Source organism: Ochotona curzoniae, unplaced genomic scaffold (genome assembly GCF_017591425.1).
Source record: "Ochotona curzoniae isolate NIBS_2020 unplaced genomic scaffold, NIBS_Ocur_1.0 contig_2404, whole genome shotgun sequence".
Classification (NCBI taxonomy): Eukaryota; Metazoa; Chordata; class Mammalia; order Lagomorpha; family Ochotonidae; genus Ochotona; species Ochotona curzoniae.
Window position 1 is genome coordinate 2,614,149 of NW_024465451.1, and position 275,659 is coordinate 2,889,807.

The following is a 275,659-nucleotide window of genomic DNA, read 5'->3' on the forward strand; positions in this document are numbered from 1 at the left end:
GCTGAAGCCAAGCAGATCTTACTCGAATCCCAACTCGCTACTTGTGTGTTAGCAGGGCCTGTGTACCCCCACTAACTGATCCGAGGGGCCACTGGTACTGGTTCAGGGCCTGGACAGAGACCCTAACCCCATGCTGCGTGGCTCCTTTCTTCCCAGGCCCCTGGGCTTCCCCGGAGCTCTCACGTGTCCTGTGGGATGCACTGACCTCGTGGACTTGGCCAGCCCACTCAGCTGCCCTGCTTGTCATTCACCTCCCCTGCAAGCTGAGAAGGAATGAGGCCTTGGGACTCCTGTGAGCCATAAATATTGCAGCTGGGCCTTTCTGTGGCTGTTGCCAGGGAGATGGGTTCTCCAGGGACTGAGGTGGGAGTGTGGAGGAGGGGCCGGCAAGCCAGGGCCCGGCCGCAGGTCAGCCCCAGGAGTGGCTTAAGGCCTGGCTGAGTGCGTGCTCTGCCTGCCCGCCTGCCCTCTTCACAGACCTCCGAGCTGCCCCCTAGGCTGCCAGGCTCAGCTGTGCCCAGGAGTGCTGTGTAATCTAAGGTCCATTGTCAGGGTCTCTGAGCGTTGGCTTTACCGAGATCTCTGCTACACACTTAGTCCTGCAGGTAAGTGGAGAAGACAAAGGACGTTTGGTGAAAATGCTGTGACAACAGCTGCTGAGTCGGGATTGGAGAAGCTAGGTCATTGTGCACATTCTGATAAACCTAAAGGCAGTGGGTGCCACGGTAAGGCCTTGCCTGCATGTGGGCCCTCCACACCCCTCCCCTGCTCACTGCAGCCCCACCACCCTTTCCACGTTGAGCTAGGGTGCCCAGAGAATTGGACATGGCACTTACAAGTAGAGTTGGTGGCCACTTTTTGAAATATAGAACCCAGGCTTGCAGACCAGCTCTGGCCCTCATCTCAAACCCCTCACCTCCCATGTTCTTTCCTCAAGACCTTCCTCAGGATAGGGACTGAGTTGTGAGTTGTGGTAGCACGCCTCACTCCACAACCTCAGGATGAGAGGGGAAAGGGCTGGGCTCCAGCAATGGCTCCTGAGTCCCCACCTTACCACTGAGGAGCCTTGTCCCATGCTGTGCCCAGCTTTTGTTTCTCTTTGCGCTAGGTACTCTGATTCCTTTGTCAGGGGCGCCCTCTGCTGGTTGAGAGGTGCATTGCAGGAGCACAACATGAAATGTGAAGGCTCTCCAGGCCGGGCCATTCGCCCCCCTATAAGGTTCTGGCTTTGTTTCCAGCTCACATAGAAAGTTGCTCTTTTTGGGTCCAGCGTGGTAGCCTAGCGACTACAGTCCTCGCCTTGAATGCGCCAAAATCCCATGTGGGCGCTGTTCATGTCCCGGTAGCTCCACTTCCCATCCAGCTCCCTGCTGGTGGCCTGGGAAAGCAGTCAAGCACGGCCCAAATGCTTGGAATTCTGCACCCACATGGAGACCCAGAAGAAGCTCCTGGCTCCTGGATTCGGATAGGTGCAGCACCGGCCGTTGCAGCCGCTTGGGAAGTGAGTCAATGGAGGGAAGATCTTCCTCTATGTCTCCTCCTCCTCCTCTGTATATCAGACTTTCCAATAAAAAGAAAAAAGAAAAAGCTGCTCTTTTTCATGCAGCTCTCCCCATCTGTGTGCTTCAGCATCAGTCCTCACTCAGTGACAGGCTTGCGGATTTACAGGTGTATCTAACCGGTAAGTCTGAATTCCTTTCTGTATGTGAAATGTTCCGGATTTGTCAGTGATCGGAAGTGAACTTGGCTTCTCCAACCTCTAAATCCTTTTGCGAGCAGAACGGACAAGTTCTGTGGAACAATCTGTCTCAGGTCTTTGCACATTCAGTTTGTTCTACTTATAAGTACGTGACCAACCAAAACTAAGATTTATTTTTATTTTTATTGGGAAGTCAGGAAGAATTTCTGTCTGTGGATTCACCCCCCAAGCTGAGCTGATCCGAAGCCAGAAGCCTCTTCCGGGTCTCCCCCATGGGTGCAGAGTCCCAAGGCTTCGGGCCGTCCTCCACTGCTTTCCCAGGCCACAAGCAGGGAGCTGGATGGGAAGCAGGGCTACCGGGACATGAACAGCGCCCATATGGGACTCTGGCACTTGCAAAGCTAGGACTTTAGCTGCTGGGCTACCACACCGGACCCTGCCCATACATAAGACATGTAAGACACGGGAAGACGTGTCTGACTGCCAACAGGTGATTGGATGAGAGAGAAGGCTGCGTGGGGAGGCAAAGTGGCCCAGAAGCCAGCAAAGGAAGGCTTCTCTTGTAGACTGTTGTGAAAATCACCATTGTTCTGGGTCTGAGAAGCAGCAAGTCCCCGGGAACCAGGGCAAAGGCAGCTGCTGCTTCTAAGTGGTCAGTTTGTTTTTGTTTTTGTTTTTTTAAGGTTTATTTCTTGGAGAGCCGCAGTTACAGTGAGAGCTTCCGTCTGCTGAGTCACTCTCCAGACGGTCGCACTGGCCAGCATTGAGTCAGACCGGAGCCAAGTGCTGCTTCCAGGTCTCCCACGCGGGTACAGGGACCAGAGCATTGAGGCCACCCACTGCTGCTTTCCCAGGCACAGCAGCAGGAAGCTGGACCAGAAAAAGAGCAGCCATGACTCAAACTGGCACCTGTGTGAGCCGGAATCACACAGTGGATTAACTCCCTGTGCCACAATGCTGGTGTCTAGCCCTGTTTATTGTTGTTTTTAATTTTAAGATTTTATTGGAAAGGCAAATTTACAAGGATACGGGATTTAGCCAATTGAGCCATTGTGCTGGGTCCTAGATCTGTTTCCTATTTTTTCCCCCTTTTTTAAAGATTTATTTTTATTGCAAAGTCAGATACGCAGAGAGGAGAGAGACAGAGAGGAATATTTTCCGTCCTATGATTCACTCCCCAAGTGACCACAACAGCTGGTGCTGCATCAGTCTGAAGCCAGGAGCCACTGTCACTCCCGGTCTCCCATGTGGGTGCAGGGTCCCAAGGCTTTGGGCTGTCCTCCACTGCTTTCCCAGACCGTAAGCAGGGAGCTGGATGGGAAGTGGAGCTGCCGGGATTAGAACCGGTGTCCATATGATCCCAGCACATTCAAGGCAAGGACTTTAGCCGCTAGGCCACCGTGCTGGACCCTTTTTTTTTTCATTTTTTTAGAATTTTTTTAAGATTTATTTTTTATTGGAAAGGCAGATAGAAAGATCTTCATCTGCTGGTTCACTCCCCAAGTGTCCTCAACAGCTGGAACTGAACCCACCCAAAGCCAAGAGCCCAAAGCCTCTTCAGGGTCTCCCATGCGGGGTACAGGGTCCCAAGGCTTTGCGTCACCCTCAGCTGCTTTTCCAGGCTACAAGCAGGGAGCTGGATGGGAAGTGGAACAACCGGGATATGATCCGGCACTCATATGTGATCCCAACACATGTAAGGCAAGGACTTTAACCACTAAGCTACTGCGTCGGGTCCTAGATGTGTTTTCTCAATAGCCGATATGAAAGCACGCGCCATGCGCCAGACACTAGTGTGTACTTGACCCTGGTCTGAACATTAGTTCAAAGTTTGGATAGGAGAATCACAGGTGTTGATATTGTTACACTGAAGGAGCTGAGGCAAGTGGAAGGAATTTCACCACATTTAAAAAAAAAAAAGTCTTTGAAGGACAGATGCCGGAGTCCAGCTCCAGTCGAGAACGGAGCTCGGGAAGGGTGCGTGGGGTCGGCGACGAAGAAAGACACAGACACTTGGTGCGTTCTCACTGCAGCGCAAGAAGCTGTCCTTTTTATTTACTCAGACACATCACAAGCCTCTACACAACCAACCAATTGTTTTATTTTTACTTCAAGACTAAGGGGGCATGCACAGACTGCACTTCAGGGCTAAGCAGGTGCCCCTAAAGATAATTCTGCAAAATTCTGTATTCATATTCTTCAAAGCAAGCCATTATTCATTCTTCAACAGCAGCCATGGAGCGACAGCCAAGGCACATGCGATTACCTGCTAATCAGTAGTACATTCCTACCACATTTCTATTTCTACAATTTACCCACTATTTAATGGGAAAATAGGTTACAAGGGAAAAACGTAAAATCCAAGACAGAAACTTCAAATGTTAATTCCCTCTACAACTATAGGCTCTACAACCCCATAAGCAGTAAAATAATTAAAAGCATATTTCCTTAATAAGAGCATCCTTAATTCCTCTAGCTAAAAATTATAAAAGCAGCTAAAACAATTACATTTTCTATGTTCCAAAAAAATTGCAAAGACAAGCTAGCCTTTGAGATAACAATAACTATTTATGGCCATAGCAGTTTCAGCTCTCACTCCCATCACTTGCCTTAAAATTTAGGATGTTTATCAAGCCTCCTTCCCAGAAGGTGTGCTGCATGTCTGGGCCAGATTCTGAGGCAATGGTTAGCACACAATAAGGTGTCCAAAAACGGCATGGGCTTAATTGTGCTCCTGTGTGTAAATTGTCAAAGGCCCACCCACCAAGACATAATCAGTGACATTAACTCTCAATCTCACATCGGTTGCAAAAGCCATCCCACAGGGGCAAACAATGCCTCAATAGATTACAGAATTCTTAGTGGGGTGTTTGAGTGTCCACGCAAACGGGGTGAAAGAGCATCTAGGTGCTCAGAGAGAAATCCGCTGTCCTGCCAAACAGGGGAGCTGTTCTCTTCACACCTCCATGTCATCCACACCTGCTGCACGAACCCCAGCAGAGAGGCCTCTCCAGCAGGCCAGTTTCTTTCTCAGATGGCCATGCCTACAGCAGCCACTGCTGGCCCGGCCAGCCTAAGGCAGCCTAAGAAATGGTAGGACTTGCTGGGGCCATCCTCTACAGCTTTCCCTGGCACATTAGTAGGGAGCTGGGTCAGAAGCAGAACAACTGGGACTCAAACCAGCACCCATATGAGTGCTTGAATAAAACTGCAGAAAGCTCCCGTGTATCTTCCCATTGTCTCCGACAAAAGCCAGCCTGGGGAGGCGTTGAGAGCCATTGGTTTGAGGCCTGGTGTGATGATGGCTCAATGGCTAAAGCCTCACCTTGCAAGCACGAGCATACCATGTAGCTTCAGAGCAGCTCAGCTCCAGCCATTGCAGGCATTTGGGAAGTTAAACATCGGAGAGAAGATCTTTCTGCTTCTTTGGTAAATCTTATCTGCCTTTCCAAGGAAAGTAAATGTTGAAAAAAAGAAAGTGATGAGGGCCCAGTGCGGTGACCTAGCGGCTAAGTCCTCTTGAACATGTTGGGATCCCATATAAACACCGATTCTGATCCTGGCAGCTCTGCTTCCCATCCAGCTCCCTGCTCGTAGCCTGGGAAAGCAGTGGAGGACGGCCCAAAGCCTTGAGACCCTGCACTTGTGTGGGAGACCTGGAGGAAGTTCCTGGCTCCTGGCTTCGGATTGCAGCAGCACCAGCCATTGTGGTCACTTGGGGAGTGAATCATCGGGTGGAAGCTATTACTCTCTGTCTCTCATCCTCTCTGTATCTGACTTTGCAATAAAAATAAATAAATCTTAAAAAAAAGAAGAAGAAGAAAGAGGGTGGCCTAGTGGCTAAATCCACCTTGCAACCAGGATCCCATATGAGCACCAGTTCATGACCCACTGCTCTACTTCCCCTTCCCTGCTTGTACTCTGGGAAAGCAGTAAACGATGGCCCAAAGCCTTGGGACCCTAAACCTGCATGGGAGACACAGAAGAGGCTCCTGGCTTTGGGTTGGCTCAGCTCTGGCCATTGCAGCCACTTCGGGTGTTAACCAGCAGATGGAAGATCTTTCTGTCTTTCTCTCTGTATATCTGAATTTCCAATAAAAATAAATTTAAAAAAATAAGTAAATAGGGCCCGGCGCTGTGGCCTAGCGGCTAAAGTCCTCACCTTGAACACGCCCGGGATCTCATATGGGTGCCATTTCTAATCGCGGCAGCTCCACTTCCCATCCAGCTCCCTGCTTGTGGCCTGGGAAAGCAGTTGAGGATGGCCCAAAGCTTTGGGACCCTGCACCTGTGTGAGAGACCCAGAAGAAGTTCCTGGATCCTGGCTTCGGATTGGCATAGCATTGGCCGTTGAGGTCACTTGGGGAGTGAATCATCGGATAGAAGATCTTCCTCTCTGTCTCTCCTCCTCTCTGCATATCTGACTTTCCAATAAATAAATTAAAAAAAAAAAGAAAATGATGCTACTGTATGATCTATGAGTCATTGAATGATTTAATCAGAAAAAAAGTGTTTTAAAATAAATAAATAACTAAATAATCTTTAAAAAAAGAGACAGAGGGCCCGGCCCGGCTCAGCAGCCTGGCAGCTAAGGTCCTATCCTTGCATGCACCAGCATCCCATATGGGCACCAATTTGTGTCCCAGCAACTCCACTTCCCTTCCAGCTTCCTGCTTGTAGCCTGAGAGGGCAGTCTAGGGCAGCCCAGAGACTTGGGACCCTGCACCTGCATGGGAGACCTGGAGGAAGCTCCTGGTTCCCGGCTTCGGATCAGCTTAGCTCCGGCCGTGGTAGCCACCTGGGGAGTGAATCAGCCTACAGAGGATCTTCCTTTTTGTCTCTTTTCTGTATATCTGATTTTCCAATGAAAAAAAATAATAAAATCTTTTTTTAAAAAGTGGGAGAACCATTAGTTTACATGACAGACTTACCAGGGTTGGGCCTTTGACCCCGAATAACATAGTGATGCCAACTCTTCCTGGTGCCCAGTGATGCAGACTTGACCTCAAGCCAGGGGCACATCCTCAGAAACCCAAGAACTCCCAGAAGAGCCCGTGGAGGGGAATGGAGGCAGGAAGTGGGGGCTTCCGGGGCACAAGACAGCGGGGTGTGGACGGTGCACCAGGAGGAGACTGGCTCCTGATATTGCCTGGGTTCGTGGTCAGACACATCTGGGACCGGGGTGGGTGGGAAACTGGATGGGGCTTCTCCCTCAATATCCCCCTTTACCCCAGATACGTGAAGGAAACAATATGGAAATAATAGTCTTACCCACTTTCCTATAGCCCTCGAACCTTTTTACCCTAATTAACTATGTAAAGATTGTCAAAAAATGTAATAAAAAATGAAAAAAAAAAGACAAGTTGGGGACCAGGCATGGTAGCCTAGTGACTAAAGTCCTGGGAAAGCAGTTGAGGATGGCCCAAAGCCTTGGGACCCTGCACCTGTGTGGGAGACCTAGAAGAAGCTCCTGGCTCCTTGCTTCAGATTGGCTCAGTTCCTGCCATTGCGGCCACTTAGGGAGTGGACCAGTAGATAGAAGATATTTCTGTCTCTCCTTTTCTCTGTAAATCTGCCTTTCCAATACAAATAAATAAAGTAAAAAAAAAAAAATTACTCAGCCTAGCAGCCTAATAGCTTAAATCCTCACTATGCATGCACCAGGATCCCTTACGGGCACTGATTCTCGTCCTGGCTGCTCCACTCCCATTCGGCTCCTTGATTGTGGCCTGGGAAGGCAGTGGAGGGTGGCCCAAAGCCTTGGGTCTCTGCCCCCTTGTGGGAAACCTGGAGAAGGCTCTTGGCTTCAGATTTGCTTGGCTTTGCTCATTATGGGCATTTACAGAGTGAGCCAACAGACAGAAGATCTTTCTCTGTCTCTTCCGTTTGTAAATCTGACTTTTCAGTAAATAAATATATCTTTAAAAAAAAAAAAAAGATAAGTGGGAAATACCAGGCCTGGATATGCCACCCTGGTTCCCAGGCAAGGGGGCTACAAATTGTCCAGGAAGCAGGTCTATGGGGATACTGGACTGAGGGCATGTTTGACAGGGGAGGAATGGCGTCTGGTGTTCCCCATGAACCAGGTTACTGCACTCGCAGGCAGTCAAGGGAGCTGACACAGAGTGGTTTAGAGGGGGAAGCTGAAGGGCATGTCTGGGTCAGGCTAAGGCACCTGCCCATGGGGGAGATCTCGACTGGGATATATGTCATTGCTTGGTGCATGCAAAAGCTGGGGCTGGGCAGCAGGGGTGGGGGTCTGCCTGGTTGGACTAGGACATAGTAATAAACTGTGAGTGTCAGATGGTGGGTGGGCCGTGTAAGGCTAGGCTGAAGCACTCCTCCGCATTTCTGTGGGCCAGGTCTGGGGGCAGGCCAGTCTGGGCCAGACTGCACTATCTGCCGGTACCCACGAGAGCCAGGACAGGATATGGACAATGCCTGACCCGGTTAAGCTGTAACACCTGCCAGTGAGAGCTGAGACTGCAGGTGGGTTAGGCTGTTGCACCCACAGATGAGAGCCGCAAGGAGTGTGAGCCAGTTGAGCTAGGTCTCAGCACCTGCCAGAGAGTGCCAGAACTGGGAACAGGCCATGTCTGCTGCCACACACAAGATCCAGACCTGGGAGTGGGGGGGACTTGGGAGACTCCCCTGCTAGGCTGCAGCTCCTGCTGGTGAGTATGATAGCTGAGGCTTAGGGGAAGGCCAAGCTAGGCTGGGCTGCAGCACCCATCACCATAGTGTGAGCCAGGTCTAGGGGACAGGCTCGGCTGCTCAAGTCCACAGCACACACTGGCATGAATGAGAGCCAGGATGGGGTACAAGCCAGGCCAGATAGGACTGCAACACCTGCTGGTTCACATGAGAGCTAGGTATGAGTCAGGCTGGGCTAGGCTGATGCACTGACTGACAAGAATTGGGCCTTGGGGCAGGCTGGGATGAGCCAGGCCATAGCACCTGCTAGTGAATGCCAAGACTATGGGCAGACTATCTCAGACTGAGCTGTAGCACCCATTGTCACGCCCAAGACCTCTGGCTGGAAGCAGGCCTGATAGGAAATTCTGGGGGCTCTCTTGTGCTACTGCTCCCACTGGGGAGTGTGTGAACTGTGACTAGGGGCGAGCCAGATTGGGCTAGGCTGCCACACCCACTGTATGGGCAAGAGCTAGGATGGGTGCAAGGTAGCTGGGCTAGGCCACAATACCCACTGGCAAGTGCTAGAACTGGGTATCAGTTATGTCAGACTGGACCATAGCATCCCCATGGCAGGTGCAAAACGAGTTCCCACTGGTGAGCATGAGAGCCAGGCTGGGGGTGGACCAGGCTGGTCAAGGCAGCAGCACCCTTTGGACCTAACATGTGGGCCAGGTCTGGGGGTGGGTTGGCCTGAGCTAAGCTGTAACACCTGTAGATGTACACAAGAGCCAGATAGGATGTGGGACAGATTAAGCTAGGTCACAGCACATGTTGACATAACACAAAACCCAGGACTGGGGCAGGCCTGGTGGGGGTCATTGAGGTTGCTCTGGTTAGACTGCAGCACACACTGGTGTGTGTGGAGACCAGGTTTGTGGTGGGCTGGGCTGGGCTAAGCTGTAGCACCCTCCAGTTCATGTGAGAGATGGGGCTTGGAGCAGAACTGACCAGGCAGGTTGCATCCACTGGTATGTACGTTGGCTGGTGGAGGTGATAAACTGGACCTCATACTAGCTGGCTCACACAAGAGTAAGATCAGGAGTAACACAAGAGGTTTCGTGGTGGACTACCCAACTCGGTCACTGGACTCAAACCCTGGCCACAAAGAAAATCACAAGGTATGTGGTCCGACCTTGGGATACATATATCAGGACTGGGCTTCCTCAGTTGTTGTTGCATATGCAGTGGTGACCATGTCCAGTTGCACACAGAGGACATCACAGCCAGCTCAGCTAGGCCAGCAGAGGATGGAAAGCAGAACAGGCTGGACCACTCTCTTGGCTGAGCCTTACAGCAAGTGTCTGGGTCTGTGGGTACACTAAGGTGGACTTGATCGGCCTTAGAAAGATTTTCTCAACCCTGGTGCAATGAAGCTGGCAACCACTCAAGGGCCCAGCGCTGTGGCCTAGCAGCTAAAGTCCTCGCCTTGAATGTGCCAAAATCCCATATGAGCACCAGTTCTAATCCTGGTAGCTCCACTTCCCATCCAGCTCCCTGCCTGTGGCCTGGGAAAGCAGTGGAGGATGGCCCAAAGCTTTGGGACCCTGCACCTGCATGGGAGACCTAAAAGGAAGTTCCTGGCTCCTAGCTTCGGATCGGTGCAATACCAGCTGTTGAGGTCACTTGGGGAGTCAATCATCGGACAGAAGATCTTCCTCTCTGTCTCTCCTCCTCTCTGTATATCTGACTTTGCAGTAAAATAAATAAATCAATAAATAAATCTTTAAAAAAACCAAACCAACCACTCCAGTAAAACCCTCAGAACTCTTCCCCACATTAGTGTCTCTAATGTTTCATCCAAAGATTGTCTCCCATCTCTAAGTTATGACGTAGTCCTGGCAGCAGGGAGTGCCCCCAACACACACAGATACAGGAGAAAAATTTAAAAGTTGGGGGCCCAGCGCTGTGGCCTAGCGGCTAAAGTCCTCACCTTGAATGCGCCAAAATCCCATATAGGCGCTAGCTCTAATCCCAGCAGTCCCACTTCCCACCCAGCTCCCTGCCTGTGGCCTGGGAAAGCAGTCGAGGACGGCCCAAAGCTTTAGGACCCTGTACCCGTGTGGGAGACCCAGAAGAAGCTCCTGGCTCCTGGCTTTTGATCAGCACAGCACCGGCTGTTGTGGTCACTTGGGGAGTGAATCATCAGACGGAAGCTCTTCCTCTCTGTCTCTCCTCCTCTCTGTATATCTGACTTTGTAATAAAAATAAATAATTTTTTTTAAAATTTAAATATTGGAAACAGTTGTCCTACCCTCCTTCTTTCATACGTCAACCCTCCCCACCCTAATCGGAGACATCCATGCACATGCATCCCTCTCAACTATGTAAACAATATTAAAAATTAATTCAAATTTTGAAAATGACTTATTTATTTATAAGTCAGAATTACAGGGAGAAGAACAAAGATAGACCTTCCATCGGCTGGGTCTCTCTCCAGATGGCTGCAGCAGTGACCACGAGCTTCACCTAGGTACGTCCTCTCCTCCTTCCCAGACCGTTAGCAAGGAGGTGAATCAGAAGGCGGGACCGGAACCTGCACCCATACGGGAGACTGGTGGCACATTGGCCACTTGACCACTAGCCGCAGTGCCAGCCTCCTGGCCTGAGCTAAGGGCCTTGCTCTACTTTTCCTTGGGCTATTCCGGAAACCGTTTCCCGTTTTTTCCCAATCAGCCTTCCTTTCAAGAGGTGGTTTGTCATGACTCTTAATTCCACTAGATCAACATACACTGCATACCAACACATGCCAAGAAGAGTTGAGATTGGGGGCTCCTAATTTAGATACATTTCAAATTCAGCACCCTCTAAACAAGACAGAACCAGCTCCCCAATTAGAATTTCTTGGACTGAGGGTCAGAGTTGTGGCACAGTGGGTCAAGACATGATCTGTGCTGGGCCCGGCGCGGTGGCGCAAGTGGTTAAAGGTCCTCGCCTTGCACGCCCGGGATCCCATATGGGCGCCGGTTCTAATCCCGGCAGCCCCGCTTCCCTTCCAGCTCCCTGCCTGTGGCCTGGGAAAGCAGTCGAGGACAGCCCAAAGCTTTGGGACCCTGGACCCGCGTGGGAGACCCGGAAGAGGCTCCTGGCTTCAGATCGGCATAGTAACGGCCCGTTGCGCTCACTTGGGGAGTGAATCATCCGACGAAGACCTTCCTCTCTGTCTCTCCTCTCTGTATATCCGCCTTTCCAATGAAAAAATAATAAAAATAAATCTTTAAAATAAAAAAAAAAAGACATGATCTGTGCTGTGGTACCACATGAGGGCATCAGTTCAAGTCCCAGCTGCTCCAGTGCCAATCCAGCTCCCTGCCAGTAGCCTGGGAAAGCAGTTGAGGACACCTCCAGTGCCTGGGATCCTGCCACTTGAGGGGGAGAACCGGAAGAAAGTTCTGGCTTCAAACAAGTCCAATTTTGGTCATTGTGGCCATTTGGGGAGTGAACCGGTAGAAGGAAGCTCTCTCTCAATCTCTTTGTCTCTTTGTAACTCTGCTTTTCAAATAAAAATAAATAAATATTTTTAAAGATAAAATAATTTCTTTGGCTGGAAAGAGACATCTAAATGCTACATTTCACTTTGTATAGTGACCTGGGAGGTAATATTTTTCTATCCACAAGGGAAACCCTGATTTGGCATAAGAACCATAACAATAAACATGTGCAATTGGATATATATTTGTATTTGTCCAGCCTGAGAACAGTGAAGCATTCCCTTTTGTGGTATGTGTGTGTGCTTATATGTTTCTTTTTTTAAAAAAAAATCTGTTTATTTAAATGGTTGAAAGACAGTTACAGAAAGAGAGAGAAAAATATATTTCATCTGCTGATTCATTCCCCTAATGACTGCGAATGCCAGACTGGGACAGGCCAAAATCAGGAGTCTACAGCTCAAACCAGATGAGTGTGGGGGCCCCAGCAATCGGGCCACCCTCTGCTGCTTTCCCAGGAGTGTTAGCAAGGAGCTGGCTTGGAAGTGGCGCAACCGGGACTTGAACTGGCACTCATGACAGACGGTAGTTTCACCCATGGTGTCACAGCACCAGTCCCCTTTGCTCATCTCTCTCACACGCATGTCAGCAACGGCTCTCACCTCCAGAATCCAGCCATTTCTCACCAGCTAAGCCCACCTGCTGCAGAACATCAGCTTCACTGGCCGAGGTCATTGCTGTGGCCTCCAGTCTGATCTTCCCTGCTTCCCTGCTGCACCCCTGCTGCCTCACAGAGCAGCCAGAAATGGACGTTCAAGGGTGGGCACTGGACACAGTGGTTCCAAGGCTGTCTGCCTGGAACATCCTGTCCTTCGTCAGAGTGACTAGGTTGAAGTCCTGTCTCCACTTCCAAATCAGCTTCCTGCCAGTCTTACCCCAGGGGGCAGTGGGTGATGTCCCAAGAATGCGTCCTTTCACCCATGAGCGAGACCGGGATGGAGTTCTGGCTTCAGCCAGATCCTGCCCTGACTGATGTGAACATTTGGCCAATAAAGCAGCAGATGGAAGAACTCTGTGTGTGTGTGTGTGTGTGTGTGTGTGTGTGTGTGTGTGTGTCTCTCAAATAAGTGAGTAAGCAAATAAAAGCAAAGCAGGGACTGAGCCTGTGACAAAGTGAGTTACGTCAGCCTGCAGAGCAGGCATCCCATAGAGGAGCACCTGTTCCAGTTCTGGCTGTTCCGTTTCTGCCCCAGCTTACGGCAGAAGACAGCCCAAGTGTCTGGGCTCCTGTCACCCACACGGGTGACCTGGAAGGAGCTCCAGGCTCATGGCTCTGGCCTGGCCAAGCCCTGGCCATTACGGTCATTTGTAGTCTGAATCATAGGAAGGCAACTCTCTCTCCCCCACTTCTCTCTCCCTCCCTCTCCTCTGTCATTCTGCCTTTCAAATAAAAAAAATTTTTAGGGGTCAGTGCTGTGGCTTAGCACATAAAACCACTGCCTGTAGCTCTAGCATCCCAAATGTGGCTGGTTTGAGTCTTAGCTGTTCCACTTCCTATCCAGCTCTCTGCTACTGCACCTGGAAAAGCAAAAATAAAGTCCATAAGCCCCTGGAAGAAGCTCTTGGCTCCTGGCTTTGGATCAGCTCAACTCTGGTCGTTGGGGCCATTTGGAGCGTGAACCAGCAGATGGGGACTTCTCTCTTTCTTGTTTTCTCTGGAACTGCCTTCCAGGTAAATAAATCTTTTTTTTTTTTTCCCAATAACTCTTAAGCATCTATTAGAATAAAAACAGACATTCAAAGCCTCCATTAGCTTGCCGTCTCACTCCGAGTAAAAGCGTCGAAACCGTCTCTTCTCACCTCCTACCCCAGGTCTGCTAAGCCAGCCTGTTCTGGTGCTTGGGCCGATGCCCACAATTCCCTCTGTCCGCCTCCGATGTCCAGCCGACTGACCCAGCTGTCTCCTCCACGTGTCTCCTGCACTTTGCTCTGTGAAGGCCCCTGCACCTGCCCTCCTCCCTGGGGTGACCGGCAGCCAGGCTGACCTCGGGCTTTCTGGGTTCCCGGCTCCAGCTCCTGACTTCCAGGTTCCCGCGAACGCAAGCCCTGGAGAAGCAAGGGGTCCGTCCAGCTGGGGTCCGTCCATCCACACACGAGGCATGCCTAGTTCATGGTTTAGAGCCCTCGCCGGCTCCTGGACAGCGAACCAGCAGATGGAGTTGTCGGTCGACCAGTCTTCCTCTCTCTGCCTCTCAAACAAAAACAAAAACAAAAACAAAGCCTGCAACCCGCCCACCCCACTTTGCATATTTTCCTCCTTGTCGATCCTTCCCTTTCATGTAATTTACAGGCTTGATGTCTACCTCCTCCCATTTAACAGGCTCTGTGAATATCTATTAATTAAATGCTAATTCCTTCAATTCACTGCACATGTGCCACGCACCGTGGTGTTCCGCGATGGAGCTGGGAGGTAATTAAAACTGCCTCGAAATCTTGGGAGGAAAATGAAAAGCAGGTCGCGCATCTAATGCTTCCTCGGTGTCAGCTGCTTGCCAAAGCACCATCGTGACAATGATGGGCAGCAGCGAATAGAACAGACCATTCTTTGCTCCTCGTGACGCCTAATCCTCACCAAGATCTATAAAATGACCATTAAGAGCTGCAAGGATGTGGCAGCGTGGGCAGCAGTCAGACCTGCTCCCGGGTTCGATGCAGGCGAGGGGCGAGGCGGGCCAGGACAAGGGTTAAGGGTTTCCCAGGTTCTGAACGGGGTGCACGGGAGAAAAAGCCCGGCGTGGGGCGCGCTGAGTTTGAGCTGAACTGTGGGCCACTCGTGGACAGGCCCGAGGAAGGACTGGGGGCAGGCACCCGGGGAGAAAACGGGAGGTGTGTGGGTGCCCCTGTTCTCCTCAACAGCAGCTGCAGGAAGGGCGTCGGGGACTGGCAGACAAAGAGCGCGCAGGCACCGACTCGGTCTTCCCGGCGGCCCCTTTAAGAGGCGCGCTCCCGGCTCCCAGCCCGCCTTGTATGTAAATGCGGCGGCCCGGCGGGAGCGCGCGGTGGATATCCGGGGATTGGGCTCGGGCGGTTAGTCCTCTCCCGGCCGCCGTCGCCTCCGACATATTGCCCGCAGGAGCTGCGGCGGCGAAGCGGAGAGCGCCGGGGGGAGGAGATGGGTGAGCAGAGCCGGCCCGGCCCGGCTGCGAGCGGGCGCGAGAGACCGGACGGCCCAGCCGCTCCCCGCTGACCCACGCGGACAGCCCTGCGGGGGGAGGGGATGCGGGCGCAGGCGGGACCCCGCCCCTCCCGGGGGCTCGCGGGGCGGGGCCGCGGCGGCGGGGCGGGGCCGCGGCGGCGGGGGCGGGGCTCGGTGAGGGTAGGGGGATTGGGTGAGGGGCCGTAGATCTGCGCTGGAAATGGGGCTGAGGTGGGGGACCCGGCGGGGGCGTGGTCGCCGCTCTCGGGGGCGGAGCTTCTGCACGGCAGGCACCTGTGCCGGTCCGGGTGGCGGGGGGCGAGTTTTGCCGGCTCCGGGAACTGAGGCTGGGGGCGTGGGGCGGGAGAGTGTTCAGGCTCTGGGAACCCCGCTGGCTCTGGGCGGTTGAGGGCTCGGACTGGCCCGTGGGCGGGGTTTCTGGGCTGACAGTTGTGCGGGGGTGGGGCTCCTGAGCTGAGGGTCTTCTGTGGGTGCAGAGCTGGGAGAGTGGGTAGAAGGGGAGTTTCTGGGATGATGATGATGATGTGTGGGTGTTGGGGATGGTGCAGGGGCTTTGTGGACACGGAGCGTTTTTAGACACATGGGAAAAGTTTGCAGCCCAGGAGTTAGGACCTGTGTAGCTGGAACCTGCCGGGTTGCTGGGACGGCAGCTGGGTGCATGAGCTGGGTGCTCAGCCTGAACAGACAGGTTGTGGCTCTAGAAACACAACATTGTCTCAGAGCCCACCTTCTTGACCCTGTGTTTGGACCGTGAGTCCAGCCGGTGAGATTCCAGGAGGCCCCCAAAGCTGGATGTCAGGGCATGCGGAGCTGTGCAAAGGCGCCTGGATCTGTCTGCCTCCAGAAGCTTGTGTATGGATGGGGCTTGGTGCATGTCAAAGCTGGGAGCGTGGGACTCACATCTTCATCCTGTCTGTGACACAGACTCGCACACGTGGTTTCCTAACCTTGCTGGGACTCCCTCACTCACGTACCTGTACTTGCTGGGTGCTGTGGGAAGGATTAGCACGCGTGGGGTGTGACCTCACTGACCACAGCCAGCGGGTTCAGGTTCATAACATCAGTAAGACAATTGTAGAGGAAATTGTTGGGGGAGGGGGTGGAAAGCAAATAGAGCATGATGGGTAGCTACTTCCCAAATGGTTCTGGGGGGAAAAACTGTCCTGACAGCAAGTCTGGCAGGTGCAAGCCGTGGCAAGAAGCGTGGCTCACCAGAGAAAGGAAGGCCGAGATCACCAGAGCCTGAGGCGGGGCTGAAGTGATGAGGTTGACGGGACGAGGCAGGGGACAGATACAGAGAGAGCTTGGTGAAAGTCAAGTGGTACAGTGCTCCCCCCCACCCGGGGAAGGGGTGGCCAGCGTGGTTGCAGTTCCACTTGACCGGTGCCACCTGCCTAGAGGGTCTCCTGTCTGTTGAACCCCGCAGGAGGACGAAGAGGTCCTAATAGGACATCGTACTGTCGGAATCCACTCTGTGAGCCGGGATCCTCGGGGGGCTCTGGCGGGGGCCACGCGTCCAGCACATCGGTGACCAGCGTCCGTTCCCGAACCAGGTCAAGCACCTCTTTCCTTTCTCATGCTGCTCCAGGCTCTTAGGAGCACCGCGCTGCCTGAACAGGTTCTAGATGGCAGGTGGGGACTGATGGGGTGTGTCACGTCAGAAGAGACCTGCAGGATATGTGCAGTACTGTACTTCGTCGCTAGTGGCCTCAGCGAGTTCCCTGCTCCGTGGGCCTCTCTCTTCCTCTGTAAAATGGGCTGATAATTCTCTCGTCCCTGGCAGTGTTGGAAGACCTGAATAAGGTTAAGAATAGGAAGGGGCTTTGTCAGACAGAATCACAAGGATCCCCCCCTCACCGTGAACTGCTTTTCTAGCCTCACCCCACCATCCTGGGCCCCAGAAGAGTTATTTCAAGTAGGGATCTCAAGTTAGCTTGCTTCTCTCTCTCTGTCTCTCTCCTTCCCTGTCTCCCTCCCTCCCTCCTTTCCTTTCAGATTAATTTAAAAGAGTGACAGAAGAGGGTTTGGGGGTGGGTGCGAAGATCTTCTAGCCACTGGCCACAGATGGCTACAACAGCTAAGGGCTGGGTCAGGCTGAAACAGGGAACCAGGAACTCCATTTGGGTCTCCACTGCCTTCCCAGGAGCACTGGCAGGAAGCTGGGACTGTGACCAGTACTCCGCTATGGACTGACTGCATCACAGGCAGCAGCTTAACCCACAGCACAACGCCAGCCCCTCTGTCAACTTGTGACGTTCCCTCCCTCCTGCAGGAGCAGTTCCGGGACGGGCCTCTCCAGCCCTCCGCTGGCCACCCAGGCGGTCGTACCCCTGCAGCACTGTAAGATCCCCGAGCTGCCAGTCCAGGCCAGCATCCTGTTTGAGTTGCAGCTCTTCTTCTGCCAGCTCATAGCCCTCTTCGTCCACTACATCAACATCTACAAGACAGTGTGGTGGTACCCACCCTCCCACCCGCCGTCTCACACCTCCCTGGTAAGGTGGTGCCCTGCCAGGGCCAGCTACATGTGTCTGTGCATGTCTGTGTGGGTGTAAGACATGTTTAGATTCAGCTTAATGTAGGCTACAAGGCACTCCCGTCATGCTTTTGGTCCTGTGCTGGGCTTGGCATGGGGCGTGTAGATGGAGCAAAAGCTGATGGTTCTTGAATGCTCCTAGTTGCCTAAGAGTCACACTGAGCTTTTGAAGGGTAGAAGAGGTGATTTTGGTGCAGGTTTTGGCTATAAAGGAGCTCCAGGTCTTAAGGCCTGTGGGGGTAGCAAGTGTTTCTAGGGGTGCCGAGAGCACTGTGAGGAAGAAGGGGTACAGGGGCAGGGGCCTGGGTGTTACAAGCAGGAGGGTTCGCACACCACCCTCTCATCCCGAGTCTGTCCTCCTTCCCTTCCCCGGGTCCTCTTCTGCTCTTTAGCTTCCTGGCCTGACTCCACTGGAGGCCTGCAGAGAATGGGGACAGTTTTTGGGGCATTGACCAGGCGGGCAGGGAAGGGGAGATGGTGGGGAGGGGGGAGAGGGTCCGCAGAAATCCCGTGTGTGAGTGCCGGGCCCACATGACCCCCAGGCCTCTGCCCCTTGACAGAACTTCCACCTGATCGACTTCAACTTGCTCATGGTGACCACCATCGTTCTGGGCCGCCGCTTCATTGGGTCCATCGTGAAGGAGGTGACCAGATCCTCGAGGCTGGCCGGGGTCTTTGGGACTCCCCTTTCCCCTTGGGGGTACCCCAGTTAGCACGTCCTGCCTTTCCACCCTGCACCTTCCTTGGGACTCCCCTTGGTCTTGTGTAAAGAACATTAGTCGTATCCCAGGGGCTTTGGGCATTTCCGGAGGCATTGCAGAGAAGGGTTCCCTGGCCAAGTTTTTGCCTAGCCTGCTGTGCCACCTGTCCCTGGGGGGATCCCAGGCCGCACTGCGGGGGGATTGGGGTATAGTCCCTGTGGCCCCACGCAAGGCTCCATCCTGCCCTATCTCGTCCTGACCCAGGCTTCTCAGCGGGGGAAGGTCTCCCTCTTTCGCTCCATCTTGCTGTTCCTCACCCGCTTCACCGTTCTCACGGCAACAGGCTGGAGCCTGTGCCGGTCCCTCATCCACCTCTTCAGGACCTACTCCTTCCTGAACCTCCTGTTCCTCTGCTATCCGTGAGTACCCTGCCCTGCCTGCTGGCTGCCCGGCCCCGGCCCCACCCTCAGTGTCCGTGTGGTTGTGACCCGAGGCCTCCGGCACTCAGCACAATGTCCCCACACGTTATCTGATGACAGCCCCCGAGATCAACACCCTAAGCCTTCTTTTGTGGGAGAAACTGAGGTGGCCTGATTTTCCCAGGTTCCCACCCACCACTGCGTCCTCAGACTCCCCAGGGGACTTAGCAGGCTTTCGTCTCCCCCAGCCCTTCCCTGCTCTCCCCTCCTTTTCCCTCCCCTCCCCTCTCCTGTGCTCCCTGGTCCCTACCCCCCATCCCACCCCACTTCCTCTGTGTCTCTGTATGTCTCAGTTTTGGGTAATGGCTTGATGCTTCCCTGGGTCTGGATCTTGGCGTGTGTGTGTGTGTGTGTGTGTGTGTGTGTGTGTGTGTGTGCCTCTGCATGCATGTGTCTCTCTTGCACTCCCTCCTCCTGCTCGCCCCAGGTTATTGAGGGTGGAGAGTGTCTGGGAGGAGATTGGGACTGCCCCCTTCCTGGCCTAGCCTGGGGGAGGATGCCACCAAGGGTCCATTTTGGCTACTGCGGGGCTTCTGGTGCCTGGGCACTGACAGCCATCTCTCCACCCTGGGCTTTCTGCTCATGAACTTCCTCCATCTGGTCAACCCTAGTCCCTGGGAGGCTTCAAACCTGGACCACTCCTTCTTCTGCATGACCAAAGCACCGACATGGGTGCCCCATTGTCCTTGCTTCATTTATTTGTAACTTTAAGCATGACACGTGTGTCTTATGTAAAAACATTGGACTAATGGAGGTTTTTAACAGAAAATGAAAGTCCCATCTAATCTCATTCCTCCAGAAATCTATTGTTTGCAGTAAATTCTTCCAAACATTTTTTTTTCAGTACTAGAACATGCATATACATAATTTAAAAATAGATGGGATTGTATTATGCATATTATATAATTTGCTGCAGTGTTCACATAATCATGTGGCTTGAATATTTTTCCATGGTAATACATATGAATCTGTCTCATTTCTTTAATGACCTCGTGGCATTTTATTTTATTTTATTTCATTTCATTTCATTTTTGATGATGTTTACATAGCTGATTAGGGTGGGAAGGATCTAGGGTTAGGGGAAAGTGGCTGAGAGCATTGTTTCCAAATTTTCTTTTTCTTGTTCCTGTATCTGCAGTAAAAGGGGAGACGGAAGAAGTCACACCCAGCCTCCCAACCACATCAGGACCCAGGGATGGGGGACGGCTCCCCAATATGGAGAATGTTCTGAGGGTTCTGACATGCTATTGATCTTGTCAATCCAAGGATGGGCCTCATCATATTTATTGTGTAAATTTTTTTTTAAGATTTATTTATTTTTATTGGAAAGTCAAATATACAGAGAGGAGGAGAGACAGAGAGGAAGATCTTCTGTCTGATGATTCACTCCCCAAGTGAGCACAATGGCTGGTGCTGTGCCGATCCGAAGCTGGGAACCAGGAATCTCTTGTGGCTCTCCCACGCGGGTCCAGGGTCCCAAGGCTTTGGGCCATCCTCGACTGCTTTCCCAGGCCACAAGCAGGGAGCTGGATGGGAAGTGGAGCTGCCAGGATTAGAACCAGCACCCATATGGGATCCCAGCGCGTTCAAGGCGAGGGCTTTAGTCACTAGGCCACGTTGCCGGGCCCTTATTGTGTAGAATTTTAACAATTTGTGTCATCTGTCTTCTGTTGGTAGACTTTTGAGTTATCCATATATATGTGTACATTATTTATAACAGAGTCAGGGAACATTCTTTTCTGTACACTTGTCTAATTATGTCCATATAGCAGATTCCCAGAGATTGTCTATCAAATGATGTGTTCATTTACCTTTTTTTATAGCTATTAGCAAATTCGCCTTCCAAAGGATTGTACTGGTTGAAACTGTTATTGATTGCCTTGCCTTAACTTGACCCTTTGTGGTTACTGCCTTGTGAGCCCATGCTTTGTAGGCACAGACATCCTCCAAGTCCATATGTTGGTTTCTTTTTTTATTGCATAATTTTAGGTTATTGCTGTGGGATAGGTATGTTGTAAAAAGTGAAAACCAGAGTATCAGAAAGGCCAGTCAGGCACAGCTGCTCTTCAAAGAGGTCTCTCTTAGACTCTGATTTTAAGTGTTTTTCTAAGTTCCTGCTCTAATTCTAGTGTCCGTTTACCTTTGTTTATTTCTCTTAAGCATGTATCAGTTGAGTTTGTAATTGGATTACAGGCTCATGTTAACAAGTGAAATGGTTGAGCGTGCAGATGAGGAAGGCTCCGCTGCATGCTGCCTCCTGGCCGCCAGGTTGCCCATGGCAGAGGTCACGCCAAGCCCCCAGCACCTGCGGTTTCTTGGATATCCTAGAGCCAGGTGTTTGCCCGTGTGCGGGCACACCACACAGCTCTATCCCTGCTGTTCCCAGGGTTTGAGAACTTAAAATTTTTCTTTTCTTTCTCTTTCTCTCCTTTTTTTTTTTTTTTTTTTTTTTGTCAAAGTTACACAGAGAGGCACAAAGATGAGAAAGATCTTCCATCCAATGGTTCATTGTCTAAATGGCAACGACAGCAAGGGCTGAGCCAGGCTGAAGCTAGGAGCTAAGAGCTAGGAGCTTTCTAGCTAGCTAGCTAGCTATTTATTTATAATGATTACATGGTTGATCAGAGTGAGAAGGATCGAGGTTTAAGAAAAATTGGTTGAACTCATTGTCTCCAATTTTGCTATTTCTTCTTGTTTCTTCTTGGAAAAAAAGAGAGACAAAGAGGGAAGCCACACACAACTTTCCAAACGTCCCAGTACCCAGGGATGAGGAACCGCCGCTTCGTACCAACCCAGAGTCTCAATGCATACATATTCTGAGGGTTCTACCCAAGTGATTTGGGTAGTTCTGAAATACTGTCGATTCCACTGATCTGAGGATGTCACCCTCCCAATGACCATTGGCTGACATAGTAAGCCTCAAGTCTCCATTCACTGAGATTTTTTGCTGTTATTGTTTGTTTGGGGTAGTTGTCCAGTTTTTTCTTCTCTCCTCTTTCTGCTACGGCACCAAATGTGCTGCCGTATTCTCCTTTTACAACAGCGCCTGTGTCCACTGCTCCGCCTTTTTCACCAAGTAGGACATGTCCTTGCAGGTGAACTCAAGGACCTGGGCCAGGCATCCCAAACCTTTCCAGATCCCTCACCCCTGGAGATCATACACCCAGCACCCACCTAGTAGGCGGACCCCAGAACCCGGGCCAGGCGACCCAAGCCACACCAGACTCCTTCCCCAATCCCTGGGGGCAGCTAGAAACTTTATCTGGATCTTCTACCAGGGTTCAGGGGCCTGGGTACTTAGACTGTGTTCTGCTGCTTTCCCACATGTGTGGAACAGTCAGGACTCAGACAAGTGCCCATAGAGGTGCCAGCATCACAGACAGCAGCTTCACCCACTCTGCCACAGTGTTGGTCCCCTTATTTTTAATCTTGTGTTGATTATCTTGAATCCCTTTCATGTAAGGCAAGAACATCAGGAACTCTACCCATGCATCTTTTTTTTTTTAAAGATTTATTTATTTTTATTGGAAAGGCAGATACACAGAGAGGAGGAGAGACAGAGAAAGATTTTCCATCCAATGATTTACTCCCCAAATGGCCTCAATGGCTGGAACTGAACCAGTCCGAAGCCAGGAGCCTCTTCGAGGTCTCCCATGCCGGTGCAGGGTCCCAAAGCTTTGGGCCATCCTCCACTGCTTTCCCAGGCCACAGGTAGGGAGCTGTATAGGAAGCGGGGCTGCAGGGATTAGAACCGGAGCCCCTATGGGATCCCGGCTCATTCAAGGTGAGGACTTTAATCACTATGCTATCGTGCTAGGCCCTACCCACCTATTTTTTTTAAAGATTTATTTTTATTATTTTTTTATTGGAAAGGCGGATATACAGAGAGGAGAGACAGAGAGGAAGATCTTCCGTCCAATGATTCACTCCCCAAGTGAGCCGCAAGGTCGATGCTATGCCGATCCGAAGCCAGGAGCCTCTTCCGGGTCTCCCACGTGGGTGCAGGGTGCCAAAGCTTTGGGCCGTCCTCAACTGCTTTCCCGGGCCACAGGCAGGGAGCTGGAAGGGAAGCAGGGCTGCCGGGATTAGAACCGGCACCCATATGGGATCCCGGGCATGCAAGGCGAGGACCTTAACCACTTGGCGCCACCGCGCCGGGCCCCTACCCATCTATTTTTATACCCCTCTCACTTCCTAACAGAACAGCTATCATTTTCCTTTTTTTTTTTTTTCCTTCTTTAAAAGTTTATTTAGTTGAAAGGTAGTGAGAGAGAGATTCTTGCATTCATCCACTTGTTCACCTCTACCCCGACCCCCCGCCCATCCACCCGAATGTCTGTAACAGCCAGGTCTAAGCTAGGCAGAAGCGAAGGGACTTCAACTGATATGCGCATGTGGGTAGCAGAGGGCCCAAGGACTCGGTCCTTCTGCTGCTGCTTTACCAGGTACATTGACAGGAAGCTGCATCAGAGAAGCAGCAGCCAGGAGTCAAACCGGGCTCTAGTACGGGATGCTGCCACCATAAGCAATGCTTTAATCCACTTACCTGGAACGCCACCCTTGTACTCCTATCTTTATGTTGTCAAACTGAAAACTCAGTCTCCTCCATACCCACATTTAAGTCTTGTCTAAAGCTAATTCTAAATGTCATTGATACAACTGTGTATATGTAAAAACATCATTCACTGGCCCAGAGCAATAGCCTAATGGCTGAATCCTTGCCTTGCATAGCCAGGATCCCATATGAGCACTGGTTCGTGTCCCAGCTGTTCCATTTCCCATCCAGCTCCCTGCTTGTGTCCTGGGAAAGCAGTAGAGGATGGCCCAAAGCCTTGGGACCCTGCATCTGTGTGGGAACTCCTGGCTCCTGACTTCAGATTGGTTCAGCACCAGCTGTTGCAGCCACTTGGGAAATGAACAAGCAGATGGAAAATCTCCTTCTCTGTAAATTTGCCTTTCCAATTAAATGTATGTCATTCATCACGGGGCCCAGTTATGTGCCCGGATGGCATTTCCTCTCTAGTTAACAGAAGTACAATCTTGGGCTTCTTTTAAAAAAAAAAAAAGAATGTTCCTAGTGTCAAGGTCAAATTGTTTCTTTTACATTCCACCAATTGCTTTTTAGTTTGCTTCGTATTTAAATTGTAACTTTCTTATACAGCATTTTTCTTTTTCTTGGAGTTCTAACTGCCTTTTTTTTTTCTTGTTGACAAAAGAACAATGGGCCTTGACCTAGCCTCACGTTTACCCAGCCCTCAGTCATGCCACCTTTTGCCTCAAGCACGTTGTACCCCCACAGATATCCCTCCTGGAGCCCCCATCCTCCCGCTGCAGTCTGGAGCCGCTGCCCTTTGGGCTTGCTCTGCGGCCCTCAGCCTGGGACTTCCCTTCGCTGCCCTCCTGGGTTGAATCTCCTGTCTGCCTCTTTCTTAATTTTCTCTCTTATTTTGCTGGACTATATTATCAGGTGATTTTCCTAATAATGAGTGAATGGGAACTATACATTCTGAATCTTTGCATGTCTAAAACATGTTTTTATTTTGCCCTCATGTTTGATGGATAGTTCAGCTGAATGTAGATTTGTAAGTTCAACTTCATGTTCTCTCTGGATTTTGAAGATACTATCTGTGACCATCAGTGTTGCTAGCGAGAAGTCTAATGCCAGATTGATCCCAATTTAGTAGATGACCTGTTGCCCCCTCCCCCCGCTTCCTGAAAGCTCTTAGGAATATTCTATTTGTCTTCTGATTATTTGAAATTACTCAGTGATGCTGCCGGTGAGGAACTTCTGGGATCCATTCTGTCAGTAAGCTAAAAGTTTCTAAACACGGACACTTGGGTACTTCTTCAGCTCGGAGAATTTTCTTTTGTTTTTTTTTTTAAGATTTATTTATTTATTTTTTTTTTTTGTATTGGAAAGGCAGATATACAGAGAAGAGGAGAGACAGAGAGAAATAGCTTCCATCCGATGGTTCACTCCCCAAGTGGCCACAATGGCTGGAGCTGAGCCAATCTGAAGCCAGGAGCCAGGAGCCTCTTCCGGGTCTCCCATGCGGGTGCAGGATCCCAAGGCTTTGTTCTGTCCTCAACTGCTTTCCCAGGTCACAGGCAGGGAGCTGGATGGGAAGTGGGGCTGCTGGGATGCGGGGCTGCAGGGATTATTACTGGTGCCCATATGGGATCTCGGTGCATGCAAGGCGAGGACTTTAACCGCTAAGCTATCGCACTGGGCCCTCTTCTGTTAGTTCTTTAATAGTATCTTCCTCTTTTTTTTTCTGTTCTCTGGGACTTCTGCTCATCAGATGGCAGACCTCATAGATGGGCCGTCTTTCTCTCACGTGTTGCCTGTTTTCCGGATCTCTCCCCCTCCGCATTTTCCCCTCCCCGTCTTGCTTTCCTTCTTTCTCTGTCGATTTGCTTTGTTTTCAGAGAGATTTCCTTAATTTTACCTTCCAGCTTTTTATTGAGAATTTTTGCCAGCATTTTTTTTTTTTGAGATTTATTTTTATTGGAAAGTCAGATATACAGAGAGGAGAAGAGACAGAGAGGAAGATCTTCCGTCCAATGATTCACTCCCCAAGTGACCGCAACGGCTGGTGCTGTGCCAATCCGAAGCCAGGAGCCAGGAACTTTCTTCCAGGTCTCCCACGCAGGTGCAGGGTCCCAAGGCTGTGGACCATCCTTGACTGTTCTCCCAGGCCACAAGCAGGGAGCTGGATGGGAAGCAGGGCCGCTGCGATTAGAACCGGTGCCCATTAGGGATCCCAGTTTGCTAAAGGTGAGGACTTTAAGCACTACGCTACTGCGCTGGGTCCCATTTTTTGGTTTCTTAGACCTCTTTCTTACTTTTTGATTTTTCTTTTCTCAGAGCATCCTGTTCTCTTTTTAAAAATCTTATGTTCCTTCAATTTTGTCTTTCCGCCACAGTTTTTCTGTTTCATGCTCATTTTCAGAGCATAGTTGATTTCTGGTAAGAATGACAGGCTAAGTAGAAAGAGTATATATTTTTCCTCCCTCTGCCCTTGTCTAGGTGCGGGGAGGTTTGTCAGGGAGTTCCAGGTACATAGGTAGGGCGCACTTGTCGACAGCCTTTGCCTCAGGATGGGTGAGTGAGGTGCTGCCCATCAGGCTGTGGCACAGGAAGGAAACAGGGCATTCTAAGACAGCCCCACTAGAAGGGCAGGCATTGTGGTGCAGAACGTTAAGCTGTGCCTTGGGATGGTGCCTGCATCTCGTATTAGAATCCCTGGGATCGAATCTCACCTCTGCTTCCCGTCTAGTTGCCTGTTAAATGCACACCCTGAGACAACAGGCAATATGTCAGATGCTTTTTACTTTTGTTTCGTGTTTATTTTTGTTTTCAGTTACTTGAAAGGCAGAGCTGCAGAGAAAGCACGTGCACACCCGTGTGCTGGGTCACCCCCAAAAACCCACGACAAGCATGGCGGGGCCACGTAGAAGCCAGGAGCCCCGAACTCCGTCTGGATCTCCCACACGGTGGTGGAATCCCGAGTGCTTGGGCCCCTGCCTTTCAGGGTGTATTAATAAGAAGCTGAATCAGAAGTGGAGCGGTCGGGTCTTGAACTGGCACTCCAGTGGGACATGTTGTGTTGTAAGGGGCAGCTTGACTTCTGTGCCACAATGCCCTTAGGGTCTGACTCTGAAATTGCAGGCCTTTGTTAAATCTCATTTATTCAGCCTTGCTGCTGACTTGTCCCCTCTGTCACATGTGCCCATTTCAAGCCAGGGTCCCTCTCGGATCACTCCCACACTCCATGCAGTCCTCTCTTGGTGTAGTCTAGACTTAGGCCACCCAGGCTAATAACTGCCAGCTGCTGGTGGTTACTTGGCATTGGCAATGGGATACTGTGGTTGAGTTATACTTTAAGTATGAAATATTCACTAAAGACTTGGCACATGCGTGCCTGCACACACACACATAAAATGTCTCACCAACAAATATTCAGTAGGTGTTGAAATGATGACATTTTGCCTATTGTGTAAAAGTAAAGTAAAATAAGGAAATCAATTCATCTTTCCTTATCTCTTAGTGGGGCTACTGGAAATTTTATTTTATTTTTTTAAGAATTTTTTTTTTAATATTTTCATCAGAAAGTCAGATATACAGAGAGGAGGAGAGACAGAGAGGAAGATCTTCCATCCATTGATTTACTCCCCAAGCGGTCGCAAAGGCCGGAGCTGCACCGATCTGAAGCCAGGAGCCTCTTCCTTCAGGTCTCCCACATGAGTGCAGGATCCCAAGGCTTTGGGCCGTCCTCAACAGCCTTCCCAGCTCACAAGATGGGAAGCGGGGCCAGCGGGACACAAACCAGGACATGAACCAGTGCCCATACAGGATCCTGGTGTGTGCAAGGCGAGGACTTTAGCCACTAGGCTACTGTTCCAGGCCCTACTAGAAATTTTATTTTACTAGTGACTTGCTATATTTCTACTGCAAAGCATTACTGCAGAGCAGAGGTGGGGAACATCTGGCCCCTGGCCGGATAAGGCCCGCAGAGTCTTTCAGTCTGTTCTTGCCAAAGCAACCTTGGGCAGGCTCACTTTAAAGCTGATAATTTTGTATGGCTCTTGAATGATACTATAAATATCCATTCGGCCCTTGGCAGTATAAGATTCCCCAGCCCTGCTCCAGGTGATGGGTTCCTATCTGTCAGCACGCTTCCTTCCAGCTGCTTCCTAAATTTGTCAGAATCATTTGTGTATGTTGACCCCGGCTCCTGTTGTTTTTTTTTTTTTTTCAGTATAGATTCATTTCCCTTGTTTATCCTGTTACGTATTGGCTGGAGGAAATGGGAGGAAATTTGCCCTCTTGCATATGAAGGTGCTTCTAACTCGCACAGAGCAGCAGCCATTTACTGCTACCTAGTAATTTAACTGATCATAGCAGCTAGAGACCTGTAGGTCTGGAGACCTTCCTATGTACTTGCCTTTAAGAGTCCCAGTCCCGGGTCCTGGTGCAGTAGTATAGTGGTTAAAGTCCTCGCCTTGAATGCACCGGGATCCCTTATGGGCACCGGTGCCGCTTCTAATCCCAGCAGCCCCACTTCCCATGCAGCTCCCTGCCTGTGACCTGGGAAAGCAATGGAGGATGGCCCAAGGCTTTGGAACCCTGTACCCGCATGGGATACCCAGAAGAGCTCCTGGCTCCTGGCTTCACATTGGCTCAGCTCCAGCCATTGTGGCCGCTTGGGGAGATAACCATCGGATGGAAGACCTTCCTCTCTATATATCTGCCTTTCCAATAAAATAAATAAATAAATAAGTCTTTAAAAAAAAAAAAAGAGTCCTAGTTCGTTGCATGCTCAGCTAGAGGTCCCCGGCCAGGCTTTCCCACCAGGTGTTCTGAAGCGAGCCAGCACCATCCTGCAGTGCTCTTTGATTCCTGCAGAGTTGCTGCCTCCTTTCTGAGCAGATCCAGATTGGTCTTCTTGCAGCCAGTTGCTGTGCTAGGGCTTGGTTATGAGGACTGACAGAGTACAGCGTGAACACCCCTAATCCCCAAATCCAAAATCAGAAATGCCACAAATGGAAAATTCCACATTTATAGAATTTTGTTTTATGCACAGACTTATTCAGAATATTATATAAAATTACCTTCAGGCTGTGGGTATAAGGTATATATGAAAAATGAATTCATTTTCTATTTAGACTTGGTTCATATCCTTAGTCAAGCTCACTCATTATATATACTGCAGTATTCCCAAATGCAAACTCTGAAATTCCTCTGGTCCCAGGCAGTTGGGATCAGGCTTACTCAGCCTGTATTTCTGAAAACACAGGGTGGAGGAACAGCACAGACTGTAGCTTGGGGCACATCAGGGAAACTGAGGCTTTAGAGTAATGTGCCTTCAGTCACAGCTAGTAAGTGGCAGAGCTAGCATTCATCCAGGCTAGCTTGACCGTAAAGCTTATGCTCTTGACTGTACCTTAACCTCGGAAGGATCAGCCCATGTTATAGACCCGAAAACAAGGAAGTTATTTCTTCAAGGACATTTGAAAATCCATCTTGGAACTCAAAAAAGAAAAAAAAAAAGGAAAAGAATACTTAAATGCAGCATTCAATATTAAAGATGAAATTTTAAGATCCCTTTCAGCTATGTAAGCAGTATTTTTTAAAAGAAATGCAGCATTGTCATGTGCCCCAAATCCATGGAAGCCCAGGGACCTTTTTCAGATTATGTGATTCTGGGCACCTGAGGAATTTGAAAGGCCCTGAAATGAAGGAAATGCTTATAAAGAGGATTTGCCAAAGTGAAGTAAAAAGAACATAATAAATAAACAGGGGGGAGGGGGGGAAAAGAAAAAAAAATACAAAAAACAGCAACAACAAAAAGCACCTGCTGGGCCCAATACGATAGCCTAGTAGCTAAAGTCCTTGCCTTGCATTCACTGGGATCCTATATGGGTACCACTTTGTATCCTGGCTGCTCCACTTCCCTTGCAGCTCCTTGGCTGTGGCTTGGGAAAGGAGTGGAGGACGGCCCAAAGCCTTGGGACCCTGCACTCTGTGGGAGACCCAGAAGAAGCTCTTGGCACCTGGCTTTAGCTCTGGCCGTTGCAACCACTTGAGGAGTGAACCAGCAGATGGAAGATATTTGTCTCTCCTCTCTGTAAACATGACTTTCCAATCAAAATAAATAAATCTTTTTTTTTTTTTTAATAAAAGCTCCTATTGTGGCATCAGCATCTAGCATCGTAGATTAAACTTCACCCTGCAGTGTCATCCCATATGGATGCTGGTTCAAGTATTGCCTGATCCACTTTTGATTCAACTCCTTGTTATAGCCTGGGAAAGCAGCAGAGGATGGTCCCAATTCTTGGGACCCTGCAACCATGTGGGAGACTGGGAGAAGCTCCTGGCTCCCAGCTTTAGATCAGCTCAGCTCTGGTAGCCATTTGGGGCGTGACCTAGTGGATGAAAGACTTCTTTCTCCTCTCTGTAAAGCTGCCTTTCCAATAAAAACAAATTGTATATATGTATATACGTGTGTGTTTTAAAGCACCTGCCATGACAGATTGTGCACTCTGCCTGGTACTCATTCACCCACTGCATATCATAACTCTTGGAGGGTCTCTTTTTTTTTTTTAAGATTTTTATTTTATGTTCCTTTGAAAGAATAAGAGAGAAAGCAAGATCTATCCACTGGTTCACTCCCCAAATGATTGTGGTGGCCAGACTTTGGCCAGTCTGAAGCTGGGGACCAGGAGCTTCTTCTGAGTCTCCCATGGATCCAAGCACTTGGGGCATCCTGCACTGCTTTCCTGGACACATTAGAAAAAAGCTTGATCAGGCCTGGCATGATAGCATGGCAGTTAAAGTCCTCGCCTTGAACACACTGGGATCCCTTATGGGTGCCGGCTCTAATCCTGGCAGCCCTGCCTCCCATCCAGCTCCCTGCTTGTGGCCTGGGAAAGCAGTCGAGGACGGCCCAAAGCCTTGGGACCATACACACCCCCGTGGGAGATCCAGAGGAAGCTCCTGGCTTCAGATGGATTCAGCTCCAGCCATTGCGGCTGCTTGGGGAGTGAACCATCAGATGGAAGATCTTCCTCTCTGTCTCTCCTCCTCTCTGTATATCTGCCTTTCCAATAAAAATAATAAATCAATCTTAGAAAAAGAAAAGCGCTGGATCAAAAGTGGCTCGCCCAGGACTTGAATCAGTGCCCATATGGGTGATGGGTGCTGTAGGTGACAGTTTAACGTGCTGTGCCACAGCACCAGGTCCATGTTCAGAAAAAAAATGCAACCGTGCTGTAGGGTGCTGCTCAGAGAAAGGTGGCGTGCAGGTTGCAGGGCCAGTTTTGGTGTCTGGCACATGACAGACCGGTGGTAGATGCCTGCTCTTCTCTGCCAGCCTCAGAGCCGCCTCTCTCCTCCATAACTGCCATGCCTCTCTTGTGGCACTGTTCACATTTGAACTTCATTCATGACTCGTGGTGATTTGTCGCATTTCTGTCTCCATCTGTGACCAGTCGGTTCAGCTTTGAGCCATGCTGTTTCTCCCTTTGCCGATTGTGCGCGGCCTCTGGGACGTGACATCACTTCTGAGACACGACTTCCTCAGCTGCGAAGGGGACAGAGTGACGGGGGCCTGAGGCTTAGTGTTCTGACAGGGAGGGAGTGTGCGAGGCATCGCGGCACAGTGGGTGGGCAGGGACTGTGTCTTGTAGGTGTCCACCTTTCTGCTTCTTGTCAGGTGTCACTGGGCTTGTCCATGGCTTTCTACTGCCCCCCAGTGTTTGGCATGCACTCATTACTGATGCACGTGTTGGATGGCTGACGGCGGGGTGGGAGGGTCAAGAGGGCTCCAAGCTGCCCCCTGGGCAGGCCTGCCCTGACCACCGTCTTCCCCAGCAGGTTTGGGATGTACATTCCATTCCTGCAGCTCAACTGTGATCTCCGCAAGACAAACCTCTTCAGCCATGTGACCTCCATGGGGCCCCGGGAGGCGGTCAGCGGCCTGGCAAGGAGCCGGGATTACCTGTTGACACTGCGGGAAACCTGGAAGCAGCATACGCGACAGCTGTATGGCCCAGATGCCATGCCCACCCACGCCTGCTGCCTGTCGCCCAGCCTCATCCGCAGCGAGGTGGAGTTCCTCAAGATGGACTTCAACTGGCGCATGAAGGAGGTGCTCGTCAGCTCCATGCTGAGCGCCTATTACGTGGCCTTTGTGCCTGTCTGGTTTGTGAAGGTGCGTAGCTCAGCCCAGGGAGCTCAAAGGCTGCGGCTTCACCTCCCTGCCCGCCCCACGGGAGGCCTCCTGGTTGGATAAATCACTACTGCGTTTTGAAGGGATTCCCCATCTGTTCTCCCCTGGCGGACTAAGCCAGGTCACCCAGGCCACCAGGGAGACCTGCCGATGTTAGTTAGTTACCAAGGGCAGTGGCTGTATCCCAGTGGCTCTTTTGACATGGGCACACAGCCCTTCTTCGCATTGTCATGAAGTAGGGGAGCCAAGATCGAGCTAGATCTGAGTAACGCCAAGACCTGTGCTCATCCTCGCTCCTCTGACCTGGGAAGAAGCCGCCTCGACCACATTAGCTTTGAACTTGATGTGCTCTGCTGAATGGCCTGATGTGGATGGGACTTCAGGTCCCTTGGTCAACCCCAAGTGCCAGGAGCTTTCACACGTAGTAGACTTCTCTGTGCTCACGCAAAAGATGCAGAAACTAATTCACAAAGAAAGTAAATGACCTGTCCACAGTCACAGTTATCAAGCAGCAGTGCCAGGATGTGAATCCAGGTCCATAGGAACCCAGAGCCTTGGGGTGGGAGGCCACGGAAGCAGAGAACTGACTAGTGCAGTGGGCCCAGGGCCGAAGCCTTCCTTGGGAGGTCTTTGATTTTTTATTTCGGGAGGTGTCCTCAGGCATGTCCTAACCTCTTAGGCAAACAGAATGAGGGGATGGAAGGAGTGGAGGTGGTTATGGGCATCCCAGCCTCACTCCGCTCTTGCCGCCCCCCACCCTCCCAGAACACACATTACTACGACAAGCGCTGGTCCTGTGAGCTCTTCCTGCTGGTGTCCATCAGCACATCTGTGATCCTCATGCAGCACCTGCTGCCTGCCAGCTACTGCGACCTGCTGCACAAGGCCGCTGCCCACCTGGGCTGCTGGCAGAAGGTGGACCCGGCACTGTGCTCCAACGTGCTGCAGCATCCGTGAGTTGCCTTACTCTGCTCTGCCCCGCCCTTGGTCTTTCCAAGCCAGCATCTGGAGCCCCTGGCCCACTTGTTCATTGATTCACTCAGTCAGTCAGTCTGAGTAATTGTTGAGCTTGTCTTGTATGTTAGGCCTGTGTCTGGGGTGGGGGAAGATGGGACCCAAGATAGCCATGTTCTGTGTTCTTGAGCACCTTGCACTGTACTGAACATAAAATGGGGACAGGTGGTAATTGAGACTTACGGACCTTGTCATTCACTGTTGATCCACTCGTTGATGTATTGGTGGATTGGATCTGCATTCAGTCATCCGTTGCTTCCCTCCTTTTTCACCTGCTCATCCACTTACTAATTAGGTCACCTGCCCTTGGAGCAGATTTGACTTCCGCATTTCCATTAGAAAATCCAGACCATTTGCAATACTTGTGTTAGGTCAAGGAGAGCCATAGAGGATTTTGAACAGGGAGGAGACCTATTCACAGATATGCTTTGCAAACCTCAGTGTGGTACCAGGGTGTGGTGTGGCGTTAGCCGATGGTGAATCCTGGCCAGGGAGGGGGAGCCATGGGGTGGGCGTGGCAGACAGGAGCCGTATGAGTTCACAGTCTGGTCAGGGAGATAGGTGTGCACACAAATGTTTGGATACGTGGGGTGAAAAGGCCAAGCTGCAGGTGGCACCACACCCAGACATCACCTGCTCAGGAGCCCTGAGGTGCTCGGCTGCTTGCTCTCAGCCTGGCTCATCTTCCTTGGGGATCTCTCAGTATTCCTGTCGCCCTTGATCAAAGCATTTGTCACTCCTGGTAATACTAACCTTCCTGCCTGTATTCCCTCACTAGACTGGAAGCTCCTCCAGGCCAGGACCACCTCTGAATCACCTCTGAGTCATGGGCCAAGGACAAGGCCAGGCAGAGAGAAGGCCCCTAGGACAGGTTTGTAGAGGGCAGCCCCTCGAGGAACAGAGAAGCCAAGCGAGGCCACACAGCCAGGCCTGCTGGTGTTGGCCCTCCATGCCACTCAGGCCCAGTGGCTCAGGAGAGCAGCTGACTATTGCCGAGTGGGCCCGAAGAGGGGCTGGCGTAGCCTCAGACTCTGAGGGATGGGGGAATAGAACGGTACAACTGGAGGGGGTATTTGGCCTAGAGGTTAAGCTACCACTTGAACACCTGCATCCCGTTTTGGAGTGTCTGAGTCCAAGTCCCCTCCCCTCTTCTAATTACAGCTTCACGGCTGGTACACACCCTGGGAGACAGTGGGTGATGACTCAGGCAGTTGGGTCCCTGCCTCCATACGGGAGACCAGTTGGATTGCTTGGCCTGGACCAGCCCTGGCTATTCTTTCCCCCTCTTTCTCTCTCTGCCTTTCAAATAAGTAAAAATAAATTTTTAAAAAGAAGAACGTAGACCTTAGCTGAACATCTGGATAAACTAGCCCATGGCTGCTTTAGTCATCAGATAAGATTCAAGTTTATCTGCGTGGCTTCTGGGCTTTTCTGCCTCATCTCGCTCCATACCCCAGCTCCCACGTCACACCAGCTAGATATACGTGGAGTTCCTCATGCCGCTTCCCCATTTCCATAGCCAGGCTTCTGCGTGTGCCGCTGCTGGGAATGCATCCCAGCGTCCTCTCCCTCTTCATCCTCCAGCACTTTGAATCCTTAAGGAACACCTCCCTGCCCAGCTGGAGTGTGCCTGGGCCCCTCCCTTCAGTGCCCCTGATAACCATGAGCACTGCACTTGACTTTGTTCTGATGCTGCTCTGTCTCCTGTCTGGCGTTCCTAGAAGCCAGGGCCCTTGCTGTCAAGCCCCAGACTGAGGGCCTGATTGACAGTGGATATGCTGTGAGCTTTTTGCGATTTTTTTGGTATATAGTCTTTAAAAAAAAGTATGTGGATTTTACATACAATGAAATATACAAATCTTAAAGTACACAACTTTTTTCTTTTTTGTTATATTTTTGACAATCTTTACATAGTTTATTAGGGTAAAAAGGCTCAAAGGCTATAGGAAAGTGGGTAAAACTATTATTTCCATATTGTTTCTAAACTTTTTAAGCTTTAATGAAGGCATGCATTCCCATATAACCTGCCACCCCCTGCATTAAGAAGTAAAGCATTTTTGGCCCCTCAGAAATTTTTCCAGTGACCCCCTCCTCTTTTTTCTGTGATCATATAGATTAATTTTGCCTATTCTAGAACTTGGTAGAAATGAAATTAATACAGCTTTTCCACTCCTCATAGCATCTGCAAGGTTCATCTTTGTGGTTGTATGTAATATTATGACTACATTTTCTTTTTTAGATGTCTTTAATCTGTTTTATTATTTATTTGGAAGGCAGAGTATGAGACAGAGAGGTTTTACATCTGCTGGTTCACTGTGGAAATGGCCACTATAGTCATGGTGGTGTCAGATCAAAGCCAGGAGCCAGAAGGTCCATCTGGGTCTTGCACATGGATAGAAGGGACCTAAGTACTTGCACCATCTTCAGGTACTTTCCCAGGCGCGTTTGCAGAAAGATGGATCAGAAGCAGAGCAGCTGACTGCTAAGCAGCACTCTGACGTGGGCTGCCCGTGTTGCAAGCTATAGCCTAACCCGCTGAGCCACATCTCTGTCCCCAATAGCTAATTTTTAATTGGATGAGTAGGACAAGGGAGTGGGATTAAGGAAGGTACTACTTGTGTCCTATGGCCCAGGACCCTGGGGTTTCTGGGAGATCTCTCACGGAACATAGGAAGCAAGCACTGTGGCCCTGCCGCTCATTCCCACCCTCCCTGGGGCCTCTCTGTGCCAGGCTTTGTGCTGTGCTCTGAGGACATGGGGGTGAATCGGATACCACCCCTCCCTGAAGAGCTGCCGGCCTAGCGAAGCATACAGGAAGAAAGTCAGAAAAAGAGAACCACTGGGGAATGCGGACCAGTAGCGGGCGATACAGGGAACAGTTCAAGGGCATTGAACTCCAGGAGGTTTGAGAATGGTGTTTGGGAGGAACTTGAGTATGGAAAGAGGATGAGGAGCTTATCAGGAGGTTCAGGTCCCAGGAAGCACAGCCTGGTCGTAGGCACTGGCTCAAGCAGAGATGTGAAGCGGTGCTGTGGCCTGGAGGAACCGGGGTTGGCTCAGAGCAGCCTGAGCCGGAGCCTGAGCCACGTGGTAGGAGCTGTGCGGAGCCACGAGGATGCAGCAGGATCTCACCATGTCAGGTCTTGGGGCCTTGACCCCAACGTCACCAGGAAACCCTCAGAGCATTTGTAAGCAAAGGTTGATCAGGCTCGAGGTGGCATTTTACAGAGACCCTTCAGGTGGCTGTGTGGTGGACTGAGTAGAGACCAGTGAAGAGACTGATGAAGCAGATATACCCAGAGAGGAAGAAGCTTTCTTAATAACCTTTAGTCATTAGTGTCAGTTCTAGACTTTTTGTCACCCAACAAAATGGATTTCTTGTGCTTCTTACCCATTTTATAGAAGAAGCAGCTGAGGCCCAGAAAGGGAAAGTCATTGTCTCTAAGTGATAGAAAAGAGGGTAAAGCCCTGGTGGTCACCTTGTGCCCCATCTTCTGTTGCACCTGAGCATGGACGACCTGGGAGTAAGGGGCGCTGTTGGCTGTGCCTCCAGGTGGACTGAAGAATGCATGTGGCCGCAGGGGGTGCTGGTGAAACACAGCAAGAATGTCTACAAAGCAGTAGGCCACTACAACGTGGCCATCCCCTCCGATGTCTCCCACTTCCGGTTCCACGTGAGTCTCTTCCCTTGGGAAGGAGGGTTGGAGCCCATTCCAGAGGGCTGGAGGATGGGCACAGCAGGAAGGTGATATCGCAGCAAGAGAAAGCCCTTTTGAGGATTTCCCGAGTCTAAAGGAAGGCATACCCACACGCAACACAGCATGCAGTCATACAAATCACTGCTTAGTCATGACAGCTCCCTTTGTGACAAATCTTTAAAATACTGGTTCTGGGTGGGGATAAGATGCACATATCTCAAATCAGAGTGCCTGGATTTGATATCCAGCACTGGCTCCTGACTCCAGCTTCTGGCTGAGATAGATCCTGGAAGCCAACAGTGATAGGCTCCAGCAGTTGTGTTCCTTGCAACCATGTGAGAGGTCTAGATTGATTTCCTGGCTCCTGGCTCCTGGCTTCAGCCTTGGCCCAGCCATGCCTTCACAGACATATGGGGAGTGAATGTAGAGCTCTCTCCCTTTGTCTTTTACTCTTTGTTTCTGTACCTCTCAAATGAACATGCAAACAAGGATTTAAAAAGGTAAACATTGAGGCCCAACATGGTAGTCTAGCGGCTAAAGTCATCACCTTTCATGTATTAGGATCCCATATGGGCGCCGATTCTAATCCTGCCGGCCCTGCTTCCTATCCAGCTCCCCTGCTTGTAGCCTGGAAGAGCAGTCCAGGATGGCCAAGCCTTGGGATGCTGTACCCACATGGGAGACATGGAAGAAGCTTCTGGCCTCAGATCGGCTCAGCTCAGCAGATGGAAGATCTTCCTCTCTGTCTCTCCCTCTCTATATCTGACTTTCTTAAAAAAAAAAAATGGTAAACATTGGATAGAGGGACAGAATTGCCGGGCACCCTCCCATTTCGATGTCCTCAGAAATTGAGAGAAGTGCCATGGCTGTCCCTGTTTTCAGACAGCTGACATTGGCTGAGAGTTAAACCCAGCCAAGGGTGCCTTACTGGGAAATACTTGAAGTTGATGCTAATGGTACAGGCACTGTGGCTCACAATGGTGGTGATTCAGCACTATGGACAGGGCTGAGCAGAATCATCTGGCTATCCCTCTCCATCTTATTTATTTATTGTAGTCCAAATTATTTCCTTTCTTAAAGATTTTTAAATTTTTATTGGAAATGCAGATATACAGAGAAAAAGATCTTCCATCCACTGGTCCACTCCCCCAGTGCCACAATGGATCTGAAGTCAGCAGCCAGGAGCTTCTTCCAGGTCTCCCACGTAGGTGCAGGGTCCCAAGGCTTTGGGTCATCCTCTACTGCTTTCCCAGGCCACAAACAGGGAGCTGAAAGGGAAGTGGAACAGCCAGGACACAAACTGGTGCCCATATGGAATCCCAGTGCATGCAAGCCACTAGGCCATTGCCCCAGGCCGCCAAATTCTTATTTTTAACACAAAGGACTCTTAGGACTCTTCTGGCACAGCTGTATTTGAAGAGGTGGGACCCACTTTTGCCTCCTGCCTGTCCCTACTGTAGCTCCTGAGGAACCTGCTTGGACCCTGCGGGAAAGATAGTTTGTTGCATCACTGATCTGCACCAGTAGCTTCATCTCACAGTTAAGAAACCTGAGGCCTGGAAGTGGAAGGGACTTGCACACAGACTGGCAGCCTGTCAAAAGCCAAGGCATCCTGGCCTTTGAGCTGCAGCTTCCTACTTCTCCCCCCAGCCTGTAAGCAGCTCTTACAAAATGGGGACACCCCGGACACCCTGTACAACTGAACAGTTTCCTCTTTACTTGCTCTGAAATTCCAGGTAGGAATGAGATAATACCATGTTCCCTAGGAGAGTCCAGCCTAGCTAGGGATGCTACACATGAAGCAGCAACGCAAACTAGAGTCTACAATAGCTTTCCATACTTGGGTGATAAGATTTGAATCTCTCCTGGTCTGACAATATCCAGAAAGATGACACATAAGCATGTGTTGGTTTTAGACCATACGGAGATTAAGACAAGACCTTCCCAGGAAGACATCTTGGAGGAGGTATAGTTAAATAGGATCGTAACCAACTTAATGTGGGAAGCAGCAGTTCTGTCAAGGTGAACAACAGTAGATGAGGTGGCCAGGTCCTTACCCAGCCCTGCAAAGGTTGCATAGGGCACAGGAATTTGTCCCTTTCACTGGCCCAAGTGGCCAGAACCCTCCACCCAGGAGTAGAGTTTCTGGGGCATACTGTCTATCTGTACCTGCGCCTACCCTTTCCTGACAGTTCTTTTTCAGCAAACCCCTGCGGATCCTTAACATCCTGCTGCTGCTGGAAGGCGCTGTCATCGTCTACCAGCTGTACTCCTTGATGTCCTCTGAGAAGTGGCACCAGACCATCTCCCTGGCCCTCATCCTCTTCAGCAACTACTACGCCTTCTTCAAGCTGCTACGGGACCGCCTGGTGTTGGGCAAGGCCTACTCGTACTCGGCCAGCCCCCAAAGAGACCTAGACCACCGATTCTCCTGAGCCCCCCTAGGGAGGGGGGTCCCTGGGGAAGGACATGGAGGAAGGGGAAAAAAACAAAAAGACAAAAAAATCCACCAGAGCTTTGTATTTTTGTTACGTACTGTTTCTTTCTTTGATAATTGATGTGCTAACAAGGGGGAAAGAAGTCCTATTTTTATACAACCAACAAGCCTGTGTCCTGTGGTTCTTTGTCTCCTTCTTGCCTGGCTGGAAGAGTGCAGGACAGTGTGGGAATCCAGGGCTTCTGCCTATCCTGCTTGCTCCAGTGGATAGCCAGCCGATGAGGAGGCACCAGAGGCCATGGTGCAGTGATAACTGTTGTCAACTGAACGCCAGCCACACACTGCCACACGCCACATGCTGCCCTGTGTGTGTCTCTTGCCTCCTCAGTCTAACTATGACAGCTGCAGGAGGGAGGTGCTGCCACTCCTGTAGATGAAGAAACTCGGCTCATCTCTAGTGACCTGTCCGAGCTAACAGCTGAAAGGGGCCACCACTGTCCAGCAGCGTATGATGTGTGATTTAGCATGCAGTGCTGGGACTGGCGGGGCAGGTGCTGTGGGAGCTGGTGAAGATGCCACAGTACAGAAATAAGACTACCCTGGGGTGAGTAGAGCAGTAACAAGGTACGGAGGGGTGCCAGGGTAGGTTTGGGGTGTGGGTGGCGGGAAGCAGGGTGTATACTGCTCTCTGGGCTTCTGGAGGAGCAGGGCCTGAGCTGTGTTAGCTACAGGAAGAAAGGGATTTATTTCAGCGAGAAAAGGGGAGCAGTATGTGATAGCACATGGATTTTGGAACATCTTGGTGTGTTGGAGGGCATGAGTGGGAAGACTAAGGAGAATGGAACTAGGCAGGGCGCAGGGTGGGTGGGTAGGTCAGCAGAGGCTGAATGGGGGAAGACCAGTGACCCCAAGCTAGTGAGGATGTGTGCACACACGATCATGCACTAGAATGGAAACAAGGTGGTTGGGTCACCTGGATGGGAGGGTTGGGGACCAGAAGAGAACATCCACAGCCCTTCTCATGCAGCCAGCCTGTGTTCCCTGAGAGCTTTATGGCCACAGAGTATTCAGAGACACACCCTGGGAATGGTTCTGGTTCACATGTTGAATCAGACATACTGCTAGACACTGAGTTACACACGCAACAGGGAGGGCTGAGCACAACTTATGAGCACCTCAGGATGTGAGGTACCAAGTAAAACAAGTGTTCAGGGAGCTGGCAACAGGGAGTACAGATAACCCTGTCTGGAAAGACAGACTCCTCCGCAGTAATGCTGGAATGGAATCCTGAGAGTGTTACCCCAGTGGTCAGGGCAGGAGGGGTGGGAATGCCTTCCAAGGAGAACAGCACACACAAAGGCACCAAAAAACATGCAAGCCTCTTGGAGGAAAAGTGTTTCCCTAATTGTTGGATGTGTCGTGCGTTATGTACTAGAGTGACCCAAGAAGCTGGTCAGAAGCAGCTGGGTGCCGCAGTGAGATGCCGGGGCATTGCCTAAGGGTGGAAGTTACCTAAGCAGAGGAGTGACACTGCAAGGTCTGCTTAGAAGAGTCTGGAGGCAGGCAGAAAGGGTGAGGTCTGACCTGGAGCAGTGGTTATGGAACAAGAGGACTCCCCTTCCTAACCTCGAGTCACAAGGTCCACCTGGAGTTGGTTCCCTTAATGAGGAAGGCATACAGCTAGAACTGGTCATTAGTTGGGACAGATCCTGGGGACCAGGTCCCTCATGGTGTTTGCAGAAGACAGATTCCCCTTGTGACCAGCGACTTGGAGACATTGCCTGGCTACATGGGACAGAAGGACTGGCATGTTACTGCACTAAGAGAGACACCGAATCAAAGGGATTTCAAGAAGTTCCTGGAGAGGGACTGAGGCTGGTGGCACTATGGATTAAGGCTCTGTGTGGGATACTGGCATCACATCTTGGAGTAACAGTTGGAGTTGTGGCTCCTCCACTTCCGATCCACTTCCTGCTGACATACGCCCAGCAGGCAGTACATGATGACCCAAGTCTTTGAGCTCTCACCACCAAAGCAGGAAACCTAGGGGAGTTCCAGGTCCCTGGCTTCAGCCTGGCCCAGCCCTGGCCATTATGGCCATTTGAGGGGTGAATTAGTGGATGGAAGATCTCTCTCTCTCCCTTTCTGTCAATCTGCCTTTTAAGAACATCTTTAAAAATAGTAATAGGGACTGGCGCAATAGCCTAGTGGCTAAGGTCCACTCCTTGCATGTGCCGGGATCACATGTAGGCACCAGTTCGTGTCCCCGCAGCCCCACCTCCTGTCCAGCTCCCTGCTTCTAACTGAGAAAGCAGTCGAGGATGGCCCAAAGCCTTGAGATCCTATAGTCACATGGGGTACCCAGAAGAGACTGCTGGCTTCTGGCTTCGGTTCAGTTCGGCTCCAGCCATTGTGGCCACTTGGGGAGTGAATCAACGGACAAAGGATCTTTCTCTCTGTCTTTCCTCCACTCTGTGTATCTTACTTTCCAATAATTAAATAAATCTTTAAAAAAATAGTAATAATAAATACTAGTCGCATGATTGAGCTCTGCCCTAAATTTTTAAAAATTATCTTTTTAGGGGTACAACACAATGGCTCAGTTTTCTAATCCTCCCACTTCAAATGCTGGCATCCCATACAGGTGCCAGTCCATACCAGTGCCAGCTGCTTCCTGTTTATGGCCCGGGAAAGCAGTGGAGGACGGCCCAAAGCTTTGGAACCCTCACCCACATGGGAGACCAGAAGAGGCTCCTGGCTTTGGATCAGCTTAGCTCTAGCTGTTGCGGCTACTTGAGGGAGTGAATCAGTAGATTGAAGAACTTTCTGTCACTCTTTCTGTAGATCTGTCTTTCCAATAAAAAGAAATAAATCTTAAAAAAGAAAAGAGGGCTCGGCACGATGGCTTAACAGCTAAGGTCCTTGCCTTGGGCTTGCCAAAATCCCATATGGGCGCTAGTTCTAATCCCGCAGCTCCGCTTCCCATCCAGTTCCCTACCTGTGTCCTGGGGAAGCAGTCCAGGACAGCCCAAGCCCTTGGACCCTGCACCTGTGTAGGAGACCTGGAAGAAGTTCCTGGCTCCAGATTGGCACAGCACCAGCCCTTGTGCTCACTTGGGGAGTGAATCATTGGACGGAAGATCTTCCTTTCTGTTTCTCCTCCTCTCTGTATATCTTTGTAATAAAAAAAAAAAAGAAGAAGAAGAAGAAGGAAAAAGAAAGAACTCAGACACTGATATGGGCTGTGAATCCCTCAAACAGGGACTTTATGTCTGTGCCAAATGCCTAAATGCTTACCCTCCTTTTAAAAAGTTTAAAATTTTTATTGGTAAGGCAGATAGATATACAGAAAGATCTTCCATCCACTGATTCACTTCCCAAGCAGCCACAACTGCCAGAGTTGAGCCAATCCAAAGTCAGGAGCCAAGAGCTTCTTTCAGGTCTCCCATGTGGGTGCAGGGTCCTAAGGCTTTGGGCCATTCTCCACTGCCTTCCCAGGCCACAGGCAGGAAGCTGGATGGGAAGCAGGGCTACAGGGACACATACTGACACCCATTTGGGCTCCAGGTACATGCAACGCAAGGACTTTAGCTACTAGGCTACTGCTCCAGGAATATATATCCCAACCCCACCTTTCTAAAAAAAAAAATTCTATTTTCCATACACATTTTGAGGTACCTGCCTTTGAAACTGATGCAAATTCCACAATATAAAATGCACGAGAGAATGGACACTTGGCCTGTCAAGATGTTGGTTAGGACAGCTGCCCACACCCCACTCGTTTTCCAATCCTGCTCCAGTTTCTAGTTCTGGCATCCTGTGAATATGAACTCTGAGAGGCAACAGTGGTAACTCGTGAAGTTAGGTGCCTGCTTACCCACCTGGGAGACTCAAACTGTATTTCAGACTCTCAGGTTTATGTGGATACTTGGGGGAGAATCAGCAGTGACCTCTTTCTGTTCCCCTATTTCTCAGAAAGATATGTTTTGTCACACAAAAAAGGTACAGGACCATTCAGAGCCTCAATTTTCTTAAAAAAAAAAAGGGGGGGAGTGGGGGTGTGAGTTAAGGGTGGGTCTGGTGGTGCTGGTTCAAATCCCCACATCCCTGTCACATAGGTGACAGTGCCAGGTTGCAGTTTCTGGCTCTTAGCTTGGACCAGCCCAACCCTAGCTGTAGCACGCATTTGAGGAGTGAAGCAGCAGAATAAAGACACCTCTCTGTGTCTCTCCTTCTCTGTAACTGGGCCTTTCAAAAGAGGAGTTTATTCCTTGCACTGTGTACCCAACTGTCCTGTTTCTTCATTCAACAAACACGTGCCAGATACTGCGCTAGATGCTGGATAGCCATCTACAACCCATCCCTGCCCTCAAGGAGTTTGCTGGGAGGATACGTTCACAATAATGATTGTGAAATCGCTCTGTTAACTACACTGCACACATAGGTTTATTTATTTATTTTTTAAATTTCCACATCTCCAAGATCGCAGTCTCAACTAGGGCTATGGGCAGGTGGCCCAGTGAAAAAGTCCGGGTTTAGTCTTCCTTTCCTAATTTCTAATCTTGAGCCAGTCACTTCTCTCCACCTGACTCCTTATTATTCACCTCAGAATGTATTATGGGCTTTAATTATGAAGGGAAGCCTGAGTTTCTGGCAAAAGTTTCTCTGGGAGGAGATCAGAAACAGTTGCGAACTGCTAAAGCACGTTCAACTGCTTAGTGCCTGTCCCTCCCAGTCTCCGTCCAGCCACACTTTTTCGGAATCCAAGTCTCATCCCCCACCTTTGAAAGCTGCGGGCTCTTTAAGCAAGCGCGTTTGGCAAGATCTAGGCAGCTGAGCCGAGAAGGCGTTCCGTTCCGGAGCTGAATGTCTGTCCCTTTCGGGCTGCCGTCCTGCGGGTCCGCCATATTGTCTGCTGGAGCTACCGCTGAGGCTGCCGCCGCCAAGTCCGAGCGAGCGGAGCCGCGATGGGTGAGTCAGGCTGCCAGGCACCGGGGTGCCCTGGCTGAGGCGGTCTTGGGGCTGTGGGGTCTGGCGAGGGCCCGTGTCCCTGTCTGCGTAAGGCGTCCGGAGTCCCTCTAGAGAAGGTCCGAGGGGGAAGCCAGGCCGGAGGTGCCCCCGAAGCCAGTTTGGAGCCGGGCTCGGGCCCGCGCGGGGAGCAGCTCCGGAGCTGGCCCCGGGGCTCCGTGGACGTGCCCGGGGTCCCCACGTGGTGGCTTCGGGCCGGAGCCCACTCCAGGGGCCTGCGGTGCGCCCCGCGCCGAGGCTGCGGGCGGCTGGCCGGAGGGGGCGCGGAAGGCACCCTCTTTTCGGGGTGTGTGTGTGTGTGTGTGTGTGACGGGGACGTGCATCTGGACCGGAATGAGGGAAGGAAGGGGGCGTTGGGTGACCTAGCCTCGGGCCGGTGAGCAGAGACCGCCGGGGCGAGGACAGCTCGCGCCCCCCGAGGCCGAGAGGGAGGCGGAAATGGGGTGGTGCGGCGGGGCTCCGTGACGGCCCTGCTAGCCGGAGGACACCGAGGGTCGAGCCCTGGTGGATATCGCTGGGTCCGGGGACTGAGGGCTTCAGGGCCAGTCCTGGCTGGCGGACAGGGAGTGACCTGTTGAGCTCTGGAAGAGGATCCGAGCCTTTGGACGTGGAGTCGGTGGTGTGAGCGTGGATGGGCTGGGCTGTTGTGTGTGCAAGCATGTTGCTCACCGCTTGACATGCCTCGGCGTCCATTGTACAAGCGGTGTTCCTATTTCACAGACGAGGAAACTGAGGCATAGGGAGGGAAAGTAACTCACCCAGGGTAGTGGCTAAGGCAGGGTGATTCTTCAGATTCCCAGTTAAGTAACCGCTGCCTCCTCCCCCCCCCCCCGGCCTTTTAATTGCTTGGCCCTCTAGTGGTTGGGCTGGACAGAGGGTAAAGAAATGCTTTTTTAAGCCTAAGCGAAGTTGTGCTTTTGCTTGTGGGCTCGCTTGGAAACCTTTGGTCCGAACAAAACCGAGAGAAAAAAATTCAGAGTGAATTGCTGCTCCGAAATAGGGTGTGTGTGTATGTGTGTGTGTTGGGGGAGGGGAAGACACCCTGAAATTGAGTTTCTGCAATGTTGCTTGGTCTAGGATCAGTGATCCTAATGAAGAAAAAAAATTATTTTCTGAACTGTAAGGCAGTAACTTTAGAATAAGTTCTGGTACTGTTGGCAGGCCTGTCACCCAGACAAATCACATACTTGCACAATGCAACCGTCCGTGTGGAAACCATCCAGCAAAATCTGCAGTGTTCTTTTCCTAGCTCTCAGAGCCATCCTTTTCTTATTCAGAGTGACAAGATAACTCGGTATTTGGAGTTCAGCAAAGGCTTTGTAAATATCAGAACAGATTCTTTTAGTTCCTTTCCCTTAAGCACTTTGTTTTCCGAGTCCTCCACGGCATGGTAAGACTGACAGGCTTTTGTTCCTAGTGGCAACTTTATGTATCAATGAAAAGATTTGAGAGACTTACCTATTCCAGACTTTGTGGTGGTCTTTGGTTTCAGGAACACTGGTGCTGTCCAAGGAAGCAATTAACATTTGACTTCTTAAACTCTGACAAATAGATATGTTTTTCAGGTTTTAAAGATTGACAGACTAGGACCTTGCATGTTGGCTCAACTGACTAATCTACCTCTAAGTGCCAGGATTCCAAGTAGGCACTGCTTCATATCCCAGCTGCTGCACTTCCCATCCAGCTCCCTGCTTGTGGCCTGGGAAGGCGGTCAAGGACAGCCCGAAGCCTTGGAACCCTGCGTCCGCGTGGGAGCTTGGAAGAAGCTCCTGGCTTCAGATCTGCTCAGCTCCGGCTGTTGTAGCCATTTGGGGAGTGGGCCAAAGGATGGAGGATTTTTCTCTTTCCTCCTCTCTGTAAATATTTCTTTCCAGTGAAAATACATTTTAAGAAAAGAAGAAAAAATTTCAATTTTTTTCTTTGAAGTTTTGTATATTTTTATTGGAAAGTCAGATTTTACAGAGAGGAGGAGAAACAAGATCTTCCATCCTTTGCTTTACTCCCCAAAGTGGCCCCAACAGGTGGAGCTGAGCCAATCAGGAGTTAGTAGCTTTTCTGCGTCTCCCACCAAGGTGCAGGGTCCCAAGACTGGGCCATCCTCTACCGCTTTCCCAAATCACAAGCAGGGAGCTGGATGGGAAGTGGAACTGCCAAGACACTAACCAGTGCCCTTATGGGATCCTGGCACATGTAAGGCGACGATTTAACTACTAGACTATTGCACCAGGCCCAGAATTTATATTCTTAAAAAAACAAAAAAAAAGATTGACAGACAACCTTACAGAGTGTAACAGCTGACTGCAAAACCAGAAGTTACATTCTTAGTCATTTTATTGTACAGGAACCTCTAAAAATACTTACAATGTTAAGACTTCACTGGTGGGGTTCAGGATGAAAGTTACTCAGTGAAGTAAAAGCTTACCAAGTTCCCAAGGGAATTTTTAGTTCAGAGTCAGGAACTTCTCCCTTTCTAGATCCATCTGTCTTTCTCTTTTTTTTTTTTTTCCTGAAAATTTATTTATTTTTGTTGGAAAGGCAGTGAGAGAAAAAACGGAGATCTTCCATCCTCAGATTCACTCTCCAGATGACCACAACAGCCAAATTAGACCAATCCAAAGCCGGGAGCTTCTTCCTGTTTCCTCGTGTGGATACGGGGGCCCAGGAACCTGAGCCATCCTCCACTGCTTTCCCAGGCTGTAAACAGGGAGCAGCTGGGACTCGAACTGGTGCCCACAGGGGATCCCTGCGCTGCACAGCATCAGCCCAGAGATCCACCTCTCCCCCTGATCCGCCTTGTGTTTCAGAAAGTCCTTTTTTGGAGGAACTGGAAAGTGGGACAGGATCATCTGTATACATGGGGAATAACAACTAATGCAATGATACATTTAATTCTGACATCTGATTGGAGATAGGTGGGCTGTTCCCATTTCTGGTGATTAACTGAGGCTTTGAGAACATTGGGTAATTAGTGCAGGTGTGGTAATGTAGACTTCGGGTGTCAGCACCCCAACATGGCTGCCTTCACTCCCCATGAGAACAGAGACTGCTGCCTTTCACTGCCACCCAGGGGTGTTCTGTTTCCTGTGCTGTTGCTGTTGGGGCCGCCTTCATGACTGACACAAGTTTGTAGTGATTTCACTGCCTTTGGGAGCACCTTCTGAGTGATGCTTGCAGTTCAGTTCTGATCCTGATAACGGGGACTCCAGCCCTTCCTGTTGGGAATCTGGTTGCTCTGCCCTGCCGCAAGGGAGAAGGTCTTCATTATCATAATTGTTGCTGTAATTCTATCTTCTACACAGAGATTGACTTAGGGATGGCATGTGATGATCTGATCAGATCTGAAGGGAGTTGAGGGGGAACTCTGGAGAACCCTTCCTCATTCTAGAGGTTTGTGTTGGGAGCTGGCATTGTGCCTGCAGCATCACTAGTCTTGGATGCTCTGCTGCTTTCCAGTTTCCTGATAATGTGGCTGGGCAAACAGTGGAGGAAAGCGGTGGAGCCCTTGCACCCACATGGGAGACTAGACGAAGCTCCTGTCTTGGCTCTGTAGTCATTTAGGGAGTGAACCAAGATACGGAGAGTGAAGCCCAGAGCGGTTTAGTAACTTGGACAGTTATTCAGAAGTCCTCTCATGCACCGCATAGCCATGGAGCTGTCAACAGGGAACTGCACACACAGTGGTGGGCGCAGGAGGGGATGGCTTTGGTACAGTGGTTCAGATGCCACTGGGAGGCGAACCTCCTTTGTTGTAGTGCCTTGGTGCACGTCTTGGTTCTGCTGCTATTGCAGCTTCCTAATAATGCAAACACACAGGGGGAAAAAAAGAAAAGATAATTTAAAAAAAGGTAAAAACACACATAATAATGAATACCCAGAAAGGCAGTGAGTGAAGTTCCTGTCTTCCATGTGGACCAGCTGGATTGAGTTTTGGGCCCCTGGCTTCATCTCTGCTCAGCCCAGAATACTGTAGGCATTTGGGGAGTGAACCAGCAGATTAAATATCTTCATGTCTGTCTATGTTACTTGGCCTTTTGAAAGGAAAGCGAGGACTTGTTGGGTAATGAATGCATAGCTTACCAGGAGGCTAGGTGGAGCAGGTGCTGTGGCACAGTGAATTAAAGCCACTGCTGGGGACTCCCCACTCTATATCTGGGTGCCTAGTTCAGTTCCAGCTGCTCTGCTTTCCTTACAGCGTCTTTGTGATATACCAGTGGGGAAGCTCAGGCCGGCTCAAGTGCTTTAATTGCTGAATGCAGGTTGTCTGCTGCAATTGACCCAGGCAGATGGCGAACATTTGAGAAGTGGAGCAGTGGATGGGAGATATCTATTGTTTCTCCCTCTTTTTCAGTTTGCTTTTCAAATCTAAACACACACACACGTTTTTCTTTCCTCCTTAAGAAGCAAGGAGGAGGTGCAGCATGGTGGCCTAGAGGCTGAAGTCATCACCTTACATGCACCAGGATTCCATATGGGCGCTAGTTCTAATCCTGGCAGCTCCACTTCCCATCCAGCACCCTGCTTGTAGCGTGGGAAAGCAGTCAAGGATGGCCCAAAGCCTTGGGACCCTGCACCTATGTGGGAGACCTGGAGGAGGTTCCTGGCTCCTGGCTTCAGATTGGCTCAGCTTGGCCCTTGTGGTCACTTGGGGAATGAATCAACGGATGGAAGATCTTCCTCTGTGTTTCTCCTTTCTGCACATCTGCCTTTGCAACAAAAATAAAATAAATCTTATAAAAAGAAGCAAGAGGGAGAATCAAGATGGCGGAATAGGGTAAGGACACATTTAAACGGACGGAGAAACATTTAATCAGGATGAAGCAGAGAGGACATATTTCAGGAAATAGGAAAGGACAGAACAACAGCAGAGGGGTACCTGGAGACTGACAGACACAGGAAAGCAGTGGGCACAGCAGTGTGGTGTTGCAGTGACTGATACTCCAGCATGGCAATCTGAACTCCACCAGCAGCTGGAACTCCACCAGCAACCAGGTGGGAAAGGACTTTCACTGGGAGCTTGGGAGGTGAACCCAGACAAAGTACTGTCTGTACTGCTGGTCCGTTTGATTTGACCAGGAGCAGAGACAGAGCAGCAAATCTCAGGCAGTGCGAGAACAGAGTGAATTTCATAGCCCAGTCAGCCCCCTAGAGCTGAATTGTTCGCCATTTTGCGTAAGGAGGAAAGATCAAGGGAAAGTATCATAGGAGCATACTCTGAGCGGGGAGTGAGCTCATTTCTGACTTGGTGAACTGCAACGACGTGGCATTCTACAGGTTCCATCTGGGGCAGGTTTGGGTAGCCCTCGGATCTGACAGCCAGCAGATCAAGAACTGTAGTGGTAGCACGTTGGGCGCCATTTTGCACACTGTGGCAATAGCTTTGGGACCGCAGGGGGCAACAGTGAACTGCGCATGTGCTGAGCTTGCGAGAACTCGCTGAGGTCCCGCAGGAAAATAATACCGACTGCGGCATTGTACGGGTCAAAATAGGTCTGTGTGGCACCCAGACCTAATGTCCAACAGGTTTTGACAAGATCAGCGCCACCAACAACCTAATTATATAGGACAACTGGTGTCTCTCTAATCCTGGATCTGACATAAGAATCCAGGCCTGGAACTAGCTGGAGGTTGTGACACAAGTGGCTACAAGCAAAAAAAATCATGTACCAACTGCAATAAGTAAAATCGCATTGTAGACCTGTGGGTGACACAGCCTAGAAACCTGCCCCAAGAAGACTCTGCTAACCAGAAGTACAATGATCAAGAGCAAAAGAAGAGACAAAGGCACAATGAATATTACTGAGCACTCCCCTGCAAAGGAGCAAAACCCTATGCCAACCTCAGAGTTAACTGAGGAAGACATTGAGAAAATGGGGGACACAGAATCCATAAGACTCATTTTAAATATTCTGGTCAAAAATGAGAAGCTCATGCAAGAGTTCAAAGAATTTAAGGAAGCAGTAAAGCAAATCAAGGGTGGAATATCAGAAATTAAGAACACAGTAGAGCAAATTACAAGTAGAGTGGAGAGTCTCCAAAATAGAATGAAGCAAGCAGAAGAAAAAATCTCAGAATTGGCAGATATTTCCTGTCACCAGGGGGAAACAAACAAAAACCTGGAAGCAGAGCTGGATCAGGCCAAAAAAAGTATTCAAGAATTGAAAGACACTATTAAGAGGCCAAATATAAGAGTTATGGGAGTTCCAGAAGGTGCAGAAAGAGAAGCTGAGTTTGCAAATGTATTTAATGAAATAATCAAGGAAAATTTCCCTAATCTGGAGAAAGAATTGGGAAACAAGATCCAGAAGGGGCACAGAACTCCCAACAGGCTTTATTAAAAGCGATCTTCACCAAGACATATGATTATCAAACTCTCTTCAATTGAACATAAGGAAAAGATCCTTAAATGTGCATGTGAAAAAAATCAATTGACATATAAAGGAATGCCAATTAAGCTCACAGGAGACCTCTCACAGGAAACTCTACAGGCAAGAAGAGAATGGAGTGACATATTTCAGATTCTAAAAGAAAAAAATTGTCGGCCTAGGACAACATATCCAGCAAAGCTTTCTTTCGTCTTTGAAAATGAAATAAAATTCTTCCAGAGTAAAGAAAAACTAAAAGAATTTGCCTCTTCTAAACCTGCCCTACAAATGATACTTCAAGATGTTCTCTTGACAGAGAAGAGGAATAACACCCACCAAAACCAAAGGCAAACGGGAAGAACATCCCAGTAAAATGACAACAGAAGAGTAAACCAATGAACAACACATTCCTAAAATGATTCTGAATGTAAATGGCTTAAGCTTAATCAAACATCATAGATTAGTAGACTGGATTAAAAAACAAAACCCATCTGTTTATTCTTTGGAGGAGACACACTGCAACAAAGATCAGCGGAAACTATATCACATGGGATTTGTTGTTTTCTGTTGGTTTCATCTCTTCAAAACACTTTGTTCTGATTAAGTCATTCAATGACTCGTAGATCATGCAGTGGCATCATTTTCTTCAAGAAGGTTCTTGATTTTCACTTCTTCATCTACACGTTAGTCATTTAATAGCATGTTGTTTAACTTCTTGGTGTTGTTAATTTCTTTTTTTCTCCCGGATGTTGAGTTTGTTTTGTGGCTCTTCATTTGAGGGAATGTATAGTAGTTGTGTAATGGAGACTGTCATATCTAGTAACATGTCATTTAACTTCATGGCATTGTAAATTTCTATTTTTCTTTCTATTGTTGATTTTGTATCATGACTTTTCATTTAAGGGAATGTACAGTAGTTATGTAATGGAGACTAACATATCTAGATGTGAGGATGCAGTGTGGTATGCATTTCTGTTTCCAGACAAAGATGGACTTACAATGAAACAGTTTACTATATCTTGACAATAGGATTCTGGACTCTCTGCCGTTGTCCATGCCCACAATGATGGACATATAACTGAGTATGAATAACTATATGTTAGTAATGATATAAAGGAACTAGGTGGGGGGGGAGGGAATTGGGGAGGGAATAAGGGAATATGGAACTGTATCATAAAATGATAGCATTAGTAATAAAATGTGGGAAAATAAATAAATAAATAAATAAAAAGAAGCAAGAGAGGAGGAAACTGAAACATCCAAGTAAATTCACAATGAAGGATTCAACAGAAGTTCTCGCAGACCTTAGCCAATTATTTATTATTATTATCTAAGATTTATTTATTTATTTATTTAATCTTCATTTTGTTTTCATTGGAAAGTCACACATAGAGAGAGGAGAGACAGAGAGGAGGATCCTCCTCCTGCTGATTCACTCCCCAAGTGGCTGCCACAGCTGGAGCTGGCCATTCCAAAGCCAGGAGCCAGGAGCCTCCTCTGAGTCTCCCACATGGGTGCAGGGTCCCAAGGCCTTGGGCAGTCCTAGACTGCTTTCTGAGGCCACAAGCTGGGAGCTGGATGGGAAGCAGGGCTGCCTGGATCAGAACCACCTCTCATAACAGGATTCCAATGGGTGCAAGGCGAGGACTTTAGCCACTAAGCTACTGCGCCAGGCCCCAAGTTTATTTTTATTGGAAGACATACTTACAGAGAGAAGGAGAGGCAGAAAGATCTTCTATCCTCTGGGTCACAGCAGCCAGAGACTAGCTGATCTGAAGCCAGGAGCTTTTTCTGGGACTCCCATAAGGGTGCAGGATCCCGAGGCATTTGAGCCATCCTCTGCTGCTTTCTCAGGCCCATTGTAAGTGGGAAGCTAGAAGGGATGAAACAGCTCAGACACAAACTGATGCTGACACTTGTAGGCGGAGGGTTAGCCAGTTAAGCCATTGTGCTGGCTCTGTCCCTGTGTATCTTAATCTTTATTCCTGGTTCTTGACCCGCAGAGGTGAGAATTGAAGACAGAAGCATACATCGCAAAAACAAGACGGGATTATCTATCTGTCTGTCTGTGTCTGTCTGAAAGGCAGGTTATAGAGAGGATGAGATCTTCGATTTACCAGTAGCCTGGAACTCCATCCCAGTATCCAATATGACAGCAAGGCACCAAGGATATGGACCATCTTCCACTGCTTTCCCAGGCAAATTAGCAGGACCTGGATTGGAAGTGAAATAGCCGGGACTTGTACTGTTATTCATGGGATGCTAATGTCAAGTAGCATGTAACCCATTATGCCACAATGCCAGTCTTAGCAAAACTTACTGTGATTTTGTAAAATTTATGTGGATTTATTATTTTTAAAAAACATTTTTATTGGAAAGGTAGATTTATTAAATTGTCAGGTAAGGGGACAGAGATACAATGCATGCCTAGTAGAAATTGCAACTCATCTATTTGTTTTGTTTTTTAAAGATTTTTTTTTTTTTTATTGGGATGGCAGGTTCGCAGAGAGAAATGTTTTTGTCCGCTGGTTCACTTCCCAAGTGTCCCCATAAGCCAGAGCTGAGCCGATCCAAAGCCAAGAGCTTCTTCCAGATCTCCCACACAGGTGCAGGGTCCAAAGGCTTTGAACCATTCTCTACTGCTTTTCCAGGCCACAAGCAGGGAGCTGGATGAGAATTGCAGCAACCGGGACATGAACCAGCACTCATGTGGAATCCTGGTTTCATGCAAGGCAAGGACTTTAGTCCCTAGGCTACTGCGCCAGCCCCCACCTATTTTTGTTTGTTTGTTTCAAGATTTATTTATCTGTTGGAAAGGCAGACACACACAGAGGAGAGACAGAGAGGAAGATCTTCCGTCCGTTGATTCACTCCCCAGATGGCCACAATGGCCAGAGCTGAACCAATCTGAAGCTAGGAACCAGGAGCCTCCTCCAGGTCTCCCACATAGGTGCAGGGTCCCAAAGCTTTGGGCTGTCCTTGACTGCCTTTCCAGGCCACAAGCAGGGACTGGATGGGAAAGCGGGGCCGCCAGGACGTGGACTGGCTCCTCTATGAGATCCTGGTGCGTATAAGATGAGGACTTCAGCTGCCTGGCTACAGTGCTGGGCCCCACTATTTGTTCTTTTTGTTTTGTTAATAACATTGTATTATGTGATACAGTTTTATAGGTACTGGGATTCCCCCCACCCCTCCCATAACCCTCTTGCCGTGGTGGATTTTTTCACCTTGTTGCGTAACCACAGTTCAAGTTCAGCTGAGATTCGTTCATTGCAAGCTTATACCCAGCATAGAGTCCAGCGTTTTATTGTCCAGATAAGTTCAACGGCTTCTTGGGGAGACCTTCTCTGGTCTGAAGGTAGCCCACTGTTTGTTCTTAATCTTCCTATCTGGTTCTTTCCAGCCATGATACTCCCAAAGTCATAACGTACAGATAGCAACATTGGAGAACTTCTGCTAAGTTTGCTAGTTTGATTCCATTTGTACTACCTCAGTTGTCTTTTAAGCATTCTTCATGGAAAAAGTGATAAGCAGTCCCAATTTTCATGTAGAAACTCACTTGTTTTTTAAAATCTTATTTATTGAACTTATTGTTTATTTGTAAGGTCAAGAGACATACAAATATAGAGCAATCTTTAATCCTTGTTTCCTCAGCTCTGCGCACCACTCTGGTCTGGGTTAGGCTGGAGTCGGGAGGCAGTGCTCCAACTAAGAAGTTTCTAACAGAGCTACTGTCCCAGGCACATCACAGGGAGGGAGGAGGGGCTGGCTGGATGAGAAGTGAGCGGTCAGGACTGTTAGAACCAACACTCTGATGTGGGATGCCAGCAGAGGCTGAACCTGTTGCCTCACAATGCCAAAGTTCCACAGTCTTATTTATTTATTTTAAGATTTATTTATTTTTATTGGAAAGGCACATTTATAGAGAGAAGAAGAGGCAGAAACATCTTTCGTGTTTCATCTGCTGGTCCACTCCCCAAATGGCCGGAGCTGTGCTGATTAGCTGAGCTGAGCCAGGAGCTTCTTCCTAGTCTCCCATGCAGGTGCAGTATCCCAAGCGTTTGGGCTATAGATCATTGCTTTCTCAGGTCATAAGCAGGGAGCTGGATGCAAAGCGGAGCGTCGGGACATGAACCAGCAACCGTATAGGATCCTGGTGCATACAAGGTGGGAATTTAGGCACTGAGCCATCACACCGGGCCCCCACAGTCAAATTCAAATCCTACCATTTCATCAGGCTTTTCCAAATACTTTGAAACTTCTATGTTGTACGTGAACCCTACTTCTGAATTCTGTAATACTGTGCTCTTACTTTTCGTATAGAGTTTTTCATATCTTCTATTGCAGCTGTTTTATTTTTATAGTTAATTCTTTGATGAGTTAATCTCCAGAGCCTCATTTTCCTCATCTCTGAAATAGGGTTGTTGTGGAAATTCTGTGAGGTGATGATGCCAGTGACGCGCTTCAGCATGGAGCTTAGCGCGTCAGAAATACCCAGTGATAACAAGGAATTGCTGCTTGTGACTGAGTAAACAAAGTGATTACTGTCAAAGGCTCCATACTAAGTATAAAGATAAATCAGTTGGCCTTTGTCCTTGAGGAAAAGATAGAAACCTTATGAATATCTGTCATGAACTCATGTTTTCTGGGTCAGTTTTGTAGCAACTCTTAAGTCTGTATTTTCCTGATATTAACTGCTTTTTTAAATATCACAACTTCTAAAATCTGGAAACATTAACTCAACTAAAGGTGGAATATTTTAGGTCGTATGTAGCTCAAAAATTGGCTGTTTTATTTATAAATTCTGCATAAATACCCTGTGTGTTTTATTTATTTGTTTATCTTTATTGGAAAGGCAGACTGGGTTTACACAGAGAAGAGTGAGAAAGATCTGTCATTTGCTGGGTCACTCCCCAAATGGCTGTAACATCCAGAGCTGAGCTGATCTGAAGCCAGGAGCCAGGAACTTCTCTGGGTCTCCCATGCAGGTGAAGGATCCCAAGACTCTGGGCCATCCTTGACAGGCTACAGCAAGGAGCTGAATGGGAAGCGGGGCTGCTAGAATTAGAAGTGGCGCCTATATGGGATCCCAGGCATTCGAGGTGAGGACTTTAGCTGCTAGGCCACCAAGCCAGGTCCTTTAGTTTTATTTTTGATGATGTTTACATAGTTGAGAAACATGCATGCCCATGTATACCACTGATTAGTGTGGGAAGGGTTGAGGAATACGGAAAAGTGGATGAGATCATTTCGAATTTTCTTTTTCTTCTTTCTGTATCTGGGAGAAGGAGAGAAGCTGCTCTCAGCATCCCAACCGTATCAGTACCCAGGGATGGTGAATAGCCATCCGATGTCTTCCAAGGTCTCTTGGTTGGCATAGTCCACCCTAGAGTCTTCATTCACAGATATTTGCTGTCAATGCTTGACTGGGAGAGTTTTCTAATTTCTTCTGTCTGTCATCATCTGCTATGGTACTAGATCTGCTCTGCAAATCTCAATGATCTGTCATATCCCCTATGTGCATCTGAGCATGCTGTCCATTGCAGCATCTTCAGCAACTGAGGAGACCCAATTTTGACACATGTACTTCACGGTCAGACCATAGATCCTGTGATTCTCCCTGTGGTTGGAGTTATGAGTCTAATAGTTTAATTGAGGGGATTCGCCAAAGAAACTATATCTGAGGTGACCCCAAACCTGACTCCTGTGTGTCCTAGGCATTACTGGGTCCATCTCAGTCCGTCACCCCTGTCAGCCTACACACACTAGTGTTTGCAATTGCTAGTCAGTTCTGTCTCCAGCCCCACCTCTTATGCATGCCAATGGGTGCTATGGCCCAGCCCTACCCTGCTGGCTACACACTCAGCCATCATGTATACCAGCAGGAACTGCAGCCCATTAGGAACAACCCACAGTAACCCTTACCGGGCCAGCTCCCAGCTCTGATTACCGCACGTGCTGGTATGTGCAGCAGACTGGCCCCGTCTGTCCCACATCCTATTCAGCTTTTGCATACCCCAATGAGTGCTGGAGCCTAGTGCAGCCCAACCAGCCTGACTATCCAGCCCACACTAAAGCTGGTGGGAGCTAGTGCCTATCCAGCAAGGTCTGCCCCCAGCCCTCATTCTCATGCTCCCCAGTGGGAGCTATAGCCTGGTATGTGCTATACCAGAGAGGTGCCCACCGTTTCCCTATCGGGCCCATTTCTAGTCCTAGATCTTGCACTTTCCAGATACTTTTGTGGTCTAGCTTGACAGACTTAACCCCAGTCCCAGCACTTGCACAAAGCCTGACCAGCCTGCACTTACCCTGGCTCTTGCATGTACCAGTGGATATGATAGCTTAACTCAGCCTGGTTCTCCCACTAACCCAGCTAACATGCAGGCCAATGGGTATTGTTACCCTGCCTAACCTAGTCTGCCCCAGTCCCAGTTCTCATGCTCACCAGCAGTAGTGGCCTAGCAGGGGAGTCCTCACTGCCTCCCACCTGGCTTACTCCCTACCCCCTCAGTCTTATGAGTACTGGTGGGTGCTGTGGCCCAGTCTGGCATGGCTTGCCTTACCTTGGCCTGGCCTGCCTCCAGCTCCAGTTCATGCTGACAAGTCGTGCAGCCTAGACCAGCCTGGACTGTTCCCAGTCCCAACCCTAATACGAACTGGCTGGTGTTGTGGCCCTACCTGGCCTGTCTTGCACCCTGTCCTGATTCTCAGATCTGCCAGGGGGTGTTATGAACTGGCTCAGCTTGGCCCAACCTTAGACCTGATCCACATGTATGCTGGTGTGTACTATAATCTGGCCTGGTCTGGGCTGCTCCCAGTCTTGATTCTTGTGCTAACCTGCAGGGTCTGTGTCCTGATAGAGGTGTTTCCCAAGCTTTTCTATCAGGTCACCTTCCAGTGGCGGATCTCTCACACACTCGTGGGTTCTTGGCCCAGCCTGACTTGGCTTACATCCTATCCTGGTAGGAACAGTGGCCTTACCCAGCTGGCTCACTCCCATTCCAGTTCTTAACCATTGGGTGCTATAGCCCAGCCATGTCTGGTCCACCCTCAGACCAAGCTCTCATGTGGTTCAATAGATGCCGACACCTATCCTAGCCTACATCCACCCTAGCTCTCATGAGCACCAGTGGGTGCTGGAGCCTATCCCAGTCTGGCACACCCCAGACCCAGTCCACACCCATGCTGAGGTATACTGCAGCCATGTCCAGCCCAGTTTTCCACCCCTGTTGTGGGTCTCCAGCTCACCAATAAGAGCTACAATCCAGCTGAGGCGTCCTCTTAGCTTCCCAGCCTGTTACAGATCTTGCATGTGCCAGCAGTTACTCTGACCCAACCTAGCATTGCCCGTCCCCCTGTCTTGGCCTTTGCTGTTGAATGCAATCTGGCCTGGCCTGACCTGACCTGACCTGCCTGCCCCCAGTCTCAACTCTTGCTGATGGGTGCTGCAGCCTAGCCCTACCCAGTCTGCCCCATCCCTGGCTTTCATGCTGACTGATAGGTGTGATGGTCTAGCCCTGCATGGCCTGCACTCCATCCTGGCTCTTGTACATGCTGGGGTGCTAAAGTTTGGCCCCAGCCCTACCTGATCCTTCTCCCCCAAATCAGTCAACACACTTGCTGGCAAGTGGAGCAGCTTTGCCCAGCAGGAGCTACAGCCCACTAGGAGAGTTCCCCCAGTTTTCCCACCAGGCCCACTCCCAGATCAAGATCTCACGTGTACTAGAGGGTGCTAGGTCCTTCCTAAAAACAGCCTGCCCCCGTCTATCTCGCCTCTGTGTATTGTAGTGGATTTTGTGGCGTAGCCTGCACCACAGCCTATAATCATGGTTGTGCAGTCTGAACCATTCGGCTTGTTCCCAACCCCAGTATCTATAAGTGTCTTGGGGTTCCATGGTTTATGCCTAGCTCAGCCTGTCACCCACTCCAGCTCTTGTGCAAATATTGCAGTTCCACAGGGTGAATCCGCATATCCCCCCACAGAATCTGCCCCAGACCTGATTCCCTCATGCGCCGGTTGGAGTCATGGTCCAGCCCAAGGTTACCTGTCTCCTGTTCCAACACTCACTGGTGGGTTCTGTGATTTAGCCCTGCCAGGTAGACCCTCAGCTCTAACTAGTGTGCATCAGTGGGTAAGTGGGCATAGGTTGTCTGTGCAAAGTAGCCCAGCTCATGTCTCCCACATGGATGAGTGCATTGGTCTGACCTGAAAAGGTCCTCAAAGCTTCCCTCCTACAAATTGCTCAACCTTGGTCCCCTTGCTTACCTTACAAGTACAATGACCTTATCAGCAGAAGTCCCCCAAAAGTAATTTCTCACCTGTCATGTTCTCCCTCAGTGGTCCTCCTTCCCGTACATCCTGTACTCCTTTCACTGATTAATCCATAGTCCCCACCCCCATGAGCACATGGATTCCCCAGCCTGGGCTTCTGGTGGGGTAGTGTGCTGACCTGGAACATTGATCCAGCCCTTTAGCACACGTGCTTGCCAGGGGTACTACCCCTGTGCCCAGCCAGGATTCATGCATGTTAATGAGTCCACAAGGCCAGCCCACAAGCTCACCATGCCAGCCTGCCAGCTAGGGCCCTGTCCCTCAACCCCATCCACCCGTCTGGGACCCAAGCATGTGACAAGTAGAGGCCTTCTCTGCTCTGCTGTCTTCTAACCCAAGTTCCCAGGCCCCCAGAGGCTGCTTAGGTCCTGCCACGGAAGAATGAAGGTGCCTAGGCCTCTTTTTCTTTTTCTTTTTTGCTTTTTTAAAAAATTTTTTTAAATTCTTTTTTTAATATTTTGACAATCTTTACATAGCTAACCTCTTTTTCTTTTTAAGGCTTAATTATTTTAAAGGCAGAGTAACACGTACATACAAACACATATACCCTACCTGTCGCATACACACACCCTACCTATTCAGCTACCTACCTCCCCTTTGCATCTGCTGATTCACTCCCCAAATGGCTGCAGCGGCTGGTGCTGGGCCTGTCTGGAGTCAGGAGCTTCTTGATCTCCTGTGTGGGTGCAGGGGCACAAGCACTTGGGCCAGCTTTCATTGTTTTCTCAGGTACATTAGTGGAGAACTGGATAGGAAATACAGCAGCTGGAACTTAAACCAGCAGCCATATGGGATGCCAGCATTGCAGACAATGGCTTTATCTACTTTGTCACAGCACCGGCCCTAACTCTACATTGTAAATAAAATATAAATCTTAAAAAGATTTTAGGGCCCGGCGCGGTGGCGCAAGTGGTTAAGGTCCTTGCCTTGCACGCCCAGGATCCCATATGGGTGCCAGTTCTAATCCCGGCAGTTCCACTTCCCATCCAGCTCCCTGCCTGTGGCCCGGGAAAGCAGCAGAGGACGGCCCAAAGCTTTGGGACCCTGCACCTGCGTGGGAGACCCAGAAGAGGCTTCTGGCTTCGGATCGGCATAGCACCGGCCGTTGCACTCACTTGGGGAGTGAATCATCGGACGGAAGATCTTCCTCTTTGTCTCTCCTCTCTGTATATCCGCCTTACCAATAAATAAATAATAAAAATAAATCTTAAAAAAAAATAAAGATTTTAACAAAAATGTTTCTTAGCCTATATTTTGCAAAATTATAATTCCTTTTTTAAAAAGACTTATTTTATTTGTTATTGGAAAGTTAGATGTACAGTAAAGAGAAGACACAGAGAAGATCTTTTGTCCTTTGATTCGCTCCCCAAGTAGCTGCAACATTCAGTGCTGAGCCAATCAGAAGCCAGGAGCCTGGAGCCAGGGTCCCAAGGCTTTGGGCCATCCTCAACTGCTTTCCCAGGCCACAAGCAGGGAGCTGGATGGGAAGCAGGGCTGCTGGGATTAGAACTAGTGCCCATTTGGGATCCTGACACGAGCAAGGTGAGGACTTCAGCTAATAGGCTATGGTGCTTGGCTGCAAAACTATAATTCTGTATAATTTTTTAGATGTTTAAAACAAATGAAGACATTTTAAAATGTCTTACAGTTATTACTTTAGGAGTAATATGAATTTGGCATAAAAAGATTCACAGAGATTATAAATGTATTTTATTTCAGATAGTCTGTTGATTTAAAAAATTGCTTATTTAGTCCTCATCATCTAGTCATTACATTTTTTTTTTTTTTGTATTGTAATGTGGCAGATAAAATTCTGGCATATAAAAACTCAAACCACCAGAGGCATCACCTCTGCTATTTTCTTGTTCCTCCTGTGCTTGCGTTACTCACACTTTATTTCATTCAGTTTCTTGTTTTATTTATTTCAAAGGCAAAATTAGAGAGGTCTTCCATCTACCGGTTCATTTTCCAAATGGCTGCAATAACTAGAGTTGAGCGGATCCAAAGCCGGAGTCAGAAATGAGCTTCTTCTGGTTTTCCCACCTGGGTGCAGGTGTCCAAGTGCTGTCTGTCCTCAGTTGCATTCCCAGATGCATTAGCCAGAAGCTGGGTTGGATGTGGAATAGCTATTACACAGGTGGAGGAAATGTCATCATGCCAGCTCCTATTTTTTCTTTTTTAAGTATAAGATTTACTTATTTGATAGCAGAATGAGAGATACTCTCTTCCACCTGCTGACTTACTCTTCAGATATCCATAACAGCAAGATTGAATGCCAAGCTGAAGCCAGGAGGCAAGAATTCCGTCTGGGTCTCCTGTGGAGTGCCAAGGATCCAGGACTTTATCTGCTACCTTCCCAGGTGCATTAGCACAAAGACATCTTTCATCTGCTAGTTGAGTCCCTAGCGGCTTGCAGCAGTCTTATCTGGGCAGGGTGGAAGCAGGAACTCCATCCTGGTCTCCCACATGGGTGGCAAGGCCCAGGAACTTATGTTGTTCACTGGCTTCTCAGGCACAGTAGCAGGGAGATGGATCGGAAGTAGTGTAGCTGTAACTCAAACTGCATTTGCAGGTGATAGCGTAACTTCCTGCACCACAGTGCTCACTGTGCCCACGATCCTTCCATTTGGTTTCTTGATAGGACTCTGCTAATTTAGTTAAAACTGATAACTAATGGGCCCGGCACAGAAACCTCGCAACTAAAGTCTTCACCTTGCATGTGCCAGGATCCCATATGGGTGCCAGTTCGTATCCCGGTTGCTCCACTTCCCTTCCAGCTCCCTGCTTGTGACCTGGGAAAGTAGTAGAGGACGGCCTTAAGCCTTGGGACCCTGCACCTGTGAGGAAGACCTGGAGGAAGTTCCTGGCTCCTGGCTTCAGATCAGCTCAGCACTGACCCTTTTGGCCACTTGGGGAGTGAACCAGTGGGTGGAAGATCTTTCTGTCTGTGTTTCCTTCTCTCTGTAAATATGACTTTTCAATAAAAATAAGTTTTAAAAAAACCTGGTAACTAATAAATTCACTGAAGTGAATAGATAGTAAGAAACAGTAAGGCGGGTGTAGACACGCTTACCACTTGGGCATGGCTTCTACTAGTCGTAACTGCCAGCTGGCCTTCAGAAAGCTTGGCTTTCTGACCAACAGATGCAGGTTTCCATTCTTAATAAAAGTTAATGTATATTTAAGTATTGATATGACAACTCCCCACCCCAAGTGGTGTGTGTATAAGGATTTTTCTCCCTGTGCTCCAATTGATCTTTACAGACCAGTATAAAATGATAAAGATTTTGGGTAAGGCAGTTCAGAGTGAGGTCAGAGGGGTGAGGGGGAAGGTCTTTAAGCCAAGAACTAAAATGGATAGTTTTTAGTGGGGAGTATGAGGGTAAGGGTTGGTGATCCCAGGGCTGGTCCGGTAGTGTTAACAAGCTAATCTTCTACCATTGGCACCAGCATTCATATAGTGCCTGGTTTGTGTCCCAGCTGCTTCATATCCAATCAAGCTCCCTGCTTATGGGCTGAGAAAGCAGTGGAGGACTGCTGAAGTCTTGAGGCCCGTGTACCCATGTGGGAGACCCAGAAGAAGCACCTGGCTTCAGTTCTGCCTAGTCCTGGCCTTTTCTATCTCTCCTCTCTTTCAAAAAAAAAAAAAAACAGATTGGTAGAGTAGATGGGTTGATAACTTAGGGAGTGATGTTAGGACTCAATCCTGAGGATCGTAAAAAGCCATTGAAATCTCACAAGAGATGCGATTGTGTGTATTTCTTACTTGGCTTGCTCTGGGGAGAATAAATTAGAGTTCAATAAGATTCCATCTAAGTGATTGTTCAAGTAGCGCGGCAGTCCTGGTGAGTGATGATAGTGGCTGTGACAGAGGTGGTAATATTAGAGAATAGAATTAGGAGTTTGAATCGGCAGGACTTGGTTACTGGTTTTAGCCAGTGGTAAAGCTGAGAGGAGGGGGGCAAATGAGCATTCCTAGGCATCTTGCTTTGAGAAGTAGATGGGTAGTTGATGCTGATAACCGAGATGGATTTAAATGTGGACATTTTCAAGTATCTTTGAACTTTAAGAGAGGGTGTCCAGAAAGCAATTAAATACAGAAGTTTGGAGCTCAAGAATGAGACCTTAAAAAAAAGACTGAGGTTTTATTGTGTTTGTTTCTTTTTTTTTTTTTTAAAGATTTATTTTTATTATTTTTTCATTGGAAAGGCGGATATACAGAGAGGAGAGACAGAGAGGAAGATCTTCCATCCGATGATTCACTCCCCAAGTGAGTGCAACGGGCCGATACTACGCCGATCCGAAGCCAGGAGCCTCTTCTGGGTCTCCCACGCGGGTCCAGGGTCCCAAAGGTTTGGGCCGTCCTCTGCTGCTTTCCCGGGCCACAGGCAGGGAGCTGGAAGGGAAGCGGGGCTGCCGGGATTAGAACCGGCACCCATATGGGATCCCGGGCGTGCAAGGCGAGGACCTTTAACCACTTGCGCCACCGCGCCGGGCCCCATTGTGTTTGTTTCTTTATAAATTAACTAAAACCATGGGAGTCCCTGATAGCACCTAGGAAAAAATATCACAGAAATAGGATAAAGGGCCCGGTACAGTAGCCTGGTAGCTAAAGTTCTTGCCTTGCACACGCCTTGGATTCTATACAAGCACCAGTTCATGTCATGGCTGCTCCACTTCCCATCCAGCTCCCTGCTTGTGGCCTATGAAAGCAGTCGAGGACAACTCAAAGCCTTGGGATCCTGCACCTGTGTGGGAGACCTGGAGGAAGCTCTTGGCTCCTGGCTTTAGATCAGCTCAGCTCCAGCCATTATGGTCATTTGGGGAGTGGGCCAGCAGACAGAAGATCTTCCTCTATCTCTCCTGTTATCTAACTTTCCAATTAAAAAAAAAAATCTTCAGGGGCCAGGTGCGATGGTGCAGTGGTTAAGGTCCTTGCCTTGCACGCCCGGGATCTCATATGGGCGCCAGTTCTAGTCCCGGCAGACCCGCTTTCCATCCAGCTCCCTGCCTGTGGCCTGTGCCTGTGGGAAAGCAGTCGAGGACGGCCCAAAGCTTTGGGACCCTGCACCCGCATCAGAGACCCGGAAGAGGCTCCTGGCTTCGGATTGGCTCAGCTCCAGCCATTGCAGCCTCCTAGGGAGTGAAGCATCGGACGGAAGATCTTCCTCTCTATCTCCCCTCCCTATATATCCGCCTTTCCAATTAAAAAAAAAAAAATCTTAAAAAGATATAGTATAAAAAGAAAACTCTTGTGATACGTCAGGTTTTTGAGATTTTTTTTTTTAAGATTTATTTTTATTTTAAAGTCAGTTTTACAGAGAGAATGAGAGACAAAAATCTTCGTTCTGCTGATTCAATTCCCAGATGGCTACAGTGATTTGAGCTGAGCCAATCTGAAGCCAGGAACCAGGAGCTTCTTCTGGGTCTCCTGTAAGGCTCCAGGGTCCCAAGGACTTGGGCCATCCTCTACTGTTTCCCTAGCCACTAGCAGAGAGCTGGAAGGGAAGTGAAGCAGCCAGCACTTGCAGGTAGAGGTTTAGCCACCCCTGGGAAATGGATTTTGAAGGGAGCAAGAACATAGGTTTGCCCTTGGGGTAGTAAATAGAGAATCTCCCACCAGGGACTCTCCCACTGCATTTTGAAAGGCCAATCTAACCTCTTCCCCACTCCTTCTGCATTTCCTTGTACCCTAGGAGTGACACTTACCCAGGGAAAATCCCCTTGAAAAGCTGGTCTAATCCCACTCATTCCCCTGTTCTTTTGGAATTCCTCCTCTAGGTACATCTTCAAGACCCCAAACTGTAAAAACCCCAGCCTGCTGAGACTGGGCCCCTGCCGCATGTTTACTCCATCTGCATGGGCCACCCTCTGTGTATTTATTTTTTCTCTTTGATAATAAATCCGATTAATTGAATTCCTATGTGTATTTGTAGCTTTCTCTACATTGATAGGGATCATTAGACCCTACTGGCCCCAAGCGTTTCACTCCTCAGTCTCCCGAGGAGGCCTTTTTAGACATTTCTTATCCTAATGTATTCATCTTCTGAAATGTCAGTACACACATATACTATATGTACTACATTTATGTTTTTAATAAATACAAACCCTAATTATTGAATGCAGAGTTAAGAATGACTGTTTTGTTTAAAATTACAAAGCTGTTTGCTTTTAACTAAGAATTTATAGCTGTGTTTGCTATGTAAATTTTCATATTATTTATTTGCTTCCATAAATTGTAGTATATTCAATTATGGTCCAGTTTGTTAGTTTATATAAAGTGTAAGCAATGGAATCAAGTTTTAAAATTCATTCAAAAAACTGGCACTGAGGTGTTCTAGTTTAGGCCTCTGCCTCCAGTATTGGCACCTCGTATGGACACTGGTTTGAATCCCAGCTGCTCCACTTCCAGTCCAGCTTCCTGCTAATGTGCCTGGGCAAGTAGCAAAAGATGGCCAAGTGCTTGGGTCCTGTATCCACGGGAGCAGGGATGGAGGGCCTCTGGCCCTATTCTAGCCTTTGTGGCCATTTGAGGATTAAATTGAAGGATAACGCATCTCTCTGCCTCTGTTTCCTTTTCCATCCCTCTCTGTCTGTAAATCTTTCAAATAAAAGTAAATTTTGAAAAGCTCATTCAAAGCCTTTAGAATTTTTTTTTCTAGTTATTTGAAAGATACAATTACAGAGGGGGTTGGCTGGGAGAGCTCTTCATCCATTGTTTCAGTCATCAGTGGCTACAGTGGCCAGGGCTGGGCCAGGCTGAAGTCTGGAACCAGGCACTTCATCTAGTTTTCCTGTGTGGTTGCAGGAGCCAGGCCCTTGGCCAACCTTTGCTGCTTTTCCAGATGTGTCACATGGGGGCTGAGTTGGAAATGGAGTGCTCATATGGGATGTTACCATTTTGGGTAGTGGTTTAATTGCACCACATGTTGACCCCCTCAGAACTCATTTTTCTTTTCCACCAAAAGTATTTTAAATACTTGTTTCTAGTGAACATTTGTTTTTATTTTGAATTTTTGAATTATGTGGTACAATTTCATATAGACTAGGATACCCCCCCAACTCCCACCCCCAACAGATTTTCCCCATTTTGCTACAATGATATAGTCCTTCGTAAAAAATCATAATTCCATCAGTCTCTTATTTAAGTATACCCCAACATTGCTGCTACAGACAATATCAGACAGTCCAGTATCCCAATGTTTACACATTTCCAACAGTTTCATTGGGAATCCATCTTTTGTCTGGAAGCAGGGATGCATGTTGCATTATACCCCCACATCTGGATATGGTAGACTCCAGTACTCCATCACTATACTTTAGTGAACTTTTAAATTTTTATCTTATTACCAAAGCCCAGGAGCACAGATCACGCAAGATTACTTGAAGTATAAATAATGTCCATAAGGCAGCCTACGGATATGTGCATACTAGCATTTGCCATATTACTTTTTTTTTTTTAAAGATTTATCGGGCCCGGCGCGGTGGCAGAGTGGTTAAGGTCCTCGCCTTGCATGCCCGGGATCCCATATGGGCGCCGGTTCTATCCCGGCAGCCCCGCTTCCCTTCCAGCTCCCTGCCTGTGGCCCGGGAAAGCAGTCGAGGACGGCCCAAAGCTTTGGGACCCTGGACCCGCATCAGAGACCCAGAAGAGGCTCCTGGCTTCGGATCGGCATAGCATCGACCGTTGCGGCTCACTTGGGGAGTGAATCGTCGGATGGAAGATCTTCCTCTCTGTCTCTCCTCTCTGTATACCCGCCTTTCCAATAAAAAAATAATAAAAATAAATCTTTAAAAAAAAAAGATTTATTTTATTTGAAAGGCAGATGTACAAGAGGAGGAGAGACAGAGAGGAAGATCTTCCCTCTGATGATTTCACTCCCTAAGTGAGCGCAACAGCCGGTGCTGTGCTGATCTGAAGCCAGGAGCCAGGAACCTCCTCCAGATCTCCCATGCGGGTATAGGATCCCAAAGCATCAGGCTGTCCTCAACTGCCCTCCCAGGCCACAAGCAGGGAGCTGGATGGAAAGTGGAGCTGCCAGGATCAGAACCAGTGCCCACATGGGATCTCAGTGTGTGTCCAAGGCGAGGACCTTAGCAGCTCAACCATGCCACCAGCCCCAAAATCTTTTTTAAAAAATCATTGAATTGTGCAGTGTATGAAGTACATCTCAATAATGCTATCTTTGTATAAATACATGAAAATAAATAAGTCTTTTAAAAATGATGGAAACTGGGGCCAGTGTCGTGGTGTTGTAAGTTAAGCCTCTGCTTGCAGTGCTGATACCCCACATGCACACCATTTCAGGTCCTGGCTGCTCCACTTCTGATCCATCTCCTTGCTGATCACCAGGGAAAGCAATAGAGGATGGCCTGAGTGCTTGGGCGCCTGCGCCTAACGTAGAAGACCCAGAAGAAGCTCCTGACTTTAGTATAGGCCTGTCTCTGGCCAGTGAGGTCATTTGTGGGGTGAATCAGCAAATGGAAGATCTTTGTTTCTCCTCCTCTCTCCAACTCTGCCCTTCAAATAAAAGTGAAATAAATATATATATTTTTAAAAAAATTGAAACCTAGTAATTGGACCTATGTTAAAAGTAGGTGTCTCTTTTTGTATTAACAACAACAAAAACACTTATTTGAAAGAGTATTTTTCCATTCACTCCCCAGAGATACAGAGAGAAAGATCTTCCATCTGCTGGTTCATTCCCTAAGTGGCTGTAACAGCCTGAACTGAGCTGATCCAAAGCCAGGAACCAGGAGCTTCTGCCAGGTCTCTCAAGAGGATACATGGTCCCTAGATTTTAGGTCATCCTCTACTGCTTTCCCAGGTCACAGGCAGGGAGCTGGATGGGAAGTGGAGCAGCCAGGATACAAACTGGCACCTGTAAGGGATCCTGGCACATGCAAGGCGAGGACTTCAGTCACTAGGCTACTGTGCTGTCAGGCCCTGAAGTGTTTTAAATTATTGTTCCCAAGCTAGGACACTCTTAAGTTTCATTGGGACAGTGTTAAAAAAAATTGTGAGTGTGTAACTTTCCCCCTGTAAGTGCAGGCATCCCATATTGGCACCAATTCGTGTCTCAGCTGCTCTACTTCCCATCCAGCTCCTTAGATGGCTTGGGAAAGCAGCAGATGATGGCCCAGGATGGCACCTAGAAGAAGCTCCTGGCCTTGGACTGGCTAAGCTCTGGCCGTTGTCATCATTTGGGGAGTGAACCAGCAGATGTAAGACCTTTCTGTCTCTCCTCCTCTCTGTAAATCTGCCTTTACAGTAAAAATAAATAGATCCTTTTTTTCCTTTATTTTTGACAATCTTTACATAGTTGATTAGGGCACAAAGGGTCGAGGGCTACAGGAAAGTGGGTAAGACTATTGTTTCCACATTATTGCTTTTTTCTGTATCTGGGGTAAAGGGGGAAAGAAAGGGAGAAGCCCCATCCAGTCTCCCACCCATCCCAGTTCCCCGATATGGGGCATGCTCTGAGGGTCTTGCTCAAGTGCTTTTGATAAATCAGCAGTTCTGAATTGCTGCCAATCTCACCATTCCAAGCACAATGAAATCTCTCCAGAATCCACTGGTTGACACAGTCCACCTTAGAGTCTCCCATTTGCCCAGATTCCACTGCCAACACATGGCTGGGGTAGTTAATTTATTTGTTCTGTCCTTCGTCCTCTGTTGTGGTACCAGGTATCCTCTGCAGGTTGCGATGGAATGCCATATCCTCCATATGCACCTGGTAATGCTGTCCACAGCTCCATCCGAGCCTCTGAGGAGACTCAGCTTTGACACTTGTACTCCATGGTCAGACCATGCAACCTGCACTTTTCTTCATGGTGGTGATTCTGAGTCCGGCAGTTCAGTTGGGGAGATGCCAAAAAATACTTTGTCTGAGATGATCCCAGACCAGATTCTTGTGATTGTTTGCCAGTACAGGGCACAGTACAGTCCATTGCCTTAATCAGCTGGTGGTTGCAATTGCTGGTTTGGTTCTGTTTCCATCCCTATCTTCCAAACGAACCAGTGGGTGTTGCAGTCCAGCCTGATTCAGCACACTTGACCCTCACACAAACCAGTGGGAGCTGCAGCCTAGTAGGAGCGATCCACAGTAACCCCCACCAGGCCCGCCCCCTGCCATGGTTCCTGTGCTTGCCAGTATGTACTACAGATTTGTCCAATCTGTCCCACATGCCATTCAACTCTCCTTGTGTCATTGGGCATTGAATCCTCGTTCAACCCAGCCAGCCCCACTATCCAGCTCATGCACATGTTGGTGGGTGCCATTCTGTCCAGCAGGTCTGCTCCAGTCCTGGTTATCATGCTCTCCAGTGGGAGTGATAACTCAAGAAGAAGGTGCCCACTATTTCCCTCCTGGGTCCATTCCCGAATCATGCACTTTCCGGATGATTCTGCACTTAAACTTGACAGAATTAGCCCCAGTGCCAGCATGTGCCATCTGATGCTGTGGCAAAGCCCAACCAACCCTTACCACCCACTCTGATTTATGCTTGGACCAGCAGGGACAGTCAACCAAGCCTGGATTTCCCTGATCTTGCTCACATGAGGCCCACAAGTGTTACAGCCCTGCCTGTCTGGTCTACCCCCATCCCGACTCACACTCTCCAGTAGGCGAGGTGGTCCAGCAGGGGAGCCCTCCACATTCCTCCTGCCAGCTTTACCCCTTCTCTTCCTGGTTCTGACATGTGCTGGTTGGGCGCTGCGGCCCAGTCTGGCATGGTCTACCTCACCTTAGGATTTGCTAGTGGGTGCTGTAGCCTGGCCCAGCCTGGCCCATCCCCAATTCCAGCTGGTCAGGGTTATAGTCTAGCCCAGCCCAGCAGGCACCAATCCCAGCTGTAATGTGTACTGGTATGTGTTGTGACCAAACCTGGCCCAACCCTCATTGTTCTGGTGCTCAGATTCGCCCGTATGTGATATAACCTGTTTCAGCCTGGTCCATCCCTGACCTATGCCAAATGTATGCCTGTGGGTACCTTTCCCAGGCCTGGTCTGGGCTGCTCCCTGTCATGTTTTTTTTTTTTTTTTCTTTTCCTTCTTCTTCTTCTTTTTTTTTTAAGATTTATTTATTTTTATTGCAAAATCAGATATACAGGGAGGAGGAGAGACAGAGAGGAAGATCTTGCATCTGATGGTTCACTCCCCAAGCAGCTGCAATGGCTGGAGTTGAGCCAATCCGAAGCCAGGAGCCAGGAGCTTCTTCTGGGTCTCCCATGCCAGTGCAGGCTCCCAAGGCTTTGGGCCGTCCTCCACTGCTTTCCCAGGCCACAGGCAGGGAGCTGGATGGGAAGCAGAGCTGCCAGGATTAGTACTAGTGCCCATATGGGATCCTGGCACGTTTAAGGCGAGGACTTAGGCCACCATACTGGGCCCTGTATTGTGTTTATTGCGCTCACCTGCAGGAGCTGTGTCCTGCCAGAGGAGTTGCCCAGACTCCTCCCTCAGAACATCTACCTATGCCAGTTCTTGCACATATTGGTGGGTCCATGAGCCAGCCCTGCGTAGTTCACCTCCTGTCCTAGCAGGAACAGTGGCTTTTCCTGACTCGCCTTCAACCCATTCTGGTTCTTACTGTGGAATGTTTCAGCCTAGCCAAGGCTCATCCATACCCAGCCACTGCTCACACATGGCTCAGTATGGGCAGAGACTTGTGTCAAGGGAGATTGCAGCCATATCCAGACCAGAATGAGGCCCCCACTCCAGCCCCTGCACTCACCAGTTGGGAACCCCAACCCAGCTAGGGTGTACTCTTAGCTCTCCTACTGGGCCTGTTCCCAAATAAATAAATCTTATGAGTGTAGTCACTACCACTCAAGTCAGATGCACTGCTTTTTTTTTTTTCAAATTATTCTTTAAGGTCTTTGATTTTGTGGCTAACTAAAATTTAATATGAATCTATACAAGTTACCTTGTCAGTGAGGATGTAGATTCCAAGCCAGACTTCTGATGGATTTGGGATTTTTCAAAGTATTTGTGAGCTTGTGGATATAACGAAATTACTCCAACCTATGCAGAGACAGATGGTTTTGTGCAGAATCTGTTTTTCTGAGAAAATATGTGCTATAAATCTGAAGTATCTCAAATTTAGAACATCAGTAATTAAATGAATCACCACACCAATTTGGATCCTAATGTGTTCCCTTATCTCAGTTTTTTCTCTCCGTTAATTAGGACTGATATTAGTTTGTGTGAGTTACCATGACACATTACCGTAGACTGGATACTTGATTTAACTTTTATTTCCTTTTTTATAAACATTTTTATTTTTATTTATTTCAACAGCAGGATTAGCAGAGAAGAGACAGTAAGAAAATTTCCATCTGCTTGTTTTCCCCAAATGTCCATAACAGCCAGAGCTGGGCCAGTAGGAAGCCAGGAGGCTGGTATTTCCCCCGGGTCTCCCATGTAGGTGCAGGGGTCCCAGTGCTTAAGCCATCTGCTGTTGCTTCTCCAGGCACGTTAACAAGAAGCTGGATTAGAAGTGGAGTGCAGTAGGGCTTGACATTGCTCCTGTGTGGAATGCGGGCACTTGAGCCAGAGGATTAGCTTGCTTTTGCCACAATGCCAGCTCCTGTGTACCTCAGTATCTCAGGGTTTTGTTTTTATTTTTAAGATTTATTTATTTTGGGCCCAGCGCAGTGGCGCAGTGGTTATGGTCCTTGCCTTGCACGCCCGGGATCCCATATGGGCGCCGGTTCTAATCCCGGCAGCCCCGCTTCCCATCCAGCTCCCTGCCTGTGGCCTGGGAAAGCAGTGGAGGACGGCCCCAAGCTTTTGGACCCTGCACCCGCGTGGGAGACCTGGAAGAAGTTCCTGGTTCCCGACTTCGGATCGGCGCAGCACTGGCCGTTGCGGCTCACTTGGGGAGTGAATCATCAGAACGAAGATCTTCCCCCTGTCTCTCCTCTCTGTATATCCGCCTTACCAATAAAAATAAAATAAATCTTTAATTTATTTATTTTTATTGGAAAGGCAAATTTACAGAGAGAAGGAAATACAGAAAGGTCTTCTGTCTGCAGGCTCACTCCCCAAATGGCCGCAACAGCCAGAACTGAGCCATTCTGAAGCCAGGAGCCAAGAGCTTCTTCCAAATCTCTCATGCAGATGCAGAGTCCCAAGGCTTTATACCATCCTCTACTGGTTTCCCAGTCCACAAGCAAGGAGCCGGAAGGGATGGATAGCAGCCGAGGCACAAACTAATGCTCATATGGATTTCCTGCACTTGAAGGTGGAGGATTAGCCTGGTGAGCCACACCCCCTTCTCACACAGTTTTCAAGACAAAACAGCATCCGAGATCGGGGGCGTCAGCAGGGATGTATTCTTGTAAGCTGTCTGTCCTTAGCTTCTGGACAGCTGTCTTCATGCTTGCTTATTTTCCCTCTCCTTACAAAGACAGCATTTACCGGATTAGCAATGACCCCGATAACCTGATTTGCCTCTTTAAGGGTTTTATCTCCAAGAATAGTACCTTCTAACGTATTGGGAATTAGGACTTCATTGTGAATTTTGGTGGAATACAGCTCAGAAATTATAGGATCCATGCATAATTTTTTCTTATTGTTCCTATTCTCCTGGTACTAAAAGCCTAGCAAATGTATGGCAGAACTAACTAACTTACTAACTCTCTCTCTCTCTCTCTCTCTATATATATATATATATGTGTGTATATATATATATATTTATCCCTTAGAAATAAGAGATAACTTCAGTGACCTATTCATTTTATATTCCTTAACCAAGAAAACCCAAGGCTGTCCGAGGCAGTCAGATTTTAGGAAAGGTTCTTTGACGTCATGGATTTTTGTGATCTAGCCCCTGCAAATAAGAGTATATGGCATGGAAATAGTCCCCTGTACTTGTGGCTCCATGAAAGATAACCCAGTCTTTTGGTTGATTCCACATAGGCTGCTGCAAATGTTCCTCCTTCTGAACTAACCTCCCTTGCCTGCTTCTCTGCTGAAGTCATAAGCAAATATTTGTCATAGTTTCTTGTCACCATGGTGACCACAGCACAGCCAGGTTCTCACTCCAGCTTCACTGCGGGCTCTGCTCACAGGAGGGGCAGGCTCTGGGAGAGTCCAGGTGCAGGACCCATGCGAAGCCATGCGTCAGGTAGTAGGGCGGAGCGACACACTGCTGTTCTTTGGGGTCTTGTCTTTTGCTTGTGGTGGCGGGTCATTAGGGACCCCAAGGGTTTTGATTTTTTTCTTAAGTTGGGTCTTTTTTATAGGCAAAGAAGAGGGTTCCGTCTGCCATCTGTTTGTTTATTCCCCAAATAGCCAGGTCTGGGCCAGACTGAAAATAAGAGCCTGAAGCTCCATCTGGGTCTCTCACCTAGATAATAGACAACCAAGCACTTGGGCCATTACTTGCTGAATCAGAAGCAAAGTACCAGGACTTGGACTGGCATTCTGATTTGGGATGTGTGCATTCCAAGCGCAGACTTAATCCATAGTGTCTCCTACCTGAACCACCCTCCCCTCCTTAAACAACGCATCCACTTGGCCCTGGGCAGGTGGGTGGAAAGACAGTTATTATTATCGCAAAGGCAGATTTACAGAGAGGAGAGACAGAAAGAAAGATCTTCCATCCATTTATTTACTCCCCAGTTGACTGCAACCTCCAGAACTTGAGCCATTCAGGAGCCAGAAGCTTCTTTTTATCCTTTTATTTTACTTTATTTCTATTGGAATGGAAGATCAGATTATGGTGAGAAAGATAAAGAAAGATCTAACAGCAGTTTTACTCCTCAAGTGGCCACAGCAACCAGAGCTGAGCTGATCCAAAACCAAGAGCCAGGAGCTTCTTCCAGGTTTCTTACACGAGTGCAGGGTCCCAAGGTTTGGGCCATGCCCTACTGTTTTCCCAGGCCACAAGCAGGGAGCTGGAAGGGAAATGGGGCAGCTGGGACACAAACCTGCACCAATATGGGGGTCATGGTGCATGCAAGGCAAAGTTTTAGCCACCAAATCATCACACTAGGGCCCAAGACAGTTAATCCTAAAATGGTTCTGCTGCCATTGATTTCACAAACCAGCTTCCATCATGCTTGGGGATGCGGTCTCTGAAGTTTGGTTTGCTTTGTGTGCCCAGCTGCAGTATTCAGCTCATTCTCCTCAACTTCGCTTTTACTTGACTTTTAGTCTGATTGCCTTGTAGACCACTTTTACTCCCCCCTTACGTACTTGGATGTTGCTTTTCCAACTCCCAGAGTGAATGCCTGCTTGAAGAACCAGCTCACATCTTACTATTGCCAGATTATTTTTCAAATTGTCATCACTGTCAGTCTTACACCAGAAAAGGGCAGTATTCAAGTTACTTTTCTCTTGCAACATGCCTGTGAAACTTATTTTTCATTTTTATGACTACAATTTGTAGTTTTAGATTGCAGATTGAGTGAGTGGGAAATATTGACCAGGTGGGAAGCCAAGTTCTTCACACCCACCCATACTTCACCATTACTAGCATCACTTTGATTAGATTTTACAAATTGACATTCCCTTTTTCTCTAATTTTTTAAAATGTTTGTTTTTATACATTTAAAAGACAGAGCAACAGAAACCAAGCTCTTCCATCTGCTGGTTCACTCCCCAAATGCTCACAACGGCCAAGAGCTCCTGGGTCTTATCTTCCACATGGGTGCAATGGTCCAAAGATTTTGCCATCTTCTGCTGCTCTCCTAGACCATAAACAGGGAGCTGGACCAGAAGTGGAGCAGCCAGGACTAGAACTGGTATCCATATAGGGATGTTGGTGCCATTGGTGAAAGATTAGCTTATTTAGCCACTGCACCAGCTCCCTGCCCCATAAGTTTAAAATTTTTTTTAATTATTATTTTTTAAAGATTTATTTTATTTTATTACAAAGTCAGATATACAGAGAGGAGAGATAGAAGGATCTTGATTCACTCCCCAAGTGAGCGCAACGGCCGATGCTATGCCAGTCCGAAGCTGGGAATCAGGAACCTCCTCTGGGTCTCCCACATGGGTGCAGGGTCCCAAGACTTGGGGCTGTCCTATACTGCTTTCCCAGGCCACAAGCAGGGAGCTGGATAGGAAGTGGAACTGCCGGGATTAGAAGCAGTACCCATATTGGATCCTGGCGCATTCAAAGCAAGGACTTTAGCTTCTAGGCCATGGCGCCGGGCCCTAAAATTTTATTTTTATTTATTTAAAAGACAGAGAAAGAGGTATCCCATCTGCTGATTCTCACCCTAAATGCCCACAACAGCCTGAGCTAGCCCAGGCCAGTGCTGAGAAATCAGTATTAGTGTCATTGTGAAGGGCAGGGACCCAAATCCTTGACTATCACCTACTGTCTCCCAGGGTGTGCATCAGCAGTAAACTTGGATCGCTTTTTAAGAAAATGTTGGGCCCAGCAGCGTAGGCTAGTGCTAAAGTCCTCGCCTTGAACGCTCCGGGATCCCATATGGGCACTGGTTCTAATCCCGGCAGCTCCACTTCCCATCCAGCTCCCTGCTTGAGGCCTGGGAAAGCAGTGGATGACAGGACAAAGCTTTGGGACCCTGCACCCGTGTGGGATACCCAGAAGAACTCATGGTTCCCGGCTTCGGATCGGCGCAGCACTGGCCGTTTCACTCACTTCGGGAGTGAATCATTGGACGGAATGTCTACCTCTCTGTCTCTCCTCCTCTCTGTATATCTGACTTTGTAATAAAAAAAATAAATAAATCTTAAAAAAAAAAAAGGAAAATGTTCATCTTCTTGGAATAGAGAGAGATAGGTATCTTCCATCTGCTGGTCTGTTGCCCAGATATTCACAAGAATAGAGTCTTGGATAGGTGGAATCCAGGAAGCTGGAGTTCCGTCTGGCTCTCACTCTGGAATGCATAGAGCAAAGCCCTTGAGCCATCATCTACTGCCTCTCAGGCTGCATTAGCAGGAAGCCAAATCAGAAGTGCAGAAGCAGTTACTGGGATTCAAACAGCCACTTCAGTATCAGCTGTGGGTATCCCAAGCAGTGGCTTAACCTGTTGTGCCATTACACTTACACCTCAACTATTTTTTTAAAAGATTTATTTTATTTTTATTACAAATTCAGATATACAGAGAGGAGACAAAGAGAAGAAGATCTTTTGTCCAATGGTTTACTCCCCAAGTGACCACAATAGCTGGTACTGCTCCGATTCAAAGCCAGGAGCCAGGAACTTCCTCCAGGTCTCCCATGTGGGTGCAGGATCCCAATGCATTGGGCCATCCTCGACTGCTTTCCCAGGCCACAAGCAGGGAGCTGGATGGGAAGTGGAGCTGCCAGGATTAGAACCTGTGCCCATATGGGATCTTTTTAAATGTGTATTTATAATACAGTACAGTTTGTTACATTTATAGTGTTACATGGCCATTTCCACTAGCTACTTCTAATCTTAATGGCCCCAAACAAATTCTGAACCCATGAAGTAGTACTTCCTATTTTTTCCTCCTCCCAGTGCACGGTAACCTCAAAATTTTCTGTTTGTATGAGTTTGACTCTTCTAAATTACCTTATAAACATGGAGTCCTATCATTTGTTCTTTTATGTTTTGCTTATTTCATTTAGCATATTGTGCTCAAGGTTCATTCACGTGTGTCAGACTTCTAGTGTGTTTCAGTAACACTCCATGGAATGCATATACTAGATACTATTATGAATTTTAATTGAACATTGGTAAAGCATGTATCTGCTTGAATGAAAACTATTACAGTAACCTGGACAGGTTGTACCTGCAGCACACTAAGCTCCATTTTGGAAGCAGTCAGGCTAGGAGCCCTGTGGGTTCTAGGCAGTCAGCACCACAACAAACTGCAGTACTGGTCTGGGAGTGGCAGACCATGGCCCTGACGCTCTGGCTAGGCAGGCCTCACGGCAGCACACCACTAACCAAGAGATTTGAGGCCAGGGTCTTGTTGGGAAGGTAGTGGGACCACTGATGTCCTTTGCTGAGCCACGTGCCTGGTGGTTTCTACACAGGCTGTGTCCACTGCTTGATGGTGTACATGTCTGGAAAAAGCAGGGCAGGGATCTGAAGGATTCTAGGTGGTTGTGGCCGCACTAGGCCAGGAGCCTGAGGCCGGGGTCCTGGTAGGACCCCCACTTAAGCCTTTGGCGTTACCAAGAAACCCGTGCCTTCATGTCTCTTCGTGCGACAGGATCTCTGGTCTTGGGGCCTGGAAACTGGTGTGTATGTTCTGGCATTTGGAACACAGTACATATTTTGCTACCTCCTCTGTTGATTCCTGTCCAGGGGAGAGGACTGTGCTCAGGTGCACGTGTCGGATTGCTTATAATGGTCAGAGCTGAGCTAGAAACCTAGAACTCCAGTCAAGTTTGTCACATGGATGCCAGGGGACCAACCATTTGGGCAGCTCTCTGCTGCTTCACCAGGTGGTGAGTTGCTATGGAGCTGGATCAAACTGAAGCAGTGGAGGCTTGAAAAAATGCTCTAATGTGGGATGCTGGCATCCTAGGGAGCAGCTTAGCTTGCTGTGTCACAACACCAGGCCCCTTGCTTTGAGTTCTTAAGGTATTTTCACTGGATGTATGTTCCAGTTTGAGATTTATTTTTCCCATAGTGCATTAAACATGTTAGTTTATTGTTTTTTTGGCGGTATTGTAACTGGAAAGGGAGATAATTTTTTAATATACATATTAGGTTGGTCTCAGTGCTTTTAAAGATTATCTCTGATCTTCAGGATTCTGTTTGTTCATTTTTGTTGTTTTTTTTTTTTAAGTTTTTTTTTTTTAATTTTGACAATCCTTACAAATTTTTTTTTAAAGATTTATTTTTATTATTATTTTTTTAATTGGAAAGGCAGACATACAGAGAGGAGAGACAGAGAGGAAGATCTTCCGTCCGATAATTCACTCCCCAAGTGAGCGCAACGGGCCGATACTATGCCGATCCGAAGCCAGGAGCCTCTTCTGGGTCTCCCACGCGGGTGCAGGTTCCCAAAGCTTTGGGCCGTCCTCGACTGCTTTCCCACAGGCACAGGCCACAGGCAGGGAGCTGGAAGGGAAGTGGGGCTGCCGGGATTAGAACCAGCACCCATATGGGATCCTGGGCGTGCAAGGCGAGGACCTTTAACCACTTGCGCCACCGCGCCGGGCCCAATCCTTACAAATTTAATTGGGGTAAAAAAGGTTCAAGGCCTAAAGGGGGATATAGAGGGAGAAGCCCCACCCAGTTTCCCACCCACCCTAAGTCCCGGATGTGGGGCATGCTCTGAGATACTCGATCAAGTGGTTCCAATAGTTCACCATTCATGGGTCGCTGCCAGTCTCGCCACTCCAAGCATGATGTGGTCGTTGAAGAGTCCATTGATTGACACAGTCCCTGCTAGAGTCTCCATTTGCCCAGTATTTTGCTGCCAACAGATAGCTGAGGTTGTTGCTTGACTTGTTCTGTCTTTCCTTGGTTAGGACTCTGAGTCTGGTGTCTTGACTGGGGAGATCCTCGAAGAAATTTTGAGGTATTCCCAGTCCAGATTTCTGCGTGTTCTAGTAAGCATAGGGCCCAGCACAGTCCATTGCCCCGATCAGCTGGTGGTTGCAGTTGCTGGGTCGGTTCTGTCTCCACCCGTGTCCTCTTGCAGTCCGGCCTGGTTCCGCCCTGGACGCACTTGTCCCTCGCACGTACCAGTAGGAGTTGCAGCCCAGTCAGGGCAGCCCACTGTAATCCCAACCAGACCCACCCCCTACCCTGGGTTGCCAGTATGTATAGCATACTAGTCCAGTCTGTCCCAAATACCCTTCTGTTCATATACTTGCCAACAGGTGTTGCAACCTACTTCCATCCAACCATCTCCTCCTACCGTCCCTAACGGATGTTGTTGGGTGTCTGTCTAGCCACCCCAGCCCCCATCCTAGTTCCCATGCCCTCCCGTGGAAGGTGATGACCCACGAGGGAGGAGCCCACTGTTTTCCTCCGAGGTCGCTCCCATTCCAGTTGTGCCCTCTCCAGTTGGCCCTGTGGTTCAACTCAGCGTGTCTAACCCTTTGTACCAGCTTCTGCCAGCTGATACTACAACTAAGCCCCAACAACCCTCACCAACTCAGATTGTAGCTTGCACCAATGGGAATAGTCAGCCCAGCCTGGTTTTCGCCCAATCTGGTCCACATGAGGTACACAGGTGCTGTGTCCCTGCCTGGTCTGGTCTATCCCCTACCTAGCTCACGCTCCTCAGTGTAAGTTGCTGTTCAGCTAGGGAACCTCCCCTTATTCCCCTGTCAGCTCTGCCTCCTCTTTTCCTGGTTCTCACATGTGTTGGTTGGGTGTTGCGGCTGCATCTGGCTCAGGCTACCTCACCTTGGCATTCCAACTTGTTTAAGATTTATTTATTTATTTTTTTATTACAAAGTCAGATATACAGAGAGAAGGAGAGACAGAGAGGAAGATCTTCCATCTGATGATTCACTCCCCAAGTGAGCCACAATGGCTGGTGGTATGCTGACCCGAAGCCAGGAACCAGGAACCTCCTCCAGGTCTCCCACATGGGTGCAGGGTCCCAAAACTTTGGGCTGTCCTCGACTGCCTTCCCAGGCCACAAGCAGGGAGCTGGATGGGAAGTGGAGCTGCCAGGATTAGAACCGGTGCCCAAATGGGATCCTGGTGCGTTCAAGGTGAGGACTTTAGCCGCTAGGCCCTGTTTGTTCATTTTGAAAGGCAGAGAGACTGAGTGATCCTCCATCTGCAGTTCACTGTCCAGATGGCTGTAGTGACTAGGTTTGGGCTGGTCTGAAGCCAGGAGCTACAACTTCTAGGTTTCCCATGTTGAGTGGAGGGACCCAGGGGGAAGGCAGAGACGTCGCTGCTATGCCACAGCATCAGCCCCTTCAGTAACTTCTGAATAGGTTTATGGTAGGGAAAATTTGGGAGTTAAGCCCAATACAAAAATGGATAAATTATGTGTTCACACAGTAAAATAACAAAACACAGGAAAGGTGAGTGAGCGGCAGCTGTAGTTTAAAATGTGGGCAAATCTTGGGGATACCCAGAAAGTGGTGGGAACCAAATCTCATACTAAATTCAGTCAAGCATGTGTGCAAATCTAAAAGCAAAGGCAACAGTACACGATAGCAGTGTTGTTTTGGTTTAAGTGCAAGTAGGATTAGGCAGTCTGGGAAAGGGGGAGAATCCACAACTGTATAATAGTATGTCAGTTATATTCTGGCTTTTAGAGTCAGTGGTAGCTTCACAGATGAGCATCTTAGAGGAATGCTGCAAAAAGCCCATGAGAGGCAGCATTGTGCATTAGCCTGCCACTCATTACTGCCTGCATCCGCCATTGAACTGCTGACTATAATTATGGCCACACCACTTCAGTTTCCTGTTTTCCTGCTCATACATCCTGGGAGGCAGCAGATGGCTGACGTGCTGCCCACGTGGGGGACAGAGATTTAGTCTTTGCTTTGGCCTGGCCCAGCCTGGTTGTTACAGATATTGAAGAGTGAATGAGCAGATTAAGGAATGTTTTTAATGATTTATTTATTTGAAAGGTGGAGTTAGTGAAAGATTCATCTCCCATCTGCTAGTTCACACTCCATATGGCCACAACACCTGGAGCTAGGTTGATCCAAAGCCAGAAGTCAAGAGCTTCTTGGTCGCCCACATGGGTGCAGGGGACCAAACACTTGGGCTGTCTTCCATTGTTTTCCAGTTGCATTATCAGAGGTCTGAATTAGAGGTGGAGCAGCTGGCCGAAGTTCTCACCCTGCATGTGCTGTGTTCATAGATAAGCACCAGTTCATATCCCGCCTGTTCCACTTCCCAGCCAGCTCCCTGGGAAAACAGTAGAGGAAAGCCCAAAACCTTGGGACCCTGCACCCACTTGGGGGACTCAGAAGAAGTTCCTGGCTCCTGGCCTTGGATCAGCTCAGCTTCAACTGTTGTGGCTACTTGGGGAGTGAACCAGTGGATGGAAGATCTTTCTCTCTGTATTCTCTCTGTATAGCTGCCTTACCAATAAAAATAAACACATTTTAAAAGTTTATTTAATAATGATAATGATAATGATAACTTAAGAGAAGTGAAGTAGTTGGGGCTTGTTCCTGCAGCCCTGTGGGATGCTGGCACTGCAGGCTGTGGCTTTACCTACTTGCTATGATGGTGGCCCAGTGGTAAGCTTTTAAAATTTAAAACTCTGATGGACATATAGGTTATTGCAGAAAGGTACGTGATATTCTACAAAATCGGTTATACTAGTATGTATTTAACTTGGTAGGTTAAGTATGTCTGAGTTTGTATTGGACAAATCATGGATTACTCTCAGTTTATGAACATTTATCATGTATCTACCATTGTGCTAAGAAGTACCTTATATCTTTCTGTGTAATCTTTATACAGCTTGAACATTTCCTAATGTAAAAATTCAAAATTCAATTGCTGAAATCTCAAGCACCAACATGGCAATAGAAAAAAAATCTTGCACATGACTTCATGTGTTGTGTCATAGTCAGAATGCAGGCGCTCTAAAAATACTATATAAAATTAACCTCCAGACTGTGCAAGATATGCATAAAACAAAAATTTTGTATGTAAACTTGGATTCCAAACCCAGGTTCTCTCATTGAGTGTATGCACATATTTTAAAATGGGACACACTTGGTCTCGAGCATTGCAGATAAAGAGTATACAACCTTGTAAGAATTCTGGGGCCTGGGTCCGGCGGCCTGGCCTAGTGGCTAAAGTCCTTGCCTTGAACGCACCAGGATCCCATATGGGCGCCGGTTCTAATCCTGGCAGCTCCACTTCCCACCCAGCTCCCTGCTTGTGGCCTGGGAAAGCAGTCAAGGAAGGCCCAAAGTTTTGGGACCCTGCACCCGTGTGGGATACCCAAAAGAGCTCATGGTTCCCGGCTTCGGATTGGCACAGCACTGGGCACCGGCCGTTTCACTAACTTGGGGAATGAACCATTGGACAGAAGATCTTCCTCTCTGTATATCTGACTTTGTAATAAAAACAAAATAAATCTTAAAAGAAAGAATTCTGGGGCCTGGCAGCGTAGGCTAGTGACTAAAGTCCTTGCTTTGAATGCACCAGGATTCCATATGGGCGCTGGTTCTAATCCCTGCAGCTCCACTTCCCATCCAGCTCCCTGCTTGTGGTTTGTGAAAGTAGTCAAGGACAGTCCAATGCTTTCGTATCCTGCACCCGTGTGGAAGGTCCTGGCTCCTGGCTTCGGATCGGCACAGCACCGGCTGTTGTTGTCACTTGGGGAGTGAATCATCGGATGGAAGATCTTCCTCCCTCTCTCCTCCTCTCTGTATATCTGACTTTTAATAAAAACAAATAAATCTTAAAAAAAAAAAAAAGAATTCTGACAAGTTTAAACTTGTATGCCCTTGTTTTGTCCAGTGCATAGGAATTTGAGCAGCTTGCTAAGGGAGGCACAACTACAAAGTATAAAAACCGGAGTGGAAAACAGATTCATTCTTAACCATACCTTTAACTGCTGTGCTGTACCAATTGATGTAATAGTACTTGCTTAAGGAGCTATACTGTGTGCCTTGGTACAGGTGTGGTACTAGAGGTGTCACATAGTATTTTAACTTTTTTTTTTTTTTATTGGAAAGGCAGATATATGAAGAGAAGGAGATACAAAGAGAAAGATCTGTCTTCTGGTTCACTCTCCAAGTCGCCACAATGGCCTCAGCTGAGCCAGTCCAAAGCCAGGATCCAGGACCTTCCTCTAGATCTCCCACACGGGTGCAGGGTCCCAATATTTAGGTGACAGGATCCAAATACTTGAGCCATTATTTGCTGCCTCCCAGAATGCATTGCAAGGTTTTGAATTGGAAACCTCTTGGGAAGTGGTACTGGAACTCAAATAGCACTGTGATATGGGTTTTATGTGTCGCAAGTGGCAGGCTTAGCTGCTGCTGTGGTCTCCCTGGAGGGGCGTGGTGAGGGTGAATGGGTTGGAGCTGAAGACCAATGATAAAGAACAATGCTTTTGAGGGTCTTTGACAGTGTGTTTTTCTCCTTTTGTTTATTCTAGAGACCATGGCAAGTCCGGGGAAAGATAATTATCGAATGAAGAGCTATAAGAACAATGCCCTAAACCCTGAAGAAATGAGGCGGAGAAGAGAGGAAGAGGGCATTCAGCTCCGGAAGCAAAAGCGAGAGCAACAAGTGGGTTAAACAGAGTGTTTTCAAAGATAACTGTTGGGAGAAACGATTGAGGCTGTATGGTGGCTCTCCACCTTATACAATTTTTCTCTCGAGTAGTTTGGATGGGCCAGTCATCAGTTTCCTTTTCTTAAGAAATATTGAAAACTTGTCCCTCCTGTCATTTTAACCAGCTGAGATGTCATGTATGTCTTCAGTGTAGCAATCTAGTTCTAAGTCGTGGTGCCTTTTTTATTCTTCACACCGCAGTCGGTGTTAGGTCTGGCCCTCAGGGGCCTGCTCCAAGCCTACCCCTTTTAAGGAGCTCATCAACCACCCTGGGCTGCTCATGTTTTCTGGGGTCCCATCCTTCTAAGTAGCGTGCCTACGTGTGAGGCAAGGTCAATGCCTCACCATCTGGACTTGGTTCACGGTGCTCATCTACGTGTAGTTACCTAACTTACTTTTGTCTCCTCTCTTGACACTGTAATCATTAAAAGTTGTTTTTGTTTTTTCTGTTTATAAAAATGCAAACAGAGGTAAACTCCTTAGAAAATGTTCCTTGTCAGAACGTAAAGCATCTCATCATTTCCTTAACTGGTCTAACATGACCTCATTGGGCCATAATTTAATATTGGGTTGTTCTTGGTTTTTTTCATTCGGTGAGTTATCTTACCCTGTCTTTTCACTTTACTTACATACAGCTTTTCAAACGGAGAAATGTGGAGCTAATCAATGAAGAAGCTGCCATGTTTGATAGTCTCCTTATGGACTCCTATGTGAGCTCTACCACTGGGGTAAGGCCCTTGCGTGTGACTGAATCAGCCTGGGACTTGCTTGCTTCCATAGAACAGAGATTGGGTGTTTCACGTCACCTGGTGGCTTTGCCAGTGACGATGCTCACCGTAACTTCCGTGAGCAGTCATTTAAGAAATCGACGGAAGTTAATCATCTTGGATGGAAATACCTGAGGAAATCACGTAAGAGAACCCATCAGTTGCCTGAAAGTAGGAACACCTCTGAAATATTGCAGCTAGAAGTAGCCACACAATTTTCCCAGAGTCTTTTATACCCTTTCTCTTTAATTCAAGTCTTAGAAAGCAGGATTATGCATTCATATCTTGCTCTAATGTTGGATGGGGAAGTCCTAAACCTGTTCTGTGTTCTAGGAGAGTGTCATCACAAGAGAGATGGTGGAAATGCTCTTTTCTGTTGACTCTGACCTGCAGTTAGCCACCACACAGAAATTCCGGAAACTGCTCTCTAAAGGTACAAAGCCTGGTCCATCTCCTTGAGGCCTTATGGGATTTAGCCTCTTGTGTCTTTTTACAGACCTCATTAACTCCTCTCCCTCTCATTCATTCTGCTTTAGCCCTATTGGCCTTGGGTGCTGGTCTCGCCTTTATTTGATAAAGGCAGAGTATCTGAGAGAGAGACAGAGAGAAAAATCCTCTATACTTGGGTTTATGTCATAAATAACTTCAAAAGCCAGGGTGGGCCAAGCGAAGCTGGAAACTAGGAACTTGATATGAGCCTCTCATGTAGTTGGAAGGGGCCCAAGCGTTTGGACAGTCTTCTGCTTCCTGCTCCAGCACATTGGCAGAAACCTGGAATGGAAGCGGAGAAACTGGGACTTAAAAACCAGCACACTGGGCCCAATGTCGTGGCCTAACAGCTAAAGTCCTTGCCTTGAAAGCGCTGGGATCCTATTTAGGCACCAGTTCTAATCCCAGCAGCTCCACTTCCCACCCAGCTCCCTGCTTGTGGCCTGGGAAAGTAGTCAAGGAAGGCCCAAGTCTTTGGGACCCTGCACCCGTGTGGGATACCTGGAAGAAGTTCCTGGTTCCCGGCTTCGGATTGGCATAGCACCGGCAGTTTCACTCACTTGGGGAGTGAATCATCGGACGGAAGATCTTCCTCTCTGTCTCTCCTCCTCTCTGTGTATCTGACTTTGTAGTAAAAATAAATAAATCTTTAGGGCCCAGCACGGTGGCGCAGTGGTTAAAGTCCTCACCTTGCACGCCCGGGATCCCACATGGGCGCTGGTTCTAATCCCGGCGGCCCCGCTTTCCATCCAGCTCCCTGCCTGTGACCCGGGAAAGCAGTCAAGGACGGCCCAAAGGTTTGGGACCCTGCACCCACGTGGGAGACCCGGAAGAGGCTCCTGGCTTTGGATTGGCACAGCACTGGCTGTTGTAGTCATTTGGGGAGTGAATCATCGGATGGACTTAAGATCTTCCTCTCTGTCTCTCCTCTCTGTATATCCGCCTTTGCAATAAAAATAATATAAATCTTTAAAAAATAAATAAATAAATCTTTAAAAAAAAAAAAAACAGCACACCAAAATAGGACAGTGGTATCACACAGAGTGCATTACTTACTGTGCCACAACGTGACCCCATGCTCTCACCTTTATGTTTGGTTTTTTCTCTCTGCTTAATTTTTCACTCCACATATCTACATTTCATCTTTCTCAATTCTGTGCTCAATTTCTTTTTTTTTCCTATTTTTAAAAAAAGTTTTGTTTAATTTTTAGTTGAAAGAGTTATAGAGAAAAAGGAGAGACAGATCCTCCATCCTTAGTTCACACTCCACGTGGCCACAACAGCCAGAGCTGAGCCAATCCAAAGCCAGGAGCTTCTTACGGCTCTCCTCATGTGTGCAGGATTCCAAGGACTTGAGCTGTCCTCACTGCTTTCCCAGGCCATAGGCATGGATCTGAATCAGGAGTGGAGCAGCGAGGACTTGAAACACGGCCCATATGGGATATCCAGTGCCACAGGCAAAGGTTTAACCTGTTTACTCCACAGCAGTGGTCCCAGTTCTGCTCTTGATTTCCTTTTGTTCTGAGATTTATTGATTTGAAATACAGAATGATAGAAAAAACTTAAGCTAGGAACCAGCAACTAACATTGAAGTTTCTTACATGGATGGTGGAAATTCGATTACTTTGGCCATCATCTGTTTTCTTCCAGGAGCGTTAGGAGGAATCCTAAATGGAAACAAGTAAGCCTCAGTCCTATAGGACTTTGAAAGGGGATGATGCCATCCTTCATGACAGTTTAACCTACTGTGTAATATCAGTCCCATACCTTTCATCTTTGAACCATGTGATATAGTTAGACTGTGTAAGGGTGAAGTCAATCTTTTTTTTTTTTTAAGTCAATCCTAATTGGGTTGTGTTTTCCATTCACTTATAAACAAAGGGCCCAGCGCCATAGCCTAGCGGCTAAAGTCTTTGCCTTAAATGTGCTGGGATCTCATATGGACACCAATTCTAATTCTTGGCAGCCCCACTTTGTACAGCTGCCTATTTGTGGCCTAGGAAAGCAGTCGAGGACGGCCCAAAACCTTGGGACCCTGTACCCGTGTGGGAAACCTGGAAGAGGCTCCTGGCTGCAGATTGGCGCAGCTCTGGAAGTCCCAACCCTCATGAATGGAAGATCTCTTTATTTCTTTGCCTTTCGAATAAATAAATAAATAAGTATTTTTGCATTTAAGGACCGAGTATTGATAAAGCTACCTGAACAGAAGGGAGTTTGTGTATGTTTGTATAGTGGTCAGAAGTGTTGAGGGAGAATCCTGGTTGATACCAGTGGCGAGTACATCTTTTTCTTCTTCCGTCTTTCTCCTGCAGAGCCTAGTCCTCCCATAGACGAAGTCATCAACACACCGGGAGTAGTGGATCGCTTTGTGGAGTTTCTGAAGAGAAATGAGAACTGTACGTTACAGGTGAGGCCCAGGGAAAGGTTATTAAATAAAGCCCCTTTCTAAGAAATTGCAATAGTATTTATCAGTAGACATCCTATCTCTCAAGATAACATCATGTGATAAACATGTAAACTGTCAGACGCCTCAGAGAGCTTAGCTTTAAAGAAAGAAGAAAAACAAAATCTCTTCCTTCACAGTGATCTCAGTAACTGTGGAGTAATGCATTTGTTAATTGGCTGTATTTAGCCATTCTGTCATATACTTGCTTACATGCATTCAGAGCTGGAAGTAGCTCCGAGCACCATGTTGTACATGATAAAAACATGCAAGGTAAGTTTCCTTTCAATTTTTCTTAAGCTCAGAAACACAAGACTATTGCAAACAGACCACCCCATTACAAATCAGAGGGTCTAGTATACTTCCGTGTCTTTTCTCAGTACATGGCTGACAAGTCTGCCTCCTGGAGCTTGTTGGAAACTCAGCTGAAGGGGCCTTTACACAGCCTACCTCACTAACTCTCATTTCAAAAGTGATGAGCATGAAACTTGGGAAATAAATCAGTGACTTGTTAGAGATTCTGTGGGTGTTACAGTACAAAACCAGACCAGAGGATTCCAATTCCATCTTCCCAATGTGTCACCTCGCTGCCTCTTCCTACCATTTAAAACAAGGGAGGGAAAATGCTTAGTTTTTGTTTTACTTTTTGGGGGCAAGAGATGTACTATTCTGAGCTAGTGCGTACACATGACTGCTCGGTTTGTAGTATCTCTCAGTGTTGACTTAATTTCCTTTCCAGTTTGAAGCTGCCTGGGCTCTAACCAACATTGCCTCTGGAACATCTCAGCAAACCAAAATTGTCATTGAGGCTGGGGCTGTCCCCATTTTCATAGAGCTGCTTAACTCCGACTTTGAAGATGTACAGGAACAGGTAATGCTCAGATTGGATTAATTCTCGGTGGTAGCTACAGTGTGCCACCAAATGTGCTTGACTTTAGTTCCGGTTCTTGGCATAATGTTCTTAAAAATCTTGGAATCTTCTGGGTAGTAAGCGTGTTTTGCTATTTATAGAGCCCTGTTGGGACATATCTGAGTCCATGTTAATGAAATGACTCAGGGAGGGCTCCTAGGTAGCCTTTCAGGGGTTAGGCACTAGAAAAACCAAACATAGACGTGGGAGCTCCTGGTCTCGTCCTTCACCTTGACTTCCCCAGGAGCAGGGGCCTGGAGATTGGGTTATAAGCTGTTGAGAAGTGAGAGCTTCTAGGTCTGTGTCCACGTCAGTATACTGAGAAGGTGGCAGAGAACATGGCAGCTCTGCACTGCCCTCCTCACTTCCTGCCTTGTCTAACATGTCTGTATGTGGCTGGTCCTGAGCTGCTTTCTTTATAATAAGCTAGTAAACATAAATGAAGTGTTTCTCTGAGTTCTCTGTAAGAATTCCAAAATTTCTAGCTGATCGGTTAGAAATGTAGGTAGTGGCTGGGACTCAGGATTAGTGTCTGAAGTGTAGCACAGGTTACGTGGGAGTGATTCACGGGGTTGATCTGTGGGGTCTGCATTAACTTTTAAGAGTTAGTGTCAAATTTGAAATAAATTGTTGGACATGGAGTTGGTGTCTGAGAATTAGTTGTTGGTGTGGGGAAGATGCCGCATATGCCTTCAGTGCCAGAAATAATGTGGGAAGAAGACACTGCACTATACATTACCAGTTTCCCTGTTACCAAAGATCATGGCAGTTAAGATGTAACTTTGATTTCTCCAAGTGGATTTTTGGTGGTTAGATAGAAGTAATGAGTGGTAATGACATATTTACTCCATCAGTACTTTTAAAGTTGATCCAAAAGCAGCTCCAAGGGTGTGACTCACTGACCCTTTCCAAGGGAATGGCAGTGGGCAGCTCTTTGGCTTCTCAGGCTGTGGTGCAGATGGCAGCCTTTCTTTCTCACTCAACCAGGAACTCTGAATGTAAAGGCCAGTGAAAAGCAAGTGCTCACTAAGGATTTCAACAGGGAGGTTACCTGAGCTTGTTTAGTGTGCCTTGAGCCTTGACATGACTCAGCCTGGTGGGAACTCTGTGATTGTTCATAAATACTCATGCAAGCTGCAGGCTCTGAGTGACAGCTTCATCACTCCCTTTGCAGGCAGTCTGGGCACTGGGAAACATAGCTGGGGACAGCTCTGTGTGCCGAGATTACGTCTTGAACTGTTCCATCCTGAATCCTTTATTAACGTGAGTAATTACAATCATTTGCACCTAGGCGTTTAATAGGGTAGCCACATGGCAAGTCATTTGCCTGTAGCTTGATTCCTTAAGATGACAAATACAAATTCTGTAAGTATATTCTAATTGCTGAAGTGAAAAAATAAGTATCTTTTTGAGAAAGAGAATAGTGTACCAGATCCTATTCTTCATTTTGAGGCACTGTAGACCCTATTGTGGGTCATATCAGCCTCGTTTGTGAGCCAAGGGAGGAAGGAAGGCTAGTCTTTAGAGCACGTTCGTCTCCTGTGGGGTTGTGTGTAGGCACATTGGATAGCTCTGTTGTAAATTATAAATCAGTGATGCTGTGCAGGATCATCTGGAGCCCTGTCTCCATCCCTTCCCTCACAGCCTCAAGTCAGCTGCATCTGGCTGAAAACATATGCATGAACCGCTCTTGATAAACCTCAACCTTGCAGACTATTGCTATCATTTCTTGAACCCTTTACGAAAAAAGTTGTCCTGTGAATCATAGCTAAAACCCTACCACTAGACTTTCATGTTTTATTTCCAAAGATACATCTCTTGTTCACCGCTTTGGCCATCGCTATGGGCACTATATGTCCTGCCATGAAAGCTTCCCTGCTAGGGCTGGCATTGTGACTTAACATGTTGAGACACTGCCCATCTGTGCACTTGTTCAAGTCCCAGATGCTCCACTTCCAATCCAGCTCCTGCTAATGCATCTGGGAAAGGTACCCAAGTGCTTGGACCCCTGTGCCCCTATGAGAGCTCTAGATGAAACCCCTGGCTTTTGGTTCCTGGCTTCAACCTGGCCCAGCCCTGGCTGTTGTGGCCATTAGGGAGTGAGCCAGAGGATGATCGGTTGCTCATTCTCTGTCCTTCTCACTGTATTAAAATCTGCCTTTTAAATGAGTTTTGTTTTGTTTTGTTTTCTGTTTTAAGATGGAAATAAAGCTTTGCCACCTTAGAGTCTAGCCCTCTGTTTTGCCCCTTTGTGATTAACTACCACAGCTGGTCTGAATTGTCAGTGCAGATGTCAGGCTCCCGGCCCACACTTCTTTGCTAATTTGGTTCTGCAGGTAGAAAGAAGTAAGCTGCTGAAGTCTTAGGGGTCTGATTGGATCTGCCCCTGGGGTTCAATGGCAGTAGCCTTATATGCCACAGTATCAGGTAGCACGATCTGACTTTTTCTGTTTCCTTCAGGCTCCTAACCAAGTCTACACGACTGACAATGACACGGAATGCAGTCTGGGCTCTGTCAAACCTCTGCCGAGGGAAAAACCCACCTCCAGATTTTGCAAAGGTGAGAGAGCTGCTTCCCAGTGGTGATTTGTAGTGGATTGCTTCATAGGGACTTGTGAAGTCTTTGCAGACACTCTTTAAGACTCAAATCATGGGAGAGACTGAAAGAAAAAGCAGTTGCTATTGGAGTGGATGACTTGGTAGGCCTGAAGCCCTAGTGTGAAGGAAAGGCACAAGATGTAGAATGACTTGTTCGTAACGTTGGTGTTAGTGATCGAGTCCTTCCCCGCTCTGCTCTCAACAGGTCTCTCCTTGTTTGCCTGTACTGTCTCGCCTACTTTTCAGCAGTGACTCAGACTTGCTGGCGGATGCCTGCTGGGCCCTCTCTTACCTGTCTGATGGCCCCAATGAGAAGATCCAGGCCGTCATAGACTCTGGAGTTTGCCGGAGATTGGTAGAGCTTCTGATGTGAGTAAACTACATTAGAGAGGGCACAGATTGCTTAAGTTTCTCCAAGTTTGTGTAAAGAGCTGCAGTAGCACTTTGCTGCCCAACCCAAAAATTTGGAGTCATGAGAGTGTTGTCAGGTTTGGGTATCAGCAGGAGTATGCTGGGTGGGCCGTCCACTGATGAGCTCTTCCTTCTCTGTAGGCACAATGATCACAAAGTGGCTTCACCTGCCCTGAGAGCTGTGGGTAACATTGTCACTGGGGATGATATCCAGACCCAGGTAAGGAGGAGGGGGGAATAGGATCTCAGCTCAGACCAGCTTCTGGGAGAGCAACCTTCCCTGCCAAGGATGCTGGTCCTGGCGGGCAACATGGTCCAGGTGTGAATGCATAGGACTGAGTAAAGCAGTTCATCTCTGCCATTCTATATAACCACAGGCAACTTAATTCCTTCCTATCTTCTATGAATTAGAAGCATAGCATCAGGCCTGGTGAGGTAGCCTAATGGTTAAAGTACTCGCCTTACACATACTGGGATCCCATGGGCACCGGTTCATGTCCTGGCCGTGCTGCTTCCCATCCAGCTCCCTGCTTGTGGCCTGGGAAAGTAGTCAAGGACAGCCCAAGGCCTTGGGACCATGCACCAGCGTGGGAGACCCAGAAGAAGCTCCTGGCTCCTAGCTTCAGATAAGTTCAGCTCTGACAGTTGTGGCTACTTGGGGAGTGAGTCAACGAATGGAAGGTCTTCCTCTCTGTCTCTCCTCCTCTCTCCTGTTCTCTATATATCTGACTTCCCAATAAAAAATAAATGAATTAAAAAAAAAAAAAAAGCATAGCATCATCTAGCAGGAACTTGTGGAAGATAACCACACTCATTACCTGTGACTGTAAAAACAGTAAAGTTTTAATTATGGATATTGCCACATGTTGATAGCCCGCAGGTGGATTGGCAAAATTATTCTGCTAGTCGAGGACGGCCCAAAGCTTTGGGATCCTGCACCCCCGAGGGAGACCCAGAAGAGGCTCCTGGCTTTGGATTGGCTCAGCTCCAGCCGTAGCGGCCACCTGGGGAGTGAATCATCGGGCGGAAGATCTTCCTCTCTGTCTCTCCTCTCTGTATATCTGCCTTTCCAATAAAAGATAAAATAAAATTTTTTAAAAATTATTCTGCTAAAAGGCCAAGGTTCTCCCCTGTGGGTGCATGGGAGATATTCATTGTCTCGCTCACTCTGCAGATGGCTACAACAGCCAGAGTTAGGCCAGGTCAAAGGCAGGAGCAAGATCATCTGCGTGGGTAGAAGGAACCCCAGTTATTTGAGCCATAGGCACTGCCTCCCAGGGTGAAGGGATGCGTCTCAGGAGGAGAAAAAGATGTTCTTTCCTTCCCTCGGCTCACTTTCCAAGTGGATACTAGCATCTTGACATGTGTAAGTTTTTAATTTCAACTTCATGTTATTTATCTAGTTTTTAATTTCCTGTGCTTTTGGTGTTCTAGGTCATTCTCAACTGTTCAGCTCTCCCTTGTCTCCTCCACTTGCTGAGCAGTCCAAAGGAATCGATCCGGAAGGAAGCTTGCTGGACCATTTCAAATATCACTGCTGGCAACAGGGCTCAGATACAGGTAGAATATGCAGAGAAGCTGAGAGATGTGGGCAGCATAGGAGCATGGGAGGTTGTGAGATGTTTTCCAGAAAGAATATGTTTCTTCTTAGAAACTGGAGCTGCTATGCAGTGTTAATCTGAGACTGTGTGTGACCATATTTGGGATTCTCTGTAACCTGTCACTTGTGTGGGAAGAATCAAGGATAACCCCACAGAGGGGAATGATATCTAAGTCTTAGCTGATATTGTGGCTTGAATTAGCTTTCTGTGAGGCAGTATTCTCCCTGCATCTCATGCCTTCAATTTTCTCTCAGGCTGTCATAGATGCAAATATCTTCCCTGTGTTGATTGAAATCCTTCAGAAGGCCGAGTTCCGAACAAGGAAAGAGGCAGCCTGGGCCATCACCAATGCCACATCGGGAGGCACCCCTGAGCAGATAAGGTATCACAATCCATTCCCCCGAAACCCCCCCCTTTTTTTTTAAGGTTTCCTTATTTTTTTCAAAAGAGTTACGCAGAGGGAGAAAACACATTTCCATCCGCTGAGTTTCTCCTCAACAATGTTCACAGCTGGGCCAGGCTGAAGCCAGGAGTCAGAAAGCTCATCTGGATCTCCCACATGGGTACAACTACTTGGGCCATCTTTTGCATTCCCAGGCACATCAGCAGGCAGCAGGATTGGAAGTGGAGCACTGCCATCATGCCAGCCCCATTCTCAATTATTTTTGCAAATAATTGAGTTCCCAGAGCAGCTTCTTTGGGAATTCATACATTGAATGAGACGTGAGAAAACCAAATCAAAACCTGTTTTTTGTGTGTGATTTCTGTGTTTCCATGATCTGGACAGTTGTAGGAGTTAGATAAGTGACTCTTTTTTTAAGATTTATTTATTTTTATTGCAAAGTCGGATATACATAGAGATACAGAGAAGGGAGACAGAGGAAGAGCTTCTGTCCAATGATTCACTCCCCAAATGACCGAATGGCCAGAGCTGAGCCGATCCGAAGCCAGGAGCTTCTTCTGGGTCTCCCACCAGGGTGCAGGCTCCCAAGGCTTTGGGCCATCCTCAACTGCTTTCCCAGGCCACAAGCAGGGAGCTGGATGGGAAGCAAGTCTGCCAAGATTAGCACCAGCGCCCATATGGGATCCCAGTGTGTTCAAGGCAAAGACTTTTTCAGCTAGGCTACCACTCCAGGCCCCAGGTAAGAAACTTTTCCTCCACTTGTAGCCTACTAGGAATAACGTATTCTGCATATGTGAAGCCTTAGATAACAGATTAAAAGTGAGGCATTGAAGGATGAGTAAATCTGCATGAGGGCTTTTAGATGGGAGTAGCATTGGTGAAGTAAAGATTTCAAGTTCTTGTAATGTTCTTAGAGGGCAGTAATGAGAGGCCGAGCTAGAAAAGGCAGTAGAAACCATGTTGTAGAAAGTCTGTTGTACTGTAGGCTCCATGGAAATGGTGGAACCTGTGGAAGCTTTTAAACAGGGAAATTATATATTCAGAATAGTAATATTACAACTATGTTGGCATTAGCAACAAGGAGGAAACATGGTAGAATCCACCTGTGAAACAGAGTACACCGGTAGAGATGATAGATTCAAGAGGCAGTGACTGTGTGTTTACCAAGATTCAGAATTGATATTTAGGGGGGAATTATGACATTGAGGATAAAGATAGCACCTGTGGCGCTAGCATCCCATATGGGTGCCGGTTCATATCCTGGCAGCTCCGCTTTTGATCCAGCTCTCTGCTTGTGGCCTGGGAAAGCAGTGGAAGAGGGTGAAGGTCCTTCTGCCTCTGCACCCATGTGGGAGATCCACAAGAAACTCCAGGTTCCTTGCTTTGGATCATTTCAACTCTGCCCATTACAGACATTGGGGGGTGGGGGGAGTAAACTAGCAGGTGGAAGATATATCTCTCTCTGTAACTCTGTCTTTCCATTAAACAAACAAACAAATAAATTCTTTAAAAAAGAAAAGGTGTTGCTGAAGGTATTGGAAAGGATGAGGAAGACCCATAGGCCAGTATTAAATCAGAACTTCTCTCTTCTCTGGCTCCAGGTACCTGGTCTCCTTGGGCTGCATCAAACCCCTGTGTGACTTACTGACTGTGATGGATTCAAAGATTGTACAAGTGGCCCTCAATGGACTGGAGAATATCTTGCGGCTTGGAGAACAGGAGGGCAAGCGCAGTGGCTCGGGAGTCAATCCCTATTGTGGTCTCATTGAGGAAGCCTATGGTAGGTGTCCTCTCAGCAGCCTCAACTGTGCCTTGCGTACCCAGGTTCTAGGGCCAAGCCTTGGGGTTTTAGGCCTCTGGAGCAATAAGGGAGGGAGTGTGTATGTAAGAAGTATGGGAAGCATCAGTAGCTCACATGTGACATTGTCCCTAAAATCAGGTAAGAGCTCATCTTCTGGCCAAATTCTACCATTCACACCACTGGTCGTACCATGGGAGTGACTGGCACATGAGTGGCCAGGGTAGAGCTGGAATCTGGATTCGGAGTTGTGTTTTGATTCCAGGATTTTATCTCACCAGTTCCTTTTCTCTCTGAGCAGCAGTAGATCAGTTCTCTTCCAGTTAGGCTCTACCTGAAGTAACTGTGGCACAGATAAAAAAGTTAAAGCAAAATCAGTACTGGATTTTCCTTATGTGTAATTGATATTTTGATCTGATTTTTGATTTGTAGAAGTAGGGAACTCGGTGTTCACCATCCTATTTCAGGTTCATAATAGTAATGTGGTCATACAACTTGTGTTTGTAAATACGAACATACTTCAGAAAGAGAGAAACAGGTATTTCATGAACCTGTAGAAAAACACTCAGACTTTATTCTTCCTTGTGGCCATAGGCTTGGATAAAATTGAGTTTCTCCAGAGCCACGAGAACCAGGAGATCTACCAGAAGGCCTTTGACCTCATCGAGCACTACTTTGGTGTAGAGGATGATGACAGCAGCCTGGCTCCCCAAGTGGATGAAACGCAACAGCAATTCATCTTCCAGCAGCCCGAGGCCCCCATGGAGGGCTTCCAGCTATAATGTCTGCCTCCGGGGAGGGCCGGGACTGGGGAGCGCCACCAAGCAGCAGCAGAGCCGCCCTCTGCGGGGGCAGGCAGCCAGGCCCCCACGTCAGCCACCACACACCTCTGCTGTCCTGGAGACTGTGCTCTTGACCTGCTCCCCCCTTCCCTGGAGGGAACACCCTCTGGACACAGAACCATCTGAGGCTCACATTTGGGTTTTGTGACAAGGGGACATGTTGGGTTTTCTTCCTTACACTATGTTTTGGCTGCACAAATGTCTTTAACCCAGGAGCCCAGGGGTAGACGAAGGAGGACTGAGGTAATCAATTTGCACCTTTTTTTTTTAATTATTATTATTTTTCTTTAATGGTGACTTCCTTCCCTTTTATCTTCCTTCATCCTTCCCAGTCATCTGCCCTGATTGTGTAACTCATCTTGGGTACTTCAGCAGATGGAATATTCCAGAGGTGGGAGGGCAGGGGTGGGGAGAAATCCAAACAAAGTGTTCTTGCTCAGACAGAATATTAATCTTGTATGCTTGGATTGAGTTATTTAATGTTTTTTTTTCTTTTGCACATTTTGTCTTGTATTAAGATTGCTCTTCCTAAGAGCCATGAGTCCCTCATGTTAGGAATCCCAGCTGCCAGCATTGTTGGGGACAGAGGCTGACGGCGAGGCCACCCTGAGCTAAAAGGCCTCTCTCCCTCTGACTCTCCACCCAAACCTCTTTAGTTTGGGAGATTCCCCCTCAATCTCCTGGGGTCTCTGTCCCCTTGGAGGGGAGAGAAGGAGCACAGGCCTTTATTCGTCAGGGCTTCCCCATGTGTAGCTACTGATCCTATGTTTCCTATCCACCTTCCGAATGGTGCGACCCAGCTTCATATGTTTACTTGAAAATCCCCCTCGGAGTTGAACGAATCTCTGAGGTGGCTGTATATTCTCCTGAGCTTGAGACCAGGGACTGCAGGCCTGCCTTCTGAGGAGGAGGTCCTTGCTCATGTGTTGGGATGGTCAGGTATCCCTGCCTTTGGCCTTTCTTCTTCCTCTTCCATAGTTGGATCATGTATATTTTACTTCCAAAGGAGAGAATGTCAAAAGGTTCTGTATTTTTTTATATTCTGTATATTAGGTAGGCTGATCTTAATTGGTCTCAAGAGGAAGAACTAATTTCTGTAAGTAGGACACAGTGAGGAAGACCAATGAGATGTGGACGTTGACGAGGTCTGGCTTCTGAGCCACCCCCTGGGGCCAGCCTTCAGCTCTGGAACCTTTGTGAAGCAAGTCAGCCTGGTCTGCTTGCCCTGTAGGAAGCAAGATCACCGCAGGGTGGGGTGAGGTCTGCTGCTCTGGTCCCCATCCTTCCAGAGAGCAATTGCAGTCTCGGAGGCCATTATCCACGTATCTAACAGGCATGACTGCCTCTCCTGTTATCATAAAACCTCAACAAGCAGAGTAACTATTGTGAGAGCTGTTGGTATCTTTGCTTTGTGAAATCCTTGCACCTGGTCTCTCGGTTTTCCCATCCTCGTAATAATTAGAATCCAAATGCCTATGAATGAAGTTGGTGGAATGATACTGCATCCCGGGTGGTAGGGTGTAGAGGGGATCTAGGTGCAGCGCTGTGGTAGACTAAAGGAACAGTGTGCCCCATCCTCCCTGTGTGAGAGTTGTCCTGCTCTGGGCTGCACTTTTCCCTTCCCGAGAAACAGTGGCATCTTTGCTCCTATTGCTGTGCATTCCCTCTATCTCAGGTGAATCCCATTCCCTTATGCTTAGAGATCTAAAGTTTCAAGGACTTTATTATCAGAATTGGTCTTGAATTTGCCCTCATCTCCTGGTGTTGAGGTCCCATTCCAAGCCATTTTCTGGGTAAAATTCAAGGCAGGCATTTGCCACTGAAAAACCCCACCCAGTTGTGCTGCTTTGGAGAGTGAGGTGCCGTTCATTTGTGGGGCACTGCCAACCTCTGATCTCCCAGGAAGACAAGGGCCAGCAGTGCTTTCACTTGACCTGTTATTCCACTATAAGATTATTCTACAGTTCAATGACAAGCACCCCTGCCCCCGATAGTCTTGCCCAAAAGGAAGAGCTGTCTAGAAGGATCATTTTATACATATTAGGCAACAGATAAGTTCCTGAAACTTATTTAGTTCTTAGTGTTAAACATACATATCCTGCTTTACCAGCTGTTCCTCCAAGGTCTGCTTTGATCTGTACCAGATGGATGACTGTCAGTCACCTGGCTGCTGCTTAACACAAGTTTTCTCTGAGGGCTTCAAAGGCTGCCTGGCATCCATGGCACAGTAAGAGTGACAGATCACTCATGAGAACAAACAATGGCCTCTAAGAGCTTCTCTTAGGGTCTTCCCCAGAGCTTGTTCCCTTAGTATCTTCCTCAAACCTGCTTTCAGTCCACAGGTGAAGTTCTTCCAGCTCACTTAAGTCCATCTTTCGTATCTCCTCCTCTCCTTTGGCCATCTTAGAAAGAGCCAGTCTTCACAAGCAGCTCTCTTCTGGACACCAGGCCCAGGATCACAAGCTTTGTGGTAGATATTGCAGTGCTATGCCTGCAGAGGGGCTTGCTGGCTTACTGCAGGGGATAGCCCAAATCAAAGCATGTTTCAGAATCCTCATTAAGGGCTCTAAAGGGATAGTGGTGTCTAGACATGGAATGGGAGGACCCCAGGACTTGCTGTTTTGCATAGTGCCAGCTATTGTTTATTTCCAGCCCCTTTTGGCATCCCATCCTTGGCCATCTTTTCTGGTACCAACAGGGTTTCTGGTCTCAGAAATCTGCCTTTGTCTCCCACCTGTTCCTTGACCTTGATATTACATGCAATCTACAGTAAAACCACATAGATTTCACCTCAGGTGGCCAACTTGGTTTCTTGGGTCAGTGGGCACAAATGACCTTCCAGGGAGTGTTTGTTGATGACCTCAACTTTCTGGGGTCTTTGGTGTTTCCCCACTTACCTAGAATCCTTAGATCTACCACACAGACCCTCTCTGTCCCAGAACCTCCTTTCAGGATCCCTGATTTTTGTGGCTAAACTACATTGTAATTGCTATTGTATCTATTTAAGGGAAAGAGAAATAAAACACTTTATATTCTTCTCAAGCCAACTGGTTACAATGAAAACCATCTAGTGAGTTTAACTGTATTTTTGTTCTCTTGTGTCTACCTGCTGTGTCTAGCAAAGCTTTTTTTAGCGTGCTAGTAGAAGAGTCTCACAGTATTCACCTCCTTACCCCAAGGACCTCTTTTTGAAGGCCCTAGCTCTTTTGTTCAGGCCTCCTTTTCTCCCCTACACTCACTCCGCTTGGTTTTTCCCCAGTGGATTCATCTCGGAGACTCAGGTTCTGGATTCTCAGTTGAAAGCAGGGAGTCAGTTCCTGCGGGTCCCTGCGGACATTCCTGGACCCAGGACAGAAGTCAACTTGGTTGGGATCCTCAGGAGTGTACATTTCCTTTTCCTTGGCAGGTGGGAAAGGGCACAGGACTCAAAAGTGAACCGTAAGAAATGCTCATGACCAGTGGTAACATGTTCCAGGTAGTACTACCCGGAAGTGAGTGTGAGACAGAGATTACACAGAATAGTTTTTTCCATAGCCATTTAGGCTTATACATTCTTGACCAACCTTGTTCTGGCATTCTCTTCTCTGTTGGCTTCTAGGTTCTTTTGTTAAACCAACAAGCTGAGAATTTGACCCTGCAGTGACCCACGTGATGGGCAGTAGCTGTTCTTTGGCCAGGACCTAGACAAATGATTCAGTTATCCCACTGTCCACCTCCTGGACCCACCCCCCAGGTTAAGACTAAGACAAAGGAAGACTTTGAGGCCAGAATCAACCTAATCTGCGAGTTGAAGCAGTTTTTCCTTTTCTAAGAGGGTATTCACTCCCAGGCCATGTGCAGAAGTACAGCCAGCCATGAGTTAGGAAAAGCAGTGTTACATTTTGGTTCCAGAGCACACTTGGAAAAAGATTGTGTACACCGTGTCTCCAGCTGGGCTTGAGACTATCCAGCGACTTACGGACTTGCCTGATCAAGGATATCCACATAAGCTCATACCTGAGCCCTTCTGCCAAATGCTAGCACTATTCTTAGGTCCAGTTTTCAGACCTTGGGTTTGGCAGATGAGAACTGTATGTCACGTCCTGGGAGCCATGAAAGATGTCAGAGCTCGGAATCAGACTGGAAGAAAAGAAGGGGTGATGAGGTCCCAGCCACCTAACACAGAGTATTTCCCCAGAACAGTTTGGATTTCCTGCTTAAGGACCTAAGAAGGTGAATCAAACTTTTTTTCTTCTCTGGCTTTTCTTTCCAAGTTCATTTGCTTTTATATTTTCTAAAAACTATAAACTCTGGCTGTTTTCATGTTCTCAGGGCCCCTGGGTATATAAAGCTTGGTGATTTCAGAGCAGACATAGGCCAAGAAATTGTGGCATTTGAGCGTGCTGAGTCCAGACAAAGGATATTTATATACACATCCAAATTTGAAGAGAAAAATGTATTTCTTTAGGTTTCAAACACTGTAATAGATGTAAAGCAAAAAATAAAAACCTGTTGCAAAGTTCTAAATTGTCTTCTTTGGTTTGGAGTGATGCGAGACTTGAATTTGTTTTTTTTTAAGATTTATTTTTAGTGGAAAGTCAGATATACAGAGCGGAGGAGAGACACAGAGGAAGATCTTCCGTCTGATGATTTGCTCCCCAAGTGACTGCAACGGCGAACTTCTGGGTCTCCCACGTGGATGCAGGGTCCCAAGGGTTTAGGCTGTCCTGGACTGCTTTCCCAGGCCACAAGCAGGGAACTGGATGGGAAGCGGGTCTGCTGGGATTAGAACTAGCACCCATATGGGATCCCAGCACGTTCAAGGCGAGGACCTTAGCCACTAGGCCACCGCGCCAGGCCTGAGACTTGAATTTTTGAAAATGAGAAAATATTTATAGCTTGTAGCTTAGCAGTAGTAGACCAATCTGTTCTGTTATAGTTTGTGGGTTTTTCAATTGACTATTGAAATAATGACATAAGTTGTGCTTATTTCTAGTTTGCAGTTTTACAAGCTGAAGCTTAAAATGCACCCACAAAACCATTATTTAGATAAGATATGGATTCATTACCTCCGTAACTTTCCTTCCTATCTCTCCCCAGAAATCACTGGTCTGTGTTCTGTCCCCAGAGTGTACATGTTTTTAAGAATTTTAAAGACCTTTTTTTGTTTGTCCACTGTCATTTTTTTTAAGGGTGGAAAAGCAGATCTCCCATGGCTGGCTTACTCCCTAAATGCCACAGCAGCCAGGACTGACCCAGATCAGAGCCAGGTGTTCAATCCAGGTCTCCCACATGGGTGTTTGGGCAATCGTCCTTTGCTTTCCCAAGGTGGATCGGCAAGGGGCTGTATCAGAAGCAGAACAGCCAGGACTTCAACTGGCACAATGATAAAGGACATTGCTGTTGCAAGTTTAACCTGCTGCAGCAAAATGTTCCCCTTCCAGTATGCTTTTCTAGACATAATCAGAGGTTTGGTTTCAAGAAACCTGGTTTCCAGTCTCAGTCTTTTGTTGTTTCCTAGATTTATTCGAAAAGCAGTTACCCAGGGTAGGATTGGGGTAACAGATCCTCTGCTAATTTACTCCCACACCCCAACTCCCAATGGCCACAACAGCTGAGGCTGGGGTCAGGGCTGGGCCAGATTTTAATTTTTATTTTTATTACAAAGTCAGATATACAGAGAGGAGGAGAGATAGAAAGATCTTCCGTCCGATTATTCACTCCCCAAGTGAGCGCAATGGCTAATGCTATGCTGATCCGAAGCCAGGATCCAGGAACTTCTTCCAGGTCTCCCACGTGGGTGCAGGCTCCCAAGACTGGGCTGTCCTCAACTGCTTTTCCAGGCCACAAGCAGGGAGCTGGATGGGAAGTGGAGCTGCCGGGATTAGAACCGGCGCCCATATGGGATCCCGGCGCATTGAAGGCAAGGACTTTAGCCGCTAGGCCACCGGGCCCTTTTTTTTTTTTTTTTTTTTTTTGAAAGTCAGGAGTCTTGAACTCCATCTAGGTTTTGTGTGTGTGTGTCTAAGGGAGGTGTTTGTTAGTTTGTTTTGTTTTTTACTTCCTTCAGGTCCTTGATACACACAAAGGTGTGCATTCTAAGTGATAATTTAAAATATGCGAAAGTGGCACTAGCGCTTTGGCTTAGTAAGCTAAGCTTCTGCCTCTGGCACCAGAATCCTATATGAACTAGATGATTGTTTGAGTGCTGGCTGCTCCACTTCCGATCCAGCTCCCTGCTTGTGGTCTGGGAAGGCAGTCGAGGACGGTCCAAATCCATGTGGGAGACCCAGAGGAAGCATCTGGCTCCTGGCTTAAGATCAACTCAGCTCTGACCACTGTAGCCAATTGGAAACTGAACTAGCAGAGGAAGATCTCTCTGTAACTTTCAAATAAGTAACATCTTTAAAAACAAAAATTGAGAAAGTGAATAAACAGATGTTGGCTGTTTCCCACTGAAACACCCATCATAAGTGATGACTAGGCCAAAAGCAAATTTACCTGAAAGGGGTGGGGGAGCAGACACAAGGTACTTGGCAATCCCTCCAGCTGTGATAGATGCATTCCAGGCACGGAGGTTTTTCTAGGTCAATCATCAGCTAGCTTGTGTTTATCCCACAACAGGAGCCAAGGCCCAAGCACTTGGGTCATTTTCCACACTCAGCCTCAGTACTGTCATGCCTTCAGTGTTGCCAGGTAAATCTACAAATGGTGTCCATAGCCTGATGCTAGGCTCGGGGACTAGAGCATTAATCCAGCAAGCAGTAATTTTAGTACTGATACTAATGTTAGCCCTAAGGAGCCTGAACTCTGGGAAGGCTTGGACATGACCTCAGATTTTATTTCTTGGAACAGAACACGAAGAAAAGATGGCATCGGCAAAAAGTGTAGTTGGAGCAAGAAACAGAGGCTGCAGGGAGGATTGGGTGGAAACAGGCAAAAGCCAAGCCCCATCGGCTCTTCAAACTCCAAAAGCAGGCATTGGTGGGTTTTATAAACAGTTGATCACAGTGATCTCACATGTGGGGCAAAATTGTTTTCACCTTTAGTCCCAGTATCACTGACCCCTTGTACAAAGTGGGCCAAAAAAGAAAAGTTTCCAGAATGGGCTTGAGGTCAGATAACCCTGAAGGGATCCCTGAGCCCCTTTCTGTTTATGAGTGTGGGGAGAGAGAGCTATCCTCCTCCACAACTTCTCTGGACTCTGCCGAGAGAAAACCTATGTGACCTTGAACGAGCATTCGGGGAGTTGCTCTAAGAACTGCCTTCGTTATTAAATGCCTGCATTCCATTAAGGAACTGGAAGCCCAGGGAAAGACGGGAATGTTCAGTCACGCCCTGATGTCAGGCCGGAGTGACGGCCGACCGGGCACAACAAGGCAGAAGTGTTGACTGTGGCGTGCGGGGAAACAGCCGCGAAAGGGGCTGCCCCGCACCCAACCCCGGCGTGACACACACGGCGCGCCCGAGCTTCGTCCAGCCCTCCAGGATCCACGGCTCCCAGGCAGGACCGAGGCATCTCGGGAGTCGGCTCTCCCGGTGCATGGAGGGACGTGTAGTCCTCTCCTGCCCCCGCCTCGAAGGCCGCCTTTGCCCCGTCCTTCCCAGCAAGCTCCGCGCCAGCGCCGGCCACCAATTGGCCGTGGCCAGGACAGGCGGCTCTCCGGGTAGCGGCTGCCCAGGGTTTCCGGTACGAGGCTAGAGCCGCGGACGCTGTCGCCCGGTTCAGGTGAGCGTCGCGGAGGCGGGATGAGGCCTTGGGCCTGTGGCCCCGGACGCTTTCGGCCAGTGCGGAAAGCAGTGGGATTTCTGCGCGAGGGGCACCGGGGCGGCGGTGGCGGCGGCGCTGTGCGCATGCGCGCGGCTGGAGGGCGCGCGGGGCGTGGGGTGGCTGCGCGCGCGTTCGCGGCGGCCCACGTGGGGCCTGAGGAACGGCGGGGAGGGGTCTGAGGGGAGCGTCCCGCCACGTCAGTCCGCGGCCCAGAGCCAATCCCGCGCTGGGCCTGCCGCGAGGGGCCGTGTGGGGCCGGGAAGTGGTTTGGGGAAGGAGGAAGGCCGCTGTCCTCGGCCGCTTGCAGGAGCAGCGCCCCGGAAACCTTGGCGGGGCACGCCAGGTTCTCCTGACTGCCGGGAGAACCGTTACCGCCATCCTCCCCCTTCCATTGAAGGCCGACCGTTTGTGTGTGTGTGTGTTTGTTTTTTAAGAATCTTCGTATGCCCGGCGGAGAATTTTGTGGAAAACAACAACTGTGTGTCTAAAGGATCTCCTGCTCACCTGACGTTACACAGCACAATGAAGAACCAGGACAAAAAGAACGGAGCTGCCAAACAGGCCAACCCCAAAAGCGGCCCGGCACAGCGTGAAGCCGCCCAAGCGGGAGGCCAGGGGCGGCCCGGCCGGACAGCCGCTGCGACAGAAGCCGAAGGTGCCAGCAGCCAAGCGCCCGGGAGAAAGGAGGGTGTGTGTGCCAGCTCGGCCTTCCCAGCCCGCAGGGGAGGAGGAGTGGGGGTCCGGAGCGCATCCCTGGCTGGGAGGAGGGAGGGCCCCCCACAGGCAGCCCCGCCGGTGGGGGGTCAGGGGAGTCCCCAGCCAGCAAAGCCAGGTTCCAGTCTCCAGTGTGGGTCTCCCCGCCTCGGGGTGGAGACGTTTCTGGAACTGTTGAAAGAACAGGTAACGGCTCTCTCGGAGAAAAGGGAATGGATGAGACAGTAGCCTCCTGCAACATGCCAGGCCAGCCACATGTGCTGGTGGCCTTAGGTGCTTCCTTCACGCTGGAACAAAACTAGATTTGGATGGTTGTGAGAATTAGTAAGTAATAGAAGTGTAGAGAGGTTAGGCAGCGTTAAACCCAAACTAGTAAATTGGGCTGCATGTGATTGTTTTTGGGCACTGGAATTTTTTGTCCCTCCACTGACCCTGCTGTTTGTCCCTCTGCCTCTCCTGCCATAGGGGCTCAAGCCAAGACTGCCCAGCCGGGGGCCCTCTGCGATGTCTCAGAGGAGCTGAGCCGCCAGCTGGAAGACATTCTGAGTACATACTGTGTGGACAACAACCAGGGGGGCCCTGGGGAGCCCCTCGAACCTGAAGAAGCTGAGAAGTCGCGCACCTATGCAGCCAGGAATGGGGAGACAGAGCCAGGCATCCCGGTAGTCAATGGCGAGAAGGAGACCTCCAAGGTGGAGCCAGGCCCGGAAGAGATCCGCACCAGTGAGGAAGTGGGAGACCGAGACCACCGAAGGCCGCAGGAAAAGAAGAAAGCCAAGGGGCTGGGTGAGCAGAGGCCAGGGAGGGAGAGAGCTGGGCTCCCCCACTTGGTCAGGCTTCAGGGCAGGCTCAGGGGGTGTGTAGACCACAGCCCAGGGTTGTTCAGCTTGGAAGTGAGTGAACATGAGTCTGACTTCTAACTGGGAAAACGGGGAGCAGGAGGCTTGGGTGGGCTGTGTGGCAGACTGCTCACCTGCTGTATGACCTTGGACCTGTCCTCGTCCCCTCTCATGGTCCTGGTTTCCACTTGCCTGCAATAAGAGAATTGGATTAGTCCAAAGTTGTGCACTTGCACATCCAGGTGAACCAGGCTAGCCAGGGGGCTGCACGGGGGCCAAGCGAGGGCCTGCGTCGTGCGAACACAGTGAACAATAACATGCTGTCAACGATGCACGCTACCAGGTTATAAAACTTCAGGCTAGATACAGTTGAAAAAAATTTTTTCAACAGTTGCTAACTTAAATCCTAACAGCTCATAAGGGCCCATGCAGGAGTTGGGTTCACCCATGTGCTAGTGCCTGGCCGTCTCTGTGCTCATCTGGGGCCTCCAGGAGCTGAGCCTGGGTAGGCCAGGTTGGATTCAGAATGGCAGCAGCCCCAGAGCGGGAGGGCAAGTGGGTGAGTGGGTTGGCCCCTGAACCAGGCCCCTCAGTGGGGAAATGGCAGCAACGTATGGTAGCAGCCTGGATTTTGGAGAAGGTCAGGTGTCTGACATTATACCAATATCCTAGTCCCTGTCTTTTCTGCCATACCTTGTCACCTGGTGTCAAGGAGGACATTTTTATTTATATATATATATATATATATATATTTTTTTTTTTTTAAGATTTATTTATTTATTGGAAAGTCAGATATTCAGAGAGGAGGAGAGACAGAGAGGAAAATCTTCCGTCCGATGATTCACTCCCCAAGTGAGTGCAACGGCTGGTGCTGTGCCGATCCGAAGCCAGGAGCCAGGAACTTCTTCTGGGTATCCCATGTGGGTGCAGGGTCCCAAAGCTTTGGGCCGTCCTCGACTGCTTTCCCATGCCACAAGCAGGGAGCTGGATGGGAAGTGGAGCTGCAGGGATTAGAACCGGCGCCCATATGGGTTCCCAGCACGTTCAAGGCGAGGACTTCAGCCGCTAGGCCACGTGGCCGGGCCCAAGGAGGACACGTTTTAGAAATCATAGGCTCACATATGGAAGGTCTTTTGATCTTGAGATTCTGTGTTTGGCCACCTCTGGTAATGGGCCTCTGTGTCTCAGGGAGGCAGGGGACTTACCTTTTGGCTTCTTCTGTTGGAAGGCCCTACTTTGCATTGAAATGGATTAACATACAAATGGGATATCTTTTGTCTGTCTAGAGGGCAGATGATTTTCCCCCACAAAGCAAGTTCTGAGAATTTTGTTTCTTCATTTGATAAGTGTTGGTTGAGCATGTGCTCTGATTGATGGCTCTGTGGGCAGCCCTGGGCTGTGCTGCTCCACAGGACTCTTCACAGAAGGTAACAATGAGGCAGGCAGTTCAAGGAGCAAATAAGTTAAGGTTTGAGGAGCAAGTAAGTTACCCCAGGGGAGGGCTTCCTTATTGTGCAAGTGTGGAGCCCGGCCCCAGGGGCTCCAGGCAGGAAGTACATGGAGTGCCTTGCTCTGCAGGAAAGGAGATCACGCTGTTGATGCAGACGTTGAACACCCTGAGCACCCCGGAGGAGAAGCTGGCAGCGTTGTGCAAGAAATATGCTGAACTGGTCAGTCCCTCCAAGGCCCTGGCACCCTCCTTGCCTTTGGACAACCAGCGGGCCACTTGGCATAGGGGTGGGCAGGTGGGGGGCTTCATTCTGCTTGCACCTTTGTTTATGTGGTAAACAGGCAGTCACTTCCCAGCTAGTCTCTTCCTGACTGACAGAGGGAAGGAAAGCTGCACGTTCCTTGAATGAAATTTCTCGAAGTGGTTCCCCAGGTAGTAGAGCCCCCGGCCACCATGGGATCTAGCCATGTGGACCTCTGTATGTGTCTCCCCAGAGTGCAGAGTACCCAACACTGTTGTTACCACACTGGACAAAAACTTTGTCACCTGATCATTCTGTTTATATATTTTTAAAGATTTATTTTTATTGGAAAGGTAGATATACAGAGAGGAGGAGAGACAGAGAGGAAGAACTGCCATCCAGTGATTTCACTCCCCAAATGACAGCAACGGCTGGAGCTGAGCCAGTCTGAAGCCTGGAGCCCAGAGCTTCCTCAGGGTCTCCCACACAGGTGCAGAGTCCCAAAGTATTGGGCCATCCTCGACTGCTTTCCCAGGCCACAAGCAGGGAGCTGGATGGGAAGTGAGGCCACCAGGATTAAAACTTTAGCCACTAGGCTACCACACTTGGCTCTCGAAATTTTTTTGAAAGGCAGAAGGGAAGAGATACAGATTCACATTCATTCTCCCTCCCTCCCCAACCCCTCCCCCACTCCCATCGTGGCTGCAGCAGCCTGGTCTGGGTTGGGCGGAATCCATTAGTTCAGAGCTCTGTGGATTTTTCCACAAAGGTGAAAGGGAGAGCTAAACTAAGGGAGCTGACAAGGGAACTTTGTGGGCCATCCCCTGCTGCCTTTAGGTGGCATCAGCTGGAAGCTAGACTGGAAGCAACACATACTCAGTATGGGATGTAAGTGTAGCAGTCAGTGGCTTGGCTTGCTGTGCCACAGTGCTGACCCCTTGTTTAATGTTTGATTTTTCATCCACTGGGAAGGCAAAGAGAGAACTTCATCCACTGGTTCCACTCCCCCAGATTCCCACAGCAGCCGGGACAGGGCCAGCCTGAAGCCAAAACTCCATCCAGGTCTGGTGACACCTGAGCTGCCTCCCAGGATGCACATTAGCAGGGAGTAGCATCAGGTGCTCCAGTATCTGAGGTGGGAGCTGCCTGCCTTTGACTATTCTCCTTGTACCACAGAGCAGTTCCTCTCGTTTTTGCCCACCCCACCCCCTCGTCGTGGTGTTAGTCTTGTTCCAGAAGCCTTGGGTGGCTCTGTGTGCTGTCCCACTCCTATCTTTGTCTCCTTTGTGGTAACATTTAACTTGTCTCATTGTGTCATTAGTTCCTGTTAGTAAAGTGGAAGTCAGTTCTAGAAACTTGACCCAGTTCAGGCCCAATGATTTTGGCAAAAATCCCTCATGGCTCATACCCTACTCCATGTTGCATCACAAGAATCATGAGATTTGGCAGTGTTAGCACTGTAGTCATGCTCAAGGACGTGACATTCCACGTCCTCCCTTGTCAGTTCCTTGTCAAAATCTGAAAAGATCAATCTATTGATGGTTGGTACCTAGTTATTTAAAACTGTTTTGTTTAAATATAGTAGCTGTTAATCTCCTATGAGGACCTTTTCTAACCTATAAAATGGGGGAAAATTCTACCTGCCTAATGGGATTTTTGGTAAAGCTTAAATAAGGAGAAGTCCTGAAAAAAAGTAAACCAGTCTTTTAGAATGACCTGTACTAGCTGCTGGTACAAGATCTGGATGAAGTGCTGAGTAAACTCAGGAAGCTGAGGGCCCACACACAAGGTCAGGGCATGGCTGCAGTGTTAGCACAGTTTAGTGTGTGTGAGGACAGGTGCTGGGGGACTGACAGAAGTGGAACTCGGGCCTCTGCTCCTCTGGTGTCTTCTGTTTCCAGAGAAATTGGAAAGATGGGCTTAGCTGGGGTGGGGAGGTGTGTGAGAAGGAGGACAAAAGAGTTGTCTAGAAACGAAGTGTGGCCAGCATGAGAAATGGAGCTGGGCTTCTGGGCAGATGAGGTCTTGAATTTAAAGCAAGAGTTATAGCAGGACTGTTCTGCTGCTGGTGCTGAGCAGGAGGCCTGACCAGGGCTGAGGAAGGACCAAGCGAGTTGAGGGCCTAAGAAATGTAAACCAGGACCAGTGCTCTGGCCCAGTGGGTTAAGCCACTGTCTATCCAGTTGTATAGAATTTATACGATAAATCCCAAAAATAAAATGGCCAGATCATGATATGCAGATTTTTTTTAAGATTTATTTATTTTTATTGGAAAGTCAGATATACAGAGAGGAGGACAGAGAGAAGATCTTCCATCTGATGATTTACTCCCTAAGTGCCTGCAATGGCTGGAGCTGCGCCAATAAGGATCTGGAAGCTTTTTCCAGGTCTCCCATGCGGGTACAGGGTCCCAAGGCTTTGGGCCATCCTCAACTGCTTTCCCAGGCCACAAGCAGGGAGCTGGATGGGAAGTGGGGCCACTGGGATTAGAACCAGCGCTGTTATGGGATCCTGGCACGTGCAGGGTAAGGACTTTAGCCACTAGGCTACTGTACCAGGCCTGCCAAATTATTTTTCAGCAAGGGGACACAGCTTTGCCAATCGTAGGTATTACTAGATGGTAACAACTTGGTCTGTAGGGGCACAGGTAAGATAAAAGTGCATTAAAATAAGAATACTGAGGGACAGGTGCTGTGGTACAGCGCATTAACCTGCTTTCCAAGCTGCCTGCGTCCCAGTTTCCAAGGCTGGTTGGAATCCTGGCTACTTTGTGATCCAGCTCCCAGCTGGTGTGTATTGGAAAACAGAACATCAGATCCCATGCTAAGTGCCAGTTGAAACCCGGCTGCTTAGGTTCTAACCCAGCTGCCTGCTAATGTTCCTGGGAAAGCACAGAATGCCCAAGTGCTTGGATCCTTGCATCCATGTTGGAGACCCAGATGGAGTTCTGAAAAAGAGCTGGACGGAAGTGAAAGGGTGGTAAGGTCAGCAAGTTGGAGGTCCAGCAGAGTAGGACTTTCTGGGAACCTCAGAAGCAGTGGGAATGAGCTGAAAAGCAGTGGAGGTGGACCTGATTGGGCTGCTGGAAGATGAGATAAGGGGGTGCAATTTGTTCTAATGACAAAATCGAAACCTGTACTGTCCAAGACAGTGGGCTGTAGCTTGTGGACCGAGAGTGGGTAGTGTGAATTAGGATATTCTGTAAATGTAAGAGACGCATCAAGTTTCAGAGACCTGAGATAAAAGAATATTAAAATTGTCAGTGTGTGTACTACATTAAATATGTTTTAATATTTTCATCCATGTTTAGTGTGGTATGGCCACCACATTACGTGTGTTGGCTGCACTGTGTTCTGTACAGGGCTGACTAGGATCATGGGAGCGGAGCGGAGCTGGAGGAGGCCAGCAAGTCAGGAGCACATGTCTACTCAGACATGGCCAAAAAGACGGTAGCTGTTGTGTTAGAGAGATCGGAGATGAACCAGTACCAGAGTCCTGCGGGGTGATGGGGTCTGATAACATCCCAAAGCCTCATCCTAGGAAAGGAGTGTCGAGAGTTGGGGCCATGCTGTCTTGGGCTGAGATCTGCTACCCGTACAACCCATACTTGTCCTAGAGGGTGTCCATTTGTCCCTAAGGTGGGGCCGTCAGAGTTAAGGGGGAGTGGAGGTGTGTAAAGCACGAGCCACAGGAGGCCTGGGAGAATGCCTTTGTCCTGAACTGCTGTTGCTGCAGTTGAGGGGGAGTCAGGAGAGGGCTGTGCAGAGGGTGTAGCTCAGCTGCACCTGGAGCCGTGAAGAGGACCCCACTGGCACTCCTGCCCTGCTGTCCGCAGCTCGAGGAGCACCGGAACTCACAGAAGCAGATGAAGCTCCTGCAGAAGAAGCAGAGCCAGCTGGTGCAGGAGAAGGACCACCTGCGCGGTGAGCACAGCAAGGCCGTCCTGGCACGCAGCAAGCTCGAGAGCCTGTGCCGGGAGCTGCAGCGGCACAACCGCTCCCTCAAGGTAAGCCGCCCGTTCCCTGGGACAGGCCTCTCAGGCTTCTCAGCTTCCGCTTGTGTTTGGTAGGCTTGCTCCTTAGAAAGCAGTACAGGCGTTTGGCATGACAGTACTTTTCCCTGTGATGCCCTGCCTTCTGACAGATGGAACCCTTTGACACTGTGTGGAAGTGAAGGCCAGAGCTGCTGAGGGAACTCAGGATGCCCTGGCCTAGATATACCGAAGCTTTACTTGAAAGAGAGAAAGCTCGCACTAACCAGTTCGCTTCCCAGATGCCTGCAATAGCCACAGCTGAGTAAGACCAAAGCAGGAGCCCGGGATTCCATTCAGGTCCCCAAGGTTGGGAAGCACCTGCTGCCTCCCAGGGTGTGCATTAGCAGGAAGCTGAAATGGAGAGTGGAACCAGGACTAGAACTCAGGCACTCTGATTAGGAGTGCAGGTGTCCCAAGCAGCATCTGTTTTGTTTTTTTTTTTTTTTCTTTTTAAGATTTACTTATTTTTATTACAAAGCCAGATATACAGAGAGGAGGAGAGACAGGAAGATTTTCCACTCCCCAAGTGACCGCAACGGCCAGTGCTGCGCCAATCCAAAGCCAGGAGCCAGGAACTCCCTCCAGGTTTCCCATGCAGGTGCAGGGTCCCAAGGCTTTGGGCTGTCCTCCACTGCTTTCCCAGACTCAGGTGGAGTTCTTTGCCCCTGGCTTTCACCCGGCCCAGCCATGGCTGTGTGCCTGTTTGGGGACCCACACAAAACAGATAGAAGATCAGTGTCTTCCTCTGTCTTTGACGTAGATGAAAACCAAAAGTAAACACTAAAAAGGAAGAATACTTATCCTTAAATCTGGAAGAATTGGCTTCAGGAGATCTGGATTAGGTCAGAATGGCTTTTACTTGTGTGCCTACGTTTCTAGGGGCTCTCACTTGATGTTGCCCAACACACAGAGGCAGCCCACTGCACAACACTGTATTGCCTGGTTCCTCACTGTAGGAGTACGGGTGCTGTAGGCAAAAAACGAAACAAAACAAAACAAAAACAAACAAAAAAAAACGTGTGCACTTTGCAAGGCTGGCTGGGGAGCGGTGGATGATGATGCTCGGGGCTGACTTCTGTGCCCAGGAAGAAGGTATGCAGCGAGCCCGAGAGGAGGAGGAGAAGCGCAAGGAGGTGACTTCACACTTTCAAATGACCCTCAATGACATCCAGCTCCAGATGGAGCAGCACAATGAGCGCAACTCCAAGTTGCGCCAGGAAAACATGGAGCTGGCCGAGCGGCTCAAGAAGCTGATTGAGCAGTATGAGCTACGAGAAGAGGTGAGGCTGCCCTACACAGAAATGAGGGTGAGAGATTGTGAGTTTCCAGTGCGTGCTGGGTGCCAGGACCACACTTTCGAGCTTGTATCGCTCTGCCTGTTCTATCTTTGGAGGGGAATGTAATGTCGGTCTTCCTGGAGGAGGAGCTGGGGTGGGGTGGAGGGACAGGGACTTTAGCCCCAGGTCCTAAACACCTGGGCTGAATGTGTATTGGAATTAAAGCTCCCCAGATGTTGGAGTAGACATGTATCTGTGCACTCCCAGCAGAGTCGGGCCTTGGGGCAACCCTCCCAGGTCAGAGACGATGCTATTTATGGCAGTGAGGTTTCTAGGTGCTCATCTAGATGTCATATGGCTTTATGATAATGGTACAGGTCAAGCTTGGCTCCCAGCTTAGCATCATTACAATTTTCAGTTTGGAATTACAGTGTAGGAACTGGACCCTGGGCCATGATGGCCTCCAGAGTCCACTCTAGGAGCCCTTGCTGCTCTGCTGTTCCTGTCACTTGGAAGGGCTCTTCAGGCTTAGCATGCCCCTTGCCTGTTGTCATTTGGCTGTCCTGGGTCATTGTTTCTTCCACCAGAGAAGCATCAATGTTACAAGTCAGATCGAGGCCTGCTCTGGGTGTGCCCTCTTGGCCCCACAGGCCACTGTGGCAGTGTGTGTTCAGGACCTGTAGGAAACTCCCTGAGTCACTCCTTCCATCTGCGCTCCATCCTGTGTGACAAGGCTGCTTATGACACATCTGTGTTAAGGAAACTTACTCTTTGGGTCTTAACCCCAAGCAATGGGATGTAGAGGCTTCCTGGGCCCCCAAGAGTGTGGCACTAACTCCAAGAATCTGAGGATCCTTGCTCTTCCTGAAGCGACGGCAGGGCCTTGGTGCTGCCTGGGGGTGGGGGGAAGACAGCTGTGCCAAGTTCTGCAGCCTCCTCTGTACCGCACCCTAACCCCTGCCAGTGTTTTCCGGTGCCCCCATCCAACCCCTTCCAAGACTCAGCCTTGCATCACAGGGTACTGGAATGTGGCATATTTGTACTTGGATCCTTTTCTCTTGCTATTCAAAAAGTAAATCAGAATCTCCTAAGCCTTAGCCAAAGGTAATTCTGTGGTTTCATCCTTGAAGTGGCACTGACATGCTCACCTGGTTCAGATTCCCAGCAGACACGACAGCCATTCCGTAGGCTGCAAGTGTCCAGTTTGTGCCCATAGTTCAGGCATCCTGGCCACCTGAGTAAGAGCATTGTGTCTGTAGAGGCATCATCTGGGCCCTTTCTTCCTGTGTTTGGTAGGCAGTCAGGGACCACAAAATGAAGGCTGCCAGACACACAGGAGATAGGCCATGGGGCCAAAGGTTTCGGTGGATCTACTGCATGGCTTCCCAGGATCTGATTGCATCCATCAACTCCTGTGATTGACTCTGGGTGAGGAAGGAAGTGCAGGGAGTCAAAGTCCATCGCCTGTGGTGTAATGTGAGGGTCCAGCATGTCCAATGGAGTTGGAAGGCTGGGCTTCAACTGATGAGGTGGCCCCTCTGTCATCTTTGCCACAGCATATTGACAAAGTCTTCAAACACAAGGATTTGCAGCATCAGCTGGTGGATGCCAAGCTCCAGCAGGCCCAGGAGATGCTGAAGGAGGCAGAGGAGCGGCACCAGCGGGAGAAGGACTTTGTGAGGCTCGGGCCCCAGGCCTGGGAGGGAGGGGCAGAAGATGGGCTGGGTTCTGGCTTGGCTCAAAGTCAGATCTGAATTGGGAGAGGCTGTTCGCTGGCCAGACCAGGCTCTGCTCCCGAAGACCTAAGTTTGAGGGGGAAGCCTCAGTGGGTCCAGGGCTTGTGGTTTAATAAGGCCCAACAAAGCCCTTTGGGGCTTCTGACAGGGTCTGGGCTCCTGTCTTGGAAATAGCTCCTGAAAGAAGCAGTGGAGTCGCAGAGGATGTGTGAGCTGATGAAGCAGCAGGAGACACACCTGAAGCAGCAGGTAAGGCAGGGCACCCTGATCCTGACCCTCCAAGGCTAGAGGATAGGTGAGCGGGTGACCAGTGGAACCCTTATTGCAGGACCAGCTCTGCACCGACTGTCCTTGCCCTGGGCTGAGTCTGTTCTTGCTAGACTTGCCCAGCACTGTGTGGTGGGGACCAGGTGATGAGGAGAGCGAAGGGCCTTCCTTCCATGTTCTGAGGCCTTGTGGAGTTTGAGGACATGGGGACAGAGCAGATGTTTCTAATGACATGCATTTTACTGATTTGGGAAGAAAAGCTTAAAGATAAATACAAAACCAAAATAGAAATACAAAAAGCAAATCCTCCTTTTCAGGGTTTGCACTTTAACATCCCTCCAGACATATGGTCTGTTTTCTTCGATATTGTTTGGTTTTTTGGTCTGGTTTAGTCTTAAGGAAAGTGGATCACAGTGGAATTGTTGAACCTAAAGTTCCCAGGAGTGTCTTGATTGTGTGGACCGAAATGTCTTCCAAAGAAGTCTTACTTCTTTCTTCTGATTTTCTCACACAGCTTGCCCTATACACAGAGAAATTTGAGGAGTTCCAGAACACTCTTTCCAAGAGCAGTGAGGTGTTCACCACATTCAAACAGGAGATGGAAAAGGTAACTGAGCTCCTGGCTAGGTGTGGCTCCTAGGGCTCAGGCTGCATCATCACAATGAAACCCTGCCCCCGCCTTCCGGAAGCCCCACCCAGGTCTCAGGAGCTGTGCACAACACCGTGATGGACGGACACCAGAGCCTTTCTCCATGCACACCCTCCTGGTTCTGCCCACGTCCAGCGGTTCCTCTTTACCTTCACCCTGTACCCAGCCCCCTTCCTTCCTCTGGTAGGATCAGGGTTCCAGTTTGTTTGTTTCAACGTTTGTTTTATTTGAAAGGCAGAATTGCAGAGTGAGAGATCTTCTATTTGCTGGTTCACTTCCCAAATGGCTGTAACAGCCAGGACTGGGCCAAGCTGCAGAGCCAGGAACCTGAGATTTATTTTGCTTGCTTGCTTGCTTTTTTTTTTATGATTTATTTACTGTTTTTATTTTATTTAAATATTTATCTATTCTTATTGGAAAGTCAGAGAGGAGGAGACAGAGAGGAAGATCCGTCTCATGGTTCACTTCCCAAGAGGCTGCAGTGGCCAGAACTGTGTCAAGCTGAAGCCAGGAGCCAAGAGCTCTTCCAGGTCTTCCATGCGGGTGCACAGTCCCAAGGCTTTGGGCCATCCTCGACTGCTTTCCCAGGCCACAAGCAGGAGCAGTATGAGCTCCCACTGGATGGGAAGCAGAGCTGCCAAGATTAGAACCAGTGCCCATGTGGGATCATAGTATGTTCAAGGCAAGGACATTAGTTCCAAGGCCACCACGCCAGGCCCTATTTTTTATTTTTATAGTCAGATATAAAGTGATGAATTTAGCTACTAGATTACCACACTGGGCCCAGGAACCTGAGATTTCATCCAAGTATCCCATGTACGTGACAGGGGTTTAAGCACTTGGGCCACCTCACTGCTTTCCCTGGGGGGGTTAGCAGGAAGCTGAATCAAAACTGGAGCAGCTGCGACTCATGCCAGTGCCATGTATGGGATGCCAGCCTTTCAAGCAGTGGCTTAACTTGCTATGCCACAATGCCAGCCCCAGATCTGACCATTTCTAGTTATTGATGACAGACACTTGAGACTTCCGGGTGAGGAGGCAACTTACGTGGCATTACCTGGATCTGTTGGAGTTACTCCCTGCTTCAGAACTGTGGTTGTGCTGTCAGCCCATCTGATTATTCTCATCTGTTCCCCTGACGCAGATGACTAAGAAGATCAAGAAGCTGGAGAAAGAGACCACCATGTACCGGTCCCGGTGGGAGAGCAGCAACAAGGCCCTGCTTGAGATGGCTGAGGAGGTGGGTCCTCCAAGAACTACAGGCAGGGTCTGTATGTGCAGTTAGTACACAGCGGGCCCCTTCCTGTGTACTTTGCCAGTTGGTGACAGAGTGGAGCTGGGACCCAAGCAGCGGCAGTGCCGGTCATCCCCCCATGGGAGACGTGCAGAGGAAGTGAGGTGATCCAATGGAAGACAGGAATGAAAAAGGCAGGACACAGCCGGGGAGGGTCTGGCTGGGGTCAAGAAAGGCATGGTTTGCAGGCAAGGCAGCCCATAATAGTTTGTAATTTTTGTGGCTGACAGTGTGGAGGAAAGAAAGTGACACTGGAGTAACAGCTGCAGGCCAGACCTTGCTAGATGTTGTGGATAGGCCAGTCCATTGAGTACTCTCCTGAGACTGGAGCTTGGTGTTAGCAGTCCTGTTCCACAGATGAGATAGGCCCCAAAGCCAAGGACTTGCCAAGGTCATCTGGAACACATTGTCTGCTGTGCAGGCCACATCCCTTCCCTGCACTTCATTGCTGCCAGCTAAGTGGTGGCATCAACTCCACTCTACTAGAAGGGGCTCTTTGGACTCTGGTCTGCTTCCAGACATGTTGAGGTGTTTGCTGCCAGGTGGTATGCTGAGGGAGGAGTTTGACAGGATGGCACTGAGAACCCTTTTCTCCTAGAAAACCCTCCGCGACAAAGAGCTGGAAGGCCTGCAGGTGAAAATCCAGCGGCTAGAGAAGCTGTGCCGGGCCCTACAGACAGAGCGCAATGACCTCAACAAGAGGGTGCAGGACCTGAGCGCCAGTGGCCAGGTCCCCCTCGGTGACAGCGGTCCTGAGCGGAGGCTGGAAGCAGCCACCACCTCCAAGGAGCAGGGGGCTGAGGTGCCTGGGGCGCAAGTACCCACCTCCCAAAGGGCCACAGAAGCTCCTTGCTGCACAGGAGTACCAAGCACAGAAGCATCAGGCCAAACAGTGCCCCAGGAGCCCACCTCTACCACCGCCTAGAGGGCATGGTGCTTGGGGCATGCTGGAAGGGGAGCAGGCAGCCCAGCCCGGCCTGGTCCATCCATGGCTCCCACCTTATCACGTCAGTACTCAGGCCACACTGGCCTGGCCTGGCTGATACCTGACCCAGATGGCATCTGACCCTTTGCAGCTTGGGATTTTTGTGGGTCAGTTTTACATACATTTGGCACACATGCAGGGCCTCTTGCACTTATGTCTGAAAGTGTGCCGTGGACTTGCATTGTAGATGACGATGTGGACAGATGAAGCCAGCAGCTCCCTGGTGAGCTAAAGAGTTCTCCCGAGGAGGTGCCATCTGCAGCTGTCATCACCATGAGCTGGCAGGACAAGTTCCTCAAGCACTGCCCTGCCTGCTTCAAGGCTGAGACCCCTCAGCTGTCTAAAGCTCGTAACTGATGACACATAGCCGGCCGCTGCCTGCACTTCTCTCTGAGCCAGATAGGGCTGGGGCGGCTGGGCTCCCTGGCTGGCCTGACTCAGAGAAACGTCCCCATGGCAGGCAACTGGAGCTGGGGATGAGCTGCTTTCCTGCCTTGGAGAAAGGACGAGAATGTGTGTGGTGGGATCACTGGTTGCTGGTTGGCAAACCCTAGGGCACTGCTTCCCCTGCCCGCTGGGATTGCCAGGACCAGGCCGACGATGCTTCTCAGTAGCCTTACCATTCACAGGTGCCTCTCCAGCCTGCACAAAGGAGTGATGAGATCATCCAAAGGATTCTTTCTGAAGGCGTTTTAATTTTGTTTCATTTCATTGCACATGACGGTTTCTATTGAGGAGCCTTGAAGGAAGGAAGAGGGGTGCTGTAGCAGTGGTCCCTGGGTGCCTGGCTTCCAGTGTCCCACACCCCTCCCCGTCCCTCTCTGCCATGATGGTGCTGAGGTTTCTGTTTGGTGAGATCAGATTGTTCAAAGAGGCCTCCAATGGCTTTTCTGCAAGCTTGTCTATGGGCTTCTATCTTGGGAGACCAAACCGATTCCCATCACTGGCCTCCCCCTGCAGCACTATGCAGTGCCCAGGGCCAACTGCTCCTCTGCTTTGGGAGCGTCCATCTTTGCTTCCTGTACCCCAGTCTATCTGACTGCAATCCTTGAGGCTTCCTGGTTCCCATGCCTGGCACCTCTGCCTAAGGAATAGCCCTCTGTGAGAGTCGTGCTCTTCCCGGGCCGGAGTCCCTGCTGCTTGACAGGCCACTGCACTGTGGCTGCAAGTGGCCTCCAGGTCACACTGCTGTGCACGACATGCTGACGGGGATGAGCATCAGCTTGGGGAGGAAGGCTCTGCTGCACCAGGACCTGGGTCCAGTGCTTGGGGTTTGCTTCCTGCTGTGTTTCTTTGATGCTGGTTCATTGTTCTCTCCATTCACTTTCTAAGGTTAGTCTGCCCTCAGACCCTAACTTAGGCTTCCCACGTAAGGGGGTCCTAACATCCCTCAGCACTCCTTGAGTGGAGACAAGTGGTACACCATTGCCTCCTGCCCCAGTGGCAGAACCCTTCCTTGCTAATCACTGGCATATCGTAATGCTTCTCAAAATACCCCAGCCTCAGTGCAAGCGGGGAGTCTTGGTGCCAACCTTGGCTAGGGCGCCACTCCCCCCTCCCCACTTGAGTGTTTGCCCAAGATCTTTTTTTTTTCTGAGTGGTTGCTGTCTCCCTGTTACTGTCTGGTGAGACCTTCCCCTCCCCCATCCCCAGTGCCAGGCTGAGGTTCAAGAACCGCCAACCCCATGAAAGCTTTGACCAGGCTGTGGATTCGGGGAGGAGGCAGGTCACTGCCTGTGCTCTTAAAGAAAGCATAGTGGCCCACGGCAGCCTCCATGATGGCCTGCCACACTAAAGCTACCTCGTAAAGCCCAGAGGGTGGAGCTATTGCATTCTAGGATGGCAGGATGGGAGGCCACGGGGCAAATGGCTCTAGGCAGTCTTCCCAGCTCAGGAACGTGGGCCCCAGGCAGGGCAGAGCCATGTTTGGACATACTGGCTGGCCTGCAGATGGGAGTCCCTCTCCTCTTTGGCTCCATTGACCAAATCCCACCCATCTCTATAGCGGCTGTGTATGCCCTTGCTTTCCAAAGTCAGCCCACGCATCCAGGCCCAGAGGCAAGGGAAGTGGCCCACCCTTGAGTTGAAAGCCTGTACCCCTCAGCACCCTGGAATCCCCCTCCACTCCCAGTTTTAGGACCAAGAGCTGTGCTGATTTCTTAGCTGTAACATTTCCTCCAGGGGACCGCAGCAGATAAGGCTCAGGGTCCCTAGCCCTTGGCTCTGCCAGCAGGAACTCGTGTTCCGGAACTTGTCCAGCAGAGTGCTTCGTGTGCACCAGATTCAGTGGTGTCAGTCACACTTGGGTTTATTATTTGTTCTCCATGAGGTTTTTGGACCATGGGCTTAGCTCAGGCACTTTCTGTATGAGAATGTTATTTCGATAAAGACACTTATTTAATCCACCCCCACCAGGTGGCCACCAAAGGCTGACCCAGAGGCCAGTGGAGCTGTGCCAGCCCTCCTGTCCTGGATGTTCTTGAGGTGGCTGCCCCAGGGACATCCAGGTACCTGCCTGGGCAGCCTGGCCATCTAAATTGTTTGAAACTGTGCTGATGGCTTTTTTTTTTTTTTTTTTTTTTTTTTTTGTATTCACAACAGCCAGGGACTTGATTTTGATGTATTTTAAATCACATTAAAGAGTCTGTTGCCTTACTCGTTTTCATGCTTCTGGATCCATCTAGTCCCTTCTGTCATGACCAACTTGACAACCTGGCGCCTTGTGTCTGATTCAGACTGCCTGTCTGCAGCTGGCAGGTTTTAGCCACCTGAGTGGAACTTATAACAAGGCTCTTCAGAGACCATTTCTTCCACTCAAAAAAAAAAAAATTGGGACTCACAGGCTAAGGAAGATCAAAGTGCTGTAAGATCAGGAAAGTGGGCATGGCATAGTAGATAAAAATGCAGGCTTTCCCTCTGGGTGATCACTCAGGTTCCAGCTGCTCCACTTCGATGCAGCTCCCTGTTAACAGCCTGGGAAAAGCAGCTTGAAATGACCCAAGTGTTTGGACCCCCCGCCACCCACGTGCAGACCCGGATGAAGCTCCTGGCTTTGCCTTGGCTCACTGCTGACCACTGTGGCTATCTCTGGAGTCAGGCAGCAGATGCAGGAACTGTGTCTTGTATTCCTCTTTGTTTTCAAATAAAGTAATAAATCTTTAAAAGAAAACTGGTGAGTGAATGTCTAGCCTGTAGGTTAGGTCCCATACTTGGCTCGGATCCTTCACTCCAGCTTCCTGCTAATGCAGGCCCTGGAAGCAGATGTGGCTCAAGTATCCAGCAAAAGCTGGGACCTGGGAACTGTTGACGAATGCTAGCAGTAATCCTGGTGCCCTTTACATTTGGCCTCTGCATGCTGGCTGAGGGACATCCTCAGACCAGCTGTCTGTCCAGGGCCTTATGGGCTAAGCGTGTGCCCACCACATGAGTTCCTGTCACACATCTCCAGAAGGTTCTGTCAGCTTTGAGCTTTATTTTCATTGGGAAGACAGAGATGCAGAGAAATACTTTGCTAATAACAGCCAAGGGTGGACCAGGCCAAACCTAGGAGCTCAAAATTCAATCCAGGTCTCCCATGTGGGTGGCAGGGCACCAAGCACTGGAGCCATCCTTTGCTGCCTCCCAGAATGCATTGTAGAGGGAAGTTGGAATACACTCAGTCACTGGGATGCAGACTCCCCCAGCTCTTACTGTGCCAAGTTCTGAAGCTTCTAAACAAAGCAACTCAGAATAACTTGAGAGCTTCTGCCTCCCTAGGGAGGCGTGAGGGCCAGTGCCCCAGACCTGGTATTCTGCCCATCTGCCGCCTATTGGAGGAGGGGTCCAGCCCTGTGCTCCAGCAGCCCCAGGAGGGAGGCAGGCTATTTCCTGTGGCTTTTCCTCCCCAGCTTCCTGCTTTTGGGAGAAGCCTTGAATTTCTATCTCTGCGTGTTGGAAGCACCTGCAAAAACAGTGTCTCTGGGGGGGGGGGCTGCTCCTGCCAGGCGGTGGGCATGCGGTGTGGGTATGCCCTGGTCCGGTTAATTCCAGGCTGCTCACCATCCTGGCCAAGGATGAGCCTCTCCTAGGACATCTGATGCCAACATGGGGACCTGGGCTGGGAGCCTTCACCGGTGCTTGAAATAGCTGCCCCGTGGTTGGGCACAGGCTGGCCGGGTCAGCCTCTGGACGTTCAGGGCTGGCGTTGGTGCCACCACTAACTTACCACAGGCATCTCAAGCCCGGAGGTGTGGGAGTGGTCTGTCTGATCACCTCATCAGCAGCTGTGAGGTACAGCCCTCACCGGCCCAGAGGGTCTGGGTGTGGAGTGGCAGTGCCCTCGGAAGGCTGTTTACCTATAATAAAATGGAGACCGTGACTGTGACGACGCCTTCCTTCCGGCTGTTACAAGGATTAAACACCTCCCCTTTCAGGTTCCTCTCACTGGTGCTTTTTACACATACTCTTTTCCTCCTCTGCTACTTCTGACAAAGCCAGCACTATTTTGTAAGGGGTTGTACCTTCTCTCCCACACTGACAGGAAAAGGGAAATACTACTAACATCACACAGCCAACAGGATCAACTAAACTTGGCAGGAGGTCTGGTGAGGGAACAGATTAGTAACGGCGGGAGGCTCCTCCCATTTTACTCCATTCCTAGCCACAAAGAAGGTCACTTTCTCTTTAAATGCAAATTATCTCCCGCCAGCTTAGCTTTCACTGTTTGGGTTGCCAGCTCTGAGAACGGAAGGCGGAGGGAACTTGAACAGCAGCATCGCTCAGACTCCAAACCTGCAGGTCAGTTCCCTGTGCTGAGGGAGCCCCGGGGCTGAGGGGATTGGGGAAGAAAGAATCGAGTGACGCATCGGACGCTCCCACGGAGCTCGGCTCCGGAGCTCGTGTCTATTTGGCGCATGGCTTTGGAGACCGACCGTGGGAAATCCATCCTGCGTTGCCCCAGCAGCTCCCAGCAAACCCAGGCTCCGGCTCCAGTTCTACCAAGTCCCTGATTGGGCCAGGCTGCTGCTTGGGGGAGGGCCGCTCCCCGCGCCAGCTGGCTGGGTGGCAATTTTAGTGCTTATGCCCCACTGCTGCCACCACCCCAGAATGTGGAGTTGGGCTTGGTGGCAGCAACATGGCGGGAGACCCTGAAGAGGCGGGGACGGACCTAGGTAGCCACACTGGATGGAGGCCAGCTGAGCGGTGCCAGCCACAGACGCGGCCATTGTCACAGGGCCTGGGCAGCCCTGCCCTGACCCCCAAACCCATGCTTGCTCCAGGGAAGCTGACCAAGGACTGACTAGAAGCCTGTCCTGGGCCATTTGTGGGAGTCCTTAGTGTTTTGGGGTGAGGTAGGGCCGATGAGGAGGGATGCCAGTGTCTAAGTGGTGGAATCCCCCCCATGAGTCCTGTCCCCTGAACCACCCATCATTACCTAAGAGCTACCACCTGGCACTGGGACTTTCCCAAGTGCCTGAGACACTTCCCATGGCCACAGGCTAGTAAGCACCTGCCCAGTGGAGCTCATGCATACAGCTAGCCCTCATGCACCCTGCCCCTCCCCCAACCACACACATTTCCTCTGCAGGCTCCCCTATCACGGCCAGCCTCCAGGGCAGGAAAGCCCAGCAACACTGGGGCAACAGTGTCCAGTCCAGCCTTTCAGGGCAGGGTCTGGTTTCCCAGCAAAGGGAAGTTAAGGCTTTGGAAAACCTTTCAGTATAGCAGCGGGCACTAGCATCTGGCTCTACCCCATGCCGCCCAGACAGGGGATCTGTGTGGGGACCAGGTCCCAGGCCCTTCTCAGTTGGTGGGCAAAGGGACAACTGTGTCCCTCACAGCTTCAGGGGGCTTGCTTCCCTCCCAGGCCACAATGGACGACAAGAAGAAGAAACGAAGCCCCAAACCCTGCCTGAGCCAGCCTGCCCAGGCCTCAGGCACACTCCGCAGGGTCCCGGGGCCCACCAGCCACAGCGGCCCCTTGGCCCTGGGCCTCCCACATCTACCTTCCCCCAAACAGCGAGCCAAGTTCAAGAGGTAGGTCCAACAGGGAAGAGGGCAGGAAGAAAGGAACTTTGGGACTGAATGTTGAGAGGAAGACAAGGGCTGCCTGAGCCATTAGGGATGAAGCTATAATGGGGGCCTTCCCTGGGGCTGGCTCCAGTGGGACCTGAGTACCCGGAGAGTGTTAGGTGTAGTCCTGGCCTTCTAGGCAGTGGCAAACAGGCCAGGGTGGGAGGCTACGGCTCAGCAGAGAGTGGGTGACAACTGTTAGACACACTGTGGTGGGGAAGGGGGAGCGTGGATGGGAGAAGCTCACCTGACATTGATACGGATGAGAGCTGTTCCCTGTAAGTTTCTGGGAACATCTAGAAGTGGGGACCAGGAAGTATCAAGAGATAGGAAGCGGGGAAAGGATACCTGGATGCAAATTTTGAAGATTCTGCTGAATTTTTAATTTCCTTCCTTTTTTTTTTTTTTACTGATTTGAAAGGCAGAGAGACTTTTCCTTCTGCTACCCCCAAAATGCCCACGATGGCTGGGGGTAGGTAGGCCAGGCCAAAACCAGGAGCCCAGATCTTAATCTGGGTGTGCCCTGTGAGAGCCCCAAGTACATGCAGCCTCTTAGATGTACATTAGCAAGAAGTGAGAATCAGAAACGTAGCTGGGACTTGAATCCAGGTACCCCAGTAGGGGTGAAGGACATTCCAGCGTGTATCTTGACCACTGTGTTAAAAGCCCACCCCTGAGTTACTTTAATCCTTAGGAACTGGCATCTTACTCTGTGATATCTCCATGTTTATTCCCACTAGATACAGCATGTTCTTTGTCCATTAGAAATCCCTGTCCCCCAAATTTTGTGTTCTACCTCCCTGTGTGGCACAGTGAAGCACGGCCAAGGAGGGGCGTGGTTGACGCCCAGGGCTGGAGTAAGTGGCAGGACACGCAACTGAAAGGCAGCAGGGCAGGCTAGTATTGTCATCAGGAGGGCATGTAAAATTCGGGGGAGTTTTTAAATGGAGGAGGAGCAGAAAGATAAGATAGCATGGTTGGCAACAAAGGAATCACCGAATACAAGGACTGAAGGCTGAGAAGGACAAGGTATGTCCCCAGCCACGGGAGGAGTGAGACGCTCAGCAAAACCCAGGGACTTGTCCACTGTGTGGCTGTGGCTCCAAGTGTCACTCGGAGAGGAGGAGGTTTCTTTTTAGACCTCATCTCTCCTTTCCTCTTAACTTTTCCCTCTACTACTGCTGCTGTCTAGGGCATAGCCGAAAGACCAAGGGCATGGGCAGATGGCTGAGGTGCACACAGATGGCCCCAGGAAACCTGGGAGTGCCTGACTGCCTCCCTCCTGTGACCCTGGTCCTGTCCTCCCAACCCCAGGGTAGGTAAGGAGAAATGCCGCCCAGTGCTGGCTGGAGGTGGGACTGGCCCCGCTGGCACACCCCTGCAGCACTCCTTCCTGACTGAGGTGACAGATGTGTATGAGATGGAGGGGGGACTGCTGAACCTGCTCAATGATTTCCACTCTGGCCGGCTGCAGGCCTTTGGTGAGTCCTCGCAGGGCCCAGTCTCTGGGACGTGGGGGCTGAGAATGGTGGGGGTGGGGAGCTCCCTGGCTGGCTCACTCCCAGACCTGGCTCTGATCGGACACTGTCCAGGAAAGGAATGCTCCTTCGAGCAACTGGAGCACGTCCGGGAGATGCAGGAGAAGCTGGCGCGGCTGCACTTCAGCCTTGATGTGTGTGGGGAGGAGGAGGAGGATGAAGACGAGGAAGATGGGCTCAATGAGGGGCTGCCTGAGGAGCAGAAGAAGACGATGGCCGACCGCAACCTGGATCAGTTACTGAGCAACGTGGGTCCTGGCTGGGGGCTCCGGGTGCTGGGGACAGCAGGGCTATGGGAGGTCCATGCCCCAAGGCCATGGCTAGTTTCTGGGTGAAAGCTGGGTTGGCTGGTGAATTGGAGCACCCGGGGTCTCTCACCTTCCACCAGAAGGGGACGCCAAGGGCCCCGGGGTTTGACGACCTTTTCTGTCTCTCTTGACAGCTGGAAGATCTTAGTAATTCCATGTATCCTTTCCACTGTGGATCTACCAGAGGGGTCTGTTGCCTCCTGCCCACCATCCTCCTGAACATTGGTTCATAGTGGCATCCCCATCCTGGCAGTTCTCCTGACTCAGAGCCAGCCTGGGTAGAGGACTGTAGTTTCCCAAACATCAGGAGACAGGCGGGTGTGGAGGGCAGGTAGCAAACCTGGACAAACCCAGATAGAAAACCGCAAGGCTTCTCTGGTGCCCGCCCCTTCACCAGCACAGACCAAGGATGTCTGCCAACGGTGCTGTGTCCACACGCACAGCCCCAGCCGCAGGCTGGTTCCCAGGCCCAAGCCCTCCCTTGCCGCGCACCTTGTGGATGATGTGGCAAGAGGGTGCTGCAGCCTCAGACTACAGCAGGTCCGAGAGACCGTCGCCCTCGCCCCTTTGCACAGCTGGGGAAACCAGTCCAGATTCCAGGACGGGCAGGAAGGTGTGGGGTCCCAAGCATCAGCATCACAGTCCTTGACTGGCACAGACAGAAGCTGCACCTAGCCGAGAACGCTGAGCCTGAAGAGCAGGCTACTGCCTAGAGCCGGGGCCCAGAAGACTCCGCACATTCCTTTCTAACTGTGACTTTTTTTTTATGGGCTTGGATACAGGGTGGGGTATCCCGTGGCCCCCCAGGTGCTATGGGAGAGGGGGGTCTTAGCTGGAATAAAACAAGAAAGCAAGTGGTTCCGTGTCCTCCTGGTGTGCCTCCTCAGCCTGCGCGGAGACACCCCTGCCAAGGGGTCTCCTGCGAGATACCGTGGTTTGGGAGGTCTCGGTCTGGTGGGACTGGGAAGCCCCTTGCGCCTCTGGGAGTGGGAGTCCAGCACCGAGCACCTGCCGCCGGCAAGGACACCTCGTCTAACAGGAACCCAGCGACAGTTGCCGTGGAGACAGCGGGCGCGGCCCTGCGCCTGCGCCTGCGCAAGAGCGGCGCGGACTAATGACGCACGGCGCGGGCTCGGGCAAGCTGGCTGGGCCGTTGGAGTCCTGATGGAGCGGGAGGTGTTACTTCGGAAGGTGTCGCTGTTACAGGTGCGGGGTGGGCGGGAGTGCACCTGGGGTCCCGGGCTGGAAACTTCCCTCTGCCTACACGTCAAACCCTAGGAGCGCCGGCCCCGCCGCAGCCTGCATAACCTCCTCCCAGTCCCGCATCCTGTTTAATCTCCGGGCCCCCAGCGCACACCCTTCGAGGCACCGGGACCACCTCCCAAAGAGAATCCTCGTCCCGTGGTGATGAGGGTCTTTTCCCCTGGCTCTTCACTCCAGGCCTGCGTCCGGGGCTTCTTGGTCCGACGCCAATTCCAGAGGCTGCGAGCCGAGTATGAGACGATTGTAGGAGAGATTGAGGGAGACCTGGGCCCGCTTCAGTGGACTGAGGGCCGCATGCCAAGGCCCAAATTTCTCCCACAGGTAGAAGCCACCCCCGGGGGAGATGGAAAAGGCGGGAGAGACCCGACAAAGGGGCAGGGGAATGTTCACGGCCTGATAATCCACTCCCTTCCTGCTGGCAAATGCTGGGTGCTGGAGGGGCCGCAGTTGCCCCTTCTCGCTCCCCAACCCCTGCTCTTCGTCTGCCAAGCGCCTCCTCGGTGCCCAGACACATGACGGGCTAGCAGATGGCTCTCGAACCCCTGTAATTTCTCAGAAGGCGAAACCCCACGGGAACAGGGGAGCAGGAGGAAGGGCCGCAACTGCAAAGCCAGTGCCACCGAGAGCTGAGAGAAAGGCCAACTGGGCGGAGGAGCAAGGGGAGGCAGGAGAGCGCTCTGTTACTCCTCCTGACAGAGATGACAACTCCTGGCCACAGGCTGAGCCGAGCCGGAAACCCAAAGGAAGGCAGACCAGAGACACCTTGTGGGAGGAGACCCCAGGTACCACTCTGTCTAATGGAGGGGAGCCTCTGACCCGGTGTGGGCCTCAGCCTCCAGGTCGGGAAAGCCACAGGGGTGAGGTAGATGGGCCACACCCTGTGCCTTTTCCCTTCCACCTGTGGAGTACTCTGGAGTTGCAGGGCCTATTGCTTCCTCTGCAGAAGCCACGTGCCCTGGGACACCCCATGGGTCACCTGAATTCCAGGAGCTGCAGTGCCACCGTAGCCACCTGGCCATGGAGCTGCTGTGGATTCAGCAAGCCATCAATAGCCGGAAGGAGGTGGGTATGGACTCAGACTCCATTCTGTGTGTGCCAAGAGTTGGGGTTGAGGAGAGAGCTGCGTGGCTTGTATGGTACAGTCAGTCTCTTCTCTCCCTGACCAGTACTTAATACTCAAACAAACCTTGAGCTCCCCTGAGGTGGACCAGACCAGAGAGCAGACCAGGACATGCTCCAATCCCGGGGGCCAGGCGTGTGGACAGATGACATCCCAGCCACCAGAGAAGCAGTCCTGCCAAGTCAGGATCCCTAGAGAACCAAGCCACGTGGCTGACACCTGCCAGCGTGGGGGCAGGTCTCAGAGCTGCAGATCCTCAGAGCGTACAGTAGCTACCGACCAGAACAGCGCTGAGGCCGAGAGCAGAGCACCGTGCTGCATGAGTGCTGGCCCACACAGCCCAGCAAGACGGCACAGGCTCACCAAGGACCCAAGCCAAGGAGGACAGGCCGTGGAGGGGGGCTGTCTGCAGCAGGGGCAAATCCTGGAGGAACAGACCACAGCAGTCCTCAAGCCTAGAGGAACCTGTTCCAGAAAGGCCAGGATCCAGCTGCGTGAACTCTTTGAGGTCCCTGACGTGAAGGACAAGTGCCTCCAGTGGCTGGACCCCCAAGACTCTGACTGCCAAACAGGCAAGCCTCAGGCATTGGGCCTCTCGGAGGACCCCATCCTTTGGGAAAGGACGCCAGCAGGGCCAGAATATGGAAGCAAGGATGTCAGAAGAGCTAAGCCAGCCAAGAGCCAGACCCCCAGGAATGGAGCCTCCACAGATCCTGATGGCCAAGGGTGCAGCAGCCAGAGGCTCACGGCTGACCCGGTGTGGGCCTCAGCCTCCAGGTCGGGAAAGCCACAGGGGTGAGGTAGATGGGCCACACCCTGTGCCTTTTCCCTTCTACCTGTGAGGTACTCTGGAGTTGCAGGGCCCATTGCTTCCCTCCATTGCTTCCTCTGCAGAAGCCACGTGCCCTGGGACACCCTATGGGTCGCCTGAATTCCAGGAGCTGCAGTGCCACCGTAGCCACCTGGTGGCCACCTCTGGTGCTCACGGCTGCCCGAGACCCTTCCTCCCACAGGATCCAGCCACACCGGAGAGAACCAATGGAGGAATGGGCAGTGGAAGACAGGACCTGCGGGCTAAATCCTGGGGATCCGGGGGGCCCGAGTCCCAGAGGAGGATGCTGGGAGAGGGGTGAGCAGTGCAGGGCCTTGTCCCCTGCCCTCCCTCCACACCTCACCCTGGCACTAGCTCTGAATCCTGCCCTGTCTCAGGCCATTGGCTGACTAGTGGGGCCAAGAGAAGCTGGAGCAGAGTTGGCAGGGGTAGAGAGAGGAGAGACAAGGGCCAGGGACAGCCCTTTGTCCCCTGCCTGGGTTCAACCACATTTCAGGATAAAGAGGCTTATAGGGGAAGTGCAGTAGGGAAATTGTTGGAGAATAAAGGTTTTTCTTGGATTCTGAGCCTGGTTGGTTGTCATCGTCTGCCTCTGCTGGGAAAGACTCTGGGCCCTCCTGTTATCTTCATATTGGCATGGCTTATTGTACAAGAGCCAGCTGGGAGCCATTCCCACCTCCCACCCCCAGCATATGTAGCCTTCCTGCTTGGCCGTGGCCCCTAGTCTCTGGTCTCTGCCCTTGAGCTTCAGAGTGGCCTGAGGCACTGCAGATAATAGGACACAGGACTTAAGCGTGATCCTCACTGGATGTCACCAGGCCCCAGGATACTCATTCCTGCTCTTGAGAAACCCCACCCAGGAAAGACTGGGTAAACCCTGCTCACAGGGATGTGCACCTGCCAGGCTCTCCCTGCCCTCTTGGCTGGCAGGACCGGGCCCCGCCTCCTGTTGGCACTGTTCCTGGCCCTGCCTTAGTTGCCTGGCGACAAATGTGCGTCTCTGAGAACACACTATGGCAGGTGGCAGTCCAGCAGCCAAGAGGATAGTGGTGTATCGGAATGGAGACCCCTTCTCCCCTGGCCATCAGCTGGTAGTGACCCGACGTCGCTTCCCCACCATGGAGGCCTTCCTCTGTGAAGTGACATCAGCCGTGCGGGCGCCACTGGCAGTGCGTGCCCTCTACACGTCTCGTGATGGCAAACCCATCACCGACCTGGCAGATCTGCAGAATGGAGGACAGTATGTCGCTGCTGGTTTTGAGCGCTTCCAAAGGCTCCAGTGAGTGGGCTGGGGAGAGCCGGGGAGGGAGGCAGTGGTGGCAGTGGTGCAGTGGAAAGTAGGCACTTGTATGTATACAGGAAGCTTGTGTAGCAGCGATGGAGCGGGAGTCCCCTCCACTAATGAGGACAAGTGCAGCCACAGACAGTTGAGCTGCAGGATGAACCAAATTGTGTCTGGCACACTAGATCCAGACTTTCCCCAGAGCTCTTCTTTCTTCACCAAAGACCACAATAACCCATCACTTCCTCCCTGGCTAGCCATCCCATGCTCCCTGGTTAGGCTAGGGCCACTCCCCTTTGCAGGGTCTGGCTGTCTGCTAAGGTGGGAGGTGGAGCCAGAGGGTCTTACAATGGAGAGCTGGCTCCCAAGCCCTGCCATTGGCTCACCACTGAGACTGGCTCGGCTTTGTCACTTCCTCTGTGACTTCAGATGAGGTCACTTCTCAGAGTTTCACTCAACACGGAGGAAAAAAGCTGCCTACATCATCAATGAGAAAATAGCTTGGCTGTAGTAAGATATGTGGTGTGCAAGTCTTTCTTGGCCTAATATCACGGCTTTTGTTGGACATCCCAGCCTGATCCAGCAGGAGTCTAATGTGGAATTGAGTCACACACAGCCGGGTGACTGAGAGTATTCCAGCTGGGCAGCCACTGGGTTTCGATGACCGATAACCTGTCTTTTCAGCTACTTACTCCCTTCAAGGAAGGACCCTGGGAGGAAAAGCCACAAGTCACAAGTGAGTCACCAGGGAGGCTGTTCCCTGCTCCTCTCTTCCCATGCTCCTGGTGAGGCAGGAGCTCTGTAGGCTGCTGAATCTACCAGTTCCCGGGAGATACTTCACAGCCATAAAAGCAGCCGCTGCCCTCGGGGGTCAGGATCTCAGATACCCCTTGTCATTGTGCAATCTTCATCTCACGTCCAGGCTGTGGTCCCCACAGGAAGTTGTGGACCACACATGGGACAGTGGGTAGGATGTGGTTTAGGGGACTACGAAGCACACTTTGGTGGAAGGTGTGACCAATCCCCCTCCTTGCTCCTGCCCTCCCGTCACACCTGCCTCATTCCTAACCTGAGGCCTCAATCCACTTGTGGAGTCTGACTTGGATTTCAGGGTCTTCCTGTGCCTCACCGGCCTTATGATGGGGTCCTTGGACAGAGACCACCCGCAGGCGCCCCTTGCTACATTCAGTGAGTGACAGTGTCGGGGAACAGGGTTGGGTGTCTGTTTCCTTGAGACCAAGGAAATGGGGGTGCACTTGTCCCAAGAGCTCCTCGGTGCTGCTGGCAGCACAGGAAGCCCAGCAGACTTCTGGGCCTGGGAGGGCGGGGGAGGGGGAATGAACCAGTGTGCCCCGCCCCCTCACAGATGGCCAGTCTGGAGCTCCTCCCCCTTACCAGCCTGCTCTCTGTCAGTGTGTTCAGGAATGGGGATCTGCTAAGCCCCCCATTTACTCTGAAGCTGTCTCAGGCCGCCTGCGAGGACTGGGACACCGTGTTGGGATTCCTGACTGAGAAGGCCAAGTTGCAGAGTGGGGCAGTGTACAAGTGAGCACGGGAGTTGGGGGAGCCCACGGCAAGCCTGCCCCTGGGTTTGGGCTGCCCCTGTGGATTAAGAGGCAAAGTACATGTCTCTGCAGTGGCCCTCCTTCAGGGCCACAGGGAGAGAGAGAGAAAGGCCCACACTTGGCCCCACTCTCAGAGGACGGCATCACCTCCAGGGACTCGGGACGAGTCCACTGCCCACCCCTCACAGTCCACTGTGTCCTCCGACCTTCACCACGTGCACTCCCAGACTCTGCACCCTGGAGGGACGCCTGATCTCCACAGGGGAGGCCCTGGGGAATGGCCAGTACTACGTTGCTGTTGGAAAAGAAGACTTCAAGGCCCTGCCCTACATGGAGCTGCTGGTGCCCAGCCCCTCCCAGCCTGGGGGCTGCTGGTCTGTCCTGGAGGTGGAGGGTGACAGTGGGGATGAGGGCAGAGGTGGCCTCCCTTGATCTGGGTGCTTTGGTGTACCGTGTCCTTTTCCACCCTGCAGTCTTTGCTTCCTTCACACAGGCATCCACCAGGTCAGAAGTGCAGGCCCCACAGGCAGGGGGTAGGTGATGGTGGGCACCCCTGGGGATGGAGGATGAGGGGACACCTGTTGCCACCGGCTCCGACCCTTGTCTCTGCATCCTGTCAATACTTGTGAAGTAGGCATTGTGCCACTTCCCAGAGGTGGAAAATGAAGCTCAAAAAGGGAAGTGGTTTGTTCAGAGTGATTCAGTTAGGGACCTGAGGGGCACTTGGGCCTCCAGAGCTCAGGGCACAGGACCTAAGGAGTGCCTTCCTGCTGGGCTGTGCACGGGGAAAGGGCACTGGCTCAGCACTGTGGAACAGCAGGACTTCCGGGAACTTGCCAGCCTCCCCACCATTCTAGACCAGAGAGGATGGGCCCATGGGTACAGGGTGCAGGGCAGGGGACATGGTGAAGTTTACTGAGCATCTTCAGGTGGCAGCAGTGGCCACTCCCTCCCTAGCAAAGGCAGCAAAAGGGAAGAGGGGGCGAGGGGGAGGATGCATGCCATGAAGATAGATCCCTGCACCTCTCCCAGGTTCCCACGGGTGGCAGGGTTCATTGTGATATCTGGGCTCAGGGAAGAATGGTGAGGTCAGCCTGAGGCCAGGGTGCCAGTGCAGTGTCCCTTGCACAGGCCCACGGCCTTGGGGTACAGGCAACCTCACCCTCTCCAAAGGAACCAGGCCGGATGGAGCCGTCTGTGTTCTATGCCAGACTGCAGGCAGCCGTTCAGCCCTGGAGCAAGCTCTCCACTCCGGCATTTCCACCAGGACCAGGTAAGGGGTCCCAGTGCCCCTTGACATGTTGTATGACAGGATGGTGACTGCTGTTGCTGGGGATGCCCAAGAGGGCAGCTTCTGGCTGCCCCTGACCTTGCAGTCCTATACCTGCATGAGACTGGAGCCACATGGAAAGGAGTCAGTGCTGGTGACTGTGGGGCCCCAGCCCTCCTCTGGGGCAGTGGGGAATGTGAATACGGCCCAGAGGAGGGGAAAGGGCTGGGAAGAGAGCGCAGGGAATGAATGTCAAAGGCCCCTCAGCCTGGGCATGAGCCTGTGCCCTGTCACTGCTTCACCAGGAGCTCGGGGAGTGTATGCAGCTTCCCAGCCCAGCAGGGAGGCAGCAGAGGCCCAGGAGGTAGCAGAGGATGAAGAGACCCAGATGGAGGAGCCCCCAGATCGGGTAAGCCAAGGGATGAGTGAGCCAGGGCATCGGTAGCATTGCATGGGCACAGATGTGCTGAACCAGAAAGTGGCAGCCTAGGCCCGGGAACGGCTCTCCTCGGGACTGACCGACCCTCCCAGAACTCAGCTGCTCCTACCCGCTTAGGTGTGGCAGCAGTCCCTAACTCCTAGTCTCTTCTTCCTCTGGGGCGGGGACTCTCAGCTGAGAGCAGAGGTGGGACTGATTGCAGCTTTGTCCTGTATACCTTGTACTGCCTGCAGTGGCCAGCACAGATGGTGGCTGAGGTCCTGTCACTGAAAGAACAGCCTGGGACTGGGACTGGGAAGGCCATCTCGGGCTCGTCCCCTGCCCTGCTGTCCTGAGACTTGACGACTGCCGAACTGGAGACCACCCACCTTGCACTGTGTAGTAACCTCCTGTAGCCTGTTCCTGTGGAGCCAGAGCCCCCATGCCCCTGTCCTCATTGCTCCTCAGCCCACAGCCCTACCTCCCCTCTCTGAGCTGAACAGCCTCATCCTTACAGGATTCTCTGATCAGAGGAGCCTGGGAGACAGACTAGACATGGGAACGGATTGTCACAATAAAAGACGACGACCAGCTCCATCGACGGCAGGTTTATGGAAGCTGTCACTCCCCAGTAGTCACGCCGGGTGCTGAGTTAGGTAGGGCTGGGCTCCTGCTATCCACCTGCCAGGGAGGAGGCAGCAGTGAGGGGGTGCCTGCTCACTGCAGGGGTGGGACAAGGCAGGATGAGCAGACAGCTCCTCTCCCACCATCCTGATGTGTCTGCTGCCCGGCAGCACTCAGCCAGCTGAGACACTGGCCCTGGAGACCTCCTGTGGACACCTCTGGCTCAGAGACCACAGTGAGGGTGCTGCAGTCCGTGGTACCTGCCTGCCGTGTGACAATCCATAGGTCTCAGTAGTAGCACCTGGGCAGGGCTTGGGATGACAGCAGGAGAGAGCTGCTGAGAGTGCACACAGTCGCCCGCGTGTGGTCTGGGTCCCTCACAAGATCCATGAGGTAGTCATCATCCACAGGGGAGAGGAGGAGGCAGAGACTGCGGGAGAAGTGCCGGCTCTCCCTGCTCGGGCCTGAGCCTGTGGCCCAGGGCTCCAGCACAAGTCAGAGTGTGGACTGCTGCCTGTGGGCCTTGTTCACCGAGCTCGCGATGCACAGCATGATTCCGGTCACCGTGAGCGCCATGCCAATAACAGCTCCTGGAGTAATGGGCAAACACCAGGGGGCTGCAGGCTGGGCCATGCCAGGAGGAGCTGATATTGGGCCGGGGTGGGGGTGGGGAGAGCTCACCCAGGTTTGATCCAAATGTCTGTCCCAGCCTCTGTCCCCAAAGTGTCTAGGGGAGGGAAACTGATGACTGTGAGGAAGCAGGAAGGGCGCAGAAGCGAGGGGCAGCCCCTGGGAGAGGGGCTGTGGGACTCACCCCGGCCCGGCACAGCCCCGAGAGCGCAGCAGCCTGACTTACGATTCCCACCGATTTCTTCTCCAAGGATCTTCCCGACAATCAGCGTGAAGATGATGGCCAGCGAGTTACAGATGGGCACAGCAAGAGTCAGATCTGAGTTGGGGCAAGGGAATGTCAAAACGGGAAGCATCCCTGAGAGGCGGGAAAATGCCTTTTGGGTCACACCTTCCTTCACCAGCATCAGCGTCATCATCATCACCATCCCATGCCTTCCAGAGGCGCCTAATGACTGCAGAGGAAAGTTCAGGACTTCAGGCCAGCTCTCCTGCCCCAGCATTCATGCTCTCCCAGGGTTCCAGAACAAGGGTGTAAGGGCAGTCAGGCTGGGTGGTGAGAAGGAGGCCTTTACATCCTAAGAGAACCCCTGAGATCCAGCCAGCCAAACGGACAGAGAAGCAGATGCTCATGGCCCTGTACATGCACAGGGCATGGGTAGGACTACCAGGCACAGCCACTGCTTGAGAAGCTAGAGCTGTGCATATGCTCACTGCTGCACACGCAGCTCTCAAGTTATTTCCACGGTGTGGTGAGCCAACTACAATGCTCACAACCCCACAAGGAGAGAACTGTCCCCGTTGTGAACAAGGCAAGGGAAGCAAGGCAAGAGTCACACAAATATAGGTGAATTGGAGGTTTAAGTGTATTTTATTCATTGGGAAGGCAGACAGATGTCCATCTGCTTTCACTTCCCAAATGACTGCAACAGTCACGGCCAGGCCAGGCAGGAGTCTGGAGACTGGAACTCAATCTGAGTCCCTCCCAAGAGTGGCAGAGACCCAAGTACTTGAGCCATCACCCACTGCCTCCTGGGGTGCACACAGGAAGGAATCTCAGAAGAGGAGCTGGGATTGAAGTCAGGCATTCTGACATGCTGGGGTCCCAGGCAGTGTCTCAACCACTGCACCAAGCTAGGAGTTTAATTTTAATTTTTTTTAAAGATTTATTTTATTTTTATTGGAAAGGTGGATATACAGAGAGGAGAGACAGAGAAGATCTTCTGTCTGATGATTCACTCGCCAGGTGGCCACAATGGCTGGATCTGAGCCAAACCGAAGCCAGGAGCCAGGACTTCTTCCGGGTCTCCCACATGGGTGCAGAGTCCCAAGGCTTTGGGCCGTCCTCGACTGCTTTCCCAAACCACAGGCAGGGAGCTGGACAGGAAGTGGGGCCACCGGGATTAGAACCAGCGCCCATATGGGATCCCGGGCATGCAAGGCGAGGACCTTAACCACTGCGCCACCACGCCGGGCCTAATTTTAATTTTAAAAATATTTTTTAATTGCAAAGTCAGATTCACAGAGAGAAAGAGAGACAAAAAGATCTTTCCTCCTCTGGTGCACACCCCAAGTGGCTACAATAAAATTTAGACATTTTATTTTATTCATGTGGAAGGCAGAGAGAGTATATTAAGATGGAAGATTTCGCTTTCTGTTCCATCAAAAAATTGCATTTTTTTTTCTAATTGGAAAGGCAAATCAGTTGTGGAGAGAAGGAGAGACATACGATCCATCCACTGGCTCACTCCCCAAGTGGCCATAACACCTTGACCTGAGATAATCGGAGCCAGGATCTTCCTCCGGGTCTCCCACAAGGGTGCAGGGTCCCAAGGCTTTGGACTGCCCTCTACTGCTCTCTCAGACCACAAACAAGGAGCTGGATGGGAAGTGGAGCTGCCAGGATATGAACCAGCATTCCTATGAGATCCTGGTACATGTTAGGCTAGGACTTTAGCCACTAGGTTACCGTGTCAGGCACAATCTCTTTCTTTGTAATCCTGCCATGTATAAATATGGCAGTACACAAATGTCAAGGGAAAGAAATTTGCCTTCATTCTGCTTCTCTGTATGCTAGGTACCATGCTTGAGGCTTCCCATACACTGCATTAGATTGTCACAATGCTGTAAAGCTGACTGTGTAAAACCAAGGCTGACAAGGGATTTGCTCAAGGTTGGGCAGGTCCCATAGAGTGTACTTCAAAAAGTTCATGCAAAATGGAATTAGAAAACAGATTTTTGATAAAAAGAAAAATAGTGTTTTTTAATATTATTTATCTCCCATGAACTTTCTGAAGTATCTTCATATCATGGAAACAAGAAAGTCAAAGAAGGGGCCAGCACCATGGCATAGCATGCTAATATTCTGCTGAGGCACTAGAATGCCATTTGGCTGCTGGTTTGCATCCCGGTTGCTCCACTTCCCATCCAGCTCCCTTCTAGTGGCCTGGGAAGGTAGTAGAGGCTAGCCCAAGTCCTTGGGCCCCTGTACCCATGTGTGAGACCTGTAGGAAGCTCTTGGCTTCTGTCATTAGATCAGCTCAGCTCTGCACATTGTGGCTATTTGGGGAGTGAACCAGTGGATGGAAGATCTCTCTGTGCCTCTCCTTGTCTCTGTAAATCTGCCTTTCTGTAGGAGATCCCCACTCCCCCACCCCAGATTTCTGCCTGCTACCTGGTGGGCATGAGTCACAGCTTTCCCGTCCATGATCTGAGGTATAGCTTCTAGCCATGCGTGTGCAACTTAACCTGTGACATGCCTGGGGAGGGCCTAAAGGGATAAGGCAGGCCCGGCCATGTGGCCTAGCGACTAAAGTCCTCACCTTGAATGTGCCGGGATCCATATGGGCACTAGTACTAATCCTGGCAGCTCTGCTTCCCATCCAGCTCCCTGCTCGTGGCCTGGGAAAGCAGTCAAGGACGGCCCAATGCTTTGGGACCCTGTACCCGTGTGGGAGACCTGGAAGAGGTTCCTGGTTCCAGGCTTCAGATCGGCACAGCACTGTTCGTTGTGGTCACTTGGGGAGTGAACCATCGGATGGAAGATCTTCCTCTCTGTCTCTCCTCCTCTCTGTATATCTGACTTTGTAATAAAAACAAATATATCTTAAAAAAAATAAAGGGATAAGGCATGCTTTATAGCTAATCACAGTGTTATCCTTGGGTGAAGGGACTGTTGGGACACTCCCTCCTGCCTTCCCTATTCCTTGTCTATATAAGTTTGTATTTTCTACACAATAATTGGAGATCTCCCATCAGATTGTCCCCAGCGGTTCTTGCTGCTGAAGAACACTGTTGCCTCATCCTTCTGTAGCCTTGGGACCTTTTCCATAAAAATAGATACATCTTTAAAAAAAAGTGTCATAGGCAGCACTGGTTACAGCAACCAACCCTACCCTACCCTTCACCCTTCCCTTCCGATCCTTCTGTTTCCCTCTGCTGCTGCCCAGGGTTGCCTGGCTTTGAATCTCTCACGGTTCTGGTGACACACTCAGGGCAGAAGGCACCCATGAGGGAACTGAGCCACAGCCTCCCTCCCCAGGGTGACTCTTCCAGAGACCCACCTGTGGATGCCAAGGTGAGGTAGTAGAGCAGGGAGCCGCACTGGTTGAGGAGGAAGGGCATCAGATACTGTTACCAAGAAAGACCTGCATTCAGTGTGATCTCTGTGGAGCAGCCTGCCTGGCCTCCAGCTTGTGCCCTTCCCTGCAGGAGGGGTGCTTAGAAGGGCCCAGGGAGCATGACGCCCACTGAGCAGGGCCTGGCCAGGGCAAGGCAGGAACCAGACCCAACTCCAGGCCTGGACCCCAAATGGCTCTTCCCTCAGCTCAGCTGGCCCATCCTCTTCATCCTGCAAGGTCTGGGGTGCCCCTATTACCCCTTCCAGGAAGTCCCTTAGCTCAGCCTCCCTCAGTCTCTAACTCGCTCCTGGCCCTCAGCCCCAAGATGGAGTTCTGTCCATGCCCAGCTTTGTCACTGGTATTCCTGAGGCACAGGTGGTTCTCCACATGCCTCCTTGCCCTCTCTTGTCCATGGCAACTGGAGTCTCCCTCCCTTCGGAAAGAAGCTCACTTCGCAGTAGTTGTCCCATATTAGCTAAAATGGAGGGATGATTATAATAAAATACTAATAATAGCAGCCATAGGTGGAACACTTCCTATGCACAGGCCCACACTAAGTGGCTTTTGTGCTCATCACACATGGTTCTCACAGCTCTGAGCCACCTGCGCCAGGGCGGAGCATGCAGGGACGCACCTCAGTGTTCAAGAAGAGGCTTTTCATCTCCTGCAGCAACTGCCGGGCCCACGTCCGCTCGTGCACCTGCTGCAGCCCTACGGACGCCCGCTTCAGCAGCGGCTGCGTACCGCCCCACAGAGCGGCCACCAGCACCAGAGTCAGCACCTGCCCTGAATAGAGACGGATACAGAGTAGTCTCAGTCGGTCCCACAGCCCCACCACGGCCTCCTGGCACCACCCTCCCCGACCCCCAGCTCCATCTCCCTTCTTCGCTCCCCCGTACCCCGGCTACGGCTACGGCTGGCACATAGGCGAGATCCCGGGAGGCTGCTGGGACCGGGATCTGGGGGTCTAGGGGTCTGGAGGACCAGGGGAGGTTATGGGATGGGATGGAACTCGGAGTAACAGGGTCCAGAACTCCGGGGAGGGGCGTGGCCCACTACCCACCTAAAGACGCCTCCATGGCAACGCCGCGCACGTCCACTTCCGGGAACGAGGGGGCGGAGACCCAGCATCCGGAAGTGGCTCCAGAGTCTCTTTCTCCTCTTCCGGTCCTGTTTCAGCCGCCGCTTTCCTCGCGCAGCCGCCGGCAGCATGGTGAGTCCGGGACTCAGGCGTTTCAGTGGTGAGGGTCCCAGGCGGGGGCGGGGGTTCCGTGCCGGGCCCTGACATTGCCGTGCTGTCCCCACAGAAGCCGATCCTGCTGCAGGGCCACGAGCGGTCCATCACGCAGATCAAGTATAACCGCGAGGGCGATCTCCTCTTCACCGTGGCCAAGGACCCGGTGAGCTCGGGCGGAGGGCGGGCGGGCGCCGCGGAGGGGCGGAAGGAGCAGGCTTCCCTCTCCCGGGGACGGTGGCCGTACAGGACGCCTAAGACCGCCCGAGTGACCGCGACGGGAGGACCAAGCTGATTCGTGAAACAGCCAAGGGAGAACGACCGGGTGGGGGGGACAGGGCGCCTCACTCTCCCTACTCGAGGCGGACAGACCCCCGCTTTTTGAGGGACCCCCAGAAGGAGAACGTAAACTGGTTAAAAGTTTGTAATCTTAAGTCCTGTATCCACCAGGAGCGTGTCCCAAATCCTCCCAAACTTCAAATGTTCCTTTTCATAAAATAAGGGTGCTTACGGTACCTGCCTCTTGGGTTCGCCTTTAGCATTCTGTGAGGAGCTTAGCTGGGCCAATAGAGTACTTAATGTCACTTGGATTTTAAACTTTTTAAAGATTTATTTTATTGAAAAGGCAGATTTACAGAGAGGAGAGAGAGATCTTCCATCTGCTGGTTCACTCCCCAAGTTGGCTACAGTGACCAGAATTGAGCCGATCAGGAGCCAGGAGCCTCCTGAATGTCTCCCACATGGTTACAAGGTCCTGAAGCTTTGGGACACCTACCAGTGTCCATTTGGGGTGCTAGTGCTTGAGCCAGTTGATCAATGCATTACAGTGCTGCTGAAAATTGTTTTGTTTTTTGAGAGACAGAGTTGCTGGTTCACTCCCCCAACTTCTCCAGACTCCCACAATGGCCAGGCAGTGCTGGCTCAGGCCAAAGTGGCAAGCCCTGAGTCAGTTGCCAGTCTCCTATGTGAGGGCAGGGACGCAGGTCCCAGAGCCTTCATCTGTAGGTGCAGCAGGAATCTGGAAACCACACCAGGCTTCCCAGTCCACATCGGAAGCCCTGAGCCAAACTTCTGCCCTGGCTTGACCGCTTCGAAGACCGGAACACCGAGGTTCCCAGGGCAACAACGCAGGGCCTGAGGTGAGGTAGAGGGCGGCAGAGCTGGTCCTGGAACTCTGACATGCTGCCTGCCAGCCACTCTCACCGGTTCGTGAACTTGACTCTGTCCTTTTTCCTCCTGAAAGAAGGAAGGTTGGGGCTGGAAAATTAGGACCCCTTTGCAGACCTCCGATTTCCAACCTCACTAAGGGAAGAGACTCCCAAGATGGCTGGGTTTTTGTTTATCTGTTTGTTTGTTTTGTTTTAAAGATTTATTTTTAATTGGAAAGGCAGATATACAGGGAGGAGGAAAGACAGAGAGGAAGATCTTCTGTCTGATGGTTCACTCCCCAAGTGACCAAAAAGGCTGGAGCTAAGCCAATCTGAAGCCAGGAGCCAAGAGCTGCTTCTTAGTCTTCACATGGGTTCAGGGTCCCAGGTTTGGGCTGTCCCCAGTTGGTTTCCCAGGCCACAAGCAGGGAGCTGGATGGGAAGCAGGGATGTCAGGACCTGAACTGGCATCCATATGGGATCCTGGTGTGTGCAAGGCGAGGACTTTTGCCGCTAAGCTACTGTGCTGGGCCCAGTTGCAATGGCTGCCTTTTTTTTTTGGTCTGCTCCAGGTTCCTGCTGTTTCCCAAAGGTGTAGCAGGAGAGGCAGCCTTTTGGTGCAGCGGTGAAGGTGCTGCTAGGGGCACCAGCATCGGATACCTCATGTCCTCTGCTTCCATCCAGCTTCCTGCTGATGGTCATGCTGGGAGACAGCAGGTGGGGTCTCTGTGACCCACGTGGGAAGCCTGCCTATAGTGCCTGGCTCTTGGCTTCTGCGGCAGATGGAGGTACTCTCTCTCTGCCTTTCAGATGTAATGAAAAGAAATTCATGCAAATTTATTTTTACAAAAGAGAGATGATCAGGAGAGAGGGCAGAGTGTACCTGGTTGGAGGTGTCGAGGGTTCTTGGGGCAGGTGTGGAGGCCAAAGCTCATCTGGGAAGTGTGTAACCTGTTGTTTGATCCCTCCAGATTGTCAATGTGTGGTACTCGGTGAACGGGGAGCGACTGGGCACCTACATGGGCCACACTGGAGCTGTGTGGTGTGTGGACGCCGACTGTATCCTTGTGCTTGGCCAAGGCTGTGCTCCCAGGGCCTGGTGGTAGTGTTGGAGGGAGTTTGTGTGGCAGTCACAGATCTAAGGAGCGGTACCTCCTGCCCCTATATCTCATTTTCCTCCATCTCTTTATTTGAACTGACTTTAAGTTTCAGGCTGCGGGAGGTAGGATGCTCCCAAGTAAGAGGGAAAAAGGCTGCAGGGGCAGAACGCAGAGGCCACCCAGAAGGCCTCTGACAGATCAAGAGCACAGGTGAACTCAGACTTTTTTTTCTATGATTTTATTATTTTTATTGGAAAGGCAGATTTACAGAGAGGAGAGCCAGAAAGAAAGAAATTCCATCCACTGTTTCACTCCCCAAGTAATCTCAATGGTCAGAACCGAGCCAGCCCAAAGCCAAGAGGTTCTTAAGGGTCTCCCACATGGATGCAGGGTCCCAAGGCTTTGGGCCATCCACTACTGCTTTCCCAGGCCACAGGCAGGGAGCTGGATGGGAAGAGGGACAGCCGGGACACAAATTGGTGCCTATCTGGGATCCTGGCACGTGAAATGGAGGGATTAGCCAATTGAAGCACTGCACCAGGCCTCCTACCTCTTTCTTAACACCTCTTCAGGGGACACCAAGCATGTCCTCACTGGCTCAGCTGACAACAGCTGTCGTCTCTGGGACTGTGAAACAGGTAAGCCTGGGTCTTTCATTTCTCTGGCAAGTATTAAGGGTCTCCGGGTACTTGTCTGAGCCATCGGGATCTAAGCAAATAGAGCTAAATCCAGAGATGGCTTCCAAGTAGGGAAATAAGTGACGGTGACGCAGTGAGGACAGCAAGAAAAGTGTCGTCAGAAGACAGGAGACCTTAGAGGGGAGACAGAGCAGTGTGGAAGGAAGGCCCGAGGCAGGCAGCTGACTGCCTGTAGTGGGGGTGGCAGCAGCCCAGGCCAGTTTTCCAAGGCCCCTGTCATCTGAGCTGAGGCTTACAGGATGAGAAAGACGTCAGCGTGTTGGCAGACAGAGGAGTGAAGCCATGGACAGGTTATCTGATCTGGTTGGAGTCCTGCCTCCTGGCAGCTGAAGTAGACAGTGAATGGAGAAGTGGGGGTTGGAGAGCAAGCCTGGAATGCCAGACTTGGAGCTTGGCTCCGTTCTGCAGCCCAAAGGGCCTGCTGTGGAGGTGCCTGCGCACAGAGGAGAAGCAGGTTCTGCGGATGTAGCTAGGTCAGGGAACAGTGGGAGGTGCTGACTGCTCGGACAGCAGGCAGGGGTGCCCGTGAAGTTGCTCCCATCTCCTGTGCGCTGGAGATGTGCCGAAAGATCAGGCCAGGGCTGGGCTGGGGCAGAGTGCTGCTGGAGGGAGCCCAGTGTGCCGGGGTCCACTGTCAACAGAGCAGTGAGAAAGGCAGGAGACTTGGGCTGTCGCCACCACAGAGCAGTGAGGAAGGAATGGGCCGGGAGACATGAAGAGGAGCTGGTGGACGGTCCCCTTGAGCACAGGGTAACCCCTCTCTGCCTCTTCGCAGGCAAGCAGCTGGCCCTCCTCAAGACCAATTCAGCCGTGCGCACCTGTGGCTTTGACTTTGGGGGCAACATCATCATGTTCTCCACTGACAAGCAGATGGGTTACCAGTGCTTTGTGAGCTTCTTCGACCTGCGGGATCCAAGCCAGATTGGTGAGGCCTGGGGCCGGGGGAGAGTAAGGAAAGGGCTGCACTCAGGTCCAGGACCTGACATCTCGCGTCCCAATCAGACAGCAATGAGCCCTACATGAAGATCCCCTGCAATGACTCCAAGATCACCAGCGCCGTGTGGGGTCCCCTGGGGGAGTGCATCATCGCAGGCCATGAGAGTGGAGAGCTCAACCAGTACAGCGCCAAGGTAAGGGGCAGGGTGGCCCAGCCCCCCAGGACCCCTCCTCACCTGTGTCAGCCTCAGAACAGCAGTTACTCAAGTGTAAATCTCAGCTTTTAGCTGTGTGATCTTAAGCAAGTCATGTAATATATCAGTCTATTTATCTGCTTCAACGATCAAATGACATCAGGTATCTGAAAAATCTGGAGCGCTCAAGATGCATTAATAAAAATCCTAGATAAGGGTCAGGTATGGTGGGTCACCTCCATCCCGTATCAGAGGACCAGTTTGAGTCCAAACTACTAGACCTGCCTGGCATCTTGCTTGTAAGCCATGGGTGAAGGCCCGTGTGCTTGACGTCCTACACACCTGTATGGGAGACAGAGATGGGGCTCCTGGCTTCAGGCTACCCCAACCCCAGGTTGGGCAGCAGTAGGGGGAGTGAATGCCAGCTCCTCTCTGTCACTGTACCTTTCAAATAAATGACGTAAACCTTGGGAAGAATTGCCAGAGAAGCTTTTTCCTTGCCACCACAGGGTGCCAGACCCAGTGTTCAGCTTCTAGCCTGAGAGGTTATTTAGACAGACGCGGTTACTAGACAAGAGAGGTCACGGGCTTGACAGCATCTGAGCATGTGAGTCAGAGCGTGTTTCGTGCCATCATAGAGGTGTTCTGTGTTACGGTGGTGTGCACATTACATTGTGAGGATAAATGGCACTTTAAGCAGGAAGCAAGAAGCATTCTTTAGGCAAAGGAAGCAGCAAAACCAAAGGCCACCAGTTAGGTACAGCCTAGACTTGTGATGCACCACTGAATTGGGCAAGAACTGGACCTAAAAGGCCTGAAGTGCTGGGAGCAAAGGACTTGATTTTCAAATGTTCACTGTCGTTGACTCAGGTAGAGTAATAGACCTTGGATCTGCTGCTTCACGTTCTAGATGCCTGCAATAGCCACGGCTGTGCCAGGCCAATGCCAGGAGCCAGGAATTCTACTCAGCTCTTGCACGTGGAAGGCAGGAGCCCAGTAAACTGGACCATCACCTGCTGCCTCCTTGGATATATCAGCAGGAAGCTGGATCAGAAGCAGAGCAGCTAGGCCTTGAACCTGCACTCTGACATAGAATAGAAAACAAACCTGTTGCCGTAATGTGCTTCAGTGCAGCATTCACTGCAGGGATCTGTTTTGTTTTTTAAGATTTATTCTGTTTGTTTGTAAGGAAGTTACAGAGAGAGAGAGAGAGATCTTCTATCTGCTAAATTTACTTCTCAGATGGCTGCAGTGCCCAGGGCTGGGCCAGGCCAAAGCCAAGAACTTTCGGGTCTCCCAGAAAGATATAGTAGCCCAAGCATTTGGGTCATCTCCTACTATTCCCAGGCACATTAGCAGGGAGCAGGATCAAAAGCTGAGCAGCCAGGACTTGAATTAGCCTCTATGGGATGCTGGCATCACAGGCAGCAGCATTACCTGCTGTGCCACAATGGCAGCCCCTGTTTTTATTTTACTAAGATTTGTTTTTATTTATTTGAAAGGTATAGTTACAGAGAGATCTTCCATCCACTGGCTCACCCCCCAAATCGCTGTAAAGGCCAGGGCATGACAGCCGAGGCCAGGAACTTCCCATATTGGGTGCAAAGCACTTGAGCCATCTTGCGCTGCTTTCCTAGACAGCAAGGAGTTGGGTTGGAAGTGGAGCAGCTGGGACTCGACCCATATGCAATACCAGCATTGTAGGCAACTTTTCCTGCTGTGCCACAGTGCTGGCCCTGCCTGACAGCTTCTCTCTTTAGGTTTTTGCAGGCTACAGTTTAGAAGATGAATCTAAGCTAGTCAGTACGTGTTGAGGTTACTCAGAAGTGGCTAATGAGACAGATGGGCTGAGGAAAGGGAGAGGTTCAGCGTGTTGCCATTTCTGATATGGGTGCCTTGTTTCTGCGGGGGTGGAATTGGGCCCAGACTGAATCTTGCTCCTTTTCTTCCAGTCTGGAGAAGTGTTGGTGAATGTGAAGGAGCACTCACGGCAGATCAATGACATCCAGTTGTCCAGGGACATGACCATGTTCGTCACCGCATCCAAAGACAACACGGCCAAGGTCAGCCCGGGTTCACAGGCTGGCAGGGCCGCCTCCCACTCCTGTGGTATGCGCTCTGCCTCACGTTCCCCAGGAAGAGGGGGTTTTCACGGATTAATTTCTCCTCTGCCTTCTCTCTGCAGCTCTTTGACTCCACAACTCTAGAACACCAGAAGACGTTCAGGACGGAGCGTCCTGTCAACTCAGCTGCTCTTTCTCCCAACTATGACCACGTGAGGGAACTCCACCAGCCCCAGGGGGTGGGGGTGGGCTGGCAGGTCCCTTCTCTTCATCTCTGCCCTCTGCCTTTGGTGTCTTCCCTCTGTGCTGCAGGAGACCTTGACCTCTTAAGGGGGAGGGCACAGACCATGCACTTCGCTGCCCCTGGGCCTGCATGTAGCTTCTACTTCCTTTTAGGTGGTGCTGGGAGGCGGTCAGGAAGCTATGGATGTGACCACAACCTCCACCAGGATTGGCAAATTTGAAGCCAGGTAAGGAAGCCAGGAGCTCTTCCGAACACCAACTTTGTAGGGTGTTTGTGTTTCCTAATAAACACGAACCATATCTACTGGCCACTGGGAAGTGCAGACCACTGTGTGACAGGCTTGTCTTAACCTAGCAATTGGGGTCCTGAACACTCAGGGCCTAGACATAGCGTTTTGTTTCTCTGGGCTCAGGATTCCAAAACTAAGGCCAGGTGTTTGGTGCCGTGGTGGAGTCTCCCCTTGTGATTCACACATGTCGCACCTGAGGGCCTGCTTCCAGTGCAGCTTCCTATTTAAATGCACCCTAGGAGGTGGCAGGTGATGTGTCCCTGGTCTGGGTTGAGTTTCAGGCTTCTGCCTTCAGTCTGGCCCAGCCCTGACTGTTGGATAACGTTTGGTATGTGAAGCAACAGATGGAAACTCGTCCCCCTGTGTCTCTTTGTCATTTTCCTTCTCGTAAAACAAAAATGAATAGTTAATATTTTTTAATTCCTCAACTGAATATGGGATAACAGTAATGCCTCTTAGAATTGCTGGGCCATCATTGTGGTAGAGCAAGTTAAGCTGCTCAGCAGCATCCTTCATTGGAGCACACTTCAAGGCCTGGCTGCTCTTGAGCGAATTCGACTTCCTACTATAGGATGATGGACAACCCATTGCTAAAGGACAGGACCAAATTACCACCCATTCATATTAACCCTGAATGCAGATGGCTTAAATTCATCATTCAAACCTCATAGAATAGCATAGTGGATTAAAAAAACAAAACTCATCTATTTGTTACCTACACAAGACATACCTCATCAACAAAGATCAGCAGACACTATTGTCATGAATTTTAGTGTTTTTGTTTTGTTTTATGTAGTTTCATCTCTTTAAAACGCTTTGTTCCTCATTAAATTCTTCACTGACTCATAGATCAAACAATAGCATCATTTTCTTCAAAAAGGTTCTTGACTTTTTCATTTCTTCAATGACAAATTAGTTATTCAGTAGCATATTAACTTTATGACGTTTTAAATTTCTTCTTCCTATTGTTGATTTTGTATTGTGGCCTTTCATTTAAGGGGATGTATAGTAACTGTATAATGGAGACTATCATATCCAGATGGGAGGATACAATGCAGTATGCATCTCTACTTCCAGACAAAGATGGACTCCCAATGAAACTGTTAACTATATCTTGACAATAGGATGCTGGACTCTCTGCAATTGTCCATTCCCACAATGATGGACATATCACTGTTTATGAAGAACTGTACTATAGTAATAATATAGGGGTGGGGGAGCTAGAGGAGGGAGTAAGGGAGATCCCAGGACCTATGGAAATGTATCATAAAATGGTAATCATTTTTAAAAAGTAAAAAAAAAAAAAGAACGTGAAAGCCGCGGGAAGGGGAGCACTGCCGGGCACATGTGAGCATGCAGCACGCATCAGCCTGCAGTCCGGCAGCTGCCCCTCCCCCGGCTGCACAGTGTTGCCCAGGGCCCTGCTTTGTCTTGCTGTCGTGGTTGGCTTTGGGCACTAGCTGCTCTAACGTTTTGGACGGAGCTGAAAGGTAGGTTCACAATGACCTGCCTCCTCCAGGTTCTTCCACTTGGCCTTCGAAGAAGAGTTTGGAAGAGTCAAGGGTCACTTTGGCCCCATCAACAGCGTTGCCTTCCATCCTGATGGCAAAAGGTAGGGAGTGTTGTGGGAGGGCTCTGCCCCGTGCGCCTCCACCCCTCTCCCCTGACCTCTGACCGCTCCCTGCCTCTCTCCAGCTACAGCAGCGGCGGCGAAGATGGCTACGTTCGCATCCACTACTTCGACCCTCAGTACTTCGAATTTGAATTTGAGGCGTGAGAAGCCAGATCTCCTTCCTAGAGAAGGTTGCTCACAGAAATTTTGGACTCTGATTAATAAATTAGTTTGGTAATAAATGGTTTACTGGGCAGATATTTTGTGGGATCTGTTTTTTTTAAAGATTTATTTTTATTATTTTTTTATTGGAAAGGCAGATATACAGAGAGGAGAGACTGAGAGGAAGATCTTCCGTCCAATGATTCACTCCCCAAGTGAGCGCAGTGGCTGATGCTATGCTGATCCGAAGCCAGGAGCCTCTTCCGGGTCTCCCACGCGGGTGCAGGGTCCCAAAGCCTTGGGCCGTCCTTGACTGCTTTCCCGGGCCACAGGCAGGGAGCTGGAAGGGAAGCAGGGTTGCCGGGATTAGAACCGGTGCCCACATGAGATCCCGGGCGTGCAAGGCGAGGACCTTAACCACTGCGCCACCGCGCTGGGCCCTTTTTTTTTTTTTTTCCTAAACATTTACTTATTTGAGGAAGACATCTTCCATTTACTGCTGTACTCCCCAAATGGGGCACAGCAGCCAGAGGTGTGCCACCCCAAAGCTGGGAGCCTGGAATTGCATCCAGGTCTCCTGTTTGAGTACAGGGACATAAATGGAGCAGTCAGGACTCAAATTGGTGCCAACATTGCTGGCAACAGTTTAATCTGTACCACAGGTCATGTCATCATTTTCCCCTCTGACACTCCAACAAGCTGCTGCCAGTGAAGGATAATCTCCCTACACTTTGACAACTTGAGATCACTATGGGCCAGCCTAGGTCCAGGGGCCTCACATGAGAACCTGAGGGACCGGTAGAGGGCTCAGGAGGGGCATGGGCAGAAGCTGTCGGCTGGTCGAGAGCCTTCCATGTGCGCCCTGTCCACCAGCTGCCACGTCTTCCCCCCGTGCCATCTCCAAAGGTTTGGGTGGATGTGTCCAGCACAGAAATGGGCCTGAGGAGGAACAGGAACAGTCCCGGCCAAGGGAGAAGAGGGGGTGGGGGATGGCACCTTGCAGGAGCCACAGGCTCGGGCTCCACGCAGGGCTAGATGGCACGGGATTGAGGACATAGAATGGGTTCTGGAGTTGCTCTTTGGGTTCGTCCAGCCCAGATGCAGTGCGTGCGTTGCAGTCCTCAGCTCATAGACATCTGTGGAGAGGCAGCTGGGCCTCAGTCTCAGCTCTGCTTGGCAGGGCAGTGTCCCAGGTTAGTGGGGGTGACAACCACTTGGCATAGAGCCTCTCCTTTTTCCAGTCAAGTCTTAGACCACACACTTAGGAAAACAGGACAAAAACGCCAACCTGCTGTGTGACAGGTTCTGTTGCGAGGGAAGAAGCAGGCTAACCTTGCCTGATAGTAGAGTGGACTCATGTCATTAGGGCCAGCCAGCACTGTGGCAATAGTAAGGCCACCACCTGCAGGGCCAGCATCCCATATGGGTGCCGGTTTGTGTCCTGGCTGTTCAGCTTCTGATCCAGCTCCTTGCTAATGCACCTGAGAAAGCAGTTCAGGATGGGCCAAGTGCTTGGGGCCTGCACCCATGTGGGAGGCGCAGAAGAAACTTCTGACCCCTGGCTTCTTCCTGGTTTAGCCCCAACTATCACAGCCATTTGCGGGGTGAACCAATGGATAGAAGACCTTCCTCTTCAATTCTGCCTTTCAAATGAATTTTTTTAAAGATTTATTTTTATTATTTTTTTATTGGAATGGCGGATATACAGAGAGGAGAGGCAGAGAGGAAGATCTTCCGTCCAATGATTCACTCCCCAGGTGAGCGCAAAGGCCGATACTATGCCGATCCAAAGCCAGGAGCCTCTTCTGGGTCTCCCACGCGGGTGCTGGGTCCCAAAGCTTTGGGCTGTCCTCGACTGCTTTCCCGGGCCACAGGCAGGGAGCTGGAAGGGAAGCGGGGCTGCCGGGATAGAACCGGTGCCCATATGGGATTCCGGGCATGCAAGGCTAGGACCTTAACCACTGTGCCACCACACCAGGCCCCTCAAATGAATTTTCTTAATTTTTTTTTTTTTTAAATATGGGTGTAGTTGTGGCATTACAGTCTGCGTACCTATGACACCAATATCCCATATGGGTACCAGTTCAAGTCCTGGCTGCTCCAGTTTCCATCCAACTCTCAGTAAATGCATCTGGGAAAGCAGTAAATGATGGCCCAAGGGTTTGGTCTACACCCACTTGGAGGAAGCTCCTGCTTCCTGGCTTTGGTTTGGTTCAGTCCTGGCTGTTAAGCCATTTGGGAAGTGAAACAAGGGATGGAAGATCTCTGTCTTCTCTAACTCTGCCTTTCAAATAAATAAAAAATTTAATGATAAGGAATGTGTGGGCTCAGCAAGATGGCGCAATGGCTAAATCCTCACCTTGCATGTGGTGGGATCCCATGAGTGCCAAGTCATGTCCTGGCTGCCTCGCTTCCCATCCAGCTCTGTTTGCGACCTGGGAAAGCAGTCGAGGATGGCCCAAAACCTTGGGACTCTGCACCTGCATGGGAGACCTGGGGGAAGCTCCTGGCTCCTGGCTTCAGATTGGCTCAGCTCTGGCCATTGCAGTCACTTGGGGAGTAAATCATTACATGAAAGATCTTCCTCTCTTTCTCCTCCTCTCTGAATATCTGACTTTGCAATAATAATAATAAAGCAGGGAGGAGACCCATGTCAGTGGGGCCAGCTCTTGCTTTGGGGTTCTTTGCAAAACTGGGCAATGTGGGAACAGGAGAGCAGAAGGCAGGCTGCTGACCAGGCCAGCCAGAGAGGAGCAGGGGGGTCAGGACTGCACAAAATATGTTTAAGAGAAAGGCTAGGTGACCTTGGGGTCTGGGTGGGAGAATTTCCAGCAGCCTGTTGGCTGCTGAGAGGTCCCAGGCCGGGTTGGACTTCATGCTTAGAGCCTTGGCCCCAGCCATTGAAAACACAGTGAGCTGGCCCCAGGTCTGCCTGAGCTCCAGAGGCTTTACCTTCCTGGTGAGTACGCTGAGAGGAATTGTGGAGATCAGGGTGGGCCCAGGTTCCACCTGCCACCAACATCGTGCAGCTTGAAAGCACTGGGATCCCATATGGGCACCAGTTCTAATCCTGGCAGCCCTGCTTCCCATCCAGCTCCCTGTTTGTGACCTGGGAAAGTAGTCGAGGATGGCCCAAAGCCTTGAGACCCTGTACTAGCGTGGGAGACCGGGAAGAGGCTCCGGGCTCCTGGCTTCAGACTGGCTCAGCTCCAGCCATTGTGACTGCTTGGAGAGTGAATCATCAGATGAAAGATCTTTCTTTCTGTCTGTCCTCCATTCTGTATATCTGACTTTGCAATAAATCTTTTTAAAAATATATATAAAGGGTAGGATGAAATCCTGGGACAAGACAAGCAGATAAAGGTGGCAGATTTCAAATTGGCTGATCCAAGATGGCATGCTCATAGGAGTGGGGGGATGGAAGATGGGGCAACAGAAGCTACATCCAGTATACACCTTGGAGAAGAGGAAGGTCAGCCTTCCCCCACATCTGCTAGTCTGATGAGATGAGGCGTTGTCAAGGGCTGAGTGTGCCATGAGCCTGTTAAGGACCAAAAGAACTGCCACTGTGTGCCCACCAGGTGCCAGGCAAGGTGCAAAACTGTGCTTCAACTCCATTAATATTCACAGTCCTCTGGAGAAGATGGCTGCTGTCAGGTCACTACTGAGGCGCCTGAGGCTTGGCAAGCTTTGTGACCACCCAGCAGGTGCGTGGAGCTAGGAATCAACTTGTGTCACCATACTCCACTTGCAATCCCAGAGGCAACTTTTTTTTTTAAAAGATTTATTTATTTTTATTTATTTTTATTACAAAGATATACAGAGAAGAGGAGAGACAGAGAAAGATCTTCCATCTGATGATTCACTCCCCAAGTGAGCGCAACAGCCGGTACTGTGCCGGTCCAGAGCCAAGAGCCAGGAGCTTCTTCCAGGTCTCCCACACGGGTGCAGGGTCCCAAGGCTTTCCCAGGCCACAATCAGGGAGCTGGATGGAAAGTGGAGCAGCTGGGATTAGAACCGGCGCCCATATGGGATCCTGGCACACTCAAGGCGAGGACTTTAGCCACTAGGCCATGGTGCCGGGCCCTGACAGCTTCTTTTGCAGCATCTTTTCCCCCTCGGTCCTGGTCTTCAAGATCAAGATATACTTGCTATCTGGCTACAGACAGAGTGGGCAGACCTAAAGGGTTGGCCTTGAACCCGGCTGTGGAAGTAACCAGAATGCGTGAAGTTTGGAGGGAACAGAGGCAAAGACACACAAGAGTGCTTAGGAGGGACACTCTGGGAAGAAACTGCTGTTTTCTAGGGAAGGCTGGCACCAAGGCAGCTGGCACCTGCCCTTTGTTATGCCTGCCCCTGCGCCTCTAGCATTCTCTAAGCTCACATCTCCTTTTCGCTATTGTAGAGGAAGGTGCCAAAGGGGGAGGCACAGGTGTGCAGGTGTGTTCAAACAGCACCAGTAGCAGCCCCTTCCCGAATTTCCGCGACTGCAGGAACTGGCAGCCCAGCTCCCACACATAATCGAGGAAGAGGAGATAACTGGGTGTCTTAAGCTTGGAGCAAGCAAGAGCAAAGGCCGAGTGAACACAGCACAGATGGAGGGGTGGCCAGCCTGGGGAGAGGGCAGAATGATGGGCACAAGGAAGCATGGGCTCTGGGTGGAGGGGGAGGAGCTAGAACTGGGTGGCCACTTACCTGGAACCAGTCACGCACTACCAGCTCCCGGAAACCAGTCATGGGCTGGCTCAGCCGGTCCAGGATGAGCTTGGTGAGTGAAGTCTCCAGCATCGTGCTGTCTGTGCCCCAGGCTTCAGACCCCTTCCCCGAGGATGCAAACACATCAGTAAAGGCCAGGACAGGACTAGAATGGGCCCAGTGCTCGCTGCAGTTGTTGACTGAGGCATGGTTTTGTGCCAGGGGTTGGCAGCTCGGCTCCTCCCATGTTGCTGTATCTCACAGGGAAGAGGTTTCACCTCTCCATGCCCTGGGCTGCCAAGCAGGCAGTGCCTAGTGCCTCCTTCAGTGTGCCAGCCAGGGGCTGCCCTCCAGCTGCCTAAGCCTGCAGTCCATACTCTGCTCTGTATCCCTGCAGGCCTCCACCAAAGCTTTCCTGTAGAGGCCGCCCCCTGGTGGCCAGGAGGCAAATGAGGATCTGGTTATCTTGCCCCCAGCTCAAGCCCTTGAGGAGGGCATCACGGACCAACGGGGGAGCAACAGAAGCCTCCAGGAGCCCAACAGGTTGATAGCAGGGCGCCCAGGGAGGTAGCAGGGGGTGATGGATCAAGTCCTTGGGTGCCTGACACCTGAGTGGGAGACCAGGATTTAATTCTTGGCCTGGCCCAACTTCAATTGCTGTGGGTATTGGAGAATAAACTAGATGATAGATCTGTCTGCTTTTCAAACAAATCAAAAGAAAAAAAAAAAAGAGGAAAAAGAGTATGCCTTTAAAAAAAAAAAAGGCCTGACATGATGGCTCAGTGGCTAAGTTCTCGCCTTGTGCACATTGGGATCTCATTGGAGCAACTGGTTCGTGTCTCAGCTGCTCCACTTCCCATCCAGCTCCCTGCTTGTGGCCTGGGAAAGCAGTCGAGGATGGTCCAAAGCCTTGGGACCCTGAACCCGCGTGGGAGACCCAAAAGCAGTTCCTGGCTCCTGGTTTCAGATTGGCTCAGTTTCCACCAGTGCAGCCATTTAGAAAGAGGAGGATCTTTTCCTCTCCTTCTCTCTGTATATCTGATATGCGTTTCTAATAAAAATAACTAAGTTAAAAAAGAAAGGAAGGGAGGGAGAAAGGAAAGAAAAAATAAAAGAAAAGAAAGAAAAGAAAAGAAAAAGAAAGAAGGAGGGAAACCTTTCTTCAGGACATCTTAGCTGTACCCTCACCAGGAGTTAGTGTATGTAGGGAGATTGTTCCCAGCATGGCTAGGTGCCTAGAGCATGAGGAACCTTCTGGGAGGTGTAAGGTTCCTAGCATGCCCTTGACTATGGAGTTGTTCAGGAAAGACTCAGGGAGATGAGGAAAGAAGGCCCCTTGCCTCCCCAGGGAGCCGTGCAGCTGCTTCCAGCCTGGGTAGCTGGCCTTGGCCTCGGTGCCAGCACTAATCCTGCCAGCCTGTTTAGTGGCTTGGGCAGAGCAGGTGTCCAGCTGACACCCCTGGCTGGGGGCAAACTCCCGCCATCACAGCCTGCAGTAGCAACTTGTCTTCTGTGCAGCACCGCTTCTGGGAGCCGGACAGGGGCTGCTGCAGAAACTATACCTGTCCAGGCCAAGATCAGGGACTTGGCCTACGGAGTCCCCAGGCACAGACGCACTTCCCCAGGCTCCCCAGCCCAGCTCGCCCTGCCCAGGGTCTGGCTAGAGGGGGCAGGGGCGGGCCACTGCCCTGGGACCTTAGGGAAGGCCATTGCCAAGTCTCAGGCCAGGTTTTGTGAGTAGGAGACCAGAAGCGGGGGCCCTGTGGTGACAAAGAAGGGATGTAGCTTCTAGGGAGGCCTGCTGGTGGGGGGCGGGGTGCTGCACGGGGTGTAGTGGCAGCTCAGCACCAGGAAGCAGCCTCCCTAGTGGAAGTGGGCCAGGGCATCGTTGTGCATGAGCTAGGCAGGATGACAGCGCGAGGGTCACTGGGCCACAAGCTCAGCCGCCATGCGTGGGTGGGTGGTGCAGGGAGGAGCGAGGGCCAGACCCACCAGCGAGGGCCCTGTACCCCTCCTCCTCCACCCCCCTAACACACACACTCCCCACCCCGCTCCCTGCGACAGCACCGCCTCCAGAGCCACTCGCTGGTAGTGCCAGGCATTGCCCAGTCTCAGGCCCTTGGTAGAAGAATGGAAAGGAAGTGATGATGGATTCCAGAGAGGACAACGCCTGGGGAAGGAAGGCTGGGGCTCTGGGAACCGTGCAGGTCATCGTCCTAGCCTGCCCTGTCCAGCATTCCGGCTCAGCACTTTCCACCCTTGCAGGACCCCCAACGCACCCAAAGAAGCTTTGTGCTCCACCGGCAGCGCAGCCCCTCCACCCCCTGTCCCCATTCGGACAGGGCAGTCCCCGGCATACCTCGATGATGTCTAGCGTCGCCTCCGCACCCTCCACGTCTGGGTGCAGCCCTCGCAGGTCCTTGCAGCGCCTCGTGATGCTGCCCCTCTCCCCTGCCCCTTCGGGAGGAACAGGCCTAGGCGCAGGGTCCGACGCTCCTGGCAGTGGAGGCACCGGTTACCCCCGCGCCACCCTTCCTCAGGCTGATGCTCCCAAGCCTCCGCTTCTGGATGGAGTTCACGCTCCAGCTCCGGGACCCCCCCCCCTCCCTGGCGACAGCAGCAGGAGGTGGTAGCCAGTGGGGCGCCTCTAGGCCCCCCCTCCCCAGCTCCGCTAGGCCTGGCTGGCAGGATCAGCTTCCTGCCAGCTGGGGACTCAGGGGGACCAGCTTCTGGTGGGGCACAGGCTCCGAGGAGGAAGGCAGCTAGCGGGGCAGCTGTTAAGGAGACCCCTTTAAAGGAAGTACTTGTGTAATTTCACAGGAATTCGCCCTTTCCTATTGCCACAATCTCTTAACAAGGACCCTGGGCAGAGCTGTTAAAGAAAACCTCAAGTTCACCATCAGTTGAAATGGGAAGATTATATTTGCCTGTACCCTGAGTCTCAGGAGCCACTTGACTTTTTTTTTTTTTTAGTATTTTTAAAACTCTGGAATCCTGACACTCTCAATGACTTAAAAAGAGAACGAAAAAGAAAATCCGTCATCTTCTGCCCTCTACCCTGAGTGATACCCTGACTGGAAAGTGTGGGTGTGAGACTGGGAACCCTACTTCCCCCAGTACCTCAAAAACTTAGGTGGGGAAAATCCCTTGGTCCACCTTAAAAGCAAGCAGCTGTGTAGCTGGCGCCCCTCCCCCTCCACAGCTGGAAGTGCCCCCCCACCACCCTGCGCCCTCTTTGCAGCAGCTTCTGGCTGAGGTCAGCCCTCCGGAACCCCATCCCCCTACCACTGCATCCTGTCACCCGGCGTCTGCCGCCCAGATGATGAGCTGGTGTTTAGCGGTGGGACCCAGAGACCACTGAGAAGGTTCAGTTCACAGGCTTTCAGTCTGGGAAGAGACACCCTTAAGCTGCTGAAATTACAGTAAGCTCTTTATCAACCAACCAAATAGAGAACTTATCCACCCACCCACCTTCCTCATTAGGTTTTTTTTTTTTAATTATTTTATTTATTTGGAAGGCAGAGTTAGAGAGGGAGGGAGAGAGGGAGAGACAGAATCTTCCATCCACTGGTTCACTCCCCAAATGCCTGCAGTATCTGGGGCTAGACAAGGCTGAAGCCAGGAGCCCAGAGTTCCGTCTGGGTCTCCCACACGGGTGCAGCAGCCCAAGGTTTTGAGCCATCCTCAAAGCTTGAGCCAAGCTACAAGCAGAGGGCTGGATCAGAGGTGGAGCTGGTGCTACCGGGTGAGGATTATCTTGCTATGCCACTGTGCCAGCCCCCAAATACATACATTTTAAAGGAAAAAAGTGAGGGTTATAGGGAAATTCTGGCCTCAAGGGGTGTATGTATTTGTGTGTACACGTTGAGTGTATGTAAAATACTAAGTCGTCTTGAGTTAAAAAATGAAATCATAGATGGACTCCCATAATATAAGCATAGAATCAGAACTGCTTCATGAAACCGGACTTGGAGGGTATCAACTGTAAAACGTCAGGCCAGTGTTATTAGCAGGAATGAGAATTTGGCAGAAAAGCAAAGGATCTGAGCCACCCCACACGTCCTGAGCCTGCACCTCTGGAGTGTGGCCCAGCAGCCTCTCTTAGCAAGCTGTCCAGGGAATCCTGATGAAGGTGACCTCAGGAATGAGGATGGCACCACCCTTCCGAGAGTGGAAGCAAGACCACAAGCACTTGGGCAGTTTTGGCACAGGGGCCTGCCAGCCTCTGGTGTCGGAGCTGAGCGCCGGTTACCTACGTGCCAGCATTATGGCTATGATCTATGCAGTTTTCCTGTGTGTACATGCTGCTGCAATGCAGAGTTGAAAACTGGGAGCTGCTTTGGTGGACTACCTAAGCTGTGCAGGGAGAGGGGAGGGCAAAGGGCCCTGCCCAGCTGGGCTCAGCTTTGTCTTTCCTCTTCAGGCAGCTCCAGGAAACTCCAGGGGGCAGTAGAGCATCTCTAGGGCCAAGCTGGGGGTCGGGGCTCTGTCCTAGCCAAGGCTGAGTGAGGGCCTGTGACTTGCTCAAGGTCACACAGAAGATACTTTGTTGTGTTGTACATAAGGGTGAGGACAGCTGGTCGACCTCCTCCCCTCTCTGGAACCCCTTAACCTGGACCTTGGGAAGAGAGCCAAGATACTGGTGTGAATGATGCTTTTCTTATCCTGGAGCAACTTCCTTTCTGGGAACTGGGTGTCTCCTTCTGGGCAAAGACAATAAAAATCATCCAAGGAGCCCCCCGCCCCACCCCCACAGGATGGGCATCACGTGGCTCTCCAGCTAGCAGCTCAGGAAAATCCCAGCCCTTGCACACTTGGCCTCACACACTCAGTGCTCATACATCCCTGCACCCTGCACCATTATCGCACACCCTGCCGCACTGTGCACCCTCTTCTCACCCTTAGCTTCCACCCCCATCTACCTCTCCCTGGGCCACTTTGCCAGGCTCACCCAGTCGATCCCTCTCCCTCAAACCCACCATGTCGCTGGGACCCCTGAAATTCCAGGCAGTGGGCGAGGATGACGACGAGGAAGAAGAAAGTCTGGATTCAGTGAAGGCTCTGACAGCCAAGCTGCAGCTGCACACTCGGCGGCCTTCATACCTGGAGTGGACAGCCCGGGTCCAGAGCCAGGCCTGGCACAGGGCCCAAGCTAGATCTGGGTCCGGGGCCTCAGGGGCCGTCTGTGGTTTTGACTCGATGGATTCTGCCCTTGAGTGGCTCCGAGGGCAGCTGGTAAGTCTGGTGAGGTGGACAGCCTTAGTAAAGGATCTTTGGGCCAGTCTTGATTAAAGCCAAAACTATGGGTGTAGGGAGGGGTAAAAGAAGGGATCTGAGCCCCAGCAGGTGCCTGGTCCTACATCCTGGAGCTGAGATCTAGGAATGCATTGGACCAGAGCCTAGCTGAAGCAGGATCCGCAGGATCCCATCCGTCTACTGATGGTGTTACTGGATTCAGGGGATGGCGCCCTCCCCCTGTTGGCTGTAAGCTATGAGCAGGAGTTGTTGTACCTCAGATATTTGGTGAAGTACCAAAGGGGCACATAGGGTGCTGGACAGCATCTGCTGGCAGAGTGTGATTGCCTTCTCAATCATACCCGAGCAAAGAAAAGGACGGCCAGGCTCTGAGGGTTGGTTGGTCTGGGAAGGGGGCCCCAGGCATCTGGATTCCTAGTGGGGAGTAAGAGCTGAGAAACAGGGAGAGATCCAGCGGTTGTGAGAGGGGGCTGGGAGGACATCTTCAGGGCCAGGTCCGGAGTGTTGACCGGAAAGCAACAATGGGCTGGTCCGGCGGGCTCACGCCCCCTCTCGGCCACAGCAGGAGATGCAAGCTCAAGACCGGCAGCTGGCGGGGCAGCTGCTGCGCCTGCGGACCCAGCTGCACCGGCTGAAGATGGACCAAGCCTGTCACCTACACCAGGAACTGCTGGACGACGCCGAGCGGGAGCTGGAGCTGGAGCCGGGGGCGGGCTCGGCCCTGGCTCCACCCCTGCGGCACCTGGGCCTCACGCGCATGAACATCAGCGCCCGGCGCTTCACTCTTTGCTGAACAGCGTCTCTGGGGCCCCTCCCCAGCCTTCCTGGAAAGGGGAAGGTGGAGGCCAGAAGTTCCCGGCGCTCCTTAATAAACGCTCTCCCTGCCCCATAAGGTCTGTGCTGCAGTTTGTCACGCCTGAGGCCTGTTCGTGGTCTGTGACGAGAACCTGGGGTGCCCCCCAGGGGAGGGGGAGGACGGCAGGCTTTGGGCTTGGAGAGGAACCCGGGCATCCCCATCTCGTCCACAGCTCCATCTCTGTCTCTGCAGCACAGAGATCAGAAGCAGGAAAGAACTTAGGATCCTACGTCAGACCCCTGTGAGTGATTTAGGGAGCGGCTTAGACTGCAGCTTCTTGCAGCCCAGGGTTCAAAGGCAGCTCGCTGTGTGTTTCATGAGCCCTTGAGGAGGCCCCCTGTGTCCCTGAGTCCAAGGCAGAGACGTTCTCACTCCGCAGGAAGCTGGATGTGCAAGCACAGACACAGTCGGTGCCCGTGACCCTGGCCAGCAGCGCACGTGCGAGCCCAGCTCGGCTCCAGCTGCGGGCGGCTCTGCTCTCTGCACGGTGGGGGCCTGCGCGCTGCACCTGGCCCCGAGCCCCCACGCTCAGCGGGCAGGTTTTCACCCTGTGTCTCTCGGCCTTTGTTTCACTCTATCTGACTTTCCAACGCAGGCTTCCTCCTGCCCCCACCCATTTCCTGTCCCCCCACTTCCCTCGGCAGCTGAGGTGCACACAGCACCGGCTTCCACCTCACAAACCCCAACAGTGTTCCGAGGCGCCCCTCCCCCCGTCCCCGCGGCTGGGGAAGGTTCTGAAGGGAGGACAAGACACAGTTCATTTTTTTGTTTTGTTTTTCGTTTGTTTGTTTTGTTTTTAATAAAGCCGGAGGCATCAAAATGCCTGATTTCTTTCGAGAGAGGTATTGTTTATTTGAAAGGCAGAATGATGCAGTTGGAGAGAGAGGTCTTGGCTCTATCACTCCCCAAAAGGTCTCAACAGCCAGGGCGGGGTGGGGTGGAAGCTGGGAGCCCAGGTCTCCCGTGGGAGTGGCAAGGGTCCAAAGACTTGGCCCATCCTCTGCTGCTTTCCCAGGTGCATTAGCACGGAGCTGGATCAGAAGTGGAGCAGCCAGGACTTGAACCACACTCAGATGGGCGGCTGGTGTTGTAGCACCAGCACCCTGGCTTCAGGGGCCAGCTCTGGGGCCTGCTGGAGGTTGCCTGCAATCTGCAGCTCATACGCCCACACCGGTGCCACCCTCACCCTGCCCCCAGGAAATGAAGATGGTTGGCCTCTGCCGCTCCTGACAAGGTTCTCACCTGGTACCTGCAGCATGCAGTTGGGCTGGTCTGTTGCTGCACACGGGTGCCTGGGTTGACATGCTAACTAACTGCTGCAGACAATGGTGCCAGGCTTCCTACGCTTCCCAGATGTCGCCGATGGCAGGGACTGTCACTCTGCCCTTTCGGTGGCAAAGGCTTTTCAGCCTATGCCCTGGAACAGCCTGTGGTCAGTGTTCTGGCTGGCAGCCTCCTCTGTGTAATACAGCAATCGTGCCTGGGTAGGTATGGTGCTGCAGGCGGCCAGCAGCAGCTGTGGGGGTCTGTGACACAGGTGGCCTGCTGCCTCACTCTAGCGGGGACATTGTCTCTGCTGAGTGATGAGGCCACTTCTGCTGTCAGATTGAAACCAAATGGGCGCTCAGCTTTTGGCCCGGCCCGGCACGATGGGGCCACTGGTCTTCCACCAACAACCACCTGCCTCCCTGCTCCTGGAGCCCAAGGTTGCCCTCCATCTCTGGTCTCAGTGTTTCTGGAGAGCAGAAGGGGCCTGCCAATGCCCTGCCGCTGGCCAGCTTTAGCTTTTATTAAACGTTCTACTTGTAGTTTTTTTTTTTGTTGTTGTTGTTAAAGATGTATTTGTTTTCATCGGAAAGGCAGATTTACAGAGAAAAGGAGAGATAGAAAGATCATCCATTCACTCCCCAAGTGGCTGCAACGGCAGGAGCTGGGCCAGTCCAAACAAAACCAGGAGCTTCTTTTGGGTCTCTCACACGGGTGCAGGGTCCCAAGGCTTTGGGCTGACCTTGACTGCTTTCCCAGGCCACAAGCAGGGAACTGGATGGGAAGTGGAGTAGCACTCATATCCACTTGGAGGTAGAGGATTAGCCAACTGAGCCAACATGCCGGCCTTGCCTTTTTTTTTTTAAGACTTACTTATTTTTACTGGAAAAGCAGATTTGACAGTAAATGAGAGACAGAGATCTTCCTCCTGCTGGTTGTCTCCAGAAATGAACCCAGCTGCCAGAGCTGAACCGATCCAAAGCCAGGAGCAGGAGCTTCTTCCAGACCTGCTTTGTGGGTACAGGTTCCTAAGGTTTTGGGCCATCCTTTGCTGCTTTCCTAGGCCATAAAAATATGGCACCTGTATGGCATGTCAGTGCTTATAGGTGGAGGATAACCAGTTGAGCTATCATGATGGTCCCTGTGCAGTACATTTTTAAAAAGACTTATTTATTTATTTGAGAGGCAGAGTTTCACACACTCAGAGAGAGACAGGAAAAGAGCGAGGGAGGGAAAGATCATCCATCTGCTGGTACACTCTGCAAATGGCTGGGTCAGGCTGAAGCCAGGAACAAGGAACCAAGAACTCCAGCCTGCTCTGTCATGTTCCTGGCAGGACCCAGGGCCTCAGGCCATCCCATCTTGGGCTCTGACCAGCCCTCTTGTGGAATGCCAGTGCCACAGTCAGCAGCTTAATTCACTGTGCCACCACGCTAGCTCTGTCTCCTCGACTTGACACCTCCAAGTGCCACTGCAGAGTGAGCAGGGTCTGGTCTTGAGACCCCACGGGGGGCTGTGGTGACAGGAAGCTTGGGGTGTTGGAGGCTTGTGGTTGCGCTGCTGGGGCCCGGTTGGCTGTGAAGGCCTGAGGAAGCAGGAAGTCAGGGTGGAACGTGGGCGCAGGAGACTGGCGGTGGCTACGCCAGCGAGGGGAGCTGCTGCCGAGGCTGGGCAGCCAGGCTGGGCCCTAGCCAGGGCAGGAGGACCATGTGAGCGGGGCTGGAGGGCTCCCAGGTTGGGCAGGTAAGGAGCCCAGTGGGCAGGGGTCCAGCGGTGGCAAGCGTGGGAGGCGTGGCAGTGAGAGGGTGGCTATAACTAAAGGTCGGAATCATGGTGGTGGATGAGTGGCTACCACTGAGGGTGGGAGGCCAGGTCTCCTGGGGATGATCAAAAAGCCTGCGGGAGATTGCGTGGGTCGGAGGGTGGCAGATGGGACAGGCAGTGCAGCTGGACTGACCTCTGCAAAGCTGGGGGAAGTTCAGGGACAGGCAAGATCTCCAGGAACCCCTCTGTCCCCTACTCCGGGCCTACCCTTTCTCAGTCGTGTGAGGATGAAGCTCCTGACACCCAGAGAGAGAGCAGTACAGTTGCCTCCAGGCCCTCAACTGACCAGCGGCAAGGTCTGGGCGGGTCCCCTGCATTCCCCCGCGATGGAGCAGGAGATTCTGGGACATCTTTCAGTTCTTGGGACAGACCTCAGTGGTGAGACTGTCTTGGAAGAGAGAGAGAGGCATCTAGGATGTGGAGAAGAGGTGTGGGCCTTGGTGGCCAGCAAGGATGGCCGGAGTGGGGACCCTGCTGGGGGGGTATGTGGTGAGGGAGGGGAGGTTGTCATCCGGACTGGAGCCTCCGGGAGGGACGCATTCCATCTGACTCTGGAAAGCTCCAGGCCAAAGAGAAGGCTGGGAGAGGGAAGAGGAGGGGCTGTTTTGATTCCGAAGACAGTGCAGTTGGCCTTGAGCGGGGCCAGCAGCTTGGCTTGTGCCCAGTGTCGCAGCAGGAAGGCCTCTCCCTGCTTCAGCCCTCGCTGTGGTGGCGGGAGCAGTGGTGCCGCTGAGTCCCCAAACCCCAGGGAGGAGGAGACCCGAAGAGCCCCTGCAGCTCCCTGCCACCTCCTCACTTTCTATCCGAGCCTTCAGGTCTTGGGGGGCCAAGGTCCCCAGCTCAGCTAGCCTCCCTAGATCCCCTTGCCTTACTGGAGATTTTCTTGACACACATTTTCCACCCAGTCAGCATGTCCCAGGCTTTCCCCGTGTTCCGACTCCCCAGCCTGTGGCCTGGGACTGGGGTGCATACCGTCAGTCACTCTGGGCTTCTGGGGGCCCCATCCATCCTGGGAGAGCCTGGCAGTTTCCAGGCGGGCCACAGGCAGGGAACTGATTGGGAAGTGGAGCAGCCAGGACATGAACTGGTACCCATATGAGATGCTGGCGCTTGAGAGGAGAGAATTGGTCACTGAATCATCGTGCTGGGCTCCCTGTGCTGCATTTCTAAGACTCCAGGGAAAGGAGGGCTCTGGGGCTGGGTACACATTCCAACCCCTGTGGGCAACGCACTAGCTCAGCAAAGCTCTGTGAGGTCCTCCCCGCCCTCCAGAGCACAGCCTGCTTCGTCTGCCCTCCCTCCAGCTCTGTGCTGACAGATGGCTCCGGCAGGTCAGGGCAGAGGTGGTGGGGTGGTGGGTGAAGAGGTTCCAGGTCAACAGCTCTTCTGGGAGGAAGAAAGAGCCAAGTGGGTACAAGCCGACTGCGTTAAGGGGCAAAGGCACGGGAGCAGAGGGCAGGCTTCTCTTGTGCAGACCCAAAAAGCTTCCAGGAGAGCCGGGCAGTTTCGAGGCAGGCAAAGGCCTGTTTGGGAGAGTACCTCGGAAGGGAAGCCAAGGTCACAAACCTGGGTTCTTTTTCACAAGGGTAAGGACCCCAGAGCAAGCCAGAGAGTCTGTGAGTGTGGTGCAGGGCAAAGCACGCACCACTTAGCGTCAGGTGATCCTAAGCCCAACTCTGGATCTGCCATCTCCTTGAGCAAGTTCACCTCTCTGAATCTCCACTTGCTTCTCCGTAACAGTCTCCTCCCTGCACAGCCCTGGCAGGTAGCCGAGAGCCAACACACGGCAGGTGCCACAGGAAGGCTAGGCATCCCTTCCCCCTGAAAGTGGAGCACCAAAGCAGGGCTGTCCCCAACCTGACTCACACCTGTGGGAGACCTTGGCAGGGCTGCGAACCGCCTGTTCCCCCACACCCATGGTGTGGCTTGGCTTGTTTCCTGTACAGAGTGTGAGAACACAGGCAGGCTGGGTTCTGAGTGGGGCCAGGGGGTCTAGCTTAGAAGAGGGTCCCTCACACAGTAACACACGCACACACAACACACACACACACACACACCCTCCTCCAGAGCCCCAACCTGATCATCACCACAGAACAGACCTGGACAGATGCATTAGAAATAGGAGCCTGAATATCACAGACAGCAAAAGCAGGCTTCTATACCTGCAGGCCCAGCCTCCAGTAGGCATTTTCAAGGTCAAGCTCACTGCAGCAAAAACAACTTTGCACACCTTGGGGGTGAGGGCCAGGACCAAGTCACCAGTCCAGGACATGGCCCCTAACCAGCAAGTTCGGGACTGATGATAAAGCAGCTGAGCTGCATTGCTTCTTCTTTTTTTTAGTTAAAAAAATTAATTTTTTTTATTGGGAAGGGATTTGCAGAGAGGTTTACTCCCCACATGGTTGCAGTGGCTGGAGCTGAGATGATCTGAAGCCAGAAGCCAGGAGCTTCTTCCAGGTCCTGAACAGTGGAATAGCGGGGACATGAACCCATTTAGAATCCCGATGCTTTATTAAAGGGGGAGGATTAGCCAATTGAGACATCACGCCAGGTCCTACAGCTACATTGATTTTATTTACTTATTTTGTTTTTTTTTAAAAAAGATTTATTTATTTATTGGAAAGTCAGATATACAGAGAGGAGGAGAGACAGAGAGAGGAGGAGAGACAGAGAGGAAGATCTTCCGTCCAATGATTCACTCCCCAAGTGAGCAAAACGGCCAATGCTATGCCGATCCAAAGCCAGGAACTTCTTCCAGGTCTCCCACACGGGTGCAGGGTCCCAAGGCTTTGGGCCATCCTCAACTGCTTTCCCAGGTCACAAGCAGGGAGTTGGTTGGAAAGTGGAGCTGCTGGGATTAGAACCGGCGCCCATATGGGATCCCGGAGCGTTCAAGGCAAGGACTTTAGCCGCTAGGCCAAGCCGCCGGGCCCTACTTACTTATTTTGAAATATATATATTTTTTATTATTGGAAAAGCAGATTACAGAGAGAAGGAGATACAGAGAAAAAGATCTTCTGTCCACTGATTTAAGTGGCTACAACTGTCGGAGTTAAACCGTTCAGAAGCCAGGAGCTTTCTCCTCCAGGTCTCCCATGTGGGTGCAGGATCCCAAGATTTTGAGATGCCCTTGGTTGCTTTTTCAGGCCACAAGCAGGGAGTTGGAAGGGAAGTGGAGCAGCCAGGATGCAAACTGACACCCATATGGGATTCTGACAGATGCACAGGATTTAGCCATTAGACTATCGCAACATGCTCCTATTTTTACTTTTTCAAAAAGATTTATTGGGCCCAGCATGATGGCCTTGCAGCTCAATTCTAACCTTGTATGCATAGGGACCCCATGTAGGTGCTGGTTCATCTCCTGGCTATTCCACTACCCATCCAGCTCTCTACTTGTAGCCTGGGAGGGCAGTGGAAGGTGGCCCAAAGCCCTGGGGCCCTGCACCCACATAGGAGGCCTAAAGGAAGCTCCTGGCTTATGCCTTTGGATAGGCTCAGCTCTAGCCGTTGGGGCACTTGGGGCATGAACCAGCAGAGGGAGGATCTTTCTCTCTGTGTCTCCTTATCTCTGTTGATCTGCCTTTCCAATAAAATAAATAAAGCTTTAAAAAAATAAATATTTGGGCCCAGTGGTGTGGCCTAGCGGCTAAAGTCCTCGCCTTGAATGCACCGGGATCCTATATGGGCGCCAGTTCTAATCCCGCCAGCTCCACTTTCCATCCGGCTCCCTGCTTGTGGCCTGGGAAAGCAGTTGAGGACGGCCCAAAGCCTTGGGACCCTGCACCCGTGTGGGAGACCTGGAAGAAGTTCCTGGCTCCTGGCTTTGGATCGGCATAGCATTGGCCGTTGAGGTCACTTGGGGAGTGAATCATTGGACGGAAGATCTTCCTCTCTGTCTCTCCTCCTCTCTGTATATCTGACTTTCCAATAAATAAATCTTTAAAAAATATATTTATTTATTGAAAGTCAGATCATATTTACAGGGAGAAGGAAAGATGGGGAGAAAGATCTTCAGTGCACTAATTCACTCCCCAAGTGGCTGCGATGGCCAGAGTTGAGGTGATCCAAAGCCAGGAGCTTCGTCCAGGTCTCCCACGTAGGTCACCCACATAGGTGCAGGGTCCCAAGGGCTTGGGAGATTCTCTGCTGCTTTTTATGGCCACAGGCAGGGAACTGATTGGGAAGTGGAGCAGCCAGGATATGGACTGGTACCCATATGAGATGCTGGCGCTTGAAAGGAGAGAATTGGTCACTGAATCATCATGCTGGGCTCCCTGTGCTGCATTCTAAGACTCCAGGGAAAGGAGGGCTCTGGGGCTGGGTACACACTCCAACCCCTGTGGGCACCGCACTAGCTCAGCAAAACTCTGTGAGGTCCTCCCCGCCCTCCAGAGCACAGCCTGCTTCGTCTGCCCTGACCCAGAGTCTCCCAGACGTCCACGCACACAGAGCCTTGGCTTTTCCACGCCTGCCCGTCTGGAGACAAGGATGGGAGGGGACAGGGCAGGATAGCCTGTGTGGGTGAGAACTGTTCAGAAAGTTGATTGTGTCTCTTGGCAGAGTTTTCGTGTTGGTCGTGATTTCGTGGCGTTTACTGTTTCAATTCCAAAATGAGCACATGGCTGTTTTGAAAGATGCCAATGGCACGGAGGCGTATAAAGAAATAGCAGAAGTGCAGCCAGCCCCCGTTGCTGTGCGGGCTGCCTTCATGGGGAAGCCTCATAGGCATCTCTGTGGGTTCTGCTACGTGTGGCCCCAGAGGCACAGCAGGTGTGCCTTGGGCTCAGGAGGCTGGCAGCTCAGCTGCAACTGGCAATTCAGTCACCCGTGTGCTTGTTGGTTACGAGGCCTCAGGCGAGTCACCTCACTGGGTTTGGCCCTCCATATTCACATCCGTATGTTGGAAACCATAACACCCTGACTTCATAAGATTATTCCAAGAATTATGAAATGATGCACATAAAGGCTTAGCACAGAACTCGGCACAAAAGGACCCTCTCCACAGGATGCCTAGCTGCAGAGGCTGAGCCCTCGTATGTTATTCCACAACTTGCTGTCCAGTGTAGCTGGGATGACATGCCGTGTCTGTGCGCAGAGATCTATGACATGCTATTTAACGGTTTCAGCTGCACTTTAGCATGGCCAATGGAAATGGCGGTGGTCTGGACTTGCTACTTCCTGGAAAGTATTGCTGTTCTGTGTTTTGCTGTGTTGCTGGGAGAGATGACTGAGGAGGCAGTTAAGGATAGGCAGGGCAGCCACCAGAGGGGCACCCTCCCTGCCACAGGGGGCTGGGTGACATGGGAACCTCTGTGTCTGCCCAGCTCTGTGTTACCGTCTGCCTTACAAGAGGGACCATTACATTAAAAGAGTATTGATATGCCAGCTATTTGAAAGGCAGAGTGACAGAGAGGGCAGGAGGGACATATAGGGAGAGAGATCGTCCATCTGCTGCTTCACTCCCCAGATGACTGCAATGGTCCAGGCTGAAGTCAAGAGCCAGGAACTCTATCCAGCCCCGCCACATGGCTGGCAGGGCCTCAAGTCCTTGGGGGGCATCTTCCACTGCCTTGTTAGGCACCTTCCCAGGGAGCTGGATCCAAGCAGAGGTGTAGGCACTCAAACCTGCATGCTGTGTCACAGGTGGCTTAACTTGTGCCAAAATGCTTACCCAAGATTTTTTGAACTCTGTTTTTCAAATGTATTTATTTATTTGAAAAGCAGAGTGACAGAAAAGGGGTGGTGGGGAGAGAATCTTCCATTTGCTAATTTACTCTCTAATGCCCACAGTAGGAGCTTCAGACTCCTGGCTGTGTCCCAGAACAGCCTGTTGAGGTAATTTGGGTAATGAACCAGCAGGTGGAAGCTCTTTCTCTCTTCCTCACTCTGCCTCTCAAATAATAAATAAATCTTTAATAAAAAATATATCTTCATTTAACAAAATGCTTACAACAATCAGGGCCAAATCAAACTGAGCCAGGAGCCTGGAATTCCAATTCCAGCACCCACCTTTCCCTCCGTTAACTTTTTGTGAATGGACTGATCCATTAAGAAAACTCTAGGGGCCTGTGTGAAGGCTCAGTTGGCTAATCCTGCACCTTGCAAGCGCTGATATGCCATATGGATATCGGTTTGTGTCTTGGCTGCTCCATTTCCCATCCAACTCCCTGCTTGTGGCCTGGAAAAGCAGTCGAGGACATCGCAAAACCTTGAGACCCTGAACCTGCATGGGAGACTCAGAAGCAACTCCTGGCTCCTGGCTTTAGTTTGGTTCTGCTCTCGCCATGGTGGCCATTTGGGGAATGAACCAGTTAGATGGAAGATCTTTCTATCTCTCTCTTTCTGTAAAATCTGTGTTTTCAGTGAAAATAAAATAAATCTTACAAAGAAGAAAAAGAAAACTCTGGATCTTCTAACTGCAAACTAGAGGCCACAAGCCAAGGGTTACTTCTCATTTCCCACAATGCAGCATTTCCCACAATGTGGTTTCTACACCATGGGAGGAAGCTTAAGTGGCATGGAAGAATCTTTACAAACAATAATTTCTGTGATTCTCTTTAAAGCTATTTTCTTAAGTTTTATTAATTTTTATTGGAAAGTTATATTTATAGAGAGAAGGAGATACAGAGAGAAAGATCCTCTATCTGTTGGTTCACTCTCCAGAGCTAGAAGCCAGGAGACTCTTCTGGGTCTCCCACACAGATGCAGGGTCCCAAGGCTTTGGGCCGTCCTCAACTGCTTTCCCAGGCCACAAGCAGGGAGCTGGATGGGAAGTGGAGCAGCTGGGACATGAACCAGCACCCATATGGGATCCCAACGTATGCAAGGGGGCAATTAGCCACTGGGCTACTGTACTGGGCCCTTCGTGATTATTTTCATTATTTGATGTGTTACTTGTATTTATGGGCCAGGATTCAGGATTTCCATTTATGAAAGCGATGTTTCCAAATTCACAGTGAAAAGCCAGTCCATGGAAGTGCTAAAGACCATAAAGTAAGAGAAAAAGTTATTGTTCATTTTAGGCTAGAAAAATTTAAGTGTAATGTAAGGTCTAAGCTTCAAAGTACAAGTATTTTCACTTATCTAGTTCTTATTGTGTTCCAAGCACCATTCTAAGCGTGTTATTATGTGGAATAACATATATGTTACATACAATGCTGAGAAGAGCCCAAATGTGGTTTCTGTTTATTTGAGAGCCAACCAGGGAGTGGAAGAGAGAGAGACAGAGAGAGAAAGAGAAAGAGATAGTGGTTCCCATTCCCTGGTTCAATCTCCCAAATGACTACAAACGCTGGGACTGGGCCAGGATCAAAGCCAAGGCCAAAGCCGGAAGCCAGGAACATAATCCAGGTATCCCATGTGGGTGGGACTCATTGGCCAGAGCTGGGTTGGGCCATCACCTGCTGCCTGCTGGGGTGCATCAGCAGGGAGCTGGATTGGATACTAACTGGCATGGAGATATGTGATGTAGGTGTCACAGGCCAAGGTTTAAGCCGCTGATCCCTGATGCCTACCTTTTCTTGTCTTTCTCCACAGTGCTCAGCCTACAACATACATGGGGACCCTTTTCAAATTGCATATTGTGGATTTTTCACAAGCCGAGGCTATGGGAAACTCTGGAGCTAGATTTCCTTTCTTCAGGGTTGTTAAGAAGTCATATGATGAGTTGGATTCTGACAAAGTCATTTTATCAGCTCCATAGACACTAGCTCCTTGGGCCAGTCCTAGACCATGTTCTGTCCCTTAGAAATAAAAACACAAAACAACAATTTTTTCTCCCCCCACGTATAGGTCTATTAATTTCTTGAATATTCTTTTGTCTGTCTGCCCTGGCTGGGGCAGAGTTGGACTGAAACTGAGAACTTCATCTGGTTCTCCCACATTGGTGGCAGGGGCCCAACTGTTTAGGCTACCTTTCATCATTTCCCAGGTCATTAGTATGGAGTTGGATTGAAGGTGGAGCAACCAGAACTCAGACCCGGCGCAGTGGCCTAGCAGCTAAAACCCTCACCTTGAAAGCACCAGCATCCTATATGGGCGCCAGTTCTAATCCCGGCAGCTCCACTTTCCATCCAACTCACTGCCTGTGGTCTGGGAAAGCAGTTGAGGACGACATAAAAGCCTTGGGACCCTGCACCTGTGTGGGAGACCTGGAAGAAGCTCCTGGCTCCTGGCTTCAGATTGGCTCAGCTCTAGCCATTGCAGTCACTTGGGGAGTGAATCATTGGACGGAAGATCTTCCTCTCTGTCTCTCCTCCTTTCTGTACTTTGCAATAAAATTAAATAAATCTTGGGCCCGGCGCGGTGGCACAAGTGGTTAAGGTCCTCGCCTAGCACGCCCGGGATCCCATATGGGCGCCGGTTCTAATCCCGGCAGCCCTGCTTCCTTTCCAGCTCCCTGCCTGTGGCCTGGGAAAGCAGTCGAGGACAGCCCAAAGCTTTGGGACCCTGCACCCGCGTGGGAGACCCGGAAGAGGCTCCTGGCTTCGGATCGGCATAGCATCGGCCGTTGCGCTCACTTGGGGAGTGAATCATCGGACGGAAGATCTTCCTCTCTGTCTCTCCTCTCTGTATATCTGCCTTTCCAATCAAAAAATAATAAAAATAAATCTTTAAAAAAAAAAAAAAAAAAAAAATTAAATAAATCTTTAAAAATAAATAAATCATAAGAAAAAAAGTGGAGCAACCAGAACTGAACTGATGCCCTTATAGGGGTACCAGTGTAACAAGTGGTATAGCTAGCTAACTATACCATTACTCTAGCCCCCGACCCCCCCCAAAATGCTGGACTAGGCACCAAAATCTAGCTCTTGCTTCACTCTCCAAGCTTTAAACTCTAAGGAGGGCTGACCCCTTTATAATCGGTATAAAGTGCTCTGTGGACCATTGGCACCCTTGAGTTAAATTGAGTGGGGGGGGGGGGTGGTTCTAAATAATCTGCAGAATTCCCACCAGTGGCCTTGAACTCCTGAGGTGGGAGAGGAGAACGTCCTGTCTCATTCACCCCAGCATCTCGTAGCTGGTTCTGAAACACCCTGGACCACTCGGATCTGCTTTCTTTGCCTTCCTTCTTTCTCTCGGTCAATGAGAACTTTATATTAGCTTTAGTTTTGACTTTCTTTTTCCTGACCTCAATTATTAACCTGGTAAGACCATCTCAGCTACCCAGCACAGCAATCTTTTTTAGACAGAGGCCGGAAGGATGAGAGACATGCTTTTTAATAAAGGATGTGTACGCACACGGGCTCACTGTTAACCCAGCTGTGCAGAGTCTGGCTCTGCACCCCCATCAGCACGATGGCCTCGCCAGGACAGGCTCGCCATGCCCAGTCAGGCCTGTGCATGCGCAGAACCTGCATTCTGGTTAGAGGCAGGCTGGTTTGTTAGAGAAAGGCTGTCGTGGGCCATGTGGCGGTGGAATTTCTGCTGGGGACTGGACCCTACCTGTCAGCCCCATGCTTGGTTCCTCCATGGCCTTTCAGAGTCACCCCAGGAAGTAAGAGGAGAGGGCAGTTCATTTATGACAAGATGGAATAACCTGGCTAGATTTTTGCTTCTGCCAAGAACTCCCTCTGCGTAATTAGGAAAACATGTGACTTCTCTGGTCTGCCAGATTCTCCGTCTTTAAAACCACTGGTGGCGAGTCAGGTTAAATGCTGGCCTGTGGAACTACCACATGGGTGCTGGTTTGATTCCTGGAATGCTCCACATCTCATCCAGCTCTCTGCTAATATCGCTGGGAAAGCAGCAGAAGATGGTCCAAGGGTTTGGGTCCCTGCACCCACATGGGAGACCCAAAAGAAGTTCCTGGTTTTTGCCTGGCCCAGCCCTTTCCATTGGAGGAATGAACCAGTCATTGTAAGATCTCTCTCACTCTCTTTCTTTCTTTCTGTAACTTTATCTTTCAAATATAATCAGTATTTAAAAGGGGAGGGGAGGGAGCCATTGGTGAATCACATTAGTGCTGCCTTTCCATCTCTTCCCCCAAACAGATGTCATAATTTTGAGATTCGTGCCTACTAAACTATGATATGTCTTTTAATTTTGAAAAAGACATATTTTCTTTATCTGGCAGGGACTCAGGTACTTGGGCTGTCTTTCTTGCTTTACACAGGAAGGGGAGTAGCTGGGACTCCAATCAGCATTCATATGGGCTGCTGGTGTCATAGGCGGCTACCGTGGTGCCAGTCACTCTGCTATAATTTTAAGGATTTTATTTCATTTGAAAGGCAAAGAGACAGAGAACAACAGATGCATAGCGATCTTGAGTCTTTTGGTTCACTCCTCAGATACCCGTATCAGTCGGAGCAGGGTCAGATTGAAGTGAGGACCCTGGAACTCAATCTGAGCTTCCCACCTGTGTGACAGATACAAGCACTTGAGCAATCACTTTGCTGCCTCCCAGGATGCACCTGCAGGAGCCAGAACAGGAAGCAGGTTTTTTTTTTTTTTTCACTCTTCTTTTTTTTGTTGTTTTATTTTTCTAATTTATTTATTTATTGTATTTCTTTTCTTTTTTTAAAATATTTTTTATTATTTAAAAAGGTTCAAGGGCTATAGGAAAGTGGGTAACACTAGTATTTTTTCCATATTGTTTCCTTCATGTTTAAAGGGGGGTATTAAGGGAGAAGGCCCACCCAATTTCCCACCCTCCCTCGGTCCCGGATGTAGGGTATGCTCTGAGGTTCTTGCTCAAGTGGTTTTGATATTTCAACAGTTATGAATCACTGTCAATCTTGCCACTCCAAGCACTATGGGGTCCTTGAAGAATCCACTGATCGACATAGTCCATCATAGCTGAGATGGTTGGTTGACCTGTTCTGTCTTCTCTCTTTTCTTGGTTAGGGTTCTGAGTCCAGCATTTTGATCGGGGAGATCTCCAAAGAAACTTTGACTGAGGTGTTCTCAGACCAGATTCTTGTATGTGCTAGCAAGTATAGGGCCCGCCACAGTCCATCGCCCCTATCAGCTGGTGGTTACAATTGCTGGGTTGGTTTTGTTTTCACTCTCGACTTCCACTGGAACCAATGAGTGTTGCAGTCCAGCCTGGTTCTGCCCAGCACATACTTGGCCCTCGCATAAACCACTGGGAGCTGTAGCCTAGTTGGAGCGACCCACACTAACCCCCACCAAGGCCTCGGTTTTGAACCCATCCCCGCCACACAGAAGCCAGGCATCTTAACTGCTGTGCCCAAATCTGATTCGGCACCTTGTTTAGAATCCTTTTTCTTATTTCCCTGCTTACCATTTTAACAGATCTCTAACCAACTATTCATTGAAGAGACAATTCAACAATGAGTCAGGCTGACAGTGATAACAACATTTTTCCCCAGAGTGTTGAAATACTAAATTAACTCGAAGGTTTCCAGCATTGTCCTGGGACCTCCCCAGGTGATTCTGAGTGCTAGGCTAGGGCCAGTGGCTGAAACAGCTTCTGGCATTGATAGATCCTGGTTGTTGTTGTTGTTATTAATTTCCAGGTCATGTGCTCCAAAGCTCAATGCTTGTGGAGAGTGGGGATGGGACAGATCAGCTACTGGCAGCTGGTGTGGGGTGGGGGGAGGGCTCCAGGAACCTTCGAGACTCCTCACACTGCAGAGTGCTCGACTAAGTGGGTTGCCACAGCTTGACCTCTTCTCATACTTGGCTCCAGTCTTAAGAGACGGCCTTGGGGCTGGTGCCATGGCACAGTAGGCTAAGCCTTCACCTATGGTGCCAGCATTCTATATGGGTGCAGATTTGTATCTGGCTCTTCAACTTCTGATGCAGCTCCCTGCCTATGACCTGAGAAAGCAGAGGAGGATGACCCAAGTCTTTGGGCTCCTGCATCCACACGAGCCATCTAAAAGAAGCTCTTGCTTCCTAGATTTGGATCAGCTCAGCTCTGGCCATGATGAAACAGTGAGTGGAAACAGGAATGAAACAGTGGATGGAAGACATTCTCTCTCTAGCTCTCCTTCTCTCTGCTTTTCAAATAAAAACAAATAAATCCTTATTTAAAAAAAAATAAAAAATAAGAGAGACAGAAAAAAAGATGCAGCCCAAAATACGGATCCACCAGCATCTTCTCTTGGACCCTGGCGGCTCCTTTTCCCGCTCACGTGACCCCAGTGAGGACCAGGGGCTAGCTTTCCGGCCTGTGCGGTTAGCTTCAACTCCTTCCAGCTCTTCTGGACCTCTGTGCGCAGCTACACCCCAATTCAGCCTCCTATTTTTATGTACTTTGAAGATTTTATTTTCTCTCCCCTCTAGGCTCTTGCTAAATACGGCTGCTCTCCCTCTACCCCAAATCCTAACCCCATTTTTGCCCTATTATTCTTATCTGTCCAACCAGCACCTCTAAGTTGTTTGGTCCCATTAGCCTTCGTGCCTCCCTTCCAGATCATGACATAGCCAGTTGCTTGTCCCGGCTACTTTTGTTTTATGAAAGACACACATGCTTAAAAATGAAGACATGAAGATTTTGTTTGAAAGCAAGTGTGTGGTTAATGTATGTGTGTCTGAGAGAGAGAGAGAGAAGAACACGGATTCACTTCTCAAATGGCCATAATAGCCAGTGCTGAGCCAGACCGAAGCCAGGAGCCAGCAAGTGTGGAAGCTGTCCTCAGCTGCTTTCCTAGGCAGCTGGATTGGAGGTGGAGCAGCTGGGATTCTGAGCTCATGCTCTTGATATGGAATGTTGGCATCTTAAGCAGCGGCTTACCCTGCTGCACAGCAACACTAACGCCACAATGTTTCTTCTCTCTTCCATTTCTCTTCCTTTCTCTTCTGCCTTTTTTTTCCTTTCCTTCCTTTCCTCCTTCTCTTTCATTTAAAAAAAAAATTTTTTTAAAGATTTATTTTATTTTTATTGCAATGTCAGATATATAGAGGAGGAAAGATAGAAAAGAAGAGCTTCCATCTGTTGGTTTCCCCCCCAAGTGACTACAACGGCCGGAGCCGAGCCAATCCAAAGCCAGTAGTTTCTTCCGGGTCTCCCAAATGAGTGCAAGGTCCCAATATGGGATCTTGGCTCATACAAGGCGAGGACCCTTAGCTGTTAGGCCACTGTGCCCGGCCCCCTTCTTTTCTTTCTTTCCTTTCCCTTCCTCCTTCTCTCCCTTTACTTCTTTCTTTCCTTCTCTCCCTCTTTCTTTTTTTCTTTTTCTTTCTTTCTTTCTTTCTTTCTTTCTTTCTTTCTTTCTTTCTTTCTTTCTTTCTTTCTTTCTTTCTTTCTCTTTCTTTCTTTCTTTCTTTCTTTCTTTCTTTCTTTCTTTCTTTCTTTCTTTCTTTCTTTCTTTCTTTCTTTCTTTCTTTCTTTCTTTCTTTCTTTCTTTCCTTCTTTCCTTCCTTCCATCCTCCCTCCCTCCTTCCCTCCCTCCCTCCCTTCCTCCCTTCCTTCCTTCCTCCCTTCCTTCCTTCCTTCCTTCCTTCCTTCCTTCCTTCCTTCCATTCTTCTTTCTCTCTACTTTCATTTATTCCTCCTTTTAAGATTCATGTATTTGAAAGGCATCAAAGACAGGGGGAGAGTCAGAAAAACAGAGACATCTTCCACCTGCTGACTCATTCCCAAATGACTGAAAGGTCCAGGTGTAGGTCAGGCTGAAGTCAGAAGTTGGGAACTGCATCCTGGCCTCCCACATGGGTGCAGGGGCCCAAGCATTTGGGCCATCTTCTACTGCCTTCCCAAGCACATTAGCAGGGAGTGGATCAGAAGCAGAGCAGCCTGGGACTGGAACTGGTACCCCAAAGTGGGATGCTGACTTGAAAGTTGCAGCTGAGTCTGTTATGCCACAGACCAGCTCCTACATCCTTTCTTAATTCCAAATCTTGCACATCTTTCTCTGGCCTTTTACCAAAGCCTCCAAACCCGTTGAAGCTGACCAGAGTCCAAGCCCAGTGGGATGCTGATGGTATCTCTACGACAGAAGCAGCTTGTGGTTTCCCAGGGCCCCTGTGAAGAACACAAACAACAGGATGCTCACTACCTAACAAGACAGCTCAGCGTGCCTTGGGTTGTTTCCGGGTGTCTGTGCGTTCCTTCTGGGGGCTTTTACTGTTAATCACTTCCTAGCCATCAGAAAATGAGCACCCAGAAAGTCAAATGTAACCACATAGCAGTGGATTTGTCAATGAGCCACCCAGCCCCTTCCCCCTGGCATCCCAACAGGGAGGGGAAAGCATGAACATCCCATTCCACAGACTCTCCCTCCCTCTCTCTCTCTCTGCTTCTCTCTCTTAGATTGATTTATTTATTTACTCAAAAGGAAATGTGAAGGGGGATGGGGAGAGTGAGAGAGAGAGAACGTCCATCTGCTGATCCACTGATTCGCTCCCGAAATGCCTGCACAACAGCCCAAACCAGGCCAGGACACAGAGTCAGACTCCACGCAGTCTCCCACATGCGTGGCAGGGACTCGGGCATTAACGCCATCACTTGCTGTCTCCCAAGGGGTGCCTTAGCATGCAACTGGAGTCCAAACGGTAGGAGGGATTCTAACCCAGGTTCTTGCTTGTGCTTGGGACACAGGGAGCTAATCTGTTGCCCCAAAGGCCAGCCCTTCCTAGGGATGGGAAGGATAACTCCTCACTTGGCCTAAAGGTATTTGACATTTTTCTGTGAGCTAGGCCCATGTTATATTTAGTTCACATACATAAGGGAAGAACCACTCAGAGGCAATGGGAGGATGCCTGAATGTATCTGTAATGGCTGCCCCAGCTCTGTGGGATGTGAAACAGAAGCATGAAGCAAGGACTTCTTACCTGTCCGTTCTACAAAGCAAGGGTTGGTAAGGCAGAAGGAGCTCTTAACTAACCCAGTATTTATGTTAAGCTTAGAAGGGGAAGGTGAAGGCCAGTGTGGTGGTGTTATGTACTAATCCTCTACCTGCAATACCAGCATCTCATATGGTCACCAGTTTGAGTCCCAGCCGCTCCACTTCCCTTTTAGTTCCCTGCTTGGGATCTGGGAAAATAATAAGAGAAAGGCTCAAAGCCTTGGGACCCTGCACCCATGTGGGAGACCTAGAAGAAGCTCCAGCTCCTATTTTCCTATTGGTTCAATTCCAGCTTTTATGGCCATTTGGGAAGTGAACCAGCAGGTAGAAGAGCTTTCTCTCTGCTTCTCCTTCTCCCTGTAAATCTGCCTTTCCAGTGAAGATGAGTAAATCTTAAAAAAAAAAAAAAAAAAAAAAAAAGCAGTGGTTGGACTTGAGGGATCCCCAGACCCTTGAGGCTGGGAAGGCCTGAATTCAACCCTCCTCTCTCTGGCTGACATTGCTTAATGTGTCCTTGGGGTTTCCAAGCAAGCAAAGCCTGAGTCCTGTTCTCAGAGACCACCCTGCCAGGACAAGGACTGGGACTGATCTGTACTTTGGTCATATGGAACCCAGGACCTGAGCCAAGGGTGGTTATCTGAGCAGAATGTTGGAGGGAGTTGGGGGTGAGTGGAGAACCTCGCACTGGGAAGGCCTCACAGATTAGGCCATGGCAGAGCTGAGCCCAGAAGCTCAAGTTAGGGTTCAGTAGGAGAACAATCAATCATTCCAAGGTAGGCAGAACCAGTGCTCCTGAAATGTGAAGAAAGAAAGTAGTGTGGTGGTGGTGGTGATGGGCAGTGAGTAGCATTTTGGCATGGCAGGCCATTTTGGGTCATAGCTACTGTGGCTCCAACTTAGCTCCTTTGTAATGGCGGAGAAAAGCAGCGGAAGAGGGACCAAGTGCATGAGCCCCTGTCTCCCACATAGGAGATGCCCACAGAGCTCCTGGTTCCTGGTTTTGATCTGGCCCTGGCTGTTGAGATCCTCTGGGGAGTGGACAAGCAGATGAAGGGTCTGTCTCTCTTTGTTTCTCAAATAAATAAACAATTCTTTAAAAAAAAAAAAAAAGAAAGAAAGAAAGTCACATGGGGTAATTGGGGAAGACAAGAGAAGCTCAGAGCAGATGAGTGGTGTGTGTGTGTGTAGCACAACAAACCCAGGAGGTACATTTGGTCATCTTGCCATTAAAGGGCCTTGCATGCATAGCAAACTTAACTTGAAAACTAATTTTTTAAATTTATTGTCCGATTTATTTTATGTAAAAGACAAAATAAGAGATAGAGAAAAGAGGTAGAGAGAGGCACAGAGAGATGTTCTACCTGCTGGTCTGTTCACCCAAGTCGCTGCAAGAGCCAGGGCTCGACCAGGCTGAAGTCAGGCGCACAACACTCAATCCAGGTCTCCCTTCATGAATGGAAGTGACCCCAAGTACCTGAATCATGTACTGTCTTCCAGGGTACACCTTAGCATGAAGCTAGATTGGACAGTGGGACTAGGACTTGACCCCAGGCACTCTAACACGAGTTGCAAGTGTGCCCAGCCACAGTTTAGCACTGGTGCCATATGCCCACTCCAGGGACTAGGGCCTTCTAAGCAGTTCCCAGTAGCAGGCCTAGGGAAGACATAGTTTCAGGGCTCCTAGGGGCTCTGGAGTGAGGTCCTGTGAGGTCCTCTCCCCATTCAGGAAGATCTGCAGGCTTCTACCTGCTTTATTGATGGTGTTCTGCTTGGTTTCGTCTGACAAAAAGTTTCCACTGCTGTAGCAGGCAAACAAACAAAGTAAGTTATGGCCAACAGGGCCCCTGATGGGTTTTCTGCCAGGGAGCCATGGGCTTGTAGGAACTCTGTGAAGTTCACTGCATGGATGTGAGGGCCAGGGCCTGATGCTGGGCCCTGGGGAGATGGAGTCTTAGTATCCTTCACTGCACAGGGGCAATTGTCATTAAAAAGTGGGGCTTCAAAATTCAGGTCTCCCCCAGGGCTGAGGGGAGTCTGTGTGATCTTCAGAAGGTAGTCCCCCAACGGCAAAGTGAAGCCCGGGCAGGAAGTGGGTAACTACTTTGACAAAGGTGCCTGCGACAGTTTGCCCAGCCCAGGTGGGAGGGCGGGGCCTCTGTACCAAGGGAGCCCCAGCCCAGAGCCAGGATCCCCCGCTTGGCTTCTCTGTGGCTTGTAGATGGGGGTCCAAGGACCTTGGCAACTTCCCAGGGTGAGGCCCTCAGAAGTCTGATGTTGCGGGGAACCCCTTCAGCCTCTTGTTGGTTCTCCCAGGGACCATGGGCTGTAGCTGCAGTTCAAATCCCGAAGATGACTGGATGGAAAACATTGATGTGTGTGAGAACTGCCACTATCCCATCGTCCCCCTGGAAGGCAAGTCCATGGTAAGAGAAGAGAGAGGGGCCTTGATGAGGGAGTTGGGAGGAGTATGAGACACAGGAAGAAGAAATAGACCATGGCTGGAGGCCCTTGTCTCCCAGGGTGGCCCTCTTGTTGCCTGGCTGCGGGGAGAGAAGGAGGCCCAGAGAGGGCAAGGGACTCTTGTAAGGTCACCCAGCAAGTGGCTGTCAGATTCAGGGAGAAGCCCCTGCCAGAGAGGAGAGTGAGGCAGGGGCCAGGAGGCAGGAGTCTGACCCCTGGCTTCCTCTTCTTGCCCAACAGCTGCTCATGCGGAATGGCTCTGAGGTTCGGGACCCGCTAGTCACCTATGAAGGCTCCATTCCTCCAGCGTCCCCACTGCAAGGTGACCGGAATGGCAGGGCCTGGAAGATAAGACCTGTGGCTCCCTGGCTTCTTAGTCCTCCCCCACCTGCACCCTCTACCCCTCCCTCCGCCCTGCGACCCCAGAACTTCATACTGCTCAACGAGTCTCTGCAGCCAGACCTTCTGTCTTTACAGACAACCTGGTTATCGCCCTGCACAGCTATGAGCCCTCTCATGACGGAGACCTGGGCTTCGAAAAGGGCGAACAGCTCCGTGTCCTGGAGCAGTGAGTGCCCCCTGAGCCACCCCGAGAAGCAGGGTGGGGGTGGTCCTCTCTTGTAGCCCTTGACTTACTCGGCAGGGGCCCTTGAGACACTATGGAGAGTCCCGGGGTACTGGCCTGGCAGGATTTGGGAGGGTCGCTGGGGTTCTCCAGCCCAGATTATGGCTAGGCTGGCTCGCACTGACTGGTTCTGTGGGGGCAGGAACGGCGAGTGGTGGAAGGCGCAGTCCCTGACCACCGGCCAGGAAGGCTTCATCCCCTTCAACTTCGTGGCCAAAGCCAACAGCCTGGAGCCTGAGCCGTGAGTGAGGGTCAAGAGGGGTGGGAGCAGATCTAGGGATACTGGGACAGGGACCCTGGGGGTGGTGGCGAATGCTTGGGGTGATGGAGAAAGAATGGATCATCGTCGACAACCTTCGTTTCCGTCCTGTGCAGCTGGTTCTTCAAGAACCTGAGCCGCAAGGACGCCGAGCGGCAGCTCTTGGCGCCAGGGAACACGCACGGCTCCTTCCTGATCCGGGAAAGCGAGAGCACCGCGGGTGAGCCGGGGCGGGGTGGGGGCGGGACCTAAAGGGGTGGGCGTGGCCGTGCTCGGTGGGCGGGGCTTGTGCGAAGGGCGGGGTTTAGATGGGAGAGGGCTCGGTGGGCGGGACTGTGCGGAGGTTCCCGCACGGTGCCGGGCGCGCCTGGCTGGAAACCGCCTCTCAGTCTGGTTCACGTATTCATTCTTCCAGGTTCATTTTCACTGTCGGTCCGGGATTTTGACCAAAACCAGGGAGAGGTGGTGAAACATTATAAGATCCGTAACCTGGACAACGGCGGCTTCTACATCTCCCCTCGCATCACTTTTCCCGGCCTGCACGAGCTGGTCCGCCATTACACCAGTGAGCAGCGGGACCCCTCACCTATACCCTGGCAGCCTGGCTTCCTGCCCCTCATCCCTCATCCGTTTTCCGCTGTGCCTTCTTCCTCCCGGCCTACAGCCCCAGGAATCGGGGGCTGACCCCGGTCCCCGGCCACGTCGTTTTCCCAAGGTGGGGCTGTGGAGCGGCAGAGACCGCCTCTCCCACCGGGCCGAACCTTTCCCGCGTCCCCGCAGATACTCCGGATGGGCTGTGCACCCGGTTGAGCCGCCCCTGTCAGACCTCGAAGCCTCAGAAGCCGTGGTGGGAGGACGAGTGGGAGGTGCCCAGGGAGACACTGAAGCTGGTGGAGCGGCTTGGGGCAGGCCAGTTCGGGGAGGTGTGGATGGGTAAGTGTGGCTCTCTGTCCTGGCCTGGGAGAGAGGAGGGGATGTCCACCGAGGTCCCGTGACCTTCACATCTGCCTGCCTCGGACTCAGGGTACTACAACGGGCACACGAAGGTGGCCGTGAAGAGCCTGAAGCAGGGCAGCATGTCTCCGGACGCCTTCCTGGCAGAAGCCAACCTCATGAAGCAGCTGCAGCACCAGCGGCTGGTCCGGCTGTACGCGGTGGTCACCCAGGAGCCCATCTATATCATCACAGAATACATGGAAAACGGTGCGGGGGAGGGGGTCAGCATAACCACTGGGGACCACCGCAGGCGCCTCTGACCCCGCTGGATGGCGGGGGTGGTGGGAGGGAGGTGAGAGAGACAACATCGGTGCACTTTGCAACCACAGTCCTCCTGGTCTTGTCCCACCTGCCCATCCTCTTGCCCCACCTGCCCGTCCTCTTGCCCCACCTGCCTGTCCACTGGTCTTCAGGATGCTTGGTATCCACATGAGAGGGTTTCCTAACTGCTTTCCTCCTTATTCCACTCTTGAGCCTTGCCAGGTCCCTTGGGTCCCCAAACCCCAGGCACGCCCCCTATGTCCGTTCTGCTGTGGAACTGAATCAAAGCCCAAGAAACAGAGCAGAACTAGCCTCAGCTTGGCTGCCCCTGATTGGCCACGTCCCTGGACCCTGTCCTGCTGCTCACTTTCCTGGGGGTGGGGGTGGGGCGTAAATGTGATATAAAGGGCCTCTCCCAGAGACCAGGCATGATCAGGGCTCCTCCAACCCCTGGAGCCTGGGTTAGTTAGAGCCTTGGACAGCTGTGGAAGAAATGGCGGTGCACGTCCACAAATGTGCTGTGTCCAGGCGAGACCTTTGTCTTCGTGACTGCTCCAGCATTCCCTCTTGGCGGGGTCATTAGGATTGCTGTTATTTTTACAAAGAGTTTGCATCTCTTGTGAAGGGCCAGGAGTCACTAGCTCTCTCTCAATGATTCCCATCCTGTTTTTCCCCCAGGTGCCCAGTGTCCACTACCAAACAGGTGTCCTTCCTGCCACATGCCCACACTTTGGTTGTTGCTGAGGCTGAGCTGGGCACTGGGAGCACGCTGGTCGCATGGAGCTTCCTGCTGTCAGGAAAACTCGGCTTTAGGAATGGGCACTGAGAAAAAAACAGAGTGTGGCATGAAAGAGTTTTGGAATGCATGGAAGACATATGATGATGTAATTTACAGTGCCTATGGGCATCTAACTGGGCTCAGACATGGAAGGAAAAGTAAAATTTTGGCAGGCTGATATGAAGCCACAGAGGTCTTCTAGTGATCTGGGGAAAGGATCGTAAGATTGTTGAGGGCAGGTGGAGCGGAAGAGGCCAGATAGGCGAGGAGAAGAAGCTAGCTTGCCAGAGGAATGTAGACTGGAAAGACACCTACAAACTCCTCTCGCACTGCCCCTGAAGAAGACACACATCCTGGACCTCTCATCCTGAGGAGAGCACCGGCCCCCACAAACCTCACCCATCACTCATCCTTTTCCATGCATGTCCCCAGTTGGGGGACAAAGGTCAGGGGGCCTCTCCCCGGGATGGCTTAGGTCAGCAACTTTCACTTCTTCCCACAGGCAGCTTAGTGGATTTTCTCAAGACCCCTTCAGGTATCAAGCTGACCATCAACAAACTCTTGGACATGGCAGCCCAAGTAAGGAGGCTTGAGGTGGGGCCCGGGTATGGACACCAGGCCAGGGAGGGGAGGCCAAGGCCCAGGAGTGTTGACCTGTACTTGGCCTACAGATTGCAGAGGGCATGGCATTCATTGAAGAACGGAATTATATCCACCGCGACCTGCGGGCCGCCAACATCCTGGTGTCTGACACCCTCAGCTGCAAGATTGCCGACTTTGGCCTCGCACGTCTCATTGAGGACAACGAGTACACGGCCAGGGAAGGTAGATGCAGGGTGTGAGGGTGGTCTGGAGCCTGCCAAACACAGCCGAGTGATCTCACTTTGTTTCTCTCCAGGCGCCAAGTTTCCTATTAAGTGGACAGCCCCAGAAGCCATTAACTATGGGACATTTACGATCAAATCGGATGTGTGGTCTTTTGGGATCCTGCTGACCGAGATTGTCACTCATGGCCGTATCCCCTACCCAGGTCAGTGCCAAGGACGGAAACTGGAATGACGATGGGGATGGACAGCCAAGTCCAATTTTTCTCATTCATTTCCAGGCTCAGAATCTGAAACTTTCTAGTTGCTTCTCTGTCTTCTCAGAGTGTGTCTTCCACCTCCTTAAGCAGGTGCTGCATCACCCAGGGCCAGCTTGCATCTCTGACTCTGAATCTGTCCCTTCCAGAACTTCAACTCCCAGATAGCCTGGTCTGAGAGAAGCGAGTTTGGCCTGAAAGACTTGTCTTCTATGGTCAGCTCTGCCACCGAGGCTAACCTTTCTCTTTAGTCTTCATCAAACCAGTTCTTCTCTTTTTCAAGATAACTTTTTATTTAAATGCTTTGTGTATTTGTTAGGGAGACAGAGACCTCTCATCCACTGGTTCACTCCCCAGATGCCCTTGTCAACTGGAACTAGACCAGAATGAAACCAGGAGACAGAACTCAATCCAGCTCTTTTGTACGGGTGACAGGAAGCCAACTATGGGAACCCTCACTTGCTGCCTCCTGGAGTGTGTGTTTGCAGGAAGTTGGAATTGGCAGTGGAGCCAAGGAGTCCAACCCAGGCACTCCAATATGGGATGTAGGTGTCTCAAGCGGCATCTTAACTGTGTGTCCTGTCCCTGTCTTAGATCATCCTTTGTGTTTCCATCTGTTAAGTGTAAGATCACAGTGGTGTCCGGTTCATGCTAAGCCATTATCAGTCATCACTCTGTGCTTTCTTTCCTGCAATACAAGAGATGGTTTGTAGAGGCTGGCTCCTAGCAGGTGCTCACTGAAAGCCTACTTCCCTTTCTTCTGATCCTAACCTTCTAAGAAACGTATACACCATCCCCCGCCCCACGCCTATCCTCCACTTCTTGAATTCCCACAAAGACAGAAGTGAAAAGGATTGGGAGGAATTGGCTCAGAAACTCTGGGGGAAAGGAGATGGAACCAAAAGCCAGGCGTGGGGAAGTCCTGGAGTCCAGTGGCTGGGTTTGTAGCAGCTTCTCACAGCCCCGAGCAATGTGAACAGAACTTTGCTCCCAGGCAGGCACTTTGGGGTCAGCTGAGAAGCTGACAGACCTTGGCTTCGCCACATCGGAGTGCAGGTACAGTGCCGGAGTTAGAAGCACACATCAGAAACGTTGCTGAGGGCTCCTTGTGCTCTGCCACTGCACCCGCAGAGACCAATTAGAAGGAAAAAGGGGAAGGAAGGGGCAAGATCAAGGGTGGCTGACATGTGATGCAAGGGTCAGGAGAATGGGGAGAAGGGGGACCCTTAGTGAATTTGCATCTGCCTCAGCAGTGGCTTAAGGTAAAGGTAAGGTAAAGGTAAAAGAGAGCTTAAGGTAAAACAGATCTTCTGTTTTCCATAGAGGCCAAAGCTTGGAGTTTTACGACAAGCTGTTTATGCCCAAATACTGGTAATTGACTCAGATGATTTCAAAGTACCACATGGTCATTTGGCCTACCAGTTAAGCTTCTAGTGAAAATACCTATGCCCATGAGAGTGCCCAGGTTCGAGTCCCAGTTCCAGCTCCTGACTATACCTTTCACTTATACAGACCCTGGGAGGCAGCAGTGATGTCCTAAATGGATGGGTCCCTGTCCCTGGACAGACCTGGACTGAGCTCCTGGATACCAGCTTTGGCCCAGCTCTGGCTATTGTGGGCATTTGCGGGAGTGAATCCATGTATGGGAGTTTTGTCAGTTTGTGTTTGATCTCTCAAATAAGACAAGCAAAGAAAATATCACCTACATAATCCAAAGCAAGCTGGGTCATCTTCAGGCTGACTTGGCTGATGGGCTGGCACCATTGACTGTGATGTTTAGATTCTGGCTTATGTTCTTTGATGCCTTGATTTGAGAACTTCAGGAAGTGGAGCCTTCCAAGGGTAAGACCTGGAGAGGAGGAGATGTTCCCGACCAGGGGGTGCTCCCAGAGGAGCTGAGCTCCTGCCACAAACCTGTAAATGTTTGGCCTTGGGGGACCCTGTAAAAGGTTTGTCAGAATCTTGGGAAAGTGAGGGAGAGGCAAAGGGATCTGTGTGTAATGTAGAAATAGTGAACAGGGGCTGGCGATGTGGCCTGCCAGTTGAGTCCTAGCTGTTTCACTTCTGATAGCAGATGATGGCTCAATGATTGGGCTTCTACCACCAATGTAGGTGACGTGGATGGAGTTTTGGGTTTCTAGCTTTGGCATGGTCCAGCCCTGGCTGTAACTACCATCTGGGGAGTGAAGCAGTGGTTGGCAGATTTCTCTCTCTTGCCTTTCAAGTAAATGAACATAAACAAACATTTAAAAGGAAAGAATGAAAGCAGGGAACTATATTCTTACAATTCTGTAGAGCAATTTTTCCTGGACGAGGAAGCCTGCTAGTGGGGACAGAGCATCAAAAGAGGAAGCCAGCCAAAGACTATTTGATCTGGGTCCTGGAGAGGCCTGGTGATCCTCAGCCCCAGGCAGGATTGGCTTGTGTGGGGCTGGGGGTCTTCTGCCTCCTTGACATGGGTTTCATGTGCCTGGTTCCAAAGCTGGGGAAGCCTTACCAACCTCCTGGCAGTGGGGATCCCCTCCTGCCCTGACTGCTGACTACTCCATCATCCCAGTAATCATAATTTCTCTTTATGAAGACTTTCCTAGCCTTTACATATACCATCTCAAAATGTCTGTGAGGGAGGAGCAGCTGTTAACCCTATGTTCCAGAGGAGGAAGCACAAGTCCAAAGGCCTGAGGTTGACGGGAGGAGGACATGGAGGCACAGTGGGCTAAGCTTCTGCTTGGAATGTCCATGTTGCATCTCAGAGTACTGCTTGAAGTCTCAGCTATTCTTTTTCCAATCTATTCCCTGCTAATGCACTGGGGAGGCAACAAATGATGGCCTAAGAACTTGGGTTCCTGGCACCCATGTGAGAGACCAGAACGGAATTCTTGGCTCCTAAGTTTGACCTGATCAGGCCCTAACTATAATGGGCATTTGAGGAGTGAACCAGCAGATGGAAGATCTCTTCTTTTTTTTTTTTTCTCTCTTATTCTGCCTTTCAACTAAATAGATGTTTACATATATATATATACATGAATATATATATATGTGTGTGTGTGTGTGTGTGTGTGTGTGTATTTTTAAAGATAAAATGATTCCACAGATAAAATGCATTGGTAATTCAGTGTTTAAGCTGTATCCTATAGTCCAGGCAGTGTGACTACCAGCAGCGGGCACTGCTAACGTGACCTTAGCATTGACAAAGACCCAAATGCTTTGGAATTGGTGCTCAGACTCTGCCAGTTCAATCCTTTTAAAGCCTAGAAGCCTGATGTTCTCTCTCCCATCCATCTTCAGGGATGACGAATCCTGAAGTGATACAGAACTTGGAACGTGGCTACCGCATGGTGCGCCCTGACAACTGCCCGGAAGAGCTGTACCAACTCATGAAACTGTGCTGGAAAGAGCGCCCAGAGGAACGGCCCACCTTTGACTACCTGCGTAGTGTGCTGGAGGACTTCTTCACGGCCACGGAGGGCCAGTACCAGCCCCAGCCTTGAGCAGTTGGCCCCGGGGGACTCCCCCTTCTTGCCAACCTGGCTTGGGGGAAATGGAGTTTGTATGTCAAACCTTCATGGCCCATGCACATGGACTCTGCACACAAATCCCGCCCATGTGCAACACATATGCATCTTGTGTCTTACACACATATCCTGTACTTGCATGGTTGCATAGGCTTCGCACATGTATGTTGTTCATGTGTAGCCTGTGTGTGTGTGTTCCTGGGATACTGCCCACGGTGCCACTTTCTGAGCATTCTTTTTTCCTGATTCCACAGAGATGGGAGAGAGTCCTGTGACTGACAGCAGCTTCTGCCCCCCCCCCCCACTTTTCTTTGCCCAAGTCCTTCAGAAGCTCCTTCTGGGTTAGGACCTTATCCGATATCTCTGGGTGCTCCTCCTTGGTGCCTGGCACCTATTAGGAGCTTAATAAATGTTGATAGGGTAAAACATCTCTCCCGTGCACATTATATCTTTTTCCTTTGGGAGGTAGGTGCGGTTGAGGTCATCCCAGGATGAGGGGGAGGGTGTTGTACAGCGGGTTAAAGGTTAAGCTGCTGCTTGGGACGCCTGAATTCTGGCTTCTCTACTTCCCGTCTGCCTTTTTACAATCATGCTAGTGTGCCTGGGAAATCCTTGGATCCCTGCTAGACGTGTGGAAGACCTGAATGGAGTTCCTGGCTCCAGGATTCAGATTGGCTCAGCCCTGGATATTATAGACATTTTCCAAGAGAACACATGGATGAAAGATCTCAGGGCCAGCTCGATGACTAAGTGGCTGAATCCTCTCCTTGCACGCACAGAGAACTCATATAGGTTCATGTCCTTCATTTTCCTTCAAGTTCCCTGCTGAGGCCGGGAAAAGTAGTAGAAGATAGCCTTGGAACCCTGCACCCACATGGGAGACCAAGAAGAAGCCCCTGGCTCCTGGCTTCGGATTAGCTCAGCTCCATCCCTTGCGGCCACTTGGGGGTGTGAACCAGCAGATGAAACGAAGATCTTTCTTTCTCTCCTCTCTGTGATTCTGCCTTTCCGATAAAAAAATCTCAAAAACAACAACAACAAATACCTCTTTTTTTTGTTGTTGTTCCTTTCTCTCTCTGTCACTCTGGCTTTTTTAAAAAAAGATTTATCTTTTTATATTTATTTTATTTTATTTTTATTGGAAAGGCAGATATACAGAGAGAGGAGAGACAGAGAGGAAGATCTTCCGTCCAATGGTTCACTCCACAAGTAGTTGCAACGCCTGGAGCTGAACCAATCTGAATTCAGGAGCTTCTTCCAGGTCTCCCACGTGGATGCAGGGTCCCAAAGCTTTGGGCCGTCCTCAACTGCTTTCCCGGACCACAGGCAGGGAGCTGGAAGGGAAGCGGGGCTGCAGGGATTAGAACCGACGCCCATATGGGATTCCGGGCGTGCAAGGCGAAGACTTAACCACTTGCGCCACCGCTCCGGGCCCCAGTCACTGGCTTTCAAATAAATAAAGAATTTTGTTTTTAGACTTATTTAATTTTTACTGGAAAGTCAGATATACAGAGAGGAGGAGACATAGATAAGAAGATATTCCATCCACTGGTTCACTCCCCAAGTGACCACAACAGCTGCAGCTGAGCCGATCCAAAGCCATGACCCGGGAACTTCTTCTGGGCCTCACACGCAGGTGCAGGGACCCAAGGCTTTGGGCCGTCCTCCACTGCTTTCCCAGCCCACAAGCAGGGAGCTGGATGGGAAGTGGGGCTGCCTGGATGAGAACCGGTGCCGATTTGTGATCTCAGTACAGTCAAAGTGAGGGCTTTAGCCACTAGGCCACTGCGCCAGGCCCTAAATAAATTTATTTTTAGGCCTGGTGCTGTGGCCTAGTGGCTAAAGTCCTTGCCTTGAATGTGCCACAATCCCATATGAGCGCCGGTTCTCATCCTGGCAGCTCCACTTCCCATCCAGCTCCCTGCTTGTGGCCTGGGAAAGCAGTTGAGGACGGTCCAATGCTTTGGGATCCTGCCCCCATGTGAAAGACCTGGAGGAGGTTCCTGGCTCCTGGCTCCGGACCAGCACAGCACCAGCCCTTGCGGTCACTTGGGGAGTGAATCATCGGAAGGAAGATCTTCCTTGCTGTATATCTGCTTTGTAATAAAAAAATAAATAAATCTTTAAAAAATCATCTATTTTTATTGCAAAGTCAGATATGCAGAGAGGAGACAAGACAGAAAGATCTTCTGTCCATTCGTTCACTCCATAGGCAGCCGCAATGGCTGGAGCTGTGCTGATCCGAAGCCAGGAGCCTGGAGCTTCATCTGGGTCTCTCACATGGTGCAGCGTCCCAAAACTTTGTGCCATTTTTGCTGCTTTACCAGCAGGGAGCTGGATTTGAAGTAGGGTTGCCGGGATTAGAACCAGCGCTCATATGGGATTGTGGCACATGCATGTAAAGCGAGAACTTTAGCAATTGGCTATAGCGCTGGGCTCATAAATAAATAAATCCTAAACAGAATACCAAACTGGACCATCACTGGAGTAATGGTTGTGGTGACAGACGGGAAGAGCAGATGTCTGAATATTTCCGAGCCCTGGTGGTTAATGCTGGGGGCCAAGAGAGAGCACCGCTACAATTCTGCCACCAGGACCCTGCAAATCCCTGCAAATGGTATAATACTCCTCCTCGCCTCCTCCAAGTGTCCAGGAACTTCCTAGGAGTGCAATCATCACCCCAGACATGTCTAAGGTTTATCAAGGTGTCTTTGTTAGAGCATACTAGAAATAACTTTTGATTAAAAGTTCATATGGCGGGCCCGGAGCGGTGGCGCAAGTGGTTAAAGGTCCTCACCTTGCACGCCCGGGATCCCATATGGGCGCCGGTTCTAATCCTGGCAGCCCCGCTTCCCTTCTAGCTCCCTGCCTGTGGCCTGGGAAAGCAGTCGAGGACGGCCCAAAGCTTTGGGCCCCTGCACCCGCGTGGGAGACCCAGAAGAGGCTCCTGGCTTCGAATCGGCATAGTATCGGCCCGTTGCGCTCACTTGGGGAGTGAATCATCGGACGGAAGATTTTCCTCTCTGTCTCTCCTCTCTGTATATCCGCCTTTCCAATAAAAAAAATAATAAAAATAAATCTTTAAAAAAAAAAGTTCATATGGCAATCAACCACTCATACTGTAACCAATCATAATGTAACCAAACATAATCCAACCAAATATAACCCCAAGAGATTTGGTCATTATCTAGAAGTCCATCTGTTAAGCTGAAGTCCTATGTCCCAGCTTCCCCAACAATACAAGTTATCCTAAGAGACAGGCAACAAATAACCTGGACATGCTTACAAAGTTGCAGATATTCACCTCTCGCTGGCTTCTCTGCCCACATTCCATCACTACTAGGCCTCACCTCTCCTGGAACTCCTGATAGTACAGAAACCAGAAATAACATTGCTGTTGTCCCATCTAAGCAGTACATAGGGACTGTGCTCAGGGGATTACCTGTCCTGGGTCAGCCAAGAGTCAAGGTACCAGGGCCCGGCTCGATGGCGCAGTGGTTAAGGTCCTCACCTTGCACGGCCGGGATCCCATATGGGCGCAGGTTCTAATCCCAGCAGCCCCACTTCCCTTCCAGCTCCCTGCCTGTGGCCTGGGAAAGCAGTTGAGGATGGCCCAAGGGAGACCCGGAAGAGGCTCCTGGCTTCGGATTGGCTCAGCTTCAGCCGTTGCGGCTGCCTGGGAAGTGAATCATTGGATGGAAGATCTTCCTCTCTGTCTTCTCCTCTCTGTATATCCACCTTTCCAATAAAAATAAAAAAAATAAATCTTAAAAAAAAAAAAAAAAGAGTCAAGGTAACAGAAGCACCTGACCAGAGAGCGAGCCTTTCAAAGGGGCTTATGAGGGGAGTGGTTACACAAGGCAATACCATCCCCTCTCAGTTGATAGGTGAGTCACAGGAGCAAATACTTAGGTGGTTGGGGAGAGTGGTTGAGGATGGAATTAACATTCCATTGCTGTTATGCTCCACCTTCCAGAGGGTAGGATACACAGCCACATTTCATCTGCCCACTGTCAATGGGTGCTGGCTATCACTGGCTGCACTCCTTAGCAGCTTAGTGGCTGAAATTCATCTTGCACGTGCTAGGATCCAATGTGGGTGCCAGTTTGTTTCCTGGAGCTGCACTTCCGATCCAGCTTCCTGCTTGTGCTTCTGGAGGGCAATGGAGGATGGCCCAGAGCTTTGGGATCGTGCACACACATGGGAGACCTGGGGAGGCTTCTGGCTTCAGATCAGCTCAGCTTAGTTCCAGCCATTCCAGCCACTTGGGGAGTGAACCCGTTGACTAAAGATCTTTGTCTCTCCTCTGTAAATCTGCCTTTTCAATAAAAAATATATAAATCTTAAAAGAAAAAGAGAGAGAGAGAAAAAGATGACCCTTCCTGCTATTGTGAAAATGGACCAAGGAAGCCAGTGTATCAAATCAGGGAGATTTGCATCACAATCCAGATTTCTAACCTCTAAAAGGCAGGAAGATTGGGTCGGAATGGGCTTATCTGTCCCCTTGGTGAGTGGAGGAGTGGCCATGCCCTGCAAATGTGCTTTTATTCCCTGTTTCCCCCACACAATGAAACTACTGTTCACAGCTACACATCATCAACTTCGCATCGTGACTCCTACAGTAGAGGAGAAAAATGAATCTTTTTTTTTTTTCACATTTTTATTAAAAAGGTAAAACTAGAGACACCAGAACATGGCAATATGTTTGATAAAAAAAAAAGGGGGGGAAACATTTTTTTAGATATATATATATTATTTTGAGTTTTTGAATGATGTGTTACATTTTTGTATAGACTGGGATTTCCCCCCAACTCCTACCCCCTGACAGATTGGGGAAATTATCTTTCAAGAGGTTATTTATTATTTTTTTTTCTATTGGAAAGGCAGATTTACACAGGATAGACAGAAAGATCTTCTATCTACTGGTTCACTCCCCAAGTGGCTGCAATGGCCAAGCTGAGCCAATTCGAAACAAGGAGTCAGGAGCTTCTCCTGGGTCTCCCGTGTGGGTGCAGGGTCCCAAGTGTGGGTGGTGTGGTTCCAAGACCACAAGCAGAGTAGCTGTGACATGAACTGGTGCCCATCCTGGATAGTGGTGTTTGAAGGGGGAAGATTAGCCAATTGAACCATTATGTCACTGGGTTCAGAAAATATTTTGTTAAGAAAAGATTTATTTATTTGAAAGGTAGAGTTACACAGGGAGAAAGAGAGACACCTTTCATCTGCTGATTTACTCTCCAAGTGGCTGCAAGAGCTGGAACTAAGCCAGGCCAACGCCAGGACCCTGGAACTCCATCTAGGTTCCATGGAAGTAATAGAGGCTCAAGCACTTAACCATCTTCTGGTGCCTTGGCAGGCACATTAGCAGGAAGCTGATCAGAAGCTGAGCATCTGGGACTTGCTCTTTTGGGATGCTGGCAAGGCAGGCAGTAACTCAAGGTACAGCACCACAACTCTAGAACCAAGCCATATTTCTTTATGAAAATAAACAAACTAAGTTTTATAGTCTGCGAACAGAATATCTCATGGACCTTGCACAGTAGTCTAGTACTAAAGTCCTCACCTTACATGCACCAGGATCCCATATGGGTGCTGCTTTGTTTCATGGCTGCTCCACTTCCCTTCCCATCCAGCTTCCTGTTTGTGGCCTGGGAAAGCAGTCAAGGATGGCCCAAAGCCTTGGGACCCTGCACCCCTTGTGGGAGACCCTGAAGAAGCTCCTGACTTCAGATTGGCTCAGTTCTGGCCATTTCAGCCACTTGGGGAGTGAACCAGAGGAGGGAAGATCTTTGTCTATCCTTCTTTCTGTTTCCAATAAAAATGAATAAACCTTTAAAAAAAGATCTCAGTCATTACAGAATCCATCCACTTTCACCATTGTCCTCCCCTGTTTCAGCATCTGAATTTTTAATCCTGATTCTGTAATTTCTGCAATGCTACCACACCCTTGGTCTGACCTGCCCTCTTGGACATTGCAGGCCACCACAGAGCCCTTGGAGCTTGTATTTGCAGCCTCCCAGTTTTACAAACAAAGATGGAGGAGGCCCAGCAGAGTTAAGGAAACCCTCCCAGGGCTGGCTAGGAAGCTGTAATGCAGGACTATGCTCTGGTCCTGGCAGTTTCTGGCATGCAATTACCCGTCTTAGATCTTTTGCCTTAAAATTCACAGTTCAAATTCAGTTCCCAAGTAAGGTATACAACTCCCTAAACACTCTTTAAAGCAGGGTAAAAATATATGCTATTGACTGTAAGGCCTCGTTGAAAGTGGCTAACTTAGCAGAATATTTGATGGGTAGCAGGCTTCACTGGGTATTAATATAGTGGATATTTTCATAGGCCAGCACAAAGTTTTTGTCTGACTTGTAATAAAGACTCATTGAGTCCAGGGCCATGGTTTGAGGCCATAATGTGAGTGGGGTGTTTTCATAGCTATGTCCACCTCTGTAAACACCCAACATCCATTGCATGCAGGCCAGGGATGCAACTAAACATGCTGCCATGCACAGCACTGACCCCCACCCCCATCTCGCAGGCCGTCACTGGCCAGTTGTTTCAAGGTTGGGAATCTCTGACCTTTTAAAATGGGATAATCCCTTTTCCTCCTGGTTCATAAGGCCCTGGGGACACTGGAGCAGGGAGGTGACTTTTGGAATCAGACTGGTGTTCTGCCGCTTGGGTAAGGATTAAAACAGGCATCTATGGTTGCAAATGTAGCAGAACTGCTTACAGTGTGCCTAGGAGCCATTCGCAGGTCTGACCTGCAGCATTCCCTGGAAAATGGAGGTTTAAGAACCCTCCACCAGAGCTGTTGGGAAGAGCAACGAGCAAGAGCAATGCTAAAGCTACTGACTGCATTGGTGCTGGACAAACACTAATTTTATTTCCCTTTTCTTGACCTTTTTTTTTTTTTTTTTGCCTCTACACTCACGGTTCAGCCCATTTATTAGCCCAGTGACCCTGTGCCAGTCACTTTTCCCCGTGGGCCTCGGCTTCTCCGTGAAATGAAAAAGTTGGCCTCGGATCTCCAAGCACGCTTCCAACCCACGAAATGAGACAGAAGTTGGCAGAGCGGCTTTCCTCCCCCGGGACTGATGGTACGGTCCCGGGGTAGCTCCCCCACCCCTGTGTCGCGGCCTTGGTACAGGCCCAGGGGGCCCTAGGCGGCCTCTCAGGGCTGCCCTTGCCCCCTGCCGAGTTCCGGGCCTGTCCTCGCGCAAGCTGATTGGCTGGAGCGCTGCCCGGGCTGCGCGGCCATAGGTGAGCCCGGGAGGGGACGGGCGGGGCAGCCAGCAGGCCCGCCCCCTTTCCCCCCCACCCTGTTTCGGACGCTGCGCGAAGCCGCGGGCGGGAGGGCAGACGGACCGACCGACGGGAGGGACGGGAGCCGAGCAAGATGGCGCAGACTCAGGGCACCAAGAGAAAAGTCTGTTATTATTATGACGGTGAGCCCTGACCTCGCGCCGGGGGCGGGGTCGGGGGGGGCCGGAGCGGGGAGAGGGAGGCTGAAGCTGAGCCGATCTGAGAGGGGAGGGCGCGAGGCCGAGGCGTCGTCGAGGCTGCGCTAAGAGGGGAGGTCGAGGCTGGGGGGAGGAGGCTGAGAGGAAAGGAGGTCGAGGCCGAGGCCGCGAGGGCGTCGTGGGCGGGAAGCCTGGGCGGCGTTGGGTGTGTAGGGTGGGGGAGGAGTGGGGATCGAGATCTTGAAGAAGTCCCGTGTGGCGAGTTTTGAGTGGGACGCCCAGAGGGGAGGCCGGGTCTGAGGGGGAGGCCGTGTGGAATGGATTTTCTTCAGGAAAGCTCTTTTACTGCCCCGTGGCTTCTTCCGTCGTCTTTGGGGGGCGAATCCCGCAGGAGGGGTCACCTGCTTCCCCTCCCCCAGCTCGAAGCGCGGGGCCTGCAGTGTACTGCAAAATGAGGCCCCTGGAATCGCCCTGGGGAAGGGATGCAACCTGTTAAAACAGACCTTTCCCTTCGCACAACTCCACCCAGCAGCCTGTGCCTGGTAGTGTTTAGGTGCTGGGTCAGGTCCCATGTCCTATTGTTAGGGTGTAGGCTAAAAGTGGGGGAGGACCGCCAGAGAATAACAGGCTGGGCGCCTCCAGGCTGGGAGATGGGATAGAGCTGGGCTCAGAGTGTGATGTGAGCACAGAGGGGAGACTCCCAACCCCAAGTGGAGGAGTCCGGGAAGGTGGTGGCATCCCAGCCTGGAGCCGAGGAACAGGAAGTAGGAGCCAGGTGTGGGGAAGGCCAAGGAGGCAGCTGGGAGGCCAGAGCCTCTGAAACAGGAGATGGTTTACAGCCCTGCCGAGGCCCAGATGCCAGACCTAAGTGTGGTGGAAGCAGGGAGTGAAGGGACGGTTGCAAGGGTTGAGGCTGAGAACCCAGAGGGTTGAGTTTGCCAACCCAAGGAAATTGGACTTTACTCTCGGGACTCTTGTCAATGACTGAAGTTTTATGCACTTTAGTGCCATCATCTGTTTATTTTTTTGAAATAGTCATTAATTTTTTATTTGTGAGGCAGATTTACGAGGGAAAGACAGAAAGAGGGATCTTCCATCCACTGGTTAACTTCTCAAATGGCTACCACAGCCAGAGCTGGCTGGATTTGAAGCCAGGAGCCAGAAACTTCTTCCAGATCTTCCACGTGGATGCAGGGACCCAAGGCTTTGGGCCGTCCTTGACTGCTTTCCCAGGCCACAAGCAGGGAGCTGGACTGGAAGTGGAGCAGTCCAGACGAGAACTAGTGCCCAAATGGGACGCTCACTTTGCAAGTCATAGGATTAGCTTGAAGTGACACTACGCTGGCCTCTGTCATCAGTTTTACAAGTTTTTTTTTTTTTTAAGATTTGTTTATTTGTATTGAAAAGGCAGATTTACAGAGAGAAGGTGAGACAGAAAGATCTTCCATCTGCTGGTTCACTCTCCCAGTGGTTGTAATGGCCAGAGGTGAGCTGATCACGAGCCAGGAGCCTCTTGAAGTTTCCCTTTGGGTGCAGGATCCCAAGCCTTTGGGCCGTCCTCTTCTGTTTTCCCATGTCACAAGCAGGGAGCTGGATGGAATCTGGAGTACCCGGGACACAAATCAGCACCCATATGGGATCCTGGTGCCTGAAGGAAGAGGATTAGCCAATTAAGCCACTGTACTGGTCGTAATTTTGCACTTGAGAAATATGAGCATCGCCTGAAGCCCATGGAAAAATGAAATTCAATGATTATTTTGGTGTACATTTTTAAAAAAAATTGTGCATAATTATTTTGATGATCCACATTTTTCCACTCATTTGTAAAGCAGAGAGACAAAAAGACTTCTCATGCACTGGTTCACTCTCCAGATGCCTTAAGTGGCTAGGACTGGGCCAGATTGAAGCCAGGAGCTAGGAACTCCATCCAGGTCTCTAAGCCCTTGAGCCCTCACCTTTTGTCTCCTAGAGTGTACATTAATAGGATACTGGAATTAGAGTGAAGCTCGGATTTTGAACTTAGGCACAAGGATATGGGATGCAGGCATCCCAAGCTTTCTGGTAACTACTGTGTCAAAGGGCCGCCACTCCGTGGAATACATGTATCACTTTGGAACATTAGTGAATTTTGGGGTAAGGATGAAGGCCATGTTTCTACTAGGGACCAGACATGGATGCTTGGGGAAGCCAAAGTCATATTGATTCCTAAATTAATGCCTGTTGAGATGTCTAAGGGACATCCAGGTAGAGGTATCAGGAGATGATTGGTCGTTGAGGTCTGCAGTGGAGAAGAGGTGAGAAGAAAAAGATAGTTAGTATTTGTTGTCAACAAAAAGGTGGTCTTTCCAATTGGTTCAGAAGATGATGTGATCACCTGAGAAGTTGCATAGGGTGAGGGGAGAAGGGGATCCGGATGGAATTGTAAGGAAGTGGGCTGAGGAGAGGCCTAGTGCCTCTGACCACTCCATTAGGGCACCTGTCCCAGTGGATTGGAATTCCCCGTTTATTTGGTTTTGTAGTCTGTATGCTTCTGTATCCCCAAACCCCAAACAAGTGGCAGCTCATTGGAAGCCATCTCTACATACCTATTTTTAGATTTTTTTATTATTTATTTTTATTGGAAAGTCAGATTTACTGAGAGAAAGAAAGATGAGGATCTTCCATCAGCTGATTTAATCCCCAAGGGGCCACAACAGCCAGAGCTGAGCCAGTTTGAAGCCAGGAGCTTCCTCTGGGTCTCCCACACAGGTCCAGGGTCCCAAGGCTGGGCCATCCTTGACTGCTTTCTCAGGCCACAAGCAGGGAGCTGGATGGGAAGGATTCTGGTGCATGAAAGGCTAGAACTTTAGCCGCTATGCTATTGCTATGGCATGAGGATTTAGTCTTTTTAAAGGGAATCTTGTGTGAGGCAGGGAGAGGGGATTGTTGATGAAGGAGAGCTGGAGAGACATTCAGATTTTTTTTTTAAAGATTTATTTTTATTGGAAAGGCAGATTTACAGAGAGAAGATACAGTAGAAAGATATTTGATCCATTGGATCACTTCCTAAGTGATTGTAACAGCTGGAACTGAGTCTGTCCAAAGCCAGGAGCCGGTAGCTTCTTCCAGGTCTCTCACACAGGTGTTGAGTGCCAAGCTTTGGCCCACCCTCAACTGCTTTCCCAGGCCATAAGCAAGGAGCTGGCTGGGAATCGGGGCTGCCAGGATTAGGACCAGCACCCATATGGAATCCTTATGTGTGCAAGGTGAGGATTTTAGCCACAAGCTACCATGCCGGGCCCCATCCCAGTGAAGTTCTTACCACACTTTACTTGGAGTCAAGAATTGGTTCCCAGAGCACTCTTGCTGGTTGATCTTTTGTAAACATTTCACTTTTTTATGTCCCTGTTCGGTTTCATTGAATCTTTAGTGAACCCCTGTGAGATACATGGCTTGTTAGTTCTTGCTTTCACCGAGTTTCTAGTCTTATGGCTATAGAGATAGATGTGTAAGTAATTCAGATACAAAATGAATGGCGTGCTACCTACAAATTGTGTGTAGAAGAAAGGGGAAGGGCCGTTTAGCTTCAGCTTAGCTTTATTTTTTTTTTTTTGTAAGAGTTTACTTATTTTTTATTTGAAATGCAGATTAACAAAGAGGAAAGAGTATGTCTTCATCCACTGGTTCACTCACCAAATGGCTGCATCAGCAGGGTCTGAGTGAGTCCAGGGCAAGGATGGGTGGGACTATGAGCCACAGGCAGAGGCTTAGTCTGAGACATTATGGCACCAGCTCCTCTGAACTGGACTGTGTAGTGTGAAGATCATTAGTGAAGGCAACACATTTGGGGTGGAAGGCATGGTCTGAACAAAGCATACTTTGGTATCAAAGTGAGTACTGGTAACAATCTGGTGTGTCTGAGCATAGTTTGACAAAATGTTTTATGCAAAGGGCAAAATAATTAGGTTTGGGGGCTTCATTTTGCCTTCTGGGGTATCACTGTGGCAACTATTTGCCTGTCCAGCCCTGCCATTGTGATGTGAAAATAACCATGGATCATCTGTAAGTCAATGGGTGTGGCTATGTTATAGCAGAGTTTTGTCAAAACAGCCAGCCAGTTGTGTTTTACCTAAGGTAATGGTTTGCTCACTCTGATCTGAAAACTGTGAGTATGAATGAATGTTTCGTGGTAGAGGATGACAGTAGGTAGCAGGAGATGAAGACAGATTTAAGATAGCCTTTGAAGGCCAGGCTACTGAAGTTACTCGTTTACTCCTTTAGCCTTCAGGTGTGGGGAGGCCATTCAGATTTTTGAGCACGGGATTAGAGTGTGCCTTAGGATCCTAACTCTGATGGCCTTGTAGTAGATCATTTGAATCAAAAACAGATGATCAATTAGAATGCTATTGCCAGGGCCTGATTTGTGTGGTGCAGTGAGTTAAACCACTTCCTGTGATGCCAGCATTTCCACACACAGCTCTACTTTATAAATTTATGCTTTAAAATTTTAATATTGTGTATATAACTGAGAGAGATGCATGCCATGTGGACCTCTAATTTGGATGGGGAGGGTCAAGGCATGAAGGAAAGTGGGTAGGGCAAATGTTTCTGTTTTTTCCCCCCTATATCCTCCTGGAGGAAAGTGGAGGGTGCCGCTCCTTGTTGTCAAACTGCATCAGCACCTGGGGATAGGGGATGGTCATTTGATGATGCCTTAGAGACCCTAATGTAGGAAAGACTGTCCAACGGGTGTTGAGTAGTTTTGTTGGTTCTGACGTTTGGTGGGCTTTGGTGCACCAGGGTTGAGAAAATCCAAGGTCTGTTGGCTGATCGAGTACACCTTAGTGCTTCCTCACACTCAGGAACATGTTGCAGAGCTTGGCCAGAGAGTCTTCCATGTGCATCTGGGCATGCTGTCCATCAGCAGTTGAGGAAACCCAGCCTGATACATGCACTTCAAGGTCAAGCCACATATCTTGTGAGTCCAGCAATATAGTTGGAGAGTCTCCCAAGAACCCTTGCCTGGGGTGACCTTGGAGTTCACTCTTGTGGGCAAGCTAGTGTAGGATCAGATTTGATCCATCACCTGCACGAACCAATGCACATATGACATACAGATGGATATAGTTGTCTGGTCAGTTCTGCCCCAGCCCTATCTCTCATACCAACTGATGGGTGCTGCAGCCTAACCTAACCCATCCTGCCACAGGTCTGGTCTTCATGTACATTAGCAGGTGTCATGGCCTCTTAGGGGCAACCTTTAATAACCCCACCAGGCCTGCCCCCAGCATTTTTTGGTGTATGCTGGAGCCTTAGCTCACTCCATCCTGTATCCCGTTTGGTTCTTGTGCACATTCATGGGAGTTACAGCTTAGCTCAGCCTGACCTGTCCCCAGACCCAGCCCACATATATGATGAAGGGTGCTGCTGCCTTGACCAACCTGTCTCGTTCTCAGTCCCAGTTCTTACACTCACTAGCGGGACCTGCTGCCTAACAGGGGAGTGCCCACAGTTCACCTACCTGACTTACTCCCATCTCTGGATCTTGCTCCTGCCATGGGGTACTGCAGTCCAGTCTGACATATTTGGCACCCAGTCGCAGCACTTGCCAGCAGGTGCTATGCCCTAGTCCAGTTAGTATGCACCTGTTTTGCTCGTTCTTTCTCTCTCTTTTTTAAAAAAATTATTTTTATTGCAAAGTCAGATATATATAAAGAGAGGAGAGAAACAGAAATATATTCCGTCCAATGATTCACTCCCCAAGTGGCTGCAACAGCCAGATCTGAGCCAATTCAAAGCCAGGAGCCAGGAGCTCTTCTGGGTCTCCCATGTAGGTACAGGGTCCCAAAGCTTTGAACCATCCTTGACTGCTTTTCCAAGCCACAAGCAGGGAGCTGGATGGGAAGCGGGTCTTCTTGGATTAGAACTAGCACCAATATGGAATCCTGATGCATTCAAGGCGAGGAGACCATGGCCGCTAGACCATGGCACTGGACCCAAGCATTCACCCATTTTGTTCTTTCTAGCCACAGCAAGTGCAACAGCCCAGCTCAGCCCATTCTGGCCTACCCCAAGACCCAGCCCTCATACTGGCTAAGGAGTGCTGCAGCCCTGCCCAGACTAGCGTGCCCCTTGTCCCAGCTGTCACACTTACCAGGGGAAGCAGTGGCCCAGCAAGGAAATCTCCAAGGTTCCCTTGCCAGACTTGCTTCTCAGCCTCAAGTTTTGTATGTGCCACTGGGTACTGTGACCCAGTCTGAGATGGCCCAACCTAGTCTTGGTCGTCCCAGCATTTGCCAGGCAGGTTCTCTCTGGTTGGTGCTGCAGCCCAGCCAGGCATGCCCCCAGTCCCAGCTTTTGCATTTCCCATCAGGAAATGGGAGATACCACTTAACCTAACCTAGGTCTCCCACATGGCTGCCTTGTCCTGACCCAGATATGTTTTCCGGTTCCCCCTCTAAACCACCTTGTCTCAGCTTCCTCACCTACCTGACCTATCTGCAAGTGCGTGGTAGCCTCCAGAAGTCATGTCAAACGTGCCCCTAGCTGCTCCCATTCCAACACATCCCCAGACCCTTATCCCTAGGCAGTCTAGCTCTTCCACCTGTGGGGCCGCAGTGAACATGTCCCAGTTTAGTGTTCCCCACCATGCCCACACAGCTTTACTTTTTTAAACATGTATTTTTAATTTTTTAATTGCAAAGTCAGATACATACAGAGAGGAGGAGTAACAGAGAGGAAGATCTTCTATCCACTGATTCACTCCCCAAGTGGCTGCAATGGACAGACCTGAGCTGATCTGAAGCAACGAGACACGAGTTCCTTCTGGGTCTCCCATACGGGTACAGGGTCCCAAGACTTTCGGCCATCCTCAACTGCTTTCTTGGGCCACAAGCAGGGAGCTGGAAGGGAAGTTGTGCCTCTGGGATATGAACCAGCGCCCATATGAGATCCTCGTGCATGCAAGGCAAGGACTTTAGCTGCTAGGCTACTGTGTTAGTCTCCCACATAATTAAAAAAAAAATAGAATAGGCAGGTCTGCTGACACACTGGTATAGTTAATATAAATTTGGGCCTGGCGCATTGGCCTAGTGACTAAAGTCCTTGCCTTGAATGCACTGGGATCCCATATGGATGCTGGTTCTAAACCAGGCAGCTCCACTTCCCATCCAGCTCCCTGCTTGTGGCTTGGGAATGCAGTCAAGGACGGCCCAAAGCTTTGGGACCCTGCACCCGTGTGGGATAACTGGAGGAGGTTCCTGGCTCCTGGCTTCTGATTGGTGCAGCACCGGCCATTGCGGTCACTTGGGGAGTGAGTCATCGGAAGGAGGAACTTGCCCTCTGTCTTTCCTCCAGTGCATATCTGACTTTATAATAAAAATAAATCTTCAAAAACAAACAAATAAATAAATGCATTTGGTATTAATCAGGCCCCGAAGGCCTGTAAACTACTCTTTTCTCTCAGCAGTTAACACTTGCCTAGATGTAAGGCAACCTAGGCAGGCAGTTGCCTGCAGCTGGAGGCAGAGCCATTTCTGATTGACTCCCTGCTAATGTGCCTGGGAAGGCAGCAGAAGATGGCCAAAGTGCTTTGGGCCTCTGCCACCTGCATGAGAGACTGGAATAGAATTCCAATGGCCCATACCTGGCAGTTGTGATCATTTGTGGAGGAAACCAGCCGATGACAGATCTGTCTGTCTGTCCTGTTTCTGTAACTGTGTTACAATAAATCAATCTAAAAATATATATAGAATTTTAAAAAGGGGGCTATTGTTATTCAGAAGTGGAGAACTGGGCCCGGCACGGTGGCGCAAGTGGTTAAAGGTCCTCGCCTTGCACGCCCGGGATCCCATATGGGCGCCGGTTCTAATCCCGGCAGCCCTGCTTCCCTTCCAGCTCCCTGCCTGTGGCCCGGGAAAGCAGTTGAGGACGGTCCAAAGCTTTGGGACCCTGCACCCGCGTGGGAGACCCAGAAGAGGCTCCTGGCTTCGGATCGGCATAGTATCGGCCTGTTGCGCTCACTTGGGGAGTCAATCATCGGACGGAAGATCTTCCTCTCTGTCTCTCCTCTGTGTATATCCGCCTTTCCAATACAAAAATAATAAAAAATAAATCTTTAAAAAAAAAAAAAAAAAAGAAGTGGAGAACTTCTGCCCCGTAGGCCTCAACCATAGCGGGACTTGCTAAAAATTAGCAGGCTAATTTTTAAGTTGGTAATTTTGTATGGTGGCCTGCGAATGATGTTATAAATATGCACAATGCCCCGGCAGGAAAAGAGGTTCCCCAAAATGGCGTGGAGCAAGCAAGGATGAGGTTCAGGTTTCTTACTTAGCAAATAAGAATAATACTCCCTATTCTATATATTTTAGTGTTTTTGTGAGAATGCAGTAAGTGAGATGAATTTTCTTTGGCACTATAAGGTATCACACTATGTAAGAGAAGAATTGTGGCTTATAATTTTGTGTAGTAGAGGTGACTTTTCTGTTGTGGCCAGAAGCTCCTGGGGAGTACACTGAGGCGACTCGGCCTGGCTGCTGTTTTGTTCCCCTTATGCTGTTTTCTGCCTGTATCTCCACATGATGGGCTAGTGCAGACCTCACCAGGGGCCCCGGCTTCTTATGGCTTTTTCTTTTTTGTTTGTTTTGCTTTGGAGTTATCCCTCCTTAGGGTGTGGCTCTAGAAATGAGCCAAGAAGAACATTTGCTGTAAATATTTCTGGTTTCTTCTGGGAGTATAGATCTGACTGTGTCATTGAAGCTGTCACTATTCTTCAGGTGACGTCGGGAACTACTATTATGGACAAGGCCATCCCATGAAGCCTCACCGAATCCGCATGACTCACAATTTGCTACTCAACTATGGTCTCTACCGGAAAATGGAAATCTACGTGAGTTGCTGCCCGTGTTCCCACTCTGTGACCTCGTCAGCTCTGCTTCCCCATATACCATTTACTGTCTCATGTCCTCAGCCATGCATTCCTTCTTCCATTGTGTTGCGGTGGGCATTTGACCTGTCAGTTAAGATCCTTGTGTTCTACCCTGAGGCACTTGTGTTCATGCCTCAGATATAGTTCCTGATTCCTGCTTCCTGGATACCAGCAACCTGGGAAGCAGTACTGATGGCTCCAGTAGCTGAAGGTCCTGCCATCCAAGTGGAAGACCTGAATTGAGGACTTCTAGAACCAGCGCCCATATGGGATCCTGTTGCGTTCAAGGCGAGGATTTTAGCTGCTAGGCCATGGCGCCAGGCCCTTCCTTTGTTAAAAAAATAAAGGAAAGAAGTCAGGTTTTGCATGGCTGTTATGTGGTGGCTACCGTTAATGATAAAGATTTTGTATTTTAGGAGTTGACCACATATAGAGACCTTCATATTAATCAGTTACAAATAAGGGCAACAATTTGGAAAATGTGTAAGATGTAGAGATAATAGAGAAAAGGGGTCTTGAAAGATTCTACAAGTGATTTATTATTGTGCTAGGCCCTGCCTTAACATTCTTATTCCTCCATCCTTTCTTCACATTTTCTTCTCAGGGACTGGTATGCCGGTGCAACAACTTAAGCCAATGCTTATGAGGCCAATATTCTTTTTTTTTTTTTTTTTTTTCTTAATTAATTGTATTGCATTATGTGACACAGTGTTATAGGCACTGGGATTCCCCCCACCCCTCCCCGAACCCTCTTCCCATGGTGGATTTCTCCACCTTGTTGCATTACCACAGTTCAAATATAGTTGAGGTTCTTTCATTGGAAGTAGAGGCCAATATTCTCATGACCACTGATTGAAGTCCCGACTGCTCCACTTTTTTTTTTAAGATTTATTTGTTCTTTATTGCAAAGTCAGATATAGAGAGAGGAGGAGAGACAGAGAGAAATATCTTCCTTCCAATGATTCACTCCCCAAGTGACTGCAACAGCCAGTGCTGAGCCGATCCAAAGCCAGGAGCCCAGATCTCTTCCCTGTCTCCCATGTGGGTATAGGGTCCCAAGGCTTTGGGCCGTCCTCGACTGCTTTCTCAGGCCACAAGCAGGGAGTTGGATGGGAAGCAGGGTTGTCGGGATTAGGACTGGCGCCCCTATGGGATCCCGGTATGGTCAAGGCGAGGACTTCAGCCTCTAGACCATGGCGCCGGGCCCAGGCTTTTTATTTTAAATGTGTGTACATAAGCACATCAATACACGTGTGAATCAAATATGACCCAGTGGTTTCCAGGTTAATCTATTCTGGAGGTAATGAGGGAAAAGTGAAGAGTTTTAAATGAAAGAGAAGGAATGTATTTAGCAAGTAGGTAGGCCAGTGAGGAGCCTATTGCTAGCGTCCCAATGAGAAAATAAGGAAGGGCCGGGGGCTCCTATTGCTTCATGGCATAGTGTTGCTGTTGGAGGCTGCACCAACAGTTTGAGTAACCTAGCAACAGCAGCATCCTTCTCACCATTCCAGAGACTGAAAGGAGATGAGTCTTCTGTCCCAGATGTCTTTGTCTGGAGCCATTGGAACCAACAGGGGAAGGAAGGAAGGAGGGAAAGTAGACAGAAGAGACAGATCTTGGGACCACAGAGCTTTATCAGTTGGGAAGGAGAGATGTGAAAGGAAATCTGACAGGTGGCAGATGTTTTCAGGGACTCTGGGGAACAGATTCTGCTGATCAAACCCTTCCCCCTTACATCCCATAGCATCATTCCTCAGACCTGACACCCACGAAGAGCTGGCCTGAACTAATCATGAATCCATTGCTGGGGCTAAACTGGAATTTGTTATTGAGGAAGGAGGCATAGAACAAGCAACAGTGACTGTCGAAGGAGATAATACTGCCTTGTGGCAGATGAGTTCACCTGATGGTGTTGTTTTTATAAACTTGTAAAGCAAGACTATATTATCATCTCTCTTCCCCGATCCTGGAGCTATCGCTTTAATACGGCCTTTTCCTTCTCTTGCTGTACCTTCCACCCCTTGCCAGGCTTGGGTCCTTTCTGCAGTAGTCTGTCTCTGACTTCATCTGCAAAGTGTGGCAGAACTATACGAGAAAGCAGCTCTGCAGACCCTGTTTTGACCTGAAGGAGACCTTGTGAAATCTTTTCCACAGGAGTTCAGTGTCTTTGGGTCCTTCCTCAGATCTTGAAATCATGTATTGGATTCATCTCTCCTAGAATTGGTATCCTCACTTTACATCTAGACACCTTGCTGTTTACATAATCAAGAATTCTGCTCTCTTCCTTGCCTGGGCTGCTAATTTTGTATATTCCCAGGCTTCTTACTCATCGCCTTCTGTTCTTTTGTTCTTTTTTTAAAGAAAGTGTTTTTATTAAATATTGAGTGAATAGGAAAAAATTTTACAGTATGTAAATATATGGCATATATATACATACACATATATGTTCACATATTCATGTGGGAGATCAGGAGGAGGTTCCTAGATGCTGCTCCACTTAGGGCATTTAGGGAGCAAACCAGCAAATGAAAGGCCTGTCTTTTTTTTTTTTTTTTTTTTAAGATTTATTTATTTTTATTGGAAAGTCATATTTACAGAGAAGAAGAGATAGAAAAATATCTTCCATCTACTGGTTCTCTCCCCAGATGACCATAACAGCCAGAGCTAAGGCCATCTGAAGCAAGGATCCGGGAGATTCCTTCAGGTCTCTCATGGGGGTACATGTTCTAAGGTTTTGGGCCATCCTCCACTTTTTTCCAGGCTGGATGGGAAGTAGGGCCATCAGATGGTGAACTGGCGCCCTGTTGGGGCCCGGAGCTTGCAAGGTGAGGATTTAGACATTGAGCCATGGCACTAGTCCCTCTTATGTCTCTCTTCTCACTGTAATTCTTGTCTTTCAAATTAAAAAAAAAATTTTTTTAAGATTTGTTTTTTATTGGAAAGACAGATTTACGGAGTGAAGGAGAGACAGAAAGATCTTCCATATGCTGATTCACTCTCCAAGTGGCCACAATGGCTGGAGCTAAGCTGATCAGGAGCCAGGAGCCTCTTCCAGGTCTCCCATGTGGATGCAGAATCTCAACGCTTTGGGCTGTATTCTACTGCTTTGCTTTCCCATGCCACAGGCAGGGAGCTGGAACGGAAGTGGAGCATTTGGCATACAAACCAGCACCCATGTGGTATCCTGGCAAATGTAAGGCAAGGACTTTAGCTGCTAAGCTACTACACCAGGCCCCCAATAAAATAAATCTTTTTAAAAAAAATAGCTTGACTTTTCAAAATATTTTCCTCTGTCTGAAAAGTTGAACTGAGAGAGAACAAGAGATTGACCCAAGTACTGTGCTGTCATTCTCTACTTCCCAGGATTCATTAGGAATGAGCTGGAGCAGAAGGCAGCTGGCCAGGCTCGTGTCATGGCATAGCAAGTTAAGTCTCCTCCTGCAGCACCAGGGTCCTATGTAGGCATTGGTACCATTTCCAGCTGCTTCACTTCTGCTTCAGCTCTCTGTTAATGACCTGAGAAAGCAGCCGTAGGATGACTTAAGTCCTTGGACCCCTGCAGCCATGTGGGAGACCCAGAATGAGCTCCTGGCTCCTGACTTCATACTGGGTCAGTTCTAACTGTTGGGCATTTGGGAAATGAACCAGCAGATGATGGAATCTCCCTCTTTTTGTCTCTGTTGTAGCTCTGCTTTTCAAATAAAACTAGATACTAAAAAAAAAAAATGAGTGGCAGGGCTGGCTTTGTGATGTCATGGGTAAAGCAGGCATTTCAAGTAGGTGTCAGTTCAGGCTCTGGCTGTTCACTTCTGATCCAGCTCCGTGCTGATGTGCCTAGGAAAGCAGCAGAGGATGGCCCAAGTACTTCAACCCCTGTACCCATGCGGGAGACCACTTGGGTGAAACCCCACATTCCTATTTTAGGCTTAGATTTGACCTGACTTTTGTAGCCATTATGAGAGTGAACCACCAGGTGGAAGACTTCACTCCATCTACCTCTGCCTCTCTCACTTTGAAATAAATAAATTTTAAAATAAATGAAAAGGGGGGGAAAAAAGGTGAAGTGGCCCAGACTTGTGCTGACATCTCAATATGGTATGCAGATATCCCAAGCAGTGGCTTAACCTTCAGTGCCATAATACTGGCTGTGATTGGCAGGGGCCCATGTTGTGTTGTAGTGGTTTAAACCAGGACTCCCATATGGGTAGCAGGAGTCCAAGAGTCTGAGTCATCTTCTGCTGTGTTCCAAGATCATGAGCAGGGAACTGAGTTGGAGGAAGAGCTGCTGAGACTTGAACAAGTACATGTATGGGATGCAGGCGGCAACTTTCATCCACACACAGCACTGGTCCCTGTCTTTTATTTATTTGCTTCCATTGGAAAGGCAAAGTTACAGAGAGAAGGAGATACAGAAAGAAAGATCTTTCATCTACTGGTTCATTCCACAAATGGCTGCAACAGCTTGATCTGGAGCCAGGAGCCTCTTTAGGGTCTCCCACATGGGTGCAGGTTCCCAAGGCTCAGGCTATCCTCTACTGCTTTCCCAGACCATAAGTAGGGTGCTAGAAGGGAAGTGGAACAGCTGGGACCTGAACTGTATGGCATACTGTGCTTGGAGATGCAGAATTAGCCAGTTGAGCCATTGCGCTGGCCCCCTTAAAGTAAGTCTTTCAAAAGAAAAAGGAGAGCCTGGCACGATAGCATAGTGGTTAAAGCTCTCACCTTCAATGCACCAGGATCCCATAAGGGCACTGGTCCTAATCCTGGTGATTCTGCTTCCCATCCAGCTCCCTGCTTGTGACCTGGGAAAGCAGTCAAGGACAGCCCAAAGCTTTGGGACCCTGCACCCATGTGGAGACCCAAAAGAGGATCCTGGATTCAGATTGGCTCAGCTCCAGCTGTTGTGGCTGCTTGGGGAGTAAACCATTGGATGGAAGATCTTCCTCTCTGTCTCTAATAAAAATAAATCTTTAAAAAAGAAAAGAAAAAGGAAATGAAATTTGACCTGAAGCAATCTGGCGCTTGGGCCATATTCTCTTATTGCAGTAATCAGCGAGGGCTGTGTAGGGCTGGCTTCTGCTATCAGTCTTTCTGTTTATGTGTGTTAAGCGCCAAGCTTGCTGAACTTCTTGGCCCTCAGAAGTGCTTGGCGTTGGAGTTCCTGTGCTACAGCACAGCATATTTAGGGCGTTGCCAGAGAAGTGAGCACGAATCAGATCATGCTGGTCTTCTAAGCCAAGTTAAAACATTTGAGCTCACTTGTGTATGTAATGATGCCTCCCCAGTATTTATAGGGTCAGTGACATGATTTGCTTTGCATTTTACGCAGATCACTTTGCTGTAGGACCGAGATTCAGGAAGGTTGAGCTTGAGGCTGACTGCCAGGTGGGAGGTTGCTTGCCAGAGGGTGATGACGGGGTGGAGGTGAACAAATTAGACTATACTTTTAGAGACGTTGATTGTAGTGGATAAGAAGACAGGAATCGGAGGAGATACATTGGCTGTGTCTTGCACAGGTGAGCGCAGAGTAGTGAGAGCAGGAAGTCGGGAGAAGAGAGCTGAGAGAAACAGGAGTGAACGCAGTCGTGATCATGGCATTCTGGCATTCTGCAAGCATCACCAACATCCCGTATGGGTGCCAGCTTCCTACTAATGGCTTGGGAAAGCAATGAGGTATGGCCTAAGTGCTTGGGCCCCTGTACCCATGTGGAGGACCCAAAAGAAGCTCTTGGCTTCTGATTGGCACAAATCTGGTTATTGTGGTCATTTGGGCAGTGAACCAGTAGATGGAAGATCTCTCTCTCTCTTCTGACCCTTCTTCTCTGTAACTCTGCCTTTTCTTTTTTCTTTCTTTTTGTAAAAGATTTATTTATTTTGTGCCCAGCATGGTAACCTAGTAGCTAAACTCCTCACCTTTAAAAAAAAGTAAAAATAAAAAACAAAAATTATTTTGGAGGTAAGGGAATAGATTGGCAATGGTTTGATAGGGAAAGCAAAAGAAGATTTTTTTGTATTAAATGTTTATTTTAATTTACTTTAAAAGATTTGTTGTATTTATTTATTTTAAGATTTTGATTTTTATTGGAAAGTCAGATATACAGAGAGGAGGAGGGACAGAGAGGAAGCTTTTCTGTCTGATGACTCACTCCCCCAAGCAGCTGCAGTGGCTGGAGCTGAGCTGATTTGAAGCCAGCAGCCAGGAGCTCTTCTGTGTCTCCCACACAGGTGCTAGGTCCCAAGGCTTTGGGCCATCCTTGACTGCTTTCCCAGGCCACAATCAGGGAGCTGGATGAGAAGCGGGGCTGCACCCATATAGGATGCCGGTGTGCAAGGCGAGGACTTTAGCTGCTAGGCTACCACGCTGGGATCATATTTGTTGTGTTTATTTGAAAGAGTTTCGTAGATCTTCTGTCTGCTGGCTCTGTCCCTAAATGACCTTAATGGCTGGTACTGGACCAAATCAAAGCTAGGAGTCCAAATATTGGGGCTATCTTCTGCTAACTTCCCAGGTACAGTAGCAGGGAGCTAGATTGGAGTTGGAACAGCCAAGAATCAAACTGATGCTCATATGGGACAAGCTTCCCAGGGGACAGACTAACGCTGTGCCACACACCAGCGTTTCCAAAGAGGAAAATTTCAAAATGACATTTAGGGGTGGGTGTTGGGTACAGAGTTTAAGATGCCCCTCAGAATGCCTGAATCCCACGTTGGAGTGCTTAGCCCCGGTGTGACCCAGCTTCCTGATAAGGTGCACCCTAGGAGGCAGATGCTTGATGTGTCTGAGTCCCCGCCATCCTTACAGGGAGACTCGATTGAATTCCAGGCTTCTGGCTTTCGCCTGGCCCAGCCCTGGCTGCCGCAGCAACACGTGATACATCTCAGTTTGCCTCTGTCTGGCTTTGGAAGTGAATCAGTGTGGTCTCTGTCTCTTTGTTCTCTCTCTCTCTGCTTCTTGCCTTTCAAATAAAATAGTTTTAGAAAATCAATTCACATTTATTCAGGCTGTGTACGTGTATATTTAAGATTTATGTATGCATGTATGTATTTATCTGAAAGAGAAAACAGAGAATGAGAGACAAAAGAGATCTTCCATCTGTCTGTTCATTCCCTAAGTGGCCACAGTAGCCAGGTCTACACCGGGAGACCGTCTGGGTCTCCCACATAAGTGGCAGGAGCCCTAGTGCTTGGACTTTCCCACGTGTCTTAGCAGGAAGCTAAATCAGAAGCAGAGCAGGAAAGTCTCAAACCAACACTGTGATGGTGCTGCAGGTGCTAGATTACTCTGTGCTGCGCTTAAAACCCTAGCCTGAGATTTTGGCATCATTCACTGAAAGAGTAAAAAGAAGTGTTCAAGGCAGTGTCTGTCCCAGCAGTTGAGAAATCTCCCTGAGCACTTGTACTTTATATTGAAATGCTTGGGTTCAAGTTCCAGCTCTACTCTTGGTTCCATTTGCCTGCTAACATGCATCCTGGAAGACAGCAGCTTGAGTAATTGGCTTACTGCCACCCAGGTGGGACCTGGACTGAATTCCTGATTTCCAGCTCTGTGTGGGCCAGCCCTGCTGATTGCAGACATTTGGGGAGTGAATCAGTAGATTGCAGATATCTGTCCCTGTGCTTTTCAGATAAAAAGATTTTTAAAAAAGGTTTATTCTTTTTTAGAAGACAAGCTTACAGAGAGAAGAAACTGAGATCTTTAAATCTCTGATCTGTGCCTGGCATGACGTTGTAGCGGTTAAAGTCTTTGCCTTGAATGTGCCGGGATCCCATATGGGCACTGGTTCTATTTTTTTGTTTTTAATTATTTTTTAATAATCTTACTTAGTTGATTAGGGTACAAAGAGTCAAGGGCTACAGGGTGAAAGTGGGTAACACCATTGTTTCCACACTAATATTATCATTTTTCCCTATATCTCGGGTCAGGGGAGAATCTAAGGGAAAAGCCCCACCCAGCCTCTCACCCATCCCAGATCCCCAATGTGAGGCAAGCTCTGAGGGTCCTAATCAAGCAGTTTTGATAGTTCAACAGTTCTGGATTGTTGCCAATCTCACCGTCCAATCGCAATGAAACCTATTCAGAGTCCACTGGCTGACAGTCTCTTCAAGGTTGAGGTTCTGAGATCAGCAGTTAGTTGAAGGGATCTCCAAAGAAACTTCTTCTGAGATGTTCCCAGACCTGATTCTTGCGTGAGTTTGCTAGTACAGACTCCAACACCGTCCATTGTGCCAATCAGCTTATGCACATGCTGGTCGTTGCTATTGCTGGGTCAATTCTGTTTCCAGCCCTGTCTTCCTCGTGAACCAATGGGTGCTGTAGTACAGCTTGATCCTACCCACTTCATACTTAGTCCTCATGCAAACCAGTGGGAGCTATAGCCTAGTAGGGGCGACTCTTGAGCACTGGTTCTAATCCTGGCAACCCGCTTCCTATCCAGCTCCCTGCCTGTGGCCTGGGAAAGTAGTCGAGGATGGCCCAAAGCCTTGGGACCTGCATCCGTGTGGGAGACTAGAAGAAGCTCCTGGCTTCAGATCAGCTCAGCTTCAGCCGTTGTAGCTGCTTGGAGAGTGAACCATCAGATGGAAGCTCTTCCCCTCTGTCTCTCCTCCTCCCTGTATATCTGCCTTTCCAATAAAAATAAATATTTTTTAAAAATCTGATCGGTGGTTCAGTCCCCAAATGGCTGCAATAGCTGGAGCCGAGTGTATCTGAAGTCAGGAGCCCAGAATATCTTCTGGGTCTCCCATGCGCGTGCTGGGGCCCAGGATCTTCCTTTGCTGCTTTTGCAGGCTCATCAACAAAGAACTGGATCAGAAATAGAGAAACCAGGAATCAAACTGGCCTTATTATGGGATTCTGGGTCATAGGCAGTGGCTTAGCCTAACCGTTAGCAGGTAGATGGATCAGAAGTGCAGAAACAGAGCAGGCATTGGCACAGTGCCTTATTGGGCTCATCCTCAACCTATAGTGTGTATATCCCATAGAGGTTCCAGTTCATGTCCTGGCTGCTCTACTTCCAATTCAGTTCCCTGTTTATGTCCTGGGAAAGCAGTAACGGATGGCCCAAAGCCTTGGAACATTGCACTTGTGTGTGAGAGACTTGAAGAAAGCTCCTGGCTGCAAATCAGCTCAGGTCTGGCCATTGCAGCCATTTGGGGAGTAAACTGACAGGTGGAAGATCTTTCTCTCTCTCTCCTTTTTGTACATCTGCTTTTCCAGTACAAATAAATGTTAAAGGGCCTGGCGCAGTGGCCTAGTGGCTAAGGTCCTTGCCTTGACCATACTGGGATCCCATATGGACGCTGGTCCTAATGCTGACAACCCTGCTTCCCATCCAACTCCCTGCTTGTGGCTTGGGAAAGCAGTCAAGGTTGGCCCGAAGCCTGCACCCTGGGAGGGAGACCTGGAGGAGGTTCCTGGCTCCTGGCTTTGGATCAGCACAGCACCAGCCATTGCAGTCCCTTCATTGGAAGGGAAATATTTCTCTGTCTCTCCTCCTCCTCTATATCTGACTTTGCAATAAAAATAAGTACATCTTTTTTTTAAAAAAAAAAAAAAGTGGAGCAGTCGGGACTTCAATCAGTGCTCATAAGGATATTGGCCTCATAAGCATTGGCTTAAGTTGTTGCACCAGCATACCAGTCCCTGAGAAGAGAACGTGAAGAAAGGATGGAGGAATTAGAATGCTAAGATAGCGCCTAGCACAATAGCCTAGTGGCTAAATTCCTCGCCTTGCAACCTCCAGGATCCCATTTAAGCCCTGGTTCATGTTCTGGCTGCTCCACTTAAAAAAAAAAAAATGAACAAAGAAACAAATAAAGTAAGACTTTAAAAAAAAAAAAAGAATGGTAAGATAACTAGTAGACTGTAGACTTTCCAATAAAAATTAATAAATCTTTAATGAAAAAAAGATAGCCAGTGTACTTTCATGTCAAGGAACTTTTACTAAGGAGCACGAGGTTGGGATTAATACCGTGCTGTTTTATAAAGGGTTTCATGTTGATTTCAGTGGCCATTAGCTGTTTTCCTTGAAATCAGTATGTAATTATAGTATTTAGTGATACAAAGCATGGTTTAAAAGCCCTTTACATTGTAAGAGGGTTTTGTTTTTGTTTTTTAAAATTTGTCCATTTTTATTGGAAAGGCAGATTTACAGAGAGAAAGACAAAGATCTTCCATCTGCTGGTTCATTTCCCAAATGGTTGTAATGGCTGAAACTGAACCAGTTCAAAACTAGGAGGTTCTTCCAGGTCTCTCACATGGGTCAAGGGTCCCAAGGCTTTGGGAATTCCTCTCCTGCTTTCTTTCCCAGGACATAGCAGGAAGCTGGGTGGGAAGTAGAGCAGGACACAAACTGACACCCATATGGGATGGCGACACTTGCAGGCAGAAGAGTAGCCAACCGAGCCACTGTGCTGGCAGCAAGGAGATTAAACAGTCTCCGATTCCCACAATTTCCCTGACTTAGGTGATGTCCCTAGTAAATGAGGAAATTGTAGCTCTAAAGCTGACTTGACCAGTGACACAGTTCACACTGCAATCTTGGGTTTTATGACACACAATCTCTCTGTAGGAGGACGGTGTGATCCTAGAAGGTCAGTGAGCACAGGATTACAGTTCATTGGACAATATTTGCATGAGAACAACCAAATGGCTGCCTTTTGTATCCCTGATGGGATATCATTTGAATGAGAACAGTAGAGTGGAAAGCATGTGTATGAGAACACTTGCTGGAATGTACAAGACTAAAGGAGTTCCAAACAAAAGCATAGAAACAGTTGATGGGTTCAATATCTCCACCCTTATCCCATATGACCCTCAGTGTATAAAGTCTGAGGCCACTAATAAAATTCGGCTATTGATCATCAGTCCATGCATGTTGTTATCGGCTCCGTGCACCAAGTCCATCGCTGCAGGACAGTGACACTCTCGATTCTCTTGTTGACCTAATCAGATGAGAAGCTTCTTCAGGCCCGAAACTAATTGGTTACTTCTTTTTGTCCTTTTAACACTTAGTTCAGTGCTGAGACTGTGTGTTGAAGCTAGACTGAGCGAGGACTGGCTGGCTGCCCTCCAGAGTAACCTGCCCTTTCTTCCTTCTGCCCTCTAGCGCCCTCACAAAGCCAATGCTGAGGAGATGACCAAGTACCACAGCGATGACTATATTAAATTCTTGCGCTCCATTCGTCCAGATAATATGTCGGAGTACAGCAAGCAGATGCAGAGATGTAAGTCTACTCCGGTCCTCCCCTGGCTGCAGCTCCCCTTCTTGGGGGAGAAGCCCACCCTCCCTTCTTTGGGCCTTCCATCCGGTTGACAACTGATTTCCTTTGGGAGTCAGGCGCTTCTTTTTTCCTTTAAATCTGGTTTTCCTTGTTTCCTGACTGTGCATAATAGCAGTTGGTCTTTGTCCACTGAGGTTCATGACACTGTCCCTAGGGGATTGCAGCTACTGCTATGGGGAAAGTACTGACCTGGGACTGGCAGCAGCAGGTGCAGGACCCAGTTCTAGTCACTTTCTCTCTCGCTTGTCTTCTGTGAAGGGGCCAGGCAGTGTGACCCCTCACTGTGGCCCAGCTGTAACTGCTCTGACTTGCAGTGCAGGGTGAATGCAGAAGCCATTTGACTCCCAAATGAAGTGATGAGCTGAGCTGACATGAGGGGATTCTGTTCCCACTTCTCATGCTCTGGAGTTTGGAACTGGTGCAATCTCAAAAGCCATTTTCACTTCGTGAAACTCTTAGGAATTATTTGAGCCGTGGGGAAACAAATTGCTTTCTTCCAAATTTACAATAAGTACATCACACCTGACTTCTCGCTTGTGTTAATTTACGAATTATGTTTTTGCATCGAAGATTTATTCATGCAATAAGACAGTGTGACATTATTGCAGGGGCTTTGATTGGCATATGACAGTATCTACTGAAATTCCAGGAAATTTTACGGCATTTGCTTATTCTTACTGGCGACCGAGCAGTGTGGTCTCCAAGTGGGATCTTTATGAGGTGTACAGTAAGCATCCAGGCGGTGCTGATGACGGAGCGATGTTCCCCTCCTGGAGGAAGTGTGGATATGCTGTGCTTGCTGCAGCTCCAGGACGATAGCCCGTCCAAGCAGTAACTTTCCTTTCTCAACTATCTTTGCTTCCTTCCGAGGGGACACAGATTTATTCCTTTGCTGTTGGTGGCTTTGGGGTTTAATGTAATCTTCTGGAGCCAGGGGCCAAATCTCCCTCTCAACAAATTTTGATCAGAGGTGCAGCCTGGTATTGAAGCAAGAGGATGAATTTCTGTGTCTTAGTTTTGTTTTATTTTCATTTTTTGTCTACATGAATTGGCAGTCCCACAGAGGCAAATCCACAGGCTCCCTGCAGAGTTTGTCCCCACATCTGGTTCTTTCATGTTTTGGGAATGCTACAGTCAGCAAGGCGTGCTCTCCTAGCCCTGCCTGTTGAGTATGCCAGCAGGCTGCAGGTGATACTCTTTAACCCAGCCCAGGTCTCCCACATGGGCGAGTGCCTGCCTTGGCCTGACCTGGACATGCCCCCTCTAAACCACCCTCTGGTCTCCCCTCTCTAAACCACCCCGTGTCAGCTCCCTTGTCTACCTGCAAGTGCAGTGGCATAGTCCATGGAAGCCTCCGGAAGTCAAACATGCCCTCAGTGGCCCCAGGAACAACACATCCTTCCCAGGTGATCCACAGTGTCCCCACTCCCCTACACCTTCCTCCTGCCCATGGTAGTACACGCGTGCCTATGGGCAGGGGTGATGTGTTCCGGCCTCCCGTTCCCCACCTTCTGCTATGTGCTATGCAAAGTTCTCTACTTATCTTCAAAGAAAATTGGGGGGGAAAAAACCAGAGTGAAGTAGGCAGCTATGCTGGCACACTGGCATAGTTAAAATTGATTTGGCATTAACCAGCCCCAGAATGCCCAGCAGCTGTTGGCTGCTTTTCTCCTAGCAGTGTAACATTTGCTTAGGTACAAAGCATCTTAGGCAGTCACCTCTAGCTGGGGATGTATCTCTTTCTTCTCCCTATCTTTTTTTCCTTCTCTGCCTCTCAAAAAAAAAAAAAAATGAAGGCCAGACACAGTAGCCTAGTGGCTAAAGTCCTCACCTTGCACGCACCGGGATCCCATATGGGCGCCAGTTCTAATCCTGGAGGCTCCACTTTCCATCCAGCTCCCTGTTTGTGATCTTGGAAAGCAGTCCAAGATGACCCAAAGCCTGTGACCCTACACCAACGTGGGAGATCCGGAAGAGGCTCCTGGCTTCAGATCAGCTCAGCTCCGGCTGTCGTGGTCACTCAGGGAATGAAATCAGTGGACAGAAGATCTTCTTTGTCTTTATTTCTGTCTTTCCTCCTCTCTATATATCTGATTTTGCTATACAAATAAATAATACATCTTTATTAAAAATAATATTAAAATAAACACAGGCATAGAAATAGTGAATTAAGTCTCCATCTGTAGTGCTGGCTTTTCTTTAGGGTGCTAATTCATGTCCCAGCTGTTCCATTTTGGGATCTGGGTACTCGACTTCCGGTCCAGCTCCTTACTAATAACCTAGGAAAGCTGCAGAGGCTGGTCCTAGGCCTTGGGCCCCTGCACCCACATGGGAGTTCCAGTAGAAGGGTCTGACTCTTGACTTCAGATGGGCCCAGCTCTAGCCATTCCATCTGGGGAATGAACCAGCAGATGGAAGATTCCTTTCCTTTAAAAAAAAAAAGTATACAAGATCAGATTCACTGCTGCACAGTCATGCCTAACTTTTGAGTCACAAATCTTCACCCTAACTTAATTCTGTTAGCCTCCTGCTAATGCCCCCAGAAAAGCAGCAGCAAGTTACCCAAATGCTTGGGTGCTTGGGCAGAATGAAGTTTTAGACTTCTGGCTTCAGCCTGGCTCAGCTTCTGCCCTTGTGGCTGTTAGGGGAGTAAACCAGGAGATGAAACATCTCTTCTGGCTCAGCCCAATGGCTCAGTGGCTAAATCTTCGCCTTGCATGCACTGGGATCTCATATGGGTGCTGGTTCATGTCCTGGTTGCTCCACTTCCCATTCTGCTCCTTGCTTGTGGTCTAGGAAGGTAGTAGAGGATGGCCCAAAGCCTTTGGGCCCTTGCACCCACTTGGGAGACCTGAAGGAAGTTCCTGGCTCCGGGCTTTGGGTCAGCTCAGCTCTGGCCATTGCAGCCACTTGGGGAGTGAACCAGCAGATGGATCTTTTCTGTCTCGTCTCTGTAAATCTGACTTTCCAGTAAAAATAAATGCATCTTTATTATTATTATTATTATTATTTTCATTGGAAAGACGGATATACAGAGAGGAGAAGACAGAGAGGAAGATCTTCCATCCAATGATTCACTCCCCCAAGTGAGCCGCAATGGCCGATGCTATGCTGATCCGAAGCCAGGAGCCTCTTCTGGGTCTCCCACGCAGGTGCAGGGTCCCAAAGCTTTGGGCCGTCCTCGACTGCCCGGGCCATAGGCAGGGAGCTGGATGGGAAGTGGGGCTGCTGGGATTAGAACCGGCGCCCATATGGGATCCCGGGCGTGCAAGGCGAGGACCTTAACCACTTGCGCCTTTCAAATATCTTCTTGGGCCCAGCACGGTAGCCTAGCAGCTCTAGTCCTCGCCTTCCATGAGCCTGGATCCCATTTATGTGCCAGTTTGTGTCCTGGGAGCCTCACTTCCCATCCAGCTCTCAGTGGCTTGGGAAAGAGTTGAGGACGAGCCAAAACTTTGGGACCCTGCACCCCATGTGGCAGAGCCGGAAGAGGCTCCTGGCTGCTGACTTGAGATCGGCTCCACTCTGACCATTGTAGCCACTTCGGGAGTGATTCATTACATAGAAGATCTTCCTCTTTGTCTCTCCCCTTCTCTATATCTGACTTTCCAGTAAAAATAAAACTTTTTAAAAAAAGTTTCTCAAAAAATTTAAAGAAATCAAAGTATATGCAGAGATCATTGCCCATAGATACTAAGATGTGGCAGATGGGAGCAGAGGTTGTGGTACAGTGGGTTGAGACATCGTATGTGGTGTCTGCATTCCATACTGATGTGTCTGGGATTGAAACTCACATGTTTCTGATCCTACTTCCTGCTAATGTGCCCTGAAGGCAGCAGATGGTGACTTGAGTGCTTGGATTTCTGCCATCCACATCTGAGACCCAATGGAGTGCCCAGGTCCTGGCTCCAACCAGCCCTGTTCCTGGCAGTTAAGAGAGTGAGGGTCTCTTTCCTTTCCTCTGTTGCTCTACGTTTCAAGTGAATAAGTTTTATACCCTGTACCCAGCCTAAGAATGAAGGTATTTTCAGTATAGCTGATGCCCTCTAGGGCATGCCTCTGTGCTCCCACTGCCCCCCATCCACGTCACCACTCCCACCCCCCTCAGGGCATAAGCTGTGTCCTGCCGTCTCTGGATTGCTTTCTGCATTAGCTTCTCACTGCTGCTCCATGTACCTGTGCTCCCCATTTCACCACCCGCACCCCAGTATTTTTCACCGTCAGTCTAAAAGCAGCCTAAAAACAGAGTGCAGAGTGTTTATAGTTGAAGGAAGAACTCCAGAAAAGCCCTCCCTTGCTTTACAAGTGAAGGTCTCCTCTCCTTTTTCTCCATTTCCACCTCACATTGCTGGATTGCTGAGCTGAGAATTAACGGGCCGACTGAGCCACCAGTTTGTACACCAAGTACTTGTCTTGTGTCTAAAATGCACATTCCTTCCTATGGGGGCTTCACATCCCAGAGTTGGAAACTGAGGCAGGCCAATCCCCCAGACAAGAGGAAGCTGTCAAGGGGAAATCAGTTGCTAGTGGGTAAACAGCCTGGCCCCAGGGACTGAAGTTCTTATGGACAAAGCCTCCCAGTGTTGACCCAAGAAGTGAGAAAGAGCCAGCCACTGCTCACTCCCACATGCATGGTCAGCCCCTCAGGACTCCAGTTCTTGTGCCCCTTCCGAGCCTGGGGCTCAGCAAAGGCTGAGTTTCAGCTGTGGCTCAAGATGTTACAATGGCAAGTCAACCTGACTGTCCCAGAGGCTCGAGGTAGGGCTGCTCCTTGCTGTGCTTTGGGACCCTGTATTGGTAATAGGGGAACAGTTCAGTGGGGAAGTGGGACACAAGAATAAAGATCTAGGTAACGGCTGCCTCCAACTTCCTGTGTCTCAATTGATGTCTCAGCAGTTTCCTTCTCTGTGAGTCCGCAACCTTCAGGTGTCCTTTCCTGCCTACCTATTTCGGTCTCATTTATGCTATTGTTTGTGTGTTTTTTCCATGGTATGTAGTAGTTTGTACCTCTACCCTTTTAGGCCTAAAATGACTTGATTCCAGTTGTCGTTTGCCACTGTGGTAGAAACAGTCCTGGCCTCTAGGGAGTCAAGTCTCCTGGATTCTGATGCCTGGTTCTGCCTCCACCTTGGTATATAAACTGGGGCACGTCACATCACTTGTCAGTATCTGTTTGTCTCATAGGGCAAATGAGACTGGATTGTATGTGAAAGTACTTGGGGAAGGACAGAGTATGCGTCCGCAGTGCTTTAGGACAGACCTCCCAAAGCTTGCCTACTGACTGCAGCTGTACTAGCAGCTCACCTCTGAGCCTGTTTCCCCGTTTGTAAGATGGGACCAAATCCTACTTGAGAATTTGCATAAGGAGCAAGTATTTGGCATGGCAGGTCAGACACTGCTTGGGATACCTGCACTCCATATTGGGGTGCCTGGTTTGGACTCCATTCCTGATTCCAGCCACCTGCCATTAGGTGCCAAAAAAGGTGACAGGTGATGTTGACTCAAGTAATTTAGAGAATGAATCAACATAAGAGAGCATAAGAGATTTCTCTGCACCTTTCGAAAAAAGAATAAATGAGAAAAAAAATAATACAATTGATTGTGTGAGGGTACCTGATCTCATTTATTTAAAGCATCAAGTACAACATCTGTCCCATGGGAAACCCTCAGGAGATGAGTTTATACAAGTCTCTTGTTCTTCCTTTGTTCCATCACCAGGAGTGACTTACAGGCACACAACTTAGGCTGGAAAAAGGACACTTTCTCCCACAAGGAATCAACCAGCATTTTTTATATATGTATATGGATACTTTTTCCCATTTAATTTATAGGTTAGCAATCTGGAACTGTGAGCACATCTGAAAAAATATATATATATATTAGAAGTTGTTTGAACTATGAAAAATTTTCCTTTTAAAAAATTTGGGCAATGGCATTAAACATTCTTGCTGTCATCATGGATTTTGTTTGTTTGTTTGTTTGTTTGTTTCCTTCATATATCTGATGTAAAAGGGGATTTTTTAAAAATTTATCTATTTTTTAATAACATTGTATTATGTGACACAGTTTTATAGGTACTGGGATTCCCACCACCCCTCCCATAACCTTTCCCCCATGGTGGATTCCTCCACCTCGTTGCGTGACCACAGTTCAAATTCAGTTGAGATTCCTTCATTGCAAGCATTTACCAAGCATAGAGACCAGCATCTTTTTGTCCAGATAAGTTTAACGGCTTTTTGGGGAGACCTTCTCTGGTCTGTAAAAGGGGATTTTAAGGGAGAAACCCCACCCAGTCTCCCACCCACCCCAGGTCCCAGATGTGTGGCTTGCTCCGAGGGTCTTGATAGTTCAACAGTTATGAATTACTGCCAGTCTCGCTGCTCCAAGCACGATGAGGTCGTTGAAGAATCCACTGATTGACATAGTCCATCTTTTGCCCAGTCTCCGTTTGCCCAGTTTTTCACTGCCAACATATAGCTGAGGTGGTTGATTGACTTGTTCTGTCCTCTGTCTCTTCATGGTTAGGGATCTGAGTCCAGCAGATCGATTGGGGAGATCCCCAAAGAAACTTTGAGGTGTTCCCAGACCAGATTCTTATATGTATTAGCAAGTATAGGGCCCGCCACAGTCCAATACCCATATCAGCTGGTGGTTGTAATTGCTGGGTTGGTTCTGTTTCCAGCCCTGTCTTCCACTAGAACCAATGGGTGCTGCAGTCCAGCCTGGTTCTGCCCAACACATACTCGGCCCTCAAACAAACCAGTGTGGGCTGCAGGCTAGTCGGAGTGAACCAACATTTTCTAAGCTGCTAAATGCTTGTTGTACAATTGCTGTTAATTTTCTCAGTACTTGGGTGCTTCTTATAGGTAAAGGCTACAGAGAAGTTCAGTGACTTGACCCAGTCACACAGAGAGTAAGTAATAGAACTTGGGCTAAAACCCAAGCCTTGTGAGTCGACATTCTATGCTTTTTCCACCAGCTTTTACGTATCTAATCAGAAACAGAAGGAAATTGTGTGAACTAACCTTTTGCTTATTTCTTTCAAGTTAATGTGGGCGAGGACTGCCCGGTGTTTGATGGCCTGTTTGAGTTCTGCCAGCTGTCCACTGGTGGCTCTGTGGGTAAGGAACACATACCCTCCCCTAGGGCTGGGCTGGTCTGTCCTTCTGAGATCTGCTTTCTAGGCCACCCTCCTGGGGGGCTGAGTCTCCAGCATGGGACTGGCAGATGTCCTTGGCTGCCCTCTCCCACTAGCAGATCTTATGCAGAGAAATTCCCTGTGGACCTCGTGGGGGGCTGCTGAAATGCTGTACATAAAAGCAATTTGTGTACTGCAAAGTGCTATCCAACTGGAAGTGTCATTTTCCATGCCTGAGGAAAATGTGTGGAAGTTTCTTTCAGAGGTCAGGAATACCTCCTGGTCATCCCCCACATCCACCGTGACGTCCCGGTTACCATAGGATGGCTGGACACCCTTTCTTAAATATTAAGTAGCATCATTGTTGTATTCCCCTACCAGTTTCACCTTGGGAAAAAGTACTTGGTGGGGAAAAACCAGTCAATACTGTCCTTTGATGACCTCTTAGTGTCTCTGTCTGCTCTATTCAGTGATTATCTATCTGGACATAAAATGTATATGACGTATCAGGTGAGGGTACCTCAAGAATGTTGAGAGAATGAAATAAAATAAAAATTTTTTTTAATGTGCTTCTTTTGATACTAAAAAATTGGAAATGCATGTATAGGTTTTCATAATACACATTTTCCTGGCTTCTTGAAGACACCTGGTATGCACAGGTCAAAATAAATGTATCTTTCAATTCCATTTTCCAAGAGCTTTTTGAGGTACCCATGTCTATTATGGTTTTATGCCTGCATTTTTTCACTTGGGGAAGTTTTAGGAATATTCTGTCTGTAGGAATCTTTTCTAGTGGTTATAGATTATTGCATGTTATGACCCCACTCTATCTAGTTGGTACACTTTTAGAGTTAACAGTGCCAAAAATGTACTTGCATGCATGGACAAGTATTTCTGTCTCACTTCTTGTACCCACTTGTACTTTGAGAGCCTTATCTTTGGTATCTTTTCACATTTTTTGGGGACATGAAGCATAGTAAGAAACAAAGTTACCCATCATCCATGATATGAACACTCCTCGCCCCACACTCACACACTCTAACACACACACTCACTCTCCAGTAAGTTGCATGGAAGTACAGTTAATCTTTACTGTTATTTTAATATTTTAATCTGTTGCATTTAAAAATAAGTATACCAAGGGGGGGAGGGAACAAGAGACAAACAAAAAAATACGTATACCAATCATGACCCACTGAGTGGATTACCATCTTCAGTTTGGAAAATAGCTTTTGTAAGAGCAGCTAGTATCGTGGTAATTCACACAAGTCTCCCTCTCCTTAGGTTGCCTACGCTTACTGGGGAAAGGGGAAAATGGCTTGTAACAGGCTTATGTTCCTCCCTTCCCTCCCCCAGCAAGTGCTGTGAAACTTAATAAGCAGCAGACGGACATCGCCGTGAACTGGGCTGGGGGCCTGCACCATGCCAAGAAGTCCGAGGCATCTGGCTTCTGCTATGTCAATGACATCGTCTTGGCCATCCTGGAACTGCTAAAGTATGCCTACCTGGCCTTGTCCCTTGGAGGAGCACCTTAGGCCAGGTTCCCACTCCCTCTCCCCTGGGCTTGCCTCCCTAGTATGCTTTGCCTAGTGGGGTGTTGGCTAGGATGTGTTCTGTGTCTCTGGCCATCCTCTCCTTGGTGGGGTCTTGGTTTGATCTGAGCCCATGGCAAGATCAGGGCAGGCGCTGCTCAGATCCTGCCCACAGAGTGTCCCTGTGTGGCCGGAGTTGACCCTGGCTATAGAGTAGGAAGAACGGACTTGGTCGGCTTGGTCAGGCCTCTGGAGATACCCGGCCGCTCTTCCACCTTCCTTCAGCCAGTTTCCACGTCTCTGGTGCTTAGAGATACCTGAGGGAGGCAGCCAGCCCGGTAAGCTGGGACCTGGCGCCCTTGGCGCGTCCTATCCCCCAAGAGCCCCCAGACCCTTGACCCCCTTCTGATCCTAGGTATCACCAGAGGGTGCTGTATATTGACATTGATATTCACCACGGCGATGGCGTGGAAGAGGCCTTCTATACCACAGACCGGGTCATGACTGTGTCCTTTCATAAGTATGGAGAGTACTTCCCAGGAACTGGGGACCTACGGGTGAGAATTCTTTTTAGGGGCCAACCAGCTCACCCTCAGCTGCCAACTCTAACTTTCCTGTCCTTGTGTCACTAAAACTCACTTCCGCCTCTTTGCCATTTGGAGCACCCTTCACCAGGCTGGAGTGTCTCCTAAGGTCTCTCTCTCTCAGCCTCATTCTGGAGGGAAGGAAGGATGGGACATAGAGGGTCTCCTGACTTACTGTGCTGCCTTCGAGGACCCAGCTGGGTTTCCTTGTACTATGGGGCCCCAGAAGGCTGGAGTTTTATGCCAGGAATGGGGATTCTTGGGGACCATCTCAAGAGTTCTTAACCTTCTTAGGTTAGTTTCCCCTTTGGCCATCTGAATAAGATCCATGAACTCTTCCTAGAAGAGTATGTGAGATTTTATGTCTGCAGCAAAATAGTCATCACAAAGGCCATCCATGACCCTCAGGATAAGAATCCTGGGAAGCTGCTCCAATGATGTGTCTGTTAGCTTGACTACAGCGGACTCGGCTGCTTTGCCGTGAACAAGTGGCACTAATTCAATTGTTGGCTCCAGCCTGCTTTATAGTAAATGAACACTTGCTGTTTGGAAGCGTCTCTCTGCTGTCTGTCTTCCACACTTCCCTAGAGAGGAAAGAAGGGGGTAGAAGAACGAGTGGAGAGGCTCTTCGGAGGCCAGGGTTGTTGTGGGGAGGTGTGTTACTTCTGTGACCTGGCTGCCAGCCAGCTCTAGCCCAATGCAAAGGTGGACGTCTTGTGCTGTGGTGTAGAGTATACAGTCACAGGCTTCCTAAGCAGCTCTCAGCCTGGATACAAGCTTCGGGATGGAATCTGGACTTGCCAGTGAGGGAAAAGGCACTAACCCATGGGCCCTGCTTGGTCCTGGCCCACCTCCCAGGCCCAGCTTCTCTGCTAGAATCACTGCCTCTTTTCTCAGCCTTCCAGCCCCCAAGCCTACTTCTTCTTCAGCTTCATCTTTTAGTTTTACTTTAATGTCCTTTTCGATTAGGATATTGGGGCTGGAAAAGGCAAATATTACGCTGTTAATTACCCACTCCGGGACGGGATTGACGACGAGTCCTATGAGGCCATTTTCAAGCCGGTAAGTGGCTCTATCCACCTTTTGGCTTGGTTTAGGGGGATTGCAGAATATTCACACTATGCCCAGCAAATCCTGCCCACTAAAGCTGGGGGACCGTGAGGAGGGAGCTTGTAGTCAGTATTGTTTTTGCATCTCCGTTGCCTTGGGGTGAGCTCCCAGAAGTTATGGTGTTAGGTTCCTTGGCTTTTCATGTTTCTTATTACATGATGTTAATGCCTTCCCATTTGAAGAAGCGTAGGGACTTCTTGCAGTCTCCATGATCTGGCTTGGTGAGGGAAAGCCCCTTACCTGTGAGCCCGCCCAGAGATCCTAACAAGGCTAGTGTGAAGTTGCGCTGCCTAGGGAGTGAGCAGATAGGCTACTGGATTCATCTGGCTTCCTCCAGCAGCAGGTGAACTGCATGTGGTTCTGAGGGATGAACAGAGGAGTACTCCCCAAACTGCTACCCTGGAGGGGCAGTCAGGGCTGACCTCACAGAGATGAACTCTGCAGGCGAGCAGGTGCCCATGTGAAAAAGGAAGTGGAGGATGTGGGGGGTGGCATTCAGCAGAGTGGGAGCACTGGGTACAGCGAATGGTTTCCCATGTATGGCAGCATGGGAGATGTGGTGCCTGCAAGGAATGCTGTATGTTTGGGTCAGGGGAGCCTCTGATGTTTATAGTTACACAAGAAGAAATTGTTGGATTATCCTAAAAGGCCTGGAAGGTCTGGTAGTCATGCAGCAAAGGTCTGGTAGTTATGCCGACTTATGAAGGCATGGTGCTGGCACCAGATCCTAAAGCCTGGCCCCTGTCATCACTCAACCTACAGTCAAGTTAAGAGAAAGACAGAAATAAGTCACTTCCTCGCAAGCTCGGATGCAGGGTCTGTAGGCCCTAACGCAAAGAAGAAAGGAGGCTTTCTAGCAAAAGTGACACTGGAGCACGGATGGTGAGAGAAAAGAAAGGTGCAGGGAGCTGATGGTGAAGCTGTTCTGGTGATAGAACCAAGAAGGTTTTGTGGAGATCCCTTCACATTGGAAAACCACAATCCCAAATGTGGAAACAAGCGCTACCCCACGACATGAGAGGGCAGGAAGGCAGGAGAGCCAGATAGGGAACATAAGTGCATGCTACACTCAGTTCCCTCACCTCAGTGACCAGAATGTGTCCTTGTAGGTCATGTCCAAAGTAATGGAGATGTTCCAGCCCAGCGCGGTGGTCTTACAGTGTGGCTCTGACTCGCTTTCTGGGGACCGGCTGGGCTGCTTCAACCTGACCATCAAAGGTGAGAGCAGGCAGCAAGAGGCGGGCGGGCAGTGGCCTGCTATATGTTCCTCCTGTAGCTCAGCACTGCTTCTCCCACCAAAGGGCACGCCAAGTGTGTGGAGTTTGTCAAGAGCTTCAACCTGCCCATGCTGATGCTGGGAGGAGGTGGTTACACCATTCGTAACGTCGCCCGGTGCTGGACATATGAAACAGCGGTGGCTCTGGACACGGAGATCCCTAATGGTAATGGCTCCAGGGCCAAGGAGGGCGGGGTGGGAGCTGCAGCACCTGTGGCCTCCAGTTCTCCTTCCACGCTTTTCTATTGGTCACTCCACCTCTACTCTCTTGTCTCCTGTGACCGACAGATTCAGCGTCATCAGCTTTTTCCCAGTTACTTTTGAATCCGTCCTCTCTTTATACAGCTTTTGGCTCATATAGAATTTTCAGTGGTTCAGTAGAATTTCCACTCTCCAGGCTCAGTGGGACAGTTTGTGAAGAGAGTACTAAAGTGTCCCATTGAGCCTGCTCCTCCTAATGACCTGTTCACCACTGCTGTGGATACCATCTCTAGCTTCTGTCGGTCTGGGAGGCCTTCCTGTGTTTGACTGAGGATGAGCAGGCCCAGGGGAACCCACAAATGGCTTTTCCCAGGATGCTGCATGACCAGGTTGCTTGACTGCCTTCTCCGTTTCCCCAACCAGAGCTTCCCTATAATGACTACTTCGAATACTTTGGACCTGACTTTAAGCTTCACATCAGTCCTTCCAATATGACCAACCAGAACACGAACGAGTACCTGGAAAAAATCAAGTGAGTCAGTCCCCTCAGCCACCCTTGGAGTGTGCCAGCTGCTGGGCTGTCCCCAGCCAGAGCCCAGCCCCACCTTTTCCCCTTGGCTATAGACAGCGGCTGTTTGAGAACCTGAGGATGCTTCCCCATGCTCCTGGGGTCCAGATGCAAGCGATCCCTGAAGACGCCATCCCAGAGGAAAGTGGTGATGAGGACGAAGAGGACCCTGACAAGCGCATCTCGAGTAAGAGCCCCTGGCCTCTGTCTTGCCGCCTAATCAGCAGCTCTGCCACCCTCCCCCACCATCCTGATCTTGAGTTCCCTGCCCGTGGGGAACCCTAAGTTTCAATTAAGAGTTCCTGTAGGAGCAGCAGATGAGGCAGTCTGAACCCACTGCCTGTCCTTCTCAGCCTCGGTTCTCCTAGAGGACACATGGGGAGCACTAGGTGAGTTCCTGAGCTAGGACCTGCTCTGACCCATGCCTTCCATCCATTGCCTTCCAGTTTGTTCCTCTGACAAACGTATCGCCTGCGAGGAAGAGTTCTCCGACTCTGAGGATGAGGGAGAGGGTGGCCGCAAGAACTCCTCCAACTTCAAGAAGGCCAAAAGAGTCAAAACAGAAGATGACAAAGAGAAAGAACCAGAAGAGAAGAAAGGTGGGTGTGGGATTCCCCCTCCGCACTCCCGGGTCTCCCTGAGGCGGCAGGGTCCATGAAAACGGCAAAACTATCAGCTCTCGCATACCACCCTTTTGCTAACACTTCACCCCAGTTTCCCAGGGGGCTCCCTCCACCCACCAGGTTGGGGCTCAGGCAGGCTGGAAAACCGGTCCAACCTGTCTGTTGGCAGCTGGACTCCTGGGAGGACCCGAGATGGGCTTTGCTCTTTTTCTCTGTCCATCAAGCTGTGTAGAGGGAAGGAAGAGGCTTGGAGTGAGTAAAGAACTAGTGGGACTCTCCAGATGGGCTACCCTTAGCCATCCCTGCTCTCTTTTATGTTCTAGAAGTCACGGAAGAAGAGAAAACCAAGGAGGAAAAGCCAGAAGCCAAAGGGTGAGGAAGGAGCTGTCTGCCATCTCCCTGGCATTAGTGCCTCAGCCCCTGGGTCCCACTGCTCCGAGAGAAGGCGCAGGGACAGCTGGTCCAGCTTACAAAGGCCTCTTTCAGGGGCCAGTCTGTCTGTCTCTGCAGTTGGAGGCAGAGCTAAGAAGCCCCAGCCCGCAGCAGTCACCTGGGTAACCCCGGGCCTGAGGAAGTCATTGTATCCAGCCTTTTGCCTGCAGGCCTCTGGGTGGGTTATCTCATGCCAGTCTCTGCTTTCTCCACAGGGTCAAAGAGGAGGTCAAGTTGGCCTGAGTGCAGCTTTCCAGGTCTGGCTTCTGGCCAGCTTCCCCACCTCTCTCCCTCAACTTCCCCAACCACCCCACCTCCCCACACCAGATTTTATATTTTCTATTCCTGTGTATTTATATAAAAATATATTAAAAATAAATATCCCAAGGACTAGATAAGAACCAGGGCCCCAAGGCCAGGGCAGCCAAGCTGGTTACACTCTTGTAGCAGCTGCCTTGCCAGCCACCTCTCCCCAGTTCATTTTTTTAAGCCATGAAGGGTGCCAGGCCTGGGTAGAGGGATGCTCTTCTGTAGCAACAAAACACCAGAAATGCCAAGGTGTGTGCCCAGCAGGTGTGGAAAGGGCTCCCACTGGGCACTAGAGGAGGGTAGAGGGTAGAGGTGGCCGGGTCCTCAGGGAAGCCCCATTCTTTTCAGGCTCCTAAGGTAACATTAGATACGTTTTAGGTGGTTCTCTTCTAGTACCTTCCCTGTGGCCTCAGGTGAGCCAAGAAACTTGCACACCCTGCCCTCAGTCTTTCCCCAATTCTGCAGGTGGAGGTTGGCAGGCTAGCTTCCTTTTGAGATCCTATTTTCATTTTTGTGAGACTTTGTAATAAAACTGGTACCTTTCTCTACCCACCCAAGCCTCTGTCTCCTGGCAGTATACCTGCACTGACCTCAGCTCTCCAATTCCCTGCCCTGTGGGGTCCAAGCAGCCCCCTCAGCATGAGAGCCATCATACTTACCTGTCTTCTAATTTGCATTTGGTTGACTGAGTTCCCCTACTCCGAGAAGACCAAAAATTCAAGCACCACTAAAGGGACAACATTTATTCCTTCTCCAAAGGTTACAGTAAAACCAGGTGGAAGAGAATGGTTTTAGCAATTAGAAAAAAAAAAGTACAAATCTGGGGTTTGGCCATTAAAAGTTATTTACAACAATGGGAGAAAAAAGACAACAAGAAGTTGTTTCACATTACAGACCTCCCCCCCACCCCAAAGCCTAATACTTGCTTACCAAGTCAAAAAAGGGACACAGGTGATTCACAAGCTGGAGGGTGGAACTTGAGTAAGACATTTATAAAAACCCAGACAGGGGCAATGTCCTCCCCGGCCCAGGTGCCACTAGGCACAGCACAAGAGACTAAAAACTCAACAGGGGGAAGGTTGGACACTCAAGGTTTGGGAGTGTAAGCACCCCTCTTCTGGCTCAGGGATTTGGGGAGCAAGGTGAACAAAACCTACTTGGAAAAGAACTGAGGGAGAAAACCAGCAATTGCCTTCTGCAGGGAGGTGGGGGGCAGGGAGTCAAGGAAGGGGCCGGGACCAGGAGCATTTCACATCACTAACCTAACTTGGGAGAATGAAAGGGACCATCTTCAACTGGCCTTCAGAGGGAGACCAGATGGCCAATGGGGGACTCCACAAGAGGGAGAGGAGAGGGAAGTGGTTGGGAGGGGGCAGGAGCCCCTCCTTTCTGGGCACAGGAAGGCAGCCAGGGCACAGGGGCCAGGCAGTGACCTCACAAGGACAGCACAGTTTTTTGTAGCTCAGGAGATCACCCACCTGCCCCCACCCAGCTACTCATTCTGCTCGGCGCTGGCCGCTGTCGGGCCACTCTCCGGCCCGGAGGGAGTGGACGCCTCTGCCACTGCTGCCGGGGGCGCTGCCTCCTCTTCCGTGTCTCCTCCCTCGCAGGCAGCGCTGGCCTCAGCCCCCTGTGCCTGGGGCTCCTGGCTCTCCGCGGTGGGGGTGGCGGCGGCCTTTCCTTCCTGGGCAGTGCCCTCATCACTGCAGGCCCCGATTTCGCCCTGCTCCTGGTCTTCCTCGGTGGGCGAGGAGGCCGAAGAGTCGCCCCCACCCTCCTTCCGATTTCTCTTGAAGGACAGACCGCTCAATTTGAAAGGCTTCTTGAAAGAGAATTTCTTTTTCTTCTTGGGGGTTTCCTTCGGGGGGGCTTCTCCCTTGGCCTCAGCACCCTGGCTAGGGGGTGCCGGCTCGATGGCATCACCAGTGGCCCCTGCTGCCTCATCTGTTCCATTCACGGGGGGCGACTCCCCTTCCCCCTTGGGGGTTAAGTCTCCATTGCTTTTCACGTGGCCATTCTCCTGCAGGGCAGAGGATACAGGATGAGGGCCAGGGCTCTTCTTCCCTTCCCCAGGCCGCTCCAGGCTCCTTCCAGACCACCGGGCCTCCAAAGCTTTGGCCTCACCCCAACGCCCAAGGAGGCCCTCTAAAACATCTCCCTCTGCCCCTCGGGCGCGCAGGGACTGGGCACACAGAGGCCATGGCCGGCAGGAGGCGCTGGGATCCCGGGGGGCCCCCTATACCCCTCCCCCGGGGCGCGCTCTCTAGTCCGCGAGGAACCGCTCCTCCGGGCCGCGGATCCCGGGCGTGCGAGTGAATCGTGCCAGGCAATATTGGGCGGGAAGCCGCCCCGGGGCGCTGTCTCGCAGCACCTAGACGGCCTGTTTTCCCAGCCTTCTGCTTTGTGGAAATGGTCCTCCACCCACCCCCAAGCTTTCCCCACATCGTGGCTCCCCCTCTAGAAGACCGCTTCCGAGGTCGGATCTGGGGGTGGCGCGCCCTCCCCGCCGGGCACTCGCCCCGCGGCCCCCGGGCGCCCCCTCGGCACGGCCCGGCAGCGCCTTTGTTCCCCGCGCGGCCCTCGGGACGGCTGGGGGCAGCGCCGGGGGCCGGGACCGCGAACAAAGAAGGCGGCGGGGCCCGGCCGGCGCCCCCTCCCCGCCCCTCCCCTTGCTTCGCCCGCGGGGGCTGCGGCGCAGAGAACAAAGGGACGGGGCGGGGGAGGGGGCGCCGCGTGTCCCGGGCCGGACAAAGCGCGCGGCCCCGGCCCAAGGCCCTAAAGGGGCGCGGCGCAAAGAGGAGGGGGCCGGAGCCGGTCGCGCCGAGCGCACCCACCTGTCCGTTGGCCTTCGCAGGGGAAGCGCCTGCTGCCTCCTCGGCGGTCACGTCGCCCCGGGGAGCCTTGGAGCTCTGGCTGCCCATGATGGGGGGGTGGTCTGTTGGGGGCGCCCGGAGCCGCCCCGGCTCGCGCCGCAAGGGATACTTCGGTGGGGTCGGGGCGGCCCGCAGAGGGGTGGGGCTGGCGCCGGAGGGGGAGGGGTGTGTGGGGGGGAACCAAGCTGCACGCCCCGCTCCGCGTCCGGCCCGCTTACTACGCCCGCCACCGCTCCGCTCCGCGCCAGAATGCCGCCCGCCGCCCGCCGAGCCGCTTATATATACGCTCCCGGAGCTCGGGGCGGGGCCGGACATTTAAATGAGCGCCCAATCGAGGGGCGAAGGCGGGGTCGGGTCGTGGGCCCCACTTGCGCAGTGGGCGACGCCGGCGGTCTCGTTTCCCCCACCCTCTCAACCCCGATTTCCCGGGGCGGGTAGGGTCCAGTGTGGGGAGGACAGAGGCCAGTCCTCCCACGGGCTGGACGGGGAGGGACGTCCCTCCCCCTTCTCTCCTCACCGCGCCCCTTCTCAGGGTGGGCGCTCCCTCTTCCACGGCCGGGCCCGTGGCCTGGCCTCCATTGCCTTCGTCCAGCCCCTGCCAGCCTCTGCTAGCCTCCTGCTTGAACTCTTCGAAGGCTCACATGCCCAGACTCGCCCAAGGCTGGTCTCGATCCCTGCTGCAGAAAATGTGCTGCTAGCGGCAGCAGGGCCTGGCAGGGCCAGGTTGGTCTGAGGTGCCGCCAGTGTCCCTGCCGACCTCAGGGGTTCTGACCCACTGCAAGTCCGTGCCTCATCGCTGGTCACTGGCAGCCCCTCCGTGGCCAGCAACCCCTCCTGCCCTCAGTCTAGACCACCACCAAGGCCCAGGTCCCCCTTCTGTGGGGACCCCGCAGGGCAGGCCTGAGCCTCAGCCACACTCAGGGTGACATAACCCACTTGTGGATTCTGCAGCTTCCCCCCCAGGGCTCCCCCCACATGCAGAGGCATCCCAGGGAGGCATTCAGTGAACCCCAATCCCTCCAGTTTCAGGAAGGGAAGGATAAGATGCCATGGGGGTCCCACCCCTGGAGGGGTGAGGATGGGGATGAGGGACCCCCAGCTCTTCTCTCGTGCCCTTTCTCCTTCCTCCAGCTCAAAGGGCTTGGGGGAACCCCAGGGTCCTGCCTACTGCCTGCCGGATGCTCACCCCTGAGGAAAGCACTGGGGCCTGGAGGAAGTCAGCTGTTGCAAAGCAAGCCCGAGTCCAGCCAGTTCAGTACCTCCTCCCTCCCTCCTCATTATAATGCTGCGTGGGAGGCCTGAGGCACTGGGGGGGCAGGGCATAGAGAAATTATGAACTTCCCACTGAGAAGGCCACGCCACTCTGTCCTCAAGTACCCTCCACCCCTACCCCATCCTATCTTTCTACTCTGACACTATGCTTCAGCAGCCACCTCACCCCATTCCAGCTTACAGATGAGGTTCAGCAAGAGAAAGTGACTTGCCCAAGGGCACAAAGCAGCTACCCAGAGCTGAGGGAGGGTGTGGGGAGATCTAGGCCAAGGCTGGAAAAAACTCCCCGGGACAGGTTTCCTAGTGCCATGGGGAACTGCCTGGCCAGTGGGAGAGGCCAGAAGAGCTGGCTCTGGGCCCTCTTGCAGCTCCAAGATGGGACAGCAACTCCTCCACGGGAAGGCACTGGGGGGATGGCCTTCATGACCTGCTCTCTGTCTTGGCCACAATAGGGAGTTGACAATGCTGCCAGGCACTGCCTGCACCGGCTTGGCAGGGCTCAGGCGGAGGAGGTTGGGGTTGGAGGTCAAGATCAGGTCCCAAGGCCCCAACTCCTCAGGATGAGATGCAAATCTGAGGCACCCAGAGGAGGCAGGGGCATGAAGGCTGAGTCCCCACAAGCCCCAGAGGGAGCCAAGGGCACCGGGGAGTCTCCGTTTTCCCCCACAACCTCCTTCCCTAGGCTTCTCAGGAGGCTGGGGAGGGGGCGCCTGGGAGCTCAATCCCTTGACAGATGCAGGTCTCAGCACAAGCTGCCTTCTGCAAGAAAGAAAGGTTCAGGATGCTGTTGTGGGGTGTGGGGCAACAACAGTCCACCCTGGCTCCTTCCTCCCCAGCTGCTGCCAAGCCAGACAATACGCCCATTGTTCTGCCGCGAGCCCGTGTGTGGTTGTGTGAGCCTGCTTCTCAATGTGCCTGTCAGTGTGTGAGACTGGTGTCTGCATGTGTGTGCCCAGGTGTGTCCACTGAGGGTTGTATGTGTCTGCATCCCTTTTGGTTTCAGTACTCAAGGCTGAGTGAGAGAGACAGAGAGAGTGCTGTAGTGACTCCTGATGACTCGAACTTCCTGGGTGTGTACCTGTCTTAGCTCACACGGTACCTTGGTGACTGCATGTGGCTGCGACTGGAAATGTGGAACTGGGCCAGGGTCTGTGTGTGCCTGAGTGGGTCATGGAGGTTGTGATACTTGAACCTTTCAGGTGTGGAGTGGAGGTGTGGTTCCCCCCCACTGCCCTGCCCCGGACAGTGCCAGAGAAAGGAAAGAGAGGAAGGAGGGTAAGGTGGTTCTGGAAGAAGGAAAGCTGCAGGAAGCCGAGATGATGCATTTACATGTTGTCTAGTCACACGGGGGACAGTGAGATGACAGCAAGACGTGGCTGGGTCCTGGTAATGGGGACGCTGGCCCAGTCCTTCATGGGGGTCGAGTGAGAGATGGGCATCAGCCAAGCCCGAGCCTTGATTCTAACTCCAGAAGCTGGCCCTCTCTGCATCGTCTCCATTTGCTCATCTGGGTAGTGAGCGGCCCAGCTCTGTGAATCATCAGCAGAGAGCTGGGCAGTTCCTTCTTTTGCCTCTACGTGGAGAAGGGTAAGTAGTGAGTCAGGTGGGGCCCTGCCCTCTGGGATTTCCCATCCAGTAGAAGAGCCAGGGCCTTGAGGGAACCAGAAGGAACCTCAAGAGGGGGGCGGGAGGGGAGGGAGCCGCTGGAGGGAGAGGCCTAGGCCACAGCAGTTTGCAAGAGGGGATTTCTAGGAGCCTGCCTGGGTGAGGGTTTGGGGAGGAAAGCTGCTGACTGCTTTTCTGTTTGGGGTGCTATGCGGGGGACAGTTGCAGCTACGCTAGCTGAGGCTTCTGAGGAAAAAGAGCCTAGGAGGGAGTTGCCAAACTCTCAGCCTCCTTGAGCTGGGCTGCCAGGGAACATTCCAGAATGCATCCAGGAGGCACCTGAAGTCCACACTGGCTGCCATGCTTTCTGAGCCCAGGGCCAGTGCTCCTAGTCTGCCTGGTAGTGTCACAGGGACAGTGACAGAGGTTTGAAGTCAGGACTGACTCCAGGAAATCTGGGCCTCTGCTTTTTACCAGTAAGATGACGATGACAGTGGTGTCATGCATGAGGTCAACTGGGATACATGAGCCCCAAGCCCTGGCAGCACCATCCCCGAGCCCTGAGATGGGCTGTGAGGAGCAGGGTGGCTGTGGCCCTGTGGCGAGGATTGTGGGCTGTGTGCCAGGCCTCGTACCCAGGGCTTTGTACACCTTGTCTCATGGCTTAGCAAAGCAGGCCCTACCGCAGTGGCCAGCTGCCTAGGAGAAAACAGGAGTGACAGCGAGAAGAGGTGAGGCAGCTATAGGGCCGGGACATGGAGGGACTTTGATACCCCAGAGCCTGGGCTGCCAGGCTGTCTGGCTGCCTCTCTTGGGCCTCAGTGCATGGTGGCCAGTGGGGCCCGGCTCTGCAACCTTCCTGGCCGGTCATGGGCCTGGGAGCCACCAGACCCTGGGGCACCTCACTGGTATCTACCATACGGGCACGGAAAATCCGAAAAGTCCCTTGCAGGATTTCAGGCCACCTAGGTCTTTCGTTTCTTCCTTCCCTCTTCCTCTGCTGTGCCTGAGCATGTGTGCATGTGTGTGCTATGATGATTACATAACTGGATGGGGCCCAGCCACTGGCTCTCTGGAATTTGGTTCCCAGGTAGCAGAGGGCACGTTCTCCTGGCTCACCTGTTTACCTCTCCCAGGCTCCATGAGGTCACCAGAAATTCAACCCAGTTTATCTGGCCTGCCCATGTGCTCCCTCCTTCCCCTCCTCTTCTCCCTACCTTGTCCTCACTTTCAGGTTTTTTTTTTTCCCTTTCAGATCTGGGGCCCCTGGGAAAGGGTGGGGGAGTCTTTGGAATGTGTATTGCTGCTTTCCAGTGACTAATCTCCCACTTGGGGGAATTCCCTGCTAAAGAGAAACTGAAACTCCTTCCTAGGCCAGGTCCCCATAGCCCCCCTCCCCCTGGACACTGCTCCCCACCTCACCCCACCCAGCAGATGCCTCCTTGCCAAGTGTTCCCGCTCCAACTCCTGCTACTCCGGGCTTTGCCACCTCAGACAATCGCCTTCCCCTCTTCTCCCTCTGCCCACTGGGAGCCCCTTAGGTTGTACAGGCTCAGTGAGGGACTTAATGCCTCGTGATTCTATTGGTGAGGAGGTGGCTCTCAGAGCCTCAGTAGCCCCATGTATAAATGGGCACAGTACTAACACTGTTTCTGTTAAGAAATAACACCACAAACCCAAACAGCAGACATAGCAAGTCACACAGGAGGTCTTTATTTCAGCGGGAGAGGCAGCTGTTGGGAAGGGCTTTATTCCAGTGGGAGAGGCAGCCACGAGGAAGTGAGAGAAAGCAGGACAGAGGAAGATGGCTGTGGGAAGGGAGAGAAGAAGAGAGAGAGGTTTCTCCAAGGGAGGCCAGTGGGAGAGTAGAGGGCTGAGAGCTAGGACTGAGAGAAGTGACTGCCAAGAAAGCAGAGAGCCCAGAGACAAGGAAGGAGGAGTGCTTTTAGAGCGTAGGGGCAGGTACTGGGAGCACAGGGTAATGGGGATTGGTAGGCAAGGTGGTAGGCGGGGCCAGGGATACAGGGCCACAAGACACTGGTGGATAGAGCTGTCATGGAACAAAACTGTTATGGAACTAAAGAGCCTGATACTGAAACTGAAACCCAAATATAAAGAGCTGAAAGCCTAAGGGAAACTGAAACCCAAACTTAAGGGAGCTGAAGCCTGAGGGAAACAATTATTTAAAGTGGGGGGTCTATCTAAGGTGGACTGTGTCAGTCCGTGGATTCTGCAGGGACCTCATCGTGCTTGGAGCGGCGAGATTGGCAGCAACTCATAACTGTTGAACTATCAAAACCACTTGAGCAAGATCCTTGGCGCATGCCCCACATCAGGGACCTGGGATGGGTGAGAGACTGGATGGGGCTTCTCCCTTTATCTCCCCCTTTACCCGAGATACAGGAAAAGAACAATGTGGAAATAATAGTCTTACTTTCCTGTAGCCCTTGAACCTTTGTGCCCTAATTAACTATGTAAAGATAGTCAAAAATAAAGGAAAAAAAGTGGGGGGTCTAAAATGATGGTGTGATGGAAGGGTCCCATCAATCTTCAAGGCTGATGTTCTGGGCACGCCTCACACTTTCTGTACGGTTAGTAGAACTGTTGGGGGAAGTCTTTTACCAGAGCACCCAAGGCAGAGAATCCTGAAAGCACCCAGCAATAATCCTGGGTGCTGTCACATGACAGTCTGACTGAGGGTCTCACACAAGCTGGGTGCCCAACAGCACGCCCATCCACTTCCCTTCTTGCCCTGAGGAAACACCTGATTGGCCTGGGATAGCCTGGGACCCCTGTCACCCATGTGGGACACCCAGATGGAATTTCTGGATCCTGGGCATTTGAAAGCGAAGCAACAGATGAAAGATTCCTCTTTCTTTCTTTTTTCACTTTCTTTCTTTCTTTCTTTCTTTCTTTCTTTCTTTCTTTCTTTCTTTCTTTCTTTCTTTCTTTCTTTCTTTCTTTCTTTCTTTCTTTCTTTCTGTCTTCCTTCCTTCCTTCTTTCCTTCCTTCCTTTCTTCCCTCTTCTTTTTTTTTTTTTTAAGATTTATTTATTTTTATTGGAAAGTCAGATATACAGAGAGAAAGATCTTCCATCTGCTGATTCATTCCCCAGGCAGCCATAATGGCCAGACCTAAGCCAATCCAAAGCCAGGAGCTTATTCTGGGTCTCCCAGGAGGATGTTGGGTTCCAAGGCTTTGGGCCATCCTTGACTGCTTTCCCAGGCCACAGGCAGGGAGCTGGATGGGAAGCAGGGTGGCCAGGACACAAACTGGTGCCCATATGGGATCCTGGTGTGTGGCAGGCAAGGACTTTAGCCTCTAGGCTATTGCTCTGGGCTCCCAAGATTTCTCTTTCTTATCTATTATCTGTCTCAACTTCTATCACCATATGTATAAACCACTTATTGGAACACATGCCTCTCATACTGGAATGCCCAGGTTTGAGTCCCAGCTCCACTTTTGTGTGACAGACATTGAGAGGTAGCAGGTGATGGCTTAAATGGTTGGGTCTCAGCCATGTTATGTGAGAAACTGGATTGAGTAACTGGCTCCTGGCTTTGGCCTGGTCTATTCAGCAGCTGTGAAACACAGGATGGAAGGTTCTTCTGTCTCTTTGAATTAAAAAAGCCACTGTGCTTCAACATGACTGGCTTTGCCACCTCCTTCTGCCATAGTACCTTTGAACACACCATTCCTGCTACCTAGAATACCTCACTTGCTGAACTTCTGTTCTTAGAATATCCAGATCGAAGCTGAGCCGAGGCCAGTAGAAGCCGGAAGTAGAGCCTTGACGCTGAAGCTTGAGAAGTTGGTGAGACCCAAGGACTCATCAGGCTCTTCATGTGTAGTCTTCAGAGGAGAGCCTCATCTGGAGGCTGCAGTTGGGGAGTGAAGGCTCAGCTCTTAATGGGCTCCATTAGAAAATAGGATTGATCGAGAAGACAGAGATGGGGCAAGCTCTCTGATATAGCGGTTAAGCCTCTGCCTGTAATGCCTGCATTCTATATGGGTGCCAGTTTGAGTGTCGTCTGCTTCACTTCTGAATTGGCTCCCTGTTAATGTGCCTGGAAAGCAGTGGAGGATGGCTTTAGGGCTTGGGCCCCAGCACCCACGTGGGAAACCCAGAAGAGGCTCCTGGCTGTTGACTTTGTACCAGCTCAGTTCCAGCTGCTGCAACAATTTGGGAAGTGAACTAGTGGATGGAAGATCTCTCTGTCTGTCCTTCTCTCTCCAAATCTGCCTTTTGATTAAAAATAAAATAAATATGGGACACAGCGTGGTAGCCTAGCAGCTAAAATCCTTGCCTTGCACATCTGGAATCCTATATGGGTGCCAGTTCTAATCCTGGCAGCTCTGCTTTCTATCCAGCTCCCTGCTTGTGGCCTGGGAAAGCAGTGGAAGATGGCCCAAAGCTTGGGGACCCTGCATCCGTGTGGGAGACCTGGAAGAAGATCCTGGCTTCAAATTGGTTCAGCTCCATTGTGGCTGTTGTAGCCACCTGGGGAGTGAATCACTGCATCAAAAGTCTTCCTCTCTGTCTCTCCTCCTCTCTGTATATCTGACTTACCAATAAAAATAAAATAAATATTAAAAAAAAAAACAAACAGAGGTGAGAACTGAATCTACACCCTGCAAGAGACCCTCAGGGCTGCATGAGGGCAGACTCTTGGTGGCTTGGTGAGGAAGATGTACCCCAGGGGTTGGCTGGGGTGAATGCAGGTCCCATGCTAAGCCACATGGAGAAGCTAAGAGGACAGACAGGTTAACTAGCAGTGCCTTTGGGAGGGCATTAGGGTATGTGGGTCTAGAGAAAAATTGGAACTGAGAGAGAGATTGAAATCCTTTTGTGTGTGTCTATGGAAGGCTCTAGTCCCTGCTGACAGGTTTCTGTCTTATGCCCAGAAGTCTAGCTGCCCTGGAGGCCCCACAGGAACCCGGAAGACACAAAGTGGCCAGGTGGACTTAGATTGGAGGGGGCCAAAGGAGACAGGAAGCCGAGGCTGAGTCACTTGGACAGACCCACATGAAGTCTGAACCGCCTGAACTGGAGGGTAGAAGAGAGGGTACGGTTCAGAAAGGAGTGGAGCAGGGCACCCCAGAGCTGGAACAAGGAATAGCCCTGGGGTAGTGCTCCAGAGAGTGGCAGGGCCTGCCCTGTAGCCATGATGGGACCCCCACCAAGGGCGGGGGAGAGATTAGAGGTCGTCTTGCAGGGGTGGCAGGAGTGGCAGGGGTGCTGCCAGTGACTGGTCAGGGTCGTAGCACCTTTGGCCACCAGCACCGACTCTCTGCCAGGCTTGGCAGGGAGGCCCCAGACAGCACCTGGGAGGAGAGGCGAAGTGGCAGCCCCGGGACAGTTGCCTGTGGTTTCAGACTCCTCTGAGGCCACAAACTGCTAATGTCCCTCCACCGCTGTGCCTTCAAGGTCTTTGAAGCTCTGACTCCCACAGGGCAGGGAGGTTGTTCCTGACTCCCAGTGCTCTGATCACCGCCCTGCTCCCCACATTTCTGAAGCTTATCCTCCCCTCCTCTTCCCTCCCTCTCAGGCTTCTTGTTTACTCTGGCCCCAGTCCACAGTTGGTGTCTTCTGGATCCACAGAGCAGGAACAAGATCCATTTGACCCCCCTGGGGTTCAGGTGTGTAATGAGCAAGCCAGGTGGGTCAAGGGCTCCCAGCGCCACCATGTGTGAAAATCTGGGATTCTAAATCATCTCCTGCCCCCACCAAGAAAGTGGCAGGAACCTGAGAGAGTCCAAGGCTGCTTTATTTGAGAAGTGAAGGCAGAAACAGGGAGACCCAGGAGGGAGGGGCTGGGGAGCCTTCATCCCCAACAGAGGGGACCCTGGGTGGTATAGTTCTCCCACACCATCTCCCTGCTCATCCTTGGCTTACATGAGGTGAGCCCAAAGCCTTGTCCCTCACTGCCCTGAGCAAGCAGACAACTGGGAGAGCCAGTGCCACATCTGGCCTTGCCCTGCACTAGCCGGGTGACCCTGGCTACCTCAGGACAGAGGAAAAACCAGGAGTCCCCCTCACAAAGTTGTGACCCACTTAGCTGGGAAGATTCAGCTTTAGCACAGTCCGCAGCAGAAAGTAAATGTGCAGTGCAAGCTAGTTGCAATTGCTGCTGTTTCATTAACAGCCCTGGGCTGGGTCCTGGGTCTAGGGTCAGGGCCGATCAGTGCTTCTTCCCCGCACCCTCCACTGCCATGGGCCTGCCTGCCTGAGTCTAAAGATGAGGTGTCTGGGAGTAAAATAGCCCGTGAATGTGTTGAGGAGGGAGTGGAGGGGGCTTGTGGGTGGTCACCACTGCCTTTCCTGGGGCTGCGGGATTGTCACCCCCACCCTCTTTGGCCAGGCAGGATCCACTGTCCCAGATGGCCAGCCTCTCTCTGCTCCCAATGAGAGGAAAGAGCTGGCGGGAGGGTGGGGGGGAGTCTCAGCAGGGACTGTGGTTACACAGCACGAAGGACTTCCTTCCGGGCTGCAGGATGCAGCCCTGGGAAGGAGCCAGAGGTCGTGGGACTGATGCCGGCAGGAGCGGCGTTGTTGGGGGGGAGGGGTGTTGGCCAGGCCCCTCCGGAGGTAGGGGAAGGAGGAGAGGAAGAGGCCAGAGCTGTCTGGTGGGGGCAATCAGCTCAGCATCAGCCTCACTTGCATGGACCAGGGCCTCCAGAACCAAGGTATGGCCGTTAACTCCCCAGGCCGGCTAGCCAGCCAGAATGGGGGCTCACCAAGCTCATCCAGAACGCTGTGCCCAGGGCTGCAAGTCACGGCCCCACATCCTTCAAGAGAACAAGATCTATGCACCCTGTCCCCCCAACTCAGCGGCTCCATGCCAGGTGCTGCTCTCAATGCACTGGCCAGACAGCTGCCGCCGGCCCACGCGCAACAGCTCCCGGCCCACCCTGCTTGCACACGCAGCACAAATGCTGACCCTAACCACTCTTCCTGACCTGACCCCTCTCCCAGCTGAGCAGCCCCATGAGGGCAGGGACCTCAGTTCTGCTGCTCCCTCTAAGAACTCAGCAATGAATCGGGCGTGAACCCCGGCAGAACATCCTGTATTCAGACAGAAAGCAAGGTCCAGATCCCAGTGAGAAAGACACAAAGAAACAGCTGTATTCAGACTGTCTGAGCCCATGGGCGCATGGAGGGGCAGGGGCACTCCCAGGATGCTTGCGCCCCACGCTGGTGGAGCCATCTCCTGGAGCCTCAGGCCGTGACCTTCTGGGTTCCCCTGCTCCCAGCGGGGCTTCTGTGTGTGGAGCTGTGTTTATAATACTGCTATTTAACTTTTTTGGATGTCTTCCCAAGCATAGAAATCTCAGGTTAGTCACATTTAAAAAATCTTTTAAAAAAAATATGCTTGTGGCCCGGCACCGAGACACAGTGGGCTAAGCCTCTGTCTGGGGCACCAGCATCTTGTATGGGCACCAGTTCAAGCTGCATTTCCCATCCAGTTCCCTGTTAATGTCCTAGGAGGGCAGTGGAGGATGGCTCAAGTCCTTTGGCTCCTGCACCCATGTAGGAGACCTGGACAAGGCTCTTGGCTTTGGACCAGCCTAGTTCTGATCCGTGGCCTTTAGGGGAGTGAACCAGTGGATAGAAGATCTCTCCTCTGTAACTATGTCTTTCAAATAAATACATTAAAAAAAAAAAAGTATGCTTGCGGAGGTTCCAGAGAGCAGGGAAGAATAATCTTTCTTTTTTTTTTTTTTTTATTATTTTTTCATTGGAAAGGCGGATATACAGAGAGGAGAGACAGAGAGGAAGATCTTCCGTCCGATGATTCACTCCCCAAGTGAGCGCAACGGGCCGATACTATGCCGATCCGAAGCCAGGAGCCTCTTCCGGGTCTCCCACGCGGGTGCAGGGTCCCAAAGCTCTGGGCCGTCCTCGACTGCTTTCCCAGGCCACAGGCAGGGAGCTGGAAGGGAAGCGGGGCTGCCGGGATTAGAACCGGCGCCCATATGGGATCCCGGGCGTGCTAGGCGAGGACTTAGCCACTTGCGCCACCGCGCCGGGCCCAAGAATAATCTTTCAAAGAGACGCACATCAGGTCCACGGGCCTCACCTCGCCCCCCTGCATGGGGTCTTCGACCCTGGAAGCCCACAGCCGCAGCGGCCCCACTTGGTGCTCCGACCTCGCCCATCCTCCACCCGCGGCCCTGCCTGGTCCCCTCGAGGCCCCGCCCCCTCGTCCGGTTCCCAGGCCGCGGCTCCCTGCTCGGTGCCCCGCCCCTCCGGCCCGGCCCGCGCGCTCCCGCGAAGCGCGGGGCCGCGCGCCGACGGCTGCTCTGTCAGGCTTGCGGCCTCCAGCAGCCGCGGCGACGGCTTGTTACTCGAGGGTCGGCCCCGGGCCGCGCTTTGCGAACGGCGGCTTTACTGGCTCAGCCAGTAGCGGCCTAGGCTGCCGCACGCGGCTGGCGCTGCTCCAGAAACAGCTCCTCGTGCAGGCTGTGTGGAGGCCTGGCCCGCCCGCCCGAGGCCGCCTGAGGGGGAGACGCGGCCGCGGTCGTTCCTGCAGCCGGCTCGGCGCGCCAGGGCTTCGGGGACCGGGCTTGGAGGCCCCCGGCGGGACGTTCCCGGGAGCTGGGCCAGGGCTCTTTCTCTGGCCGGCGTCTTCCCTCAGGCCCCCTTGCGGGCGCCGAAAAATAAAAAATTGACCATGTAGGGAGCGGGCGGTTCCTTTCTTGAGGGGGAAGGCTTGAATACCCCTATTCCTCCCTCTCCACCTCCCTGATACGCCTGCCCCCCCCCACACACCTTCACTGTTTTTAGCCTGGGGTTCCCTCCAGCTGTTCATCGGCTTCATCATGGGACAGCCTCAACACCAAGTCCCTCCAAGGGCCAAAGACAGGCCTCAAACGCAGCAGGACAGGGCCAGGGCAGGGAGTGCTCCACACCAGCTCTAGCTGAGCTCAGATCTGCAGCCCAGGCTCCAGAATCCTCTAGAAATTCCCTGCAGACTTACCCCACCTATTTCTCGACGAATCCAGAAAGGTCCCTAGCAACCTCCCTCTGCCCCGCACCCACACCTGCACCCTGGCCACTGCCCAAAATAACTCTTTGATCTGGTGGAGCCTGAAACAGGTTTAGAGAGGGGGCAGAATAGAACCAGAACTGAATTCTGTGCTTCTCAAAGACTCCGTGTCACTACCAAGGGTAAGACCAGCGTCCCATGCCCTTGTCCTGCTTGGAGAAGTGGGCTTCAGGACCTGGAGCCCCTAGGGATCCCAGGAGCTAGCCGGCCCAGTGCCCCTGTTCCCACCTGGCCAGTGTGGGCTGTTGCCCGCTTGACGCACACTGGCAGCTGCCCAGAGCCCCAGAGCCCAGTAGAAGCCCTGACATGCCGGTTGTCCAGCTGGACGCCTGGTGTGGATGTTCCTCGTCTACTGTTCCCTTCCCCCTATCTTCAACCTCTCCTTCCCTCTCAGCAGCAAACAAGCAGGCTGTAGTCTTTGCTATCTTTGAAAGAAACCCAGAGCCCTCCCTCCACCCCACGTCTGTCTCCAGCTCCCCTTCATGGCCGCATTCTTGAAAGACTTGTGCACACATATTGTTACCGAGGCTTCCACCACGTCCCTCCAGCCCTGCCATCTGACCTCCTCCCCCACCATTCCACAGGACCCAGCCCCTCAAGGTCTCCACAGGCCTCCTAGTGGTCAAGTCCAAGGGATGCTCCAGAGCCTCTGACTTGACCTGGAGCGCTGAATACTCCAGCACAGCTCCCTTTTCTTCCTGTTCAAGTAGATACAGAATTCTTTTCTGTCCAGGGTGTTTCTGAAATCCTGTTGCTTCTCTTTGCTTCTACCAGTCCCTGATGTGGTCCGTTCCCCAGGGGCAGCCTGAGTTGTCTTTCCAAGACAAGAGTAGGTTACCCTGGTCAGTGTCTTTGGTGCCAAGTTCTCCTTTGGAGAACCCCAATCCCAGGATGGGGGCATTTCTCACCCCGACATTTATGCTTGGGTGACTGCTTCTCCTCCTTTGGTTCAGATGTTATTTAAGCTTTATATACTTACTTTATTTTTTTAAGTTTTATTTATTTTTATTGGAAAGCCAGATATACAGAAAGGAGGACAGACAGAGAAGATCTTCCATCTGATGGTTTACTCCCCAAGTAGCCGCAATGGCTGGAGCTAAGCCAGTCCGAAGCCAGGAGCCTGGAGCTTCTTCCAGGTCTCCTACACAGGTACAGGGTCCCAAGGCTTTGGGCCATCCTTGACTGCTTTCCCAGGCCACAGACAGGAAGCTGGGTGGGAAGCGGGGCCACCAGGATAAGAACCGACGCCCATATAGGATCCTGGTGTGTTCAAAACGAGGACTTTAGCTGCTAGGCTATCGCGCCTGTCTTACATAATTTATTTGAAAGACAGAGAGAGGGAAAAAAAAAAAAGCCCAATTGGGCCATCCTTGACTGCTTTCCCAGGGCACAAGTAGGGAGCTGGATGGGAAGTGGGGCTGTCGGAATTAGAACCGGCGCCCATATGGGATCCTGATACATTCAAGGCAAGGACTTTAGCCCCTAGGCCATGCCGCCGGGCCCAAAATGAATCTTTTTTTAAAAAAGAAAGAGCAAATGAGAGAGAAATCTTCCATTTTTCTGGTTCACTCCTTAGATGCGACAGCTGAGGCTGGGTCAGACAGAAGTCAAGAGCCAGGGACTCCATTTGAATACCCTAGTATCAGCCTACGGCCATACCACCCTGAGCATGCCCAATCTCCTCTGATTATCCTAGTATCCAGGCCAGCACCTGCTGCCCCCTAGCGTATACATGCGCAGGAAGTTGGAATTGGTAGTGAAGCTGGAGCCCCAACTCAAGTCCTACCTACGAGGTTCAGGTGTCACCCCATGTTGCACCTGCCCCTACATGTGAGGGCAGTGTCTGGGGAGGCAGAGGCCTCACTCAGGGGGCTGCCTGTCTGGGGCTGGAGAAGAGGCAGGGAGGAGGATGACTACAGCCTTTGTGGTTGGAGAGGGGGCAGAGGGAACCGTGGACCATTGTGGTGTCCAGGCCACTCCGGCTGGTGGCGCTTGTCTCGCATCTGCCCGTCCCCTTGTCCATCCTGTCTGCTGGAGGGATGGATGGAGGTTTGAGAGGGGGATGGGGGAAAGGGGAAGTCCGGTCAGCGTCCGGATATGATGGGGTTTCAGGGAAAGTGGGTTCTGGGATTTCCTCAGAGCCTGGAAATTCCACTGTCCCTGACTCCACCCTTAGGTTCCCCCACCTCGCTCATCCCAGTGCTGAGATAATCAAGCCCTGGCCCCTGCCTCTTAGGGACTGGGAGTCTAAAAGGCCACACCCCCTGACAGGCACCAGGATGACAGGCTGGACCCTTCACGGTCCCTGATGGCCATGGGTATGTCTCCTGTGCTCCTGCGGTCGGCATGTTCCCTGTGATGGGCACTGTGACCCTCAGAGGGTTGCTTGTCGCCACGGTACCTGTGAGACTTCAAGGGGTTAAGGAGCTTCTTCAGACTCACGCGGCCAGGCTGAGGCCGAGTGAGGATTTGAACCAAGGCTTGACTGACATCAGACTCTCTGCTTGCGGCTCCTGTGCTATATTAAGCCTGCCGACCCCCTGGTTGATTGGCTCAGCAAGGGGAGGAGGCTTTGTGGGGGATTTGCTCGTGGTTGGGGTGGGCTGTACCCCCCCTCATATCAAGCAATGGGAAAGGGTAGTGCTGACGTCAATTGTTGCCATGGTGACACAGCAACCCTTTCCCTGCCGTCTCCATGGTAACCCAGGGGGTCCATCTGTACTTCGCCCCCTCCTTCTAAAAAAGGGGTCTCTTAGGGAGGGGCTAGCTAATGAGGTGTCTGAGAGAGAAGTCAAGGAAGGCAGTGAGGCGAGTATCCCCTTCCTGGGGACCCCCTCCCACTTCTAGGCCCAGAGGAGGCGGCTGGGTTCTGGAGGTCCCGCGCTGGGGTCTGGGGCCCATGAGGGGAGGCAGCTCTGCTTTCCACTCGGAGGCTTCCCTGGAAATGTCCTCCCCCAGCCACATCTCAGGCTCCTGAGCAGCACAGCTGGGAAGTTGGCAGAAAGAGGCAAGAGGGTTTTTCCCCAGCCCTGTCCAGAGCTGGACATCACCCTGCCAGCTGCCTGGGGACAGTGACCTTGGCTGTGTGGTGCTCTGCTTGCCCTTGATGCTGAAGGTCGGAACAGCAGTTGTAGCCTGTCTGGCTCAGCATAGGCCAGCCGAACCAGGGCGTCTCACTGGCTACTGCACAGGTATGCTCTTCCTGAGGCCTGACAGTGGGCACCATTCGCCTTCCCCCACCTCCCCACCCTGCAGATTTGGAAATGCAGGCTCAGAAAAGTGACATCATTAGCCTGAGATTGCAGTTACTAAATGGTAGAATCAGGACTTGAACTCAGGACTGGAATGGAGCCCAGTGGCTTCTCCAGGGGGAAAGAGGAAGAAAGATCAGAGAACAGGAAGAAAGTGGTAAAGAGAAATGAGGGGAAGTAAGCCCCAAGTTAGAGCTTCTTCCGGTGACCTGCAGCAAAAGGGTCATACCCCTTAGCCTGGTCCCCAGCAGACTCCTTCATCTGGCATCATTTCTGTTACCCGGCTCAGGTAACAGACCGCTGAGCTTGGCAAGGGAAAGGCCCAAGTTCCCTCATGTGACATGGTCCAGGTAGGTGCTGGTGAAAACTAAACTGAATTCCTTGAGCTTGCCCTTCACTTTCCTTTTTTTTCCCCTCTTGATTTGCTTCTTTATTGAAATTCAGAGTTACACATAGAGACAGACGGATCTTCCATCCACTGGTTCACTACCTAGATGGCTACAACAGGCAGAGTTGGGCCAGACTGAAGCCAGGAGCCAGGAGCCAGGAGCTTCATCTGGGTCTCCCATTTAAGTGGCATAGATCCAAGTAATTGGACAGTCTTGCTGCTTTCCTCAGGCATATCAGTAAGGAGCCAGATTGAAGTTGAGCCTCTGGGACATGAATCGGCACCCATATGGGATGCTAGCTAGCATCACGGTGGTGGCTTAACTTGCTGTGTCACAACGCTGCCATCCATTTTTCAATTTTTTAAAGATTTATTTATTTTTATTGGAAAGTTAGATATACAGAGAGGAGGAGAGAGAGAGAGGAAGATCTTCCGTCCATTGATTCATTCCCCAAGTGGCTGCAACGGCTGGAGCTGAGCTAATCCAAAGCCAGTAGCCCAGAGCCTCTTCCAGGTCTCCCACATGGGTGTGTTAGAGTCCGGACTAAAGCCCCCGTACGTCAGGGTGTGAGCTAGTCAACCCCCAGAGAAAGACAAAGAGTCTCGCTGGTAATGCAAACAGCAAACAGAGTTTATTGTGCCAGCATGCTGGGGCCAGACCTCACTTGGGGCACGCAGGCCAGCCAAGCGGGGCGGTGGGACCTTGAAAGAGCCCAAGACAGAAGCTTACATAGGCCCTTTTGGTCTGAGAAATACATTAAAACTAACAAACTTAGACATATTAATTTTTATGGCCTTCAGGAATAGGCAGCCTGTTCTGTTCCCATACCCATTGTCTATGTGGCTCATCCCATTCTCACACCCTTATCCTCCTCCTGTTCCTGGGACCGGAGAACTGTGCCCTTGCCTCCCTGTACTTGGATTCACAAAGTTGCAGGACAGCAAAGAACAGATTCATTGCTAAAACGGAATCCTCCCAAAGTCCAGGCACCTCCTGGCCTAGCAAAGTAGCAGTTTTCTCCACACAAAGGAACCTCACACTGCCAAACAATAACATTTTACCCACACACTAACAGGTGCAGGGTCCCCAAGCTTTGGGCCATCCTCTGCTTTCCCAGGCCACAGGCAGGGAGCTGGATGGGAAGCAAGGCTGCTGGAATTAGAACCAACGCCCACATGGGATCCTGGCACATTCAAGGCACTTTAGCCACTAGGCCACCACTCTGGACCTGCCCTTTTTGTCTTTTTTTAAAAAAAGATAACAGCAGCAAATATTTACTGAACACTCAACTATGATCCAATCACATTTTTGGTAAAAATTTATTTCATTTTTTTTTAAGATTTATTTTTATTTTTTTTTATTGGAAAGGCGGATAGACAGAGAGGAGGAAAGACAGAGAGGAAGATCTTCCGTCCGATGATTCACTCCCCAAGTGAGCACAACGGCCAATGCTATGCCAGTCCGAAGCCAGGAGCCTCTTCTGGGTCTCCCACGCGGGTGCAGGGTCCCAAAGCTTTGGTCTGTCCTCAACTGCTTTCCCAGGCCACAGGCAGGGAGCTGGAAGGGAAGCGGGGCTGCCGGGATAGAACTGGCGCCCATATGGGATCCCGGGCATGCAAGGTGAGGACCTTAACCACTGCGCCACCGTGCCGGGCCCAAAATTTATTTCATTTAATTGAAAGGCAAAGTGATAGAAAACTTTTTATTCCTTAGTTCGTTTCCCAAATGGGCCACAGCAGTCAGGGCTGGAGCAGACCAAAGCCAGAAGCCAGGAGCCAGGAGCTTAACCCCATCTCCCAGTTGGATGGCAAAAGCCTGGATACACGAGGCCAACCTCTGCTACTTTCTCGAGCACATTAGCAGGGAGCTGGATGGGAAGTAGAGTGGCTGGGATGTATGTGGGATGCCAGTGTTGCAGCTGGTGCCTTAACCACTGCTGGGCGATGCTGGCCCCTTGCCCTTCGCTTCTCTTTCTCCTTCCACCACTCTTGAACAGGGGCTGCCCTTTCCCATTGCTTGTGGAATACCCTGAGCTCACTAGTCCCAAGCACTGCTCCTTTGGAAGTAAATACTTTTTAAAAAATATTTCATTTTTATTGGAAAGGCACATCAGATTTATAGAGAGAATGAGAGACAGCTCTTCCAGCTGCTGCTTCATTCCTCCAGTGGCTGCAATGGTTAGAGCTGAGCCCATCTGAAGCCAAGAGCCAGAAGCTTCTTCTGGGTCACTCATGTGGACACAGGATCCCAAGGCTCTGGACTATCCTTGGAAGCTTGGACATGAACTGACACCCAGTGGGTTGCGATGCTTGTTGGTAGAGAATTAGCCAATTGAGTGCTTTAAAAAAAGTTTTTTTTTTTTTTAAACTGCCTTTGGAAAGGCAGTTATATACACAGAGAAGGAGAGACAAAGATCTACTGTTTGCTGGTTCACTCTTTGAGTGACCACAGAGGCTAGAACTGAATTAACCTGAAGCCAGGAGTCAGGAGTTTCTTCTGGGTCTCCCATGTGAGTTCAGGGACCCAAGGCTTTGGGCCATCCTCAACTGCTTTCCCAGATCACAAACAGAGAGCTGGAAGGGAAGTGGAGTAGCTGGAATATGAACTGGTATATGGGATCCCAGTGGATACAAAGCAAGGATTTAGCCACTGGACTATTGTGCCAGGCACTAAGTATTTCTTTTTAAAGTACAATGTTTATTTGTTTGAAAGGATTGCATAGAGAGGGAGATTTTCTCATGTGCTGGTTTACTCCCCAGATGGCCAGTGGTAGACCAGGCTGAGCCAAGAGCCCAGAGTCTGGAGTTATGATGTAAGAGCTTCATCTGGATCTCCCATGTGGATGGCAGGGGCCACTTTGGGCCATCCCCTGCTGCTTTTATCCGGACCATTATCAGAGAGCTGGACTGGAAGTGGAGCAGCTGAGGCTTGAATCAGCACTCATATGGGATGCCAACATTACAGGAGGTGGCTTAGCACCTGGAGAAGCAGAGAAAGCAGTGGAAGATGGCCAAATGCTCAGGTTGGAAAGAAGATCTTCTTTCTGCACTTTTTTTTAAGGTTTATTTATTTTTTATTGAAAGTCAGATTTACAGAGAGATGGAGAGAAAGATCTTCCATCCACTGGTTGACTCCCCAAGTGGCTATGATGGTTGGAGCTGAGCTGATCCAAAGCTACAAGCCAGAGTGCACAGTATGGAATGTCATGGTGAGGTTGCCTGTACTGGATGTGGCCACAGCACCCAACCAGCACACGTGAGAACCAGGAAGGGAGGGGGCAGAGCCGGCAGGGGCAATAAGGGAAGTTACCCTTGCCGGACAGCTACTCCCACTGGAGAGCGTGAGCTGGGATGGGGGCAGACCAGACTAAGCAGGGCTACATCACCTGTGCACCTTATGTGGACTAGATCAGGGAAAAGCCAGGCTGAGCTGATTATTCTTACTGGTGCAAGCATAAATTAGAGTGGGTGAGAGTTGTTTGGACTTAGCCGCAGCATCAGCTGGCAGAAGCTGGCACTGGGGGCTAATTCTGTTAAGTCAAATGCCAGAACCACCTGGAGAGTGCATAATCTGGGAGTGAGAGGGACCTGGGAGGGAAATAGTGGGCTACTCCCTCTTGGGTTACCACTCCCATGGAAGGGCATGAAAACTAGAATGGGGGCTGGGGTGGCTAGACAGAGAGGCACTCAACAACATCCGTGAGGGCTGGATAGCTGAGCCTGGTTGGATGGAACTAAGCTTCAATACCCATCAACATGTATGAGAGCCAAATGGGATGTGGGACAGACTGGACTGGTCTGCTACTCATACTGGCAAACCAGGGTAGTGGGCGGGCCTGGTGGGGGTTATTGTGGGTCGCTCTGACTAGGCTGCAGCCCACACTGGTTTATGTGAGGGCTGGACTGCAGCACCCATGGGCTCCAGTGGAAGTGGGGTCTAAAAACAGAACCAACCACCAGCTGATTGGAGCAATGGACTGTACCGAGCCCTGTGCTTGCTAGAACACGCAAGAGTCTAGTCTGGGAATACCTCAAAGTTTCTTTAAGGATATCCCCAATCGAAATGCTGGACTCAGAACCCTAACCAAGAAAAAGACAGAAGACAGAACAAGTCAATCAACCACCTCAGCTATTTGTGGGCAGCGAAATACTGGGCAAATGGAGACTCTATGAGGAACTGTGTCAATCAGTGGATCCTTCAACCTCATCATGCTTGGAGTGGTGAGATTGGCAGCGATTCAAAAATGGTGAATTATCAAGATCACTTGAGCAAGAATCTCAGAGCATGGCCCACATCCGGGACCTGGGGTGGGTGGGAAACTGGGTGGGGCTTCTCCCTCAGTAGTCCCCTTTACCTCAGATACATGAAGGAAACAATATGGAAATAATAGTCTTACCCACTTCCCTATAGCCCTTGAATCTTTTACCCTAATTAACTATGTAAAGATTGTCAAAAATATAAAAAAAATATAAAAATAAAAGATATTCCATTTAAAAAAAAATGCTAGGAGCCAGGAGCTTCTTCTGGGTCTCCCACACAGGTGCAGGGTCCCAAGGCTTTGGGCTGTCCTTGACTGCTTTCCCAGGCCACAAGCAGGGAGCTGGATGGGAAGTGGAGCTGCCGGGATTAGAACCAGTGTCCATATGGGATTCCAGTGCTTTCAAGGCGAGGACTTTAACCAGTATGCTATTGCTCCGGGCCTGGGTCTTGTACGTTAATTATGTAAGCTGCTATCCAGTTGTCCCAACAGCATTTGTTGAAGAGACCAGGCTTTTTGCCTGAGTTGACTATACATGTGTGGGCTCCCTTCTGGTGTTTCTATTCTGTTCCACTGATCTTTGTTTCTGTACCAGTACCAGACTGTTTTGATGACTACTGCTCTGTGGTGGATCTGATTTATGCTTGTACCAGTAGGAACAATCAGCCCAGCTTGGCTTTTCCCGGATCTAGCTCACATGAGGCCCACATGAGGCCCACATGAGGCCCACATGAGGCCCACAGCCCTGCCTGGTCTGGTCTGCCCCTATCTCAACCCAACGCTCTCCAATGGGAGCGGCTGTCCAGCAGGGGGGCCCTCCATATTGCCCCTACCGGCTTTGCCCCCTCCCCCCCAGGTTCTCAGGTGTGCTGGTTGGGTGCTGAGGCCCAGTCTAGCATGGCCTGCCTCGCCTCGGCATTTGCCAGTGGGTGCTGTAGCCTGGTCTGGCCCGACCCACAACAGTGAGGTCAGGGTGAAACTAAAGCCAGGTTTCCCAAACTCAGTTTGCGTGTTCCAACTGGCTGATTGGGACCCAAGTACTTGGCCCTTCCCCTGCTGCCTCCTGGGTGCGCCTTAGCAGGAAGCAGAGCAGAGATCTGAAGCCAGGTGTCCTAAGCAGTGTCTTCACTTCTGTGTCAGAGTCATGGGACTGTGGGACTCCAGCAAGGACGCGGATGGAGTGGAGGGAGGTATTGGGACAATTGCACTTAGATGGGACAGAGAGCGAATCTGATCTCTCTGGGTTACTTTTTTTTTTTTTTCAATCTTTTTTCCCCTCAATGTACCCATAATTCAGGCGCATTAAAGCACAACTGGAGAATACCCTGTGCAGTGGAGCAGGCAGCCTTCCTGTGTCACCCCTTCTGTGGGTGGGCCTGAGGGTATACTAGCACACCGACGAGCCTGCTGGCATAACATGTCATCCTGGTGACCCCAGAAAATTCTCCCAAGTGGCTTCACCTGGATGATAGGATGTTAAGAAATCCAAGTCTGTCAAAGGAGCTCATACCCAGTCCGTTCCCTGATCCCATTTGTCCTGGGAGAAATCCAGGCTCACCGTGGGCTGGGGGAACAAGCCTTTCAGCCCGGCGATGGAGACACCTGCAGCCCATGCTGGAGTGCCTGCGGGTTCGCCAGGCTTGGCTTCTGACTCCAGCTTCCTGCTAATGAGACACTGCTCTGGTCGGAGTGCTGGGAGATCTGGATTGAGTTCCTGGGGCTGCTGGCACTTGAAGAGCCAGCCAGCAGATGGACATTCCCTGGCTGGGGGGAGCAGTGCGGCGGGTGAGAGAGAACTAGGGTAGACCTTGTCCCCTCCACAGAATAGCAGCAGAAGGCATTTCCACGGGCCCGGGCCAGGTGACCATTCTTTTTATCGCAATTTGCCATTCCCAAGATCCAATGGGTGGCAGTGCAATGGGAATTTCTCCTAGGATCCGAGTAGGAGGGCAGGGAGATGGAAGCAAAGTCAGGCCAGACAGGGGCTCTGGCGTCATAGAAAGGGCGGGCTTCCGGGCCAAGTACTAGAGAGGAGGCGACGGGACGGGGTATCTGGTTGGGCCAGATCCCACGGACAGACATAACAAGGCCAGTCCGGAATGCAAAGAACAGTTTATGCTGTGCTTTATTAAAATGTGCATCATTCTTTTATTTTAAAATGTGCATCATTGTCTCATGCTCGGCGCGTGCGACCTCAGCGGGGTGGCCCGCGGAGGGCCTCGTCCCCGCCCGGCTCCCGTGGAGCTGCCGTGCGCAGGCGCACTCAGGTGGCGCGGGCCCGGGGGCTCCCGCCCATGGCCAGGAAGACGTCGATGGGCACGTGCAGCAGCGTCAGACAGTGGCAGCCCGGGCAGCGTCGAAGCGGCCTGGAGAAAGTGGGGGCGCTGAGGCGGGGGCTCGGCGGAGGTCTTGGGGGTGCACCTGAGGTTCACTGAGGTCCCCACGAGGAGGTGGGGAACCCTGGGGGCGCCAAATGGGAAGCAGGGCGGGGCGCCGGCCTCACCTGACCGGGGTGTGCTCCGTAGCTACCGGCTCCGGGCTGTCCTGGGACTCGGGGACGGCGGCCAGGCCAGGGGAGTCTCCGGCCTCAATGGGGAATCTTCGACCCTGCGGGGGCTCCTGGGCACTCATGTCCAGGCCCCGGGACGCTCTGCGCGGGGAGTGGCTGTCAGGCCGCTCCCGGGCCGCTGGGCGACCCCCTCCCCGCGCTCGCCCCTGGGTCTTTGCTCACCTGCCGGAAGCCGAGGCCGCTCCCAGGCTGGAGGCAGCTGCCCGAGCCCTGGCCGCGGGAGGACGCTCCGGTCCAGGCGGAGCCGGGCAGGTGTCTGCGGCGCGCCCGGGCTCGGGTGTCGAGGGGGAGAACTGCATTGTGACCCGGGCAGCGGCGCGCTGACCTCACAAAGCCCGTTCCCCACGCCGGGGAACCTCCTGCCGCCTCTCCACTCAACCGGGGCCCCCCGGAGTCAGAAGCCAGAAGGCGCTCTCTGGCGCTCGCCATGGTGCCTTGACATCGGCCTGCACAGATCCCTAGCCACCCGATGGGGGCGTGGGCGGCATCTACGCGGAAGAGCCGGGCCAGCCGGGTCCACGCAGACACGCTGGGCCGCCCTCCCAGGCCGGGCTCGCGACTCGCTCCCTGGCCCGCCGGGGGCTGAGGCGGTGGTGGTTTAATTCCTGCTGGACATGGCCACGGGGGTGAGAGCGGGTAGTGCTAAGGCTCATTTTGGCCAGGGGTCACACAACATTTACATCACAATTGGGCAAGAGTTTTTAAAATGTCTGACTGTCTCCCTCTCCCCACCGGCGGCTGTGTGCAGACGGAGAATGCTCTAGCGCTGGGGCGGCTGCGGATGAAGTCCTTGGGGAGTAAAGGCCCGGGCCAAGGGCGATGGTGGAGTAGAGCTGCCTCGCAGAGGCAGCATGAGCTGAATGGGTGACAGGAAAGAGGCGCTAGACAGCATGGAGGACTTTCTGCTCTCCAATGGGTACCAGCTGGGCAAGACCATTGGGGAAGGGACCTACTCAAAAGTCAGAGAAGCATTTTCCAAAAAACACCAAAGAAAAGTGGCAATTAAAATTATAGACAAGAAGGGAGAGCCAGAAGGTGAGCTGGGGCCCTGGGGAGGAAGGGAAGGCTGGTCGAGGTGGGTAGATGCTTCCTGGCTCTGGGGCTGGAACCTGGGAATGCCAGGCAGAAGGGACCCAGGGCCTGTTGGCATGGAACCGAGGGATGCTCCTCCATGCAAGCGGCACCAGATGGAGTCCTCAGAGGCACAGTTGGAGCCTGCCAGGCTCTTCCTGTCCCAGGAGTGACCTGACACTTGCAGAGGTCACAGCCAGGGCTAGCAGGAGGCAGGAGCTGGTGCCAAGGTAGGTGGTGGGACAAAGGCAGACAGGGTTCCTGGGGAACAACTGTGGGTCGGTCAGGAGGCAGGGACAGGAGGAGCTGGCTCATCGCCCCTGGGGCAGGTCAGGTATCCCAAGAGACAGAGTTAACTTTCTCCCCAAATCCCCAAGGCCCCTTGCTGTCTGTGGTCTCCCAGTCCCCTCAGTAGAGTGCTGAGGTTAGCAGGCAGTAGTTCCACCATGTAATGTAAAGGCAACAGTAATTACTACAAATGCAACACGAGCTGCTGTTCTTGCATCATCCAAGGGGCCAGGCACACTCAGGTGGATTAAGGGAGCCAAGGAGCAGGACCTGGCTGTGGTGGGCAGTCGGGAAGCCGCGAGGCAGGGGACAGGAGGAGTTGGGCCCTTCTGAGTGGGAGAGCTCATCTCGCATCCTCTTGTTTCCTCAGAATTTATCCAGAGATTCCTGCCTCGGGAGCTCCAGATCGTCCGCACCCTGGACCATAAGAACATCATCCAGGTGTACGAGATGCTGGAGTCTGCTGACGGGAAAATCTTCCTGGTGATGGAACTGGCCGAAGGAGGGGATGTCTTTGACTGTGTGCTGAATGGGGGGCCGATGCCTGAGAGCCGGGCCAAGGCCCTCTTCCGTCAGATGGTTGAGGCCATCCGCTACTGCCACGGCTGTGGTGTGGCCCACCGGGACCTCAAGTGTGAGAACGCCTTGCTGCAGGGCTTCAACCTGAAGCTGACCGACTTTGGCTTCGCCAAGGTGTTGCCCAAGTCCCGCCGGGAGTTGAGCCAGACCTTCTGCGGCAGCACAGCCTATGCCGCCCCCGAGGTCCTGCAGGGTGTTCCCCACGACAGCAAGAAGGGTGACGTGTGGAGCATGGGCGTGGTCCTGTACGTCATGCTCTGCGCTAGCCTACCTTTCGACGACACGGACATCCCCAAGATGCTGTGGCAGCAGCAGAAGGGGGTGTCCTTCCCCACGCATCTGGGCATCTCGGCCGAGTGTCAGGACCTGCTCAAGCGGCTCCTGGAACCAGACATGATTCTCCGGCCTTCAATCGAAGAAGTTAGTTGGCATCCATGGCTAGCAAGCACTTGATAAAAGCAATGGCAAGTCCTCCCCAATAAAGTAGGGGGAGAAAGCAAACCCAAAAACGGCTTCTAAAATGGTGATATATATATACTTACAATGTAAGATGTTTTATCCTAAAACTTAACTGTACCCTCCCCAGCTTTATTCCTTCACACGCTCCCCTTTTATTACAGCTTTTAAGTGGGTTCCACAAAGGTGTTGTAACTAAAATAGACCCCAGAATCAGTTTCTCTCTCTCTCTCTCTCTGTCTCTCTCTCTCTCTCTCTCTCTCTCACACACACACACACACACAGAGGAAAGGAGAAAAATGACCTGGTGCAATTGGGTCTATTGTTGCAACTTCCTTTCCAAAAAGGAAAAAAAAAAAAAAAGCAGAAGGAATAAAAATAAAAGCAGAAGCCATGATGGAGAGACCTGCGGGGGCTGTGCCCCTGCTTCATTCAAAGGCCAAGCTGTTGTGACCAGTCCAAGGGACTTGTTTGGGACCCAGGCTCTTATCCCTGCATTCCCCCACCCCCACTGCTCCAAACAGGAAGTCACCCCCACAGTGTGTCTGCCCTGGCTCCGCTGAGCTGCCACGAGGGAAAGCCAGATGCCTGGATAGCTGGTTCAGTCTCTTTAATGCTGTTAAATGGCATTTCTGGAAAAGGTTCCGGATGAAGTTCTTTTTTCTTTCTTTTTTAATTACAAAACTAATAGCTGTTAGAACTTTTTTTTTTCCTTTTTTTCTTTTCCCAGCTAAAAAATACTCTGGGCAGATGCATTATAATTTAAAATATATAATATTGCACAAACAACCAAGAAGTTAAACTAAAGAGATAATTACAAAGAGAAAAACCCTATCCCATCAGAAAAAGATTCCATATCCTCTCCCTCCCACCAGATCCCCACCCTCTCCACGGCCCTGGCCACCATCCTGTTATATCACCAGCAAAGCCACCAGCCTTTGTATAAACCCAGCAGAGCAGCATCATGGAGCGCCAGGGTCCCCAGGAATCCCTGTGGTCCCTCACACACCTGAGGGGGTGCTGCTTTACCAGAGCACTGTGGGCAGGCAGCGTGAGGGCTGTGACTGCCAGTGGGAGGAGCTGCTGCGCAAGTCTGAAGAGTACTTCAGGGTCACCCCAGTGCATCCCTTCCGGCAGCTGGGGTGCAAAGAGGACAAGCTGGACTTTACCAAGTTTGAAGCACATATCTCTGATCAGTGCCCTGTACCGCTGGTCGTGGCTCGTGCCCTAAGCTACAGGGGAGCCAAGGTGGGTAGCTGGTTGGACAAGGTATCCTGCCAGGCAACGCACAGGAGGGCCTGAAGTGGTCCACCCCTCCCCCCTCTGGGGGAGGGGATGTAATGCAAGAGTGGCCTCTTGCAGGTGGCACAGCTGGGCTAAGGACTTGGGTGCAGTGGACACGAAGCAGCCCTGGGCAAGGGCCAAGGACGTCCCAGAGTGGGCTGGAGCAAAGGGGGGAAGGTGGCTCAGAGTTTGGTCTCTAGGTATGAACCCCAAAGGATTTTGCCAGGAATGGAAAGTGAGACCAACTTCCCAGAGGTGAACACCTCACCTGCTGGGACAGAACCAAAATGTGCTGGCCATCCCCGTGTAGCTAAGGGCAGGTGCCATGGTCTTCCGTGTCTGTTTATGGGTGTGGTCTTGGCTTCCTCCAAGAGACTGGTGGTGTAGCTTCGGTCTAGAAGGGCTGGAGCTGTCCTGTGGGACTTCCCAGCAGGCGCCCCAGGAACAGTGGATGTTGAGCAGAGAACTGTCGGTTCTCCAGTGAGGTGTGTGGCCTTCCCGTTTGGGTCATCCTAGAGTTGGCACAGATCAGAGTTCCTGGTTTGGATTTAGAAAGCCTCTTCTCTGGGGTACACATGGGCCCAGGGGGCCAGCAGGGAGCCACCCGGAATCCGTGCCCAGGGCTCTGGATGGCCGAGGCCATTTGGGTCAGTCAGTGTCTTCCAGGGCTGGGCTGAGAGCGCAAGGGAGGCAGGAGGTACAGTGGGTGTGGGAGCTGCTTGCTCCCGCTCACTCCCAGTCCTCCCACTCTTCATCTTCCAGCTGCAAATGGGGAGGGGGAGAATGGAGAACACAAACATGCAGTTACTTCTAGGAGTCCAGCCCAGACCCAGCTCCCTTCACCGAGCACAGCTGCTCTCCGCCCCACACCCCGGCTCGTGAAAGTTCCTCTGCTCCACACGCCCGTCCCTGCTGTGAGAGGGAAGTCCTCAGACTCACGGAATGTGGCTGGGGATCAGAGCTGCCCTGTGTCACACCCAGAGGAAACACTTCTATTGAGCATCAGTGGACACGACCAGGGATGCCCCATCTCCAGCAACCACACCAGCCCACCCCTTAAGGAGAGCATGTTTCCCACGAGCAGATAAGGCTGTGGCCCTGAGAGGCAGAGGGGCTTGAGGGTGACACAGTGGCCCCAGCCGTGCGTGGCAGCAAGCGGCAGGTACTCTTGGTTTCCATGTGAGACTCCAGCACCATAACTCCATGCTCAAGTCTCCCCAGGGACCTTCCCCTTGCCTTATGATTACTCCTGGTCTATAGCTGAGCCTTGTATGATGGGATAAAGAAAGACCGCCCAGGAATACTGCCCATCGGATTTCAAAGAGGGTTTGCAAAGCCCCACAGAGCTGGCAGGCCCCTGTGGTGTGGGGAGGCACCGTGGGCCTTCTCTGCCCCGGGTCTAGTGATATCACAAGTGCAAGAGATTCCTGAGTTATTACAACATCTCACTCCCATGCCAAAGTGTCAGCTTCCCAATACAAAACCAAGGCTTTCGCCATGTCCTCCTCCTCTGCGCACCTTACAGCAGGCTCAGGAGTGCCAGGATGGAAGGAATCGTGTGGCTGACTGTGAAAGCCGCGCCGCCTTGACTCAGGCTGCGGCCTTGGTCCTCTCATTTGCCAGCTGGGAGTGGGCTGCTCCAGCCTCTCAGAGGTCCACTGGCTCTGGAAGGCACTGCACAGTCACAGTGATGGGGCCTCTGGGACTGTTTATCACTTCCGTCTTCAGAGTGCTACCAGGTCTCAGGCCTTACTCCTGAAGTGGCTATACGTATTACTTCACCCCTGATTACAGACCAGGCCTTAGGCCAGGCAAGGCCATGTTTCGATGAGGAAACAAGCTTGGCTTAGGGGACCTGCCTTTGCCCACACTGGTGTTTGGTCTCCTAGGTCAGGTCAGTCCTCACACTTGGGCTCCCAGTCAGAAGGCCTGGGGTAGGACACGGCACCCTGTGCTTGTCGTTCCTTTGCTGATGAGCTAAGTAAGGTCAGTAGCATTCCTACCCACCTACTCAAGAAAGCACAAGTGGGTCCTGGGGGCACCTGCTGGGAGTGCAGGGCAGTGACCCGCCCCAAGGGCACAGCGGGGCTTGTAGGGGTGTGCTCAGACCCTGGCTCATCAGGCCCACTCACCTCACCGGAGGCGTCCATTTTGGAAAGGGCCATCTGTACTTCTTCTTCAGTCATGTCCAAGTCAAAGTCCTTCTCCCAGTCCTCACTGATGTCCGTGCTGGAGCCTGGAGACACGAGCCACAGAGTGAGGGGGCTGCGGCAGGACGGGGCAGGGGAGGGTGCGAAACAGTCTCGCAAAGGGCCTGATAATTACGTATGTGCCTCCACTCTCACTTGGTGATCCTACTTTTAGGAACCTTTCCTAAGGAAAAATCCTGGGATCAGTTAGAAATTCAGTCAAAAGGATGTTCACTGAAGTGCTGTGACAGTGACGGATGCTTAAGAACAACCTTCCTGATAAGAATTAGAAAAATAGGGCCCGGCGCGGTGGCGCAAGTGGTTAAAAGGTCCTCACCTTGCAAGCCCGGGATCCCATATGGGCGCCGGTTCTAATCCCGGCAGCCCCGCTTCCCTTCCAGCTCCCTGCCTGTGGCCTGGGAAAGCGGTCGAGGACAGCCCAAAGCTTTGGGAACCTGCACCCACATGAGAGACCGGGAAGAGGCTCCTGGCTTTGGACCGGCATAGTATCGGCCCGCTGCGCTCACTTGGGGAGTGAATCATCGGACGGAAGATCTTCCTCTCTGTCTCTCCTCTCTGTATATCCGCCTTTCCAATAAAAAAAATAATAAAAATAAATCTTAAAAAAAAAAATAGGGCCCAGCATGGTGGCTTAGAGGTTAAGGTTCTCACCTTCAACGTGCAGGAATCCCATATGGGTGCTGGTTCTAATCCCAGCAGCTCTACTTCCCATCCAGTTCTAAGCTTGTGGTCTGGGAAAGCAGTTGAGGACGGCCCAAAGCCTTGGGACCCTGTGCCTGCTTGAGAGACCCGGAAGAAGCTCCTGGCTCCTGGCATCAGGTTGGCTAAGCTCTGGCCCTTGTGGCCACTTGGGGAGTGAAATCAGCAGATGGAGGATCTTCCTCTCTGTCTCTCCTTCTCTCTGTATATCTGACTTTCCAATGAAAGGTAAAATACATCTTAAAAAAAATTAGAAAAATAAAGATGTAAATTGTGCAGTTTCACAATGGGACATGGTGTGTGGTTAGGTGAGGCTGTCAAGAGCCCTACCGCATCAGCTCGGAAGCAGCAGGTTACTGCAGTGTGAGCCACTGTGGCCAGGCACTGCCGGGGAGCCGCCCACCGTGGTGACCAAGAAATGACCACGAGGTGGCTCTTCTCCACTCGCTCCCTCCTCCCCTCCCACCAGCACTAATCTCGACTAATCTTGCTCCTGCTCCAACACACTGGCTACACTCCACCTCTGGGCCCCTGCATGGGTTCCCCGAGACCGAGTCCCTCCCTTCCTAAAGCTTCGCTCCAGGAGATGTGGTGCACTTGCACTGTCCCATTTGATTTATTTATATATATTTTTTGTAAGTCAGATATACAGAGAGGAAGATCTTCTGTCCACTAATTCACTCCCCAAGTGGCTGCAATGGCTGGAGCTGAGCTGATCCGAAGCCAGGAGCCAGGAATTTCCTCCAGGTCTCCCACACAGGTGCAGGGTCCCAAGGCTTTAGGCTGTCCTTTAGGCCTCAAGCAGGGAGCTGGATGGGAAACAGGGCTGATGGGATACAAACAGGCGCCCATATGGGATCCCAGAGTGTGTAAGGTAAGGACTTTAGACACTAGGCTACCGTGCTGGGTACCACCATTTTCATTTTAAATGTTAATTCAAAGGTAGAGACAGTGAAGAGAAAGACACACAGTGTAAGAAAGAAAGAGAATTTTCCATCCACTGGTTCACTCCCCTAAAAGTCCGTTAACTACGGGGGGCTGAGCCAGGCCCAAATCAGGAGCCAGGAACTCCACGTGCATGCCAGGTATGAGTACTGGGGCATCTTCTGCTGTCTTCCCAGGAGAATCAGCAGAGAGCTGGAGCTGGATCAGAAGAATGGAGGAGAAAGCACTGAAACCGACAACTCTGACAGGGGATGCAGGTGTTGCAAATGGTGGCTTGACTCACTGAATCGCACTGCCTGCCTTATTTCAAATTGTAATCCAGGCTCCTCACTCTGCTCTATTTTCCCGTTATTTATCATTTTCCTAGCTTATTGCAGGCTGAATATGTTTACTGCCTGGTAATAGAGAAGCTAGATTGTAAGCTCCGTGAAGACCGGATGCTAGTCTTCCTGTGTGTTTCAAGTGCTTAGAGCCCACAGCTGGCACTCAGTAACATCACGGCCTTTCTCCAAGCCAGAAGGCGGCACACTGTTCCATGGATCAAATCCAGCCTAATGCCCATTTTAACACATTTGGAACTCAGCCACGTCTGCTTGCTTGCACACTGTGGCTGCTCTCATGCTATCAGAACCTGCCGGAGTTACAGTCTGGCCCTGTATGGAAAATTTTTACTCATGCCTGCTCCAGAGTAATCTTACATTTGCTAAAGTGCGATAAACACTGCTCTAAATATTCCAGTTGGGAATTTTTTTTTTAGGGATAATATTAAAAATACAGGAGTGGGCATCTGGTGCCCATAGCTAAGAAGCCCCTTGGGATGTCTGCATGAAGTGCTTGGTCAAGTTCAACTACTCTGCCTCCAATCCAGCTTCCTGCTAACGCAACCCAGGAGGCAGTGGGTGATGGCTCAGGGGGTGGGGCCCTGCTGCCCATGGAGGATATCTGAACAGAGTTCCAGACTCCTGGCTTCAGCTAGGTCTGTAGCAAGCATTAGAGGAATGAACCAATGGATGGCAGATCTCTTTATCTTACTGTCTTTTCAAATAAAACATAAATTTAAAAAGGTATATACAGGATAACTTTAAAAATATGCTCAAGCAGGCTCAATGTGGTAGCCTAGCAGCTAAAGTCCTTGCCCTGCATGCACTGCGATCCCATATGGGCAGCAGTTCAAGTTCTGGCTGCTCCACTTCCCATCCGGCTCCCTGCTTGTGGTCTGGGAAAACAGTCGAGGACGGCCTAAAGCCGTGGGACCCTGTACCCACGTGGGAGACATGGAAGAGGCTTCTGGCTCCTGGCTTTGGACTGGCTCAGTTCCGGCCATTATGGCCACTGGGGGAGTGGACCAGTGATGGAAGCTTTCTTTTTTCTTTCTTTTTTAAAGATTTTATTTATTTATTTATTTTGGAAAGGCAGATATACAGAGAGGAGAGACAAAGCAGAAGATCTTCCATCCGATGGTTTACTCCCTAAGTGGCTGCCACAACAGCTGGAGCTGAGCCAATCCGAAGCCAGGAGCCTCCTCCAGGTCTCCCACACGGGTGTAGGGTCCCAAAGTCTTGGGCCGTCCTCGACTGCTTTCCCAGGTCACAGGCAGGGAGCTGGATGGGAAACGGGACTGCTGGGATTAGAACCGGCGCCCATGTGGGATCAAGGCGAGGACCTTAAGCACTACACCACTGCACCGGGCCCAATGGAAGCTATTTCTGTCTCTCCTTCTCTCTGTAAATCTGACTTTCCAATAAAATAAATAAATAGAGGTGAAAGTTGGCCCAGGTACTTGGGCCTGTTCTACCCACGTGGGAAACCATATGGAGTCCTGGCTCCTAGCTTTGGTCCGACCCAGCTCCCATCATTGTGGCCATCTGGGGAGTGAACCAGCAGATGGAAGATTTCTGTCAGTCTCTCTCTCTGTCACTCTACCTTTGTCTTAAAACTGCCTGAGATGCCTGGATTTGACCGAGTTCTGGCTCCACTCCTGACTCCAGTTTCTTGCTGAATGCACACCTTGGGAGGTAGAAGGTGATGGCTAAGATACTTGGGCCCCTGTCATCCACCGGGAGACCCAGACTGAGGTTCAAGCTTGTCTTTAGCCTGGCCCAGCCCTGGCTATTGTAGGCATTTGTGGAGTCAACAGGTGGGAGCTCTCTCTGTGTCTCTCTCTCTTGTTTTCAAATAAAATTTTATAAAGTGACCAAAGACGTATGCATACATATAGAAAAGGTGAATAAGATACCCAGAATGGACCAACCAATGGTATCTGTATATACTGAGGTCATAGGGTGATTTTTCTTGGTGTTTTCTTCTCTTACAATTATCATGTATCATTTAGTAAAAGTTTTTTCTTGTTTTCCACCAATTTTTTTGATTGTTTTAAATTTGAAAGGCAGACACAAACAGATCTTCCACCTGTTGGCTCACTCCCTAGGTGTCCACCACACTAGCACAGCCAGGAGTCAGGAGCTTCACCCATGTTCCCCATGTAAGTGTTAGGGACTCAAGGACTTGAGCCACTGGCTGCTGGTCCCCAGGGGAGGGGATGCATCAGTAAGAGGCTGAAAGTAGAAGCAGGGCTGAGAGTTAACCCTAGGTACTCCAGTGCAGGGTGTGAATATCCCAGCAGTCTCTTACCCACTGTGTTGAATGTCTGTTAAAGCAACCAAACTTCTCTCTTTCTTAAAGATTTATTTTCTTTGGGAAAGCATATCAGATTTACTGAGAGAAGGAGAGACAGAAAGATCTTCTGTCTGTTGGTTCACTCCCCAAGTGACGGCAATGACTGGAGCTGAGTTGATCTGAAGCCCAGAGGCAGGAGGCAGAAACCTCTTCATGTAGGTGCAGGGTCCCAAGACTTTGTGCTGTCCACTACTGTTTTCCCAGGCCACAAGCAGGGAGCTGGATGGGAACATGAACTAGGGACCATAGGGGATCCCCGCACTTGCAAGGTGAGGATTTAGCCATTGAACCATAATGCCAGAGCCCCAAACGTGTTTTAATGCAATGTTTAAAAGAATGGTTCCTGGGGCTGGTGCAGTAGCCTCCTATCCCAGCAGTGAGATGTGACTCTAGCTCCACCTGTTACTGGCCTCTTCCTATGACACTGTGCATGTTGCCAAGACATGATCTATCTGAGAATTTAAGCATTCATCATGTGTTTTTGCAGTTTTTGTTTTGCTTTGAGGAAATCAGAGTTTTCAGGTGTCACTCACAGCTCACTATATTGTTTGTTTAACTGGTTACTGCTCCAGATAAGAAATGGAGGCAAACTGTTCTAGGCCATGGTCAAGATGGACTTTGAACCCAGGGCCCCAGTCCCCTGTCTTCCAGCCCTGCTGTGAGCAACTGCGTAGGCTAAGTCTCGACTGTAAGATTAGACAGGCGGGAAACAGCTTTGTGATGACAGGGACTACCTTGATTGCTTGGGAAGCCCATGCTGTCACCCCTGACCTCTGCTCTTCCCACAGATCAGCGTGCTTGCCATTCTAGGATGTGAATGCGAGAGGGAAATGTCCGGCCCAGGCCTCAGCTCTTCCTGCTAAGATTCAACCCCTTGGGGTGGGTGTTTGGCAGAGCAGTGAAGCCACCACTTGGGACAGCTGCATCCTGTACAGAATGCCTGGTTTGAATCCCGGCTCCACTGCCAATTCCAGTGTTCTGCTCATGTGGCATCCTAGGAGGCAGGAGGTCCCTGCCACCCACACGGGAGACCTGGATGGAGTTTTGGGCTCCTGGCTTTGGTCAGGTCCTGATGTAGCACATGTTTTTAGTAGACAAAAACATGTGTCTTTGTTTTACACTTAAAAGAAACAATTTTTTTAAAAAAGAAAAATTTATTCCTCTCACTCTGTCTCTACTGTTCCAATTACAGAAAAAGATCCTGGCTCTCCCCAACCCACCTGACCACTGCTGCTACCGTGGTATGACGGTTTGTATCCGCAGCCCCTCTGGCCACAGAGGCAGGATACAAAGCAATCCACAGCCTATATTACACGCCTCTTTCATAACTGCAACTTCACTCAATCTCCGATCATTAATTTTTGTAACTAACCTCTCCACAGCCTACTTCCAAACACAACCCTTAATTCTTTGGCTATTTCACTGCCTCTCACTTCTTCCCTTACCCGGCCTTCCCTGTGATCATTTCAGTCACGTACTTTTCTTCCATTCATATTATTTGGCTAAACTTGAACCCAGTAAATCCAACTCCCCTTCTGCTCTGTGCCTGTCCCTGAGCAACTGAATGTGTCTGGGTCAAAGAACAAAGAGGCTGACAGGTCTCAGTGCGCCTCCCTGACCACTACTGGTCCTGAGGAGGACCACCCGCTCAGCTGCCCCACTGCACCTGTTAGGCACACATCCCCTATTCTTCCTCACCTGTAGAGGACTACTGCATACTTTCCTTAACATTTACTGGTAGGGTGACTGAACTGTTTCCTAGCAGTAGAAGAACGGGGACACAGCACAGATCTCCTGGGACCTCTGTGAGGCTTCGGCGGCAGGCCTATCGAATGCTTAGCACAGGTCTGGACAAACACAGAGTGCTTAGGGGTTTGGGATCACAATTCCCACAAAGTTCTGCTTAAATTTCTTCCCCAATTAAGGATCTATCATGAAACAGTTACCCATCATGGTATGGAGTAGTAAACAGAGACCTAGAGAAGATCAGTAACCTCTACAGCCACACAGCTTGGGTGGGAAGTTGGGATGGGAGGTCAGAGCAGTTTGAGAGCAGAGCCCAAGGTGGAGCCCTGAGCCCCGAGGCTCTGCTGCTTCCCAGCGCTGGGTCTACCCTTCTGCAGGAAGGCAGCTTACGATGTTAGGGTCTTATGTTCCGAGCTGCCCCCGTTTACCCTCCTTCTTCTACTCTCTCCTGGGAGACAATCCAGAACAAGGGGCTTTGGTTATCACCGCTCCCATGTGCCCCGTGCCCTCCCTCCACTGTCTAGACTTGGTAGCCTGCTCGGCGTGGCCTGCTGTTTCCCCACACCTGGTCCAAACTTTCCAGCTCTCCTATCCAGGGCCTTCCTCCTCGGTGAAACACCTGCCATGCCCGGAGACTCCTCCTTTCTCTGAATGCCTCTGGTACCCGGCCTGCTCCACACTGCTTCCTGTTTCCTCACAAAGACTGTTGCTTTAGCCCCTCCCCCCCAGTGTCTCATAAAGAGTGGGTGAGAGCTAAGGGATGACCTCACTGAGTCAGTCAGAAGGCAAGCACTGTGACGGCCTCCTTGGGGAGCACGGTGGTGCTGCAGTGGGGTCTGTTCTCCTCTCTGGGCAGCACACAGGCTTCACCTGCTGGGCAAGCTTCATGGCTGGAGTGGGACTGCATATTCCCAACGACAGTGTGTGTGAAGCAGGAAGGGGATTTTGCTGGTAATCAGCTAATGCTGGAGAGGGATTCTGGGTATGTCAACAAAGGGCTATCTTGAGGTCTGTGTTGTGGCACAGAGGATAAAGCCACTGCCTGCAACACTGGCATCCCATATGGGTGCGTGTGTGTGTTCTGGTGGCTCAACTTCTGATCAACTCTGCTAATGGCCTGGAAAAAGCAACAGAAAATCAGAAGATGACCCAAGTACCTGGGCCTGTGTCACCCAAATGGGATACCTGGGTGAAATGTGTGGCCCCTGGCTCAGGCCTGGCCAAAGCCTGGCCATTGTGGTTGTTTCGGAAGTGAACCAGCAGAGAGCTCACTGTTTTTTCCCTCTCTCTGTAACTCTAGCTTTCAAATAAATAAATCTTTTTTTAAAAGGGAGGGGGGTTATTCTTGTGCTTTAATTCTTGGAGCTGAAGGGGCTGCCCTTTGCCGTAACCTCAAAGACTCTTCCATCTGGAATTCCATCTCACAGTAAGAACTGAAGCTCTGTTACTGGCCCTGGGTCACTGTCAGTTCCCTCACCTTCATTCTATTCCTCCTCAAACTGTCTCCATGTTATGTTTAGGGAAGTTGGGTGACTTTCTTAGGTTACAAAGGCGATCCCTGATACCAGTGTCCAGGGATTCCCAAGGCAGGATAAGACTAAATTGTCCAAAAGGACGCAAACTGGCACAGTGTGGAGTGGAGTCGGACTGGCTGCATCTGAATTTGGGCTTGCCTTTCCTGGCCATGTGAGTTTGAGCAAGTTACTCAACATTTCTGGGCCTCATTCTTATCACCAAAAAAAAAAATGCTTCCCTGGGTGAGGGATGCTAAATGCAAAAATGGCATGAACGTATGTCACATGGCATCCATCATAAATCTTAATTCGCTGACTCTAAGATCGTAGCAATGGAAAGACACAAGTGTCTTTCAGACAATATGTACAAGTTAGAATTGAGGACCTATGACAACATATGCTCAGGCTATAGCAGCTGTCATCACCAAGGCCAAGGAAGGGAGGCTCCTTCTAGGGTCCTAATTGGGGCAAGAAGAGAGGTCTGCCTTGGAAGCTGGCAACTCTCAGACGCCCTCCTCCTTCCACACAGCCCCCGGGCTGCGCCTTCACACCTACCTTTCTTCCCATTGTTGGAAGGTGTAGACTTCCCACTGTCCGAGTTCAGCTCAAACACCCGCAAGTCTGTGGGTCCCTCTTCCCTCAGTATGTCTACTCTGGCCGGAGGCCTGGGCTCGGTGCTGCTGACACGGCCAGCAGGGCCTGGTGGCTTGGTGGGCACTGGGGGCGCGGGTCCAGTCTCGCCTGTATCTGCAGCCGGGCTCTGGTCCTCCAGAGATGCTTCCAGCAGCTTTTGGGACAGGTCCTTGGGCAGCACTGGGGCCTCAGGGGCAGTGACAGGGTTAACAATTTGTGTTACGAGGGAGACGCTCTCACTGCTCTCTGATGGAGTCACCTCTGCTGGGGGCTCAAGTTGGGTCCCCAGAGTCTCTTCGCACGGGTTCTGGGGGCCATGTCCTCCTTCAGGGGATGTGGAAGTTCTGGCCACAGGAATCTTTGCCTCTTGGGGAGATGTGGGTGAAATGCCCACAGGCTCCTCTGTGGAGAGAGAAGCAGGGAGTGAGAGGGTGGTGAGCCCTGGCCAGCTCCCAGACCACCCTGGAGCAGTTTCCCATTGAAGTGACCGCTGAGCAGAACTGAACAGCACCCCTTTCCTAACCCCCTGCCCAGCATCAGCATGGCTCTTCCACAGACACTTCCTGCTAGACAAACTTGCCCACCCTGGGGTCAGGTGCCTGCCAAGTGTCCAGCAACTCAGCTCAAGATGTTAAAATAGACAAGCAAGCAAAATTTTGAAAGTCCATCAGTTTGGGGTTCAGGCCCTGCTACATTCTGTGTGTACATTCTGTGTGTGGCAAGCCACGTAAATGTTAACCTGCTTCCCTGTTTCCTAAAATGGAGAAGAGAGTGGTGGTAAGGACTACACAGCTAAATCTGGGCCTTGGTACTAATCCAGGTGTTTCTATCAAATCTTTGAGGGCTAAAGCTGTGGGACATCAGGTAAGCCTGCTGCCTGCGATGCAGCATCCTTTATGGGTGCCAGTTTGTTCCACTTCAGATCTAGCTTCCTGCTAGTAGCCTGGGAAAAGCAGTGGAAGGTGGCACAAGTGTTTAAGCCCCTGTCACCCATGTCATGAGATGAAGCTTCTGGCTCTGGCTGGGCCCAGTCCTGGATGGAAGATCTTTATCTCTCCTTCTCTCTTTGCAACTTTTTTATTTGAAAGGCAGAGTTAGAAAGGAGGAGAGACACGGAGATCATCCACTTGCTGGTTCATTCTCCAAATGGCTGCAATGGCTGCAGTCTGAAACCAGGAGGAACTTCTTCCAGGTCTCTCATACGGATGCAGGAGCTCAAGGACTTGGGCCCTCCTCTGCTACCTCCCCAGGCCATTAGCATGGAGCTGGATCAGAAGTGGAGCAGCAGTTGGGACTTGAACTGGTGTCCACTGGGATGCTGCAAGTGGAGGTTTAGCTTGCAACACCATGGTGCCGGCCCCCTACATTTCAAATAAATCTTTAAAAAACAGTATCAGATCTTCTAGGTCAGTTGGCCTCAGTGCACATGGCTCACTCCCTGCCACATGCCTGTCACCTCTCAACACCTCTTACCTTCCTCCTCCTCCCAGCCAGGCTCTGCTGACAGGCTCTGGTCTGCTCGCTGCTTCAAGGCATCCCTGCGGGCCTGCTCCTGTAGGGAGAGGGGGCAGCTGGCCAGGGCAGTTGGGCAGCCTGCCCTTAGACCCGGATCCAGACCCTAGATCTCTCAGCATGCTGAGTCCCATCTTCCCCTCCACCCAATCCAGCCCACTTGCCCCTGGGCCCTCCCAGGCTGGAGCAGCATACCTGCTCCAGTTGATGGACTTTATAAAAATACCGATGCCAGAATTCCGAGTGGGAAACAGCTGCTGGAACCTGGAACGAGAGCGGAGGTATGACTTTGGGCGCATCAGCCTGCTTTTGCCACTCTGCACTTGAGACACAGTACGTGGCTTGGTGGTGTTTGGCAGAATACTTCCATCCCACTGACACTTTGGCCAGGCCTGCTTCCTGGTCGCATTTGGCCAACCCCCACTGGGCTCTGCTGGCCCTTCCGTTCTTCACCAGTCTCTGAATGCCAGAAGCCTGGTCAGCCTCTCCCCGTGGAGTCTCAGCTTAGGACATAGCCAGGCTGGCTGTACAGGGTCTCCCGTGGCAGGTGACCCTCCCACTCCCAAGTCCTCAGGCCTAGAGCTGGCTGAGGTCCTGCTGGCTGGGCCCTCACCATCTTGGTGTAGAGGGCCCGGATGGAGGGGCTGCCTACAAGGAGCTCTGAGATCTCCCCCTTCTTCTCCTCCAGGCAGCACTGGGAAAGCCAGGCGTCAAACAATTCCGGGGGCCCTGTAGAGGGATACATGCTGATGGTCAGTTCCCTGGGTCTGAAGAAAGAACACGGGGTCTACAGAACGTACCTAAGCTGGTTTTGGACAATAAGGACAACTTAAGGGGTTTTTCAAAGATATTTGGTTCAACATGGAGGGGGGTCAGGTGGGGTAAAGGGGTGGGGCGGGGTCTTAGATCACTAGAGTCTGGCAGCTAAACAGTCTCTGGAGGGGCTCTAGTCCTCACTGCCCGGACCCCTGCTGCTGGCTACTGAATCCCACCTATCTGAAGGAGCCGTGTGCTCGCAGGGCACTCTGGGACCCACCCAAGCCCACGGCAGGTCCCCATCCTCCCTTAGGCAGCCTCCACAACTTCCACCTTGGGGGCTTGGGCTCTCTTTTTGATCCCTCTCTTCCGCTGGCTTCTCACCCCTTTTCCCTTCTACTTTCCTGAGTGGTCCCCGGGAGTCTTCCAGGCTCCTCAGTTTCCTTTTTGTATCTTTTCTCACTTTTTAATTTTCTCTCAAGATCATCTCTACCAAGCCACAGGTTCCACCTGTTACCACCACCACCACCTGCCGCTGGCTCCAGACTACCGTTCTGCACTCCAGATCAGATGCTACAGACTCACTTTCTCGCCCTCAGTGGTCCTGACTCCAGGGCTAGCCCAGGCTCCTACCGGCTACAGTCCACTTCCTCAGTGTTGCTTGTATGCACACATCTTCCTCTTCATCACACCTGCCTCTTCCCTTTGAGACAGGGATTTCCACTAAACCTCTGAACAGGTCTCCCTGTCTTTCATTCCTCACAATACTGTCCAAAGGCCGCTTTCCAAAATGCACATCTGACCATCTCAGGCCTCACAACCCCTAACAGCTCCATCCACAAAAGACTTTCATTGGAGTCTGCAGGTGCGCTTCTCAGGGTCAAGGCTTTTCTCTACTGTAGTCAAGATTCTTGGAAAAAGCACCTGTCATTTTCAATTCTCAAAGGTCCTTGTGACTAACAAGGTCTAGGGCCAACAGCTGCTGAAAGCTTTTAGAATCAAGCTCAAACATCTTGGGCTGACCCACAAAGTGCTCCTGGGCCTGGCTTCCTGCATTACCTCTCACTGTATTCTCTCTCTCACATGCACCCTCCAAGCCAATGGGATCAAGGGGGTAGGGCAGGATGCTCTTTCCAGACCTTCAAATGTGCTGCTGCTTTTGTCTTTGTATCCTGCCCCACTTTTTTTATGTGCAGAAGTGAACTAACTTATTTCTGAAACCCAGATGGAAGAATCATTTCCAGGGTTCCCCAGGCTGAGGTAGGTGCCATTCCTTTGGGCTCTTGCTGCCTCTATCATTCCGGAAGAGTCACCACTCTCCTAGGCTCTCAGTTTTATTCAGTTTCCCCAGGAGTTCCTCGTAGCAGCCAGCTCTGAAGGGCTAGTTAGAGAGATTGACTGATTTCTAATCTCCTGTTCCCAGCATGGGATTTGCTGTATGGTAGGGGCTCAGCAAAAAGGAGCTAAAAGGAAGACGGCTGGGGGAGCAGGGCTAGGAAGGGAGCTATGTCGAGAGGATGAATGAGCAGGGGATGAGGTCTCCATGGTGGCAGGATGAAGAAAGTTGGCTCAAAGAGGAAACAGTGACATCAACATCCTGTCCCTTTACAATTGGAGTACCAGCTACTGGACAGGCAGGGCCCACAACCCAGACCCTGTTGGTTGACCCACGAGCCCACCCCTTACTGCTACCCTCTCACCATCTGGTTCATTGCAGTAGGTTGCTGGGTCTGACTGCAGGCTATAGAGGCGAGCCTGTTGGGGAGAAAACAGAAATCTTGGGGTGCTAGGAGTAGAAGGCACGTCTTCCTGCCAGCAAAACAGATCAACCACAACCACAGTCCGGCTTCTCTGTGACCTACAGTACGCACAGGGTACTTATCCATAAATACTGTGGCACTGGTACAAGCCCATAACCAGGGCTCTGAGGAAAATGATTTTTCACCCTGTAGGCCACTCATGTAAATGGGGACTAGCATTGTGGCACAGTGAGTTGTTAGTATTCTCCAGTTCAATTACATGTACCTATCTACTTTTTAGCCAGAATATCTGTTGCTTTTGTGAGCACAGGTTAGAAGCCCATTGCTTCTCCTGGAGAGGTGGCTGTTAAATACCTTGGTGCCATCATAGGGTTCAGCTGTGCCAGAGGGCGTGCCCATCAGAGTGATGACATCGCAGTCGATGGTTTTGTCTGGGGAGGGGGCAAAGGTGTCTGAGATCACCCCCAGGAAGTCAGACAATCCCTTCTTCATCTTCTCCGTTGCCCCTGAGGAACCTTCAGTCTGTGGAGAGAACGGGCAAAAGGAAGCAAGTGCCCTAGGAGCAGGCTGTCATCAGGGTCAGGGATGTGTGCAGAACCTTCACTGCGTCCTGAGGCTGGAGGAGACAGGCTGTGAGGGTTTGGAGGAACAGGGTGGTGGCAAGCTAGGTGGAGCAGAGCAGAGATCCTCGACTGGTTGCTAATCAAGAACTGGCATGAGGGAGGCAGGCATTTGGTGCAGCTACTAAGATGCCACACAGGATCCTTGTATCTCACACTATAAGGCTTTTGAGTCTCAGCCCTGTTGCAAGTCAGCTTCCTGCTAATGCACACTCCAGGACGTAGCTGGTGGTGGCTCAACTACTTGGGTTCCTGCTACCCAGGTGAGAGACTCAGGTGTAGTTCATGGTTTCTGGTTTTGACCTGGCCCAATCCTGGCTGTTGTGGGCATTTGAGGAGTGGACTAGTGAATGGCAGATATCTTTGTCTCTCCACATTTAAAACAACAACAACAACAACAAAAATCTAGCAGAAGAGGGGTGTTTGTTGTAATGTTTACAATACTATCCCAATCACAGTTTAATTTCAGTCCCGGCTACTCAATGGCTTCTGATCTGATTTCTAGCTGTTGTCTCAGGGAGGTATGTCCTTTTGGAAGGCAGATGATGGATCAAGGAGTTGGTTTCTTGCTGCCCATATGGGGGACCAGAATGGAGTTCTTGGCTTTTGGTTTCAGTCTGGCCTAGCCTTGGCTGTTTTAAGCATTTGGCGAGAAAGTCAAAGATATCTGTGTGTTTCTCCCTCACTCCATACCTCTACCTTTCAAATAAGTAAGCAAACTTTTTCTAATTAATTTACTTGAAAGGCAGAGGGAAAGAGACAGATCTTCCATTTACTAGTTCACTCCCCAGACGACCTTAGCAGGTGGTGCTGGGCTGGTCTGAAGCAGAAGCTAGGTTTCCCATGTGCGTACAGGAACCCAAGATTTGGAGCCATTCTCTGTTGCTTTTCCACATACATTGGCAGGGAGGTGGGTGGGAACTGGAGCAGCTGGGATTTGAACAGCACCCATATGAAGATGCCAGCAATGCAGGCAGTAGCTTTACTCAATATGTCACAGCACTGGTCCCATAAGTAAATCTTAAAAAAATAATAATAATAAAAAAGACACAGCTTGGGATGCCTGGATCCCATACCAGAGTGGCTGGTTTGGAGTCAGTGTTCTGTGCACAATTCCAGCTTCCTACTAACGTACATCCTGGGAGGCAGCAGGTGGCAGCTGGAGGAGGTGGGTTCCTGCTACCCACGCGGGAGATCTGACCAAGTTCCTAGGTCCTGGTTTAGCCCCAGGAGTTGAGGGCAATTGGGGAGTGAACTAGGGAACAGGAAATCTCCCTTAGTTTCCTTCTTTCAAATAAATCAAATAATAAAGGTAATTTTAAAGAAACTGGCAGCAGTGGAAACATGCCATAGACTTTTTTTTTTTTTTTTTTTTTTTTGTAATGCAAACAGCAAACAGAGTTTATTGCGCCAGCATGCTGGGACCATAGACTTTTGAGCAGGGAAGACAGAAGTAGAGTGGTAGGAAGGTACTAGCGTTGGAATCAGACAAGGCCTTGAATCTCAGCTCTATGACTTCTTGGTTATAAGACTTAATGCTTCTGGGAGTCTCAGTCTCCTTATCTGTAAAATATGGATAAATCTAACTCTCCACAGGGTGACTGTTTACATTAGAAGATAAGGCACAGGCAACGTCTGGCACACAGCATTTAACCAATACCAGTACTGTCAAGCTACTATTTCATCACTGTTGCTCAGGAAAGGGAATACTTTACACAAAGCTTGGGGAAGAAGGCCAGGACGAGAGCACACAGCCTAGCCTTGCTAGGGCAACACAGGGATTTCCCTGGGAAGGGATACAACTGGGATACCACACTTGAGCCATCCTGCTCAGCACCCTCAACAGGCAAGGATGCAGGCCTGAGACAAGGTCAGGTTTCAAAAACCTCATGGAAAACTGTCATGTCTCTGATAGAGCTGCCCAGAATTTTAAATCTAGAATCTGGCAAATGTTAGCACTTATTCGCTAATACAGTTATATTTGTTGAATGGGGGAAAAAAGGAATGAATGGAACAAACAAATGCTACCTCGTCTGTGGTTAGGCCTATAGCAGTTCAGCAGGTTTACTATTTGTCATTCATGCTCATCAGTAGCTATGATGAACAGGCAGACAGTACTTTAAGCATGACTAAAAAACAAAACAAAACAAAAAATGTAACAGTCCCCAAGTGTGTTTTTTCCAAAACAGAGCCTCCGTATACTAAGTGACTGATGCAGCTGGTGACCAAATGCAGAAACTACAATCTGTCCCAATGCTAAAGGGGAAAATCCAATATAAACACAAGTTCCAGGGAGCAGGGATGCAGCCCAGCAGCTTAGACACCGCATCCCACATCAGCATGCCTGGGTGAGATGCCCAGCTCAAGCTTCTGACTTTAGCTTCCTGCCAGGGTGGATCTGCAGAGGCAGTGGCGACAGCCCAAGCAGCTGAATTCCATCAATCACATGGGAAACCTGGACTGTGTTCTTGGCTCCCGGAATCAGCCTCAGCCATCACTGTCATTTGGGAGAGTAAACCAGGGGAGCTCTCTTGTCTTTTTGCCTCTTATATAGATAATTAAAACAAACAGAAAACCTGAAAATCAGGCCGAACACAGTAGCCTAATGGCTAAAGCCCTTGCCTTGCATGCACCAGGAAGCACCAGTTAGTTTCCTGACCACTCCACTTCCCATCCAGCTCCCTGTTTGTGGACTGGGAAAGCAGTCAAGGGCGGCCCAAAGCCTTGGGACCCTGCACCTGCGTAGGAGACTTGGAAGAAGCTCCTGGCTCCTGGCTTCAGTTCGGCTCAGCTCTGGCTGTTTTGGCCACTTGAGCAGTAAACCAGCAGATGGAAGATCTTTGTCTTTCCTTCTCTGTGTAAATTTGACTTTCCAATAAAATAATAAATCTTTAAAAAACTGAAAATCAAGACAAGAGGGCATTGGACTTTACTGGAAACTTTAAGCTTTGTGAGGGACATCATGGGGGTATACAAAATTTTCACATTTTATAAACTAACTCCTTTCTCACAAGAAGATCCCACTGGGTATTTACAAGTTCAGGGTCACTAAGAATACAAGCTGACATGTTTCTAGTGGACAGTTTCACAACAACTACTAGAATGCTTAAAACTATACTTACTTTATAAATCCTTTTAGAGTTTTATTATAAAGAAAATATGGTGATGAGCAAAAATTTAGCAATCAGAAAGCTCACGGTAATTCTGAGGTCAATTCTACCAAAACCAAAATAAACTGGGAACTGGTTTCATTCATGAAATAGCATGTCAGGCCACTTGTAAGGCTGTATAACATGGTTAATTTACCATGACCACTATGTCCAAAAATAGGTTTCAAACTGTGGTATTCAGTTGACTTGTTTTCGAAAAATAAAAAGAGCTATCTCCTCCCCACAAAATTAATACCATTCATCTCTGGGAGGTGGTATTATTGGTGTCTCTAATCTGGTTTTCCTTTTCCCTCTCCTCTTTATTTTTGCACTGTTTACAATGAATGACTTTGCTAATGGAAAACCGTTGCTAAATAATACAGAAGTAACACAGGTATAGCTTGTTTGCTTGACAAATGTTATTGCTTCAAAACAGGAGTAAAAACAATCCCCATATTTTCCCTACAGAGGGAGAAAAACCACTTAGTAGTAGCAAGGTTGAGAGCCCCACCAGGATCCCAGGGAAGAATGGACTAAGGGGGGCAGGCACCTGGAGAGTGTGGGGGTACTCACAGCCAACTTCTCCTTGACCACGCTGGCTGTGGCTGCGATGGTGCAGGCTGTGTCATGCTGCACCACCTGGGTAAACTCTGTCAGGTCCCGCTTCATGAACTCCAAGGCTTCAGAGGACTGTGGGGAAACAGGAGGGATCAGAGCCAGCTGGTCCCAACCCTGGTCTTCTCCAGTGTGATATAAAGTGTGGGGAGCCAGTGGAGGCGTCCAAGGAGGATGTGGAAGCACAGGCCTGAAGGATGGACAGGATCTTCCAGGCAGGAGCCACTCCTTGTTGGCTCACCTATTCTGAAGATGTATCAGAGTTGGGGGCTAATGTGTGCAGATACTGAGGTAGGGCAAGTGGCATTTGAGAAGCGCAGGCACAGTGCGAGGGGATGCTCTGTCGAGGCATGCTACCTCCTGCTTCACGCTCTCCTATGCTTCTATACTATCCCACTAGCAAGCATGGCATCTTTACCACTGCTTTATGCAGCCTACGTCAGCTGGCCTCTGGCTGACTCCCCTCCTGCTAAGGGAGTTAGACAGGAGGTCTACTGAGATCTAAGAGCTTGTCAGTCTTGCCAGACACAAAATGTAAAGCCAAAGTGGTAAGGCACGAAGCTGGAGAAGCTGTCAGGGCCCAGTGGATGATGGGGAGCCCCTAAGGACATGTGGGACATGATGGGATTTGTATTTTCAATAGGTCAGTACAGTGACTGGCATGAAGGGGAGATCCAAGGGTGACAAGACAGCAGAAAGGGGAACAGGTAAGAGGTTCTAAGAATCCAGAGAAGGAAACAGAACATGAATCAGGACAATGCTGATAAGGATGGAGATGGGACTGGGTCAAGGAATAAAAGGAAAAAGAATTAGACATTTAGTCTTGTAATTAAGATGCTGCATCCTATTTTGGAATACCTGGGTTTGATTTTTAACTTTGGCTCCTGACTCCAGCCCTGTGCTAATGCCAACTTGCAAGGCAGTAGTGATGGTTCCAGTTACTAGGTTCCTGTAACCCAGGGGGGGGATCTGGATGGTACTTCTGGCTCTGGCCCTGCGGTGGGGTGGGGGGAACCAAAACATAAGGTAGGAGTTGTCCCTGTACCTCAAGGAAAAGAAAATCCAGAGAAAAACGGTAGATTTGGTGATTACATAGTTAATTGAAGAGCTACTGGCTGCTAAAATAGGTGCCAGGATAAACGTGCTGAGCAAATACTGAGCAAACAGCAGGTTTAGAGAAAAGATGGGATAAAGAGTTTGAGCATGCAGCATCTCAGGTGACATGAGGATGCTGGGGACTGCTGTCCAGCACTCGCTATCCTCAAACACCACAGCTCAGCAGGCAGGACTGGGGCGCGCTGTAACGTGAAGGTGGAGCAGGTCACCCAGGAAGTTTGCACTGTCAACAGTGGAATGAAGACAGAGCTACACCTTCAGTGGCAGGTGGAGGAAGGGGAATTCAGAACAGGAAAGTCTGCACAAGTGTGTGGAAAACTACAAGACTCATGTGACAAAGGCCCAGCAAGTCGAGTTTCAAGAAACAGGGAGTGTTCCAGGCAACAGACAAGTCCAGAGATAAGGGCTGCAAACCAGCTGCTGGACTTGGCAAGTGGTCGGGAAAGCTGAGTGTAACAACAGATAAGTTTAC

The 275,659-nt window shown here is 50.7% G+C and overlaps 15 protein-coding genes and 1 pseudogene across 24 annotated transcripts in view; 11 read left to right on the top strand and 5 right to left on the bottom strand.

Moving 5' to 3' along the window:
- The first annotated feature begins 14,851 nt into the window (after positions 1-14,851).
- On the top strand, positions 14,852-38,797 carry TMEM39B (transmembrane protein 39B). Of its 2 annotated transcripts, XM_040974114.1 has the most exons (9): positions 14,852-14,996; positions 16,464-16,590; positions 17,310-17,529; positions 18,131-18,214; positions 18,536-18,690; positions 31,130-31,466; positions 32,250-32,437; positions 36,052-36,172; positions 38,389-38,797. In XM_040974114.1, the coding sequence occupies exons 1-9, from the start codon at positions 14,993-14,995 to the stop codon at positions 38,629-38,631; spliced, it is 1,479 nt and encodes a 492-aa protein (XP_040830048.1). In that variant the 5' UTR covers positions 14,852-14,992; the 3' UTR covers positions 38,632-38,797. The 2 variants fall into 2 exon arrangements, with proteins under 2 accessions (XP_040830048.1, XP_040830049.1); XM_040974115.1 differs by lacking the exons at positions 14,852-14,996; positions 16,464-16,590; positions 17,310-17,529; positions 18,536-18,690 and having other exon boundaries at positions 18,132-18,214.
- A 4,705-nt stretch (positions 38,798-43,502) lies between these two features.
- On the top strand, positions 43,503-99,312 carry KPNA6 (karyopherin subunit alpha 6). The gene is made up of 14 exons (XM_040974116.1): positions 43,503-43,604; positions 82,366-82,499; positions 83,180-83,272; positions 83,645-83,744; positions 86,113-86,207; positions 86,983-87,114; positions 88,328-88,416; positions 89,614-89,713; positions 89,957-90,120; positions 90,304-90,382; positions 91,597-91,722; positions 92,018-92,145; positions 93,768-93,946; positions 94,559-99,312. Exons 1-14 carry the CDS (start codon positions 43,601-43,603, stop codon positions 94,744-94,746), a joined length of 1,611 nt encoding a protein of 536 aa, XP_040830050.1. The 5' UTR covers positions 43,503-43,600; the 3' UTR covers positions 94,747-99,312.
- A 3,147-nt stretch (positions 99,313-102,459) lies between these two features.
- TXLNA (taxilin alpha) lies at positions 102,460-119,205 on the top strand. 2 transcript variants are annotated; one of them, XM_040974117.1, is made up of 11 exons: positions 102,460-102,514; positions 102,991-103,244; positions 103,736-104,056; positions 105,688-105,779; positions 109,636-109,806; positions 110,919-111,113; positions 112,667-112,786; positions 113,021-113,095; positions 113,628-113,720; positions 114,907-115,002; positions 115,655-119,205. In XM_040974117.1, exons 2-11 carry the CDS (start codon positions 103,079-103,081, stop codon positions 115,979-115,981), a joined length of 1,656 nt encoding a protein of 551 aa, XP_040830051.1. In that variant the 5' UTR covers positions 102,460-102,514; positions 102,991-103,078; the 3' UTR covers positions 115,982-119,205. The 2 variants fall into 2 exon arrangements, with proteins under 2 accessions (XP_040830051.1, XP_040830052.1); XM_040974118.1 differs by lacking the exon at positions 102,460-102,514 and having other exon boundaries at positions 102,801-103,211.
- A 1,305-nt stretch (positions 119,206-120,510) lies between these two features.
- Positions 120,511-124,789, top strand: CCDC28B (coiled-coil domain containing 28B). Of its 2 annotated transcripts, none has more exons than XM_040974122.1 (7): positions 120,511-120,619; positions 120,729-120,817; positions 121,887-122,056; positions 123,407-123,573; positions 123,685-123,878; positions 124,073-124,095; positions 124,597-124,789. In XM_040974122.1, exons 3-7 carry the CDS (start codon positions 121,893-121,895, stop codon positions 124,649-124,651), a joined length of 603 nt encoding a protein of 200 aa, XP_040830056.1. In that variant the 5' UTR covers positions 120,511-120,619; positions 120,729-120,817; positions 121,887-121,892; the 3' UTR covers positions 124,652-124,789. The 2 variants fall into 2 exon arrangements, with proteins under 2 accessions (XP_040830056.1, XP_040830055.1); XM_040974121.1 differs by having other exon boundaries at positions 120,513-120,624.
- Positions 124,790-124,877: 88 nt separating this feature from the next.
- Positions 124,878-127,707, top strand: IQCC (IQ motif containing C). 2 transcript variants are annotated; one of them, XM_040974119.1, is made up of 5 exons: positions 124,878-125,144; positions 125,379-125,522; positions 125,758-125,983; positions 126,145-126,263; positions 126,368-127,707. In XM_040974119.1, the coding sequence occupies exons 1-5, from the start codon at positions 125,103-125,105 to the stop codon at positions 127,118-127,120; spliced, it is 1,284 nt and encodes a 427-aa protein (XP_040830053.1). In that variant the 5' UTR covers positions 124,878-125,102; the 3' UTR covers positions 127,121-127,707. The 2 variants fall into 2 exon arrangements, with proteins under 2 accessions (XP_040830053.1, XP_040830054.1); XM_040974120.1 differs by having other exon boundaries at positions 125,920-125,983.
- An 87-nt stretch (positions 127,708-127,794) lies between these two features.
- Positions 127,795-132,175, top strand: DCDC2B (doublecortin domain containing 2B). The gene is made up of 9 exons (XM_040974124.1): positions 127,795-128,432; positions 129,120-129,171; positions 129,547-129,623; positions 129,849-129,980; positions 130,228-130,374; positions 130,494-130,533; positions 131,132-131,273; positions 131,579-131,679; positions 131,943-132,175. Exons 1-9 carry the CDS (start codon positions 128,167-128,169, stop codon positions 132,042-132,044), a joined length of 1,059 nt encoding a protein of 352 aa, XP_040830058.1. The 5' UTR covers positions 127,795-128,166; the 3' UTR covers positions 132,045-132,175.
- A 613-nt stretch (positions 132,176-132,788) lies between these two features.
- Positions 132,789-137,661, bottom strand: TMEM234 (transmembrane protein 234). 2 transcript variants are annotated; one of them, XM_040974127.1, is made up of 5 exons: positions 137,626-137,661; positions 137,197-137,348; positions 136,506-136,572; positions 133,169-133,261; positions 132,789-132,902 (listed from the first exon to the last, which is right to left on the bottom strand). In XM_040974127.1, the coding sequence occupies exons 1-5, from the start codon at positions 137,639-137,641 to the stop codon at positions 132,808-132,810; spliced, it is 423 nt and encodes a 140-aa protein (XP_040830061.1). In that variant the 5' UTR covers positions 137,642-137,661; the 3' UTR covers positions 132,789-132,807. The 2 variants fall into 2 exon arrangements, with proteins under 2 accessions (XP_040830061.1, XP_040830059.1); XM_040974125.1 differs by lacking the exon at positions 132,789-132,902 and having other exon boundaries at positions 132,911-133,261.
- Positions 137,662-137,665: 4 nt separating this feature from the next.
- Positions 137,666-146,336, top strand: EIF3I (eukaryotic translation initiation factor 3 subunit I). The gene is made up of 11 exons (XM_040974123.1): positions 137,666-137,775; positions 137,870-137,962; positions 139,916-140,003; positions 140,617-140,682; positions 141,518-141,667; positions 141,745-141,872; positions 143,825-143,935; positions 144,058-144,147; positions 144,332-144,405; positions 145,988-146,080; positions 146,164-146,336. Exons 1-11 carry the CDS (start codon positions 137,773-137,775, stop codon positions 146,243-146,245), a joined length of 978 nt encoding a protein of 325 aa, XP_040830057.1. The 5' UTR covers positions 137,666-137,772; the 3' UTR covers positions 146,246-146,336.
- Positions 146,337-150,622: 4,286 nt separating this feature from the next.
- On the bottom strand, positions 150,623-155,203 carry LOC121152154 (annotated as a pseudogene).
- Positions 155,204-155,378: 175 nt separating this feature from the next.
- Positions 155,379-157,275, top strand: FAM167B (family with sequence similarity 167 member B). Its single transcript, XM_040974389.1, has 2 exons — positions 155,379-156,172; positions 156,756-157,275. Exons 1-2 carry the CDS (start codon positions 155,918-155,920, stop codon positions 156,984-156,986), a joined length of 486 nt encoding a protein of 161 aa, XP_040830323.1. The 5' UTR covers positions 155,379-155,917; the 3' UTR covers positions 156,987-157,275.
- A 2,673-nt stretch (positions 157,276-159,948) lies between these two features.
- On the top strand, positions 159,949-185,303 carry LCK (LCK proto-oncogene, Src family tyrosine kinase). 2 transcript variants are annotated; one of them, XM_040974128.1, is made up of 13 exons: positions 159,949-160,058; positions 177,212-177,321; positions 177,599-177,680; positions 177,836-177,926; positions 178,126-178,224; positions 178,359-178,462; positions 178,658-178,807; positions 179,023-179,175; positions 179,266-179,445; positions 180,780-180,856; positions 180,949-181,102; positions 181,176-181,307; positions 184,647-185,303. In XM_040974128.1, the coding sequence occupies exons 2-13, from the start codon at positions 177,217-177,219 to the stop codon at positions 184,847-184,849; spliced, it is 1,530 nt and encodes a 509-aa protein (XP_040830062.1). In that variant the 5' UTR covers positions 159,949-160,058; positions 177,212-177,216; the 3' UTR covers positions 184,850-185,303. The 2 variants fall into 2 exon arrangements, with proteins under 2 accessions (XP_040830062.1, XP_040830063.1); XM_040974129.1 differs by lacking the exon at positions 159,949-160,058 and having other exon boundaries at positions 177,206-177,321.
- A 6,890-nt stretch (positions 185,304-192,193) lies between these two features.
- HDAC1 (histone deacetylase 1) lies at positions 192,194-226,843 on the top strand. Its single transcript, XM_040974130.1, has 14 exons — positions 192,194-192,315; positions 201,084-201,196; positions 212,344-212,461; positions 219,565-219,639; positions 221,013-221,151; positions 221,604-221,745; positions 222,742-222,834; positions 223,992-224,100; positions 224,184-224,324; positions 224,783-224,891; positions 224,984-225,114; positions 225,374-225,526; positions 225,874-225,922; positions 226,198-226,843. The coding sequence occupies exons 1-14, from the start codon at positions 192,267-192,269 to the stop codon at positions 226,223-226,225; spliced, it is 1,449 nt and encodes a 482-aa protein (XP_040830064.1). The 5' UTR covers positions 192,194-192,266; the 3' UTR covers positions 226,226-226,843.
- Positions 226,844-227,019: 176 nt separating this feature from the next.
- MARCKSL1 (MARCKS like 1) lies at positions 227,020-229,418 on the bottom strand. Its single transcript, XM_040974131.1, has 2 exons — positions 229,126-229,418; positions 227,020-228,311 (listed from the first exon to the last, which is right to left on the bottom strand). The coding sequence occupies exons 1-2, from the start codon at positions 229,210-229,212 to the stop codon at positions 227,784-227,786; spliced, it is 615 nt and encodes a 204-aa protein (XP_040830065.1). The 5' UTR covers positions 229,213-229,418; the 3' UTR covers positions 227,020-227,783.
- Positions 229,419-251,092: 21,674 nt separating this feature from the next.
- Positions 251,093-251,857, bottom strand: FAM229A (family with sequence similarity 229 member A). The gene is made up of 3 exons (XM_040974137.1): positions 251,721-251,857; positions 251,493-251,639; positions 251,093-251,355 (listed from the first exon to the last, which is right to left on the bottom strand). Exons 1-3 carry the CDS (start codon positions 251,855-251,857, stop codon positions 251,253-251,255), a joined length of 387 nt encoding a protein of 128 aa, XP_040830071.1. The 3' UTR covers positions 251,093-251,252.
- Positions 251,858-252,286: 429 nt separating this feature from the next.
- On the top strand, positions 252,287-253,998 carry TSSK3 (testis specific serine kinase 3). Its single transcript, XM_040974136.1, has 2 exons — positions 252,287-252,593; positions 253,288-253,998. Exons 1-2 carry the CDS (start codon positions 252,419-252,421, stop codon positions 253,947-253,949), a joined length of 837 nt encoding a protein of 278 aa, XP_040830070.1. The 5' UTR covers positions 252,287-252,418; the 3' UTR covers positions 253,950-253,998.
- A 549-nt stretch (positions 253,999-254,547) lies between these two features.
- The window catches only part of BSDC1 (BSD domain containing 1), a 23,088-nt gene continuing 1,976 nt past the window's right edge, over positions 254,548-275,659 (bottom strand). Inside the window, exons 3-11 of one of the 4 annotated variants that reach the window (XM_040974133.1) lie at positions 274,030-274,146; positions 270,042-270,209; positions 269,628-269,682; positions 267,785-267,900; positions 267,367-267,435; positions 267,133-267,211; positions 265,582-266,061; positions 257,369-257,472; positions 254,548-255,998 (exon numbers count right to left, since the gene is read on the bottom strand). In XM_040974133.1, the coding sequence (XP_040830067.1) occupies positions 255,966-255,998; positions 257,369-257,472; positions 265,582-266,061; positions 267,133-267,211; positions 267,367-267,435; positions 267,785-267,900; positions 269,628-269,682; positions 270,042-270,209; positions 274,030-274,146 (1,221 nt within the window). In that variant the 3' untranslated portion in view covers positions 254,548-255,965. Of the gene's footprint in view, positions 255,999-257,368; positions 257,473-265,581; positions 266,062-267,132; positions 267,212-267,366; positions 267,436-267,784; positions 267,901-269,627; positions 269,683-270,041; positions 270,244-274,006; positions 274,147-275,659 lie in introns of all 4 variants that reach the window. The other 3 variants (XM_040974132.1, XM_040974134.1, XM_040974135.1) reach the window with 3 other exon arrangements.

Excerpts from the sequence above, each read along its gene's own strand:
- CCDC28B (XM_040974122.1), top strand. The coding sequence starts at position 121,893 with ATGGACGACAAGAAGAAGAAACGAAGCCCCAAACCCTGCCTGAGCCAG. Across the intron at positions 123,879-124,072 it reads TGGATCAGTTACTGAGCAAC|CTGGAAGATCTTAGTAATTC; the intron begins GTGGGTCCTGGC and ends CTCTCTTGACAG. Across the intron at positions 124,096-124,596 it reads GAAGATCTTAGTAATTCCAT|ACAGAAGCTGCACCTAGCCG; the intron begins GTATCCTTTCCA and ends TGACTGGCACAG.
- TMEM234 (XM_040974125.1), bottom strand. Across the intron at positions 136,573-137,196 it reads GCCTCTTCTTGAACACTGAG|TATCTGATGCCCTTCCTCCT; the intron begins GTGCGTCCCTGC and ends TCTTGGTAACAG. Across the intron at positions 133,262-136,505 it reads CCTCACCTTGGCATCCACAG|ATCTGACTCTTGCTGTGCCC; the intron begins GTGGGTCTCTGG and ends GCCCCAACTCAG.
- FAM229A (XM_040974137.1), bottom strand. The coding sequence starts at position 251,857 with ATGCAGTTCTCCCCCTCGACACCCGAGCCCGGGCGCGCCGCAGACACC. Across the intron at positions 251,640-251,720 it reads GCGGCCTCGGCTTCCGGCAG|AGCGTCCCGGGGCCTGGACA; the intron begins GTGAGCAAAGAC and ends CTCCCCGCGCAG. Across the intron at positions 251,356-251,492 it reads ACGGAGCACACCCCGGTCAG|GCCGCTTCGACGCTGCCCGG; the intron begins GTGAGGCCGGCG and ends CACTTTCTCCAG.
- HDAC1 (XM_040974130.1), top strand. The coding sequence starts at position 192,267 with ATGGCGCAGACTCAGGGCACCAAGAGAAAAGTCTGTTATTATTATGAC. Across the intron at positions 221,746-222,741 it reads CAGGAACTGGGGACCTACGG|GATATTGGGGCTGGAAAAGG; the intron begins GTGAGAATTCTT and ends CTTTTCGATTAG. Across the intron at positions 225,923-226,197 it reads GAAAAGCCAGAAGCCAAAGG|GGTCAAAGAGGAGGTCAAGT; the intron begins GTGAGGAAGGAG and ends CTTTCTCCACAG.
- DCDC2B (XM_040974124.1), top strand. The coding sequence starts at position 128,167 with ATGGCAGGTGGCAGTCCAGCAGCCAAGAGGATAGTGGTGTATCGGAAT. Across the intron at positions 129,624-129,848 it reads GGCGCCCCTTGCTACATTCA|TGTGTTCAGGAATGGGGATC; the intron begins GTGAGTGACAGT and ends GCTCTCTGTCAG. Across the intron at positions 131,680-131,942 it reads TGGAGGAGCCCCCAGATCGG|TGGCCAGCACAGATGGTGGC; the intron begins GTAAGCCAAGGG and ends TACTGCCTGCAG.
- IQCC (XM_040974119.1), top strand. The coding sequence starts at position 125,103 with ATGGAGCGGGAGGTGTTACTTCGGAAGGTGTCGCTGTTACAG. Across the intron at positions 125,145-125,378 it reads GGAAGGTGTCGCTGTTACAG|GCCTGCGTCCGGGGCTTCTT; the intron begins GTGCGGGGTGGG and ends TCTTCACTCCAG. Across the intron at positions 126,264-126,367 it reads CCATCAATAGCCGGAAGGAG|TACTTAATACTCAAACAAAC; the intron begins GTGGGTATGGAC and ends CTCCCTGACCAG.
- TXLNA (XM_040974117.1), top strand. The coding sequence starts at position 103,079 with ATGAAGAACCAGGACAAAAAGAACGGAGCTGCCAAACAGGCCAACCCC. Across the intron at positions 111,114-112,666 it reads AGTATGAGCTACGAGAAGAG|CATATTGACAAAGTCTTCAA; the intron begins GTGAGGCTGCCC and ends TCTTTGCCACAG. Across the intron at positions 113,721-114,906 it reads TCAAACAGGAGATGGAAAAG|ATGACTAAGAAGATCAAGAA; the intron begins GTAACTGAGCTC and ends CCCCTGACGCAG.
- KPNA6 (XM_040974116.1), top strand. Across the intron at positions 83,273-83,644 it reads ATGTGAGCTCTACCACTGGG|GAGAGTGTCATCACAAGAGA; the intron begins GTAAGGCCCTTG and ends TCTGTGTTCTAG. Across the intron at positions 89,714-89,956 it reads CACCTCCAGATTTTGCAAAG|GTCTCTCCTTGTTTGCCTGT; the intron begins GTGAGAGAGCTG and ends TGCTCTCAACAG.
- FAM167B (XM_040974389.1), top strand. The coding sequence starts at position 155,918 with ATGTCGCTGGGACCCCTGAAATTCCAGGCAGTGGGCGAGGATGACGAC. Across the intron at positions 156,173-156,755 it reads AGTGGCTCCGAGGGCAGCTG|CAGGAGATGCAAGCTCAAGA; the intron begins GTAAGTCTGGTG and ends TCTCGGCCACAG.
- EIF3I (XM_040974123.1), top strand. Across the intron at positions 137,963-139,915 it reads TCACCGTGGCCAAGGACCCG|ATTGTCAATGTGTGGTACTC; the intron begins GTGAGCTCGGGC and ends TGATCCCTCCAG. Across the intron at positions 143,936-144,057 it reads CCAAAGACAACACGGCCAAG|CTCTTTGACTCCACAACTCT; the intron begins GTCAGCCCGGGT and ends TTCTCTCTGCAG.
- LCK (XM_040974128.1), top strand. The coding sequence starts at position 177,217 with ATGGGCTGTAGCTGCAGTTCAAATCCCGAAGATGACTGGATGGAAAAC. Across the intron at positions 178,808-179,022 it reads GCTGGTCCGCCATTACACCA|ATACTCCGGATGGGCTGTGC; the intron begins GTGAGCAGCGGG and ends GCGTCCCCGCAG. Across the intron at positions 181,103-181,175 it reads CGAGTACACGGCCAGGGAAG|GCGCCAAGTTTCCTATTAAG; the intron begins GTAGATGCAGGG and ends GTTTCTCTCCAG.
- MARCKSL1 (XM_040974131.1), bottom strand. The coding sequence starts at position 229,212 with ATGGGCAGCCAGAGCTCCAAGGCTCCCCGGGGCGACGTGACCGCCGAG. Across the intron at positions 228,312-229,125 it reads CTGCGAAGGCCAACGGACAG|GAGAATGGCCACGTGAAAAG; the intron begins GTGGGTGCGCTC and ends TCTGCCCTGCAG.
- TSSK3 (XM_040974136.1), top strand. The coding sequence starts at position 252,419 with ATGGGTGACAGGAAAGAGGCGCTAGACAGCATGGAGGACTTTCTGCTC. Across the intron at positions 252,594-253,287 it reads CAAGAAGGGAGAGCCAGAAG|AATTTATCCAGAGATTCCTG; the intron begins GTGAGCTGGGGC and ends TTGTTTCCTCAG.
- TMEM39B (XM_040974114.1), top strand. Across the intron at positions 17,530-18,130 it reads CGCCGTCTCACACCTCCCTG|AACTTCCACCTGATCGACTT; the intron begins GTAAGGTGGTGC and ends GCCCCTTGACAG. Across the intron at positions 18,215-18,535 it reads TTGGGTCCATCGTGAAGGAG|GCTTCTCAGCGGGGGAAGGT; the intron begins GTGACCAGATCC and ends GTCCTGACCCAG.